The following is a 223,723-nucleotide window of genomic DNA, read 5'->3' as shown; positions in this document are numbered from 1 at the left end:
TCACTACTTTTTGGGACCCCCTATATTTGCCAGTTTCGTCGCTTTAATACTGAGTTGAATTTTATTTTATTTTATTTGTATAAGAACATAACAGTCGTACATGATTTAATATAAAAAAGTTCTAAAATTCACTACGACCACACAACATGTTCTATTATTAAAAAAAGAAAAACAGCATATAAAAAAACAAGCCTCACAATGAAATTGAATATTGAAACTAGATTCTGACTCTGCAGAGGGTACAAATCCAAACTCCGCAGTCAGCAGATTAAACCGGTTTGAAAAACATAGTTTATTTATTACTATTTATTTTATTTAAAATAAAGTTTATTTTTTGTAACATAAATGCATTCACTGTTTTTTTTTAATTCTCCATATATCTACTTTTCCAGTTTCTGGCAACACTCATGATATCGGGACGATATTATCGGATAATGTGAAAGGGCAAATTGTGTCCGATATCGGATATCGGCTATCGGCTTCCGATATCCGATATCGGACCGGACAATGTGAAAACGCTCTTACTCGTATAAGTCAATTTTGTGAGTAAAAGGGTGGACTTGTGAACGACCGTTGCCGTTTTAATATACGATAATATATAATAGATTATTATAAATATATTATATTGTACATATTATATACATTTACAAAACTTAGAAGATAATATTGAGTGATATCGAGCGATAATCTTTAATCGCATTTCATTCGTAAAGTTTAGCAGTTGTGCAAGGCACCTAGTACTAATGACACAATAATATGGCAATGGCAACATTATTAGAAATGTCAAAGCTGTCAGCTTGCATGTCGGTGCTTCGGTTTTTTGCCAATCATCGCAGATTTTCCGCAAATCTCACAGTTTTTACAATAAAACAAAGTCAATTGTTTATTAACGTGAATAATTCAATTGCAGCTTCTTTCACAGGAAATATATTGGTAAGTATTTAATATTAATTATTGCTATTCAAATATGGTGTTTGGCATAACGGAATTAAAAATAAATTTATAAAAAGGCGGTATCCAATTATACGCTTAAAACTTTTCAGCCACGTATAATTACGTGTACGTGGTATGATTTCGATAATATTTTAACACATTATTTACTGCAGGATCTAATAGGACTGCACTTTCGGTGTCATTTGACAGATATCATAATTATTGACCGCAAAATTCAAATTTTTGTTGACTTTGTCTTTGTATTACTCCTAAACTTTGAAATTATCTCGTAAACCATGTTACTTTAATATTGTCTAAGAACAATGAGTTATATTAGAATAATTTATTTAACAGAAATGTTCATAGATCTTCTCTTATCAGGCAATATATCATAGTACATAATATAATACCTATCTATTATCTATACACTGAGGATGATAGTACACTGCTCTTAAGTGTCTGTTATGTGTTATGTTACATTAATATATAGACACTAGCTTTCCGCCGGCGGCTCTGCCCGCGGTTTCAAAGAAAAATTCGCGTAGTTCCCGTTCCCGTGGAATTTCCTCCCATTGAATTCATTCCCTCCCTTCCCGTGGAATCCCGTTCCGGGATAACACCTATCCTATATTACTCGTGGATAATGTAGCTTTCGAATGGTGAAATAATTTTTAAAATCGGTCCAGTAGTTTATGAGCCTATTCATTACAATCAAACAAACAAACAAAGTTTTCCTCTTTATAATATTAGTGTAGATTATCATATATTTCTTTGGATATTGGCTGATTTAATATTTATTATTATTGAAGATTTATTTATAAAATATGTATAGATAGAAATTGGGATCATATATAAACCACAACTAAAGTGGAAAACAAAGTTTGAACTAAACATATCAACAACATAAAGGTTTGCAGTAAAAGATCCTAAGTAAAATAAATGACAAACATTAGATTAACTATATAAATATAATCAGAATAGATACTCATATATTATTTACATTAGTAAATAGCAATGTTCTCTCCTAAACGCTGAATCAATTTTTATTTGAATAGTTCTTTAATTTTTATCTCAAGTCATCTTTTATCTCAATGACCCAAATTCAATTGCTATATTTTAGTTTGGAGTTCAACTTTTTTTATCAAAAGTTGCATAATGCATATGTAATTCCAAAAAATGTATATTGCATATTGTTCTAGTTGTGAATTATTTTAGTAATAACTTTTAAAAATTTAAAAGATTAATTTTTTCCATGGTTGTCTTTATTTTTGAATCACTGTCTTGTTTCTTCATAAAATGTTATTATAGGCCGGGAGATAATAACCGAAATTATTGGGTCATTTGTACTAGTATGGCGGTTCTTCAAGAGTACGCAATGACAAAAAGAAAAATGATGGTCACAGTGCTGGTTGCGGGCGCGGCCGCGCCGCGCCGCGGCGGCCCAATCGCGTGGGTGTTTAGTCGAACTCGTCGAATAAATTACGAATGCCGCATTTGCACCCAACAATTGCCTTTTTCCAAGCCCTGCGCTTAGTTCCTCCTACAAATTTTGAACATTCACGCCAAAATATCGAAGGACTGTTATGTATATTATTGAGGTTTACCTACCCAACGTTTCTATCAGTAGAAAAGCGTTTATTTTTATTAAGACGTACAAGTAATATACAATTGACCGCAAATAATGCTAGTAATTAATTCACTACATTCTTATCGATGCATTTAATTTATAGTACTTCTTCTACTTGCTAATAAACCGGATCATGTGCAACATAAGAATGTAAAGAAAACATAAATTAAAAGTTCTGCAGGTATATAATGGATCAAAAAATTATCTTACGATTTACTAGACGAAGTCATTCAAGATAAAAACTTAAGGTCCTATTATTTAATGGATTGCTGCACAACATCTGCATCTTTATGTAAATTCAAATATTTTCTGGTCAGAGTACGCATTGCATAATGATTATCATCAAGTAATCAAGCAATTACAATCAAATAAAAAAAAATACAACTTTTAAAACAAATTAATTTAATAAAGATTAGAAACACACGTATACTTTATAACTAGATCACTCTTTTTACGGTACAACTTTACGAAAAGTTTTGAAAATATTGTTGTGCATGTCAAAGAAAATCATTGATTTTGTGATTTTTTTAACACTATCATATTAGGTATATTCAATTAAACATATTTGCTAGCTTCTAATATTTTGTAATTCCAATTGAAAGATACCGTGTAAAGTATAACTTAATGATCTAGCTTTCCACCCGCAGCTTCGCCCGCGCAGTCAAAGAAAAACCCGCATAGTTCCCGTTCCCGTGGGATTGCCGGGATAAAACCTATCCTATTTCCCGGGGTAAAAAGTAGCCTATGTCTTTTCTCGGGTATCAAAATATCTCTATACCAAATTTCATGCAAATTGCTTCAGTAATTAAGGCGTGATTGAGTAACAGACAGACAGACAGAGTTACTTTCGCATTTATAATGTTATTAGTATATTAGTATGGATGACGTATACATAATAAATATCATATATGTATTTCTGGAAGTAGACCAATAGCATTATCAAAGTCAAGTGATAACTCGGTGATGTCGCATCTATTTAATTGGGCATAGCGAAATCGTAGTTGTTAGTCATAAATTTAATCGATTCCAATTTTCTATAATAATTTTAATAAAGAACTTGTTATAGTAGTAGATAAAATGATCGGCAACTAGCACTGGCCGCTATTATTTATAACGCGCTTTTATTATGACAGTTAAAAGACGTGGAATGCCAAAAAAAGCACGTTTTCCCACGAGAGCTTCTTCGAGCATTGTTTTGCTTAGAATATAAGTTCAGTTCGGAGCTCGTGCCGGCCAGTCGGTGGCCACTGTCAGTGTGGTGTGTACGATGAGATCGTCCAGTTATGTTCTCCTGGTGTCAGTGTCCGTGTGTTTGCAGTGCGCTCGCGCATCGTCCTCGACGCCGTGGAACATGAGCTTTGCCTACCCGGAGGTGCGACGCGATGAGACCGTGGTCGACGACTATCATGGAACTAAGGTTGGTTTTACAATTTATCTCGCTCCACGTTTAACGTGTATCATTAATATGATCTAGTACATTAAACATGTACTTTATCAATTACTGTTCTACTAATGAGACAATTATTAAATCAATGGTTCATTAGGTCGTTTGATCGCTTTTCAGAGGTCGTGTTTTTTTTTAATTCGTAATCACGAAAGCAACAATATTTTTATTAAACTGGTACCGAGTAGTGTAGTGATTGAACGTGATGTGAACAAAAAAACAATATTGATTATCGGCAAACAATTCCGTTTCGTATTTTTAATTGCTTGATTACACTCTTGTTTGCTCTGTATTTTTTACCTGTTGTTTACTTTATGCTGTAAATGCATTTGGTATCAATTGCTATCGTATAGTTTAAATAAAAACAGTAAAGTAGATTTACCGAATTATCTTTAATAATATTATCTCATATAAAGCTTTTAGATTGAGCTCTACATATTTAGGGCCATATTTATTTTTAACAAATAACAAAACAGTGGGAAATAGAATAGGTACGAGTATATAGGTACACGAGTTTTTATCGTTTAATAAGTATAATAATCACTTTCCGTAATTTTGGAAAGGGCACTGTAGGTTAAGTGCTAACTTACATCGCGATAATATAGAAAATTAACCACTATAATAATAAACAGAGTACTAGAATAGAATAAAGTAAAGAATACAGTACCTACCTACTACGGTACTATCCAATATTTTCATTGCAGATAATATACCTAATCTACTATTGTTACTAGTAATAGAATATCTATACATATAATAAATCTGTAGAAGGGTCAATTCTGTACATTGAAAATATTGGAAAAATAAATAGCAGGGGGTGTTACTGGATCGATACCAAACCCAAATATGTGATAAAAAAAATTTTTGTCTGTCTGTCTGTCTGTCTGTCTGTCTGTCTGTCTGTCTGTCTGTATGTGAAGGCATCACGTGAAAACTAGCGGTTCGATTTCGATGAAACTTGGTACAATTATACCTTATTATCCTGGGCGTAAAATAGGATACTTTTTATCCTGGAAAAATACGTAGAAAAAAATTAATCTTAATTTTTCAGTTTTATCCATAGACGTCCATAGACGTTCTGTAGAACCGCGAACACACGTTGCATATTATTATAGGCCTAGCCGTATTTGGGAATTGGGTCCAATAGATATTTATAAGATTGTATTGTCAGAGGTACCTACTCAAAATGGAGAAATAAACCATCCACGCGAAGACCGACATCCGCGCGGACGGAGTCGCGGGCGGAAGCTAGTTTCGAATATAATTACTAGTTTCTCCAACCACGTTCTATATATTACCTTGTACCTAAACCTCTCTATTATGAAAATGTGGTCAAGATCGATCGGTCAGGCTTCGTTGAAATGTCGTTTAACGTATACCTACATAATAAACTAGATACGTAGCCGCGTTTATATAAGTACGTTTATACAACCCTAGGAAAAATCGTTATAAATAGGTACTAATTTTCACCATTCAACATCAAAAACATCTTCTAACTCTCAAGTCTCAATCCTTTATTCAATTGTTAAAATACAACATGATTATTAGGATTTGGATTATGGAAGGATACTCTAACTCAGAAACTACTAGGCCAACGTGGTTGCTGATAAGGGTTCTTGAAAATGATATCGGTACCTATTATGCAAAAATAGAAGAAAATACTAACATACGATACATACAAATATTAAAAGTCATTTTACCACCGACGAAAGATATCATATAGGTACTATTATAATGGTGTTTTCAACAAAGTACGAAGACATCAAAAAATTTAAAAAAAGGAAATTATACAACGCATTAAAACGAATGATTTCATTGACCTCTAAAAATCATAGTTCATAACTTGTTTATTTTTTGTCGACAAAAAGTTTGCCAGCGAAATTATAATTTAAAAGAAAGACTGGTTTATATAAATCAACAACCTCATAACAATTAACTAAACGAATATTTTGAGAACTAGCGAATTAATTCCATGATATAAGAAATATTGTATGAATTACGTCTTCGTTTGCGTATGTACGCTTTTGGCGCTCATTGTATTGGAAAAGCGTTGTGAATTAAATTTAATGCTGTTTGCAAAACATTTCTGGAAGTTTCTTGTTTCACCTGTGAAAGGTTGTTTTGATTGAGAAAATTTTTCTTCAATTTCATTTGAGACTTATTGAATATACCTTGTCTTATTCGAGTTTTTTTTCTCATGATACGAATCCGTGGAAAGGAAAATTCTCGAGAAAACAGGAAAAACTTAACTTTTTGTTATATATCTTTCACATAAGTTTAATACTATGATATTTGCTCAGATAGTAGACCCCTACCGATGGCTCGAAGATCCAGACTCGGAGGAAACAAAGGCTTTCATAGAAGCCGAGAACAAAATAACGCGGCCGTTCCTGGACTCGTGCCCAGTGAAGAAGGACATAAACGAGCGGCTGACAGAACTATGGAACTATCCAAAGTATTCCTGCCCCTTCAGAAGAGGGGACAGATACTTCTTCTTCAAAAACAGCGGTCTACAAAATCAAAAGTAAGTACGCATGAAATTTTCCCTTTATTGAGTGTGTTTTAGGGCGAAATTTCAGGTGGCTGAATCGAAAAATGAAATATTATTTTCGTTTTTTTCTTCCGATTTTATTCTGTTGACTCAAGATCGGAAGCACTAAACTTCTTTACACATGAAACATATAATTTTTATCAATAATTATTTCTCGACTCTGCAACAATTTTACCACAGGTTACCTTTCATAAAATAAGTAATTTTTCAAGGTTTGAACGTAATATTAATGTTTAACCCTTCAAATAACCCCTAACAATGTGGTTTTCAGCGTCCTCTACGTGCAAGACAGTCTGGACGGGGAACCGCGCGTGTTCCTGGACCCAAACAAGTTATCTGAAGACGGTACGGTGGCGCTCTCCGGGAGCCGTTTCACGGAGGATGGCAATACGTTCGCGTACGGGCTATCTGCCAGCGGCTCGGATTGGATCACCATACACATGAAGGATGTGGCCACTGGTAAGGATTTAAAAAAGTCCTGTTAGTAATAAACAGGCTTGATCGAGTCTCGTGTGTTCCTCGACCCCAACAAGATGTTTTTCTTTAAAATAAAATTTGAAAAATCTTCTTTGGCACTATTTTGAAGTGAAACTTCTTTATCGGGGTTGGAAAAAAAATTAAAAATTTAGTGTAACATTTTTTCGTTACGCGTTACATTTTTCTGTTACGCGCCATCTTTTTCTTATCCCTTCCACGCGTGATTCGACGTAGGTATTTCTGTAAAGTTTTATTTTTTTGAAAAATAAGGTCATAAAGAAGTTTCACTTCTCACGTGTGAACACTAGTTTTTAGTACTAGTTTAGTACTAGTTTTTTTATCAATGTGTATAGGTACTACTACCAGGAAGCTTTCCATAGAAACAAATAATTTTATTACGTGCTCGTTATCAGTAATCAAAACACCGAGCGGTGTCATAGCACTAACAATAATTCAATGAATTGATTTATTTGTTTTTATTCTTTGCGCGTGCCATTAATGTGGCTCCCGAGACAATCGTGAATACATTTGAATTTATTTAAATAAGAAAACAGATTTAAATAATCGTCCATACGAAAAATAGTAAACATTAAACTGTCAATAAATTATCACAAATGTTTTACGCTGTTATCTATTTGCGTCGAACACAAGTCATTTGTAGCGGGTTATTATTAGGTCCTCTTTATACAAGGTCCGATCTTATATCATGAGGTCAGTATTTTAGTCGTAGAGTTTCCCTATCGGTCGATCTGTTGTTTATTTACACACAATCGAAGGATTTCCTTTGAGGAAATGTACATGATGCGTGTGGCGTTGCGGGAATACTAACTAATGTTTAGTGGAGGTTAAAAATATAATGTTAGGGCTCGTTGTACACTTATATATATATTTTTTTTTTGTTTAAACAGCCTCAAAATTGGTAAAAATTCGATCTAGCTTATTCATAGACAACATCTTATGGACAAATTGTGAACTTATTTTGTATCTTCTCGCACATAATTTTAATAATAATAAAATAAATTCCTCATAATCTGAATAAAAAAAATATTTACAATTGCCGATTTGCCTAAAATAAACATTTTATTTGCAGGTGAAGATTATCCAGAAGTATTAAAGAAAGTCAAATTCGCATCTATGTCGTGGACCAAAGACAACAAAGGATTGTTTTATTCAGTAAGTATTTTTTACAGTATAAATTTTTCCATTTTTCTATGAAATCTGTTTCATACGATGTTTTTATTTATGCAATTATCACTTCACAAATAATACTGCTAATATCCTTTTATCACTGTAGACTACATATTATTACGTTCTAAATGAGTTAGTATGAAACTATGTCTTTAGAATATGTTTGAAAGATATTAGAAAATATGAAATAAGTGGGACCTTCATCAATCTATTTTACCTTTCAATAAATCATAATTATTGAACATTTGAAGGTGTAACACATTAAAGTACAATTTATTATTTAATAAATATTTTACTATAGTTATGACCATTTGTGAGCATAAAGGACTAAATAAATTGTTCGTTTGTTTGTTGTAAATAGTTATTTTTATTGTCTTGTACTAAGCAGAATGGACAACTCAATTATTTATTACAAATAACTTGTCCAAATAATACAAAACAATATGAAAATATATGTTCTGTTGTTGATTTAAACCGAATCCATGCCTTCTATTCTAAACGTTTTTATCGTGAAATGTTTATTAGGTACTTGGTATTAAACTCTTTTACAAGCATCCAATGTTTATGATATAGGTACACGTTTAATTTGTCGATTTATCATACGTCACATCGCCACATACAAAAATACTCTTTATCTTGATTTCAGCGTTACCCAGAACAAACGGGCAAAACTGACGGTTCAGAGACGGAAGTGAATCGTGATCAAAAACTCTGTTACCACCGTCTCAACACGCCTCAAGATCAAGATGTCATCGTCGTGGAATTCCCTGAGGAGCCACTATGGAGGATGTGAGTTTGTATTACGAAAGAAAGAATTTATTGTCGTCAACATATAAACATCACATAAACTGGTCACAATGTCACATACTAGGTGTGCGCTGCCAAAGTCAATTATTTCTTTAGCTCATGAATTAATTTTCGATCAACAGTGAAATTCATACGCGAATATGGACTGGAGATAATCGTGCGTTAGTGTCACTTTGTTAATACTGTTAGTGTAGAAATTGTACTCAGAGAATATGCATTCTTAATTTTAGTTTCATATTAATGTACAAAAGTTTCTAGTAGATAACAATGTTCAGCTGTATAAAGTATATTTTAAAATACATTTGAGCCTTAAATTAGACTATTTAACTGTGGAAATTCGTTGTAAATTTAATTTTCTTCTATAGTTGAAAATTCTTAATGAAAATAATTGTTGCAATTCAGATCACGTTATTGTATTTTCGTAAAGTAGTTTTGTATATATCAGAGATTAATTAAATTTTATTGTGAAGTAGAAATAACCATTCAACAAAACTACAATAAGTTCAACATTATAAAATTCAGTCGCCGATCCACTCACCCTTTACAAAGTAAGGGTTAAGTTAATAACCATAACCGTCCCAACCAAGAGTCTATTTACCTCAGATTTGGGCAGACTTTTAGTTATATTCCGGGGGTATTGTTGTATGACGTGATACTAAATAGCTGTCACGAGCGCCTAAAAACTCTTGGCTGGGGAAAAAAATAGCGTGAGCATCGAGCCCATGTGTGTGCGCCTAAAGAAGTAAATATTTATATTGTTATAAATTAATTCCCAACTGGCAACAGTGGGTGTTTATAAAAATGAGCAGAACAGCGGATTTGACACACTTTCCGTTAGGCTCTCGGACGTAACGGCCGTTTTGGTTGTGCTTAGTTGTGTTAATAATTATTTTGAGTCGATTATTATTTTATTGTTGAAAGTAGACATAATATAAAGTCATTTTGTAAGGAATAAAACCTTTATAGGTTGAATTTAAAAATCTTTAAGAATATTATTACGCGTTGTCAGTGGCGCGGAAGTGAGCGACTGCGGGCGCTACCTGCTGGTGTCGCCGGTGCGCGACTGCCGCGACAACCTGCTGTACTTCGCGGACCTCGCCAAGCACCCGGAGATCAACGACAAGCTACCCCTTACGCAGATTGTGCACAAATTCGAGGCCGACTATGAGGTACGGCATATTAACATTTTTCGCGCTAAATATTTAAATGTTGTTAGCAAATTTTGCACACATTTTAACCAGCGTATTACGATTTATCCTGCAAAAATCGGAGTAAGTTTTGCTAATTCTTCACACTGTAATTAAAGCAGGATGATGACGTGTTTTTTGCACTAACTTCGCATCTATAATAGTTGATGTGCTTATTGTATCGTTTTTTAAGACTACTTATAATTTATAAAAATAAACAATTCATCAAAATTATTTTATGAAAGATGAAGTAGTTAAAAATACCACCCTGAGCTTATATGCCTCGAAGGACCAGACAGAATATAGTTTATGATTAAACTTGAATAAAAATAATTCCAGAAGATCTTTAATTACATTTATAAAAAAAAAAATATTTAGGATATAACTAAAATGTTGTGCTTTTTGTTTACAGTACATCACAAACGAAGGCTCCGTGTGCATATTCCGCACGAACAAGAACGCGCCTAATTATAGATTAATCAAGATCGATTTGAACAATCCTGCCGAGGAAAATTGGGAGACGCTTATCCCTGTGAGTTTTAATATCTAATATTAAATTAATAGGACCATTTTATTCAACTTGATACATTTGTAATAGTATTTCTATAGAAAAATTAAGACTAAATGTTCTGTTTGGTTTTCAGGAACACCCTACTGACGTACTGGATTGGGCATCTGCTGTGGATCACGACAAACTAGTCTTACATTATGTTCGTGATGTTAAGGTATATATATCAGATATATTTTTATTATGTACAAAATATAAGCGAGCAGTATACCGTTTTTTAAACTATTGTTAGAGTACAGAAATAAGTTGCCTATAATTATTGTCCCATTCTCTTCATTTTCTATTATTTTAATTGTATATATTATGATAGTCTAATGTTGGCACGTCTAAAATGAAACAATGTTTTGGTTGAAGCCTTAATTTATTACACTTACAATATAATATTAATAATATATTTCATATTTTCCAGAGTGTACTCCAACTGCACAGTATGGCGAACGGAGAGCTGATACAAGAATTCGGCCTGGACGTGGGTTCCATAGTGTCGTTCTCGGGCAAGAAGGAGCAGAGCGAGATCTTTTACCACTTTATGTCTTTCCTGACGCCCGGCATCATCTACCATGTTGACTTTAAGAAGAAACCGTACACTCCAACAGTAAGATTTTGGTCGAAAATAAAAATTATCAAACAAAAATACATTTAGATTTTTCTGATTATTGTATCCTGATTAATCTATGTTTATCACTTATGTTTTCAGGTGTTTAGAGAAGTAACAGTAAAGGGCTTTGACCCAACACAATATGAGGCTAAACAAATTTTCTACTCAAGCAAAGATGGCACCAAAGTTCCTATGTTCATAGTGCACAAAAAGGTAAGATATTATTTGGCAGTTTTATAGTTCTATTTTAAAATAAATAATAAGAATAAACGACTTTTCTGAAATGACACCATTTTAAAATGTTAAATATTTGATGATTTCGTATTTAGGTGTTTTTTGACCCAGGTAGTTCCAGCTTTTTCCTTTAGGTCTGCATTTGTTGCTGTTATAATAATCAACTTAACAATTAGTCTCTATAAAATAGAGTTTTCAATATTATAATTAATGTATTAATGCATGCAGGGTATCGCGCTAGACGGCAACAACCCAGCGCTAGTGTACGGCTACGGCGGGTTCAACATCAACGTGCAGCCGAGCTTCAGTGTCACGCGGCTCGTGTTCATGCAGCACATGGGCGGCGTGCTGGCCATACCGAACATACGGGGCGGCGGGTTAGTGCCAGTGTTACTTGGATTTTAACTTATTTAGCTTAAAGTATCGGAATTTTACATTTTGGCTATTTAATAGACGTGGACGTGGTGGAAGCATTTTTTGGTCCTTCGAGTTTGATAAAATTTAATTGGAGACTAAATTGACAGATATTTAGCTAAAAGATAGGCCAAGTAGATTTATTAAGTTTTATGTTGCAAAAAAAACCCGTTGCCTGCCTTGTCACCCGTCATACACCCCCTCGCCTCCTACCCACGTCTCATCGACTGAGTGAGCACGCATAACTGCGTGAACCACTACATGTTTTGAGCAGCGATAAACTTTGTCGTTTGTCGTATCCAGAGAGTACGGCGAGCGCTGGCACAACGCGGGGCGGCTGCTGAACAAGCAGAACGTGTTCGACGACTTCCAGGCGGCGGCCGAGGAGCTGCACCGGCGCGGCTACAGCCGGCCCGCGCTCACCACGGCGCAGGGCGGCTCCAACGGCGGCCTGCTCGTGGCCGCCTGCATCAACCAGCGGCCCGACCTCTACGGCGCCGCGGTCGTGCAGGTCGGGTGAGTGCCCCCCCCACCCCCCACCCCCACCCCCACACACTACACCCGCCCGCGCTCACCACGGGCAACTCTAGTAAACATAGTCAATCATTTCCATACACTTGTAGCACGAAAATAATCAGATTTTAATTTCATTTACAGTGTTCTCGACATGTTGCGGTTCCAGAAGTTCACAATCGGCCACGCGTGGGTATCAGACTACGGTAGTTCAGATAACAAGACGCACTTTGAGAATTTGCTCAAGTATTCACCGCTGCACAATATTCAGCCACCGGACAATGGTATGTCGCAATTCTTCCCACAAGATTTATAATCTAAATTTTGTTAAAATTGTTTATTATACAAATAGAAATCGCGACATCTGTCTATATGTATATGTATGTGGGATGGTAAGATAAGATGAATGATTAATTGTTTCTGAACGTGTGTAAGATTAATTTCCGAACGATGATGAGAATAGAAGAACGATAGACTATAAGTGCAGAGAGCGAATGAAATCTTTCTCTTTTATTGGGATCGTGGGTGAAGACGGTTGTTTCTCTGTTATAAGTTATCTAAAAATTAAGATTGTGGTCTTAAAATAAATCTCAAAAAGTTCAAAAGCCGTGGCAACTTGTAACTAAAACATATCTATTTATATATTTTTATATATGTAATTATGTAATGGTGGCTGTTTTGTAAGTTGTCCTAAATAAATAAATAAATAAAAAAACGACGTGTGGCACTCGGGGACTGCCGCGGTAAAGCTATTGCATGCTATGCCTTCAAGCCACACCTCCGCCCGCCGGAGTGTTCTGCGCCGTGTCGGTTTTTTCGTTACGGAATTTCTCGATTCGGTCCCCGCGCTCAAGGCCCGCGATAGCTATGCAAGAGCTTAAAAAGTGTTTTTCATTCAGCCCCGATCCTACATGTATGTACGCGTTGCAGTGAGCCGCGCGGAGTACCCCGCGACGCTGGTGCTGACGGCGGACCACGACGACCGCGTGGTGCCGCTGCACTCGCTGAAGTACATCGCGGCGCTGCAGCACGCGGCCCGCGCCGCGCCGCAGCGCCGCCCGCTGCTCGCGCGCGTCGACACCAAGGCGGGCCACGGCGGCGGCAAGCCCACCGCCAAGATCGTGAGTGTACCGCACTGTAAACACTGAAGTACATCGCGGCGCTGCAGCACGCGGCCCGCGCCGCGCCGCAGCGCCGCCCGCTGCTCGCGCGCGTCGACACCAAGGCGGGCCACGGCGGCGGCAAGCCCACCGCCAAGATCGTGAGTGTACCGCACTGTAAACACTGAAGTACATCGCGGCGCTGCAGCACGCGGCCCGCGCCGCGCCGCAGCGCCGCCCGCTGCTCGCGCGCGTCGACACCAAGGCGGGCCACGGCGGCGGCAAGCCCACCGCCAAGATCGTGAGTGTACCGCACTGTAAACACTGAAGTACATCGCGGCGCTGCAGCACGCGGCCCGCGCCGCGCCGCAGCGCCGCCCGCTGCTCGCGCGCGTCGACACCAAGGCGGGCCACGGCGGCGGCAAGCCCACCGCCAAGATCGTGAGTGTACCGCACTGTAAACACTGAAGTACATCGCGGCGCTGCAGCACGCGGCCCGCGCCGCGCCGCAGCGCCGCCCGCTGCTCGCGCGCGTCGACACCAAGGCGGGCCACGGCGGCGGCAAGCCCACCGCCAAGATCGTGAGTGTACCGCACTGTAAACACTGAAGTACATCGCGGCGCTGCAGCACGCGGCCCGCGCCGCGCCGCAGCGCCGCCCGCTGCTCGCGCGCGTCGACACCAAGGCGGGCCACGGCGGCGGCAAGCCCACCGCCAAGATCGTGAGTGTACCGCACTGTAAACATTCTAATGAAATTAAATTAAAATATTGCATTGAAAATACATAGATACATATGACAATTTTTTAAGCTATTGCATAGCTTCTATCGCGGGCCTTGAGCGCGGAGACCGAATCGAAAAATTCCGTAACGAAAAAACCTCACGCTCCCCACTCCGACGGGCTCGGAGGTGTGGCTTGAAGGCATGCTATACAATAGCTTTACCGCGGCGGTCCCCGAGTGCCACACGTCTTTTTTTTTTGTGTGGTGTTTCTCAATGTTAGCCAGAAGGGCTTCTACATTTGAACGCGGACGCGGGGGTGAACTGAAGGTTCACCCTGGTAGCGACATGCGCTAGGGCGTCCCCCCTTGACGGGGATCTCGAACCTCGGCTTGGGCTGTCGCTCGAGTGGAGGAGGCCGGAAGGGCCCTAGTCGGACGGGACATATAACAAAGACAAGACTACAGAAACAGCAAAGAACGGCTTTATCGCTAGGTAGCGATCTCTACCAGGCAACCCAACAATCAGAGGAAATATAACAATATGATGTGGGTGGGCAAAAATAACGCAATACTAACACATTGATAAAATGTACAAAATAAAAATAATGAAATAAATAAATACGATAATTATAATTATATGATAATAAATAATAATTATACATACAACATTCTAGGGAAGCGCGCTCCATCTTAGGCCACATCTCAGCTTACTGTGGCCAAGCGCTCCCCTATTGTGCAATAAAAAAAAGAAACTGAACGCTGCAGACTGCAAGTTAACTACGCTATACGCAAGACAAAACTTCCCCGATACGCTATACGCAACGCCTCTAATACTGCTGCGAAACAAACGACGTTTTTACACGTCTCTAATGCTAACTAATGATTCGTTAATAATGTTGTCACTCGTTATCAGTAGGAAGAAATTATTTCAAAATTTTTCGTACAAATTAAAAATCTTAGAATCAAAATAACATTTTTTGTTTTTTCAGATTGAAGAACACACGGATATCCTGTGCTTCATGACACAGGCGCTCGGCCTCAAGTTCGAGAAGTGAGAGACACTGCCATATTTGAAAACAAAGTATTAAGAGTACCACGAGATGCAATAGTATTATGTAAATAAAGTGAACACAAACACATCTGTTGATTACCTCGGGTCTTGATTGATGAGACTGGTGATATTTGTTACGCATTGCTATTTTTTTATTAAATAAACTTTGTTTTTATTATATGCTATTTTATTTCAAACCTCCTCTTTATACAAAACTTTTTACTAGTGATAATAGACAAGTAATTTTATAAGAACAATACGAAAAGAACAATATGAACTTATGTACATACAGTACATAATATAGAAGTGTGAAAAAGTATTTATAAAAATTTTCTTAACACATGATTTTACTCGGTATTAATTGAACCAATCCTTAAACTTTTTATCATTTCTGTAATAAAGTTATATAAGACTGTTGCTTCGATCGAGTGGTCAAGAAAGCGCCATCTCGGTTTTGTTTATTCAAATTCAAATGTGCATCGTTAGGTACAACACAATATAAAAACTAAGTCGCTGTGCCGTCAGCACATTACAGCTTACAATTATTAGTGATACAATACATATTAATGTTATATGATGCATGCCCTAATAAGTAAGCTGTAATGTGCTGACGGCACAGTCGCTTTCTCTGTCCATGTCCCTATGTATACTTAAATCTTTAAAACTACGCGATTTTTATGTTTTTTTTTAATAGATACCTAGAGTGATTATATACCTAGAGTGGTTCCCAACTTCTAGAAAAAGCCTAGTCGTTAGATAGTCATAGCTTATTGCTTAAAAATCTGAATACATAAAAAAAAAAAAAAAAAAAAAAAAGTTCTTGTATCAGTTCTCACTATCGAGTTTAATACTTTTTCCATGCATTGGTTACAAAATAATGTAACACAAGTGAATTTAATCACTTGGCACTTAGGTACCTCCAATCCAAGATGAAAAACTAGTTTAAAAGAAATACTTTTATTTATTTTATCAAATGTATGTGAACAAAACTGAATGGCTGATAATTATGGGGCAAAGGATGTTAATACATCTCCAAATGTATATTATAACCGGCCTCAGCATGAGTTTTTATATTGAGTAGTATACGACTGTAAATTAAAATTTTAGGTGACAAAAATAATTTAATTGGGGTTATAGTAGTATGTGACCCAGTGAGCGACAGATTGCGAGCGATGAAAAATAAAAAAAAACAGCAACAAACAAACACTAATTTATTCATATATTATATAGTTTATTTGTCGCTTACTCAAATTCATTCCGTTCAAGTTCTCAAAACAAAACAGTATCTCATCATCAGTCGCTCAGTATTTTTAGTAGCTCGTTTTATTCCCCTTTTATATTTATTATCTTGCTTTCCCTGCTTGCTGATAATGCCACTGATAAGCTTAACAGAACACATCTAAATTACCATCTAGTGGTGACACCAGCTAAAATTATTCAAAGTGAGTTTCAGAAGGTACTTCACCAATTAAAAAGGGGTTTGAGGAAAAAAAATGAAACAAGAATATTTTTAATATTTCGCTTTATTGTTTTTTAACGTTTACACAATTGCTAACAGCACGAAGTTCAGTTGGGACTTGCTCCACACATATATATAATAAAAAATATTAGTTACTTAGAACAAAATAAATAAAGAAAAACTTTTCAATGCCCTTGTGGCGTTTTCTCAGTTAATTATAACGATTGTGAATTTCTTTATGCTTTGTTACTTGTGCAACATTCAACATGAAGAAATTGTACCAATGGCCTCGATTTAAAATCGTATGCACAAAATTTGATTTCATGGAGCGTATTCACAGTGAAACACTTATGTATAACATCTTAATGTTTATACAATATGATTCGGACCCATTACAATGAAATGTACAATCGGTATCCTACAAATGATCGGGTCCCTTCGGGCTAATTATAACAACAGTAAATCTAAATAAATAAAAACTATAACATTACCGATCAAGTGTACTGATAAAGCACATATTTACGCGCAATAGTCCATTTATTCTAAACAGAAATAGTACACATACAATAGATTAGTCAAAGTTAACAAGCAACATTACCTTATGTCGAAGGATAGCTCAAGAAATCGCCTGTACTCATAAATCGGAAATATATTATATTCTCAATAGCGTGCTTAACGAGATCTGAATATCATATGATATAAAAACGAATCATCGAAATAAAAATTATATTTAGATAATATGAGTTCACGCATAAGTGTTTAAAACCAAAACAAATTCATCGCGATTCATTTAGTCCCGGTTATTTTATTACAATTTAATGTTACCTTTGTAACATTTTCAACAAATAAAACAGCATCTTGCGCCAGCGATTTCCCGAGCCAACCTCGAACCTACCTAAGACGATTAGGGGCGTAAATTAAGTGTTTATTACGGATCGTATCCTAATTATAAATTACACATTTCATAGCGTAGGGTCGCAGTTAAAAATCGAGGCCACACGGCTAGTCGCCGCACTCCTTGCGCCGACACGGGTAGTTTTCCACTTACAGCACTAGAGCGCATAATGCTTAACGTTGAATGTTTCAACGACAGCAACGCTTCGCACAATCTAACACTCTTAAAAGTAATGCGCGTGATGCGTGCAATCGATGCCAACTCAGTGACAGAATTTTAATTTTTCCCCCATTAAATTCGGCATTGTGCGCCACTGAGTCGCATTATGCTCTGTAATTGGAAAACACGGACGGACTGTGGCGACTGCCAGCTTGGGCTAAAGTCTAACCTAACGTGTCACCATGGCCGCATGATGCAACATCGCCGGGCGGACTGCGCGACGACAAGTGACGTCACACCGTCACACCGCAGAGTGGCCACTTCCATATGCCTCTGATTTTGATATGATTCCTAGTTATACGCATTTTAATACAAAGTGACCACTCTGATATTTCCATAAACCACTAATCGCTAATGTCTCCGCTACAACAATTTATATTTTGCCGTCACGTAGTCCGTTTCCCGAAATACTTTGGCTACGCAGCTTCATTTTTTTCGTCTATTAATTCCTATATAATTTCATTTAAATGCCACACCTTATCGATATAGCTGCACGACGTGCGATTATCACTAGAGATAAACTATAATAAACATAACCTAATTAGTTACATACGTTGTTAATAAACGAAGATCGTTCGACTTATTCGCGCTCAAAATTCGAAATATAAATACATAGTTTGTGAGTAAACTGTTCGTGTTTGACTAAAACAGATCGTATAATAACAAAAAAATATATACATTAGGCACTAACATAATAGGAAACGCTCGAATAAAAGTCTAATAGTTGTTGCAAGGCCCGAGATCAAATAAATATGATTGTGAATATGTCATAGCTGGAAATCGTTAAATGTTAAATGCTGTCAATACATAATGTGGTGTTGTCGTCCCGAACGTTAGCGTTTCGCGCTGTGAAATATTCACACTTAGCTAAATATTGCAGAATCAGAAACAATGTCAATATTCGCGGCGCGGCTCACTCGGAGATGCCGTTGCTGATCACGCTCGCCTTGGCGCCCGAGCCCGGCAGGTTCTGCATCCTGGAACATATTATATTTATTTTAATATCATTTAAAAAAAAGTTTCTAAAATTGTGTAAATATAATTGTGAAATTCTATATATCGCACTGCTCGTGCGAGAGCGCGTGGCACATCACCGGCGGCTGCTATGTGTGTATGTATGTGAGCACGTACGTGGCGGGCGCGTCGAGCCCCATGAGCGCGAGCGCGCGGAGTGCGGCGCGCGCGCACTGCTCGTGCGAGAGCGCGTGGCACATCACCGGCGGCTGCTATGTGTGTATGTATGTGAGCACGTACGTGGCGGGCGCGTCGAGCCCCATGAGCGCGAGCGCGCGGAGTGCGGCGCGCGCGCACTGCTCGTGCGAGAGCGCGTGGCACATCACCGGCGGCTGCTATGTGTGTATGTATGTGAGCACGTACGTGGCGGGCGCGTCGAGCCCCATGAGCGCGAGCGCGCGGAGTGCGGCGCGCGCGCACTGCTCGTGCGAGAGCGCGTGGCACATCACCGGCGGCTGCTATGTGTGTATGTATGTGAGCACGTACGTGGCGGGCGCGTCGAGCCCCATGAGCGCGAGCGCGCGGAGTGCGGCGCGCGCGCACTGCTCGTGCGAGAGCGCGTGGCACATCACCGGCGGCTGCTATGTGTGTATGTATGTGAGCACGTACGTGGCGGGCGCGTCGAGCCCCATGAGCGCGAGCGCGCGGAGTGCGGCGCGCGCGCACTGCTCGTGCGAGAGCGCGTGGCACATCACCGGCGGCTGCTATGTGTGTATGTATGTGAGCACGTACGTGGCGGGCGCGTCGAGCCCCATGAGCGCGAGCGCGCGGAGTGCGGCGCGCGCGCACTGCTCGTGCGAGAGCGCGTGGCACATCACCGGCGGCTGCTATGTGTGTATGTATGTGAGCACGTACGTGGCGGGCGCGTCGAGCCCCATGAGCGCGAGCGCGCGGAGTGCGGCGCGCGCGCACTGCTCGTGCGAGAGCGCGTGGCACATCACCGGCGGCTGCTATGTGTGTATGTATGTGAGCACGTACGTGGCGGGCGCGTCGAGCCCCATGAGCGCGAGCGCGCGGAGTGCGGCGCGCGCGCACTGCTCGTGCGAGAGCGCGTGGCACATCACCGGCGGCTGCTATGTGTGTATGTATGTGAGCACGTACGTGGCGGGCGCGTCGAGCCCCATGAGCGCGAGCGCGCGGAGTGCGGCGCGCGCGCACTGCTCGTGCGAGAGCGCGTGGCACATCACCGGCGGCTGCTATGTGTGTATGTATGTGAGCACGTACGTGGCGGGCGCGTCGAGCCCCATGAGCGCGAGCGCGCGGAGTGCGGCGCGCGCGCACTGCTCGTGCGAGAGCGCGTGGCACATCACCGGCGGCTGCTATGTGTGTATGTATGTGAGCACGTACGTGGCGGGCGCGTCGAGCCCCATGAGCGCGAGCGCGCGGAGTGCGGCGCGCGCGCACTGCTCGTGCGAGAGCGCGTGGCACATCACCGGCGGCTGCTATGTGTGTATGTATGTGAGCACGTACGTGGCGGGCGCGTCGAGCCCCATGAGCGCGAGCGCGCGGAGTGCGGCGCGCGCGCACTGCTCGTGCGAGAGCGCGTGGCACATCACCGGCGGCTGCTATGTGTGTATGTATGTGAGCACGTACGTGGCGGGCGCGTCGAGCCCCATGAGCGCGAGCGCGCGGAGTGCGGCGCGCGCGCACTGCTCGTGCGAGAGCGCGGTGGAGGCTCCGCCCCCGTGGCACATCACCGGCGGCTCCGTCGACAGCGACACCAGCGACAGGTACTCGCCGTGGTTGCGCTGTACACACACACATTGTTAATTAATTAATGTTGTATTTGATTAGATCGCTATATGAACACAAAATGTTTTTAAATCTTTATAATTTTTACTATCTGAATTCAAAACCACGTGCCAGGTATAATAAACTAAATAAATAAGACAAAACACGTACCTTAGGGAAGTCCGAGAACTGCACGGTGAAGCCGAGCAGCTGCGCGAGGTACATGAGCTGATCCTTGGCGCCGGGCGAGCTGCCGCCGCCGCCGGTCGCGCTCGACTCGCTCACGTTCACACCTGATGATAACAATTTTTTTGTTGTATAAAAGGAGTCAAATACAATGGCGGATTTTCGTATTTTTCTGTACATAACAAAGTAAAGAGCTTGTTAGACTGGTTGAATGCTATCACATCTATGACAATGGACAAGTTATTTTAATTGGAACGAAGTTCCTTATCGCGCGTGGGGGGTTAGACGGAAAAAATTCTTACGAAAAGTTGTCATGACACTTTTTGCTAGAGTTGTAAGCCGTGCGGCGTGCGCGTGGTTCTCTGTCTTTCTCTCTCTAACTTCGTTCCCTTGATGTCCCTTGACATCGCTCAAGTTTTTTTATTTTGTGTTCAATATTATGGTTATTTACACAATACTAAAAGTTCTATAAATATGCTTAACACACTATGAAATTTTGCAAAAGTTTTTTTAAGTTTATAGTTTGTATTTTACCGTTAGTCTGTGGCGGTTGTCCGGTTCTCGCGTGATAGTCCACCATCAGCACTCCTGGCACGGGTTGTCGCATGTCACTACCCTCATTTTCCTAAAACATAAACACACAAATTTAAAAATTTGTTTGATAAAACACATTTCATATATTCTTATCCAAAACTTTCATGTGTAAAACATTCATTTTAGTTCAAAAATGTACGATGGATGGATAGGAAGCAGAAATTTTTAATGTTTGGTTAGATTCTATTCATTGTTGTTGTAGTAATTTATATACAGCATTTTTTGAATAATTATCGTTTTTAAGCTATTGCATATCTTCTATCGCGGGTCTTGAGCGCGGGGACCGAATCGAGAAATTCCGTAATGAAAAAACCTCACGCTCCCCACTCCGACGGGCGGAGGTGTGGCTTGAAGGCATGCTATGCAATAGCTTTACCGCGGCAGTCCCCGAGTGCCAAAAATTGTTTTTTTTTATCTTATTACCTTCCGTTTAATCTCCCCGCTAGGTTTGACGTCCCCGTTAGCACCGCCGTCCGCACTGGTCACGGCGCCGGGCTCACCGCCGCTCGCCATCTCCATAGCTAAAAGTACGTCTGTAAAAATTATCCTATCCTTGAGCTAATCGAACTTTTTACAGGTGGAAGATATCCACTTCTTCGTCGCCAGTTAGTAGATTTTTGTTAATAATAACAACACATTCGCAAAAGCATTTTTCTTATGGTTAGTTTTTTATGTGTAAATAATTCTAACAAATTATTAAAATTTCAATCACAATATGTAGATATTGTGATTACTGGTAATGACTTTAGTTTTACAAGCAGACATATTGTTGTTCGGTATTGGTACGGCCATGCAGCCCATCTCTGGATACACCACCCTACAATAGTGTCGATAGTTCACACTGTCCAACCGGTCTATTGTTTAATATCAGTAGTTTTTAAACTTGCATTTCCTTTTTGCATGCACATGTTAGGTCGCAATAAATACGTGTACACGTCACGTAAAAAGAACGCAGGATGAAAGTGATGGGGTGTGTTTGCGCATGGATATGTGCCGATTATTTTATTTTTGAACTAGGCTCGCGAATCGTGGCTTCGCAACTACCTATTTGTTATTCTTTATAACACCAAATAGACCGATAAATCGCCAATGCGCAGCTTCCGTCAGCCATCCGTCAGCGTTCTTTTTACTTGACGCGACTTATATACGCACTGTGCGCGGCGCGTCGCTTGGCCGTCTTCTTGTTGGGCCCGAGGCCGGTGGCGGAGTGCGGCGGCGCGTCGCACTGCACGAGGAACTCGCGCCGGCGGGCCGCGCCGCGCTCCTCCAGCACGCGGTACTGCGGCGAGCGGGCGCGCGCTGCGTGCCGCGCCACGGCCAGGCGCGAGATCGGGTTGTCGGCGCCGCCCGCCGGCACTGCGGCGCCGCCTTCCGCCAGCGCGCCGCCCGACATGCCCTCCTGTACACCACAGTACATTATTAACACTTTATAACATTCAACGCATAATTTCTATCAAAGAAATAACTTTCATTACATCAATATGTACGACCGGATACGAGCCGACGATTTGTACTAATTTGATTAACATAATATTATGTACAATATATTATGTAGAACTTCAGTAGCCTATGTCGGGCTGCCGCTAATTACCAATATGATATAAGACAACTGGGATTATGATTTGGAATGGTATATGATTTATGTGTATTTAAGCGAACAATAACAAACGAGCATTCGGGCGCTGCTATGAGTGAACTGACTGTTGCGATCGGTGCAGCGGCCGCTTTTATGTAGTGAACTAAATTAATTAATGTCAAAACGGATTCAAGATTAAAAAACTTTTTTTTACTCTGCTGAAACAATATCATCAAAAAATTAAAAATCACCTTAATCAAGTTCCTGGGCTTCTTCTTGGCGGGCGGGTGCTTGCGCCTGTCGGCGGGGGCGGGCGCGCGCGGGCGCAGCGCGGCGGCGGGCCAGCGGCGCCGCATCTCGTCCAGCATGCGCTCCGCCGCGCGCCGCTTCGACACCTTCTTGCCGTTGCCCTCGCCCTCCGTCTCCATCTCGCCCACTTTGCACACCGTTATGAACACCTGCGATGCGATCAAATTAAAAATGAGTTAGAGACTATGATATATAAAAAAGCTAGATACGTCTACGCTCTCTATTTTGGCAAGTAAAACTCAGCTAAGTGCCCGAGTTTCATTTAGTCACGCACCATTCAGCGTCGTGGCTGGACGTTCTTTTTGTATTTTAATCGGCAGTTGTTATTACGAAGTACATGCGTGAGACATGTATTATGTCTCGTGCGTGAGAGTGAAAGAGAGAACAACTGTATTGGTGATAATGCGTTAGTAAGTAGGTATGTATTAATTACGCTGTTTTTTAGTGCAATGATGTTGGCGTATGCCGCGTCTACTAGTATAATAGGTCATTGGTTAGAGAGATGTGTTTGGTAAATGGTATGTTTGTTCATTGTTGTAAACGAAAATTTCACTTAGTTAAAGTACAATTTCGAAACAGCAGTAATGGGGATAAAACAATACGTATTGCAACAAAATACTTCAGATGTAGGTAAAATAAAAAAATATTAAGATATACATTTTTAAAGAATAGCAGAAATTCGAATCCGCGTCTTCAGCGTCGTGATCGATTTTTTCTATTCTTTAACAAAAATATATTTGTATTTTGATTTTTTTCCTTATCCATAGCCAATCAAAAAATCACACGCTGCAATAAATATAAATATATTTTACAAAATGTTAGCTTATCATATGAATACAAAATATTGACTCACCCGCATATGTGGCGGGCCTCTTTCAGATTTGACAGAGAATGTGACGTTGAGATTCCGTTTGAGAGCCAACTCGTGTACCAGCGACACGGGAGATTTCACCTCCGAGTTCAATAAGTCTGCATCCGTTTCCCCTGTTAACATAATATTATTTCATTAATAATGCTTTAAGAAAAAAATAATTCATGTATCAAATATTTTAAATCTTGTAAACATATAGTAAAATTTAGTAAGTTATGTACAATTTTATTGCAAAATGATCGAACCTATAACATTGTTTGTACGTATGGCAGGTATTCGTCGTGTGAATGTTCGTATGCGATTGCGAGTACATACGTAATTATTTGCATATGAGTATACATGTACGTGTGCGTGTATATGTGCGTGTACATGTGCGTGTGCATGTGTGTGTGCGCATGTGCGTATGCGTGTGAATGTGGTTGCACGTGTACATGGTACATATGCATGTGTACGTGTGCACACGTACCGGCGCTGTCAGTGTGCGCGTGCGCGGGCTGGTCGTGGTGCGGGCGCAGGTCGAGCAGCGCGCGCGCCGCCGCGTCGTGCCGCGCCGCCTGCGGCGTGCTGCCCTCGCCGAGCCACGCGCGCCCGCCCACGCACACACGGTACCTGTGGCATAGGATAAAATATTATTCCATTTTTAGCCACATTTTTTTAATTTCCAGAGAGAATATCAGGTCGAAATACATTATCTCAGTTTTGGATTGATTGTAATTTAAATTTTAAATATAAATTTGAAAAATTCAATCCCTTTACAAAGTTAGTTGACACCACAGAACTTATAAAAGAGGTTAGGATGGCAATAATTCGCCGTTCCTATAAGAACCGGTGTCGCCTGTGGGTGTCGCCAAGTCCGCCCCACCTTTCCTCCACTACATTTGTACTCTAATATAATATGAAGCTTACGCACATATTTGCAATTTCAAATCTAGCCAATCATAGCGCCGCGCGATCATGCGATTAAAAATGGAACGAATCATACGCATGATGATGATGTGAGCAGTGCTCAAATCCTTGGCGCGTCTGCCCCGCCTACAATGCCTTTCTAACCTCTTTTATATGTTCTGTGGTTGACACTATAAAATTAAACCAGTAAGTATGAAAATTCTCTGCTGCTTTTTCTGTTAATTGTGTATTATGCTGTATGATCGAGTGATACCTATAGAGCAGCGGCGGGCCGGGCTCCATGAGGCGCGGCGGATGCGGCGGGTGCGGCGGGTGCGGCGGGTGCGGCGCGTGCGGCGCGTAGGGCGGCAGGAACGGCAGGCGGTACGGCGGCAGGCGGGCGCGCGCGCGGGCCGGCACCGGCGGCACCGACGAGTACACGGCCGGCTGGCACAGCTTCATCGCCAGCGCGTTCAGCTCCACCGTCGGCATCACCGCGCCTGTACAGACACACCATGTCAATACATAATGTTCTCAGAATTGCTGACTCTATTGCCCTGCACTCTCTGTTGCACTACGTATTTATGCGACTTTGAGCGCTACAAATCTCATAAAGTTTCAAATCGCATAATTATGTTACAAATAAAAGTAAAATATTGTTGTACCAGCATGTCGGTGGTGGTGCGCGTGCGCGGCGTGCGAGGGCTGCGCGCGCGGCGGCGGCGGCGGGTAGCGCGTGCCGCTCAGCGCCGCGCTCGCGGCCGCGTGCTGCGCTCGCTTTATTGACGACCCCTGCACATACAAACAGATTAATAAGGATATTTTTTGTGACAAAGCTTTTTGAGTAATTTTTATTTCTATTACTGATATCTTACCTCAGCTGTATATTCCTCAGTATCACCCAAACGGAGTGTTACTGTGAATACTTTCTTGTGAGCGGGTCCTGTCTCTGATGTGAGGCGATATTGATGCTTAATCTGAAAAAAACAATTATATAATACCATCGTTATTATCAGCTGTTTCATTATAGAACAAATAGCATGATTAATGCTCATTATATATATATAGATGTGCATTTTCAGCAAACGAACGGATGCTCATTCAAACCCCACTATGTCAATTTTTTTTAGTGTAAACAGGCGTAGAGCATTCTTTCGTTGTTCTAAGTGCGTTCGAAAAGATTCTATGCAGTGTTTTAATACTACACAACACTGAATACGTTTTCGTTTACACTAAAAGATCACGAAAGATGCTCTGGCCTTAGCTCTAGCTCTATGGTCGTCTAAATGCACCACCATAAAAAAACACTAGCAAATGTGTTATTGTACGTAACCTCACTAATTGGTCACTGTCCATGATCGCTGTAACTAACCTTATTGTACCTGGCCAGCTCGTTGACCAGGCACATGGGAGTCTTCTCTTTACTGTTGGCCGCGGCCTGCGGGCGGGCCGCCTCGCCCTCGCCCGCGGCCGCCTGCGCCTGCACGTCCTTGTCACCGTCCTCCGCACCTGCTGTGACCGGCTTCTCTTCAGCTTGTGCGGGCTCCGTGCTTGGTAACGCGCTTTGTGCTACTGGGGTCACTGCTGTGGAGGGTTATTTTAGTTAAAGGAAAGTTTTACTTGGTTATGATGAAGATACTGTGGTTTCCTGAATTCCATACTCAGTGGGGACTAAAGATAAAGAATGTTTAGCAAGATACAGACCGTGTCTAACATGGAAATTAGTCAATGAAATGAATGTTTTATGTATCTGACAAATGTTGGAAAATGTATTACCAAAAAAATTTATTTGTTTGAAATATGTTATCCTTTATTGAACAAAATGTGACGGAGAGCTTTGAGTTTTGCATAAACCAGACACTAGGTTACAGAAAACTATTTTATTTAAAAAGTGTACATTCTTCTAAAATATTACACTCTATTTCTTTACAACTATAATCTACAAAACTATAAACAACAGAACATTATATGACATCTAACAATTACTTAAAAACTAGAAAAATACATGTGCTATGCAATCTATCAAATCAAAGCTATATTGACACCGCTAATGCAACACTAAATAGTACAATAAACTACACGAAATAAAAAAATAAGCTAAAATATCACAACATAAATCATATTCTTTATTACATACTAGCTACTACATACACTAACTGTGTATAAAACACGACTGACCAAAGTCCGAGGTCAGCTTTGTCTGCAGAGGTCTTATTGGCGACGGCGGTCGGCACAGACCTAGAGTTAATAGTTTTTATAGAAAATAGATTATTTTATATCTAAACTTTTTATTTAGATGACTGTTTATTATATTACATCAAGAATTATGAAATTATAAAGTAGAGATGGTAAGAATTTAACTATTCTAGAATCTTCAAAATGGAAAATACAATGCTAAGAAAAGATGTTACTCATATTTAGTGAATAACAATTTCACTGCCAACAAAAAAATTCATCCGATTAATCATCCATAATCAAATTGCTATAATAAAATTTGATTATGGTTTTAAAGAACAAGAGGCAGTTAAACTGTTCAAATCATGTATTGTTAACAACCAAACTGAAATTAATCCTACACTTCATCATTGAAACAAAATCCGAGCTATCCAATTGGTACATAGAACATTTGTTTTCATCTACAGACATATCCGAAGACGTGTAGCCAACTTTACATTAGGTACACATTCATCATAATGAACTATAACCCACTAGATTTCCGCCCGCGGCTTCGTCCGCGTTTTCATAGACAAACTCGCATAGCTGCTAAATTTCATTGTAAACAAACACACACACACACACACACACATCCACATAAACTTTCGCATTTATAATATTAGTAGGATGATTACGACGACTATATTCAACATACCTGTGGTCTGATGCGTTGTGTGCGGTGTGTGCGCGGCGTCGGCGTGCGCGTGCGCGGGCGGCGCGTGCGCGAACGGCGGCACGGGCGCGCCCGCAGGCCCGTAGCCGCTGTTCATCGCGTACGGCCGCCGGAGTGGACGCGTTTGCTACGTGCATATACACATTTATTTACATTTATTAATAATTTGCAAATTTCTCGGATTATGATACGAAATTATCAACGTATTAGTGTAACATTAAACATTAAAATATTTTTTATGATTCATGTATCAATTGGAGATAAATAAAAATACTTGGAAATATGTAAGTAATTTGAAAATCAAAACTATACACCACACAACTTATTCGTAGATATGTACAGCTTTTTCGTGATTGTTTAGAGCTCCAATGAATATATTTTTCATGTTACAACTTGTCTGTAATTTGATTGTATTTCACAAGCTGACTTTCCTTTTCAATAAATGCCACAACTATTCGTTATTTTGCAGTCTAACATGTACAATAAAATTAAATATACTTTAAGAACATTCTAACATGGTAATTCTTATAAAAAGTAACAATCACCGGTGGCACGTTGTGGTGTTGCGCCGGCGGGTGGTGCATGGCGCGTATGGGGTGCGGCGGGCGCTGCGCCGGCGGGTGGTGCACCGGCATCGTGCCCATGCCGCTCATCTGCCCGTGCGCGCCCATGTTGCCGCCCGCTGACGGACCCAGTGGTACTCTGTGTGATGTACACTACACTTAAAAATTGGTACTCACTTGAAGAATGTTCCAAAAAACCTTACTGGTTTACCTACTGGTTTACTACACAACTGTGGTCCGAGATTGAATTATTTCAGAATATATTAATAATTCCCAATTAAACTACTTTAACATGCAGTAATATAACAGTATCTGTTAATAATTTTAAATAAAACACCCATTTATATTACATGTGGAGATGTAAAATTAAAAAAATTCTAACATGCAATAAAATAAGTTTTTCTAATGAAATATTTAAAGTATGTATCCGTTTAGTTCATATAAAAAATCCATTATTGACAATAATAAAAAACCACATCTCAAGAAAATCAACGAACTATTTTCAAATAACAAAAATCCAACCTCAAATTATAACATTTTTGAACTTACATTTGTCTAATAATTTCATTACCTGTCAATAAAACTATGAATAATTTAAATGATAATTTTCTTCAGTAATCAGGTTATTTAATTTGAACAAACACATGTCACACCACATAGTAATATCCAAAGTCTACTCAATTATCGAAATCACAACTAGGTATACACATAAATTCACTCAGTAACAGTACTAAAAATAAAATAGAAACCTTGCACAATTTCACTAGTCTTGTAAAAAATGTCCATGAGAAATTCGAAAGTCTTTCAAGGGGACTGTCTAGAGAGGAGCCTGCTGTGGTACTGTTATTCCAACTGGCCGTTCGTTCAATAGACGCTATATATCAGGCTGAACACAAAACTCACAGTGTTCGATCAGCTTGGATCAAAGCTGCAGTCATATGTTCCATTCATGACCAGTTTAAGTAACAAAGAGAGCCGCAAAGGACCCTCCACATATCAACAAATTACACATAATTTGCATATGAATGCCGCCGCCGGTCTATAGACTGGATAAAACAGAGGGATTTTATTTTCATTGAACAGTGTCAATGTTTGAGTGACCCATTCTTCAAATCTCAAGTAAGATATAAAAAGCAAGATAGAATACACCTTGTATTATTTGACATAATGTGTACTTAAGGGGATTTTAGGCAGATTGAATGTAGGATTATTTTAAATTAAAAATAAATTAGAATAAGTATTTGAATTAAATAAAAGCTGAGGTTTTATTAAATTTATCATTCATTGAATTGATAAAATCTTATTAGATACTGGACTGTTATGATACATAGGGCTTTTTATATTTGAATATTAACTTTTATCTTTGAATTAGGTATATTAAATTGGATAAAATGTTTCAGAGAGTATGTTTATAAGTTGAACAATATACTGTAGGAAAAAACAGAGCCCATATTTTTTTTAGGATCATTTTCATATGGGTAAGTTGAAATTAAATAAATAACAAAAGTAGACATCTTCTACAAATGTCCCAAAAAAAAAAGATCAAAATTCAAATGGCATAAATTGGGAATGATTATTTCAATAAATTTAATGGAAAGTGAAATATTTGAAAAATATAATATCGGGAAAAATTTTTTCTTCTTTGAACCAACTATACCGTTTTTATTTAGCGCCGAATTTGTGCTTTGTGGACATATTGTCACATATTGAACTAAGTGTGGTATTAGATATTTGATTAGATAGATTACATTAACACCACACACATTAATTCAATAGACTCATAATTTGAAATTATATTAATAGTTTAATGCAAATTAAAAAGAAATAAGCTGTTTATGTGAGTAGCAAAACAAAATAATAAAAAGCCGAACGTTACCTAGTCAACGTTACGTGCCTGTTCTCTCTGTGCATTTGATGCGGCGGCATTTGATGATGTGCAGGCATGCCCTGGTGACCCGGGAGGTGTTGGGGCGGATGCCCAGACATTGGCTGATGATGCATGTTCGGGTGATGCATCATCTTAACGATCGCTGCCTATGACACAAACAAATTTTGTTTCGTAAAAACATTTACCCCACAATTTGTTTTCACTCAGTTAGTGGATAAATTCCTTACCGACTATATGTTTAACTGTTTGTTTTAAACTTCAGCACGCCGATCAACATATATCCGCCTCAAATAACACCGATTTTATGTTTATTTGGCAAACAGTAAAGAAAATCGTTTCGTTCAACATGCGGCCATGTTAAAAAGTGTTAATGTTGCCACTTATGACTTTAATGATCGTAGTCATGATGACAATCGAATCTCGTCATTTCAAAATTCAATACAGTCTATTTCAATACAGTCTATTCTAGTTGAATTTATACCGTATGTGCAATTTGAAAAAATTCAGTATTTTTGTTTCTTATTTCATTTATAATCTCAAAACATTTAGAAAAACGTTTTCTTTTATCATATAACTGGCAATAATTGACTACAATTTTTATTTATTAATTCTGTGACCCAATTCATTGCCCAATTCCCAAATATGACACCATGACACTTGTCCTGTCAATGTAACAACTTATCGGCTCTCCTATAACCTTAAAATTAATAATATCTTAATTTTAATTTCCGCGGCAATTATACAACACTAGGTATTATTACAATAATATTATGTTTAACGGATAGGAACATTATTAAAAAAAAAATACAACCACCATGACAAGTGCTTGTACTCCGTAAGTATTAAATTAATATCAAATTCAATCTCTGTAAGTCGGCATAATATAAATCCATTGTTATATTTACACTAACTTTTCACAGATATTGGAAGCAATTATGGCGCTGGACATTTTCACAAAGCCTTACGAACGAGGAACTTAAAAAGGTTTTAGATAATAAGAATACCATTAGCTGTTTACAGCAAGGACTCGCTTGTTATAAACCTGCCAAAGCTAACTCCTTTACACAGCTGCAATCTAAATATTCGGACCAAACTAAGCTCTTAAATGTTGTTCAAACGCTACAACATTATATCGTAAGTTATTACTTTTATATGTATAAACACATATTTGTCGAAAATTAAACTTAACTCTTTATGCATTGGTACTACATTTATATGTATTTCTTTCCAGGATGTGGACTGTTTTCAAATATGGGAAATTTTAAAACATTATTTATGTGATATCTCATATGGAACACCAGCAAATGCATTGAAAAATGTTGCGTTTGTGGATACAAGGCCAACATTCCTATCACCTAATGTCTGGAATTTCTATCATGCTGAAAGATTATTTGTATTGAAACTATTACAATATATCATAGAATTTAAGTCAGATACAAATCATAAGTATAATGAACTATTCAATAAAATATTTAACGATATAGGTGTAAGCAATTTAAAAACGTCTCTTATATCACAATTTGAGAAACTGTTAGCGTCTGCACCTCCATCAAGGAAGATACAAAGTGATTTTAACAATGATACAGTGAGACAAGAATGGGCAAAGTCCAACTTAAGGGAACAAGTTGCTATACTCCAGATTTTAATGTTATTAGCTAATGAACAACAAATCACTCAAGATGAGTTTGTCAAACTGTTCAAATTGTTTAGAAAGCATAATTTTGGTAAAAATCAAGCTTTCAATGATCTCCTGGAAGAAAAGCATAGAGAAGTGTGTATGAGGGTCATGTATATGGAAATTGGATTGTTTATGGTTATTGTAGATAATGAAAAAATGTAAGTAGATTTAATAATAAATTAATATAAAACGACATGTGGCACTCGGGGACTGCCGTGGTAAAGCTATTGCATGCTATGCCTTCAAGCCACACCACCACCCGTCAGAGTGAGGAGCGTGAGGTTTTTTCCTTACGGAATTTCTCGATTCGGTCCCCGCGTTCAAGGCCCGCGATAGAAGCTTTGCAATAGCTTAATAAGTATAAACTTATTTCTCATTCAACTCCCACATATTTATTGTCGCCTATTAATTTTTAGCAAAAACCTGTCACCATGGATAGAAGGAACTAAAGAGTCTGTAGAGAATGAGTTTACAAAGATTCAACCACACATGGAGCAAAGCCCAATGTTGATGACTTGGATGATGATTACATTGCAGGTGAAGTTTCATTTAAATAATGAAGTTTCATTTAAATAATCTATACAATATATAATAAATCTGTAGAAGGGGCAATTCTGTACATTGAAAATATTGAAAAAATAAATACCAGGGGGTGTTACTGGATCGACACCAAACCCAAATATGTGATTAAATAAATTTTTGTCTGTCTGTATCACGCAAAAACTAACGGTTCGATTTCGATGAAACTTGGTATAAGTATACCTTATTATCCTGGGCATAAAATAGGATACTTTTTATCCCAGAAAAATACGTAGAAAAAAATAAATCTTAATTTTTCCGCGCGGACGGAGTCGCGGGTAGAAGCTAGTAATAAATAATAAGACATTTGAATCAAACATTATTTACCCAAAATTGGTAAAATTGTAATGCCTTGTACAAAATATAAAAGTTCTTTTAATATTACTATGTATAATATCGGCTACTTATCCATTACTAGATTATACAATAATTTTACGTAAATTTTAATGTCATAAATTATATTCCATTTTTTATATAATGCTAATACTTCCTTTGCAGAGTGACCAACATGTAAAATTATTTGAAACACAGTATCAACATTACGGAGCCATTTCACTTAGAATGAAAGTGTTTGAATTCTTGAAACAAATGCTAAGTAGCACTTTGTTTAATGTAAGTAATTATTGTTTTTTTTTTTTTTTTTTTATTCAAAGACTGTTCAGGCATTTGACCGCGATCTCGCCTGATGTTAAGCGCAGATGCGGTCCACTCAGTTAGCATGCCTGATCAGAGAGGTATAGCCTATTCACTTTTTTCTTTGTAATAACATTGCAGTGCATAATATGAGTTTTGTTTGGCATATTATTCTGTAAGTCTTGTTAATTTAATAACTCAGGCCCCGGAATCACAGACACAAAAGAAAATCTATTGTGTCGTGGACCGATCGGGCCGCTCGGGGCTCAATGGGTTAAAGGTCAGTCTGGGTACAAAAACAACATAAAACTGTTACAATCATTTTTTATACTGAAAAGTAAACTTTAAAACTTTTTCGTAAAACTTTGTTTTCAGGATGATTCCATGTGTGCCCAAATAGTAAGAAAGAGGATATTCAAGCTACTGAACGAAGTTTGTGATAAATTTGATGGAGATGGCACAATCAGCTGCCAACCTGGCATCATGCAATTATGTTCAGAATTGATTAAGTCACCTTCTATTGCTGAGCAATTTTGGTTATTACAACAAAAAGAAGACAACTGTGGTGTGGTGTCTTTATGGAATACTGCGTTGGAGTATTTCCCTTTTAATTTCGATGCAATTTCCATTTTGGCTGCTGGTTTAGCTGAAGCAGGGAAGGACAGTGTAAGAAATGTAAGTCGATATAAAAATATTAATGAAAGAGATTTTGGTGAATTATCTAATTATCATGTATGTGTTATGCATCAATTTCTTAATCCAATGTAACTCTGTATATTATTTGTTTAAAAATGTTTCTCATTTAATTAAATATTTTTGTGTAATATCTGAAAGAATATTTTATATTTTAGCTCATTGCCGAACTGAAAAACCTACCTGTATACACAGAAATTTACAATCCAAATACAGTACCAATAGTATCGTTACAATCTGAAGATGCAGTCATCGGTAGAGATTACTACCCTCTCGGCGATAATACCTACCATGTCGAAGCTGGATCGAAAGCCACAATCTTAGAACGGAAGGAAGGCACAATGATTCACTTTCGTACACCCATCTCTTACTGGACAGTATTCAATAGCGAAATAGAGAAAGTTCTAGATAGGAAACAAGGGCATTACAACTTGAATGTGACATTAGAGAGAGTGTATGAAGGTACTAAAGTGTTGAAGGGCATATTAAAAGCACTTGTAGAAGATAAAGAGATTCCTAAAAGCTTGGTGGGGCCGAGTGAAGGCGTGTTTGATGTGTTATTGAGGTTCATGCGTGCAGAAACACCCCCATTGCAATTGTTGGTTGAATGCCTCAATGTCTGTATTGTATTGATTCCACTGTTTTCCAAGGAGATTCATTTACGGTGAGTAAAATTTTCTTACCACATTGAGCCCCGAGCGGCCCGATCTGACTACGACACAATAGATTTTCTATTGTGTCTGTGATTCCGGGGGCTGAGTTATTACATAAAAAAATGTAATGACCACCTATTTTTAGTACATTTAACTTTATTTAGTTTTGTGTATATAATTATTTTTTTTAGGAAATATAAATACATACATTCATTAATTTATAAAAAAAAATATTTGGTTTATTTATTTAAAAAAAATATATTTTTTTATGACAGCAAGATAATATATTCATTTTTCCAGGTTAATAAACACAGGTCTCTTGCCGCGCATAACGAAACATCAGCTGTCTCATGTAGAATATGCAAATGGTGTGTCCTTAGATTCAGCAGCTGTGGGATCATATCTCATATCTATTGAACAACCAAGTGGAACTTATAAGTTTCTTACTACTTATATCGATATGTTATGTGCGTTTCACAAGGTACGAAAGATAAATTTAATTATTTCGCATTATGAAACATTTTTTTTTAATCATGTCTATTTTATGAAAAATTTATAATACACAATTAATAAGTAAAAATTCATTTCAAATTTGTTAATACTAACTTTTATAGTTTATTTATTAAATATTTTTATTACAGGTAACAGCGGACGATCGTATTGTAACAGAAATCCTTCTGCCGGGGCTTATTTTAATTCTCCGTGAAGTATTTCCCAATGTATACGGCTGGCGCTACAGTTCGACGACTGAAAGAAAGCTGCTCATACAGAAGTGTGCAAACTACCTCACTATGGTTCTACAGCAAACAGATAATAAACCCACAGTGATGTTGTTGAAACGCACTTGCATCCATGGTCTGTTGTATACAGAGAATGCCCTGGAATTACTAAAGATTGTTTCTGTTGGTAAGGACTAAAAAAATCTATTGCATAAGATTTATATCAAATTCATAATCAATATGATCTTTTAAATATATTTCCTTATTTTTCTAATGTAACCTTCACCCTGATTTAATAAAAATTAAAAACAAATGCTATCCATTCATCTTATAATTCAACAATATCTCCTCATTTAATTTTTCATTTGAGCTAAATAAAATAAAGCTACATTTTTATTTTAGTTTTCTTCATGAAGCTGCATTTAAAAAACTTTATAAAAATTGATAATTATTTTGCAAATTAATTACAATGCCATTCCAGGTAACGAACCCCTTGAAAAAATTATCCACGAAGATACCAACTGGATTTCGGGATCGGCATATCAATATACATTTACTCTACAACGTTGTTTAGCTCTAATCATGTATGCGCTACGACAGAAGAATCTAATAAACGATACTAAGGAAGTGACTCCACTGGAACACCTAATATTCGCACAAAATAAACAAGTGGATAGACTTAAAGTTGTGCCTAATGTGGTCAGCTACATCAATCATGCGTTCAACAAAAGTTTGTCGGTGTTGAGTTGCAGGCTTTTGAAGAGATTTGCTGAAGTGAGTTAACCTTGGAACGGAACCTTTATTATTTTATTATTTATTTATGACACTTCATTGTACATGTAAGAGAAATTTGTGTAACATAATAAAAGTTTTGAAATTTTTCAAAATTCAATATTTATATGCCTCAATTTTAATTTGCATTTTTACTTAGTTATAATTTAAATTGATATTTCAGGGTTTCCAAATGTCACTGTTCGCATTACTAGACATGAGTGCGTACAAGGTTCGGGTCATGTTCTTGGACAGATTGCGCGATGAATTTGAAACTATTGGTGTTAAGGTGGCCATATTGGAATTTGTCGCGACCTGTGTCGGCAAACAGCCTGGTTTAACTGAAGCGTTCTTTATGATGAATCACGAAAGAGCCAAGGCAATTGAAAAGGAAAAAGAAACTGATGCAACAGTGAAAACTGAACAGGATGATAGTTTTGAAGGCATTTTGGGATATATGGCTGATTATTTGGAGACTGTTAAATCTGTGAGTAATTTTCTTCTCAGTTGAAATTGTTCTTGCATTATATTTTATTCACTTTTAATATCTTTTGATAATTAATGTTTCCTTTTTACAGGATGCCAAATTGCTTTACAGTCCATTGTTGGGTTGCATTATGGCCCTATTTCATGCACTTTGGAAAAACAACATGCAAATTCTCGTCAAAAAATTACGCGAACATCCAAAATTTTGGGAACACATGACCAGTCCTCTATTTAGCGAAATCCAACCTGAACTTCGTACATATAGTCAAATCTTTAACGTTCTTGGAATTGAGTTGTTTGTCTCGCGAGAAAAACTCGAACCTAACTTCAAAGAGGTTTTAGAACAATTCTTTGATACAAACAAAAAACATCTTGACACTTGGATTGATTATATTTTCTCTTTCAAAGGACGTGAAATTGAGGAAAGCGTCACTGATAAAGTTCCTGTATGGCTTGGACTTTTAACTTCATGGAAAGACTTTACAACAATATTTTGCAAATGTTTGCCATTTAGTCTGAATATAGCGCACAAAGCAAAAATGGTTACACCTTGTATGAGTGCGCTTTTGAATGAATTAGATGATCTCAAAGATGGCCGACTTGTCGTCATACTCGCAGAACTATATGTCGTAATGCTGGCGAATTGGAAGGAAGATTGTTTCGATAACAGGAAAGCTAGCGCCAAACAAATAGATAATTTACTCACTAATGTAGCTGTTGTATATGAATGCCTACATCCCCGAGCAGTTCGCGCAATACTATCTATAGCTACGGTTGCTATAAGTAGCTTGGACTATGAAATCAAAGCCAACAGTCTTCTAGCGCAAAGTGTAATTCGTTCAGTGACAAATATTAACAGTCTTGAACTAGGCAAACTTTTCGATTTTGTCAGAGATGACACAACAATGGAAGTTGATAAAGAATCAAATGGGCAGAGCGAGGAAATACCTCCAATAGTGCTATCATTGGCCATGCTTGAACAGTGTCTGGAATTGTATGACGATGTATTCACAGGATTGTCACAATGGTTCCAGTCCACAAAGTTTGTGAACAAATTACTTTGCTGCCTACAAGCGTGTTTGCAAAATAGACGCCATTACCATACATCGCTGGCAGCGCTGCGATGTTTGACCGCGTACGCTAGAGGTCCATTTTCAAAAGACTTATTATTGAGTGATGTTGACCAATTTCTTTGGATGCAATTGTTGCCACCGAAAATTGAAGCTAATCCCAATGGAAATAAGGGCGTTTGGAAACCTCAAGAATGGTGGCGGGTTTACGGATACAGTTTAGACTTTATATCAATGATGGTTATGAAACATGGAGAGTTCTTTGCTAGCGACGCGATCACATTTGTTGGCGTTCATTTGGAACATCTCGTGGAGGCGATATTACTGCCCCGGCAGATGTATAGCCTCGATGCGTTGAATTTGTGCGCGTCCACACTCAATCTTGTGGTGCAGCTTGTAAAATTTGAGGCTAGATGGCGCATTTTGAACATCAACTCATTGGTCTATATTATGGTAAGTGTGAATTTAATGGAACGTAAAATAATAAACACATAACATTAAAAGAAAAATAATGCACATTGAGTGCAACACTAATGCTAAGAATTTTTTAATCCTACTTACATAAAATGTTGTTTGAGTGTGTTGAACACATTATAATTTTGCATTGTGTTAATTACGTTTTAAAAATATTGCAGCGTAGTATAAGCGCGTGCGTGCACCAGTGCGGCACGCTAATGCTGCGTGCGCGGCGCGCGTCCGAGCCGCACGACGAGCCCGCACCGCCCGCACCCGCCGCGCTACACAGGTGATTGTATTTCAGGAAATAATATGCATAATAATTTAAAAAAAAAAAACATTTTTGATTGATTTGATTTCAACAGTGTCTTTGAAGTTTCGTTTAACTTTTTTGTGTATATAAGTTAAAGTAAAATTTTACATTTTCTTTATAGAATCCTACACCAGGGCCAATCCCTTCCAAAATGATAAAAACCTAAAAAAAATAGTAGTAAGATGAAACCCATTAGAAAAGGAAGGGAATGTGATAAAAATTAATGGAAAAATAAATTACAGACAATCCGAGTTCGGGAAGTGGGAGGGGGGGAGCTTTTAAGGCTAAAAAATGGTTTCTCTTGATTTCCGACAAAACTACAAGTCCTATGGAAAAAAGTTCAATGGCAAAGTTGTAGGTAATAAAAAGTTCTACAACTTTTGTATTCACAATTTTTTCACATATAAACCTCAAAATTTAGGTGAAAAATTCAAAAAACATGTTTTTGTTTTTTTATTTTTATCTACTTCAAAAAAATTTTTTTTTTCTATGAAATTTGGTGAAAACTTACTTTATTATGTCCCAAATACACTGTAATTTATTTGATTGAAAATATTTATTTTTTCGCCTTATTTCAACTTAATACCAAAAAAACAACCTAATTTTCAATCGAAAATTCTGACGTCAAAATATCAGCTTTTTTCTAAAATTTTAGGGGCTTTTTGTTACTACTTTCTACTTTCTGATGGTGTAAATTATAATATACATTACCATAGTAAATTTACTCAGAAAATGCATACAAACAATGAGCTTTTTTGGCAATGGCAAATTTCTTAAACGACCTGAAATGTTTTTATCGACATCATTTTGTTTATGAACATGCTGTCAAATGTTAGCTGTGGTTTCGTTAGGTACTTTGATCAGATGAAATTTTTTCTTTTGAAATGTTACCGAAAAGCCGATACAATAGAAAATATAGAGTTCGAGAAGTGTGCCTGATTTAGTAAAAGCTTTTTCACCAAATTTTGTAGAAAAAAAAAAAAATTTTGAAGTAGATAAAAATAAAAAACCAAAAACTTGGTTTTTTGAATTTTTCACCTAAATTTTGAGGTTATGTGAAAAAATTGTGAATACAAAAGTTGTAGAACTTTTTATTACCTACAACTTTGCCATTGAACTTTTTTCCATAGGACTTGCAGTTTTATCGGAATTTAAGAGAAACCATTTTTTAGCCTTAAAAGCTCCCCCCCTCCCACTTCCCGAACTCGGATTGTCTGTAATTTATTTTTCCTTTCATTTTTATCACATTCCCCTCCTTTTCCAATGGGTTTCATCCTACTACTATTTTCTTTTGTTTCAAAAATTATCGACCCCGGTCTATCCTGGTTTAAATGGTGCTCATAATCATACTTTACGTTATTTATTGTGAAGTGAATTATATTATGATTCAAATTTATGTAATAATTCATTTTAGGGTACTAGAAATCCTCCACATGGCAACACTGAGTCTCCTTTCATTCAGTCCGGAATTATTGAGTCTGCTAGCGGAACCAGCGCTGGATCTCGAGCGCTGGCAGCCGCTCGTCGAGTTACATTTTGGAGCGCCGAAGATAACATATGAACAGTTCCCACAGCTTACATTTGGCACTATTCTGTCTGTGATCTGTTTGTTGACGCGCTCTTTGAATCATGTGAGTGCTTGAGACTTTTTATTAACTAATGTGTTATTGTTTTTTTGTGTTTTATTAAAGTTTAATACCCTTAGTGTTTTGTGTTTCCAGTAATTCCGAATGAGTGCAGTTTTGCATTTATATTTTTTATTATTATTGGTAATTGGGTATGTTTGTACAGGCATATCACTCGGAAGAGACGAGCGGCGCGCGGTCCCCGGGCGCGGGCGGCACAGCTGGCTCTGCGGGGCGGCGCCGCGCGTGCTCGTGCTCGGGCAGCCCGGGCGAGCGGCGTGCGCTGCGCAGCGAGTCGGTGGCCAGCGTGTCGAGCGCCGCCAGCGCGCTGCCGCCGGCCAGCGAGAAGCTGCTAGCCGGCGCGCTGCAGGCGGCGCTCACGCTGCTCGCCTCGCAGGTACACACACACACACCACTCGCAGCGAGTCGGTGGCCAGCGTGTCGAGCGCCGCCAGCGCGCTGCCGCCGGCCAGCGAGAAGCTGCTAGCCGGCGCGCTGCAGGCGGCGCTCACGCTGCTCGCCTCGCAGGTACACACACACACACCACTCGCAGCGAGTCGGTGGCCAGCGTGTCGAGCGCCGCCAGCGCGCTGCCGCCGGCCAGCGAGAAGCTGCTAGCCGGCGCGCTGCAGGCGGCGCTCACGCTGCTCGCCTCGCAGGTACACACACACACACCACTCGCAGCGAGTCGGTGGCCAGCGTGTCGAGCGCCGCCAGCGCGCTGCCGCCGGCCAGCGAGAAGCTGCTAGCCGGCGCGCTGCAGGCGGCGCTCACGCTGCTCGCCTCGCAGGTACACACACACACACCACTCGCAGCGAGTCGGTGGCCAGCGTGTCGAGCGCCGCCAGCGCGCTGCCGCCGGCCAGCGAGAAGCTGCTAGCCGGCGCGCTGCAGGCGGCGCTCACGCTGCTCGCCTCGCAGGTACACACACACACACCACTCGCAGCGAGTCGGTGGCCAGCGTGTCGAGCGCCGCCAGCGCGCTGCCGCCGGCCAGCGAGAAGCTGCTAGCCGGCGCGCTGCAGGCGGCGCTCACGCTGCTCGCCTCGCAGGTACACACACACACACCACTCGCAGCGAGTCGGTGGCCAGCGTGTCGAGCGCCGCCAGCGCGCTGCCGCCGGCCAGCGAGAAGCTGCTAGCCGGCGCGCTGCAGGCGGCGCTCACGCTGCTCGCCTCGCAGGTACACACACACACACCACTCGCAGCGAGTCGGTGGCCAGCGTGTCGAGCGCCGCCAGCGCGCTGCCGCCGGCCAGCGAGAAGCTGCTAGCCGGCGCGCTGCAGGCGGCGCTCACGCTGCTCGCCTCGCAGGTACACACACACACACCACTCGCAGCGAGTCGGTGGCCAGCGTGTCGAGCGCCGCCAGCGCGCTGCCGCCGGCCAGCGAGAAGCTGCTAGCCGGCGCGCTGCAGGCGGCGCTCACGCTGCTCGCCTCGCAGGTACACACACACACACCACTCGCAGCGAGTCGGTGGCCAGCGTGTCGAGCGCCGCCAGCGCGCTGCCGCCGGCCAGCGAGAAGCTGCTAGCCGGCGCGCTGCAGGCGGCGCTCACGCTGCTCGCCTCGCAGGTACACACACACACACCACTCGCAGCGAGTCGGTGGCCAGCGTGTCGAGCGCCGCCAGCGCGCTGCCGCCGGCCAGCGAGAAGCTGCTAGCCGGCGCGCTGCAGGCGGCGCTCACGCTGCTCGCCTCGCAGGTACACACACACACACCACTCGCAGCGAGTCGGTGGCCAGCGTGTCGAGCGCCGCCAGCGCGCTGCCGCCGGCCAGCGAGAAGCTGCTAGCCGGCGCGCTGCAGGCGGCGCTCACGCTGCTCGCCTCGCAGGTACACACACACACACCACTCGCAGCGAGTCGGTGGCCAGCGTGTCGAGCGCCGCCAGCGCGCTGCCGCCGGCCAGCGAGAAGCTGCTAGCCGGCGCGCTGCAGGCGGCGCTCACGCTGCTCGCCTCGCAGGTACACACACACACACCACTCGCAGCGAGTCGGTGGCCAGCGTGTCGAGCGCCGCCAGCGCGCTGCCGCCGGCCAGCGAGAAGCTGCTAGCCGGCGCGCTGCAGGCGGCGCTCACGCTGCTCGCCTCGCAGGTACACACACACACACCACTCGCAGCGAGTCGGTGGCCAGCGTGTCGAGCGCCGCCAGCGCGCTGCCGCCGGCCAGCGAGAAGCTGCTAGCCGGCGCGCTGCAGGCGGCGCTCACGCTGCTCGCCTCGCAGGTACACACACACACACCACTCGCAGCGAGTCGGTGGCCAGCGTGTCGAGCGCCGCCAGCGCGCTGCCGCCGGCCAGCGAGAAGCTGCTAGCCGGCGCGCTGCAGGCGGCGCTCACGCTGCTCGCCTCGCAGGTACACACACACACACCACTCGCAGCGAGTCGGTGGCCAGCGTGTCGAGCGCCGCCAGCGCGCTGCCGCCGGCCAGCGAGAAGCTGCTAGCCGGCGCGCTGCAGGCGGCGCTCACGCTGCTCGCCTCGCAGGTACACACACACACACCACTCGCAGCGAGTCGGTGGCCAGCGTGTCGAGCGCCGCCAGCGCGCTGCCGCCGGCCAGCGAGAAGCTGCTAGCCGGCGCGCTGCAGGCGGCGCTCACGCTGCTCGCCTCGCAGGTACACACACACACACCACTCGCAGCGGGCGAGCGTTACAGATTAACGAATTTTTATTACGATTAGTAGTATACAAATTTATACCAAAAACGTTTTATATATTTACAACAAATAACATATTTTCTTTCGTTTTTTATAGGCCCTCTTGGCAGTCCGCGATCGAAGTGTACCGACTCGACACAAGCAGCTCGTCCGTCGCGAACTAGCTTCTGAGTTAACTGTGTACCACGATTTTGTGCGTAAAAGAATCTTATGTGCTGCTCACAACCGTCCGCACTTAGCCCGTAATAAACTGGGCGCTTGGCCATTAGCGGCCGACGAAGAAGAAACTAAAAGACTCGAGGAAGTGAAAAAAGAAAAAAACCCATCAATGGAAGACAACGATGATTTAGCTTTACCCCCTCCTCCTCCCCCGAAACGAGCTTCACAGGATTCCATGCGAGAATTTATTCTCCGCAAACATTTCTTGGACAAATGCGCACAAACTCCAACTAAGGAACCTCCTTCACCTGTTTCTCACTCGACACCAGCTCCTGATAAGAAAAAGGAAAGTCCTCGAAGCCTGAAGCGCGTCTCGTGGGCTGAAACAACCAGGGACAGTGATGAAATACTGGACACCTCACTCCAGGAAATTGAAACTGCCTACTCCAATTTAACAGATGTACAAATAAATAATGATGAGGATTATTTCCATTTTATGTCGGTTGTATTTCTTTACATTTGCCAAACTGATTTATAATTTTGATACAATAAACATTTTTCATGTTGCTTATCGTTTTATTTTAGTTAGTACTAGGCAATAGGTATGTCACGCGGTTTCATCCACGGACAAAACTTGCGATTAAACTCATCCACTATTTCAGTATTTTTATGAAAAAAGAAGCCATGATTGTTCTCAAAGAACATTTCGTCTTAGCGTTACAGACAGAACGACGAACATTAAAAATTTAAAAAAATTCAGTCTTTTCAACTACCTTCTGTAATTTTAACATCTGTAAATCTAGAATGGTCGACTGTGGGTCGAGCGGTCTGCCCGCTTTTAAAGCACTCGTTTTTTAAGTCAAAATTTAGTGCTGAAACGAGAAATTTGGTGCTATCATTAGCTTTATTTAGCTCTATTTTGCAGTTATGGGTAGTAACTGCTACGTTAATAATTAAAAGTTAGCAGTTTTCTATTATTCTTGGTTTACATATTATGACAGACGTGTAATTTTATACTTTGAGTAACTACTAGTAGGATTTTCGAACATCTATTATAAGATTTTTATAATAATAAGTATATTGAACTTTGTTAAAACAAGCACAGAAATTCCATCCTCTAGCGATTTAAAAAATTTAAAAAATTAATATTTCTATACGAGGGCCAATAACATTATCTATGACGATGTTCGTTATCATTAAGGCTAATGATATGTATATATTATAGCATTTTAAATATAAATTAACTCAAGATAAATACGTAGATATTTATATAATATATTCCTACTTCCATCTTAAAAGATTTATGATGATGAATTATACATATACTAGTTTTACATGTAACATGTCTTAAACGACCTATCTGCTTAATTTATATGTGTTTAAAACTCAATGTTCAATGGGAAAAAGGGGATAGGTACATCAATCAATGTTTCACATGCAATCTTTCTATAGTCCTTTCCACCTAAGATGATTTCTGTGACATATCGATTTTTGACACGTGTAGAGATGTCTTTACTGAAATCATATCAATTGTTTCCGATAATCGATAATATTTTATATGGAAAGGAAATCGATTTGAATAAAGTACCAAAATTAGTTTTTTCGGCATTTCGCCAACAATTAACTAAGGAAACTTAGCAAACAACAGCAACAAAAAGTCAACAATAATAATTAGTAACAATAACAGAATACCACGTATAGTATCAATATAAAAATGCAACTTTTATACAAGGCTGATGCACTCGTACAGACGATTGACTCGATTGATAAACGATCACAAGATGGGCGCCGATTATATGATTTTCCAACTCTATGATTTTTCAACGATCCATTTCATGTACCCGAATTGCGTAGGTATAGGTAAACCAGAATCTGATGGCAATTAGGGAAATCAAAATTTAGAGTGTGCAACCCTAGGGAAAATGGACTGAACGATCTTGATACTGCTTATTTTTTATTTTGATTTCAATATAATTAGTCACATTACATAAGTGGACAATACTGTTCTTAATAATGAGATATTATCCACTTAATATTATGTAGGTACATACTTACATGTATAATATACAATTATACATATTACTTTTATACAGGTTATACATATTATTATATTTTACACATACCTATATTTGTATATTCATTACCAGTATGCCATGTGAAAATATCGATATAATGATAATGTAGATCAAAACTGCTTATAATTTTTTATAAAATAAAATAAAAATAAAATAAAACTATGTTTATTTTCGTAAGTATTAACAGATACACACATTATAAAATTGACTTGGACAGCTTGGACTTGACGAATAGCCGTATTGGAAACTCCTGTAATAAGTTTTCATAAAATTAAATTCTAATCAACAAACAATATTACTTATAGGTACCTACATATAATATTTTGTAATTTAAAGTATCAAAACGGGTAAGTCCAATTTACCAATAAAATCTTCAAAATTGAAAATTGTGATGTGTTTGACCCTTCTTCATCGAATGTTTTTCTATAGACATTATAAACAAGACCTCTTGCTTGTGATCGCAGCGGCTTTTTCGACATTTTCGAAGATTTTTTAGACAAAATCCTAAAAATTATTCATCAACTGCAAAAAAGACAAATAATTTGACAAACAATTTGATAGTTGTCAAATAAGTTGCCACATGAAAATCTTTTATTTCTTAATTAAAAATATGCCATCAGATTCTGGTAGACCTAGGTAAACCAGAATCTGATGGCAATTAGGGAAATCAAAATTTTGAGTGTGCAACCCTAGGGAAAATGGACTGAACGATCTTGATACTGCTTATTTTTTAGTTTGTTCTCAATATCATTAGTCACATTACATAAGTGGACAATACTGTACTTAATAATGAGATATCCACTTAATATTATGTAGGTACATACTTACATGTATAATATACATAATATTACTTTTACACAGGTAATACATATTAATATTATTTACACATACCTATATTTGTATGTTCGTAATCATTATGCCATGTGAAAATATCGATGTTATATCGATAGAAACTGCTTATAATTTTTTATACAATAAAATAAAAGTAAAATAAAACTATGTTTATTTTCGTAAGTATTAACAGATACACACATTATAAAATTTACTTGGACAGCTTGGACTTGACGAATAGCCGTATTAACCTTACCTACATATAATATTTTTTAATTAAAAGTATCAAAGCGGGTAAGTCCAATTTACCAATAAAATCTTCTAAATTGAAAATTGTGATGTGTTTGACCCTTTTTCATCAAATATTTTTCTATACACATTATAAACAACACCTCTTGCTTGTGATCACAGCGGCTTTTTCGACATTTTCGAAGATTTTTTATACAAAATCCTAAAAATTATTTAGCAACTGCAAAAAAGACAAATAATTTGACAACCAATTTGATAGTTGTCAAATAAGTTGCCACATGAAAATCTTTTATTTCTTAAATATAAATATGCCATCAGATTCTGGTAGACCTATACGTAATTCGGAACACAATGAAGTGTCACAGGAATCATCCTAGCTGAAAAGGACTAAACATTCTTTCAATGCATTCTTTGAACGCAGTCTTTATAAATTATTGACATTGACAAATAAAAGTCGACGTTGCTCGTCGCCTCGTCGCTTTGTCAATGCACTATATGTCACTGTCAGTTTTCGCTGTTCCCTCACCGAGTTCAGGCTTCGGCTTTGAGCACATGATCTGCCAATTTAGCCAATTTAACAACGAGATTCTGTAATCAACTTTGATTTAGGGTATATACATTTTGATTAAGATAATAACTTGCTTGTTACCAGCAAGCACAAATCGTTTACTTATTTCGCATGTTTTCTTGTCCTGTTTTTACCTGAAAACCATTTATTATTTCAGAATAATGGCACCAACCGCTGCTGAAGTTAAGCCTAGGCCGGATAATGACCCTATCGGCATTAGAGCGGTGCTATTGGGACCACCAGGTTCGGGCAAGGGCACTCAAGTGAGTTCATGTAATTCTCAATATCACTCGTAGAAATGCGCGCTTGAACTTCACACCTCTTATCATTTCGTTTGTTTTTACTAAAGTCCACGATATTTACAGTGTTATATAAGATTAATGATAAAGGTGTTATGTTATGTGATTGATATTCTTGTTAATTTTAGGCGCCACGTCTCAAAGAAAAATATTGTGTATGCCATTTATCTACTGGAGACATGCTCCGAGCGGAGGTGAGCTCCGGCTCGGAGCTGGGACGCCGCTTGAAGAAAGTTATGGATGAAGGAAAGTTGGTCTCTGATGACATGGTGGTAGACATGATTGACAAGAATCTAGACCAGCCTGAATGTAAAAATGGGTTCTTGTTAGATGGATTCCCAAGAAGTGTGCCACAGGCACAAAAAGTATGTTTATGGAAATGTATATTATTAACTTAATTTGTTTTTAGACTTGATATGGATCAGAAAACTTAAATTGTTATGGCCAGGCCAGGCTTAGTAGTCTGTCTTTTCCTTTTAGTGAGATTTGATAAGAATTAACTATTTTGGTAGATTAAGATCAAGTTATATAATATAATTTGTGACTTAGTTGTATGAGGCAAAGTACACTACCTACAACAAACGAGTTCTTAAAATAAAATGGATTTACTAATTAAAATCTATATTATTTCAGAAGTTAATACTTGCAGATTTATTGTCTTAAGAAAAATATTGTGAGATATTTCATGAAAACTAGTAATGTCGATATAATAAATTTTAAACATTTAGGTATGATTGTTTTAGTGTTTGAGAATATTAAACATAAGTTAAATTCTTTCAGCTTGATGATTTATTAGCCAAGCGAAAAACAGCTTTGGATGCTGTCATTGAGTTTGGCATTGAAGATAGTTTACTAGTAAGGAGAATAACGGGCAGACTGATCCACACTCCAAGTGGGCGGAGTTACCATGAAGAGTTCCACCCTCCACGGAAGCCAATGACCGATGATGTCACAGGAGAGCCACTAATAAGGCGCTCTGATGATAATGTTGATGCTCTTAAAAATCGGTTAGCTACATATCACAAACAAACGGTGCCTCTGATAGACTACTACATGAGACAAGGCCTTCACTACAGAGTTGACGCAGCAAAGTCAGCTGATGATGTCTTCAATAGAATTGATAATATTTTCAAAACCCGTATCTTCAACAGAGCTAGATCTGCTTTATAAACATTTATTTTATCTCTAAGCTGAAATGTTTTGTACAAATATTACTTTTTATAAATGTGATTGGTTGGTGACTGTTTAATATTTACTGTTTTCTGGATAATAGTTAAATCTATTTTAGAGACAATTTTTTTCTTGTACAAATACAGTGGAATGGAATCATACATGTTTGTTTCATTTTATCCCATTTAGTCATATTGAATACCTATCTTTACATGGTTGTGGTAGTAATACAGTGTGTAGTAAAATTAATAAAAAAAAAAAACTGAAAATAAAAGTAAATCATACAAAGTTGTTATCTACTTTCTATATCAGCAAATTGATAATTAGGTAAGTTTGATAAAACACATCATTTATAATCGATAAACTAATTTGTTTTGTCAATTTTTCAATTAATGGTTAAAATTGCATGTTCATAAAACACAGGATCTTGATTTTAAAAACATTTATTTCATTCATACAATTACGTAATAGTCAATAGATATTAGATATTCAAATAAGTTAAATATTTCTAAATAATACAATATCTAAGCTCGATAAAGTTTTTAAGAGCATAGATTTAGATATAAACTATTAGGGCGCTTTCAAATGATAAAGGCGTAGGAAGCACTGTAATGTGCTAGCCACAAAACATTTGGTTCTCACATTTTGCTAGGTACCTAGTAGTACCACAGTATTACAATATTATTATTTCCTATAGATATTGTAATACTGTGCTAGTACTGAGTGGCACAATATGCACTTCATTTCAGCGTAAGGAAGAGACGCTTTAAATTAATATTAAATCTCATTACTCAATATGAAAGTAGATCAACCCGGTCGTTTTTTGTTTCCTTGAAGTTTTTATTAAGTTAAGTTGAAAACTAGCCTGGGGCCGTAATAATGAAAAATAAATAATCGTTTTTTAATTTTAAAATGAATAAACGTTTTTTCATTTCATTCATTTCCAGACAGATTTTGCCGTAACTTGAACTGATTGGGAAATTCATGTCCTGCGGCGATACGGCTCCTCTTAGATTAAGGATTGGTCTCCTAAGCGGCTCCTGTAATACGCTGCTGACCGCCACAGCATCGCTTCCTCATGCCTCTATTTTAAAGGGGCCCTTGAATGGGGTATCCCTTAATGCAATATTTAGCAAATATATATAGTAATTATATTTGTTAGAAGTATTAAAAACCTTATTTAGAAATATTTCTCTAAAGTCGTAAACAGTATTAATAATAGGTAGGTATATTGCAATAACTGCAAGGTGGTCCTAAAGACAAAACTTTCTATAATTACATATATATCTTATTCTTCCTATTACATATTCTGTAATATATTATTATACTACTATATTATATTCTCTACTATATTTATACCTACTTGCAAAATGTGAATACTTACTTTTTAGATATTTATAGTTCTGTAATCTTTCGTATTAATTATTAACGATCCTCAAAACCTCAAGCCAGGAGTAAATTTGGTCATTCATTTCTTTCGGGCTGAAAATGTGTACAATAGTATTATTATGCACAATGTGCGTTAGCTGCATATCCTTTGTGGGTTGAGCTGCAGTGATTTTAAACTTTTAAGGGCTTACTTATGTAGGTAACTCGAAAAAAAATAATTTTGACATTTTGTGAGATTATAGAAAACCAGTATAATACCTAGTTAACATGAATTAAAAAGGAAGAAATGATGGAAGAAATTTGCACCTGGCTCTTGGAACATAAATGGATAGGTATGTAATGAAATAAATGTGTTTATTGTTTCTATTGAATCTAATTCATCGCTATTTTACAATTATTTCCAGAAAACAAAATCCACCGTCAGGTATTTGAAGTTAGTCAATGAATACCTAAGATGAATACCTACATAATAAATATGTATGTTATCAGTTTTATTTTTTATAAGTAGGTACTTAGTTAACTATATAAAAAAAAAATCTTTATTAGAATTCATATATTTATTTTGAGATATGAGAATAGCATAGTAGATAGTAAATAAGGGAGATATTATAATAACATTTTAAAAAGGGAGATATTATGGTAGTTAATTCGCAATAAGTATCCCATTCTTTACCTTACAGTATTACCTATATTTTTTATTTAACTTATCCCTGAGCCTTTCACAGCCAAACAATATTTTTGCATTTTTAAATAATCTAATATCAATGTATGTATGTATCATCAATGTATAATATTATAACAACACGAAATCTTAAGTTACTTGTGTGTTTTGTGAGGTATATAGGTAGGTAAGATTAATATTATTTATATTCTGACGATGTAGAAAGATAAACATATGAAAAAATAAATAGGTATGGAATGATAAAAGCAAAATGAAACAACTAAAGAAATGGGCAAAAATCCATGTAATTAAGTTCATTTGTTTTTCAATTACAATGTATAACTAATTCAAAAGAAAATGCATTTTCACAATGATTTCAGGAGATACAAAATAAAATAACGTCTACTGATTTTACATGACAATTAACATTTTAACACCGACACTAATGTATACCGACTAGTACGTATTCTGAACACCAAAAAGCAAACATGCACCAGCGTTTCACTCACAAATACTCCAAAATATATTTTTAATATATTCAACGCAAAGCGACAATGATATGATTACACATGGATATGAAAACACTTTCCACTGATAGCTATGAATATTAGAATCCTAATCGTTTACATTTCACGACACACAATTTAAAAAAATTATTGTCTCTTAGTGTATTAATATTATTTAAAAGTTACTATTATGCTTAATAGACTGTAGGAAGAAATTTACGGAGGTGTATTGTCGCATCGTGAAATGTACATCTATGTAAGAATTAATCTATCTACAGATTCTGTCATGGACATTTGAGACATAAAACTCGTCTAGCTTTCAAATAAATTACTACATTCTAAACAATATTTACAAAAGTACGAAACGAACGGCCGTCAACAACTACGCCACTACATAGCTTTGGATACTCGTGCACACGTTTAACACTAATTACAATAAAGCTTTAAGAACAACATTTACATACATATAAAAACAATGTTATTACTTATTGTATATTAACAGTAACAAGTGGGAGGCGCTTGTTGGTACGCGACACGTTACAAGGGGACGCGGAATTATCAGTTTCGAAACAAAGCTTCGATATTTATTGGATTTATTATATTTAGTCCCTTATTAAACTCAATTAAGATTGCATTAACATTTTGAATAAGGGGTAAATATTTTCAGCTGTTACCTTAAATATCCATTTAGCAAAAGTCTTGTTTAAAACTGACAATTCCGTACAAATCCATCGAAGGTACAAACCACTAAAGTGTACAATCCAAATTCTACTATTAAATTTGTTATAATGTAAGGCTCACTTTAGGTATAAAAATAACTCCACGATAATGCAAAGAAACTAAATAACACCAATTTATTTACACGTAAAACTTGAAAAAGATCAGGCACCGTTTCGAAAGAATGCATTTTATGCCATAACATAACACCAAAAACGTTCGATATCAAAATTGTCAGGAAGAGAATTTTGAACAATTTATTAACACAACAAATGTTTCACGAAACGAGTAACTTCGACAGCCATGGGCAGTGCCGGCGTTAGGAGGGGGGGGGGGGGGGGGGGGCAGAGGGGGCAATGTCCCAGGGCGACAAATTCTGGGGGGCGCCAAGGTCTGAATTTGGTTAACCTAATACTTGATATTGCTTCCCTCAAGTGGGCGCCATAATATTTTCGCCCGGGGTGTCAGTGGCCCTCACGCCGGCACTGGCCATGGGTAGATCTGGTATTCCCGTATTGGTGGAATACAGATGGAAGTGAATGCCAATACTGTAGTGTTGTACGCTTGTAGCACTTGAAGGCTAGTGTTCGTGCGAGCGGCTGGAGGAGCGCGACGTCTTCCTCGTGTCGAGGTACGCGGCCGGCGCCCAGCCCTCGCCGCCGCCTGCAATATTGAGTTAGGTACTTTATATTGTGACGAGCTTATATAAAAAATGTACTTTTTGAAAAAATATTCATTTTTTTTTTGGTTTTCGAAGTGAAACTTTGAGACTTGAGAGTAACATTTCAAGGTCGTGTCATGGCATTACCGTCACGTCATGGAGTAAGGCGAATATTTTGTTACCTTTGAATACCAAAGAAGTTTCACTTCTGACACGTGTGCTCAGCACACATGCTCTTTTTTGATATTTTGAAAATCTCGACTACAGTTCGATTCAAACTTAATGGCGGTTCGGAAGTTAGGTGCAGGTGCGAGTGCAAGTGCGCACAGGTCCCTTAACGTCCCGCTAATACCTATAACATTTTCTGCGCATCGGATCGTACGATATTCCGAGCCACCATTAAGTTTGAATCATACTGTACCACCCCGCTACCAACCTAAAATGTTTTCTGCGCATCGGATCGTACGATGTTTCGAGTGCCATTAAGTTTGAATCGTACTGTACCACCCCGCTACCAACCTAAAATGTTTTCTGCGCATCGGATCGTACGATGTTTCGAGTGCCATTAAGTTTGAATCGTACTGTACCACCCCGCTACCAACCTAAAATGTTTTCTGCGCATCTGATCGTACGATGTTTCGAGTGCCATTAAGTTTGATTGGTACTGTACCACCCGCTACGTACCCCCCGCCATTAAGTTTGGTACTGTACTGTACGCTACGTACCTGCGAGGCGCACGTACCACCAGCCCGCGCAGCCCACCTTGAGCAGCTCGGCGTGCTGCCCCTCGCGCAGCGACACCTCGCTGGCGCCCACCGCCGCGTACTGTACCACCCGCTACGTACCTGCGAGGCGCACGTACCACCAGCCCGCGCAGCCCACCTTGAGCAGCTCGGCGTGCTGCCCCTCGCGCAGCGACACCTCGCTGGCGCCCACCGCCGCGTACTCCGACAGCGCCACTAGCGAGCTGCCCACCGCCTGCCCACACACGCACTGTTACTGCCTATCCGCTATACATTGTACACAACGTTCAAATGGAAGACTTTACAAGAAAATACGAATTTGTATCCGGATACAAAAGATATTATATAAGGTAGTCAGTCTATCAATCTGACAAAGACTTTTAGCGCCATTGAATTTGAATTTCGCGAATTAATGGCCCGCTAGGATGCGAATGCCATACCCCAGATAACCCCAGAGCCAGTAACTCCATCCACCGGAGTGGGTCATTAGAACGGACTTCCCACGAAAAGATGTGAGAGTTCCGTGAAATGACAGCACCGTTAGTCACCCGCCAACTGCACTGGTGTGACGATGCTTCCACCTCACAGAACTCGCGCATCATTTCGTTCGCTATCCGTTCTAATTAACGTCTCCGACACTTCCGAGATGATTGTTTTTTTGTATGACATCGAGATGCAAACGAGCAGACGCACTGTCTGGCGGTAAGCAGTTGCGTCGCCCAAAGACGAAATTACATAACAATGATGTACTTTTTATGAATTTGGAATAATTATCAATAGGTTCAAATAATTTTTCCGAGTTGTAAAGTCTTTTATTTGAAACAGTTGGTACCATCTAAACTACGTCTATTGACGTAAACAAACTTTAGTACCTACATATTATGTCTTATTAAAAGTTCGTTTATGTCTAACTTTTGTGTAGAATATACTGCATATTTTGATTTTAGCACTGAAAAAATCAACAGTGTGTCGTGTAATAGAAAATTAAAAATTAAAATATATGTCAACTGTTGTAAGTTCCTATTATTCTATATAATATGTAAAGTTATAAATTTAAAACTAAAACACATTTGTATCATTACAAAATCGTATAATTTTGGAGGGAAACAATGTGAGCCTTTTGAAACACGGCAACATTAACAGTATATTCTAATGACATATTGTTCCTTTCAAAAATACCTAAGAACATTTCTAAAAAACAACAACACTTTTGTAGTCTAAAAATGGCGTCTACAACAATGTATTACACCAATGTTTATATATTATATAGAAGAATTCTCCTTTCTAATGTTTCTAGCATTGTGACATAACCGCTAATGGAAAATGAATATAGCTATGATTTATTTACCCTGATATAATAATCAAAGTAGACTTCTAACCTGACCTAATTATAGCGGAAAATTAAACTGTTGTAATCAACAAATTTAATTGGGTTTTAAAATATTGTTTTGTTTATGTTAGTACACCGTTATCTACACGACACAATCATGCACGCATTCAATCCATAAACACCTTAATAATTAATGTTAATCTCAGCACATAGATGACATGCGTGTTTATACACCATTATCACTTCGCGTGTTTCAAACATCTCGATCTTATCATGCAACTTGCAACACCGTATTATTAGTATTCAAAACTTTCATACAATATTTTAACTGTGGTAACATTCTATATTTTTTGTAAATATTTTTTTTATTATCTATGTGCATAAACAGTTAAAATATTGACGTTTGAAATCGTTAGCACGTAATTCATAAATTAATATAATATAATTATAGTATTCAGCTGCTCTTTGGCTAAGCCATGCACGCATACGCATGGTTGAATTAGATAATGTAATAATTTGAAGTTAAATAATAATTACATAATATTTTAAATATAATATTATACATAAACATAAATTATAAAAGTAAGATGTTGTAACTATTTTTGTATAATATTAATTAATATTGAAAGCGTCATATCTTATATGTTTCATTCATTGTACTCTGACGTAATTAAATGTAAAAATAGTAACTAGTCATAATAATGTTATGTAATAAATAATAATACGTTTTAGTTAAATAGTGAAGCTGTCTGTTAGTGTAAATAGTACCTATACTTTGTAGGTAAATAATTATTATGTTAGTAAGAGGCTCGTTGTTGTAGAAGATGAAGGTAGCAAAAAATGTGCTTTTGAAATCGCGATGTGCTATGGCAGGATAATTGAGTGATGTCAAACGTTTTCAATTTTGTATTTAAGTATCCCGAGTCAATAATATAGCACTGCATGTATAAAAAATATATGAATAATTTTCAGGAATGTAAAGAATACAGTTTCTAAAAGATGAATATCTAACAGTCAATATAGCTTTCCAATAAATAAACATACAACATCGATAAGCGAAGCGCACGAAAGTATCATCAAAGCACACGACAATGAGTGTCAAACAAAACAAAAACATGACTTACACGATATAAATGTTCAGCGAATACGACCGACATATCCAACGCAACGTCGATTTCTTTGGTTAAACATACTTTGGATATCTAAATCAGTCTTTTATATACAAAGCCCGCGAAGGCACTCTATCAGTACTGTGACACGTAAAACGTGGAGTTGGCTTGTGCCGAGCCCGATACAGAAAAGAACTGCACCATTCGGTGGATAGTGCCGTTGAGACCCACGGCCTCCGGGACCTGTTGAACAACACAACATACACATGGCGGCCATCTTGGTGCGCGGACCGAACCGCAACATGGCGTCCACGAATTTATTTAATTAATCTGCTAATGTGTCGGGTGCACAAATAATTTTAACTTTAAATTATCTCGTGTTGCTATTGAAACTATAAGCGATGATTTGGTGGGATGCTAACAAAAATGCGGCGGCGGACGTGAATAATTTTATCTATTTAAGGTTACGTTACGAGAACTTGTAGTATCTCAACACACATCTAACTGAGATACTACCAATTCTCTTTTCATTAATCGTTATCATAATCAGTTATTCCGGGAAGCATAGTGCGGTTTGGGATGGCAGCCTATTCATGCGCTACCCGGTGATTAGCCCACATTCCTGTATAAGTACACTTTACACTTACATATAGAGTGGTTCACTTCACTCACACTGTAAACCCAAAATTAGTAACCATTAATTCTTTGCACCACTTAGCTATCCCAAGTGTTAAGCAACTAATAGTCCTCTGGTTAGTAAATATATTTTTAATTATTTTTAACGTACAATAATTAATACAATATATTCAAAAATAGTTAATTGAATGAATAATTATGTACACATTAAATAATTTAACTTTTAAATTTATCTGTGGTCCGTCAACGATAGGTTATCTGTGGCCAATCTACCAAAAACGGCATAAGCTACGTTCGAAATTCAAAACTTTTATAGTCTGTGGCACGTATAACGCTTGACAGTTCAAGTTTAATCTATGTTCCAAAATCAAATTTTAACATTACATATTTTATCAATGGCCAGCCTGTACAAACATCATAAGTTACGTTCCAATTCCAAAAACAATTTTCATCATTAACATTTATCTCTGACCAGCCTGTTACAAACGTCACAATCTACGTTCCAAATTCAAAACTCCCTCCTAGTCTGACACGATTATCTTTTTTCATAAGGGCATGTGCTCACCGGCGCGTGTATGGGTTCCTCCTCGTCGTCGTCGGACGGGTCGGTGGACCAGCACGGCTCGTCGTGCGCATCGCACGAGGCGGTGCGCGGGTGCACGCCGGGGTGCGGACGTTCCTTTGGCGGACCGATGTCCCAGGAACTCGTTTGGATGAGTGTTCTGTAAACGTGATAGAATAGTGTTTAGAACGTAAAGTTTATTTACTAAGCGGTCGTGTACACAGGTCGTCAACATGCGCGGGCGCATACTGCAAATATGATTTATTTCAGGCTAACAGATTATGATAGCGGGTCAACGACTTTGTTGTCTATCAGCACTAATATTAAAAAAGGAAAAAAAAATTTTTTGTTTACATGAAGTGAATAGGCAAGGCACTAGGGGATCAATATTAATGATTTTTTCAATAATAAAATATTATTAGAAGGTAACTTAAGGTTTATTTTATTTCGTTATCTCGGGCGGAGCCGGGACGAACGGCTAGTCACTTAATAAAAAATATTTAATTTAATTTAGTACAAAACAGTATGTATGTACCTGTGGTGCGCCGCGTACTGACGGCCGCGCTCGCCCTTGAGCTCGTGCAGCTGGTCGAGCAGCACGCGCTTGATGCGCTCCACCCAGGCGCGCTTGGCGTCGGCCGACGGCGCCGTGATCGTGTGCACCTCCGCGCGCCCCTGCCGCCACACTTCGAACTTGCGCGGGTCGCCCTTCACTGATTCTGTTAGACCTATTTGCGACATCTGACGGGGAATAGTAATTAATGTAATACACATTGAGATAATAATTGATGAGTAATAAATAATCATTGAAGTTTATAAAAATCTTAGTAAAAACTAAAAATTTGTTAATAATATGTATTATAGTTTACACTCCCAGTGACACAAACTTCAAACAAAACACATGACCATGATATTGTCACAAATTCAAAATGTGAAAGAGTTTAAGCAAAAAAAATCTTTTGAATCGTAAGTATACAATTTCTATTCTTACGCATTAATTTCAAAATTTTAATATTTTTTCTTCAAAAAGAAAAAAAATGATCACAATTCAGAAGTTTACTCAATATAATATCACTCATTAATACGGACAACAAATAATAAGGAAGGTATGAGTTACAAAAAAAAAATCACATTAAAAATTTTCTAACCTGCAAGTCATGTTTAAAATGGTACGTCTTATTATGGCTGTTCTTAGCAGCCGGCTTGCAGAAGAGCATCGCCTTCTCGTAGAGGAAGATGTGTCTGCGGCGCGGGCGCAGGCGCAGCCGCAGGTCGCGCTTGTTCTCCGACACCACCAGGAAAGAGCCTTGGAGTAACAACTCGCCCTGCTGGTTTAAATCCACCTGAAAAGGAAGAATATTATATATTTCTATGATACATTTTTGACGTGACAACGTCTTATAATTCGATAGAGCCGGCTGCACGCCCGAAAAAACATGACTCATGCGGCGTTACCTCGCTCTGAGGCGTTCCATGACGTAAGGCTTGAAGTGCAAGTGAGAGCGCGGAACGAGCGACAAAGAAGCACAATCGTTGTCACGTTCAACTATCGTCAGTAAACCAATTTTTCCAATTTTTTTTTACCCGTCTTTTAAATATAGTGCAGGTAGGTTCTTCACCTAATGGGAGGGATATGAAATGAATTTATAGCCCATAATAAGAGTTTTGAAGTATATTGCATACGGCTAATTTCGAAATATTTAAAATCCTGACTACATCTACCTAGTTAATATTCCTACTAACAAAAACAAAAGAACCGTACAAAATTTGCATTGCAAAGGACCTTGATAATTTATAAAAAAAGGCAGGCCACTTGAATAAATGTATATTTAAATGTCAACACTGCAAGACTACTTGTCAAACAAATATAATTGAACGTTACGACATATTTTTTAAGTACAAATACTTTAATATTAAAGTGTTTTGATTATTAATAGACAAATATAACCAGAATATATACACATTCAAACTATTTACACTTATCTCAATCAGTAATTAGTTAGGAATAATTATTTTTTTAACAAAAAATTAAACCGCCTTCAATGTCAAAACTGGACAATTTTTTTATTAGACCAACCGGAAGGCACTAGTTTTCCAATAAGAAAGAATCATCAAAATCATTTCACCCAGTGGTAAGTTCTGAGGTAAGAAACCAAAAAATAAAACACTCGAAGAGGTAAGAATCTCCTCGTCCATCTGTAAAAAAAAAAAACAAAAAAAAGACGTGTGGCACTCGGGGACTGCCGCGGTAAAGCTATTGCATGCTATGCCTTCAAGCCACACCTCCGCCCGTCGGAGTGGGGAGCGTGAGGTTTTTTCGTTACGGAATTTCTCGATTCAGTCCCCGCGCTCAAGGCCCGCGATAGAAGCTATGCAATAGCTTAAAAACTATTTATTCTAATGGATAGGAAGAGAACTCACAGGCACCCCAGTAATGGCGATCTGGTGCATGGAGTCGTTGACGCACTTGAGCACGACGAGCATGCAGTCGAGCGCCTGCTGCAGGCTCGCGCTCATCGACCCGCACTCGCTGTAGCGGAGCAGGTCCTGGGAATTGAAAAGAGTCAATGTATTATAGATGGTAGTAGAATTAATTAGGCTATTAAATAGTTAGAGAGCTAGATTTATAGTCAGTTTGTGATTTGAGAATTGATTTGATTGAGGATTAACCTAATGTCAGATATATAAGAAAATATTTAACCAGCATTTAAGTATTGGTTTGTTCTTAACGTAAAATACTCAATTCAGAAGCCACCGGTGGTGTTCTAGAAGCTTGATTTGGTGCTGAATTTAAAATCGATGTTTGGATATCAATGTTGATAAAGAACAGCGTATATTTTAGAATAACAATAAAGGAGATACACAATAAAAACAGAAGAGGGATCTAGGTGATGTGTGGAACTATGCACGAATAAAATATGGCTTAATACATTTTAAATTGATATCAAGGTTTGCAACAAAAATAAACTGAATCGATGAACTAATCTACAACACTGCAACAAATATTACCAAAATACTTTTACAAACTTCCTGTACCCTTGAAACTTATAGATCACATTACAAAATAATTTTAAGAAGTATTTTATTACATATTTATATTATGTATGTAATGTTTTGAGTTCTAACCTTTATCAACAGTTGGTATTTAGTAATCCTCTGCACCGGTTTGAGCAGATAGGCCGCCAAGGGCAGCTTGTGTCCGAGCCGCTGCTGGCACGCTTGAAGGAATAGATGCGTGTCGACTAATGTCTCTCGCAGCCGCTCCGAACGGGGTATGTTTTGGCAATAGTAACTGTATAGGTGGTAGAATGTTTCTTTCTGAAACGCAAATTTATATTATGAGAACAAGCTTTTGGAACCCAGATATAACGAAAACAGTTTATGTAGATTATAGTTACATATTATAAATCAATGATTAATCGAACAATATGCGTAGATTCCAATTTGCGTAGAAACTGGTAAGAAAAGTTTCCAAATTTGTTTTATTACCTAGTTTTTCTAAGCTATGATTATAATAATTGAAATTGATGGAGAACAATAAGACACATATTTAGGAAACACCACACTTATGAATAATTATATAAATAAAAATTATTTACCTTTTCAACAAAGCAGAGTGCAACAAGTTCTGTCGCTGAGATCGATTTTTCCAAATCCTTTAAAAATACTTCTTGGTGGAATGTGAATAGTTCGTGTAGATTTCCGAATAGTACATCCGCCTGTCCAACTAGACCTGCCGGTAGTATGTGTTGGTTTTCTGGTTTTTCCATTTCTTCTTTATAGCCCTGAAAATAAAATTTAACGTTACTATTATAACGTAACTACCAAATAAAGAAAAACTATTCTACAGTAGGTCTTTAACAGTACCGAGCCAAGAGAGGAGGTGTATTCACTGATAGTATCACACCACTGATGAAGACGTCTTTCATAGTCTTCGTAAATTGTTTCCAAACAATCTTGCTCTGAAACTGGATTTCCATCGGTCTTTTGAAATATATTTTTGAAGTTCTGTAGCTTCGATGTCCAATTACTGAATTTCTGATTATGGCTTAAACTTCGAGACTTCTTATTAAAGTTGTTCTGATATTTTTTACATTGAGTAAGATTGTACGAGTACTTAAAACTGCTATTTAAAGTTTGTCCTCGTCTCTTTCGTCGACAGGATAAGGTCGAGTTCAAGCTGCGAACGTAGCTATCTGTATTACTTTTTGTACATAGCGTTGAACTTTTGGAATGGGAAACTGTGGAATAATGATCAATAATAGTGTTATTCCATTCTTTCATTATTCTTTTGTAATCCTTCATAATATTTGTCAATACGTCGTCAGAATCTTTACTGCTACCAATTGTGTGTTGTAATTCAGTGCAACTATTGGTTTGAAGTTGAGAATCCTTAGAATCTGTCGTATCCGTTAAATATTCGGGCGTCGATATGCGAACATCTGTCTCTTTGCATCCATATATGGGATTCTTCACGATTTCCGGAAGGTCAACAACAGTAGCAGCAGTAGTTAAAGACTCAGCTGTATTATCTTCTGAAAGAGTTACTATGTCAGAATCCGGTAAATAACTAATTTTATCCTCTTCTGTGTTAGGCGTGTCTTTATATCCCGGCAGTAAATTTCCGTAATAGAAATTTCCAGTGAACGGTTCCATACGGACAGGTTTCAAATTCTTACGTGGACATTTGATTCTATTTGTTTTTCCGACTTCATTAGACGCCTTTTTATTTCTTCTATTTTTTGTCTTGTCGAAAATTGCAATCTGATTAGCATAGTCACTAAAAAGCGTTGAGTCCGACGCGGTCCTCGATAGTCGCGCCTTTTTCTTCCGCGTGGTGGAGCTGTCATTTTTTCTGTAGTACCACGAGTAGGAAGTGCCGACACTGAGGTTCGCGGAAGATTTATGAAGGTCATATTTTCCATATTTCATATTACACAGAACGGATTGTATCACGCGACCGAGAGCTTGCACCCGAGTGCAGTTGGTGAATGTGTTAAATGCACCACGTTCCGATGAGTGCGCCCGGGCCGGTGGTTGCGTGCGTCGCATTCAGTACATCAGATAAATGTGCCTGGTGAGATGTCAGATGGTCCATGACAAGCCAATGAGCACACATATAAACGATGTGCACTAGTTTTAATACAATGGCATATTTAATTTTCAGAGCGCGTAACGCACAAGAGATATCGGGATGTTCAATGGACTGTGTCATGAGCATTAGCATTTCGAAATATCTAATGAGGAGCTATTTAAAATGTTTGAAGGTCGTACTTACAGCCAGTATGGAGCCTAGTTCTTGTACGTAAATTCTCTCCGTTTGAAGGAGTTCAGCCAACACGTGGCCGCGCCTGGACCGCCGAGCCTCTGCGTCTTCGCCCCCAGAGCTCTCTGACCCGCCTGACGTCTCCATCTAAAGAAAATAATTAATCTACATCAAAAATAGTTATCAGACAAAGCGAAATCAAAATTTATTAGAACGTATTGTAGAAGGTATTGTGTATGAATTAGTTTAACCTGTTATTTCATATTAGAAACGCCTAACGTAAATAATCATTTGAACACATGTTGGCGGTGTAGCTTGGTATATTTTTATGTTAAGTTTTTATGGTATTAAGAAATCATGAAACTTAATATTATAAAGCTGAAGAGTTTGTTTAGTTCAACACCAATATCTCCAAGACTACTCGTTCACTTAAAATTCTTTAAGGTTTTTAATTGTCGCAAAATAGTGAATAAATATTTCTTTTGAGAACAGACACAGTTGTTTCAGTCAGATATTTTCAGCTAATTTGTTACGTGTTGTATTATATTATGAATGAAATGAAACCTTCAATTATATACCTTCAAAGTGAGAATGGTATAAAAAAATTGTATTGAATAAATTGAATCTTGTTAATCAAAATATTATAATAGGTGTAGAGAAAGTTTTGGGATAAGGGATTGAGAAAATAAAGGAAACAAAGCACTTCAAAGTGAACCCTTCTACTGACCAATTTAGTATACAATAGTATCAGCTTATATGATCGTATAAGCTTCGTTATCGGTAATATAGATTAGACTATGACACTATGTTAAACATATTAAAGGCAGGTGTATATTAAATGTGTAGTGTTGATGTGAAAGTTTATAGAAACTTCACCTAAATTCCGTCGGAACAAATCGCCAAATGCAATTGCATACGGTCAAGTGTATATCAGATCGGTTTTTTTTATACGTTTGCTTATGATTTCCGTTACTATTCCGTTAAGCTTTTATAAGTTGAAGACATGCGATATTTATGTATAGATTTATGAATGTAGGCTATGCTCTACATTGTGTACATTTATTTGCGTAGGAAATTCATGCATTAATGTTTGAAGTGTTATTTTTTATTCATAAATAAACCTTTTAATGTTTCAAAGCACGATTTATAAAAAGTTGAATGATTAAAGTGAAATATAAAGTAGCCTACTTTTAATGAATGGCCTTTTTAACATTTTCATAGGCCGTAGCAAAGTTTTCGTTTCATGACTATAGTCACAATGTGCAATGGCATAACAGCATTGTTAGTTATTTTTATACCTTTATAAAAACATTGAAGTTTATGCAACTACGTTATAAATGAATTTTATATTAACTTCTCTCACATGAATATGCTGTTCAGAAAAATCCTTTACAATTTTGTATCCGGTTTTTAAAACCACGTTTATTGTATCCATTATTTACAACACATCAAGACACAACACTCAACACAGCACAACGTATAAAACACAACAACTTTCAAAAAAGCGTCAATACAGAGTGTGATGTAAAATCAGTGTATACAGGATGTTAGTGAAGCACATGGTGTGTGTTTGGAGTAAGAATAAGGAACTGAAGCCGAGATGCGAAGGGGCGCGGGAATACGTTGGGATCGTAAAAAAAGTGGTTGCCTCCACTTGGCCGCTGTAAATAAACGTGAATGTTGCTCTACTTTGAATTTTTTGGTTTTTCGTTTTTATAAAAAGTTTGGTAAGACTTTAATTATATCTGACTATCAATTATTATATTTTATGTGCATCAAGGTATTAAAATATTACCTTATTGCCGAAAGTAATAAGTCACACAATCTATAATTACACTAAAATAGTACTTTAATAGGAGAACAAAGAGTAGATTTTAAATTTTGATTTCACGAAGAAGCGTGGCAAGAATTAATTCTTAGATATTTAAATATAAAAAAAAGCTTTATGGAAATACAAAAGAAGTAACTAAAAATAGTTCTTAAAAGCTACACCTACTTTCTACGCATCATTAAAAAGGCTAAAGTAGAGCATCCTCCCAGCCGCATACATTACAAAGGGCGAACGTGCTATGTACGATGCATTACCGAACCGTCTATGTGTGCGTGCATTAACTAGTGTTAGTGCACACCTGCCGAGCTTCAATTGTAGAGCTATCCTTGAGGCGACTCCATCCTCACGCGGTTGGGGGTAAATTGACATTATAGACTTGGTTTCGAGACGAGTATAAAATAATTGGTAATTACATTTTTATATTTATTAAATTGGAAATTTTGATTACATGAAAAAAGTTATATGTATTTATATAAAAGCTTATTGGTATACCTAGGTCTTTATGGTTGCTTACCTATCCTTAAAATTTACAATAAATGCGTTGTATACAAAAAAAATAATGTAAATAACAGTACAGATGTATTATGTATCTACATTTCAAAAGCATTGATCTCGGCTGTCCAAAGTTTATTGTTATTTTTTATCCTTTGAACAGCTGTAGTCGGTTTTGTTTGGACCATACTCTACAATAGAGCACGTGCTTTTATCATCCGGTGAGAAATATTTGAATACTATATATACATACATACTAAACTACTTAAAAAAAGACAAATGTTAAAATGTGTTGAAGTTTTTGTTACATATTTCAAGCACGATATAAGCTTCAATAATTATGTATTTGATGTACATAATTTTATACATATATGTAAATCAGATTTTTTTTCAAAACTTTTGTAAAAATAATTATTGTTATATTATTTTTAATTTATACCTACTTGTTAGTTTAGTACGAAAGTTTTATTGACGGAGAGGCATGATAACAATACAATGTTAATTGTTAACAATAAATTATGATACTAAACAAGTATTATTTTACGATACATTTTATAAATAGAAATTAAGCGTTGAGTTGATATATGGACGTTATCAATTATCAATTAATTACTCATACATAAGTGAGATGATAAATTAACTGGAAAATGTAGATTATTAGTGGACAGTGGAGAAAATGATACATCATTATAGTTTTTTGATACACATTAATTGGTATATCTAAACGGTATTTACGCATGAACGCCATGGTTACGAGTCATTAGTGATCGATTGTATTGAGATTATCGACATACTTGTATAATTTATTACCTTTCATTGAGTTTGTTTATAAACAATATAAAAAAATCTAAATACAGAGGCCTTATAAAAATGGTATACGTTTATTACAGGCCAACATTTAAAAACAAACAACGTTTTGAGATAATTGCTTGCTTATAATAGGTATATTTGATGCTGCCAGTTAGCAAACATGTATGTAATGAATAATTTTATCATTTGAACGATTTAACGTGCCAGAAAATACATACATAGTTGTAAACTATGTCTTTATTTTTCAATGAAGATCCTGCCTTTACTTCAAAGCTTAGGTCGGAATAGAACAAACACCTCGATTGTCCTGTATCAGGTGTCCTAAACAGATGTCACGATTTTATCTCTGCAGATAATTAAATTACCGATAAAGTATTAGTTCCATGACCCCAAAGTGCACTTGAACTGATTGACCATATTACGTAGTCAATTGCACACTACAACTGTGATTCATTATTATATCATACTACTTAAGGCTTTAATAAGTTTGTAATAGAGACTATATTTCCATAATATGTTTATTCTTAATTGATGAAGGCTTTAGTGTTAATCTGAGACATTACAGTTTACTTAGCGCGTCAGTTAAGAAGCTTTAACACTGTTAGGTGTCAGTTACATTTAATTTGTAGATGTATGAAGAACTGAATTACTGTACGTCTGACGATTTGTATGATGGCAAATAAATCAGTCTCGATTCAAACTTATATGATTTACAGTAGCTAATCGTAATCATAATTCTTAACACAGTAACAAAAAGAAGAAAATAATCTAAGTATAACTTTACTAACAGAGTCAATTTGTGAGTTAATATGTAGAGCAGTATAGTTATTTTTTTTTGTCAATATTTTTTACAAAAGAAACTCCATTAGTCTTGTAAATCGACATCATTATATTTTTAAAACATGACAATACGAAGCTTAATAATATAATCGAGTAGTCTATTACCATTATAATATACTAAAAAACATGTTAAAAGAAACATAAATGAGTGAAACTTTTTCTTAATTTTGTAGTTAACCTGTTTGCCGGTCTCATAAATATAAATGAAGGCATCAGCACGCAACGCACGCACTTTTGCTTCTGTACCCTTTAACAATTCATGAATTGTTTTGATTCAGGATTTCGATACTCAAGTAAACGTTAACTAGGACATCAACAGTTCGTCACTCAGATACGGGAGTAAGTCTAAACTTTAGCAAGCTTTTTATTTACAATAGATCAATCTATAACATAAAATGTGTACCCGAAAAAGTACAGTATACAGATAGAGAGACGGATGTATAATAAAGAATTAAACTTGCTTTACCATACTTTTTACTTTTAATTAACCACGGATGTGTTAAAGTTATAAAAAACTTGTGAAAGTCAAATTCGAGGGCCAAGTGTGCGTCCGGGAACTTCACACTACAAATCACCGCACTTCCCACTTAAATTGGTGCATATGGGCTAAGTCGTATAAAAATTACCCATAGTTTTTTGTGGTGACTTCCGTGTTTTAATAAGAATAGTTCATAGTTTATTACTTGAATTAGGGGAAGTAATAATCGTGGGTATTAAATTGTTTTATGAGATGTTTGTTATAAAAATCAATTTTAGAATGAACATTAACAGCATTTGTTATAAGCTTTTTAAATATTTGTTTTAAATCACTTATCAGGTCCATAATTATCTCTGAAACGGTCATAATGACTGTTTTTTATCTTACTGTTAGTTTACTGTTCAGTCCACGTACTCCGTGAAACGGTTGCGGTCAGTGGAACACAAAAATTATTATATATCTTGTTACAAATATGTAAATTATACAATAGCCAGAGTTTAGCAAACACCTGTTCTAAACATTCCTCGAACATTTGACGACTTACTTATACATAAATACATAGTAGATATGAATTTGTTAAGATTTATTGTTAGAACAATACCTATTGTTTTTGGATCAACCATTTATTTCAATACCAAACAGTAGCTTCAAAACGACGAACCGTAACATACAAATTAGTCTGCGGTTGGATAATCCTCACCCCGTTATTGAATTGAACTTCCCTCGAGACTGTTTACACGCTGAATGACAATTCACATAGCTTTACCATAATGGGTAGCATTACATCAATAATTGTAACTGTGCTGATTGAGTGTATCAATACCGCGAACTATGAACCGATCGGTGTTACAGTAAAGCAAAAACAAGAACAGTTGCGTAACTGAGTACAGAACCGGGACAGCCTCCCGTTAGGGAGTCCGTTACTGTAATTTGTTATATGCAACTCATATCCTACAAACCGATAGGCTAGGAAATTATAAGTTTAAATCAATATGAGAACGGTAAAGAACGAGTGGAGCTCTTGAGCGCTAGGAATAGAATTCTTGTTACATCTCGCAGGATTATTTTAGAAATTACTGGAGCTTTATCCTGATTGTTTTATGTTTTGTTTTTGGAGTAACGAATTTGAGTTTCAAATATTTATCAATTATTTTATCATCTACTTCATCTACAAATCAATTTATTTTTTATACGTCAGCACTCAGCCTCGAGCGTGGTCTCAGTAAAAAGTTAATAGTCATCTCATTATATTATATTTATGTAGCATAGTAAACAGAGTTAATATTAATAGAATATGCAGTGCTACTTCAGTTAGTGGTCGTTTTATTGCTGAAGAACTCGTAATATAAACCGAGTTGGTGGTTTCAATTATCAGCGTATGTTGACAAGTTTCTACGGTGTTTCATGCAAAACTTCTATGCTACCTACTTTCAAACATAATTTCCTACATACAACTTTGCTAAAATATAATTGCAACTAACGTAGAGCTACATAATAAAAAACAACATAAGTAATCTTTTATTTATTAGATACAAGGTAACAGTAAAACATTCAATTGATTGTTATAGTGCATATTGACAGTCGACAAATAAGACTACAAGTGGCTTTTATCATATTGTGAAGTACCGACACTAGTTGGGGTGATGGAAAGATTCTAGTGTCTGATACATGCAGTGTAGTGATGTGTAAACAGTACGCACTAGAACCTACCTAATGACTACTGTTCGTATATTTTGAATACTGACATTTAAAATGTAAAAAGTAGTTGCAGAGGAGAGCATTTAAACAGATTTGCTCTACTTTATTACTGTTTCTGTTACAAATGTCGCAAGTTTATTAAAGTAAACATAGATCTACTTGCATGTGAGGAATCTTTTTATTGAAACGTCGTAAACCCACAACACTTTATAGCTACTACGCTGAAAGATTTATAACTCGAGCATTGTGTTATAGTAGGTCTATGTAGGTTAGCTACTTTGACACAAAGGAGGTACGAACATTAAGTTTTAGTCATAAGTGAACAATTTGTGAACAATGCTACAAATTAACTCACAGAGTTCAACTTCCATGACATTTCTTCCAACACCTGAGCCCATTGCACGTGATATGTTTTTTCCTTTGTCTGTTTCCTTTCTCCGTCTGTGAAAGACCTACGCCATAAATGCTTCTCTTTCTTTTTCGTATCACTTCTTATACCACTATCACTGTCATATTGCGTCCATGTCCCATACGCACTACATTTTAGTTCTTTACTTTTCGCACCTTTTTCCACCATTTTTGTATTTAGAATAAAAGCGTTCGTTCATCAATCGCCAGTTTATTAACTAACACATAATTGTTGTCGATTACATAATAATTATATTTGTATACAATATACATTCAATATAGATAGTGACAATCGTTAGAAGAAATAAAACGCGGTCATCAAACGGGGTCGATGCGTTCTTCCGGCAACATTCGGCTGATAATTTACAAATCGGGGAATATGTTTATGCTAGGATTATGTAAGGAGCAAGTGTTATGTGGAAACGAATGGGATAGAATAAACAGTGTTGTAACAAGAATTGGTATACGTTTCGTATATGGTAAATTAGTTGCGGTCACTCCATGTAATTACGAGATACGAATTGTATTTTTTTACACTAAACATGTAAATGCAATGATGTCAATCATTATTAGTTGCATGTATCGTCAATTGCAGGTTACATTGTATTTAAAAGAGAAAACATTTAAAAGAAAGTGTTATCATTAAGGCAAGGCAATTATAATAGAATTAAAATTATGTCTTCCACGAGCTTAACAAAATCATCTTGCTTAGCCCACATTAGTTATAACGTATCAAAAGACATGATCCGTAATCATCCGCTGGATATAATGCACATTCAATCTTATAATTCAGCGAAAAGAGCGGATGAATGTGACGACACACTAATTGCTTTGACCCGAATGTCTCTTCACTCTACACTCTACAGCCACTCATCGTTTTGCACTCTCACGAATATTCTATGTTTTAGCCAGTTCTTGTGCATTTATTATGTAAAAAGCATTTTACATATTGTGTTAATGTAAAAGGAATTCATCAATTAAAAATAAAAAATTTCGAAATGACTATTTCTTAAAGCAAAATATTATTGAATTGGCCAAATGCATATGCACGGTATAGAAAATATATAGAAGACTTCAAGCGGAGTATTATATTCATTCCTATCAGTGATTATGCTGAGAGCTCTACAAAACGATAGAGAAGTAGAGCTATTGTGAAGATGGTTCAAGAGCCCCTCTATGCATGTTGACGGCAGAACTGGCGACATTTCCGAATAACCAAGCTAGTCTTTACAAAGAATTGAGAAACCGCATCGTTCAGTTATCAATTAAAAATAAATAGTTACATAATAACTAATAGATGCGATTATTTACATGTACAATTCGTCAATGTGAGAACTTGTTGAGAATTGTATAATACTTACACAAAATAAAATAAGAGACATGCATTTATCTCCAAATTAATCAAGCGTGACCAATGACCATAGACACCATCAACATGCTCACGAAGAATCCAACTCCTATAATTATTGATATAACTGAGAACAAACTATAAAACATTGCCTATGACATAACCGCAATAACAATTATTCACATGAATCAAATTACTCGTTCACACCCAAGATCTAATTACGACGATAACAAATTACATCACACCACAGGAACAATGCGCCGTGTCAATTTAGTTTGAACTGTGACCTCTGGCTGATACACATCTTTTCCGAAAAGAGTTACTTCTGGTGTTATATGCGATAAGAAATTAAGGAAGAAAATACATTACATAATGCGTTGCAATTTGTGATAATTTTACTGATCGATATTCTTCAATTAAGATAGCATTGTTGTTGTTCCATTTTCTTCCTTATATAACTGATACAATTTATGCTGAAATGCAACTTTTCGTGTTCATTACATACTTATTGAGGATATTTTTTATCCATACCTATACGTTGCGTTGTACACTTTAATATCCTTTTCACGGATAACTTGCAAAGATAAGTAATTAACTTATTGAGCTCTACAACAATTTTTACAGCATTTATACATACATAATTTCAAAGAATACAACGGTAACTTTTTTCGATAATGTCACAAGAAAATTGTAATTCAAGTTAGTTCAATTATTGTAAATTGACGAATTACCGAGCGTCATTAAAAGCTAGTGACCGATATTGGAAAGCTGTCACCACAAAAAGCTGTGAACAGTCGACCCACTCCACTACCCCATGTCGATGTGGGTCAGTTATGACCGACTCCGTTATCTTAATTTATTGCTTTAAATGCTGATTTATTTCCCTTATTGTTTTGTTTTATCGCAAATGAAATCCCGACAAAATCAAATTTATTTGAAGAAAATAATATGAACTAACGCAAAACATGCAATTTCGGCTGTCGTTAATTAGGTATAAAAAAATGCGCATTTTCTACGCACCTAGCACTACATTTTAAGTATAAAACGGAAATATGTATATATAAAGACTGATTAAATTAATGAAACATAGAAAAGTAAACAGGAAGTATAAAACGCAACAATAATTTGGCGTCACCATAATGAGTGTGTTTTGTAATCCAATCCACCTTAACAATTAACAATCGCGGCATTACTATGAATACAAACATGGTATTGGGGAAAGTTCTTTTATTTCTCGCGTTCCTTGTACGAATACTTTCTTGTACTAAAACGATATACTAGTTCATGTTAGGCAACAGTTCCTTCCTAAAATTACCTATTGTTTTATACCATTATACTAATAGATAGAAAACAAATTACAGAATACAGACGGACACATTGATTCGAGATTCAATTTCCTATAAAACATATAATATAAAAATCATATAGGAACATTATCTACTTCTGGTGTGTAAATATTCGTTTGAACTGACTGAATTTCTTAATATACAGTGAAAAAATATCGGATATATCTATATCAAGAAGTCACGCACATGTGCGTTACATGGCTATCTTTAAAAGTCTATTTGTAAACTACAAAATTACGAAATCCATCAACGTAAGAGCGCTTGTACAAAATTAACGGAGTAATTTGTCAACTCTTGCACTGCTAGAGATAAATCACGATACAAATGCTTTACGTAAAAAAATAAAAAACAGGTGACAGCCATTACTTTGTAAAATGGTTGCTTTCTCTGATCTCTCGGAATTAGCAACACAAAACATTGTGTCCACGAAGTGACGTCACTAGCCAGTGTTCAGTACTTTCCGCCATTTATTGCAACGAAACATGAGCCGGCTTTGTTCATTGACGATGACAATGGAGCTTGTTCTATGGCGATATATTGCATTGAATGCAATTGTATTGCACCTTTATGCACCATATACCCACGTTGCTTTTTGCCTAATTGAATTATTATAATGAATCAATTACTAACAACCGAATGAAAATAACATAAGTTAAATTAATTTATAAATTAGGTGTCAAATTCTTAAACATAGGAGGTACATTAGATATACGAAAAAAGTAACACACAATCTCTGTTTACAAACACTACAATCACAGATTAACGCCATATAAAAATCAAATTAACTTGGACATATAATTCAAAGGCAATTAACACCAAGCCGAGAATGTAACTGATCTTAATAACATGTATATAATGGTCTAGATTTTGCTGAAGCTAATGCAGTGTCATCCTGAGAGACCGTGGTTAATGCAGAGTTACATGTGTTAAGAGAATTTTACATTATAAACCGTTAATACGGTGTTGTGTTTAAGTTTTGATTAACCGGTATAATCGATTAAGGAGATTAGAACATAAGAATTAAAAAAGTGCAGTCAAGCAAAGTAATAACAATAAGCATAGAAAATAATGACGAAGCATTGTAATTGTACCCTAACGGAATAAAGAATTTTCTATCCTTTCTTCATTTTATTGCTTATTCAATATAGCAAAGAATCATAGAAGATAGTACTTGTTATCAATCTAATCTAGAAGATTCAATCCAATACAAATTAATCGTATTCCTACTGGTATTACCATGACAGCTATTTGCATATACGAATATTGAACGCGAAAATCTACCCAAATGGAAACAAGAACAATCGCAATATAACTTTATTTGCATACTACACGACCGTATCCATTCTCATGCACCAGACAACTTTTTCCATTCATTTTTTGTCATAAACATTACATAATACTTTATTGCAGTGTAAGCCTTAAATAGGCGTGATGGCATATACGCTACTGTTTTCACAGCACACAGGCACATAGAGCATATATAATGGGACTAAAAGCCTGCGATAAACCACGTGGGAGATGTAAACATCAAGACACCGTTAGCTATTGTTATTGTTCTCAGAGAAATTGCTCTTTAATCATTGATTTCTTAATTACGTATGTGCATTGTTAGAAGTGTAGTCTGTTAATCTATCCATTCTTCTGATTGTGTTTATAATAATTCGCACCCACTCTCTATTGAACAATATTTATTTTTGATTGCCAATATTCATAGAAAATAACAAGCGATAGGAAGTTTCCTAGAAATGTAAGCTGTCTGAACTGTAATTTTGTATACGATATGTAAGCGTTTCGAAAATAATCCATAAAACGCAGATGTGTGATGCCACACAGGTAGGTATTTAAACATTGGTCTAATTTTTCTAATCAGAAAACGGATGGTATTTTTATTAGTATCTCTCGTTTTTATTAGTAACTGGGACGATTAGGAATCATTACAAATATCTCTCTCGTTTTCTTTAAGTGCTACGTATAGAACTTTTTGAAGCCTGTGAATAGTAAGGAGAAAACTAATTTACGATCAGTTTACTACGGTGTACAAATAAAGCAATTGCAGTCAAAGCAGACAAGCGTGAGTCATCATAAAAACATAGTAAATCATATTTAACCGACGACAGTTATGATATTGACCTTGTGTAAAAACGATTCAGGAAGAGGGGTTAGATATCAATTCAAGAAAAAAGCCATATAAATATAGTAAAATTTATTTTGATTAGCGTGTGACATCTGTCACCATTGCACACATATTTACTAACACAGGACCACTGACCACCAGGATAGTGTTTATTTCAAAACCTTAGAAGCGTTTTAAATCAAATTAACCCATTACACACGTAATACTTAATCGAACACGATAACTAGTGCTATACAAGGCGATTTTACCAAGGAGGTCTGCATATCACTAAAAAAGGAGTGGAGCAGCATTCTGTACATTACTAGAGAATCAGCACACCTCAATACTAGTGCTATTGGATTGAGAGTGAATAGGTAAGCTTTGACAGGCTCAATCACTCTTCTCGAAAAGGGGTCGTTTGGATCACGGACGTTAAAACAAGACTTTAATAAATCATTCATCTAGAATCTAGAAAGCTCTAAAGGTAAATGTTAGGCAAATACCTACTTAATTCGCCGAAAACAAATTTGTTAAATTGAGATGGCAAAACAACGAATGTCTTATAAATACAACGCACCCATTTAAGAGTCTATCAACATCTACAATTTCAACGAAAATAATATTCATGACCCTCAATGGTATCTAACATTTTAAAATTAATATTTTTAATTGGAAACAAATTTACAAGAGTAATATGTTTGTTACGACGGTTATTTCATAAAACATAATACATATTTACAATGATAAAAGTAATTGTAATCAGTTATTTATGTAAATGCTTCTATTAAATAAGAATTATAATTATGTACATGTTTGTAACACATTTAATTACCAACACATAATTAGATATTAATTTAGAACATCCCGACATAGTGATCATTCAAGACATCATTAAAATAGTTTCCAATTTCCTTATATGAGCACTTGTTCAGTTCAACTGATTATTTTCTACGTTACTTTATTTGAAGACAAAAAATATGTAGCATCTAAAATTTCTAAAAGTAATTATAAATATTTCACTTTTACCTCTACATATATTATGAAACAATAATAAAAAGCATAACATCTTTATTGTATTATTTTTTATAAATTACATTGCATATTATTTAATGTTTAATGAAAATACATAAAACATATTGTGATTTGTGAAAGCCTGAGAGATTTCGCTTTTAATTGGAAACCAGGGGAACAGTGTTAATTTGTTTAATACATACACTACAACATATTATTCTTTATCCAAAACAATTATACTTTTTATAAACGAAATGCATTTTCAAATTAAATATCAATTATCATTACCCCATGCGTCATAGGGACGATAATGAAAACAAACATTATCGAGTGAATCTCGAAATAAACGAACTAGGTTTTTCCTTTGTGCAGGTTTTATCCTATAAAACAGTGGATAGGAAGGGTATCTAATCTCGTTAACTGCCTAAAGGACAACGACCTGCGACTCGCGGACAAGAAGTTAATGATGTACCATTCATGTGAAACCCTAGAACCTGCATTAGAAACGTATTATGAAACTTTAAAGAGTCGTCTGTGTGTTTATATTGTAACTAGAATAAAAACTATGAAAAAGTTCTTATTGATCGTTTGTTTATCTCTATGGTTGCAGTATTCTAGTAGTACATAATATATTCAATTCTGACTCGATAGAATTTTATAAAAACTCTCTAAAACTTTGACTTTCAGTGACTATTATAGCAAAATGAAGGAAAATTTTGTACAGGCAAAAACTAATTAGTACAGATGATTAATTTGAACATCCATACGTTGCAACAAACGACAAATATTCATCAAAATTATGTAACTTATATGAATAATTATTAATTTGTTTATTAAATGGAAAAGGTTAAAATAGTTTAACCCAAAAACCTCGAGAGAGAGGTCTAATAAACGGGTTATATAACTTTTGTTTGGCACGCGGTTACGGTCGCGTGTGCTAAGTGAACTATTATCACAGCAAATAAAAGATATTTGTAATATGTTCTTGAACTTAGTTTGCTCAATAATGTTTCATAAATGTCATTAGTCTGAGCAATGTCTATATAGAAATGTTTCTTAATAATGGCCATTGATGGGATATTTCAATATAGCTCTGCGGTCATATATTAACATAATATAACGATCATGTTGAAACACAACATAATAGACGTCGCTAAAACGTTATTAACTTATCTAAAATGCATATAAATTACAATATCATAACACAGTGATTATTGTTATTTGCTTTTCAACCGGATGCAGTGATCTTGAAACTAAACTTCAACCCAAATATTTCATAGTCAGTACAAATCACATAATACCGGTAGTGAGCAAGATCTAAAAACATTATCGCAGTGCTAATGAGGCAATTGTTCGGCAAACATGCGGTTAGCGCCTTCGGCCGATACAGCATTGTTCACCAATGTTTTGTTTGCATGTTAATAATTCGCCTTTGTTATGTCATTTACACGGCCGTGAACTAGCTTATTATTGATGCAAATTCCCTTCAATTTTCGAAAATATTGTAACAACTTTTGTTTAAAATAAGGAACTTCTAGACAGTCTTGGACTTAAATAGATTTTTATTAAGAGACTTTTATTAAGTTACAGAACCATTCGCCAACTCTATCATTTAGATAGATAAAATCTTAAAGAGCCCATCCACTATCCGGAAACAAATAGCTATGATGATTTAAACATAATTTAATACACAACATCAAAGTAGTCCAAGAAACGTGAAAGGTCTTTCGTATGATAATGTAGTAGAAATCAGTTGTTTTTTGGCGATACTTCAAGGCTTGATTGTATATTAATGCTATTTATAGAATATTGTGACGTCATAAAATATTCAATGCACGCTTTAACTTTATATAAGAAAAGAGCGAGCAAGATAATAGCATTCTTAATAAATTAGTTCTCGTTGCATTATTTTATAATGCATTAGAAGATAATATTTATCTTTTGCCTTGGAACTAATATTCGTATATTACAAAAACATTATTCGGTTGTTACTTTTAAAACTGCTTCCGAGGCAAAGGTAATGTAAGAAAGAGGAAATGAAGTAACAACATTAGCTTCCTCTAATTAATGGACTTAATTACATTGAAAGAAAACGTGAGGGTAGTGAGAGAAAAATTTGGCACAGACCTCATTAAGCTCACTAGAGTTAAAATAAACAATATGAATGGGTATGCGGGTAGAAATTCTTTTTAAATTCTAGAACAAAGGTGTGGGTAAAAAAGCCTGAAGTTTCACTTTCTACAAGTATTGTCAAAGTACCATTGTGCCACAGTACAAAGAGTACAAAAACCTTCGCCATTTTGGATTTTCCAAGCGTCAAGTTTGCGAGAAAATTTTGGAGTAGGTCTTCAGAATTATTAAGCTCTGTGCTTTTAAATTTTGCGATGAAATCCGAATATGGTGCAATGCACCGTAATGTATTTTACTATTTAAATAAATATTGTAACTATCTTGTTACTGACTACCGATGTCGTGTTTTATGCGTACAATTAAATATTTAAACAAGACGTAGGTAAATATTTTAGTAACACTACTCAAGATGCCAGATTTGGCAAGACTGCTTACTACGTAAGGTTATATTGAGTTCCATAAATGATTTCCAAGGAGAATCTTTGAACTCGAAATTTTTAAATTGTACTGTTAACCGCCATTTATATTTTTGAATAAAATATGAAATTTAATTTAATTTACTCAGAATTGAAAAAATTGAACATGTATAAATTTCGTTTTTTGTTTTCTAGTTAGGAACATAAGGCATTATGCACGTTTATGCAAGACTTTAGGGGTAAAAGCTGTATTGGAAAAAGTAGACAGTTGATTGAATACAATTATTTCTACAAATTATTCGGGTGTTTTGTATCACATGCAAGTTAAATTTGAGACGGTTATACGTTTCATTTTAAGCACAGATTGTAGGCTAAGCTTGCATGTACAATGTAACGGCTGCCCCAATAAAACAAAATGTTTAATACGAATAGACAACACAAAGAACCGTAAGTTTGTTTATGCTCTACATTTTTTTACTGTGCATATCAAAATATTACAGTTTGTAACATGGCATTTAAAACTGAAACCACATATTGTAAAAAATCTACTTTCTACGACTAACACGTTTTAAATATAAGTTTAAGTCATCAGAATCGCATCACTCCATTCAAAGGTAATTTTATTGAATAGTACGAACGAAAGTAGATTATTATTCGCGAGTGGTATTAAAGAATTGGGGTTTTTGGGGCGAGCAGTAAGGAAGGGAAATGCTTTGTCAAAATATTTAGCAAAACCTTGATGAAGTAAATTTATTCTAAGCTTGTACCTAATAGAAAGCTCGACACTGATCTATTGTCTTACCGACGACATAGAACAAAGACTTTGAATTAAATCGTTATGATAAATTACTATTAGTAGCGTCGCGTAGCTTATAACAATAAATTAAGTTAAAGCAAAATTATTGTGTACGCACCTTTAAATTGATGCACCATTTACATAGTCTAGTATATCTTAAAAAACTCTATTTCACGTTATCAGTGTCTGAAAGGTCGTTGGACCTTGAATTTTGTGAAAGCAAATATTTGTACGTACTGGGTGATAAAACGCACAGATTCTTATCAGCTGAAAACGACACAAAGGAAGTTTTTAGTCCCCGACATCAAAATTATCAAATAAATTGACACACATCGATAATCCTATAAAAATTTCATAAACGAGCTTAATTCGAGAATCGTCAGTACCTTATCACTGCAAACGCAAACGTAGTCGGGGTTGCAGTAGGCGCAATCACACTCGGGACATTCGCTCCAAAATATTTCCCCGTTGCAGCCTAACCGGCCGCCGGTTTCCACCTCTACCCACGTCGAACGCTTCATCAGGACAATCTGACCCACTAACTTTCAATAACACAATCAATCCAGAAACATAACACTCTGTTCCACAAACACAAAATTTTTACGCAATAAATTCAAAAGCTCAGCAAAAGCTCGAGGCGATGCGCGCTTTAAAAAAGTACTAGGCTCGCAGGAGTTGCGTGTAGGTCGCGCGAGCGTGGCGGCAGGACCGCCACTCTACGGCTCATCGGACAGACTGCTTGCTCTATAGCCCGAGAGGCAAGAGTCGAGACGCACGTATGCGGACCCGCACACGCCTTTAGTCAAGTAGGAAATCCTCGCCGGCCGGGCCTAGTAAGCTCAAAATGTATACCGCAATAATTAAGTGAAAATATTAAAATGGTAGTTTATAAAAATAAAACAGCGCGGATTAATTAGACCTCGTAAACAGTACGATACCAATTCTTTTACAATGTTTAAAATTATATATTTCACAGTAATTACGTGTTGAATTAAGATCAATTTCCATGGCACTCTTAATTAATCACTGTCGATCGCATCACAGTTCAAATGTTAGTGATACGCATACTCGAGCCGAGTCTCAAGCACTGACGCAGCGGAGCATTGAATGCGATATAATGCTTTGTTGACAAATATCCGTGACAAACCCGCATTCTTCTCGTACTACGAACGTGTGGACGAGATGCGAACGACCAGTCATAATAATAATGATGTTATACTTAGCTTCAGATAGGCACAGATTGATAAAAAGTACTAAGCCTAAAAATAGTAACTATAGGCAAAGTTAAAATAATATTAAAAATAAATATTCCTAATCTTATCCATCTAACAACATACCTACTCTTATTTGAAAATTTTAATTTTACAACAAAGTAAGTATGTCAATAAAGATGCACTTTCAGATTTATTTTAGGACTAGCTTCCGCCCGCGACTCCGTCCGCGCGGATGTCGGTCTTCGCGTGGATGGTTTATTTCTCCATTTTGAGTAACTCTGACAATGACATCTTATAAATATCTATTGGACCCAAATACGGCTAGGCCTATAATAATAATAATACGCAACGTGTGTTCGCGGTTCTACAGAACAACGTCTATGGATAAAACTGAAAAATTAAGATTAATTATTTTTCTACTTACGTATTTTTCCAGGATAAAAAGTATCCTATTTTACGCCCAGGATAATAAGGTATAATTATACCAAGTTTCATCGAAATCGAACCGGTAGTTTTGATGTCTTCACATACAGACAGACAGACGGACAAAAATTTTTTTAATCACATATTTGGGTTTGGTAACGATCCAGTAACACCCCCTGCTATTTATTTTTTCAATATTTTCAATGTACAGAATTGACCCTTCTACAGATTTATTAGATATATGTATAAGATAGAAATAAAACTCGAACCACATTCATTCAGAACAAAAATGCAACCAAAATAATTTCTTGGCAGAGAAATATCTGAAACTGAAGAAAAAATGTTGATTTTTATAACTGCTTGTATTAAATCAAGTGTGAATTCCGAATATAGCAATGTGAATGCATATTGAATATATTTACAGAATGAAATGGTATAGGTGTATATTTAAATTAAGATTACATAGGGAAAACCAGTGTTAGAGTTTTCTTCCGCGATTCGCAAACAAATAAAACACGATTGATTTTTAAACGAATGCATAATTCAGGACACGTCAATGTTTTCACATACTTACAGTTGATATGTAAATATAGAAGTGAAGCGAAGAGTTTTGTAAATAATCACTTTATTGCAAAGTATACTTCAATTAAGCAGTTTCTCTTCAAACCATATATTATGTTTATTACCAAGACGTCAACTTTTTGGTAAATAAATCAAATTGTAGCTAGCTATTTTCACGCAATAATTTTAATTGGGTAGAAAAAACTAAGTAGATATGAACTGAGGCAAACATGAATGCATAGTAACCAAATACATGTACAATAAAAATATAACGTCAACACATCAGTTTTTATCTACGTATTCTGTTACATAAATTAAATACATCTAATGTTTCTTCGCATTTAGTTACAAACGTAGCTTCGGAACTGGTATAACACTTTCGTTTCTAAATAAAACAGAGAAATCAACACAGAGTAGGACAATTCCGTGATTCAACGTTAGCCGGCCGAATGTCCAACGCTTGAATGTTCTGAACAAATTCGATTCGAAGCAAATACCAAAATTTTCGAATTTTTGAGATTTTAGTACAACGAAATGTTTGCATTCTTTACAAGGTGAAAACATTGTATTACTGATTATATTACCGGTATAGAATCACAGGGTAGGTTTTGTTACGCAAGTTTCTAAGAAGAATGCGGCTATGAAAGCTTGTTCCAGCTAACTTGGGTATAGAGTTACTAAACACGGTTTCGGTTTAAACAACAATAACATAATGTAATCATGCAAAATAACTGGTAACATTCGTAGTTATAACAATATTTTTTGTGCGTTTCTTCAAATTCAAATAAGAAGATATGCAGTAGAAGAGAAGACTTTAGCAAGTCAATAATATAAGAAGAGAGTAGTATAAAACATATTATCAATGGATCAAAACAAGGAAATGCACATTATAGTGGAATGACAAAGAAGCGTGTTTCACATAATAAAGTTGCTTTTACACATTCACTGATCTGAGAAATGGGCTAGCTATACTAGGAGTGTTTGCGTACCTAGTGTAATTGCGACATTACGCCATATTCGCATGCCATATTAAGTGTACAACCACTTTCCTATTTTAAGTTACTTTATAGTAATTGACGTAATATAAAATTGTAAATACAACACGATTGTCGTATAGGAAATGTAATAGAATGAAACCTATTGAACACGACAGTCTACTCTACAATATTTTAATAGGTTGACGTAAACTTCGCGTAATAACACAATCAACTACAATAATTATTGAATCTGTACTGTTCCGAATATGAATCTTGCAAGTAATAATTTATTGATAACAAACTATAATCATTATAAAAAAATAAAAAATAAAATGTAAGTACCACGGTAGAAATAAAACATAATTTCATATTTTGTGTCAAAAAAAAAGAATGAACTGTAGAAACACGACAGTTTTATTAGCCACCCATACGTATTTATTACAATTTTAGAGCATGATAAACTGTTTTGACACGAAACCAACCATATATAGAGATCGTAGACATAAATTTTTACATTTGGAATGATAGGCAATTTCGATATCCGAGCATAATTGAAATCATCCGATCAAATCGTAATAATTTTAACTTTAATTTTAGGCCACGGGCGTTGATTGACGGTAGACGTCTCAAGTGGATCTCACACATCACGGTTACGCAGCAATATTGAATCTGAGTACTTAGGTAGGTACTGGGTCCGAGTTGCAATCGCCATTGAACTTTCGATTAAAAATAAACATATGACTTTATTGTACTGTATGACATACAATTTCAAAGATATTTACATAGTGTAATAATATTTTCACAGTAGGTCAATGAATCCTTACATACAAAATGTTGTGTGTGTGATGAAAATTACGTATCTAACGTATGAGCTAAATTTACTTCCCTTGCAGGAAATTTTAAACAATGAAATCGTTTCACAATAACTCGAGTGAATCATTATTGAATCCACTAACATCACTATTTGCACTGCAGTGATAAAACAAGAAATTTTATCATACGATTTAAATATAATAATTTAATTTAAAAACATTATACTGTACTTTCATTTTATATAACTTTTAAGAACATAGCGTACAATTTATACAGTTAGTAACGGTTGTTAATCTTTATAAAAGGTAACCGTTTTCTAAATTAAAATACATACCTACGTAAATTTTAAGTTGAACATGGTCGTTAATTAATTAACATTGGTGTTTATTGTAAATTTTGTACGATTTTTATAATATTATAATACTCTAACATTCTTAACAGCTATAATATTATGACCCATTCAAATATGTATTTATTTTCTCAAACACGAAGGTTCTGTTTGTGTAAGACAATATAACCCATTCTAATTGGCAATGGTTAACTTATCTCTTCCTGCTAAAATTCAATAAGACTGGTTCGGCAGCTTTTTCGGTTCAACATAAGCTTAAACATAGTATTTTCTAGTGTTTGAATTTACACGAGCACTATACATTTAGAAATTAAAGATTTTTAAGGTGTCTCTCCGTGACCACGCTAGGCTCGCTGCAAAGTGTGGGAAACGTCGGGAAAATAAAATAAATGAAAATACATGATGATGTGATTAGTGTTAATTTAGTCGTGTCTGATACAACAACAACTTCGTATCAAGGAATTAAGACTTTTTTCACTACTTACAGATAATTATATCTTGAAATATACATACACTACTTACGTATGTACTATATCACATAAATACCTAGGTCAGCAAGTTGCACATTCCGTTTTGAAGACATTCAAATCATAGGCGCGCAGTTTATGCTATATTCCAAGTTCCAACTAGTATCATAACGCGTAGGAATAATCAAATGGCTTTTATCGAGTTGCGTTTATGTCTTCTTCCAAGTTTGGCAAATATAATGGACACAGCTGTAATGGACATACTCGGCCAACAACTAATATAACGAAATGTGGTTCGCCCACACCCTTCCTAATTCAGTTTGCGACCGTGATATTAAAAGTCAAGTTTGAATTTGATTTTGAAATGTGTAAATGTGAGAAGAAAATCAAACCTGTTCTCAATAAGATTGTAATAACTAAATAGTTGATACTTGCTTCGTCTCTCGTCTTTCTTTTTAATGGTATAAAATGGAGTATATTTCATGATTTTCATGTAGTTACGAACTAACGTAGGTTATAGCTTTTTGTATTTAAATTTCATACATCATTTTGATTTTGATTGAAATAATATTTAAAAGATGGAATAAATAGGCATGAAATATAGCTAAGTATTGGAAAAAATTATATCGCTTTTAAAACGCATATCACGTATTTTATTCTCAATCTATAAAAAATACAAAATATTTATTTTTATTTACGTATAACGTTTAATTACAAGCATAGTAATGAGCAGGTAACAGCAGGTAATATACAAGGATTTCTTGTAAAAGCTGCATACCAAGACTACATAATATTGAAGGTGATATTGTTATAATATTAATTGAAGTACAAGTCAACTAACCGAAGGTAGACCGCTGGCTTCGCAACGTCATTTGCATTAAGTTTCAAAACTACTTCTATATTAGTAGACCCTTGCTTTACTTGTGAATGAAGTAGAAATCTACTAAATATATGAGTTACAAATAAACTCTAACATTTAACATAGAGCTTGAGCTCTATATAAAAAATGTTAATAAAAAGAAAAAAATTATGAAGGTCCCATTTTTTCTTAAAAGTCCCATTTTAAGTCCCCTTTACCATTCCACCAACATTTTTGAAAATTGATTCCTAAAAGGAATAGAAGTTGCTGTGTTATTAACAGGAACCTACGAATATTTAACTTTAAAGACTTATGATACTGAGGTAGGTCCACAATATTAAAATCATCGGTGTATAATGTTATTTTTGGTGTAATATAAAAAGATGTAACAGAGTGGCGAAGTATAAAAATAAAACTCGTTTCATAGACAAGCAAACTTAAAAAATTAGCATATCAGATGAAAGTGAATTACGAGTTTATGGCATCACGTATGATAATTACCGGTGGGGCAACAATTTTTGCTTTCATTTAACCTTCGAATGGACCTTAAAGCAGCCACCGGACGTACGGTATGCAGATGATATTATCATGATAAGCACATGATGCCTTATGTAATTATTGTTTCAATACCAAATTGAGACTTTCAAAAATAAGTATACATACCTAGTATTACGACTAATTACGTTTTTTTGTGTCTATGTCAAGGATTCCATTTAATTTTGACTAAAATTAATATTTATGAAGGAGACGTAATTTATCACTTCATAGTTATATTACCAGGGTTTATGTTTGACCGCTTTGTATTAAATTTTATTGTTTGTGTCGAATGCAAGTCCAATCTCAAATTGTCATAAAAATCTGGATCCCTTTAATTTATATTCTGCCATAAATTATAACATTTTATTAGAGCTTTTGTGAATACCCACATAATTATATGTGAACCTATTATCCTTTATATTATTGTGTAGAATGTTCTATAAAAATATGTAAACAAAGTGTTATTAAATGAGATGATACATTTATCGCCTATTCTTCTTTATGTATCATTACTTTTCAAACAATACAAACTTGTATATCACTGCTAACAAAGTGTTAAGCATACGCATATGTATGTATTTCACAACTGGGATTTCAAATAGTTGCCTAATAAACGTCATGGTTAGTGCGGAATGTTGGTGAGTTAGAGTATACAGTATGTTCTTCGTGGCTAATGAAGCGTGGTTATATATTATGTACTTTGCCGTAGAATCCCGTTCAAGTCACCAAGACATAACCGTAGCTAATTACCGGATTGTTAAGGTTAGTTGAGCATAGAATTGCCTATTTGAGGCAATGGCGGCATCATTACTTTATTTTTTAGAAATATTTTGTTTCTTCTTTGGTTTGATGGGTTTATGCATAATTTGGAACCCCTTAAGTTTTTGGTCGTACATAGAGAGATAACACTATAAAGAATCTAATGAGCCCCCAAAGGAGCAGTAAAACTTGCTACTTACAAAGTCTTTGAACTAGCCACGTGTGATGTGACGGGAAAAAATAAACAGCTAGAGTACTTAGGCCATTGATGGCTTCCACAGCGGGTGGTTTCACATGAAGTGGTCCGTAAAATGTGTGAGATAGGCCTTTCTTGCTGCCATTGTTCAGAGCCTACACCATTGTCTCTATGGTAAAGCGGACACTTCCTTTGGTTAAGGGACACTCATCAGTTCATGTGGCTATCTGAATTTGCATACAGTGTAGTCGTTAACGGATAAAAAAGATTAATTAACGATGTCTTGTTTGAAGACATAAGTATTGTCAATTCTCTGTCTGTCGTCTGAAGAAATAAGTTGTTTTGATAGTTAATTTCAGGCCAGCTAGCGAGCGTATTGGTAATAAATTAATCGAGTTCCCAAGAAACATGACACTGAAAAAATATAGAGGAGATGCTAATCATAATAATTATACACAATAAATGTAACGACCAACAAAATAATACATCTGTTTCTATTGTCTTCGATTAAAAACAAGCAGAATATTTTTATTTCCAAAAATTAAGTGGGTACAAATAGTGCTGCTCATAGTGAAAACTTCTTATAATCTGAACCATCACAAAACAAATATTTAGTTGATACGAAACATGATGCAGGTGTGACGGCATTTAACGAGTTAGTTCCATGCTATTGTCGGCTATGACATAATGTGTGTTTATCTGTGCTGTGGATAAGATAGCGAATTGCGTTCACCTTGGACACCTTGAGAGCAGAATGTTGAAGGCATGATATTTGTTGATACAATTAAGTTTGTCTTCTTATTTAGGATGGAAAAGAGATGTTGCGCATATCAATAGATATTGATAAAACATCTTACGAAATTAACACTATGAAGTATTATAATAATTGTTTAAATGTTAGTTGTGTATGTATATTGTATACGGATTTAATCGTCTAATACTTTGTTAATATGGAAAATAACGAGCTTACATTTCGAGAACAACAAGATTACTTGCTATCTCCATTTATGAAACGTCCATTGATTGTCCAGATTAAAAACTGTTTTTCGGTTATTATACTGCCTACAAACCGCCTACAGATAAACAACGTAGAATTGCCCTAAAGCAAGCAGTGTTTTACAAAGGAAAAATATTAAATTATTATTCAAAACAGTTGTGTAGATAAAGAGGTCCGTTCATATAACCTTGATCATGCATTCCTCAAAACGGGAAGTAAGCCCCGAGAGGTTGCGCCTAGTTATTAACATTATTTCAACAATTCTATTTAAACTATGATGCTTTATGGTATGTAACATCGCGTAATATATTTAAATAACATAGTTACATTAATTATTATAGTATTAGTTGAACACATAGTATGCCAGGTCAACGGTAGTAATAATTATTAGGAAGTATGTCACACCATTTTCCGGAAAGGAATATTTAAAATTGCCGCCAGCTGATTTTATATTTCATAAGAATATCTAACAAGCTCTGGTGACACCGTCCGTGATTCCAATTGAATTTTCTCGGCGCTTCATTCAATTGTAAATGACTGTCCCTTTGTTCCTTTGGCCTAGATATCATTCGCAACTCGCAGCTGCCTCGTTTATTTCATAGTAATATCTTCATTGCGAATGTTTCCTTTTCGAATTTATAACAATGTTTAACTGACATAAAAGCTTTCATCCTCTCTTTGATATTTTGAATAGATGACGAACATTTAATTTTAGCTTTACCTTCTTGATTCACATAGCAAATCGTTTAACGACTATTGTATTAATTAATAATACATTTACAAGCCATATTATTAATCTATTTGTATTTTCATGTATAAACTCATTAAGTAAATAAACCGGATTATTTTTACTGTAAAAAATAGAAATCGTTTTATATGCTCAAACAAGTTTTTAGCGATAAATGCGTTTCATCAGGGATCAGGCGGTAATAGTTATTGTTATGGAAAAGAAAGGATCCGGAAGGTCGTCGATCGCTAGAACTAAACACAGACTACTGAAGCGAAACTCAAATAGGTAACAATTAGAGATATAGAGCTAACATCCGATGTGTCGTCACGGATATTACACCGCGCCCTACGATTATGTGTGATCACTTTCACTAGCACTATATAATGTGATCCATACTGGTATCGCCCGAACTTAGTTCCGCTGTGTCAGCTATGTTTTCATTCGTGGTTCTGATGTGAAGTAATATTGAATAATATCAACTAATAGCATCGTGGAATCCGTCGAGATTTTTGGCACCGTTAGATTTTATTTATTTTTGGTATATAGTTATATAATGGTTCATGGTAGAGCCAAAATTCATTGACCTTTTGGGAAGTTTTTTAATTTATGTTAATAAACTTAAATCACACAAAATAAAATTAATTAAAAATATATTTTGTAACTTTTGAAGAACGGAAGCAGCTTAATACTTATGTGTACATCTAGATTCTAGATGCTTCCTACATCTAGACTTCCGTCATTAACACCAAATATCGCCAAATCATTTAAATCACAGATACTTCCTACACACATAACAGATCAGCACGCACCAAATGCCAATCTCCTAGGAAGTTACCTGGTCATGGACTTGCCCTAAAGGACCGACTAGTTATCAATAAACCTGATCGTTATTAACCACCTTCCTGCAATGTAGCCCTAAAAAGTGTGTTACTCAACTATTGCTTATATAAACTGGTTACTTTTTACTTTCTAACTAGGAAATTAGCAGCAATAGACAAAATACCAACGACAATTTTTATCGCTTAATGTTTAAATTCGATTTCTATTTAGGTAAAGTTCCGTCGAAACTGTGTGTTTAATATATTATCCTTAATCATCATATATTATTTTTAATCGGCAATCCCAAGAAAACCGGAAGATTCTCGTATGAAAGCGTATATTCATGTTTTTGTAGTACCTATATATTTTTTAATCTTCCTTATAAATACGCATTGAAATAATATAACACCACCACAAATGCGTGTAAAAGAAATGTAATCAGTTATCAGACCTATATGTAAGTTATAGAACATCGAATATAGAAACCATCGAGTCAATCAAATGCCAGAAAAAAATGAGTATTAATATTCAATAGACGTGGTAAGGGCTACAAACTAGGTACATAGTACACCTTCAAAACGATCCGCACATGGTCGAGCATGCAATCACGTCATAACTCATGCGTGTTATGAAAGTTATGCATATATTTAAAGTATGTATAAATAATAAATATTGCTGTGTATCTGATGGCCTTCTTGGTGGTCTCCGTGCAATGTTTCAAGAAAAGATACTAGGTGGAGAATTTTACTAAAAAGGTCTGTGAGAAATTGAAAGAAAATCACCATCTTGCGTGATGTTTATAAAAATAAGCATAGATAAAACAACATAACATGAGAAAAAAGGCGATATAGGTATTATATGAATTTAGTTGTAATTCGACTCGTAATATTATGGGAACGGAAGAGCATGACGTATGATGATAAGTTGATTAGAATAATTTATAATATCCTATCAAATTGTACGGAATCACAAGTCTATACGAGAACTGAGAATGCAAATAACTGTTTGATACTAAGACTAACTTTAGCACAAACAGAAATAACCGTAAATTTATTTTAATACTTTAAATTATTCTGCGATATAATATTTTCTATTTTCACCATATTTTATTATCTTAAAAACACTTTCAATTAGATAGCGCTTAAACAGTTACTCGATAGTTAAAAAAAGCTTCTCTCGTAATCCTATTCTATTGTTTCGATGTAAATTAATGACCAAAAAAATATATATAGATACTAGCTTTCCGCCCGCGGCTTCGCCCGCGTTTTCAAAGAAAAACCCGCATAGTTCCCGTTCCCGTGGGATTTCAGGGATAAAACCTAGCCTATGTTACTCGTGGATAATGTAGCTTTCGAATGGTGAAAGAATTTTTCAAATCTGCCAAGTAGTTTCGGAGCCTATTCAATTCATACAAACAAACAAACAAACAAAAAATCAAACCTTTCCTCTTTATAATATTTGTATAGATATATAAGATCCTCATGAACCGTGAAAGCATATCTATTCGTGACCTCCACTTTCGCATACTTTCCACACCGGACACTGGTTTTTGCCACACGATCTAATATACTTGGTTTTATGTTTTTGGTTTCGTTAATGACGCAATGATTAGCATATATATTCGCACGATGATACAATTCTTGATATTTAGTATCATGTGTGTTAACATGTCTTATGTAAAGCTAGTAAACAATAATAAAAACAACACAATATACAAACTAGTGTTTGTAATTTTTTGCGTCGTTAATGCTTGTTAAGTTGTTAGGTATACAAGTTTTTTTATTAATTCACACTAACTTGTATGTATTTTATTATAATCATTCGATTTATTTTATTATTAAATGAAAACACATGACTGAACTTTTTTTATAACGATGCTATTAGAGATTGAAGTTTTGAGGTGATTTCAAAAATTCAAAATGTTGTTTAAGAAATCGTAACACTAATTAACTGATATTAAGAATTAAGAAATATTTGTGAAACTCATCTCACAATAAATTAGATATAAAATATAACAATTCCAATTTTTACGATTGAATTGCAAAAAATGATTAAGTAAAAGACATTAATGATGCAATTGAGGTCAGTATTTCATAAAATAAAGAATTAATATTTTAAAAGAATAATAGCCATCGTATTCAATTTGCACAAATCTAATATGTATTAAAGATCGATAGGTCAATAATTAACATGTCGAGTTTAATCCTGTTTTATTATGCTATTTCACAAATACTCTATTAGTTTAGTTTATTTATTGTTTATTGTTGCATTTAAATCCTTAGACATCGATTTTCGAATTACGTACAATATGTTTACTAATTATTTATGATTGTAATTGCACCTCCGTGAATTGATTCATATTAGAAATAAAATGACTAGTAATCTGATCCTGTACACTATTCACTATTGCGCATTGGTTAAAACTGAAACCTATGACCCTTTAAAGGACAATTATTAGTCGTATAGCACTCTATATAAGGTGCACTTTCATCTACACGATTATTATGCCATACCCGTACTCACTAGACGCTCTTGAAACGCCGAATTAAGCGTGACAAACTCACTTTGAATATTTATGAGCGCATTCTGATGACAGAGCCCATCATTGAAACTATGTACTTGAGAGGTACATCTATATACTTGAGAGGGTTGGATGAATCGAGTAGAGGTAGAATTTTATGGTATCTATTGGTATTTTTTCGTTGAACATTTACTTCAATGTTGAATTACTTACGTTATAATGATAGAAATTCTGTTAATCAGTTATTCTTTGGTAAAAATAAATATCTACTTCTAAAATTATAATTCTTCCAATATTGAATATACTTACATAAAAATAAATCGTAAATTCTAGAACACCGTTGTAAAATAAATACATTCTTATCATTCAATAAAAGTTTTCTAATAGCCTTACGGAAAGGCACACGTACGTTTTTTCATAGTTCATGTTCTAGAACATTCTAGAACATCCAGGGAAGTTCTCTGACCTGTTCGATGGGTGGCTACAGCACGAGCTCAGCGGCGGTACAAACTGCACGGCGTGCGCGGATTTTGCCGCCGTCCGCTGCAAGTCACCAATAGCGCAATATCCTCCACCTTTGGAAATGTTCTAGAACATTCTAGAACGTTCGGGAAGGTTCACTGACCTGTTCGACGGGCAGCTGCAGCGCGGCGGTCTGCGGCGGTACAGACTGCACGGGGCGCGCGGGTTTTGCCGCCGCCCGCTGTAACGTCGCACGCTTCACAGTTACCATCAGCCACACGTCTTCCACCCGTTGTGACACCTGATAATGTTATTTCGATTAGTATGATACGATTTGGGGTAATGCTTGTAGTCATTTCATTTGACAGACAAGCACAGAGTCCCGGCGACTCCTAGGTAACCGGGATTAAAAAATATATAAGTATTTTAATATTGTCTGTGTTCCTCGGTGAAGATATGATGGGCATTATAATAGTAATTTTTAATTTTTTTTTATCGCAAAAATAAATACCAATACTTTAATATTGTTAATCGATTTCTACAATAATTAAAACTCAAATCTTACGAACTTTTTTGCAAAAGAAAGTGACTTCATTTTAATACTAAATAAATTAATATTAATATTAATATTAATTTATTAGGTGGTGTTGGTTATCGCTAATTCATTACCTCATTATCTTTGAGAGTTGTTAAAATAAAATTCATTGACGATCAGAAATTACTCTAATTCATTGAAATAATTCTATTTTACCTGTGTAACAAGCGCTCTAGTTTCTTGCGTTGCAGTCTGCATAAGCATGTCTCTGAATTCATCGGGTGACGTAAGCCCAAAGCTTTTTGCGTCTTCTAATAACTTATCTACAGCTATAAGTCCTCCTTCTCCTGCTAATATTTCTACTCCTGTTGTGCACCACTCGTTTGCCTAAAATAAGAACAAACTAGAATATTCGAAATTTTTTTTTTTGAAATTAGAACATTGCGTCGTCTTTTTTTTTTTCTTTCTAGTTGCCAGTGAAAATATGGTCTTGATATTCGTTATTTTTTTGCAGTTTTTTAATAATTTAATTGCAGATAATAAATTTCAAATCGAATTTGATAGTGAAAAATAATAAGATAATAAATCTATCTTTACTTTATCACAGAATCTAAAAAACATAAAACATAAATGAATGATAATTTTTAAGTTATTAATTAAATTTACCTTATCTATTCTATCCATAAGCTCTCTTGCTTTTGTTAAAAGTAAATTTCGTTTTTGTATTTTATCGATTAGTAAAGCGCTAGTTCGTCTTAATTCTTCACACTTCGATTCTATATGGTCCAATGAACTTAAAGGATCTTGCATTAATTTTTCACCTGAAAATATATTCAAAGGGTAAATTATTCTTAAACAGTTTTAAAATAAATAGTATTGCTTTAATGCTAATAAAGTTATACATACCCTCATCAATTACTAATGATGCGGCATCGAGATCACAGTTACATAATTTTTCAAATTCACTAGCCTCTTCTAGAAGACCGTCGACCCTATTTGCAGTTTCTCCCACTTCAGTCATATCGCATGCTGTCTTTAAATGTGTATCTAAAGTCGCCTGTGAAAATACAAATTTTCGTAATTCATATACATAAAAACTTTTTTGAAGAGGCACCCCGCCTGTCTTGACATTTCCATTGCTACAGTTGCAACTATTTAAAAAAAATAATGTGTCAAAAAGTGTACACAGAGACGTTTGTCAAATTAACCTAAAATGGCGATATTAATTTTTAATTATTGATACAATTAATATAAATTAAAAAACTGTGAAAAGATGACGTTAGACATTATATGTAATTTTCGTAAGTGCAGAAGATCACTATCTAGCCAAGCGTGGGTAACAACATGTTCACATGCTTTTTGCGTTGAACACGGAAAAAGCGAATTTAAGCGTAACGCTGAGAATTCATTAACATGTCCCGCGTGTGGAAACGAGTTACGTGATAAGTTCGACGTAATTCAAGCTGATCTTAAACCAAGCGAAACATTCAAGTCAATTGTATTGGCGGGTTTAAAACCAGACACTATTATGGATGTTGCAATGCGAGCAATGTCGTTTTGGTCCTATCAAGTAGAACAAGAAGCTTTGTATCAAGAAAGTTTAGCTAAGCATTCAAAAGAAAAGTTACAATGCTTAGAAGAAATCAATAATATAAATACACAGAAACTCAAAGCCGAGCTAGAAACTTGTAAACGAAAAATAGCGTCACTGCAAACAGATTTTAACAAGAAAAAGAAACAAGCAGAAGAATTGACCGCAAAATTAGAAGATAAAACGAGAAAACTGCAAAAACTAACATTTGAATTGGATTCACATAAACGGAGAGATATTAGAACGAATAATTTTGAAGAAATAAGTGTTATTAATCAGGAAAAGTGCATGGATATATCGGAATTAGTTGTGAACAGAGTACCATCTGAACCTTTTGTCTTTAGACCCATGAAAGAAGTAGAAGATTCGCGTAGAATAATGTGTTCTCCAAAAACACCAATGTTTGATTTTCGACATAAAAATAAACAACCAGCACATTTTCAATTCAAACCGATACGATCTTAAAGCCATGATGAGTGCATGTAGTTAATTATATTATAATAATAAATAAAATGTATAATTAAGGATAAAATAAAGTTACCTGCATTTGTTTAAAATTTAATAAAAATGTTCTAAATTTCAGCCAATGGTTTAATTTCATTGAATGTTTCTTCCAGAAATTATCAAATTGTTTTTCAGTCTCTTCAAGTTGTACAAGTAGCCTGCAACAGAGTAATTAGTTAAAAACAATTTTTAGAAATAATGGTATAAATTAAGAACATTTTGTATATAAGCGTAATTTGTGTAATTTGCGATAGATGGCGTTAGTGCTACGATAATAAATTCATAAAATATTGTTCAAACTTGGTTCAAACAATTGGACATTTTTTTATTTGTTAACGCAGTTAATACACAACTGTTTTAAATCACTTTATAATATCTAGGGTGTAAAAAATTTGGTAGGTCTAAAATATTTTATTAACAAAAAATATCTTTGAAATTAAAATCCATACCTAATTACAAATTGATCTTATACTTAATCCTTCATATAAAATAATTTAATTCTTCGTAATAAAATACTGTGAATTACCGAACCTCATAAGTAGGGCGATGTTTGATTAACTACAAACATACACACTATTCATTATTTTAATTTTTAAACTGTTTTAGAGAGATAAAGATACCTAAACTTACGAGACCTATATGATCCTATATCTAAATGTTAATACTTAGTTTTAATACATTTAATTTATTATTGTAAATAAGTTTTATTACCTCTCCACAGCAGCCACGTGACTTATAATATTATATGTAAGATTTGGTTTTCGCACTTGCGTCAGCAACTCTTCGCCTTGCGATGTCGCCGACGCTAGTTCAGTTTTTAAAGTTTTATAACTGAAAAAAAATAAATAAACAATAACATTAAGCCTGTTGATTAGGAAAGGTGTTTTTGGGTCAAATAAAAGGAATATATAAAGAGGATGAAAAGTTAATTAATCAGTCAAATTATTAAATACAAAAGAGCATTGGCTATCTACAATACTTAATTCTAATGTCAAATTAATAATCGTTAAATCCATTACTGTAAAAAAAATTAAACGAATCAAATCAAATGTTGGAAAACTTCAGCATATTTAACAACAAGGGTATCATGTTCGTTAATTGAGTGGCGGCCATAAAGCAAAAATAGACTAACCTAGATTCTTGACAATCTAACAATTCTTTGGTTTGAGTGGGATCATTGCCCATGTCGCAATCTACGATCTCGTGCATGAAGTCGTCCAGTTTCGTCGAGATTTCCTTCATTAGAGTCGAAAATTTCTCTAGCGCCTGTAAGAAACAAATTCAACTTTATTATGTGTATAAATAAGTTATATTTTATTTGGCAATTTCTTGAAATCAGTTTTCCATACGGCGATCAGCTCAGTATGAAAGTTCCCAGTTATCTACATTGATTCAGAGCGCAAGGGTATCATCATATTGTACAAACTAGCTTCCGCCCGCGACTTCGTCCGCGCGGATGTCGGTCTTCGCGTGGATGTTTTATTACAATTTTAAGTAACTCTGGTCTCTGGCAATGACATCTTATAAAAAAATTTTTTCATCGAAATCGAACCGTTAGTTTTCACGTGATGTCTGCATATACAGACAGACAGACAGACAAAAAAATTTTTTTAATCACATATTTGGGTTTGGTATCGATCCAGTAACATCCCCTGCTATTTATTTTTTCAATATTTTCAATGTACAGAATTGACCCTTCTACAGATTTATTATATGTATAGATTACTATGTATATAGCTATATCAGAATATAGACACCTCATGAGGAAATTTTTCCACCTATATATTTTATTCAACTCATACTCACTATCCGTTGCTGTATCCATTCCGAGTGTGAGTACTGTAACTCGCCCCCCAAGTCTGGTGTGAGCTGTGACTTGTCGAAGTGTTCATACAACTCGTCCACAGTGGAACACACGAGCACCCTGAACCTGAACTCTTCCTTGAACAACTTGCTGCTAACTTCAGAGAGGGCCTTTTGTAGGAAACTGGCCGGTCGGAGCACGTATACTGCGTGGATTACGCCCGGGAAAAATTCCTGGAGATAAATTAGGTTTGGTTAAAATTATTGCGAATTCAATACTATATAACTTAGCTATATAATATAATCAAATTGATTTTGAATTAGTTTGAAGTGTATGTGTTTTAATCAGATGTGACAAGTTTGTATCTGTGGTTTGTATAATAAAATTATATGGAACCTTTTGGGATGAATAATGAGCGTGTTCAGCACACGCTGTATTCAGCGTGTCCCAAAACAAAAGCATTAGAAGTTTAAAAACAAATAATAATGTGTAAAGAAGTGTACTCGTGTATCAAATAAACGTTCACATATACAATAACTACTTATAACTTATATTACGTAAAAAAATACTTACGGATATTCTTAATAATGTTGCTTTCACTGAGTTCCATCTGTCTTTCCGTCGATCTATTATTATATGGAAACCCATTTCCGCTTCTAACAATCTGAAACAAATAAAAAATGGCATTTTAAATTCTCCGTTACAATTCATACTTGCGATTAAAATTACTCTTCTCACATAATTTTCACCGTGTTTCACTTGGAACGGCAAATAAAAACGAGCACTATAAGTCTGTTTTCATGATTAATAAAGTTTTGAGTTTGACTAAACGAACGAAAAACTAGATTAAACTAAAACAGAAACACTTCTCCTTCTACTAATAGTTATAATATTAACATATATAGCGCAGATTCTAATAAGTTCCCAACGGTATTACACTCCAAAGCGTGGATTATGTCGTCTTATTAGTATCCGCATTACCTGTATTATGATGCAATATTGCCTATTACGCTTTCAACCCTACAATTACCGTAATACTTATTATTAAAATATTACCGTAATAAAGTGGTAATAGTTAAGTACTGTATGCCGCACGCGCGTATACTGTACTGCTATACGTATAACGCACTACCCTATATTCGAAGTATTTGTCGGAATCAAATGTAGAATTAATATAAAAACCTTAGATAAAAACATCATTTTAATTACGAAAGAACAAGCGAAAGAATCGCTATGTTTTATCCCCCGAATAAACACTATTGTTTATACCGTACATGTGTCATAAACAATTCAGAATTCATACAATACGAGCATAGTTATAGATAAATCGGATAAGAGTAATTGTATTTAACGGTTCAACGGTATTCTCCATTAAATTATTAACAATCTTAATAGAAATAAATTCTTAAAAGAAATTTTCTTTTCTTCAAGTCTTCAAAATCGAAACATTCCACAGAATAAATATGAAAAAAGAAAACGTTTTATATACAATTGTTTTCATGAAACTTAACTGAGCGTATTATCAGATGCCTTGGGAGTTTCATCTGTAGATTATCTCATATTATCGACCATTTCTGCTGGCTGCGCTCTGGTAAATCTAAGATATTTGACCGTGTTTAAGATAATGTTTTTGTTATTTTTAACCGACTTCAAAAAAAAGGAGGAGGTTATCAATTCGGCCGGTATATATATATTTTTTTTTTTTTTATGTATGTACACCGATTACTCCGAGGTTTCTGAACCGATTTACGTGATTCTTTTTTTGTTCGATGCGGGATGGTGTCGAATTGGTCCCATAAAAATTTTATTCGGATAGGCCCAGTAGTTTTTATTTTATGAGCATTTTTGTCTGTAGGTATTTGTAAATTTTGCAAGTGCAAGTTTGAAGTCGGTTGTTTTTAACGCAGTTATCACTTGTTCGCATGGAAAAAACATAGTGTAAAAATTTATGTGTCATAAATTTTTGGGTTCTCATAGTTATATGTCTTGTACACAATTGAAATACATTTAAATATTATTACAATAACATTCCAATTTGTTTAGACCAAGGTTTAGACATAAAAGAGTGATACTTCAATTAAAGTTAAAACATTAATGACATAATAATATACTCAAAGTATGAAAAAGTTGCTATAAATACCAGAAATATTTCAAGACGCACAACATTAAAAGGAACGCTTTTGCGGCAAGCGTTGCATATTAATGGCGTTCGCGGTTCGTCTAAATAACAGCAATTTAGTAAGAAACTTTCATAAGCGAGTCCTTGAAGAAACGAAATATTTGTATACTTTATGAAAAAGTTTTTCGCTAACTCTTAGCTCAAAATAAACTGTCTATTCAATGGTCTAAATATTTATTAAACCTTTCTTGTTCGTTTTGAGATGGTACTTTTATATTGTTCTAAGTTCTAAAGCATTTTATAACATCTGTGAGGAGTATCTTTGTATCAATTAAATAACTACAGTTATCAATCTAAAAGGTGTAGTCGCCTTGATACCAATTGTATCGCTCGTGTGATTGAAATCATAAAAATATGTTATTTATTGGTATAAAGTAATCTTTGTAGGTTCCAGATCTTATAATAATTTACTGAATAGATAAACATGTTGAAAGATAAATAAACACATAAAAGAAAATTTTAGAAAATTGTTGTGTTGTTGTTGTTGTGAATGTTTCATAGTCACGGATTGGTAATATGATATTTTGCACACGGGTGAAAAAACTGGAATCAACATATAAGATACTTTCTATAGCTATACAAAATGTAGTGAAGCCGAAATGCGTAGCTGATTTTCAATCAATGATTGAGATTGGATAAGTTATACGAGATCTTTCCTACGCATGAATCGACTCTCAGTTTGACTTAGAAAGTACCAAAATTTTTATGATGATACTTTTGGATCATCAATATCAGTTTATAGTTATTTTGTTACGTTTCGTATCACGCTAGTCACGCTATGTCATCAGTCGCAACGGTTTGTACCAATCTGACTTTGCTTTGATAAAATTTGGCCATTTTATTCCTTTAATCGCGCTATAGCACGCGACTTCGTAATAAACTTAGACGGAGATAAATTTGTTCATATATTTTATATGATACACGTACGAAGTGAAGTTATTTTCTAGGTTCTTTATTGAATTACTTCCTGCGACTCCTTGAGCCCTTTCCATGTAAAATTGTGTTCTCTTGCACCGTTTAATTGTATTACATTTTTCCTCGTTTTATTTATATATTTTTGGTATAAATAAAATAGGTAGCTTTCCTTCCCTGTATGGCGCTATCATCAATCCGTGAATTTTGAATGAAAATTTTTTATTATCTGTTTAGTGTTTCAAGGGTTATAAAATAGTGCAAACAACTCACGAGGGCACAGAAGTGAGGTAAAGCAGCAGCCGCCTGTACTCCGTGGCTGTGAGGACGTGGAAGTTATTATTATCAGGGAAGGTGATCAGCGGGCGATGGTCCCGCGCCAGCCCGCCCGTGGCCAGCGCGTACTGGGGCAGCAGCAGCTCCCCCACGGTTCGACCTTCGTCATTGTCGCTGCTGCAGCCGTCGCATTCCGCTTCTGGAAGTGGTAGGTGATATAATTAAGGATAAAATTTATAACTGTGTATTGTATGGAGGATTATAAGATTCAGTTTTACCACAGATCACTAAATTGTTTGGACACACGTGTTACTGTTGCGGGATGTCGATAGACATTCTATTTCTGATTAGATCGTTTCCGCGATGAGTTAATAACAAATAGTTTGTTTCTTAAATTGTATGAAGATGTAACAAACAAAAACTTCATCCATCATACATTACTATCTAATATCTAATATTCTTAATATATATAAATCTCGTGTCACAATGTTTCTCCTCAATGGACTCCTAAACCACTTAACCGATTATAATAAAATTCGCACACCATTTGCAGTTCGATCTAACTTGAGAGATAGGATAGTTTAAACATGTAGGTACCACGGGCGAAGCCGGGGCGGACCACTAGTTCTAATATATATTATAAAGGCGAAAGTTTGTAAGTATGGATGTATGGATGTTTGTTACTCTTTCATGTAAAAACTACTGAACCGATTACAATGAAATTTAGCACACATATAGAGGGTAACTTGGATTAACACATAGGATAGTTTTTATCCCGGAAATCCCACGGGAACGGGAACTATGCGGGTTTTCCTTTGCAAACGCGGGCGAAGCCGCGGGCGGAAATCTAGTACCTACATAATAATATTATTGTTCAATACATTACTAATGTCGAATATCGTGTTATACCAACAGTTATGAATTAGAGATTAGTTATGATTACAAATTAATATTATTAATGCGAAAGTTTTTTGTACCTCTCGCCTCTATTGTGTGCGTGTGTATGAGATTACTACGCTTGGATACATTTTGATGAAATTCATTAGATATAGATATCATAAATGTTCTTGACACGTGCTAGTACTTGCTTCTACAATCTTGTAATAATTAACCTTCAATTATTATGGTTAGAGTTAGCTATCCTTGGGAATCAATTTATTTCCAATATAATTTATATTGAGAATGGACCGCGCTATGCAACTCCGGCGGACTGGCAACAAAGGTATTCCATTTCCGATCAATTTCAACGGTATCTAGGTTCCGACGTGTATTGACAGAATTGAATAGCCATACCTACCCTACAGACCCCACTGTAGACTAGTGTAAGCTTTGAACATTTTCAATGCCTTCCATACATTTATATACCTACATACAATCAATTGTTATCGCGCACACAGTATCAAGCTAAAATATATATATCTATTGAAAATCTAAACTCGGAATATAAAAAAATTCTGAGTTTTGAGGAATGGTTTTCTGATTGGAATCATAATGAACTTTCTGCTTTTCTTATTAAAATATAACAACGACCGTCTAATGAAAAATGAAAACATACAAATACATATTTTACGCAATTCACTTTGTACTAATTAATTATTAATTATAATTTTTAATTAATATTAATAGTTTAAATAGCTCTCAGTCAACATACTCCATATATTATTCCTTTTGGGCAACATTCCGATAAAAAATTCACATAGCTTTATTCTAAATACGTAACAAAGAATAATTGACACACAAATTATCTATGCATAGATACATAATAATATACTTAACTAGAGTTCAACGAACCTAATTAAGCATGTTAAGGTCAAGAATTCAGATTAATCATTAATGTAATAGGCACTCAACTATGTAGTTTGGCAAGATTAGTAGACTTGTAATCATTTTATGGCTTTTTTAAACAATTCGTCCGTGGGATTTTAGCACATTAAAATCTTTGAAATAATACAAAAACGTAATTTTGAAGAAATACTTCTATTGTATTTAATTTACGTAATATCTTTTGACTGATTATTTTTATGCTTGTAGGCCAAATTGGCTTCTTGCCAACGAAACTGGATTGAATAGGAAATTTGGCTTCATAACAATTTTCCTTTTATGTTGATTGAATTAAACACGTGTAATAAAATACCTACCTAGGCTTTTCGAATGAACGATACTAGAGAATATTTGATGAAAATAAATAATAAATAGATTGTTTGATTTTTTTTAATTTGTGGTGTTGATAATAATTGTGGAGCATCGCTTTCTAAATAAGCCGCTTACATAAATTATTGAAGTGTAGGTATCATGTGGATAATAAATATTATCAATAGCCAGGATTAGTACATACCTAGTTAGTATATATTATTTTTATCTGGTTCATTTTAGGATTTTTCAGAATATATTTTTTCTTACTTAGGTAACATCAATAATACCATAAAGTTAGTTATGTCAATTTCCAACAAGAAGCGGAGAAATAAACCATTTTATTAGAAAGTCGCTTAATTTACCTCGCTTTTACTTGACAAAGTAATTTGTAAGATTGATTGCAGTTGAACAGATTCTTTCCCGTTAGTTTGACAAATTAAAGACATAGAAATAAATTATAACAATTAACAAGGATATAAGTCTGCAAAAGTTACGTAAGATTAAATTAAATTTAAAATATCAACGGTTTAGTTCGTTAAGCTCCTCAATACAGAAAATCAACTAATTGATTAAAATTAATCATTATTTACTTTCTCCTCAATAAATTTGCAAATTAAACATATATTAATATGTAATAAACAAGATGAAGCTGATTTAAATATCCTGTTATTAATTTTCTCTATGTATTAAGAATTACCAAATAATACAACATTATTTAACCATTAGAGTAATAGCTTAGCAACTTAATTGTAAGTAAATATTATCTGAATATAATTTGTATTAAACTATTTAATACCTAGGTAGGTACTTGAAGAAATATTTCACCATTATTAGAAACATTTAACCTTATTTTACACTAACAATTTAGATACTTCATTGGAATTTGAATAAAATAATGTATCCATTGGATATATACGTAGATATCTATACTTTATATATCTATAGTCTATATATCTAATATCTATAATAATATGACGAACGTACAGAATGTGCATTGTGCAGTTATGTGAGACGATTATAATGGGATAGCACTTGTAATTTCCGCAGTCATCTGTCGATTTATATAACGTTTTTGTCTGTCTATTCATTGCTAGACATTTAAACGGTAATTTAACATAAATAACGAGTTTCTGTCGCCCATAAAAGTTTGAAATGATATCTTACGCAGTCGCAAAAAATGTGAATGAATAGTTACAAAAAATATCGTTAGGAATTAAAATTCTTGTATTTCACTACCAATTAATATAGAAAACGTATCAATATTTTTTTATATTATTTTGTGAAAAAATATATGTCACATCGAAGACATCTTCAATAGGAAGGTGTAGGTATGAAATAAAAATAATAATAGAACGAATAAATTGCTTGTTGTATCATCCTCCTTGATAGAACATGTTTTCGCGCGCAAATTATCAAAAACATAAATTCAACCGAAACTTATTTAAAATGCAAAACAAACTTCTTGTTCAACGATGTCGCAAAAACTACTGAAGCTGAACAAGAAAGATAATAACATTTTATACGTATAACTGATTATAAATTGCGATCACAAATTATATTAGGTACACAACATTAGACATTTAGAAAAATTATGATAATACTCGCCTAGTTTTTGAATCCTGAAGAAGGTGAATCTCATGAGTGCGAAAATTCTTTTGAATCGAAACATCCAGATTTCGTTTATCGCAATTCGCAAGTATCACAAATTCACAAACACTGTTACCTATAGTAGTTATCTATTCTTTTTAGTAGATTTATTAAAAAACTTCAAAAACTTGTATATAAAGTATTTTTATTCAATAGTTTAAACACTGATATTTAAAACAAATGGTAAAGTTCCAGGTGTTTTTCTGATAAATATATTTTGCACAACAGCTATAAAACCGTTAATAACACTTATGTTTATTTTAAACAAAACTATAACTACAAACTAAGTAACTACACACGTCGTCACTCAAAGGCTACTTCATACGCACTACAAAATTCACAAAGACATTTTCCATAGGTTTGTATGAAAAGAAAATAATAATAATATAGAATTCTGCGTCCAGGTGCGCGCGCGGCGGTCACAACAGACGTCGCAAATAAATCTAAAGATGATCTTAATAACACTACCGTGTCGCAGATTGTGTTAATAGGGTTGCCACTTTTAAATGCTGACAAGAAAAAAAAAATCATGATAATTATAGATATTATTTCAAGCTACCACTTGAACCCATTGCTACTTTTTCTCATAATTTATCAATTCTCGATTCAATTAAAATATCTAGTTAAAAATATTATTTATGATATTTTATTCAATAGTTTTTTGTAGATTTTCAACTATTACGAATGTTGATAATTGTTAACAGTGCCCTCCTAATATGGAGATATGTACTTGTTTACGTCATCCATATAATCAGAGCTAAATTAAACTGCAATCGAGGAAAAGAACTGTATTATTATTATAAGCTAAAACACAAAATGGAATTTATATTTTATTACAAAGTTTGAATAGAATAAATATTTCTAGTTGTAATCAAATAAGTCAATAATTGCATCATGTATGTATTAAAAAAAACGCAATGCATGTGCACACGTAATATAAGTGAAACTTTTTGGGAAGATTCAAAGATACCAAAATCGTCTCTTTAATCCATGACGTGACGGTATTGCCCTGACGCGAGCTTGAAATTTTATTACTAACACGCCTAAAAAATATATTCACTTCAAAAACATCAAGAAATTGGAAAGGGCAACCCTAGCAAACAGCATTATGCTAAACTTGCATGCAGCCCCATTCTCTCACTTAGAGGTGGGAAAAAATTTGTACCTATTGTTATTATTTGTTATGAAATGTATTATAAATTATTATGACTTACTCCATTATTCTCATAATTGTTTTTGATTTTAAAACCACATTGCATAAAAAGTGACTTGCTTTTTATGCAATGTGGTTTTAGCACCAAATTAAAATCTAATAAGAGTTTATGGCGTTATTTTAGTACCTACTTATATAATATTTAGAATTAATAAATAGATTGCCTGGCAGAGATTGCTTGAGCCGATACCATTGATGTACTTTACTTTATTATGTGTATTTTTATTTTATGAATAACGCTTTAAAAAGAAAAAAAATACGAACATAATAAATAGATCATATCAAACCTTTATCAAACAATGGAAATAATTTTATGATGATGATACATTTTAGGAATTCAAAAATTTGCGTTTTGTTTATGACACTGCCAAAGTCCAAACGCTATTGTTTGCAAGTATGTAGGTAATTCAGTAATTCAAGTTAAACATTCAAACGCGGTAATCTCTAAACATTAACCTACGTTTACACAGATAACACCAACGATCCCTAAAATGACGAAAGCAACAACAAATATAATTTATTTAAAGACACTTTAATATTAATAAATAATAAATTGTAAACAAAAAAAAAATCACTACGCATTTCAGGTGAAGGTTTACAACTACAGTCATGCAAAACGGCTTAAAATATTATAGGCATTACCGTGGAATCCAAAACACTGCATGCTTCGGCGCACGCGACAGCAAGGGCCATTCGCCACACTAACACTAACATTGTCACGATCCGACATCACACACACACCCTTGACCTTAGAATATCTACAACGCTTATTATACTTGTGTAGCGCATAACTCTTTTTACCTAGTGCATAAAGATCATAATACTAATTGAAAACACGTTAGTCGCGCTCGAACGCATCTGGTGCTCTAAACTTTGGTAAATGCCGAAAATGTAAAAGAGTTATCGCCAGATATTGGCAGATAGCCTTCCATGACGAGATAAATGTGGATTTAAGATTTCGATATCCGAACGGCTCTACAAAAGTAGGGTAAATAACAGTTCGATCTCTATTTATAACTTTGTTTCTCCATCGTCTAATCTCATTAATGTCCATTTTCGGTGTTTGATTGGAAATAAATGAATTATTTAAATTCAATTTAAATTATTAATTGAAGGACAAGGCAAATGTTTACAGTTTGTTTTAATTTTACCTTAACATGATTGACGGTCCTTATTTTAAAAAGTAATTAGTCGTTGCTGGAGCAACGTTTAATAATGTTTTAGTCGTGAATAACAAGGTCACGAAAACAAAGGAATTAGGAATTTGGGACGGGTTCTGCAACATTGTTTGGGACAAAGCGATCAAATCAGGTATCGGAACGTCCGAAGCATTTAAGTCGATCTCAAACCGGGCCAAACACCGGAATGACGACAAACAGACTGGAACTTTACTTATAAGAATTACTTACTGGATTATAGCATAGCTTTTAACGGAAAATAATGATTAACTAACCACCATGATAGGAAAACAACGGAGAATTTTAATGAGCAAATAATTTTATGATCAGCAACAGGAATCATTGCAAAAAACTTTGGGAAAGATGCAAAATATTCGGTTCAAATTTTACGCTGAATAATCTAGAAGTTTCAAAAGAATTCGTGGGAAACTTCACACCAACTCTAAAAGTACATTTAATTTTATTAACATGTTCATTGCACCACCTTCTAATTATGAGCCTATAAAAATCATAGACAACAATAATTTTTATTGTAATCGTGAGTGCCCGCTTATGGCACTTAATGAATGTTGCTGTGCTTCAGATAACAAGAAAAGTCAATTTATTGTTTGACGCCAGTCTTGAAGTTTAAAGAAAATTTGGGAAGATAAGGATATACATGGTCAGTAATTTAATCAACCTCATCACAAAATACCCGAATCCCAACTGATGTTCCATCAATTTATACATTTTTGAGATTTGAAACAGATGTGACGAATAGAAGTAATAAAACTTACAGTATCACGCAAAAATGTAAGCAATAAGACCACACTGTCTGGACTCCAGAGCATCTGGACACGACCTAAATTGTATTACGTAAGGCAGAATTTACATGAATATGTAAAACATTCGCTTTACGGTAGTCGTGATTCCTAAATGGATTTTATCTTCATAATATATAATCGCGTTGAAGATCCTCTTGCAGTGCCATAATCTTACATGTGTTATCATCCATTACGTATGTATAAAAAACCAATTTAATCAATGACAACACAATTATTAAACGTGCATGTGCAATATGAAGAAGATGATTTTTAACGATTGTTTCAAGGATATAGTAAGTTGTTAGACTAGGACAAAAATGCAACCGCGTAACATGTAATATTTTGTTAAATAGACGAAAAAAGCAATCGCTGTTTTAGCTGTTTAGCTGTTTAGCTGTCGAAATGAATGTTAATACATGGTTAAATACAAATGAATAACAATCCGAAGCAAAATGCAATATAGATAAAATGTTTAAAGTACTACTACTACTAGTACACATTCCCTCTATTTTTACTTTAAGTCGTATCTATTTCCATCTATTAATTATAAACACGTGAATGGCCTTTGCCTATGGTGTCCTACATGGTAAAGCTGAGCATTTTGTTGGTTTCTCATGGATTTATTTTCCATTATACAATTAACAAAGGAACTATGGGAGTAAACTGTCTAACGATGTTTCCTAAATTTCTTCTCATGTCAATATCAATTTCTCTGACCAATTTAATTGTTAAGGTATTGAAATTCTTATCTAAATAACATATGCAGATAAATTATCAAGTACCACTGAGATAAAATATCTCAAAAAGATTGTTGAAGATAAGTTTGAAAATATGACTAACGTTATAACTTATAACGTATCTGAAAATGAAATGAAACCTGTCCACATACGCCACAGAAAATCCTTCAGAGAGAGCTCAAAGTTGTATTTTGTTTACTCGAATAAAGTTTTATGATTCTTCTTCCTGCACTCAACTTGCATATACGCAATAGCATTGTACACTGAAGTATTCATCATGAAATGAGAACTCCATTTTCTAGTACGTTTTAGCTGCATCAGCCACTTATTCATCTCGAGGGATATGTAGTTCATTTAGTTCGGCACGTTTCACTACTCAATATACAATTAACTGCAAATTTCAGTGTGTGTTCCGATGAAATTAAATATTTACGTCACTGATTACTGGGTAATTTAACTTTTAGCAAGCTACATTTCGTCATAGCTCATGCTAATAGATTAACAGTCTAGTTGTTATTATGTTATTGTCTTTAATAATAATTATTACCTACGATTAACCACTATGGACTTGCTTATCCAACATTTCACTGTTTCTAAAGAAGTTATTTGTACTAAACGTTTAAGTTTATAGATTCAAGACCATTTTCTAGATTTCATGTCAGTTTAAGTGGTATTAACGTAAACAAAAAGTCACCAAAACTACTGTGAGAAACAATCTACTATAAGTATCAATCTAGGTTTAATTTTTTATTAAAGAAAAGGAAATAAAGGTACGTTCATAAATAATTTACATTCATTTACATTCACAAGTCATATGTGATCGTAAGGCAGTTTCTTTAATGACAAGTGTCATTAGTGCATGCGAAAGTGCTTCACTTTCTCGGAGAACACTTTAAGGAAATATTTCCCACCTTCGCACGTTCGATACTCATTTCGGTATTGTCATTGATTTTACATTATTTGATGATTTCTTGAGATATTTCCTTAAAAAATGTTTCTAAATAATTGTGAGTTTGATCTTGTCCTCATTTATTCAATAGGTACTTACATCGCTTATTTAGGCACTCTAAAACCTTCAAGGGAAAGTGAACAATGAATGTACCTACAATAAATGAACATTTCAAGATTCGTCTCCGAAAAGAATGTATGTAAAACACAAGCCAAAAACTTGAAATTCATGAATAACACATAACGTTCTTGAATGCCTACACAGAATGTATTTCAAATGAAAAAGAAACGAATAAATCTGGTTTCCTTGGCATTGTACGTAAAGATTCCACATTTTATCAAAATTAATGGAGCGGCAAGATACCTCTACAGTCATTCAATGGTTATTACTTCAAAGTTAAATCATGGAACCGACATAAGGTACAAGCGTATACTAGCTATGTACCTATGTAAACTGTATCCTAATTCCATGGACACTCATCCCTTTTCTGAAAGCGAAATCATTTTCAATGAGTTGACATGACGCAAACATCCATTGTTCTTCAACCTTGACAAGTCACTTAACTATGTAAATGTGATAAGTATTCAAATAAGATGTTACAATTTTTCATAGTTTTTAGATTTTTGAATCGAGTGAAACATAGAAGTTTACAAAATTCCTAGTTTCTGAACTAGTGTTTGAAGACATTGAAATTATTCAATGAGATCACAGTGAAAATGTGCGATGATCTTGGATATGATTAATTATTTAACTCATTGAGCGCCGAGCGGCCCGATCGGTCCACGACACAATAGATTTTCTATTGTGTCTGTGATTCCGGGGCCTGAGTTAATAATTGACCATTTTTATTTCGTTAGAAATATTTTTGAGATTTATCTCCATAATTATTGCTTCTACGTAGAGCGGCGTAAATTTATTTTCGCGGAAAGGTTAACATCGTTAGGTACTTATTTTTGCTTATCAATTAATTTAACAAAATGGGTCATAAAGTTACGCAATTAAGGAATAACTTCCAATTTCAACCCATAAGAGGACTTATACTTCGCATTTTTTACCATGAATTTAATGTAAAAAAGCAATGAGATCGGCGCGTGTTTCAGTATTAACTAAACTATTATTCGCAATTTGAAAAGTTCACCATTTATAGAGACATGACGATCAAGGAATTTACATAGGTACACGAGTATTAGCTGACTCGAATCCCGTTATTTTCCACTTCCTCATTCGATGATTGAGTCTCAATCCCGAGTAAATTCCAGATCAGAATAGTAAAAAGGTGAAATAGTACTACATGATTAAGTATCTATAGGAGTGATGCATTTCTCAAAAATACACATCTGGTTGTTTTCCAGCTTATCCCGGACAAAAGACAATATCGCTCAAAATAATTTTGTTATAAAACATCGTTAAATTACTAACATACGGTACCTATTACATATAACTTCAGTTGTTTACAATAACGTGTCACAAACGACGCTCTCGCATCTCCACATAAATAGAATATGAAGAAAGAAGACAAAAGTTTATATACTGAGTCGTGATTAACTTTCCTTTGTAGGTATGATGTAGCTATACATTTTGCTGTCACTCCACGGCATTGAGGTTAAGGGCAATGTTAAGCTTGAAAGAAATGTGTATTTACATCTATTGTTTATGTCTTCATCAAAATGTTCTGCAAATGGATTAAATACTTTGGAAAATTATTAAGCTATTGCATAGCTTCTATTGCGGGCCTTGAGCGCGGGGACCAAATCGAGAAATTCCGTAACGAAAAACCTCACGCTTCCCACTCCGACGGACACGGAGGTGTGGCTTGAAGGCATGCTATGCAATAGCTTTACCGCGGCAGTCTCCGAGTGCCACTCGTCTTTTTTTTTTTTTCAAAAATTATTAATGTGTACCTATTACATCCCATTTCTCAATTCATAACCTTTTCAAAATATGTAGTTATAATATTTTTGCTAGAGACAGTCTTGAATAAATTCCAATTATCCATATCGCAATATTGATGAAATAACACAAACTCATTGTATAGTGAGATTTATAAAATCATTTAGTTCATCAAAAAAATAGAATCCGCATGTTCTTTGTGAGTTTTGCATTCTACCATATTATATCTAGTACCTACTATAGAGATCTCACAAGAGTTATTAACCTAAAATCTGTGGATTAAGGTAAGGACAGTATAGAAAGTAATTATTCCCAGTAGTCGCCAGCGCTGCTCATGAGAGCCAGTGTAATGGAACTGTGCACTTCTGACAATGAAGGAGTTTGAGCCAAAGTTTGTTAGTTATCTCTCTCTTTAATAAGGTATACAGATATCACGATGAAGTTCTAGTAACTACAGAACAAATTTGGCGCCAACTGACACGTCTGGAGATAACAACCTATTCAACAACTATTACAGTTGTTGACACATTCCTGGAAGATCTTTAGAATCGTATGAAATGCTCCACTTGGACTATAATTATTTTATAATTAAACGTCCATCCTATACCATAGCGTCTCCTATATTTTAACCGTTTAGTATATTTTGTAATAGAATTTGGCGCCTGTCAATAACAAGTTTACGATAACTGTTGATGTCAATCCGCCAATGTGAAGCACAGATAAAATAATTCGACGTTTAATTCATGCAATTAAGCTCTATCAAGAGCTCTATAATACGAGTATATTTCAAAATGAATTTGGCAAATAAGAGAGAGCACTCTGGATCTGATAGCTGTCGCCCATAATTATAGCCAAAGTCCAATGCCGCTTAGCCGACTAATTATATGAAAAATTACTAGCTTATCCTGAGGATGGAAAAAGCTTTGAAGATATGGTTTTTAATTTAAGAGTAGATAAGTAATACGTGAAATGTGTATTGGAATATTACAGTAACTACCTAACTAAAATTTATCATATTTTTTAAAAACCAAAATTCAGAAAAAAGACGTCCTAACTAACTTGTTGTTCTTTTACTTTTAAGTGTTTTTAAAGTTTTGAAACATGAGTAAACTTATGTAGGTACCTAGTTATTAGTATTTATAATATAGTACATACTCTATTTACACTATGTTGTGTAGCTAACAACGTTATCAGTGCTATATTCATAACACGCACTATCAGCTTCTTTTACTAGAACATAATAATTATAATGTTTGATAAAATATAGCGTAGGCTTCCTCGTGTGAGCTTAGCGAGATAAAACACGTTTAATGAAAATTTATATTAATCGTCCATGTTTTGTATACGTAATACGTATCAGCAAAATGCGAGCGTTAAATAATGACCCAATATACTTTTTAATATATTATGATATTACAACGATAATGCACCTAAATAAACATAGAAGCTCTTGAACGAGGTATCATAACGTATTCCCTTATCATCCACAATATTTTTTTTGTTTAATTTAGGGCCTGATAAATTTGTAAAAATCAATGAAGGGTGCCGAATCCTTTATAACAAGTAAACACTAATGGATGCTAATGGTGACAAATCTTTTTTTTTCTTTTATAAAGCTGAAAATCTCGACAGTTTCTATTATAATTTATAAGGTACCTGCAATTTATTTTGTCTAAGCCTGTGTACTGTGTAGGTACCTATAGACCGAAAAAATGATGCGATGGTTATATTTTTTTGTACGCATGAAATATAGGTAGCAATCCAAACAAGATTATGATATTTGAATTAACTAAAATATATTGATAGATAAGTGTCTAGCAGATAATGCATTGTTTGCATCTTGGCGCATGTCAGAAGCTTTGGCCACAAACGGCAGGTGTGTAACAGCCGTTACATTTTTTTATTTTGTGGAAGCGGAAATCATATTCGCCCCTTCAATGTGTTTAATGCCTCAGTATGTTTGTCTTGTTTTCACGTCAAAACAGCTCAACATATTTTGATATTTTTTAACAATGCCAAAAAATTTGACCTCAAAGACGTAGGTACTGGTGATTTTTTTACCGTAGGTAGGTATGTCATACGATAAACTGCATGCAAGCGAAGCCACAGGCAAAAGCTTGTAAAAACTAAAAATTAAACAACATTATTATTAAAATCTAGGTATTTCGTCCGTTAAACCTGTTGAGAATGAATGATCTTTGCTCCGCACCATGAGTTGGTCGGAAAAACATCATTAAAGAATATTTAGTTGTATTTTTATACATTTCATGTAAACCAGTTTAATCATAAGATAACACATAATTAATAAAATAAATAGGTACCTAGTTAATTTACAGAAGAGAATAGAGATACTACGTTTAATGAATTAGGTACCTAATGATTTTTAATATTTTTCACAAATATTTTTTTCTTGAATTATTATTATTTATTATGTAGGTAAATGGCTGTTGCATCAATTATTTTAAAGATTACCTACTTAATTATATTATGATCATAAAAAATATTTTATCATATCATTAAAATATGTGATTATTCAATTTGAATTTTTATTTGGGAATTAAAACAGTTTCTTTGGAGCGTACCTACCTATCTTTTTACAACAATTAATATATTAACAATTAAAATTTATTAAAATGCGCACAAAATTCAATTTCTTTTAGCTCTATAATTTGCACCGCATCCCATTTGAGTTTGGTCTCCCACAGAGTAACCTAATAATAAGCCAGGCCTGCAAATAGTATCTATGTTTAGTTATACGTGATATGTTCATATTAATTAGACTTTACCTATGTCATACACATGTTATGTAACTTGATATTATGTAGAGTTCGTGTTTAACCTTCATAGTCAGCTAGGAATATTATATTAAATAAGTAAGTACTTATACTTATAATTTTAATGACCAAATGCTTCCCAAACAATCTACCTACCTACGTTTTTGAATTTTGACTCTGTGTAACAGTTTAACTAACTTAAAATTATTGTATCTAGTATGAATGTAGTCTTTTACGCCATAATAATAGGTATATGAAGTTGTGTTTATGTTAAATAAGCATTTCAAAAACATGATTAAAACCCGCTTTACAGATATTTCATGCAATAAGGTAAATCGCTAGTCACTAGAAAAGCCGGTAAGTAAACACTCATTATGCAGGTACACAAACAATATAGGCAATATAAATACGTGCTACCTCGTCCGAAGATGATTTCCAATTTGTTAGGCACTTCAAAACGTATTTTCATATCACTGGCTGGTACATTTACAACCGTTATCGAACAACCGTTTCCAAATTTAAACGAATTTCAAAAACATTCGCGCGCGAACGACTCAATGACGCGCATCGGTTACTACGATGACAGAACGCGGACTGGCGCGGCGTTGGCGGGCCGACGCGACGTCCTTCCGCAATGGGATGCCCGTGCCTCCCGCCTCGCCGGCCTACATCTACTATACTTTGCAGCTATTGTGATGTAATCTCAATCTGCATGTGACGAAAACACCGATTACAATTGATAAACGTCACATCAGCTGCGTCAATGTTTTTTGGCAGATGCTTAACGAATACTTCTGAGCGATGCTTTCTTGGGCGTTTATTTTATTTTTGTACCTTTACATTGCTTAATTTCTGATTTACAGTGCAAAAGAATTTTCCAAAAAATATAACTACCAATAATGATAAAATTTTCAAATATTTATCAAAGCGATTCGCGTGTTATATTGAACTCGTAATAGGATCGGTCATCGGGGTGACATATCGTGTGACTGAAAAGCCTGTGCTTAAACGATAAAGCAACTAGGTACATACGAGTAAGGAATCAGATCTTAAATTAACTTATAGATTGAGTGCAATCACTCCTATTGCACATTATATGTATGTACCTACATGTACTTGTACCTATCTTTTTAATATTATTTAGTACTCAAAGAGTTAAACTAAAATGAAAGCCGATTTAGTTATTATTAGACACGTAACAAAAATTTCCAGATCTCGTAGTGCAAAAAAAAGTTATATCGTATGATGATCGTATCCAGGATTAAAAAATATCTGTGAAATAAATGCCTGTATGAAGTATGATTATATTAAAATAAAAAAAAAATTCTTCTAAAATTCTTTAAATTAGACCAGGCAAAGTGAACTGTGTATAGTAAATAAGATAGAACTTATGTACTCTACGTTCATTTTTTATTTGGAAAACTTGACTTAATAGTCAGGATAAAAAAAGACGATTGAGTATCTACTAATAATTCAATCTCTCTTAACCTTTACTGCAAGATTAAAATCCCTGAAGCTTAAAATTAAATCTTAAATTTTCGGTAAAATTTAAACACGCATCAAGAATATAGGTACGTAGGTAGTTAAAGACAGTATGTTTTTTTTTGTTAAATTAATAATAATAAGTGAACGGTACATAATACATAGGTACTCGTATTTTAAAATATTAAAGTAGGTACCTAATGCGAACATTTTAGAAATAAAATATTTCTACAATTCTATTCAGCCTCACTGTAACGTTTTGGGCTTCGGGGCTGTATAAAATAAATAAATTTCTAACATCTAGGTGCACTGTATTTAATATTTATATTTTGTACTCATCGTACCTACCTGTTTATTTTATCAACAATTAGAACGAGGTATCCGGGAAACTGGTCTAACAATTTCCTAGTTCAATTTTTTTAGCATCTTAAAATTTAAGAAAGTAGCCTTGTAGGTACAATGTATAAGTACTACATATTGAAATAATGAACGTACATTACGGTACAATACGTAATAAAATAATCAATTTTAGTTTACAAGAGTTAAATTAATAAGTACCTATTCAATAAAAATCGGCCAAGTGCGAGTCGGACTCGCGCACGAAGGGTTACGTACTATGGGGACCCCCCATATTTTACTTTTATTAATTTTTAGTATTTGTTGTTATAGCGGCAATGTGAATCGTGAACGTCATCATTTGTCTTAGTCATTTGTGAAAATTTCAGCTTTCTAGCACGGTTTATGAGATACAGCCTGGAGACAGACAGACAACGAAGTCTCAGTTATAGGGTCCCGTTTTACCCTTTGTGTACGGAACCCTAAAAAGAATGTACAAATTTTGCAGTTGAATAAAAAGCAACTTCATGAAGGCAATGTAAAATCTGGCCATATTCTCTATAGTTAGAGTTCTCGTGAGTTTTTGTAATGTTTTGTTTGGCTTCACTGCACTATTTATAACCATAAACGCAAACACCTCTGTACCTAATACCTATTTAGTTTCCATTAGGATGCGTTCTATCCGCTCCGTTTTATATTACATTTTAGTTATGTGCAATTGTAACTAGAACTCAGTGGGTGGGCGTAATTTCAGATCCTAGGTAGAAAAAAAACACTGTTAAAATGTATCCATTTGAAGCTCATGTTAGCCGTTTGATTGCCAATACATTCACCAACTAATTAGGTACCTATACACACTGTTAAAATTTATCCATTTGAAGCTCATAATATTAGCCATTTGATTGCCAATACATTCACAAACTAATTACCGAGAATATTATTAATTAAATAGTATAAATAAATGGTGATTGCGTTGATTAGATACATTATACTTATTATGGAATTTTATAGTACAGAATTACAGATAGCAATAAAAATCTAAATTCGCAGACAACAAAATATAAATAACAAATTCTAATAATCAAGATGGCAACAATACCTACTGTTAAAACAATGATACCCACTGCGTCTATATAAAACTATCTTCCTTAACTCTCAATATTGTTTTATATATGTATATAACTCATCTATTGTTTTATATATGTACTTGGAAATGGTCGTGTCTTTTCCTGTGCGAATCCAAAGCGATTGTTAGTCTATAAAATTCAGTGGCGTTCGATAGCCGATCCTTTGGGGATAATAGCCGCAGTTACCTTGAGGCCAAATAAGTTGGCCGTTATAGAAAATGTTATAATACTGAGCTAGCGTAACCATAGTAATGGTGGGTCAACTGTAGATAATATCTATATAATTTATAGAACGTTATGATTTGTTAAGCAATTTGTGAATTAAATTTTTTTGAGAATACGCTGTTTATGGATAACAATTTATTAAAGTTCATGTTTTTACTTTATTAAATTACTAGCTTCCGCCCGCGACTCCGTCCGCGCGGATGTCGGTCTTTGCGTGGATGGTTTATTTCTCCATTTTGAGTAACTCGGACAATGACATCTTATAAATATCTATTGGACCCAAATACGGCTAGGTCTATAATAATACGCAACGTGTGTTCGCGGTACCTACTACAGAACAACGTCTATGGATAACTGAAAAATTGAGATTATTTTTTTTTCTACGTATTTTTCCAGGATAAAAAGCATCCTATTTTACGCCCAGGATAATAAGGTATAATTATACCAAGTTTCATCGAAATCGAACCGGTAGTTTTCACGTGATGTCTTCACATACAGACAGACAGACAGACAGACAAAAATTTTTTTAATCACATATTTGGGTTTGGTATCGATCCAGTAACACCCCCTGCTAGTTATTTTTTCAATATTTTCAATGTACAGAATTGACCCTTCTACAGATTTATTATATGTAAATAGATTTATTAAATTAGTCGATTGATAGGTATACTAATAATCCCAGTTTTAAATTTTCACTTAGGGCCCACTACTCACATAGGTACTTAATATTTCAATGATTATTAGGGGAAAGTAGACAATGGGGAACATACCTACATACAGGAAAATTATTTAGCAAACAAAAGCCGGTGGTCAGGCTGCTATTGGCATAACAATTGACCAGTGAGCAATTCTATTGGCATCAATACAATACCTTGTATAGCTAAGTAATAAATATTACATTTAATTAAACCACCGCTAAAATTTTAAAAATATTTACGTGTCCTCTTAGTTATTTTATTGAGTTATACATAAAATCCAAGCATATTATTGATTTTCAATTCAGATTATAAAACGGCGCTCTTCGGCTAAATCATAAGCAAATTTAGTTTGCTATTTCAAATAGGACAATAATAATTGATACTAATCGACGTCGTTCTATCCTAAACTGACGTAGGTCAGTATTCAGTAATTAGTATAGGTAGTGGTTTACGTTTAAACGAGCTGATCCATAAAGTTAAATAACAAAGGATATATTAATATTAAACTTCGCCAATTGACGCTTCATTGTTCTTTCTCCCCAGCTTCATAAGTGACTTAAATGGGCTTAACTACAGTTGAAAGTTTATCACGAAAACAAAGTAATTTAGCACTCGCAGCTATCGTCATTATTTATGTGGAACAAAGTGGCAAAATAATTACATAGGTACCTACATTAGGTAAATTCGTCTAATAAAGTAACACAGAATGAAATGTTCGCATTAAAACTATAACTATAATCGATACAACGTATCATGTGTAACGAAACATACCGTCATTTTATTTTTTATCGACAAGGTCAGCATCTTGTTTCATTTGAGGATGAATACATGAATTGAATCTATACGAAATCTTGAGAATAGACTCATAGTTATTATTTTTTATCACATGTCGTATCAAGTATGGCATTATAGATCAATTTCAATAATATAATCCTGTTCACATTTAATTTTGTCTAGGAATTTTATTTTGCGTAGGTACGAGATTGCATTATTATTATAGCGTAGGCAGTGTAGAATTACATGAGATGGGAGCGGTAACCAATGGCTCTTTTACCGAATAAGATATTGAATGAAAAATAAAAATGGTTCCTATTGTAGTACTTACGAAAGAAAGTCTAATGTTATTCTATATTATAGATTTCGTACCTACATGGATAACTTGAACCGAATAGTTACTAATAAGCAAATGGAATTGAAACAGGCTTTTATAAAGTGTTTTCGTTTTTAGGAAAACAAAAATTAGTGGTATTTATTTGATTATACTAACATACCATGTTTGCGGAGTTTGCGCTTAGAACAGCACTTCCAAAACTTCATATTCGTCAGAGGTCACAGGGCGGAAAGTTGACAACGCGCGCGCCGACTCAAGTATCCATCGTCACACTGTCCGATTGAGGACGAAACAATGAGTTTTGTTTACAAATTGGCGCGGAGATTTAATGAAGTACTGCGGTCCGAGCAATGAGGCAAGTGCGAGTGCAACAAACGCACACCCCCGACGATCCGGTAACGCGGCACCGCGTCAGGAAGGCGTGGGTGCGATCCAGCTCGGCTCAGACCTTCGTCGTCCTGAACCCCAATTTACAACAATCACCAACGCTTGCAAATTATTTCGTTTCACGACGTTGTGATTGATTCAATAAAAGTCAATTTAATCTGATCGCCACCGTTAAAGCTCAAATGAAAGATATTGTAGTAGCGTAAAAAAGTTTATTTTCTATCACATCATGTCTTCCTACGTTTAAAAAATTTGGAACATTACGCCGAATATTCTAGGTGTATACTACGATTCGGAGCACGTCGCGTTAATTGCTTGTTTAACTGACTTTGGGTTCAGACCACATTATGACCCACGATTACAATCTTTGTATTAAAAATTGCAATACAGTAAAATGTTTTACCTACTAAACATATATTACTTTGTGTGTTTAGTAGGTAAAACATTTTACTGTACCATATACTTCCAATCTGGCAGCACATTAGTTATTATCTAAAAAACAAAACGAATACAATAACGACGGCTCCGAATCTTACAAATCTCCGCACTATAAAAATATACGAATAAGCATATTTTCTAGGCACATTTCTGTACTTTCTACAAGTTATTACTGAACGGTTATATCCTTATACTTAGTTACAAATTACCTTAGATCGAAATACAAGAGATTACAAATAAAACTGTTTTTCAATTAAATTTGATTCATTATTTAAAAAATATAGGTACATTGACAGTATCTGAACTTGTTTTAATATAAAAAAGGAATATTATATGCTTTAATAATAATTAAACATTTTCAGACATAAAATATTAAGGGAAAATTGCTACTGGAGTCATTTTTATAATAATATACTAAAGCAGTCATAAGAAAGTTTCGATGAATCAATCTATAATCTATATTTTATCAAAGCATAAAATTAATTTTATTTTTTTTATAACAAGTTCAGAGCTACTGTATTTATGATTTTTTTTACACAAAATATACATCATCATAAATGAAATAAAACTTTCCAACGAAATTTTAAATTTTTATATGTTACAATAAGCGGTTACAAATTAATCAGTCCTTGTGAATTAACTTATAGAGATGAAACAAGAAACTGCAATATTTTGTACTTAAGTGTTTCATATCCACCAAAATTTTTTCACCAAAATTGGCAATAGTGTTGTATAAGTGAGAACTTATACAAAAGTTTTAAGGTTTATTTTTCCTGAATAGATGCAAACCTTTGTATTTTTTTACGTGATATGTATTTAAATATTTGTTATGGCAAAGAATAGTTTCAAAACCACCACATCACTAGTTGTAATAACCCTAGACACTTTAAACTATAAGTCGAACCATATCTATGAATTACTTCAGAGTTCTATGAAGGCACTGCTTTCATTTGTAACTGAACTTAACGTGTTGTGATGAGCGACGTAATTATAAAACAATATTCAATTAAAACTTGATTAGATACATATTAGTCAACAAAAGACTTAAAAACGCAATGAGCACTCCATATTGAAAATTGAGAAGAATGGGCAAGTAATATATTCTTATCATGAAATTGCACATTGCTGTACTTTCTATAAATTATTACTTTAAAATATAAAAAAAATCAGTATTCTCATCATAATTTACAACTTCAGTCTTAATTACGAGTGATTCCATAATTATTATAAAAAGGTGTCCATATACAATTTCTTTAAAATGCGTGTTTTCTTTTTTAAACCAACACCAACAAAAACATACCAGTATTTGAAATGTCTAGACAACATACATGAAGAATAAAATTAACGCAATTAATAATGTTTAAATTATAATGAAAGGGGTTCATGTAAACTTTACATGAACCCCTTTCATCTAGCTGCATTATTATAATATGTGCTAATACAATAAAAATTATTAAAATGTATCATAAAATATTTTACAGACCTCACCTGCCCACTCTTCACAATCACACAAAATCATAATAAAATAAACTACATTCATAGCTACTGCTAATTTGATAGTGTAAATATGATTAATATTATCCTTATATAAAATTGTATAATCCGTTTTCAATCAATACTGAAAAGGTGTCTAAATATCTTTGCTAACTTATTGCCAAAGTTACGAGTAAGTAAACGTATTTGGAACAGAGCAAGCACGTTAGTTTTCGTTTGTTATAAGTATGTGCTTTTGTGTTCCCCGTTAGTTGACTCCAAACATAGTAAAGGGTTTTGTCAATGTCTGTACCATGCGCCTTGTACTCGCGTTTGGAAATGGGACACTGGAGTCACTATGTACGCTTGTTGAGGTTGTTGTACTACAGCCAGCGGTATCACTTGTTGGGCCATTTCCACAGGCTGCCCGTTGTCTTCCGACACACCGAGAGGTTGCAAATGTTGCTGGGCAACTTGCTGCACCCCACCAACTTGCTGCGTGAGCACTTGCTGGTGCTGGCTCACTTGGGGCACCAACATCTGCTGTTGCATCGTCTGCTGTTGTTGAGGCTGTTGCTGGTGTATAACCACATGGGGCTGGTTCTGCATCTGTTGGTGTTGTACTTGCACCTGCTGAACTTGTTGCTGTTGTTGTTGTTGCTGCTGTTGTTGCACCTGTTGTTGTTGTTGCTGTTGCTGGGCCTGTTGTTGCGCTTGGTGTTGTTCCCTTTCATGTTCTTCTTTCTTCTTCTGTTCAATAGCTGCCTTCTTGGCCTCGGCCTTCTCTTTCTCCTGTTGTATTCTCACGGGATCCTTATTTTTGTCATATGACATACATTTACCACTACGGAAAGGTACCACATCCTTGGATAATTCCTGCTTTTTAGTTGCAAACTTAACATGTGGGAACTGGTCTTTCATGAACGCTCTAAATGTTGAATAACCCATAAGCTTCACTCCAGGTTCTAATATTTCTCCATATTCCTTATATGCTTCAAACAAATGCTTTCTGGAGTCACCTTGTATTATAACAGTCTTACTACCTTTCTTGCCACTCTCACCTGATGGTTGTACATCTTTGGGTGAACTGGCATGTTGTTTTAGATATTCTTTTAGGAAGTTAGTTGCATGTTTATAAATATCCAATGTGAATGTATTGTAGGGTTTCTTGCCAACATTACCGTGTATGCGAGGGGCGACGCCATGTGTCATAACATGCTGTCGGATGCGTTTCAACTGGTAATGAGTAACATTTTCCAAGTACAAGAAAGCTTCTAAACAAACTTTTCTCCCCTGGTAGACATAGCATGCCCTTAATCTCCTTCTTACTTTATGGCGTGAGGTTTCTGCTGGATTTGCCAAGCTGGCCATAGTGATTCCCATCAAGTACATGTCATGTTCACTCTTGGTTAATTCAGCAATATTCAAACGGTGACGGTAGACTGCCTCAGGATTCAAACCTCGGTAGCAATTATCCTTACAATCACAGCCCCTTCTTAGCCTCTCTTTTACCTGAAATTTAAAATAAGTACTATATAGATGTCATTCTTCCAAAATTTATGTTCATCATTAACAGAAAACTTGCATAACAGTTCTGTGGATTAAAAAATCTAATTCTGTGGTTGAACTAGCATCTCATAACAACAATACAACTTTTACACAACAAATCTATAGAAATGCATTTGATCTTGACTAAGAAGCCACTAAAGTAGATTACAACACACTTGATGCTGTTAAATCTGTTAATAATAAGTGTTTGTATCATAGTAAGTAATTTAATAAACATAAATAAAAATAAACAACATTATCAAATGACAATTCAAAAGTATTTTAATCTATATCAATTGCCTTTTGGTAGACACTAGATAGATTTAGATTGGTATCTCGAATCTTAGACATAATTGTTTTTCATTCCAGAAATCTATAGCTAGCTAGGTACTCTTGTATTACTGTAAAGCATTAATTATGAAGAATTCAATATCATGAAGTTTTATAATGCCTGATAAATTTATATACTTATTTCTTAAATTGAAATTGTGTTGGCCAGTATTATTAGAAAAATCAGTAAATATATTCATAAATAAAATGTACCTGTTCAGGATTGTCTTCCAATGTGTTGCCCAGAACTTCTTCATCACTGTCCGACTCTGCTACTTTTTTCTTTCTCTTTACAATAGCTTTCTTTTCCATTTTGGGTTTTGTGTCGACATCCATTTCTTGGCCTTCAACATTTGTTTCAAATTCCAAGCTGTACTGAGTTTGCATCCCTTGCATATTGGCATCGCCATTCTCAACTTGTATTGTATGCCCTTGCCATAAAACCTATAACATAAACAACATACTGATATTTGTATACAAAATATAATATTGTATGTATTAAAGTAAATCAATGCGCTCTTCACATCAAGCCAAAACTAAGTTATTTTGTATCAATAAACAATCAATAATAATTTATTAATTATTATTTATTTGTTACAATGCCATACCTGTTCCTGGTGACCATTGTAATTATGCTGTTGCATATTCTGTGAGCCACCAAGCTCAAACACAGAATGCTGTCCCATGACTGGTGTGTGCCATTGGGCGCTCTCGCCGTATTCGCCTCCGCCGTTCTGGTCCGACGGTATAGATACAATTATGGCCTCTTTGCTGTCCACACTCCGACGTTCCACAGATAAAAGAGAATGCAGGACTTCACTCGCTTCTTTTTCAGCCGGATTTACAACTTCCATCTTCTCAAAAGACATCGTAACGCCGACGCTACTCTACAACCAACGTTCATGTCATTTCACATGTATCTACTTACATACGTGTATGCACATTGGCCATCGAGCGACACGGCTTAACCCGCCCCGACCGCTTCGAGGCTCCATGTTTTAATAAACCCAAGATTCTTTCAAGAAAACCGCGATAACTTTTCAAATTCATGTAAATAAACATAACAAAAACCGTGCAATTATTAACCTTAATCGCGTTTTTTAAGTTTCATTATCGCATAGCGGATCGAACTCCCGTGGAATATTGGGCCATATAGTCATAGCAAAGGAAGAACAAAACTTACCTATTTCACTTCAAATCAACGCGTGAGAAACGTAAAACCGTATCCCACTTATTAACAATCGACTGTGGATTGTTTTTTATCACTTCATTTTGATATTACAGTCATAATTGGAGAGAAATGTACAAATATTTCACTGAATTCACGGAAGCAATATGGCGATACACTTTCCGTGAATAAAATCGGAGGACGCCGTAGAACACGTCATTAGTACAGTGCGCGGCCGCTAGGCGGAGCTAGGCATTACATTTCCGTATCGACGCCGCGCCGTCCTACGAACTGCACGTGCGGCAATTTAAATTTGGCTTGCGAGCAATGAAATATAATTTTGATTACTTACTGAATTAGATGTACATAAAATACAAATAGTGAATTAATATTCATGCATTATGCAAAAACCGATTTAATAAACGTTTCAATCATAAAGTTGCATGATAACAAGATAACAATTATTAACAATAGGTACATACCTATTTAAAAAAATCAATACCTATAATATTTTACAGGTTACAGGATCGTACAAATTTATACTGACATCAAAATAAAGCGGATAAAATAAAATACATACCTAATCTATACATATAGATAATAAATCTGTAGAAGGGTCAATTCTGTACATTGAAAATATTGAAAAAATAAATAGCAGGGGGTGTTACTGGATCGATACCAAACCCAAATACCTATGTGATTAAAAAAATTTTTGTCTGTCTGTCTGTCTGTCTGTCTGTCTGTCTGTCTGTCTGTATGTGAAGGCATCACGTGAAAACTAGCGGTTCGATTTCGATGAAACTTGGTATAATTATACCTTATTATCCTGGGCGTAAAATAGGATACTTTTTATCCTGGAAAAATACGTAGAAAAAAATTAATCTTAATTTTTCAGTTTTATCCATAGACGTTGTTCCGTAGAACCGCGAACACACGTTGCGTATTATTATAGGCCTAGCCGTATTTGGGAATTGGGTCCAATAGATATTTATAAGATGTTATTGACAGAGGTACTCAAAATGGAGAAATAACCATCCACGCGATGACCGACATCCACGCGGACGGAGTCGCGGGCGGAAGCTAGTATCTTAATAAAATTGTATTAAATATTATTATAAATTTAACAGATAAAAGAAATCGGCCTGACCAAGGCCATAATAAAATTAATGAAAAAAAAAAAAACTTAAAAACAACATTTTTTTTAGGTAGGAATATAAGCTGTATACGTACAAATGTAAGCTAGGTATAATGTTCAGTGTTCTATCGCCTTTAAATAGGTAGAAAGACGAGTAATTCTTTTTTGCATGAAGTATCTAGGTAGGTAGGTAGGTAGCAAATATTTAAAACTTAAACTAAATAAACAAAAATTGTGACAGGATCTAAAGGACAGGATATCCCGTCCGCATTTCATAAAGTTGATAATATTTAGGTACCTAAGTGCGAGTACGAGGTAGGTGTATTTTGCAGTGTAGACGATTTTTATTTCGTTTTTTTTTAAATATAAGTACCTACATAATTAAAAAGCGTTGCGCCGTATGAAGGGTCCGCACCGACGTGGAACCAAAGCGAACATTCAACTTCCATCAGAACAGATTTACCAACTAAATATATACATGAATGTAATACCTAAGAGTAAGTATATATACAAAACCAGGTAGGTACATTTTTAAATGCCTTGGAAGTCTTGGAACCACATTGATTCGAAAAAATGTATCTCAAATCCGAGTCAATATTAAAGGAAATAATAAAATCTTTTTGAATTCGGATACGGATATGTTGATATAAATATTTTTTATAGAATAATAGGTATGTCAATATCATCAAGTGAGAATCTGTCAAATTCAATTAGGTACCTAGGTACTTTTTGGCGCGTATTTACTATTTACGTTCAAGCCACAACAGTGCAAACGGTAGAAATGGTACCTACAATGTACCTACATCAAATTTAAGGTAGGTACATATTTTGTTTTTCGTATTTCTTTTTTATTTGCAACATCTTATAAAATAGCAGGAAATGTTATTGACGATACTTTTGAAAGTAAGTAAGTTCGTAATAAAATATGATAAAATTATGTACTTTATTCATCGCTTGTAGATTACCGGTAGAAAATATTATTACGTCAGTTAGACACCTAATGCATTATGTGTTGCTTACAGTTTTTTAAGATTACATTTTTTTTTTTATTTCTGCTAAGTGCTAAAGTTTTTGTATCTACGTTTAACACATGCAAGGATGGCTATTTTAACTCACCAGAAGCAGAATCTAAAGCAAAACAGCTACTGCGTGATTTGACGACTGCGCTAGGCGATGGACCATCAGGCCATTCCATACGTTCTTCCATGGCTTTGGAAGCACTTCGTTTGAATTGTTCTAAGAAACTGTCTATTTGCGTCTCAATACTTGTCGGGGAGTTAGCCATCGTTACCACCGAAACACCGCAAACAAACACAACACTGTTTTCGGACTATGACATTTTGGATTAAATATTAATAATTTTCGAAATACCAAAATAAAAATGACGATACCGACAAACTGTATTTTCTGGTAAATAACACAATATGTTATTAACAGTCATTGTAACTGCTATTAATTTATATTTTTATCATTACGTATTTTAATTTAAGCTTGAAGAACGAAGACCTACCGATAAGACAGCGACTTATTTTACTACGGATACCGTTATGCTAGGTACATCGAAAATAAAGCGACACCCACCGACATCTATCGATCGCAATGAACAGCTGGTAACGATGCTGCCATACTAAACAAAATTGCTTGTGTAAAAAATACTATGAAAATATATTACGTATATTTTATTTTCGCTTCTGCTTCTCAAATTATATTGCTTCTGATAAGCTTTTCAATTAAATATTTTTATGTATTGATTTGTTATAAAACGAATGTTTAAACTTATATACGTATTATGTATGTGTGTGCACTGTGTACGAGTACGCGTGCGGTATCACAGGGACTTGGAGAGGTCGCGGTTGGTTAGTTGAGCACATTGCTTGCATTTGCTGCGCGAAGAGCGCGTGTAGTTCGTTATTATCCAGAGGTGACTAGAACTGTCACATACGAGACTACACCCGGCCACAAAATGTCAAGTAAGTTTGCAGTGAAATGTTTTTTTTTTATTTGCATAATCAAATAACGAATATTAATTAATAGTATTGCTTCTATAATCTGGATTTGGCATCGAATTATTTGAATTGTTAATACTTTCATCCAATTAACATTTGATTGTAAAAAAAAATCATGAATACAAGGGTAGACAAAAATTAATGAGGTATTTAAAATAGGAATCGTTTTTTATATAAATATACGGAATTCGATCTATATGAGTATAACTTGTTATTCTGGGTATCTTCTAAAGGTCAAGTCTATCTTCTTTGTTATGCAATTGTTATACCCGGCAAAATTACTCTTGGGGTTCCTAAAAATCATAAGTATTTTTAGTGGGCTATTTTTAAATGATTCCTTAAATTTACGTTGTAGGTACTTAGGTTCAAATTAATTCTATAAATTGTGCTATATATAACAAGTAAGAAAGTAGATTTAAATCAAAAATTTGAAATCATAATTAAATGCCAAAATTGTTTACTTTAAAAATGTATGTCATTAATCATCGACCATCTCAACCTTGCGTTTTATTTAGTTTATAAAATGATCTCTATTAGACTCTTCACTCAACACGTACCTATCACAGTCACTTTGTATTAAATTGCCAGAACACTGTATTGTGTATATTCTTCTGTTGTAATAAATATGTCTAATGATTAAATATTTTGCTAGGGTAAATTTAAAATAATTTATTTTCTGATAGATGGACTATTAGTCTAACATGATTCTTGATTTTATTTCATACATGTTCTATGCGATGTGTTGTTTAACAAAATAAACAACAGCTACGTAAGTACTTGTTTTGTACAAATAATATAGGTATGAAGCATATCTGAATCCCATATCTATAAACGTACTAAAAATTATGAATTACTCAAGTCGCGCACTCCCGAGCTAAATACGTATGTGTTATCAGATTATTCTTCACGATTGTAAACACTATTGCTATCAACTTGTAAATGCCTTTATTATGTTATACAACTCTAATTTTCTTATCAATCATTTTAATTGCAATGATTTGACCACGCTTTTCTCTATTCCACTCATGTTCAATGTCGAATTTGCTATGCTTTGAATATTGACCCCAGATTGATTTATTAAGACTCGGGTTCAATATTGAATTTTGATTAATTTAAAAGTCAGTTGTACATAACATATTTTGTAAGATCCCGAATTTAATGATATTTTGCCTTAGATCATTAAGTACCTAATGATCTAAGTATTTTGCAAATCAAAATCAATTTAGCTACTTTGTAAAATTGAAATGCATAGGTATCTAAAAAAACTGAAGATGTTGGGTACCTAATCTCCCTAAAATGATTGTCTAGTAAGACTGCGTATTATTAGAGATCGGTTAATTTCTTCTAATTAGAATATGACCACATAATGACGCTGCCAAAGTTAAATATATGTCGTGGTCATATCGTAGATTTGATCATTTCATGATATGAGTGGCCATTTCACGAAATGGTCGCATATCGTGAAATGGCCAACATAGTTTGATCAGATCGTTAAATCGTCAACGTTTCACGATTAGGTCATCCACATTTGGCCAGATCGTATAAAATATAAAGAGTCCATGAAATATTAAAAAATTTCAGAATAACTATATTCTTAAAACTTGTTTAATGTCATTTAAGTTAGTGCCGCGGCAGCGGCCGGCGAATGCCAGAAGCGAATCGTTTTTGCAATAGAAAACAGTTAGGTTAGGTTAGGTTAGACTTTGATAAACAACGCACGAGCCGAGCGAGCAAAGCGAGCGTGCCGCGGCAGCGGCCGGCGAGTGCCAGAAGCGGATCGCTTTTTAAAAAACAAACAATTATAATAATATAGTAGTAGTTTCTTAAATTATTTTATTTAAGTCGCATTTTTTCTTAAATACATATAAGATATCCACATTTTCCATAGTACTCGTACCTCTTCGTCGTAAATTCTTTGCTATGACTATCTTCATAATATTGTTATTAAACGAATTATGAAGTTTTTAACTGCGAATAATTTAATTTTCGCCAGCGGCCGCCATCTTATCACATACCTAAACACAGAGCTTGCAGCGCCTCTACCAACGATTAATGTAACTATTTTACGATATGATCAAATAATTTTGATCATTTCATGAAAAAACCGTGCGTTAATTGGCCATATCGTGAAACGATTTCTTATCATTGATCTGCCCAAACCACATCATGATGTGGCCAAACTAAATTGGCCATTTCACGATATGCGACCATTTCGCGAAATGGCCACTCATATTATCATGAAATGATCAAATCTACGATATGACCACGACATATACAAGTATATCTAGGACCTAGTGAATAGGTAGCAACTGTATGATGTTATTAATTTATTGAGTTCGGCGTTTTGCTTGTTTAAGTCCTGTCGGACCGGCCGGCAGCCGCACCTAAATAGAAACCACAGGGACATTGCTCCCATGTCCCGAGCATCTGATCCTTCGTCTTTACTCTTAAGTGCCTTATTGGGGTTTCGTTATACCATACCTACATCTATTTAAAGATCACCAGACATCGCTGCTGTAATTGAAACAACATCCTGGTATAAATATTTTATGAATGCTATAATGTTGCTATATCCTTGAATCAGTATGATAAAAATATGCAGTCCATTCCAGCGAACATACTCAAATAACATAATATTGATTATTCTGTACGGCGATTAAATCTTTTCCAAGAAGAGAAATGGTGTTTCAAATTATTGACCGATGTCGTGTTTATGGGTTCAAGTTCACACTTTTATAAATGGCATTTTTTTCACAGAACATATTTTGTTTGGGAAGTCTCACGAATATAATTTTGTTATCAGTAAGTAGATAATCTTTTAATATCTACGATTTAAATGCAAATATCATCAAAGATTTTATCTCCGATTTTTTTGAAATAAATATATATCTGGTTAGATATGGACGATCTAAATTTTAATACATTAAGAAAATATTGCGAAGAAAAAAAAACCTAAAAGCCAAATAATATAGCTAAAATATTTCATATAGTTATAAATTTTTAAACAGAACCAGAATTAATGAAAGAAATGGTAAAATTTATATGAATACTGCTTGAATTTGAATTATGTACAAATTCAACATAGAAAGTTATTAAGTGCTGAACCTTTAATCATGAGCGGAAGGAAATTCGAGATTACGTACAATGACGTTAATTGCCTATTATGTATCTTGTATGATGCACACGCATGCGCATAACATGGCCACGGAATAACTGACGCCATCCAGTATTTTTATTTTGGATTTTATTTCTGTCGCGCTATTTTGGAATAGAACGCGGACAGAATGTGCTCTTGTCTACAAGGAGCAGCCATGTAAAGGCCCACGCACACCGCACCGAGACATTCACGTGAATAATTCAGAAGATATGCAATGTGCATAGTTCTTTATTTTTCACTGGAGACGCTTCGGTGAATTGGATGCTTATCATTTTTACACACCCACACATAACAGCTGGTCTTTGACAGAATCTTTTTCAGTAACTGGGCTCAGTTTGATATTTCTTGCAAATAAAATTTAAAATTACTTTTGCACTACTGCTGCCACTGCCACAGAATAATAACTATAATAGTAGCTCCACTGCATAAAATATTTGTTTTGCTTCCAGAGCGTTTACTACACCACTTCTAGATGCCTGAACAGATTCATCAGTCATTATAGTTTAATTTAATTATGTATGCAGTCACCCTCGTAACGTTACGTACGATCTGCGGCCATCAGATAAAAAACATCAACTTTTTCAAATTAATAAAAGAACAACAAAGAAGTATACTTACATAAGTATTTAAAATAAAATGTTCATCGTTGCTATAAGAATAATATGTCTTAAATCCTGGATACCATAAGAAATGTCGAACTAAAATAACATTTAAAGATTACATTTCTACAACTACTAAACGAAATAAGTAAATTTTCTTTAAATTAAATTATCATTCCTTGTTCTTAGAAAAAATAACAATAACAAAAAAATTAAAACCATCCTACTATATTAATACATGACCCAGTTGCAAAAAATGTTTCATACAGTAAAATGTTAAAAGAAAATACGCCGCACGCGCAAGTAGCGCCAAGATAGTAAATTAGCTACACACGTGCCAATATATTTAGTACCAGTGGGATCTATGACCACGTCACCAGGAGGAGCAAACTGCGCACTTCCTTAAGCATCTAATGAGGAACCAACAACAGGCGCTACATTAAAATCCAGATTTATGTTTATTCCAGGCAGTGATACTATATTTTCGATATTTACGTCGTTGGCAGTTAGAATTAGCTTATACATGGGTGTTCGGATATAATAATGATGATTATTTTGCGTGACTAATGGCATTTGGTACTGTTAGTATAACATTTGCATCTTGAATGCATATGATACTTGAGTGGTTTTCGTCATTCGTCTATGAAATAATAATGTGAAAATATGTATACCACAGTCAGGTCTGAACATACATTGTAATTCAATATTCCCATTTTGTTGCTTTTATCCTTAAACCCGTTTAGGTCGAGCAGACTATCTCAATAAATTCTTCCCTTGTACGTATTCCTACGCAGCTTGTATAGTTTATTGGATTACTCCTGCATAATTCGAAGGATAATACACTGAAGGACACACAAATAGCATTATTGCCCTATAAAAGAGCGTTAAGTTTTTGCGAGTGGGAACTTATTGAGGATTTGTTTCAGACCGAGCATGGGTAACACTGGCCACAAACGACTCCTACGGTCTGGGAGCCTTGGTTCTGGCGCATTCTTTGCGACGCGTCGGCTCCACTTATCCGGCCGTGATTCTCATCACACCGTCCGTGACTGATGCTATGAGGTACATATGCAATACAAAACTAATTGCAAGATAGATCTAAGTACTGTATGTATGTTCTTCTATTTATACAAGCGGATCATTTGACCGTATTAAATTATGTATTGATGTCGTTATGGAATTAAGGATATATTTAACAGAGCGCTTTTTAATATTTAGATAAAATCAAACTTACTTTCAATATATTTTACGATGATCTGAAGCAAAATATTGGGAAAAAATATCACACAAGTAAAAAAATAACATTTCGGATTAATTAATATAAAAATTTATTGTTTGTTACTTAATGCAACTGACTTATCCGAAAGGACACAGATGTGTATGATCTGCTACTATAGTGTACCTACATAAGCTCTTCTTTATCGAGAGATACGAAAATTAATTTACTATCTACAATAATTATTATACAATATACTTTATTACCTTGTATTTGAAATAAATTAAATATATTTTACCATAAATTATTCCATTCAATCATACATAAGATATAGGTATCAAAAATATCTCAAGAGTAGGTATTACGTCTTCGAGGTGCCATAAAGTATATTACATCACTGGGAAGCTGATGCTGATCCCAAATAGTAAACAAGACGTAATGTTTTAGATAATTAATATTTGATATACTTACATACTGTCTAATACTGTTAATTAGCTTTAAAGTATAGTTTTTACTTGTTATGCATTTTATAATCAACGAGTGTGACCTTGACCATACCAGCTGTTTACAATTTTAAATTCTCATTAAAAACAATTCTAAAATGACTGGGACACATCTATAAAAGCACTGGGATCATTAAAAATAATTAAAATTGTCTACAACCAAATATGTCAGGAAACGTTTTTCCCAACTACCCGCAGGGACCGTCTTCGCGCAATATTTGCCGAGGTCATCACAGTTGATGTGTTGGACTCGCAAGATGCAACACATTTGGCACTCTTGCAGCGACCAGAACTGGGAATCACCTTTACAAAGATCCATTGCTGGAACTTAACGCAGTACGATAGATGTGTGTTCCTCGATGCTGATATTTTGGTAAGTTATGAAAATTGTAAGGTAGAAATATTGTTTAATGTTGAGAGCTCGGACACGATTTCTCATATCACCCATTTAAAAAGTTATTCTAGGTTACTAATCCAGAAAAAAAAGTTTTTTACTTTTGGCAATATGTGTACCATAATTAGTTCCACTTATTATTAACCAAGGTTTAAATTGTAGGGCGATTAAACCCAGCGTGGCTAGTGTGAGAGGGATAAAACTAGATTTCGCACCAATTAATTTATTGCTAAAATTGCTTTAATCTTAGATTTTTCAGGATTAGGGAAAAAAGGGTGTGAATATTGTAATAACAATTAAAAGCGATGAAAGTTATATTATAGGTAAATGTGTTTCGAGTTATTCAACTGAAATTGTTTATAAAGTTTGTTTGTGTGTTATGCACAACATTTATGAAGACGAGTATCAAAGTGCAATAAAGATAAACTTATGTGTGTGGTTAGCGATTCACAAAACTTTATCTATATTTAGACCTCACTAATAAATTATTTAAGTATAGAGATATAGAAATAATTACCTGTAAACAATCGCTATTTAACATAGTGTTTATTTTTTATTAATGTGTCTCACCTGTCATCATTCTTATCATCGAGTAAAATGATATTAAATTTGATCATATTTTGCGGTTTATGGCGAACCTAATTATCTTTTATCTTGTATGATAACATAAGCTAAGTCAATCGATGTTTAGATGATATTAATTTATTTTGAAGTATTAACCAAAGGTGCAAGAACATGTTTACCAAATATTGATTTTGCTTGATTTACCGAACATTAGACCGAGCATTAGCAATGGCAATTAATACTGGATCGACAGCAGTACTAAAGTCATAAAATCTATTTCCATTGTAATTGTTTACACGATAAGAAAGTCAATGTTAACGGATGTGGATGGCAGCAGTAACACGAGATGCGACGAATAGCCCCGGCCCGAATATTTTTTTCTAACTATTTTGGACGTGTGCCAAATTCATAATATACTTTTCCCACTATTTTCCCTAGCTACTAATAAAAGTGCCTTACATATCGTCGCCTTTTAAACGTTTTTATTGATGCTTCATAACCGCTATAATATGATTAAACAATGATTGAATAATGTACTGTTGAATATTAAATAATGGTGATAGCGTCTGGTGATCCATTGAGCAAGGTACTCAGTTTTTATCGCGGGTTATTATGTCAACTGAAGTTACGATAAAAGTATAATCGATAAATATTTTGAGGAGGTATCACGTGTATCGAGCTCTGCCATGAATATTTGAGATGATTCGTACGTGCAAAATAATTAATTTTGCATGTTCTATTATTAGATTTGATACGATATCTTTGCAAAATTAAGGAAGAAGGAATTTAGGTAGTACCTAGTTTTATTTAATCAATCGTAATAAAACATGTGTTTTTTTTTATTTTTCCATCTCCATTTGATATTTGTCACCTACAAAGAGATGTTGGCCTAATTTTAAGAACTGTCCCATGTGAAAGACATGCACCTGCTTAAGATCTTAATGATAAATACATTTTTGCTAAAATTAATTATTCCTTTTCATTTTAAAGAAAATATTTAGTTACTAAATTATTTTCGGAATCGCGAAATGTAGGTATAAAATGTACATACTAAAAACCACATTTTTGCTTTTAATTCCTGTACTATTTTATGAGCATCATAATCATAATAATGATTGATCATTGAAACATTTTTAGATTAGGAAACCTAGGAGAGCATTTGACTGTACAGTTTCGATCTTTGAAGAATAGGAAAACGCCTATATATTTTTTCATATTCTCCTGGGTATGACAGGTACATCTTTACATAGTTTTGCTATCACTTGACAGGTGGTCCAAAACTGTGATGAACTCTTCGAAAGGGAGGAACTGTCTGCCGCCCCAGATGTCGGCTGGCCAGACTGCTTCAACTCCGGAGTGTTTGTCTTCCAGCCCTCCGCAGACACCTTCAGTAGACTGATCACATTCGCGCAGGAGCGCGGTAGCTTTGATGGTACTGAAAGTTACCTATTGACTTTATTCTCATTGAAATGATATTGGTATTTCTTTATTATTGGGTAGATACCTTCTTCTTCAGTAATATTTTGTTCTTGGGTTGGATTGAAATACGATTTTTTAATAATAATGAAAATATATCAGATTACTCATCTGAATCAATGTAGGTAATTTAATTGTTAATTCTCTAATAGGTTAAATATCATATTTTCCAGGAGGTGACCAAGGGCTGCTCAACTCGTTTTTCTCTAGCTGGTCTACGGATAATAACAAACGCCTACCTTTCCTCTACAATGTGACCTCAGCCGCTTTCTACTCGTACTTGCCTGCTTTGAAACAGTAAGTACCCGTACATTCTAGGGCATATTATGTGGGATAACTTGCTCTGTCTAGCTTATGGAATATTAGCGTACTTGAAGATCATCATTTAGTTATAATTTTTCTATTTTATATAAAATAGGTAATTATGGTTTACCATAATATTATTGCGATACTTGGCTACTTACCTTTTCTTTTGTTGCAAAGTCTATTGCCGTACATTTAAAAATAAGATGCCTTTTTATCAATGTTTAAAAGTATCTATTGGGTAAATACTAAAATACAGATTTACGACGATAAAAATCTTTATACCTACCTACGTCAATTTTCGACTACAGAGGTAATTTCATCTCCAGACCTACTGATTCGATTTCCACATTACCGATACACATAAAAAGCATCAGCTGATAATCTTTATATTGTGTCAACTTCTTTCATCACTTGAATTGTGTAAAAATGCACATGCATATTGTTTGAACTACATAAAACTCGGTCCGTCTATCACGGTGGTTGCACCTTTTCACATTAACCTCATAAATGTGATTTCCATTGGAGATAAGCAACTGGTTTTTTAATATCGTCAATGGTTTCGTGAAATGGTTGACAGTTTTTCTATTTTACGAGTAAAATGTTTATTTAAATTCAATTGAAATTAATAGATATGGATTTTTTTGTGAAGCAATAATTTTCTAATTTATTCGAATATGGTCATTAAACTATTAATACAAATAAAAACAAAGTAACGGGCAATTGATTTTTCTCGAGCTCGCATTATAAATTTTTATTGCTTGCTCCATACCTGTTAAATAGTTTTTCTTGATGTGATAGATAAGAGTAAATAAATCAAATGTTTATGTATCACGAACATCTCCGTGATAGGTAATTTTCCGGAAGTCTGTGAATACACTTCACCCTAAGTTTTCCTAGTTTAAATATAACGTCATCGAGTAATAGTAAAAACACTTTAAAGGCATAATTATTTTCCAGATACGGGCAAAACTTGAAAATTATCCACTTCATCGGTCCAGCCAAGCCTTGGCTGCAAAACTATAACTTTGAATCTCAAAGCGTAGACGCGCCAGAGCATTTGAAAGGATTCCTGCAACTATGGTGGGACTTGTTCACTTCCCAAGTTCACACGCAACTTGATGTGTCTATGGTAAGTGAGAATTTTTGTCTATGAAATAACTAGATAACTTTTGTTTTCAAAATGTGTAGGAGTTAGAAACAAATTTATTAAGGTATTTTTATTTCGACATTTTGCTGGTAGTTAAAAAGACGCACAATATGGTGACTGTGTGTGGAGAAAATAAAATTGATATACTACTCGAATATCAATTAGATATTCTAAGAAACATTAGAATGATTGATGCAGGCTAAAAATAGATTCGTTCTTTTTTCCTACACGAGATGATGTATACGATATCATGACACAATTTCCAATAAAACGATACATAGATAGAGTTACAGATTTAGTATCAGTTACCACAATGTAATATAATCCGATGTCAATATATATATATATATATATATATATATACAATGTATAACCGCAATTTCTTGATCACATACCGCAATCCGTCGGTCGTGATCCATAACATCTCTTTATGATTCATTTGCGTTTAGTCCGTTAAACTGAATAGTCAATATGTTTTCCAAGCATACTCAATTGGAAATTTGTGAAGAGGTGAGGTTTAAACATAGTTATAGAATACAATTCGATTATTTTCTATCTACCTATACTTCTGGCCTATTTTGCAATTAGATTTTTTTGAACTTTTTCCTTATGCTTGTATAGCCCAATAGCACTTCTTTGAGTTTTTTCTTTGCGCATTTGAGATGTTTCTCCAAAATACTAACATTTTCTAACGTTTTGTATACGTACAATGTACATATTTGTTTGCTTTTGCACGGTTTAACGACTTAGATTTGGCTTGTATTAGATGGTGTTGGTATTTTGGCGAAAAATCACCGTTTTATAAACATACAAGTAAACATATTTTATCATTGCTACTGTAACTATTTACAATATGTCGAATGTACAGTTTTTAAATAATTAATTTTCAATAATTTTACTTGTATGTTTATGTAACGGTAAGTTTTTGCAAATTTACTAATCTTAGCTTGACTTAAGCTTTTTGCACTGCTACTTGTGCGTGAAGCTTCTTTCAAGAATATGCATGCTACCGATGTGTTTTGTACCTTTAATTAATAGGCCCACTTTGAAGAACCATCGCCAGAGGGTCATTTTGATAGTGAAACTGTCGGTGAGCAACCCCATGACTATTTTGAACAAAGACTAGATCAACCAACGTATCAGCCTACACTGGATTCCACGTCCGAATTTCCTTGGCATCATCCTGATAAACAATTCGTGGAACAAGAGCAAAGCGAACAACCACTAGACAAAAACGAATTTTATGATCCTTGGGATTTGTACAGTGGATTCATTTTGCCCAGTAAGAATGACCCCCAAGAAAGGGGAGAAATAATAAACAAACAAATTTGGAATGACATACAACATGTACCTCAACAACACGTTTCAGCAGATGCGTATTCACATAATCAATTCATTACATACGCACAAAATAATCCGGATACAAATCACTATGAACATAACCATTATCAGAATAAACACATTTGGGATAGCATACCATCACATTTACCTCAAGAAAACATTTCGGCAGATGCATATTCACATAATCAATTCACTTCATACACACAAAATAATCCAGATACAAATCAATACAATCACTATGAACACAACCATAATGAAAACAAACATATTTGGGATAATAATATATCATCACATGTTGCTTATGAACCCATTTCGGTAGTTGCGCACTCAAACAATAATTTCATTTCACACGCACAAAATAATTCAGATACAAATGAACATAATTATTATGAACACAACGATAGTCGGGAACATTTTTCAGATCATGCACCATGGATTGATAACCAAACATCATTCGACCATCATGATCACCATAACCACCATGAGCATCATGACCATCATTATGAAGAAGATCATAAAGACCATAACATTTTTAGTATTGAAGAGCCTCAAAATAATCACTTTAAACATGAACACAATACATACAGTTATAATAAAGTTGAAATTCAAAAGCCTCCAGCGTATCCTATTAATCAAAATAAATCCAAACATGCTTATTGTATTCACATGGATTATGAAAAGCCTTGTATGAAACGTGGCAAACATAAATACAATGAGGGAATAAATGGTGATGTAATATACGTAGACGAAATATATGATGATGTCACACCCAGGCATCCCTACGATGGGTTTTACTTGAGACACAGAGCAACCATCGATTCACGTGGAAGAAAAATTTGTACTCATCAAATAACTTTAAGGTCACCTTCTCCCCCACCTGAAAGCTTTGAAGAAAACAATAACGCAGTGGAATCTCTGGAAAATGGGTTTTTATCAGAAGAGGAGGATGAAGTAAGTGAGATTTTTCAAAATTTGTAGAAACTTTAATGGTATGTAATTTTTTAAATGTTTTTTTAAGTATTGTTTTCTAGCATCAAAATATAAAGAAATCTTCTTGATTTTCCATATGTATGAAATACATAAAACTGCTCCTAGATAATGCCACTGCCTGCTTTCAATATTAATTTGCATGCTCACGAATCAAGTAGTTAGTTACTTCTATTAACAAAATATTAATTTCATTTGTATTATTTTTCAGCGTGACGATTATATACTGTTATCAGTTTAAATTAATTCTCATTTCCGTACTTTCAGACTGGCGTAGCTGGAAATTTAGCACGAGTCCAACCTGGCACACCTCTACAAAGGGAAGCAATAGATGAGCTCGCCAGACGCCAGGGTTGGGAGTCAGGCAACATCGATTATATGGGCGCCGACTCCTTCGCTAATATTTGGGCTAAAATATCCCAAACATTAAACGAAGGACCCTCCTCGCCACCTAAGCAGCCATCACCCCCTAAAGAATCTCCTCCAGTATCAGAGGAACCCGCTAAAGAAGTTGCTGAAGAGTTAGCAGAAAAAGTAGCTGAAGCAACACTTTCCGACATCCCTGATATACCAGTTCCAGCGAGAGAAGCAATTAACGCAGCAGGTAAAATGAGTGACACATCTAGTACAATAACTATTCCTCAGATAGCGCCCGACGCTTCTATTGCAGAAGCTGACACAAAGACTGAAACTTCTACGGCGCCTAATGAGACAGTGGTAGCCGCTGAAATTTGTCAGTCCCTCGATGCTATTCCGTCTGAAACTTCTAAAGGAGAAACTACCCTTGAATCGGTAGCATCTAAGGAAGATGTAGCCGAAACAAGTGCCATTCCGGTTTCGTCCCCTGTATTGCATGAAAAACAACCTCTAGAACCCGCATCTTCTGAAACCAAGGACGCGCACGAAGTTGAACAAATGCATGAGAATGACATACCCAAAACCGATTCAGTTTCAGAAAAACCTGTCGATGTGCATGCTGCTGAGCCTGTAGCAGAAAATCCCATTGAATCATCTCCGCCACAGTTAATTGAAGCTGTTTCTGTTAAATCTCCAGAATTGGCATTAGAATCACCAGTTGCTGCACCCCAAGAAGATATTGTTCCAACTGTTATCAGCGATGTGCATGAATCCAAACCATCACAAGAAGCCAGCGAATCATCTAAAGTGGAATGTGCAGTGGTCGCCCCCGAATCAAAGCCTGCACCAGAATCCGAATCAATTCCTACTGTTGTGCATGAATCCAAACCTGCACAAGAACCTAGCGATGCATCTAAAGTGGCATGTGCAGCAGAAGCTACCGAAGCAAAACCTACGCCAGAATCCGAATCAATTCCCAGTGTTGTGCATGAACCGAAACCAGCGCAAGAACCCAGCGATTCATCTAAAGTGGAATGTTTAAAAAAAGCTCCCGAGTCAAAGCCTGCATCAGAAACTGAATCAATTCCTAGTGTTGTGCATGAATCCATACCAACACCAGAAGCAGATGTCCCGAAAATTGAAGCCATAAATCCTATTGCCTCCATTCCAACTGAAACTCCGAGTCTCGAGGTGCAAGAACCTTCAGTTCCAGACGCTGATATCAAAAAACCAGTAGCCCCTCCTTCCGAAACACCGAAGCCGGAATCTATTTCCGCGCCTTCTGAACCAAAGCAGGATAAAACTCCCGTCAAAACGGATGCTCCTGCTTCCGACAGTCCTCCTTTAGCCAACACTCCATCTCAAGAAGAAATACCTAGTGTCACTGCTGCTAAATGTGAGTAAAAGCGCTTACATCGTGCCGTCATCGGCTTGTCGAACGGCTTTGCATTCAAATCTCACCGAGTTAATTTTGCAGTTTTCATATTCTTAACTAATATTTTTTTGTTTTCGTTTCACGGATATTGTATAGAATTGTTCCGTGGAACGATGTCAAGTTTTCTTTTGTGCCGTTTTGTGTTTTTTTTCTTTGGTTTTTATGTTACTTTACTGAGCATACGTTTCAAAATTTCGTTGTATTTCACCCAGCTCTCGAGGAGGCAGCCCAAGAGACGCGGCTTTGATACAGGTAATGATAACAATGGCACTTGGACACAACGCAACATTACGATTCCATTACATTTTCATTAAATCATTGAAACATCTGTAGCTTTAAATATTTGCTCCACTGATTTCATTAAAACGTCATTAAATATAAATTCATGCGTCCCTGAAATAACTTTAAATATCTACGTACAATTGGCAGATGTTGGGTAGCGTCCAAGTGAATGCAATATGTAGGTGCGGTCAATGTCATCGTCCAACGATTCTAATTTCGGGATAACACTTATTTTTACATCAAAATAATCGTAAGGTATTACAAGATTTATCAAAACAAGAATGAGATGACGTTGTGCTAAATCAAATTTCTATGTTCTATCTTTCTTAATAACACTTCTTCGTTTTGATTTTTCGCTTCCCATTTATCATGAGGTACAAGGAGATTATTGATAGAACTCAAAACTTTTATAAAAAATGAGAAGCTGTTTAATGACTGTAAATTTACCATTTATTATATTATGATAATAATTTCCTTGTACGTGAGCTATCTATCCGCTGAACTCAAATCTGACTAACTAATCCGCTTGCAACCGTATTAACACGTGGCTATGTTTTCCCTCGACTTGTTCCAGGCCCTAACCGAGCTTGCTCTCTAATGTGACCGCCATACTAACGCCAAGTCTAACCGAAAGAGAGAAATAAAGGCGGGAATAAATTGGTTGTATAGTGGAGGAGCGTCGTAAGCCGGCGGGGAAATTGCAGCTGAGCCCGCCCAGCGTGGCCGACCCCTTGCCCACTCCGGACAGCGAGCTGGAGGACGCCGCGTCGCTCGCGCAGTCCATCATCGCCAGCGAGCTGCGCACGCCCACGGTCACGTCCCCCTCGCCGCCCGCCGGCCTCGCCTCCCCGCAGCTGCAAGCCCAGCCCGAGCGACTCGACGTCCGCAAACCCGACGTCCCCACGCCACCGGTAGGCGCCGTGTCACTCTCCCAAATCGGAGTCAAGCCTAAAGCGAAACCGACCACTGCCTCGCAAATTGAATCATCAGTGTCCGAAAAACCAGAGACAGAAGCACCTAAGAAAAAGGTGGTCAAAAAGGTGGTGAAGAAAGACGCCGCGTCTAGCGGTGAAGCACCCGTGCCTCCTCCGCGTAAGAAAGAAAAGAAGCCTAAGGATAAATGAACACTTGCGCTACGCTTAAAGTTCCTCTGTGCCATATTGTATCTACCCTTACCTTTATGTTACTGATTATCGTGTATTTAATTTGTGTATCGTAACACTTTTATATTATGTTAGATTAATTTTATCACTCGCAACTACACGTCCATTTTATCGTTTTTTATTAAGATGTAATATTCTATTTTAATATTATGAAAACGATTTAACCGTGATTGATATGTTTTTATGAAGTGTTTAACAATTCAAAATGTATAAGACGTATTTATTGAATGAAATTTTTATATTAAAGTCTATTTTCAATTTGCGTGCTTATTATTTACCTATTATTCTTACACATTAATTTTTTTATAAAGCATTTTCACTAAGGCATATAAAAGTATTTAAATCGAAACATAAATTTATTTCAAAGGTTTACACAGTTAACCATTAATTCACCAGTGTGAACAAATTAAATATGTAATCTACACTGAGTATCATTTCAGAATTATATAATTAATAATTATACATAATACAGTATACTCTACCACTAGTACACACACACATTTTTTATTTATATGGGGCGCTAGTAAGGCTAGTAAAGAAGTAAAACTTCTTTATGACCTTATTTTTCAAATAATAATTTACTATATGTAACTTTACAGAAATACGTCGAATCACGCGTGGTTGGGATAAGAAAAAGATGGCGCGTAACGGAAAAATGTCACGCATAACGAAAAAATGTTACACTAATTAATTTTTTTCCAACTCCGATAAAGAAGTTTCACTTCAAAAAATGTGTGCGTGTAATGGTGTAGGTACACACGTTAGAAGTGAAACTTCTTTATGACCTTATTTTTCAAAAAATAATTTACTATATTCAATTTTACAGAAATACGTTGAATCACGCGTGGTAGGGATAAGAAAAAGATGGCGCGTAACGGAAAAATGTCACGCGTAACGGAAAAATGTTACACTAAATTTTTTTTCCAACCCCGTTAAAGAAGTTTCACTTCAATAAATACGTCATAATAAATTTCAAAAGTAAGTAACTACATAGGTACATACCTAATTTAAAAAAAATTGCAATTTGATAATAATTATTATGCAATCTATTAATAGTTATTACATATAATAAACCTGTAGAAGGGTCAATTATTCGGTACATTGAAAATACAGTAAAAGTTCTTTAGTCGCGGGTAATAGGTTCCGTAAATATGCCGCGAATAGAGAAACCGTGAATAAGGAATGGTAATTTGTATGGGGTTATAGGGGATACGTTCCTAGGCGACGAAATAAATAAGCAAATACATAAAGAAATCAGTTTAGTTGAAGTTTTTTATACATATTTATTAATTACCATTTAATTACACAATAGCTTGGCACTTTTTACTTGTTTTTTTTAGTCGACATTATAAATTCGTAGTTGTAGTTCAGACGTTTACTAAGCATAACGAATGATTTTTATTTAGGTAAATACATTTTATAAGTAATGTACCTACCCATGCAGCGATTCGATCCGCGAATAGCCGTGAATATAGGAATTAGGTCGCATTTTTTCCATCCGCGAATAGTGAAACCGCGAATGAAGGAAGCGCGAATAAGGAGCTTTTACAGTATTGAAAAAATAGATAGCAGGGGGTGTTACTGGATCGATACCAAATCCAAATATGTGATTAAAAATTTTCCTGTTTGTTTACTTTACTGACATAAGACATCTACTGGAAGCTATGAGAATGAATAACGCATGACATAGAGTGCTCATCCAACTGCTTATCACTACCACAGAATACATAATAGTAGCTAAACGCTTCACTACATTATTAGAGATTTTATAAAAGATACAAAGATGGCGCTATAAATTTCTGAAAAAGCGCCATCTAGTATGACTATGTATTACTTGCATGCCGGCCAAACTAACAAAAATAAGAAAACTGACGCCTGACACTTGACAGCGAGCGTCATTTACGAGTGCTAGCCAACTGCCAACCCCGTGTTTCGGTGTTTGAGAAATGAGAATTGAGGAACCAGTTTAGTTTTGATCCCTTGATGTGTAGGTAGTGTCGATCTTTTTCTGTGCATAACAATTTGATTATGATTGTTTACAAACGTAATTTGTGGTAATAACATTATAAAAGAGAATTTACGTGAATATAGTCAAAGACTTGTGAACTCAAATAGCGCAGTAAGGTCGTTTGTGTTAGTTTTCATTCGAATTTGTTCGTTTTAACGAGTGTATCTTGTATCAGAGAGGACTCGATGTTGGACGGTGGATGAAAATGTGAAACAAAATGTGCCGGTGACTGTTTGAATATATCGGGGACCAATATTACTAAAGCTAGAAATTAAATTAAGACAATGAGTTGGTTTGTGTATCTTCTGTTGTTGCCAGCGTGCTTCGCGCATTTGAACGTTTATCTCAGCAGTGAAGAAGTATGGAGATTACTGGGTAAGTTACAAAAAATCTCTCTCTCTGTTCTGGACATAAGTACCTAATAGGTGCTAATAGGTATATTTTTTTTTCATATAAATACGAGATAGGTAGTAGGTACTACCTATCTCGTATTTATATGAAAAAAAAAATACTTACATAACTAGATGTAACGTACGTTATATATGTAAATAATGGACCAAACTGATAAAAAACTTATCTGATTTTAAAGATAATTAATATTGTAATTATTGTGACAATAAACCTACCTACAATTCATAATATTTTATTAAATTTACAATTTCGTAAAACGTTATCATAAAACTTCCATTTCCAAATTACCTATTGAACAGTCATAATTAATATATAAATAAAGTTAACTGTTATTAAATTTTACATGCACGCAGAATATAGGTACCTACCTAGGTAGTGGTAAATTAGGTACCTTTCTAGTTTGCTAACTTTTTGACGCATTTCTGTAGATGTAATATAATCTGTATGCACTCGTTATCAGGATTATGATAAATCGATATCACTGTGATAGGAGCATGTGACAGCAACGTATCTTACCTATTTTTAGCTAAACTGAATTTATGATCAACAGATAGGTAGGTACATAAATATCGAAAGCTAGACTGCAAGATTTTAGCTCACTGCCTTAGCCCTTATCCCAATGTATCCTTGAATACCTATCATAAATTTTAATAAAATCGGTACTAGAATATCGTGTCACTGAGCTACAAACAAACAACTGAACATCATGAATATCTAATTTACCTATCACATTTGTAGGAAGCTGAAGGTATAAAATATTTAATACTAAACTCTAAAGGTACCTATGTACCTAAGTAGTTACTAGTTACCTATCTGCGCTACTTATTCCGACACAAACTTTACTGAATCACAATAATTTAATGAGGTAGGTAAGTAGGTAATCATAATAATATAACTAATAGTGGCGTAGGGATGTGACGACCCCATCGCCCCCGGTTGGCATATCTACAATAGATATCCCAACCGTGCAGTCAGTCACCCCGCAGGGCACCTTGTGGCGAGGTGTTGGGGAGTAGCGACCCCGCGGGAACCGAGCGCTCCCGGGGGAGGTCCCTGTCCTCACCTCTGGGCTGTCCCGGTGGCAGTTCGGAGTGAACAATGACGAGGTTCAGGATCCCCCACCTCTGGCTTGCCTTTGTTGGCCGTCCAGAGTGGAGCCGCTAGAGCTATATGCTCGGGGGTGGAAGTGTCTAATGGCGTAATAGCGGGGAAACCCGCTCCGGGCCCGCGGGCCCGCGATGGTGAAACCGGTGCCGCACCTCTCTACACCCCCAGCCGTTCAGCTGATGTTGCCCCCTTGTTGCCATTATCGGTAACCTTTTTGGGAGCCCATCGACCGAACTGGCGAGTCACCGTCTGCCATAATCTTCAATTTTTAATATTGAAAAGGCAGACGTCCATAGCCCCCATAGACCCAATATACCAGTCCATCTAACACCCCCTTCCATAACCCAGTTTTATTCATTTCCATTTTTCTGCAATAGTCCTACATTGGCCGCGGACTGCCCAGGGCTGTATCTCTATAGTGCAGCCATGGGCAGGCTGCGGCTGGTGTCCCACAACACATTAAATTCTCTAAAGGGCCTCTGCGTGTTGGACCTGTGTCCCCACGTAAGCCTTCCAAAGGACCGGGTATCATCCTTACGGCGATACCCGTGTATTATAGAGAGAGACATAACTAATAGCAAAAATATTAAAGATGATGAGCTGGATGGTACACGAGAAATTACCTATAGATTATTTTATCTTGTTATCTTCAGCGAACCTTCAAAAGTGGAATTTAAATTCTTTTGTTATTTCACGCCAATTTTAAATTCAATAGATATTAGCACCCTGATCCAAATTTAATCCGACTTAAGATTTTCGTTATTATTGAAAATGGCGACAAAACAGGCCTTCTTGAAATATGGCGTGTGGCGAACTACAATAGCCATTATTTGGTATTTCTTATCTTATTTTCGATCTTAACACCTGCTTGCAAAAGGGTTACAATGGCTTAACAATATAAGATTTTGAATTGCAAAATAACTGGTTACAAAATTTTCAAATTAATTTTACGATTTAAGTCAGTACGAAATTTAAATAAAAAAATATAAACAATTCTAATATGTACCTCAAACTTTTGTATGAAACTGGACACAAAATATAATATCTATTAGGTAGGTACTAACTACTAATACTACCTAAAACAGTTGCATTACCTACTACCTAGACCGTTAATGCAATTGTTTTAGGTTTAACTATTCCTAATGTTCTTGAGCACACTCCATATACTTACCTACCTAAGTACTGTTTACGTAATAGTTAATTAGTTTAGGACCAAACATTATATCAAAACTTGCATAAATCAAAGATGCCCTTACGCATCTGAAACGCAGGTAAAACGCTACAATAAGTGTGTATTTTTTGTCTAAATTCTTTTGTGACAACCTGCCGGCCCAGTTATCCATCTTTGTCACAACGACCATGCCAGCTGCCTATTGTTCTTGGTCAAAATTTGAATTAGAATTCTACAAAACTACGTACTTAACGACTCACTTCTCTTGTGTTGATAACAAAGGACCTTCTGCGTCCGCGCCGGTAGAAATTGTACCAATAAATCTTTTTGAATTAAGCATTATTAGAGTAAAAGGTGTTGTACACGATACCACGTTAAAACCATTAAAAAAAAGTCAATATATAGGTAAGCAGTTCACATTATTTTAGCTTCTTCGTCTAACCATAATATGAATAAAGTAGAGGCAGGTAAACATAATATCATAAATTAATAACTATTATATTTTCTATGTTCTCGAGTGAACAAGGAGTTCTCATAACAAGTGGGCATATTTTATATCAGAACTTAAAATCATAATGTAAAGTTGGTCTCTACGAAACCGTATCTCGAGGCTCCATCGCACTCCGGGAGTCGTTTGTAACAAGATGACGTTTATGGTGATTCTACGGGCCAATCGAATAAATCTACCGAAATTATTCTTATTTTACTAGGGGACTAAGCTGCGATTGCATTCGATGTCTATTGAATACTACTGAGAATTCGTTTTTGGCTTTTATGACCGATGTGGTTTACGACTATTCGATACATATAATAGTTAGATGAATAAGGCATATATATACAATATTATGTGCACATTTATTAATGTGAAAATAGGCACAGGGTGAAAAGCCGATAATCGTAGGAAATTGCCTAGACAAAAGAGTACTTTATGTTTAGAGGTTTAAATCATTACAAGTAGGTACATAGTTACTTGAATTACATAATTTTATCATGCATTGCCTACAGGGATCATGATAACATTTTTGACCAGATTCATATTGCTTGAAATTGCTTTCTGTCTCAAATAATAACTAAAGCAGAACAAACCAGCCTATTTCCTAGATATTTTGCGCTATGAACATAAAGCAGTTCTGATAAGGGCGTCGGGAGTCGGCTCGGCTGCTGACTCGGTATCAGAACCGCATAGTTTATGGCGGAGTACTATCGCTCATCTAAATTCTCTACGTCTCGCCAAGTGTAGGGTAACAAGTTCTCGCTAATATTTCGTTCGTTAATTTATTTCGTGGAAATGTATTGCAGTGGTCAAACTGCACGGTATCTAAATTAAACAATTCCTAAATACTGTTCACTAGATAAGAATTGTTAGATGTCATAATATTAGATGGTGAATAATACATATCTATTTGGTCTGGATGAAAAATATATTAATTCAATGATTGAAAATTAGATGTTATTAGAATCATATAATAGAGAGAATTGATTCAAGTCTAAAAAGCGCCTAGGTGCAACGTAATTTTCCTTGAAATTATTCTGAAAGTATATAATAATAAAATTGTATGGCTGCACTGAGATCTGAACTATATGTTAAAAAAAGAACAATAGAATAGCTACTACCGCAGAATCAAATCAAACCGCAAAATTGTTTCGTTCAGAATCGAACGGTAATTGAACTTGATTTATTCCTAATTTGTTAACGAAAAATAATTACCTCACGCATCTGGCGGTAAGGTGATATTTTTTCACAGTTTTGGGTTTCTTCGTGGGTAAAAAATGAAAAATTGAAGGCTGTAACACTATATCATGCTTGTATAAGGTTTCGTCTAGACACGGTAACCTCCTTCACACGGTATCTTGCATCCGTTGTCTTTCTCTTAAAAAGTTATAACATAAAAATAGGTTAATTATTGCCATTAATATGCATCATAGACCTTTTAAGATTTACTTAAGTAAAAAATACTTTTATGAGTTTAAAACGTAAAAAAGTATCACTCTATTTTTGCTATGGAAATGTAAAGAAAGCCCACTAACAACAAAATCGTCACGGCGTTATCTTGGAATGTTATCTGAATGGTCGATCTTGATTTTTTTCCGACCTATGCCAATATCACTGTGTGTCTACGTGCGAGCATCCTTCGTGCCTTATCCTTCAACAGTTTATTTTAGAGAACGAATAATAAAACGCGACCGGAATAGTGTATTGTTATTTTAATAAATACTATTAACGAGGAGCGCTCCATACGGATCTCGTCCCCTCAGAGCGAACTTGTTAAAGGCATTAACAATGAAATATTTCAATAACATCATCTCGGGTCGGTTCTGTATAAATACGGGCGTACGTCCTAAACTATTTTTTTATGTAAATAATGTTGACGTCCGGGGTGATGTGGAGTGGTAGACCGGGATCCCTCGCCCTTTTTCGTAAGTGATTACTAACAAGCTAATTTTTCGTCAGTAGCTTCATTTTGACGAGACGCCCAACATTAGCTAGTACAAAAATTTCGTAAGTGGTAGCTAACAGGGGTAATGAGAACATAATTTGTTGATTTAGTGGTTATCAAAAATTCATTACTAACTGGTTTTTTTATTTATAATTCTTATAATAATAATCTAAATTAGCCGAAAAAATATTTGTCCTACAAAATGCTAGGTTTGATCAACGAGGTCCCATTTTTGCAACATGTACTATTTACGAGGTCATGAAAAATTATTACTAACCAGCTGATTTTTTTTTTGTTGGTTAGTTAATAATTATATAATTTAACGCCCACATTGTCCTACACATTACGTGGAACGTTTTTCTAGTCCTAGACTCCTAAGTTGTCCATACCACAGGACCATTTTTTTTATTAGTAACTGTAGGACAAAAGTATCACGTGATACATTAGTGTGTTTTTTATCCGAATAAAACAATGTCCTACAAAAAAACTGGTATGCATCCGTAGTCCTACAATAATCGTAATTTTCCTTTTTCCTATGTGCAACATGAGGTAAAGTGAAAATATATTTATTGAAATAAATCAACTTTATTATGTAACATACATGAAAAAGTAGATATTTTTATATAAAAAAGTAATTAATTTTCATCTGACTCATCAGAAAAACATTCATCCTCACTACTGGCATCACTCTCCTCATCTTCATCAGTATCTTCTTCATTCTGATCTTCCGTGGTATCTAAATCTGTAATAATATGAAAAAATTAATTAATGTCGCCGAAAAATTAAAAACCAAATTTCAATAATATTAATAGGGTACCTTGCAATTGAGAAGATAATTCTTCAAAGGATGGGCTTTGAGGACCATCAAACCAATAATACTCGTATATTTACTCAACAGAAAAAAACAGCACGGTTATAGTCGGCTTCAGCATGGAGTAACTAAACACAGTATAGTCCAGGAGGAATCGGCGCATGAGTACTGAAAACTATTCCACCTCAATTTTTTTACGTGATCCTCTTCAAATTGCCCTACTGATGATATAAATGCATGTTGCCATGGGGCAACCCGGTGCCATATTGTTTAAACCGAAATTGTTTAAACAATTGCAAGGAATTGTTATTTTTCAACCGGACAATTTTTTTTATATTTTTTATCGAAATACCAATAAAAAAGGTCCAATTACTTTTCACGATAAAGTTAATATTTTCAAAGATATGAATTTTTTAAGGTTTGAAAAATCTCAAATTTGGGTACTTTCGACCCATGAAAAATATATTTAAAAAAAAAATAATATATTTAAGTAATATTTTTTTTTCAATTCTCTATACAATAGTTAATAATATTGTTAATAGAGATTTAAGAAAATTTCATTGTTTATATCTGTTTTTTAATTGTTAACTTGTTAAAATGTTAATAACACACGAAATCATGATCAGTTGAGAATCGACATGCACTAACTTGTATTTTTATTTTAAATGTTATATATAATCAATAACTTTGTCACAAGAACAAACAAACATCTTGCGGTTTAATACAAAGAGTAACCTTGAGAAAATAAAAAACAAAGAAAAGAATCTTTTTCTTACTTAGACACAATCATACACACACCATGATATATATTTATAAAATTAGTTTTTATTTTATTTTTTTTCAATTTATTTGAATGTTTTTTCTAAACATCCAAGTGCGTACCCAATATAATTTTATTATTTATAAATAATTGTGATTTCAAAAAATGTTCAAATACTATTATATCTTATTATTGTTGAGATAAATGCAAAAATTACTTATGATAATAACAAAAAAGTAATATAAACTGATAAAAAAGTAATTTTAATTACATGTTTCAATTTATGCTTAAATAACTTTAAAAAAATTGATTTCAGAAAAAAATATATAAGAAACAAATTGTAGACAATTTAATTATTAATAAGATTGCTCTCTTTAAAAATCTTGATAAAGTTGATAGTTTTTAAGATAAATGATAAATAATGATTCAAGACACAGAGAGGCCGATGCAGCGCATGAGTAAGAGAGAGACGGCGATACTTAAAGGTAAGCGGCGCGTACTTGTGAGCGCGCGAAGTTAACAATTAAAAAACAGATATAAACAATGAAATTTTCTTAAATCTCTATTAACAATATTATTAACTATTGTATAGAGAATTGAAAAAAAAATATTACTTATATATTTTTTTTTTTTTAAATATATTTTTCATGGGTCGAAAGTACCCAAATTTGAGATTTTTCAAACCTTAAAAAATTCATATCTTTGAAAATATTAACTTTATCGTGAAAAGTAATTGGACCTTTTTTATTGGTATTTCGATAAAAAATATAAAAAAAAATTGTCCGGTTGAAAAATAACAATTCCTTGCAATTGTTTAAACAATTTCGGTTTAAACAATATGGCACCGGGTTGCCCCATGGCAACATGCATTTATATCATCAGTAGGGCAATTTGAAGAGGATCACGTAAAAAAATTGAGGTGGAATAGTTTTCGGTACTCATGCGCCGATTCCTCCTGGACTAGTACGCAGCATCGCGCGCATGCGTACTAATATAACTAAACTCCAATAGAAAAATGTACAGAATGAATAGATTTTTATTGTTATGAATTTCAAATTCCATTGGAGGATCAGCAAAATATACCATGCAATTTGTAGGACAATGTGGGCGTTAAATTATATAATTATTAACTAACCAACAAAAAAAAAATCAGCTGGTTAGTAATAATTTTTCATGACCTCGTAAATAGTACATGTTGCAAAAATGGGACCTCGTTGATCAAACCTAGCATTTTGTAGGACAAATATTTTTTCGGCTACTTTAGATTATTATTATAAGAATTATAAATTAAAAAACCAGTTAGTAATAAATTTTTGATAACCACTAAATCAACAAATTATGTCCTCATTACCCCTGTTAGCTACCACAATCGAGCATTTTCGTAAAGGAAATTCTTGGGCGTCTCATTGAAACGAAGCTACTCACGAAGTTTCAACTTGATACTAATTATTTTTACATCTAGTATTTGTACTACAACCTAAGAGTGTCGGACTAGAAAAACGTTCCACGTAATGTGTAGGACAATGTGGGCGTTAAATTATATAATTATTAACTAACCAACAAAAAAAAAATCAGCTGGTTAGTAATAATTTTTCATGACCTCGTAAATAGTACATGTTGCAAAAATGGGACCTCGTTGATCAAACCTAGCATTTTGTAGGACAAATATTTTTTCGGCTAATTTAGATTATTATTATAAGAATTATAAATAAAAAAACCAGTTAGTAATGAATTTTTGATAACCACTAAATCAACAAATTATGTTCTCATTACCCCTGTTAGCTACCACTTACGAAATTTTTGTACTAGCTAATGTTGGGCGTCTCGTCAAAATGAAGCTACTGACGAAAATTTAGCTTGTTAGTAATCACTTACGAAAAAGGGCGAGGGATCCCGGTCTATGGGTCCTAAATAAATTTAATTTCACGGGCGATGGGAGTTTTTAATCCATCCGCGTGTTATGTGTCATCCCCGTCGGGTGCGGCTTACAGAGGACATGATCTCGCGTGTTAGGAATAAAGAGGCTTAATTAAAATCCCATTCCGTCCAGTTTTAATGTTTGATTTTCTATGAATATAAATTTTCATGCATGGTCTTGGAGATATCCTGTAGTATTTGTAATGTAGATACTCCTATTTAAATTCAAGTACCTGAATCACAATATATAAAAATAATATAAAGATCTTAGGTAAAGACTAAAGAGATGTTTTAAAATTGCATTAGTTACCAAAATCAAACCGTATCTCCGGATAGTATTAAATTGCAAAGGATGTTATATCGTACAGCACTAAATCTACTTAAGTTAAAGGCACTTACGGGTGCATGCAGACGGCAGAAATAGAATTAGGTGCATGGGAGCTGCGGGATATAGCGGGATTATGCCTGTAACATGAATATGCAACTCGTTTTCAATTAGGTATAGCGGCTTAGCCGAGGCTTCGCTTTGTAAACCATTGTGATACTCCATGCGTGCATTCGTCACAGTCGTTCGTAGCTGGAGTAAGTGACTTGACGTGTGTTTGTTATTAATTAATGCGATCCCTGATGCTTCGTTATTCGATCAAAAGAGAGTATAGATCGCTATTGGATTTATGCGAATTAGACATAAAGCACGCTTAATATATGCCACGACTCGTCTGCGATATGATGCAGTGATATTGGTCATTTTCTAGTTTTCCTCTCATTGATATCTTTGTTTGCTTTTTAACTACATATCAGCTATAGTAATTATTTATTTTTATAGAGTTTAAAAGTCTTGTTTAGGTACTTGGCTCACTTTTTGGTTGGTTGATTTAAATTTTATCTTAATTAATAAAAATTTAGTCTATTCAATGTCAACTAGTTAATTGTGTTAACAATAACCGGATGTGATTATTTATTTTTCTTTATCTAAACTTATGTCTTAAATTGAAATTAATTTGTTCATTTTATGTTACATAGTTATATCGTTTTGTCACCTTTCTACATTTATAATGTACGAATTTGATTTGCAAAATGTGTATCATAATCAATGTACAATTAGTTTACATATTACCTATAGTTGTTTTTATAGTCACTTGTAGCTCCCTATCAGAATAATTAAATTGTTTGCTACTCCCTTTTTGAATAGTAATAGTTAACTAGCATAGATTATTTCTTTTATGGTATCGTAATAAGTTGCAATGAACTCGAATGAACTTAATAGGGATAATTCCATGCAATGGTCTGGATGAACTAACGATGTCACTTTCCACGTTTTCATTCCACTAGAAAATACGGTTTATTTTTCAATTTTCAATTCAATTGACATGTAGTCCAATTATAATTGGTAATAATAAAAAATTGTTACTCATGTTTACCTAAAAAGGTTTGAAATTTCTGGTAGGTTAGATGTTAGGACTTTCTTTTACAAATTTTGAAATCAGTCTTTGTACATATTACTTTATTACCATATCTCTCGTAGAATTGATTTTATACTGGTGGTCTATCTATACATACTAAAATAAATTGTACGTTAGTACACTAACTTTAATTGCATTTGCCATGTTTACCAACCGTTTACTTTGACATATTACATCGTATGAGTATTTTAAATTGCCCTTACATTAAAAGTGTCTGTGTTCGCGAGTTGTTAAGATAACTTTTTTATCGATAATTGATATTTAATACATTTATCATTTGTGGTGTCTTTGCAGAGACCCTTGTTAACATTCCTTTAAGTCACTATAATATGCCTATCTTTCATGTAATTGTTTGCTCAGTCTTTGCGATCCGCCGATATTAGTTCAACTATTTATTAATTCACTTCTACACGATTCTCAGTTCATTTCTTGTAGGAGCATTTTATACTTTTAACACTCTCGTTTCGAATGAACTGAAGCAATCACCGACTCTTGTGAAAGTAGGAAATGCTTGCAAAGATTAATTATTTTTCACTTGTGTACAATGATTGATTGCCATTTTAATTTTTAAGTGACTAGGCAATTAATATACCGTTACTGCTCTTTCAACGGTTGGAACGTGTGGGAGAGCTCATAAAGCAAACAGTCTATCGATGTCGTAAGAAGCGTATTATGGTTAAGATGCATCTATTATTATTTAGCTTTGTGTTTGATCAAGATTTTAGATAACCACCTGGTTCTCCTTATAAGCGTTTCAGGAGCTGAACCAGATTAACTGCTTAAACAAAAGCACAGTTCCTAATTGGGTACGTCTTATAGATTTCCAAACATGATTAGACCTGGCCATTAGAAAACAAACAGAACGACACGCGTATCCAGGTCAGTCTACAGCTGAATAAATAGATCTTTATAAATAAAAGCTCCGTGTACACGGTACAGGCTAATTTGCTTGCAAAGCATGCGATTCATTTAAAGAGAATTAGTTTGAATAAATAATTCGAATTTTCTTGGACGTTTTGAATAATTTATTTGCGTTTTTGTAACTGTAACTGTTGTACGGAAAATTATAATAAATGGAGATAAAAACATTAGACGCGAAAAGTATGTTTATAAATCTGGTCATAGCGGTATATATTAGATGTTAAGATTTCTTATAACTGCATTTGAATAAAAGGAATAAAGTGAGAAGTCACGTTACCATCAGCGCTAACAATACATGCTAGAGAGACACTTTAAAATTAGTTTCCGAGTGATCGATAGTTGGTTTTATTCGGAATAATAGGTAGGTCTTCGTTCAATAACGGCACGGCTTTTGTGTTAGCCCTTGTGCGGCAATTTGCTCCAGAATGGATGGAGACGTCAACACAACAAAAAGCTTCGATCGATCAACGAGCGTGCGCGCGCGCTCCTCTGCGGGTAATGGGTATGTGGTGTCGAGCTCGTGTCCTTTCTGCGACAGTTGCCAGTGTCGAGTATTTAACATTGTTCAACGTATTGCACGTAGTAAGTGTTTAGTAATCTCTGGTATTGCTTGATGTATAATTGCGACAACGTACCAACTTTCTGAGAATCAGTCTAGACTGCAATGTTATTGGTCTCTTAACAAGCCTTTACTAATTTGAATAACTCTGCTTTGCGAATTTTTCAAATCTTTGAAGAGTAGATATTAAACAAATAGATATGAAATACTCCAATATTGTCGCGTCACTTGCAATTCCCATGGACATTAACATAATAAAGTGTATCTTTCGCGAGACTTAACATTACGAGAGCAAAACATAGATTACAAAAATGTTTCAGCAGCGCATAGATGCCTTACAATTTGTTACGTGAGCTCAGGGTAGACAATACTCTTTCCAATTTCAATATAGTGTCAGAAATAATCACTTGTGAGAGCTCAGAGTCTCACGGGACGTGGGGTGAGACAATGGTTGATAAAACACCTCCAAGATGAACACGGCCCACGCTAGCACTCTGGTATCGTTAATGTAGCTTTAACTTGGACGAAAACATTACAGGAATGCTTCTCGCTCCCTTAATTTGGAAATGGGATGTGGATTCAAAATAATTGCTTATTGACATATTATGTTTAATAGTTAAGTATTTTCTTATGAATAAATAGTAAGTTCTAAGTAGTAAAAAACATTAATCAGACATGAAAATTATATTCCAAACGTAATTTCTTATTTGAATAACTTTGCTTCACCTTTAGCATCGCTTTTTTAATATAAAAAACAGAGAGTCAATCTTGAAGGATTGCCTAAACTTTGACCCGTAGATAAGGAGGGGTAACCGGTCAGTTAACGGATACCCTTCTCCAACTGGCAAGCCGTCGGCCCGTCCCGATGTCCATCACATGCCACCGTTGACGAGTCAGTTCGAGCTCAGTTTAAAATCTGACAGCCCCCAACCATGATCGATGATCTGAGGAAGAATGCTACAGAAATAGCATTCGAGAATCGTTAACGTCGAATATTATACCATTATTTTAGTAAATACATAGCTTATTTACGACATAACATTATCCCACGCTTAAACTAGCGCTCGTTTTATTTAATCATGGAAAGCTATTGTCTCGGTGTGTCACCAGTCACCACACGCCACATAAAAATATTAGGACTCCTGTTGTGATGCCACACGACTAGTATTTAATTTACCGGTCGTGTTTATTCAAAGCTCAGAAATGTCCCATTAGGGATAACGCTATGACAATTTAGTTTTGTATGCGCCATAATTGAATAGGCGGCTGGGAAGAGCCACGTGACCCTCGGTGCTAAAGCAGAATGTGTAAATAAAATGTGTAATAAACTATTGTGTTGGTTTCACGCGCATTATTACGAGAGTGAATACTGTTATTTATGAGGGACATCACAGTAATAGCAGGTTTTGCTCTCGTATTCGCAATGTTTTGTGTTACCTGAGCTTTATCTAAATTGTTGAATGCACTTACGAGAACTAAGAAATGAACCTCATACGTTTTCGCCTCGTATCTCTTTCAGCTGTCAGTTTCTCAGTTGTATGACGCATAAAGTAACGTTGCACGATTTGAATTATATTTGTGTTTTACGTCTTATCTTAGCACGATATTTTTGAACTAAAAAGCAAAAGATATACTAGCGCGTAGGTAGGACCACACACGTGCCCCACCATCTCCCCCCACGCAAATAACTAAGGCGTAACCATTTACTATACTCACGGGTCCCTCCTACTTACTACCTACAGTTGTGTACTTTTTTATTAACATCTTCAGCTCTAATCAGGTCTAAACACGATCTACCATTATCAATACCATTCTTTCCCTCGTTAACAGCGCGATAACCTTAAGCACCTACTTGCATAGATCGAAGCTTTTTGTTTGTTTTAAGTTAAGGCGTAACTCGTTTCATGGAAATCTAGGTAAATACAATTAGTACGATGTCTAACCATGAAATTAGAAAGCTAACGCATCTTTGGAAAAAAATACGTTCAATGTACGAGTCCAAAATATTTTACATTCACCATTGTTATAATTAAGAAGCGTGAAATATGGCACCAGTCAATTGTGTCACAGCTTCGCGACAATACAGCGTTTAGGGAAAAGGACCCAAAACAAACAAACACAGCACACAATCAAACGTATAAAAATACTCTGGCACAATGTTTAGAGCAGCCAGCACGTCATAATAAGGCAGTTGCTATTGTTACGCCGGCTGTAAATCATACAGCTCGAAAAGAATGGCACACCATAAATAAAGGACCCGAAATCGAATACGACGCTCCGTTGGGACACTTTTTGGTCCCGCAGAGTGGGTTTTAGTGGCTGGACTAATTAATCAATGAGGTTGCAATAAAATTGATTTTTTTGTCGCCATTTATAAATAAAAGATTAATTGTTATTATTAAGACTATAAACATAAGTAAACTTTAATAAAAATAAATGTCTTAAAATATTCAATGACAATATAAGGTAAAACTTATATTTTCTAGAGGTAACTACCTAGTGAATCATTTTCAAATGATAATGTAAAGTTTTTAAACGATTATATAAATTCTGACGTGCCAGTAAAACTTATGTTATATTTTAAACTCATTGAAAAGGCAATGGTAAAATCTTGGTAAAATTGAGGATACGAAAACTTTAGCGAGCATAAATGTCCTAACATTTGTTGTTGATAACCGTAAACAACGTTAAATATAACGACTGGTAATAATTCTAATTTATCGGCGTTTCGGTCTAAGTAAAATAGGAGCCGCTCGAAAATATTGAACTCCACGGCCACTTTTAATTTTTATTGGTTCGAAAGAAAGCAATTAAACTTGAGCATTATGATAGTATTGAAGAATTTAACGCGGTCGACGTTGTTATGGCTGGTGTTTAATGGTTCAGTGCACCCCTGAATAAACAAGCCTATTCGAAGTTAAATTTGCTTGCACCGGATATGGCTCCCACTCGAACGTATCCATCATGTGCCTTTAAATGAAGACTTAAATGCCTATCCAACTCTACTCTTGCCACTTGAAAATCCAGTGCCATCGCTGCGGACAAAGAATTATTATTCGCTAGAAAGGATGCGGTCGACCGCACTTATTTTATGATCAGTAAATCTTGCTGTTATGAGCTTCTAAATAATAACATTTTATTGGCCTCCGTCACTGGGATTGACGAATGCCTATTTTACGCTTTATGGTCGATCGCGGCATATAGTGTCCTAAGATTTATGTCTATCCCTGAAGTTTACTGCTAATGTAATGCGCTGGGCTTCGATTGTAATATATGTACGTTTAAAATCTCTGGAAAGACATCAGTTGTTGTATTGTGTTTTTTTAATAAGAACTCGTAAACGTTGTTTATTCCTTGGAAATATCAACTCGAGTAATAATTTTAATTTTTAACATTTCATTTAGCATTAATATCTTTAGCATGCATATTTTTAAGATAACCATCAGGTCGTACGTATCTTATCTGTTTGGACCACCATGAGCGTTTCAACCCAGCGGGGATTTGGCACGTTTAAACAATGCTGAAGTGATATCTTTATGCTGAGGATGTGTGTTATTTATTTCTGTTTGCTGTTTGGCCTTTAGTGGTTTATGAATCGTTTTTCCAGTAACTGACAAAACATCTTGACGTGAATTGATCGAGGATTTTAAGTCGAACAAGCTTGGAAGTGAATTCGTATGTATCTCAGCGTGAAGTAAGGATGTTGTAGCGACTCATGGCCCCGCGGGTTCTATGCCTCCTGCGGCGATCCGATTCAGGACCCGCATGTTGTAAAATTTAAAATTTAAATCCGAATTCGTTTTTGTTTATGTATGTGTATAGCGTACACAATAGTCTTGTTTAAAGAGAATAAAAATATAATTATAAATATCAAATATATATTTTCATTTATTACGACACGAATGCTTCGATGAATTGGCATTTATTTTATCGTGTGTGTTGTGAACCAATACGGCACTCGATATTTCGATATTTGCTTCAAAAGTCTTGCTCGAGTAAATACCGAATCACCCTCACGGGCGTCGAACACTGGGAGTTGTTGAGTGAGAAAATACACTTTTGGGAAGCAGTCGTACAAAACAAATATTGTTAGAATCCGTTCTGAGGTGCTCGTGAACAAATATTAGTATACCCTACAGAGGTCATTATTACTATCCGACGGTGGTCAGTTCATACATTTGAAATTTTATTTCCAGGAACTGAAATACGACATTTAACTATTTCCTCGATGTAATGTCGCTGTTCCCGCAATCGGGTTAAGCTTTATTTCTGGCTCAGTTAACATACCAGCGTTCCGGGCACCAATAGCATTAATGGGCTGCGGCGTTTATTTAACCGATCTAAACTCGATTTGTTACGGCTGCGTTTGGATATTTGGGCTATAACTCAACTGTGCTAATCACTCTTTGACAGTGTATTTAAAAAGTATTTTTTTTAATTTACCTATAGTTAGAATGTAACATTGACTAAATGATTCTTAAATGACGGATTATAATTAATTACAGCGATAAAAATATCTCTTTTGAGTCTAAATATGGTCGCTGCTCGCCACAAAAAATAAATAGAAAGGAGCGTGTGTCGCAGTTCTCAGATTACATCTCAGTTAAGTCGTGAGTTTGGGACATGCGTGGCTGTGAGCAAAAGTCACGATTTTACCTGGACAAAAGGACCTAAACAAGTTTATGCAAATATTGTTCAATAAACCGAAGTTCAAAATGGATTGACAATTCCGTCCCTCTCCGATATAGATCCACGAAATGAAAAAAGAGTCACGTTATGCGGGCTCTTCGTAAAATGTGCATGTAATAAAGGAAAGGAGAATGCCTGTGAGGTGTGGGTGCGCTTTGCAATGTTCTTTTTCATCCGCTCATGCAAATTCAATTCCGTCTCGGAAATCTCCGAGGATACAGCGATTGGAAATGTTTACTTTAGTCTTTTTTAATTTATTTTTAACTGTCTGTTTCTATCGTGGGTGGTGTGGGGTATCATAACTGTTTTATTGTTTTGCAAAAGTGGAAATAAATGTCTATCTTAACAGAATCGAGTGGCTCAGGTTATTATATTATAGTCAATGTTATTCTTTGCTAAATTATATTTAAATCAGTTTCTATATTTTCTACTTCATTAAATCCTCCGCTTTTAGTGCGTGTTTTGTTTGGCGAGCAACTTTTTCGATTTTTAAATTCATTGGGAGCGTGCTCGATACTTTTGTTTGTTTTCGGTGGACTATACCGTTGTTTTTTAACGTACCTATAGTTTTATATTGTGTGATGGAAATCTGGGTTTTTATTTGCGTTCATTTGCCGCTGTGTCGTGACTTAGTATAAAGGGAATAAGTTAGGGTCGTGTTACTCGTGCGTTATTTTTTGAACAGTAGCTCCAATTTTAATAGGAACTGGTTTAAATTTTATTGCCTGTAGTATTATTTAATTAAGATTCCAAATTAATCACATTTGAAAAACAGAAATCTCTTGTTAGCGTGTTCTTAATTTTGATTTATAATCATTGTGTGTCGTTTTTATGAACATGAATTAAACACAGCACATCATTAAAAGAAATATGAGTAAACTTCTTACCGACTCCCAAGCTTATAATTAACAGTAATTGATACTTCGCTTTATTTCATTAACATAACCAATTAAGAAAACTTAAATAATTATGAATGATTTATAGAATAAAAGACTCGGGAATGTTTCAGCTATTTCGTTTTTCGACCTGTCTAATAAGGATATGTAAAATACCGTGTAAGATAAACATCATATTTCAACGGAGAAATGAATGTTTCGGTGTTGTAGAAATATTGAGAACATATTGAATGTGACTGGGGCTGATTGACGGCAATTCGAGTCGGTTATCCGAAGGTGCTTGTTGGGATAATACGAGCAATCTATCTCGCAGTAGTCGGCACCGCATGATGGATCTGTGATGGGCTCACGACTCGTTTTGTTGTTGTTTTGCTTTATTGATAAACGCTTTGAGACGCCTCCTTACTGTATTAGTGCCTTGTTATGTTTGAATAGCTTTTTACAAGGTTGTTACTGGCCGATGTTGTGATGATGATTGAAAACGTTATCTTTTATCTTTTTTATCTATACATTCATGTACTGTCTCTAGTGCGTACTTTCATTTTAAGCGTGCTGTCCCTAACAGTTAACTACATCGTTGAAAATTTAAATTCCAAGAACGCATAATCACGTTCCCATTTAACTGTTTTTTTACTTTAATAAACGTCGAGGCTCTGGGTGCTTCTCATTTCACAGAAAATCACGTAGAAACAAAATAGCGAGGTTATTTATTACGAGTTGAGGTACGTGTTCGCCTGAGTTGATGTTTATCGACGCGTGATAACGTTATGAATGTTGTCTATTGGCATTCGAGGTTGGAATATAACGAGGTATGGCGTGCGTAGGCTTCAAATGTTGGTGATAAGGATCGTGGTGCGGGGTGCTTCTCCAGCTTTCACTGGCGTGTCAGAGAGTGCCCAATGACCGCTGTTGTGACAGCCTCCCACGATAACGTCCATGTTTATGTGCGCGCGCGCCGACCGCCATGTTTGTTTTATCTCGATCCAACGCTCCAGCGTGTTAATAAATGTCTTGTATTGGAAAAAAGTCTTATCGTCCTTTTTTATGCCCACCGTATGTTTTATTTAGACATCGGTTATTAATAATAATGGATCCTTCAGGGTCGTTAGATCAAAATTTAAGATCCACAACGTGTAGTCAGTTTTTTATGCGAGTTTGTTTTGTTTTTTGTAAACGTCAGTTGTTCGGGTCTTTTATTGGAGTTTCGAGTAGGGGACGTGTTTGTATTTCATATTCAAAACAGATGTCTAACCTGCGTTGATTGCTGGGAAATTAATTGAATATGTTTTATTTATTATACGGTCGCGTTGAATTATGTGCATGTATAAACATTCCCACATTATAATATTTTGGTCCTTGTCACTGTCAGGTGCGTGGTACGTGACAGTCACGTCGGTGGACTCAGGTTTCTACCTGAATTTTGATATAGTGTTTTTATAAAAGCCATTTATGAATGCATTCAGAAGCTGAGTTTAGATGTGAGAATTTGAGAAATGCTTTCACTAGTTTAATTATAGATACGTACAACGAAATAGTAACTGAATGTAACCACATAATTGAATATTTTTTTGGGGATTTTCACGGCTCGTTACTGAGATGGAACGAATTATCCATCCTGGAGTTGGTGTCGAAGACAGGTAGACGTCATTACGTGTATCAAAGCGACTGATGCCCTTCGAATTTCGATACCATTCCGTCACGTAAATTCAGAGAGGCGTGTAATTGAATCTCATCAAGTGGACTGGGACAAATTTAATCGGATGTCTTTTTAGTTTTTTATGCACTTGTTTTTAGTAGGTATAGTTTATTACGTTAGCGTATTGATTGCTGCAAAAATAAGGTCATTAAAAAGTCGTCCATTAAATAACATTATTTAATAAAAAGCATTGTGTAAATAATAGTTATGAAGTAAATTCCTACATACTATATGTTTCTCTATATAGTTGATGACCGTGCACGGCCGGCACGGCGGGCGGTGCCGCCGGATCCCGGCCTCAGGCCATGTTCTTTTTGCCCATTGTTTATTTTACACGGCAGTGTTAAATTTTTATGATTCCTGACTGACGGTATATTTTCTGAGCGGCTGCCAACTCGATAATTCTCAGTTGCGTACGATTCTCGATTATCGTTTTATTTATGGGACAAGACGGGTACGTGTTCGATTGCATGATTAATTTAGATTCATAACGCCTGGAGTGGAGCTATATTCGTGACTCATTTCAGTACTTGAAAGTTGAAACTAATGCTTTAAAGCAGCGTGCATTTAGTCCTAAACAAAGCCGAATATATCACAACATCAAAGTATTGTAGGTAGTTTTGTATTCCAAATTATTACTATTCTATTATATATTTATAATATACTTAAAATGATTATTATATAGTATTTCGAAAATAAAATTTTGCTCATATGTTTAGGCTTTGCATAAATTAGTATTTTAAGGTGTCAGGAAAGATCCATGGAGTGTATGACACTAAAGACCGGTGCTTACATGATAGGAAGGTAAAGCTAGATGGTAGGGTGTAAACAGTAAGTTGAGCACGGTTGCCGGCGACGTCGAGTGCCCTCCACGCCTCTCCGGGATCGCTCTCTCGAAATAAACGATTTAAATTCCCGGTACGGTGGTTTTTTCTTTAATTCCAAAAAGTACGGTACTATTTTGATGTGGGTATAGCTAGAACTGTTCGTAATTATCCTGAGCAAATTCTACTATAGACCTTTTATATCTCTGATAAAAATCATTACGTAACAGATGAAAAGGGGCGAGTAAAATTTAGACAGACACTAAATATTGGTCTTTGCGAGAACGAGTTCCTTGGCTTATTTATAAGTTCTTGAAACAGTAAATTATCATTTTAAATGGCGAACGCTTGTAAGCGCTTGTGTTGTGTTGCACAAACTGAATTTTTAAGAATATATTTGAGCTGAGTAGAATTCAATAACAACAAAGAAAGGAAAGGAATCAGGCGTTATTTAAAGCAAATATGAACTTCTTAGCAAATATATTTCCATGAAAGCTTTACGCAAACATCTTCAAAGAACAGGTAACCAAACACGCTGGTGTCATAATGTCAGAAAAGAATTATGTGTCTTTTTCAATATTTCCCTTTCACCGAGCCTTATAACCTTTCTAAGTTCCAAAGTAAATATTGGTTGCTTCTGTAACATACGTTGTTGGTACAAATCCTCCCTGTAATGCCGTATGGTTTGACAATATTTGCTGAGCGCTATTTGACATACGTGTTGGTTTGTTCTGTTATTGGACACCTCTATTCTATGCACATGTTTGACTCAAGCATTTTCAGGAATCGACCCAACCACTATTTGAACACCTGGTATTCTCAAAACTATCCTAACATAAACTAAAATTCAGTAGCAGAGTCGATAAGAAGCCGTTTTCTTATCAATAAGATAAGTTTGAAAATAAATCTCATATCGTAATAACACGGCTCGTGATAAGGAATCGATTTTACAACGAGGGCTACCGTGCGATAACCCCGGGTACGAGCTAATCCCTTGATAAGGAAATGCCTGCATACTGAGTGCACGTGGGTCGAGTTGATAATTGCTATAATACAAGACAAATTTGTTACAGCCTTATCCGGTTACATTGCGATACATATCACGGGGTTTAATTGGCTGCTTGAGTTGTTGAAGGCATGGGTGGGGTTTTTGTTTAGTTTCAAATTACTTTCGTCAGCTCTGTGCGCTGGGGTGATGAGGAATTGTTTGGGTGTTTTAAAATGTTTCTTTAGTTCGGTTGCTTATCTGGTTACACGTAACATTACAAATAAGGATTCATCGTAAGCAATCAAAGTTGTATCTTTACTTTCAAGTGTCCGTAAAGGTCGCAATCACTGTCCACTGATAAGAAAAGGAAAACAACAATAGTGTGTTTCAGCTATGTATAAACTATGTACAGCAATTTACTCGGAGTATTAGTATATACCCATAGGGCAGTAAGTAGAGAGTCAAAGCTAACTAGCCTGTAACCACATTCAATGTTTGTGATGGTGTTAGACAATCACGGCTTGTTGTCGGTAATCATTTGTGTTTATACGCCTGTCGGACTCACGATTCGTTTAACCTGACGGTTATGTAAATATAACCAGTTGGAGAGATTGTTTCCCCGACTATCTCTATGGTAATGTTATTGGAATTTGAGACTTCATAATTTGATTAGTATTTTATTGATTATTGATGCACTATCAAGATGCATTTTGGTCAACATCGCATACAACTAGAATATTATTTTATTTCATGTTTAAGAAATAAGGAATAAATAAATAAATCAAATTAATCTGATCAAATATATAAGAAACTACACATTTCATGTACATTTATGTAATCAATAAATTCTTTATTAATATCTAACAGGTTCATTAAGTGGTCACGACAATTGCAATAGTGCAAGACGTTTATTAATATAAACGATCCAAATGAGTGAGACATCATAAAATACGTAACAAATGCGCTCTACTTTTTATTTCAAGGAGCTTTAACCTGATTCTTATTCAAAACAAAACAATAAAGAGAAAATGGTAGTTTCCGTTTGTATAAAGACGCAGTCACGATTAAAAATAAACAAAAAGTGTAAGTTTGTACGAAGTTGTCTGAAACTTGCGAAAAAGTGATAATTAAGTGGCGACTAGTGTCTTTTACTTTGCTTATTCGCGCTTTTGAAAGTGCTCATTGCATTTTTAACAGCTAACTTTGTGTTGATAAACGTTTCTGATTAAACTTAATGCGAATTTCGTGGTAATGCAGCTTTATGAGAAATTCTTGGATTTATTTTGATACATTTTTATTTATGTAAGCAAATTAAAATTAGAATTCGTTGTGTGAATTAAATGATCATAATAAACGAGATAAATTAATAAATTTGGTTCCCAAAATAACATTCCTATTTCCTATTTCATACTTTGTTTCAATTTTAAATTATAGAAACAAGAAAAATCAATTTATATTACAATTCAATCATTTGTCTAATGTTTGCTTTGCCTGCGTTAATCTCCGATGAAATTTTTCTAATTTCCCCATAAACTTGCAGCAGCGTGTCTATAGCGCTACAAATAGGGCATGTTTATTGTAACAATAAGATTTTGTTAATGTATATTACACTCCCGTTACGCAATACTCACAATTAACGATCTTGATTATCCGGCGCCATATTTATTTGTACTAAACAAATCGGGCCATTTCTGTGAGGTAAAACAAATATTTACCAGCACTAGATACACTGGTACTATGGAGTCGACAAATATTTTGGTAAACGGTTGAATTTGTGCCTGTAATAATACGCGTATAGACTAGCGTTCGAAGTTCATTACGCTGTTTAATCAGTGTAGTAACATAGTTACTGTTACTGGATTGCGCTGTTAATATATATATATTATGTTTAAAAATGTTTTACTCAGTTCGTAATAGAATTTAGGAAGTATGTATCAAGATTTAGATTATCAAATATCAATTGTATTTTTTTTTTAGCTATTTGTACTTTCAAAATTAAATGGTAATTTCTTTCTATGTATGTTCTATGTAGTAGCTCACGTTTGTTTTGATAGTTCAAAAATAAATTAAACTGCGTGATTTATCTTTAAATTATCGTTCAAGTAATTATAATATTCTAGGACCGACTAAGTTAAGAAATGCACTTTATTTTCTTAAACTTAATCAGCTTTAAGACGGGCTGTTTAGACTTGTCTATGAATTAACGTCATTTGTTTAAGACTTATCTATAATCCGATTTACTAGCTCGACCCATTGGGCCGTAAATCAGAAGCCACTCGAAGTGACGGTTTCCGTGTCGCCGCACGTAATTAAAGGTATGGAATTCAATAACATCTGGTTCTTGATGAGCGCAAAAAGTTAGGAAAAGATTCCGTCTGTCAAACTAATTCGACTGGATTTCGGGCCTCGGGCACGCGAGCAAAAAGGGACATTCATCAAATAGATATTTTTAAACGCCCTCCGAGTTCGATCATTAAGACGCCGACACGTTACATCGCTGAAGATTTTCACGCCTTCCCAATTAATAGGGCTGCCCGTGTGTCGTAATGAAGCAATGTATGTTGTCAATTATCGTTTATGAAAGCCTTGACTAATTTAGGCGCAGGGTCGCTCGCATGGTACGGAGTCGAGGTGATTATAGCAGTATTTCATGATACGCAAACTGTTCTATTATTAACAATATTCAATTCGTTTTGAATTTATTCACTTGAAATTGTTCTTGATGGTATTATGTGATATCTCTGTTTAAGAAATATATTTTTAACAGTCAATATTAAATAGTAAAAATAAAACCTTTTTTATCTGGTTGGTATTTGGTAAGTATCATATTCATACAATTTAAAATTAAATAAAACTCATAGCTCAAAAAGATTACCTCATTTGTCGAGGATGTCGGAATTCTATTGTATTTTAATTAATATATGGGAGGGAGGTTATAAAGTGTGTGAAGCGGCGCGGCAATGAAGTATGGCCCACGATTACACGCAACACCTACAAGATAGAACCCTCTTCACACCCTCTATAAATTTTCTGCACCTTAATTTTCCTGTTGAAGATCCTCGAGATGTTCGTTTGAGCACAAATTAGAGAAAATGTTAACCCGTTTAAAGTAACACAGGGTGTTGAGAATGATTGTCTTTTTACAAGAATTTATGCGTTGGTATGTGCAAGAGAATGAATTCGTAAGTATATATTTAAATGAATAGCCAGAAGGTTCTCATTTCGTCTGTGTAATTTGATAATTAGGTTGATTTATTAGTTAATTTTGACGACTATAATAAATGTCCTAGTCAATTACATAATTATGCTGATGTTAGATATAAATAGAAAAGAATAAAATAGCTCAGAATATCTTTATTATCAAAAATAAATATACCACAACATGTGTAAACAATTTTGGTTCGCCGCGATAATGTTTTAAAAAGGTTTCTTACAGCGTTTCGTATTACAAGTTTTAATTTACGAGCTTTTGTGAGGACCAAATCTTGTTAGGATAAAACCAAAATAACAATAAGGGATCCTGTTACCTCGTTTCCGGCGTGGTAACTTCGGTAAAAACTCGGAAAGTTTTACACCTGACTGCATTTGCCCGTATTAAAGTGTATTAGGGGCAAGTGTTGTAAACTTTTAGTAAATTTAAAAGTTAACAAAAAGTTTTGCTTTGTGCGGTGAGCCTAAAAATTGATTGTTATAATGTGAATTTTAAAATAAAAATATCCACATTTTCCTCAGAAAAAAAGCTGTATATTATCCTCAAACTCAATCATCGTTGGGAGTATTTTATGAATATGATTAAAATTAAAATACTAAATTATGCCAATCATACTTTAGCTTTATTTAAAACTGTTTATGGTACCGCAGGTTTACAACGTCTGCTCAAAGTAGTTTACGACGGTTCGATTGTCACAAATCACCACAAATTGATAGAACAATACAAGGATCACTTTTTATACAAATAATGCCCGCGAAATCCTTAACTTAATCCCTTTAGTGAATTAGTTACTTCTAATTTCTTTCTACCGTTATATGCGGGTAGTCAATTATATAATTATCGTGTACAGGTATAATTAAAAAAAACACTATTTAGCAATACTTAGAGATGAGATTATTGAGTGGAGAATTAAAGCGAATTAATGATTTTGTAGATACAAATATTGTTTTAAGTATTGTCCTGACGTAATTTTGAATATAATTATATTATGTATTTCAACTTTGCTTTAAAATAAGGACCGAATTCCCTTTTTAATATCGCTTGCGTGCCTGAAAGATTTATGAATATGACCCGTTTCTAAATATGTTTTATAATAGATGATCAAGTAAACTTTGTGTAATAAACTTTTAGGTATTAATCTCTAATAATAATTGTAAACAATCTTTCATCTTGAGTGTTGCGACAGCGATGGCCTCACACTGTTTACATGTTGCGACAAAAGCACATTGACTTCTGTCGCAGGTTATAACGAGCCTTGTTTATTCAATATCCAATTATATTCAACTATACTGATATTATAATGCTGAAGTCTGTTTGTTTGGATCTAACTACTTCGAAATTCTTATCGTGTTGGATAGTCCATTTATCGAGACTTTCTGGGTCTTCAACTACTTACATACCAAATTTCATTGTAATGGGTTGAGTAGTCTTTGCATGAAAGAGTAACAAACATCCAGCTGTCAATCCATCCTCACAAACTTTCGCATTTATATTATTAGGTGGATGAGAGCAGAGTCTGGGTCAGTTACTTAAACGATTCTTTATTAGCAAGCCTTTCATATTTGTAATAAAAAAAATTGCTTTTCGATCTTCGTTTAGCAAAATTTTATAATAAATCTTACTGCGATGGTACTATATGTAGAGCTATGGAACCTCGTGTGTGATCTATCTTATACTTGGCCAGTTTTTGTAAGGTTTCTGCGAGAGCTCTTAGTGTCGATTCCTGGGAAATAGATAAGGGTTAAATTTTTTGTAACGCAAGGCGCCGCTGAGTGTGACTGGTACTGATATTGTTATCAAAGGGATTTTAGTTTTTACATGTGTTTGTACAGATATTGCTTGATAAAGGCGAATTCTTAGAAAGTATTAGCATTGTAGAATCTAACCACGGACGTGGTGCATGCAATGCTTCGTAGGTGACTTATAAAAATGTTTCATATACACACTGTCAAAGCCAAATCGTGTGGAATAAATATAAATAAAGGAAAACATTTGCCAGTGAACCGGTGCACATCTTTGCAACATGAGGTATTATACCCTGACCTAAGTCATTAAGGATCTCCTCCCCAATATAAGGTATCTTTGTAAAAATAAAGTATCCGGAAAGGCATTGACCGGCGAGCAATACGACAACAGTCCGTCAGATGCCCAAAGACATTAAGGCGATGTTTTCCGGTATCGTCCAATAAAGCTGTCGCCATTGCGACATGATGCTTCTAAATACGCATTTTTATGTATTCCCAATGATTTTTACGGGACATTCGACGCTATTCTTAGCGCGTCGTACAGTTTATGATTATGATTATCACATGTGCTTATGGGATGCGGAGTTGTAAAACGTATTTTGTTTACGTGTCGGTTTCTCGTTTCCGTAATTAACTTTGCGATGTTTTCATGCAAATATAGGTACATGAATTATTCATCGATAAACATTTTCTCTGGAATAATGAGCAAATTTATGCGAGATATGCGAATAAATATTTATTTAACAGAAGCGTCTAAAATGGCCAAGATCGGCATTATAGACTGTTTATGTAGAATTTTGATCATAAAGAAGAATTTTAAAGCATTCAACTTCAGTTTCAACATGCACCTGACCATTTCGCATTCAACTAGAGGATACCGGATAAAGACGACGACACTTCGTTTACTTATTGCAAATTCAGCGCTAGTGCAGAATATCTCGCGCATAATGCGCCAAGGTAGAAATAATAAACGACATTTTTTGTCCCTCAACCCTCGACGAAGTGAAGTGCATAACTCTGCACACCTTTATTTTCCGTCACCTCTGCACTTTGTTTTATTTTCTTGCACGCCTCGACCGCATAATTCTACAATAATGCCTTCGGCTTGCCCTAAAATTCTCCGCTACCACGAAGGGGAAGGTTTAACTGAATATCGCCGTCTATTGTTCGCTTTCCATTTGTTCCATACAAATTTTTTATTTGTGTGTAATGAATGCTTTATTCGTAGGTGCGACGTTGAATGGACCAGATTCGCGCGGGCGTGATTTTTCGCGCGATATCCTAAGTACAATGAGATGGATTATTGAATATTTCTTTGTGCTACACAATAAAATCGATTCTTAAAGCTTTAGCAGAAATATGAAAAAAAAGAGCGGGTTATATACCTACTCCGAGATCTATATCGTCATCGACGTTAGTTACGGCTATAGTTTTATTCCCGGTATTGGATTCGTTATAGTGTGTGTTTGACAAGGGTTTTCGAGCACAGGTAGCTATGAGATAAGAACACTTAAAAATTAGTTTATTCAAGCAAAAAGTGGGCGCCGCGAGACGGCAGCGTTTATCTTAAGTTATTTGTCAAATCAAGTACCTACGTTGTTTCTTGTTGCCGCCGCATCAAAGGAGCCGCACGGTAGCAGACTCGAAACAACCACTGATTATGGGAATGCTTGAAAACTATTTTTGTCACATCTTGATTGCCTAATCAGAATTCTTAGTTTTAGCCAGAATACGCTTTCTAGGCGCTCATTAAAATCTTAATCTGATTTTGATTCGAGGAAACAATTTATCAACTGGTTTGTATCAACAAGTTTCTAGATATTATCACATTAGTTGTTGCGTTTAATTTTCTGGAATTTTCTTATTAGAATTCATATGGATCGAAATACGCATAAACTATAAATTCCGAAATTAAATAAAAATTTGACTAGGATCAACATTTCAATGCATGCGCGAGCGTAGGCGTCGGGTCAATTTGTCGATGCAGTGTGACATCCGCGCCTGAACACCATTTTGCATACAAACGATCTTATTGCAAGTAATTTATGTTTCTCGTTAACACCTAATTGGCCCTATCGCGGAACGAATAAACAAACATAACACTAATGGTGTTAAAATTATCATTTTAATCATTTCTACATACGGTTGCTTCATTTGCATATATATACAAAATCCACAAACTTGTTTGGATAGGATATATAATTTATGATTATTGTGTTAATAACACACATTACCGCTGTGTGTTTATTATAATAAAATCCTGTATTCGTTACATATGGTGCTCTTAAAGCGGTCGTTATATTAATAATGTCTTATTGGAAAATGTTTGTATTCAGTGCTTTTTTAAATTTAATCGTATGCTCTTCAAATGAGTTTTTAATAGAAATTATTCGAGTAGAATACATGGAGTTTTTTTAAAGAACTACACTCTATTTTTATTTTCAAATCAAGAGGCAGAAATTCCATTATGATGTACTTTATACTATTCTTAGTTTTATATCAGTTTATCTAGTTATTCAATATTTTGGAGGGAAATTTGTTACATTATCTTTTATAACTCGAGATATATATAAATAAAAAGCTATATTTTAATTATGTAAAATAATACGTTCGTAACGAGACACGTCCGTCGTCCGTGATTTGATCTCAACTCGATATGTTCACAGAAGGCTTCGTAACACGAATCATGCATTCGTATGTTGGTAAATGTATGTACATATACAAATTATATTATGGGTTCCTCATTATCAACCGATTATCTACTTTAAAATGTATGCATACGGCCCAGAACATTGTTCTAGAAAATCCAAATATCTAGCTAAATTTAATATATATCAAATACCAAGTATCAAATAGTTTGTAGACCTCTTATCTCTATTAGAATTTATCACATTTTATAGCCATCAGGTCGTAAGCACGAGCCAATTTGATAAAATTCCTAAAAATTACCATGTTACTTGGAACTCGGGAGTTTGTTAGGAAGGAACAGCATAAACAAAAGTAAGCCGGCTAAACTTTTTTCATAATGAATTAAAACGGTCGCTTTTTGGGACTGGTTCCCATGATTTGTGGACAGGTGGCGGCACCGTCGGCGTCTCCAGCCTTTGTAGATGCCGCCACGCGTGCTCTGATCTTAGTTTTTGTCCGTTATTCTTTGTTATTGATGCGTATTGATTTGTGTGCCGATTGTAATGTTATTCAATACGCGGTCTCGTCTTACTACAGCCTTTTGTCGTCATAGTTTAATGCGTTACCGAATCTGTACGTATGGTGAGAGCTCCAGTTGTGTAGAATAAAGCCTTTTATTGTACGTAAAAATGGCTTATTGTAATTGTTAAAAAGATAATATAAAGTAAAAAATAGACAAAAGAAGGAGAAGATATTTAGTTGCTAATATATTATAATTTTTATTGTCCCCAGGTCTAACAGCAGAGCTGTATTACGTTCGAGAAGGTCAGATCAACTCCTACGCACTAAATTTCAACGTGCCTGTTCCCGCTACGATTGGAGAGTTGCATTTCACATGGCAAAGTCTTACGAGAAGACCGGTGAGTACATCTTGATTCTTGATCACTTAGAATAGTGTAGAAGAGAGATTACAAAATATTATCGCTTAAGGATATCTTCAAATCGTCCTTCTTTTATATTTTATATAGGAGGTAGGATATGGTTCCTTTCGTAATCGTAGTAAATAGGTAGTAGACAATATATATTTTGGTGTGAGTGTATTTGAATGTAGGAAATAGCCAAGCCTAGAAGATGCTGTACAACAAAACGGATAAATATACACATGTTGCAAACAACAGACTGTTTAATATTTGGCTCCACGTGTGGACGGCTGGACGTCAAATATTTTGTATATAACACAACAAACTTAATCACTGTAATGTTTTGTGTACTCGATATCTAGGTGATGGCATTTATATCTGCTTGAACGAACAGATGTGAGAATTCATATATTAGTTCTCAATTGACCAATTTTGTGGTTGATACTGTTTTATACTTTATTATTTGAACGTCTAATCTAAGTACTTTTGATCAAATGTTCATTTGTTTATTTGAAACAGGAGACAAGTAAGGTAAACATAGACACGTGAAAATATACAACCAGATAGCACGTAAGATCGCAGTTAAATAGTTTCTTTGTAAATCTATCAAGTTCACTGAAAAGGATTAATGAGTGTCATTGACTTGTTGTTTTGTTACTAAACGCTTTTAAGGCAGTGATTAGTCGTGGACGTCTAAATATAGACACGAATAAATACGTGAAGTTCCATGTAAATTAATAGCATCTCCGTCACGAACTTAGAGCTTAACCCAAAATAAAATACATTAAATAAATCACCAACCTCATTGATATATTTTGATTCGCTATCCGACACGCTATTAAAAAGCTATAGAGAATTTATAGAGGTGACAATGATGTAAGGCTTAAAGAATTCAGCGTATAATTCGATACGTATTTATATAACAATCACGTAGTTTGATAACTGGCGATTAATTGAACAATAGATCGGTTGACAGTGGGTTGTTATGGTAATCTTAATGCGTGTGTGCAAAAGTAATCATTACATGCATGAAAAACAGTCGTATACAATCATACAATTAGCTACACAGGCTTAAGTATCAAAATTGATTGCACTACCATACGAAAGTTGGTGTAATGAAACGCTGTACGTCTAGATTTTTTCCGGCCGTTCTAAAACTTTTTATCGTGTTTTTTACAAGTGGAGACAAGCTCGAATGTAATTAACGTGGGGTGGGAAGTTCTGCCAAGTTGGTTGGACAGTCGATGTTTATTTGTCTGGCAAACGAGCTATTCTTATGGAAATACCAAGTCTTATCTGAATTTAGATAGCTTGTTAAGTTCGGAGATGCTACCGGCGGAACGCATAGCCAATAATCTGTATGATTAATTTTCCTGACTTTTACTGGGATTTCGGGATTTAGTTTGTCATGTTTTATCAGCACTAAATGTTTGCTCGGCTTAACCTAACCTTTCTGTCGGCAGGTAAGAGTTTTGTGTACTTTTGGATAACTCGGAGTAACCAACACGTAGATTGCTTAAAGTGTCGACCTAAAAGTAAATCTCTAAGTTCAAAGAACAGAATGCATTTCAGTTTAGTATTAGATACAATTTAAAGTTGAAGCAAATTTTAAGTCTGATATTTCGCTATTTAATTTGATTTTGGAAATAATCCTTCTTGTTAATTGTTCCTCATTATCATGAATATCGACAAAGACATGTTTCAACTGATGATCAGTAAGGACGACTATTATTATATTCCATCAGAACCTACTTATTCGTTTCATAATTTACTATTCTTTATAAATGTATACGATTTGTAATGCACTACATGGCACTAATAGTGACTATAATGTAACGATTAAGTATGAGGACATTTACACGCATTATTTGTTACATACGAGGCGCTTCCCACGACTCACGAGTTTTTACTATTTACCCACCACTAACTATACACATGATTTTATTATTGATGGGAGACACGTACAGCATAACAACAAAATGTAGTTTTTATGTAAAAATCGAACGCTTCCTATGCAAATACAGAGTTAGTTGATCTCAACAGACAGTTGTATATTTTGTCCGAATGGTTAAGTAAATATGTGCATTTTAATGCGAATATCTTTGTAAATATTACAGTCAGAAGTCTCCAGAATCTGAAGGAAATATGACGTTGAGATATGGCATGCCTACAGTATATGCCGAAGTTATATTTTATACAGATACATATTATGTGATATTAGTTACAAATTCTTATTTAACATCGGCCTCGTATTTTGTGGGCGTTTCGGTGGTAAAGGTTACTTCGTATTTTCCTGTTTTATATTTAAAATTACATTAGAATGTATTTCATTATACACGTTTTATTTTTTAAATGTCATTTATTTTTTCAAATTTTCCTTGTTATTTTTTTTTAAGTTCAGTTAAAACAGAGTTTTTAGGATTTTTTTAATATATTAAATAAATGAATGCCTCTATTGTAAAAATTAAATGAAATTACCGTAGACGAACGCGTATACAGTTCACTGAACTTATCAATAACCATCTGTTTATTTAGGACAGCATTTGCAAGTTAAAGATCTTTCTGTATATGAAATCTCTCATATGTACAGAACAGAGTTCATCATAAATTAACGATAATTTCGATATTGCCCTATAAAAGTTTATGCTCGTTGCATGTTAATAGTAAAGTGCTTTCATTGGTGTATAAAACGAAATGTAAACATGTATTATTGTAGTTTCAATCGTCAGAAGTCGGTAGAGTTCCATAATTACGATAGACTTGAATGTTTTGGAATGGTATTTGCTGGCGGCGCTTTTGATGTGGAGTAAATATTTGTTAAACGGTTAAGTTACGTAGAGCGAACCCCGTATTGTCCGTAACCGACTAACTAATATTTAATTAGAGGCCACGGTGTCGCACCTCCGGCCGCATGTCTGATGAGGCGGCCAAAGGGCCCGCGGCAAATCATGTTTGTTTTACCATTCATGTTACCGACCACTGATTAGTCAGATTATAATGAGTGCTTGGAACACAAACTACCTTGTTATATGGCTGAGTTACGTGTTCTGTTTGTTCGGGTTTTGATTTAATAATACACTTTTCGGTCCCCTATAATTGAGGTGAGGTTACTGTTTACAAAGCTCGTTTTTAGATCGTATAATGGTCGGTTTTTTAAATTTGAATGTCTGAAGCCGTATGGGGTATGGTCGTGATGCAATTGACGTTTGATTTGCCTGACATGGGCATAGACCGTTTGGTAACACCGTTATAGTGACATCGAGAGGTGCATATACACCCGTTATACGATTTGTTTTTCTTGCTATGCTATACTTACATATGAAATGATGGTTATTTGAGAGGCTCAAAATATCTCGTTTCTTAATATTATTGAAAAAAAAAAATGCTTGAATGGGTCAACGTTAATTTTACATAATTAATATTTTATTTTCTTTGTTTCAGTTGCCATACACTCTACGCGTTGATGTGGTTTCACATCCTGAGGCGTTGCATCCGCCCACTTTCAACATTCCTACTACAGGCTTTGTACCAACAGAGCCTCAGACTTGGCAGGTCGACCTGCCTTGCACGCACACCGTCGCCGCGGAAGTTGATGTCACTATATCTATGAATATCTCCACTGGTTCTTCATCCACCGCGCTGCACTTCAGAAGACGGAAAATATGCCTTAAAGACGTTCCTCGACCAGCTGTGAGAGTCGATAACGCGCCCCACGCGCCAACGTCAGCTGATATATTCTACGCGGGAGCTGGTTGTGCTGGTGGAGCCCTATTGATAGCAGCAGTGGCCGCGGCCGCTTGCAGAGCTCGAGCTAGGAAGCTCCGAAGAGCTAGGAGCGATGAACAAGACGCTCATGCCTTTTTACCAGACTCGTCTTGCAAGTCAGCCGCCAGTTATACCAGCTACCGCCGTCCTGCGTCGTTACCGGCAGTAGCTGCGGAAGAAAGAGCGAGAGATCTTCAGCAAAGGATTGCAGAATTAACAATACAGAGATGTCGCGTCAGGTTACGATCTGTTGCCATGGAAGGCACGTTCGGCCGCGTCTATAGAGGAACGTATGCTGATGAAGATGGTAGAGAGCAAGAAGTATTGGTCAAAACTGTAGCGGAACATGCATCACAAGTGCAGGTAATTAATAACAGTATCATTTCTAATAATTTAATTCATTGAAGTAACATAATTAATAAATCAATTATTTTTCTTCTGTACTAATATTGAATATCTCATAGGTGTCGCTACTATTACAAGAGGGCTGTATGCTTTATGGGCTTCACCACGACCGGGTGCTTTCCGTACTTGGTGTGAGCATCGAAGATCAGACGGCTCCTTTCCTACTGTACCCCTGGGGCTCCTGTTGGAAGAACCTGAAGCAGTTCCTTCTGTCATGCCGCGGGGTCGCGATAGGAGGCGCGGCCAGTGGCGCTCCGCCCCCCGCGCTCACCACACAGCACGTGGTTAGAATGGCGCTCCACGCGTTGGACGGACTCTCCTATCTTCATTCGCAACACGTCCTCCATAAGGATATCGCTGCAAGAAATTGCGTGTAAGTAAAAAATACATGCTTTGCCTGTTAGTTCAATCTATTCATGGAATTTAGTAATAGGAAAAACGGGCTTCCTTATTCGTTTAGATGCAAAAAAATCTCATGATACATTCCGCTCTGTATCTTTAATCAAGTTACGTTTTGTACAGTGTATTCAATTTCAATTAAATAGTCTGAATATACCAATCATTACACCTTCATTATTTGAAAGCTTTTAAATAAAAGTCCATTATTACGTTTTCTATTAAGGATGGGTAATTTACCACCTACAAACATATCAGAAAAGTGTCTGCAAATTACCTTACCAAAATTATTATCATCCTTATTACCAACATTATTTACTTTTGTACAAGTATGCTTAAAGCCAATTTCCACCATCAGTGTCGACGAGAACCTGCGAGTAATGATCGCGGACAATGCGCTATCCCGGGATCTGTTCCCCGCGGACTACCACTGCCTTGGCGATAACGAGAACCGGCCCATCAAGTGGTTAGCCCTAGAGGCGTTGTCCAAGAAGCAGTTTAGCCCAGCATCTGATGTGTGGGCGCTAGGCGTGTTGCTATGGGAACTGACGACGCTAGCTCACCAGCCGTACGCGGAGGTGGACCCGTTTGAAGTGGCCGCGTATTTAAGGGATGGATACCGGTTGCAGCAGCCTGCGAATTGCCCGGATGAGCTGTGAGTAGACTTTTCTATAGAGTAATGGAGATATTTTTGATTTCAAAATATTTACTATTTAATATTAATTGTTCGTATGTAAACTGTTTGATTGTAATAAACAAATTCTCTCATTTCATTAACATGTTTTTTTGCCAAATTTTATTTTTAGTTTGTACCTTGAATAAAATAAAATGCTTGCACAAAAAAAATATAAATTGACATCATAAAATCGTTTCAATTGCAATATCTCAACACAAAAATGACTCCTCTTTCAGTCATATTTAATGAATATATCTCCTCAGGTTCGCGGTAATGGCGTACTGCTGGGCGATGTCCCCCGACGATCGGCCAACTTTGCCGCAGTTGCAGATCTTCCTCAGAGACTTCCACGCGCAGTTGACGAGATTCGTCTAAAGTTCTAAACCAAAGACTTAGTGTTGTGCTACCAACATTGACGGACTTAGTGTTGTGTTGTGTTACCAACATTCACGTACGTTTTGTACGGTTACCAACTGTGAAATGTGCCTATCTTCGGCCCTAAGAGACTGATGTAGTTGTAGTATTGTCGTTTCTTATGTTTGCTTTTGTTCTTGTTACGGGAAATTATGTTGAAAATTGTTCGTTTTCTTTGAGTTATTGTATTGAAAGATCAAATTATAAATTTATTGTAGATACTTTAACGTTGACGGGGATAATGCTCCTCTTATTACGTATTTGCTTGAGTATTTTTCCGTAGGTATCTCGTAGTTTTAAAAGTATTGACCTTTATTACATGTAATGACTATATTCCATATAAAAGTTATTTATATTGTATTCCTGCCTCAACGTTTAAGTGTCTATAATTGTTAACTTATCACATACCGCTGTTATTTCTATAAAAACAAGAAAATGACATATTTCGTAAATTAAGTACGTCGTTTTCGTTTGTTAAAGTTAGAGATTATAAGATTATTTCTTAATTTATGAAATGTGTCATTTCTTTGATACTCTTGAAGAATATGTAAAATATTCTACTTTAAACTTTCTATAGACCCAAAACAGCAGTTGAAAATAACAAAAATAATGATAATTCAAAGATAAAATGGAACTACATTGAACATATTTTTACAATGTTGGCAGCTAGCCATAGTGTTTTAGTAAAATTAGTTTTCAGAAGAAAGCAAAAATTTGAGACGACATCGGTCTTTTATGAAACCTCATACTGCCATATTAGAGTAACTATTATTGTAAATATAGTGTATTGTAATACGTATATCGATGTGCCTCAGTTAAATACAAATTATGATTGATGTATAGAAAGAAATGCTTGATAGAATGAATATTATAGTATGAACGAAAATGTAAATAGATTGTAGATTATTTCGTTGATTTAGAGGCAACTATAGTGCCAATTTCTAATTCTATCATGTGCCAATAAATAAAGTGTACAATTTTTTATTTATTTTATTACCAACTTTCAGAAAAATAGTGTTTTCAAATAAACACTTGTTTTACCTATTTCAGTTTTTTAGAGCATTGATTTAGATTTTAGAGATTTTCTTTGTTTTCTTGAAAAATAAAAGACATTTTAGTTGTACGGTTTTTAAAGAGATGTATTAAAATTATTGACTGAACTTTGACAAATCAAAACTATATCGTAATATTTAACCGATTCATGATATATCATGATATATATATCATATCATCTATTTCAGAAAAAGAGTTTCAGTTCGCAAAAAACTATGTGTTTTTAAGAGGTCCTTTTATAATTTTGAAATTACCAAAACATATTTGTTTATTTTTGATATTAGCTGTCTTCATAAAACGATGGTTAGAATTACAAGTAGGATCCATTTTAATATTAAAGCTACTGGAATTATTTATTATTGTGTATTTTTTAATTTTATAAGAGACAAATAGACAAATAATAATGTACATGTCGTATAAGATGTATATTTGTAAATATTATGACGAAGTGAATGTCAATATATGAGTCATTAAATGAAACTTGTTTTTTTTTTACCTTTATTGGGTTTTGGGGACAAATTTGAAGCAAAATGTGATAATTAATGGGACCAGTTTCTCGTGTGAAAAAGGTTTATCCTTTAAGTTAGTCTATTATTGCCTATTTTAAAATACATGATTAATAACTGACATAAGAATGAAACCTTACATATTAGAAAAATATTTTTCCACCATTTTTATTCGCCACACAATGTCCAGACTTCACCACATTCATTCACGACAAAATCAGCACGAATAGTCGTAATAAATAAAATTAATACCTATCATAATTTATGAAAAATACTAAAAAATATTACTTAGATAATATTACAAAAATACTGTATACATAAGAATAATTTTAGAACAATAGTGCCAATACTTGAAAATGAGTCTTAATACTTCAAAAAATAAAAACTATAGGCGCCGGCGAGATTCGAACTCACGATCTCCTGTTTACTAGACAGGCGCTTTAACCAACTAAGCCACGGTGCCTTGACGACGTATGTCGAAATTACCGATCTGATTATGTTGTGTTTGAACGGGACCTATCGTGAGTAGTGACGTCACTGGAGTATTATATTTCAGCAATAAATTAATAGATAAATGTAATCACATTTCAATATCTGGGGGCACGGTAGTGCCCCCGCCAAGACGAGCCAAGCGAACAAGCGAAGCGCACGGGCACTACCTACCTTTTCTCGAAGCGCTTCGACGTTTTTTTGAACCCTCATAACTTGGGTTTGGATTATGCTAGATCAACAAAATTTTCGGGATATATTGCCAATAGCGGACTTATTGAAAATATTAAGTTTTAATTACATTAGCTTTTATACTTCAGATTTTATTTATATCTAAAAAACGCTAATTTCGTCACTGACTCACTGATGATCATCAAAATTGTTAAGGTATTTCCTAATGTCCTAGAAAGCTGAAATTTTGTATGTAAGCTAGTATTAGCACACAAACAACAAAAAAATTATAAAATTTGTAACTTTCATCCCCCAACCCCTTAAACTAGGGGATGGGAGTTTGTATGAGACCTGTAATTTTAAATTAAATTTTGATGACGCTAAAGGTCTAATCTAATAATCTAAAACTTGGTTAGATATATAACTCCTTGTTAAAAAAAAAAAAATTAATCGATATATAAAATTTTGTTACAAACAACTTACAAAAAGAAATGAAATCCCACCAAAAACATTTTCATGTAAAATATTGCCAAGACGAGCCGATATGACTCGCACTGTCAAAAAGTTATCAGATCTCATGTAGAGCCAAGCTTCTAACACTACACGCCCTAACTCTACAAGGCCTAACTTCACAAACTCTACACCTTAGCCAAAATATGAGGCTTGGCCGTTCGTTACTACAAGAACTATTGTATAACACAAAAGTAATGAACAGTGAATTAATTTATCACCTTACGCCGATGTGAATGTAGCGAAATGGCCAAGCCACATATTTTGACTAAGGTGTAGAGTTTGTGAAGTTAGGCCTTGTAGAGTTAGGGCGTGTAGTGTTAGAAGCTTGGCTCTACATGAGATCTGATAACTTTTTGACAGTGCGAGTCATATCGGCTCGTCTTGGCAATATTTTACATGAAAATGTTTTTGGTGGGATTTCATTTCTTTTTGTAAGTTGTTTGTAATTTATTTGTATCAAATAAATACTTAGGTAAATAGGTAGTTTAAAACCAAGTCGCTTCCCGCTGTGCGCTTATATAAATATATCGGATTAAATAAGCGATTATTTTATTTATCTAGATAGAGTGGTCTAAGAGAAATGATTTAGTACAAATTACATAGACAATGCGAGCGAAGCCATGGGAAAGCTAGTTTGAAATAAAGATGAAGGACAGATATAAATTCAAAATATATTTTACGATATTTAAATAAGGAAATGAACATAATACATTTTTTTATTTATCGTTGTATAACAATTCAAGCAAGCAAATTGAGTGCCTATTAGGTACCTATCTATTAAAAGATATCGGAATTACATATACCTAAGTGTCTATTTTGAGTTTCAATTAAAAAAAAATTATCTTATTTCGATATGATAATTGATAATATAACAAATAGTTGTCACTTTTTTTGCATGATTTTTACCAACTTAATTATAAGAGGTAGCTCTCAATGGTTAAATTTTCTGCAGAACTTCGTTGTCTTGAATCTTGATAGAAGATAATTAATTATTAATTTATTACACTTACAAAAATAGGATAGGTACTGTACTTAATACTTAACCTACAAATACATAGGTATATTATTTAACTGTTTGCGTTGCGCGTTGGTACAAGTGTGTTTATGATAAGAATGAAGAAGTAAGGTACCTACCTACATTGTAGATACTTTCTAAGCACTGAGAATAAACTTGCCACTGTGTAGAGACAATATTAATTAGATAACATTTCAATTCAAGAACAAAAAGTAGGTAAGTAGGTAAACATTAATAGTATCTGAAAAAAAAAAATACTTTCGAATTCGATAGATATTTTCATGCAATCGTTCACGGCAGTCGTGGCCGAGCGGTTAAGGCGTCTGACTAGAAATCAGATTCCCTCTGGGAGCGTAGGTTCGAATCCTACCGACTGCGGACTTTTTTGAACCATATTTTTTATGAAGACACAAAATGAATTGTTATTTTAAATGATATTATTCTTAAATATATTTTTATCTTCCGAATAGTATATGGATATGCACAATATTTTTCTTAAAAACAAGACCAATTACAACATTTAATCTCTCCTAAACAGCACTTACAGTAAGTAATTCCTAAAGGCCTCCCGTATAGAAATATGGATCGGACGTGGGCCTAATGACATAAAAACCCTCCCCTGTTTGTGTACGATTAATTAACGGGGTAAATTACAATTAGCGAGCGCTACCGGGACGTTATACGTGTTTTATGGATCCTGGTCCATGGACCTTGCAAGGTATTTTAAGATGGAAGTATTTTAGTTTGTCGAAATAATTTGTAGAGTAATTAGGCATCACATATTAGTTAAGTTTAAATGCATAAAGAGACCTCGTTTGATACATTTAATTAATATGTGCTTACTTTACTTTAATTACAGCTAGACTGTTATTGCTTCATATGAATTTGAATCAAAGGATTTAGAAGCTTACCAACTTCTGCAGCACTTATCCTCTTCAATATATTTTGTCCATCGAAAGTCGATAATGACTTTGCACATTTCATCATATCGATGCCCTTCAAGCATAATCAAGAAATGGGGAAAATGTGTATCGTAGTAATGAAGTTTTAGTTATGTGTGCCATTCAGGGGAAAGTAATTACTGATCGGTTTCTTTGTGGGGAGATAGAGCATGCGGTAATCCACCATTTAATGGGATATTGTGGGGTAAATGCATTGTTAGGTTTTATTCGAGCTGGCCGTGGTTTGGAGTTGATTATAAGATAACTATATGAAGCGGTAGCTATCTGGTTAGGATCTGTTATTTTATATTGTTACTGCTTCTGCTGGATCATTTGGTTATTTGACACAAGCAGTAGATATAAGAATTAAGATAAACCTAAACGCCGATCGTTAGTTTGGGTGGTAATTTATTTATTATCATGTAATTTTGTTATTGCTTAGCTGCAGTAGTCTGTATCGAATACTCAGTGCTTACTAATTAGAAACGAAAGTTTCGAATTTTATATTCTTATTAATAATATTATTTGGCATGCATAAGTAGGTAGGTACCTTCCTTATCATTATTGCACTAATACCATATATATATAGCCACACATACGTATTTAGTTAAAACATAAACCATACTACATATTTTATTGCTGATTTTCCAACCGACGTACTACAACAACAACAGAAATGTTAAATAGAAATAAAATTTATCTGAAATACGAATCTCCGGGTCCAAACCCCGGGGGATTGATCCAACGACGGCGAATAAAACAAATGTTTTGGAATTAAACCTCTTTCCTAATACCTCTTGAGCTCAGTAAAACCACGTAAAACCGAGGACAATTGGAGTTTTAATCTATCTCCACATGATTCTTAATATAACTGTTCGGGTTGATTTCGAGTTAAAAACAGCTTTCATTATATTTTATTATTATGTAGGATACTCTGATTCAATACAATTTAAATAATTCCATATTAGGGACATATCTACAGTAACTGTATGTTTATTACGTTAAGCAACATTTTTGTAGAGAAAGAGTAGATGAAAGTAAAAAAAAAAATGTTGTGTGGTTTTATGAAACCACGGTAAATATATAATATAAACTTAGGCACAAAATTATCGTATTTGTACGATAATTATCGTACGGTTCGACTTGTATACGTAGTATATTATTATTAGTCTGTGGTTCGACCGTCACGCGACATGCGCTACACAGAGCAAAAAGTTTGAGACGATGTAATAAAAGTTTCACTTTAAAAAACAACAATCGAGACATTTTTATTTTTATCAAGGCTCCTAGATATTATAAAAGTTTTAAATACTACTAAAATAACGTATCTAAAAAAAAATTCTATATACACATCAGCGATAAATTTAACAAGTTCCTACCTGAAAATAGACATGAAAATTTCTGCCAAAATTTATTGTTACATAATAAACTCAAAGTGAATGGGAATACGAAGGAATTTATACAGTGGAAGTTTCTAGCGATGAGTTATGAAGTCCGAAGAAAAACAATAAGGACAGAGGAAAATGGAATCACGTGAACCTCACTCATATCGGACAAATGCTTTTACTTTTTGTTATTTTCAGCGAAATCTTTTCACGTTCTGTCTGCTCAAAGTATTTGATAAAAATTGTGTTTCTTGTTCATATCTATGTTGGCACGCTACTTATTTTGTATTATCTGTGATTAAAAAAAACACAATCAACATATCAGTTTTATTATGTTAGCTTTTTGGTTTTTTTAATCAATTCACTGGATAATACTACTATATATATACTGGATACCTTTCTAAGTTCAATTATGTTAAAGTACATAATCATCTCCCAATTTGCGGCACAAGTAGAAACTACAATTGTTTAATTCCCATAATACCACAGCTCGAGCTAATAAAGCTAGTAATCACAGCTAGATAAAGCTCGCGCGATAGCACTAGTATGTGAAAATATCATTATTACTTCAGCCTCCAGGATGTGGCCGATTTGTAATGATACGAAGCTATGATTGATCGCAGTTCGCAGGTATATCAGGTGCGGCGCGTAATCAATCACACCCACTTGAATCAATTTATACGGACACAATTTGCTTCCATTTTTCCAGATTTACCTACGCAGGTGCTGATGCATTTTCAATTAAGGAAGATATTATCTTTTGAAATTATTTTTGTAAACGTTAAATAAGTGGAGGTTCGATTTGAATATTCTTAGCACATTCTTAGATATTGAAGACAGAAGATACGCATTATCTTATATAAAAGTATGTAGATAGAACATAAGTAAAGCAACATTTAAAAATAACACAAACATTATTTGCATCTAAATGCCATTCATGTCTAAACAAAATTCTTAATGAAGGAAAAAGCATAGATTTGTTACTTGTTAGTAGTTGAATAATTGGTAACGGGCTTTAAGCAATTCCAATCTCAGGTGAAATCATTTGGGTAGCAATAGCATTCCAGAGGTTTATCCATAATTTATTCACGATTTGGCATAGAATATAATTCGATTTCGGTTCGCTTTTACCATGATGACTGTGAATACAGGTCAATTTCCGTTATATTGTATTATGTTGAAGCAACTGAGGAGAGTAAAGGACTAAGCTTAAAATCTGTGTTGATTATAGCCTCTCCATAATAATGCTAAAATATGCAATTCAACGGTTGAAGGGGAAATGATCAGTCGCAAATATGAATTTTTGATTAATTTCTAATAAAGCACCCTCAGCATTGGAATTGCATAATTTTAATCAAAAAAGGATAAAATCTATTTGTGCTTTTCCAATAATATTTTTTTTACATGTTGCCTATAATCAGACAAGAATATCTGTTCTAAGTGGAAAATAAAATAAAACCGAAAAAACAGAAAAATTATGGGTTACCTAAACCTACCAGGTAACTGTGGTTAATTTTTCTGCTCTATGACGGTAGATGATTTAACCAAATTTCCTATTCCTTTATACAAATTCCCAACCTAAGCATGCATCTAGTACAAAAGAGGCGATCCATTTTCCCGCCGTGTTTATTCCACTTAAGGAGTGACACTTCATTTTCATTCATCCGATCCTTTCTGAGGAAACCCTTTACACAATAAGGGCGGCCCATTTTGTTAATATTTTGCTTGGCTATGTTTACACTCTTGTAAGGGAAACCTGAAAAATGTTGTATTAAAACATAAAATTTAGGATTTAATTTGGAATTGTTGATGTAGAGATTTGTATTGTATTTTTTACTAACATTAGAAAGAATGTATTTCCAATCGAGTTCATCTATAGAAGCAGCAAGATTGAACCGAGTCTGTTTCCATTCAAAAATTTCCAATCTTTTAAAAATATGAAAAGTAACAAATGTGCAACGTAAGTATTCTCGCTGCATCTAGTAATGCAATGCTGAAAATAGTGAAAAGAAACTCTCCTTTAGTGGATAGGTATAAGACAAAGAACTCCAATATCTATAGGAAGTTTTTTGCTCTTAACTTTTGTAATACTGCAAAGTGGAACAGACGCTTCGCGCCTTCATTTTGTTTTGGCCGCTCAGCTCCTCGTTAGCCTAAATGCTTCTTTGTAATCACTTCTATTCGACCATCAATTGCAATAAATTCGATTTGCGAGATATTGATTTCGTGCACTTTGAAAACTAAATTTTGTGCGAAATTGAGGTTGGGTGGTTATTTAATTATTTTAAATGAACTTTTTCAGTTATAATAATTAAACGAAAGTTTACATTGGATTTAAGAATATAGGTAGTCATGATAGAGGTAGAGAGGGGACAAAATATTTCATATAAATGTATGTTATTGCGTTTCAATTATGTATATTAGAAGTGATAAGAGCTTAGAGTATGTATTAAATACATACACTAAGGATAAGAGGCATAAAAATAAAAATTATTTCTAACGGAACAGTAGCATCTGTAGAGCCTCGGAATCTGGAATTAAACATAAGAATTAGGTCAGCTGACATCAGACTACAAAGCACAAATACAACATACAAACCCATACAAGCTTTTTGTCAATTACGCTAGAAGTATTATATCACATTTATTTTTTCACGTAACATTTCCCCAATATTTACCGTAAGCTTAATTAATGATACAAGGAAGAGTCCTAAAACACTTATTATGGACCGCAAAATATAAGCTCGTAATATAGGCAGAGTATATTAATTAATCAGGAGCTGACTGCGGCATTGTTTTCGTCGTTAATCATACTCAATTAGATTTTTTAAGGTAAACAGTTTTGGGGTAGATACGGATTACGAGGGGTCGATATACACTTAGCGGTGCCTTCCCGAAACATATTTTTCCTATAGGTTCAAATTATGTGCGGATGAATGTGTGGTTTTGAATCGATTCGAAGAATAAGACCATATTATTTTTATGTACTTAGATATTATTAACATGTAGATAACAGATATTTACCTTATTTGTTTCATATACTAGTTCAAATATGGTAAGGAGAAACGTTAGTTTTAAATTCTTCTCGTTCATAATACATTTTATTTGGTGATAAAATACAGAAATCAACTATACTTGTAAACACAAATCAAATTTATTTTAAGCACTTTATTTAATAATTTTTATATACATTATAATACCGTTTTATTTATGTTCCTACGACGAAATGTACGTAGTCCCAGTAATCAGAAAGCGTAGGTTTAAAATTAAGCGAAAATTCAACACGAGGGGCTCTTATCGGCGATGAGATTCAAAATTAAATGTAATTTGCGGTCTCGACTCCGCCCTTTGCTTAGAAATTGTTACGAATAATGTTATTATAATTTGCCGAGTTTTAATTGTTGCGGGAAATGTTTTGATCGGGGAAAGTGAAAAGTGTGTACGCAGGGAAGTTATAAAACAAATATTCAGTAACTGAATGTTAGGCCGAATTTCAGTGGTTTAATTTCATAGAATTTGTTAATGTTAGTTCTTGTTTTATTAACCCTTAACTAGAGTCGTGAACAATTGTTACGTATGTATAGTCGTGGGTCCATTAGACCCATGTATTTTGAAATGATCATAATTACTTATTTATGCATTTTTTTTAGGTAAATTTAAATAAAATATGATATTTTAATTTATAAAGAATACATATTATAAAAATCAACAATTAGAACTTTTATTTACTTAACATAATTTCACTTATAAAATCAGTCGTTGTTTTCTTACACAACAAAAAGGCGTCTTAAAAAAAATTATAAATCTCAACAAAATTTTTATTTTTTTTAAATCAATTTTTTTTATCTAACTAAAAAAAGTATGTTGCTTCCTAGAAAAAAACAAAAACAAACCAAAAACTCTTATATAAAAAAATAGCAATCCCTAATTACGTGCAAGATTTACAAATTATATTTGCACAAGTCATGCATATGGGCTCCCTGCCTTTAGTGCACAAATGATCAGAACTTTCACAATTAGATATTTCAGAGCTCGTGTCATGTTCTCTCTCGAAAAAATCTACATCATCATCGGAAAACTCATTATCTGATCTAGTTTCTGCAATACGGGTAGGTGTTGAGTTTTCATCGGAGTCTTCATCATTTCTTAACAATTCTTCATTTAACCATTGTTCTAACATCTCTTCGTTATCAACACGGACACTTCTGAGATTCGACATAGCGATAAACTAAAAAAAAAATACAATAATAAATTTAATAACGAAAATAAAAGAGTTACGTATCTATAGTCGTGGGTCCAGTGGACCCCTCTAAAGGTCAGTACCTACCTAAGGAGTACCGAGCCGAACACGTCTTTCTCACAGGATACGCTCCGGCGTACTACAGGAAGGTACTGAGCAGTGGGAGGTTCTGCGGTAAGTGCCGTGGAGTAAACGAGACTTTAAAAACTCAACCTGGGTCCATTGGACCCACGACTCTAGTTAAGGGTTAAGGGAATGAAATGTGGAATGTTTGAGGATTCCAATTTTAAAAGTGTTTGTTTTGCCGATATAAATTATCTTTTGTCTTAGGTACTTTGCTTTCTCAATCCATTATACATAAAAGTTAAATAGTGTTTCATATTTTTTTGTACGTGATGGTATTTATGTCTAGTATTACGTAGTAATAAATCGTTATATGTATATACGTAGATAGTAATAATTATTATCGTTCAATTGTTGTCGTAGCTTTAAAACTGCCGTTAACCTTTTTTTTACTTAATAATTTAAATATTTTGATGTTTATAATAACGGTTACGTATAACTGAATCCAAAATAATAAGCTGAGAAGTAATTGTAAAGATCTAATATTAACCAGATACGAAAGGTAGGGCAAGTTTAGCGGTTTATTTCGGCTGTAGGCCGCTCGATACTGGATACGTGATAGGAATATTATGAGATATAATATTGCCTTTGTTTTTGCTGCCCTTCTTATTGAATGAAATTGTAATTTAATTTCTGGTATTTTCACTTGTTTGGCTATGTAGTGATTTATTTTTGTACATTGCATTAATTATAATATGTAGTAACTTATAAATAGTCGCTCTTATGACGTAGGTCTTGATATTTCGATTCTGGTAAAGAAAATCGCAATAAATCACATGCGTGCTTGTACATAGATTATACATTAAATTAATAATTATTCCTTCCTTTATGAACTATAAACTTTTGTGATTTTTTCTTCGATTGTACGTTTATAGAGCATTTGAATGTGATATGAATAGGCGAAATAATAGCTTACAACCTACGCTATGTCAAAAACAAATTGTCCCATTCCATCACGATATTCTAAAGAATCTTAGACGCGGTTCAGTTTAGATTTATAAAAGACTTAGTGCAGGACAAATGAGGTCTTTAAACCAACAATAAGATCACGGGAGAACTATTCTGGAGCTTGACTAGGAATTAAAAATTGTTTAAAAATAACATCAATATTTATTTTAAAAATACTTTCATGTTAAAAAAGCCGTCACGTTTTGAATGAACATTTTTTGATAAAACCACAAATTGGACTGGTAATTTGGGTTTTAATACGCTGTACTTGGCTGTACTATATATTTGATGCAGATTTTCAATATGTAAATTAATTTTATTTTCGTATATTCAGCTTCAACATGAAATGATTTTGCATTTAAATATCACATTATACCTATACATATAAATAAACTGCTTATCTGTAAACATTTTGCAACCATGCAAGCTCATTACAGTTACTACGTAAATGCAAGTGAATGCAGTAATAATTAAATAATTATAGAATAGATTGTTCCCAACTATGTAGGTACTTTAAATGTTAATATCCTTATCTTAACAAGCGTGTGTGACCATTACAATTCAGAATAAGTCGTTGTCTCCTATCTGGATAACACCAGGCGGTGATTACACTAATTGCCTCTTTTCTAAGCCACTGAGGAGGTTAACTCACTTGAGTTTTTGACATCTATTTATTATCGTAATGAGTTTTATGTCTGTGGTCGGTTAAATAATTACCGCATCCATAATCCTTTACAACGCCCGTATTTGTTAATGTATGGTGGTGGAATTAATTTAGATATAAAAGATCGTGTGAGCTTTATGTTTTGTTTAATATAAGAAGATGAACTTTATGGACGCTTATTTTCAAGTTTTTGGAAAGAAATGGGAATTGCTACATTAAAAATATAGATGAAATGGGTTTGAAACTAGGTACTTTGATATAAAATTTCATAAAAAAATTGCTTTAGAAGTATTCAGTTGCTAAACGAGATAATATCATCCTAGTCTTCAGCTCATAAATTTCAGAAATAGTTTGTCTTTCCGTTTGGCTAATTATAACAAGTGCTTGATTTACTGATTTTGAACTCTTCACTACGCATAATAAATCTCTTTAGGTAAATCTTGGTTCTGACCGAGGTCTAGCTAAGAGGTTATAAATTGTCTAATCCATTTACTAGTTTTATTTTACGTAAAAAATGCAGGTGCAGTTCGTAATTATGGAATATCTTAATAATATTAACACAATTCTGCCTAACAACGTTAACTATCGGTAAGGGTATGTCTACTGCATTTGCGTCGGATCTTAATTAATATATGCAGCGATCGACTTCTCATCTATATTCAAATTGAAGAGCGATCGAACGCAATTTGATTTAATATACAATACTGCATTCTGTAAGTTTGTTTTAATTGTAATTAGTTCAGAGGAGGCAATGGAATTTGAATATGTTGGCAGGTAAGAGGGCTACAACGAAAATACAACAGAAGGTACGTAATTGCTAAGTAATTTAAAATATTGAATTTTGAATAATGGATAAATCGATAAAAATAATAGTTTCATTCAATCGTAAAATAATGAAAGAGATGACTTTTTATATAATAAATGTATTGAAATCGTATAATCTTAATGAATAATATAATGTGCTACGAAAAAGTGTAACTTGCTACGAGTATTGAAAGTCTTGTTATATTATGTTATGTATGAATGTATTTTTTAAGCCATTTTTAAACATGGCTTATAATGAGTCAATAATGAACGATTTCCTGCAATATAGGAATTTTAATTCAAATCACAATTTTATTAATTGACGAAACTACGTTCGCGGATTATGGCCCCTTTTCAAAAATAACATTAAATACCTCAGCCAAATAACAAAAGCAACATCTGTATCATAGTTTGCAGATAACGTAATACCAAACAATCAGACGCGTCGACTATAAAAATTTATATTTAATACAAGCTTGTCCACCCACACCTGGCGCGATTTACGTGCAGTGAGCAAAATAATAAACACACATATTGCGATAACAACTTGCATTGTTCTGGCGATTTGGTCACCGTAAATCTAGTGAGGTGTAACGAACCCCTATTGTGAGGTCGCTTGTGTGCCCACGGATTTATACGGAACGGTTTAGCTTTAGAATGACGTTTGACGGAAGGATTACTATTTACTAATAGTAATAGTAAATTGATATTTCGTGTTTGAAAAAAGAATGTTGTATATTTGTAGGTTCATTTCAGATGCTATGATTTTTCAGTTTTGAAGTCTATTTAGTACCATATTGCAAAACTGGCATTGTTCTGCGATTAGGTCACCGTAAATCTAGTGAGGTGTAACGAACCCCTATTGTGAGGTCGCTTATGTGCTCACAGCTTTATACGGAACGGTTTAGAATGCCTTTTTGAAGTAGATGGCGGAAGGGTTAATGTTGTGAGAGGAAAATTAAGATCCAAGTTAATTTCCAATTTCTTATTTTCTTTTCGATACTATAAGACTGATAAGATAATATGAAATCCAATAGGTCTACAGAACTGGATTATTAAAATCTAATATATTTTTAATCTCGTCTACCTAATATTTGTTATGTACACTTAGTAAAATGGGAAGTTAGCAAATATGAACAATTTTAAAACAATCTTAATTTATGTACAAATAACGTTACCAACACAATTATTATTATACTTGCAAACACACATACCATTATACACTTAATATAATCACAGATTATATAATACTATGGTATTATTAAACAATAGAGCAGTGGAAACGTGCTAAACTTCGCGTGTCTCAGTAAAGGATAAGAGAAACGCGTGTCCCTTATTGATATCGGTCGTCGTTCGTCCCACGTCCATAGGGCGGCTATATTTCACGCACCAATGTTATTACAACTTGCCAAAGTCTTGTTCCGTTTTATTGCCAAATAGCTTTGCTAATAAATTTTATAATCTGTGAACTGTTTTGTCGCTCTACTTAGTATGAAATTATCTCACAGGACAATTGCGTGAGAAAACATTGATTGTATCATTGAGCAAGTTAAAAAGTATTATGATGATAATATGAAAACTTCTTGCCCTACTAATAAAATACACTACTTAGGTATATATATTTTATAAAACAAAAACCACACTTATTTAAATTTTTGCAATGTTACCAAAATAAAAACAACTGAATGGCTCTTAAAATAACTTTTCGTTTTTATGCAACCGTAAAAAGCTTTTATACAAAACTCAAAACGTACAACAAAATTTATTTACCGCTTAAATACAATTTATACCGCGTGCAATTTTATTTCTCCGTTTAAAACAAGTCGGCCTACATTATAGTTAAACTTAATTACTCTTTGGGATGTTCGAAAATTGAATTCTCAAGCCCACGCTGCGTACCTAAAATTTATTTAAGCAGACAAGAGATTCATAATTCGGTTTTAACTCGATAAAGTCGCTAACTCGATTTGCCGTAAATAATGTGGCAGCTTTGTCCGTTGTAGCACCCATTGGATTGCAATTTGTAATAATTTTAATGTACAAGTAATGCGTGGGGAGGGGGCTTACTCTATATTGTATCGCCTTTGTTGGTAATTTGAAACGAATTTATTGGCACTGGGCAGGAGATTTGAAATCCAAATGTCGCTTGTAAATGTGTCACAGTGCTGAACCAGTGCAAATGTAATAATAACTGTTGTTGCATTTCTCTTATCGACTTCACGATAACGTCAGTGGTTCTATGTTTAGGCATACCAGGGAAGTGGACTGTGAATACTATTATTATTTCAACAATGCATTAAAATAAATGTGGCCACTGTTTTCGGATTAGAGTTAAAAATCATAATTTTTAGTTATTAAATAATTTTTTCCTATATATTTACTTAGTACAGTATTATATTATTATATGTGGCATACAACATAGCTGCGTTGGTGTTTGATGAATATTTTTGTGATCAATTGGTCGTTTTGAAGTTAAACCAGAAGCAAGACACAGACAGATACTTTAATGATTTTTTTAATTCTAACATTCAGACTTCAGTGCTATTTAAATTGTATGTACAATGCAGATAAATGTCTCTTTATAACTATAAATTCCCACCCTTTTTCCATGTATGTTACTGTTAAATACATCAAAATAATACATTCTCATAATAATAGCTAAACTTTTAATTGTATTCGAATTGCTTTGAGATTCGTGTCGAATTCGATTGGTCGTTAATCCCCTAAGCCAGGCATTGTTGCCATATGGCGTCTTAAAGCGTACCGACGAATTCATTCGTCAAAGATTAGTACACAATACCTAGTTTTGTGATGACGTATGTGATTTCACAGGGGACATTGAATAGTGACGGTATAAATGGTGTGAAATCGTAAAAAAATAAACTTTTATATTAATAATGCTGAGCTTTAGTCGTCGTTAAATAACTTCTTTTGTGCTGTGAAATCGGAAACTGATTTTGAATGTCATCTGCTTCTATTGAGGGTTTGTGTAGAAATGGAAAGTAAGTATGCGATTTAGGTGAAAGTAGAAATAAAGCAAAATGTAGAGAGAGTAATAGATATGTAAAATATTAAATTGTTGTAGTTTAATAACTATAGTAGCTAGGTAGTGTTATTATACTTACTTCAACCTAAATTATAAATTTGTCTTCCATCAATAATCCAAACCCCAAGAGAAGAACAAAAGAATTCCACAAAAATGTCTTGCTGAAAAACATAGAGTCAAACATACGATACATTTCCATTATTTCTGAAATGTCTACATTTAAAAGTAAATCCTAAACATTATTTTCAGTAACCCACACATCTATAAAGTTCAGATTCAAATAAATTTTCCGAAGGGAAACCTATCTTTCACTTCCAGACCCCCTTTCCTAATTTGAAATTTATCTGAGCCAGGATGGGAGACCCTTGAACCTTATAAATTATATTAAGGTCTAATCTATCTAGGGATGATAGCAAAACGAGTGGTTTTACATGAAAATATATCTGAAGAATTTTATGACATTATTTTTCAGCATGATGAGAATTATAATAAATTGTTCAAAGGCAATGTAAAAAAAAATAACTCTCGTAGATACTGCTTTCGGTTTTGCTCGCGTGGATCCTGTAAAAAAATGTATAAGCTCAATTTATAAATATTAAGTTAATCAGTTGTTCGGATATACATTCCCATTGATAATATATTTAACAGTTTGCAGCTAAATAAATATAAACTTTATCCAATTGTTTTACAGCCAATTTAAAATACCAAAGCTCATATACAGAATATTCGTTCAAAATATTTTCGTTTATGCCAGAATGGAGATTCGATTCATCGGAGAACATTTGAATACCATTCAGCGAGCAAATAAATGGAAAAAAGCTGCGTATTCAATAAAACTAGAAAGCTCTCGCTTGCTTCAAATTAGAGGAGTGAATATGAGTGACGGCGCACTATGTCTTGTATATTGCTGGTGATATGTCAGCAATTTTCCTGCGAAGCCCATAACCGCCTATAACTGGTGCACTCCGCTTTGCACTCTTTGGTAGACCTTTGCACTGTAAATCTCCAAATTTTCTTCAGTCTCGTTTGGTGGTTGCAAGGCATATAAAACTGTAAAACAGGAAGTAGGTTACACGGTATGTGGCTGCAAGTAATATAAATCGTTATTATTATCAGCTTATAAGGATTTATCACACGACAAGTTGCAATGGCTTATTTGTAAGATAATTGATTGTTTTCAGAAAAAATGCATAAAACTATGTCAAAAAACATAAGCATCACGAGTTATGACAAATCATTTATAAGGATAAAATAAAATGACTATAGGTTAACTGGGCTATTAATAAAATAATACCTAATATGAACCATGTTTTAAAAACTTGTACATGCTCTGAAATTCATAAATAAGCCACCGCGTCCCACTAACCAGATATTTAAGTATTTCATTTATTTGGCTTTCAGTATTTTAAAATAGACCATGCTCGATGAGCTTTGCGTCTATATAAATGCCACGTAATTATAAAAATTATTTTAAGCATTTATGAGTTCCAAGTGGAACAAACTAATAATAGGATATAAGTGTGATCCGCGGGTTCGGGTGCGGCAATTTCGAACATTATCCATCCATCTCATCGGACCCTTGCGATCTGCTTAGCATACGTATTACATTACTCTATGTCGCACCCGTGTCGTTCCTATCTATATAATACCATTACTGAATGAGCAGTTTTCGGGAATAGGTCTTAAAAAAGAAGCTATAAACTGTTTTAATACCTGTGGTAGTAATATTTTGTTGTGTAACCATTGTAGAACAAATGTGTTGATTAACGAGGAACCTTTTTATTCCTAATTAGGGAGTAATAAATTAATAATAAGTTTTGTAGTGAATAACTGTTGAAAATTATAATCACAGGTGTTTATAATAACAAAATTATAATCACAGGGTTTCCTTGGTAAATGAATTTTTGGGAATTTAAAATAGTTTAGATTTATTAATCGTGCCAGAAAAAATGCTTCGTTTTCACATTTTAAAACGGTTTAGAATATTTTGTTTAAAATATCAACTCATATCCTTATAACTTTCTCCTAATAAATAACACAAGTAGGATAATCCAAAAATTAGCGCTACAAAAAAAGGCGTCGTATATTTTCCTCATTCATTCCACAATTCGTATAAACTGGGTCCATTACTTTTTATGATTTAGTGGACATTCGTGAGCCGCGACACGATATTTCTTGGCTTTAAATAGAGCAGAGATAAAATATTATGACTTTAATGTTGCATTAAAACTAAAAAAAGTTCTGTCCGAAATTGCTTTATATATTTTTAAAAGCTAATGTGCTTTTTTGTATCAAATGAATCACATTAGTCTGTTTTTAAGCGATAAATATATTAAATCTGTGTTCATGTTGATTTGTATGACCTATTTGTGTCTTGTACATATTATTCAGGACAACAGTAGATGTTATGCAGGATATAATTTGATTATTTAATCAGTCAATATTCGAATAGTCCATGCTCTAATTTTTGTTCCATGTTTAATTGTAAAGAATAAAAATATACCGCTATTGATAATTGATAATTCATGAATCATGATAATATTATTAAAAAAAAATAGACAGTTACATACTGCGTTGAATTTTATATTTATTTTAAACTTATTGCCATAAAACGTCCCAGAATACATCAGTCTTCCTTCCCCTAATTTCATTATTTATCGCTTGTGAAGCGACAAAAATGTCCGGGGCAAAGACGGCGGTAAATTATCCGTGGGATTTCTTTAATTGTAAAAAATAATATTTTTCGCCAGTGCCTCTTTAACGACTCAAAATTCATTCGTGAAGGGAATTTTTAATGAATTTAATGAAGAGAAACGCTAGTCAATTTTTCTTTATTAATAAGCGATGACGCGTAATTATTTATGTTCTTTTGTTTTTATAATAGGGCGCCTATATTTTATTCTTTATAGACATAGATTTCAGTTATTAGAATAAGTAAAGAGTCTGACTGGGTCCTACTGCAGTAGGATATCAGTATGAAGTAATAATTTAGGTAAAGCTAAGTGCTAACGAGCTTTGAAGCTTAGAACTTTAGAAGTCTCTAGAAGAAAATCTGTTTTGAAAAAGTTTATAAACCCTGCAAGGGCAGTTGTTTAGCAACAGTTTATTTTCATATTTAAATAACGTTACATAAAAAACGTGAATGGATATAAAAACGTTTTCAGTTAAAACTGATCTTAATTTCTTGCGTTTCATTCATCCATCTTCGTTCCTTTTATATTATCTTAATTTTCATGTTTATCACGTCCCATCCTTTCTATAATACCGTCGCGACATTATTAGTTTATCATCTCTAAAGAACATTTTGTATCGTAACTATTTTTGCAGTTTTTAACACGGTAATGTAACCGACTCTTTAAGACTCCATTTTGGTGTTTCGCTTAATTTATCTCGCATGGGACAGATGTAATTCATACACATATTTATGCTCATGGGCCGTATTATGGCCTCTTATTACCAGACAGTTTACGCCGTGAATTGAACTGATTGGCAAATTCATATTATGAACGCAATAACCAGCCATGGTTAATTAAGGACATAATACGGCCCCTGATCGACTGTCCTTACAAACAACTATGCTATATTCACAGACTATCTTTCCTAAATTACGTTTGAAGTTAAATAATAAATATTTATAGCGTATATTTTAGAGTTGAATACGTAGGTCCTATTTTTTAACACTGAAACAAACGTAAAAATGTTTCCGACCCACACCCCTTTTTAAAACATGGGATTCCACTTTCATTTACATTACTTATTAACACAATGAATAAACATGAAGTTTTGAAAAGTAATTTAAACATTGAATGTTATTTGATGTAAGATTAATGTTTATAAAATACTTGTTATATTTTATTTTCATCGCATGTTTTAAATAAATTAAAGATCGCTACTACTATTATGACTATACCGACTGTTATATTTCATACCTTCTCATAAAAATTGTAATATTTTTCGTATATCCTTTTCTTTCCACTTCAAAAGCAGAAATAATAGTTTCCATTTTGCATTATTTAATCTTATTCTCTGTGTTCGCAGTAATCTGGGACAAGACCCGCCTCAGGACAACCTAGTGTCTGCATAAAGCCTGCACGTTATATGAAAAAGAATAAAAATAAAAGAACTAACGTTTCATTATATATTTGTATGGAAAACGCAAAGTATGTCGTGTTTTTATATTTCAAAATAATGCGTTGCTCATGGAAAACAAGAGTAATAAAATACGTGAAACAAATGTGACCTCATTACATTTGAAACGTTCAGAAGTATTCAAGAAAAAGCTTTGTGAAGGAAGAAAGACTGGTTATCTTTTGCATATATTTTAATATTAAACATTCAGGTAAAATACATAGGATGATAATATATGTATAGGTACCTACCTCAACTATTCAGGATACAGGGTCTCGATTGAATTTTAGTGGATGTTTGCTTTATGTTACTTTATTTATTTATTATTCATCAAATATGCTACTTTATAGAAAATTAAATTAAATGCAAGTAAAAATATAGTTCTACTCGTCTCTACGGCTTTTACTGTACAACATAATTATGTCTAGTAGATAAGGATAAGGATATTTATGTCCATTCATAAAGTATATTTTCTAAACTCTCATTTTCGTCTTTCAGAGTCTGCAGTCGATCATCACGAAGTATGTGGTAGGTCTGTCTAAAGATGTTTCATGTCATTTGTGGTTGAGCCGGGCGACGAGGGATGCGGGTTCAAATCAGCAAATTAGTGGCTTAGTTCTGTCGCCTGAGGTTATGACAGGTGAAAGATATGGTGATTTTTTAACCGACTTCAAAAAAAAGGAGGAGGTTATCAATTCGGCTGGTACTTTTTTTTATGTACACCGATTACTCCGAGGTTTCTGAACCGATTTACGTGATTCTTTTTTTGTTCGATGCGGGATGGTGTCGAATTGGTCCCATAAAAATTATATTCGGATAGGCCCAGTAGTTTTTATTTTATGAACATTTTTGTCTGTATTTGTAAATGTTGCAAGTGCAAGTTTGAAGTCGGTTGTTTTTAACGCAGTTATCACTTGTTATCTGTATTTCTGTTCAGTTTTTGCACAGATGTTATTCTTGTGTCAATAGAGAATTGAAGGTTTTGATGATTTCCGGTATTTTGTGTGTTGAATTATTTATTCCTATAAAATATGTATATGCCTGCGTAGAATACATTAGGTAGGTATATACGAATCTATAATTTATTGAACAGTAGAAGGACGTAAGCATTCGTTATTATTGCATAGGTATAGCAGTAATTTACAAGCCAATAAATTCCAATAATCGCTGCAAAGAAAACTGAAAGTAAATGAAGTATCAACGCAAGAAAGTTTCTATACGTACACATGGTTTATCGATGTAAATAACCCATAAACACATTACCAATATCCAATACCTATACAATATAGCACGTGCAGGCGGTTGTCGTCAGGCAATGTGTCTGTCAACGAAGCAATGCTGGTTGCCCGAAGCCGCATAGTAAATGTGTCTGCACTCACGTTACCGTTTCCTCCACAATTTCTATTTGCCTGAAAAACATTCAACAACTCGTTCTACACGCAATTGAATGGTTTATTTCTTGTTATTGGCGCTGATGTAAATCTTGATTCTACAACACTATATTATTTGACAATTCAGAAGGTGCAAGTTACGACTGCAATATAATAGCGTCATAAAAATGTACAAAAAATACAAGAATTGCGTACATTCTTCCTCGCTTGCTCTTTTATGTCATCACGTTTAAAGCCAACATAAACATAATTATTTTCTTCGTCTTATCGCGACTAAATCCGTCCATTGTGCCACGAGATTTACAATAAAGGCTTTTTTTGGGAAATTTCATGCTAACGTCAAAATTTATGGACAAATTAATTTTTATTAACGACCTTTGCTTTATCTTGATTCGTGGTCTTTGTGGTTTAACTACGTCTTTTTGCATCGTTAATTGTTGTCATTTTTATGAAGATTTAACGAATAGTTTAAAATAATTTGACGTTTGTTTAATTGCAAAAACAAGAATGTGTGTGATTATGTACTTGGCTTTGAAATTTATTTTTAACTTACTATCCCATTCCTCGGTCCTCCTATCTATTCATTCAATAAAAAGGGAACCATTATAGATAGGTACTTCTAGAAAGTTATCATGTTAATCAAAAATCACTCTATCTATCTATCCTAGTGGTAATAGTGGTCGATTGGGGAGTAAGTTCATCATTTTTTTTTCAATTAAAACTCCCTCTATTTGAACAACGTGATTGCAGATAAGTGTTATCTCGCCAAGTATAGTGATAAAACTGAACCCCACACGGGATGTCTGACTCGCTTGAGATTCGACAAATCGACAGATTATGCTAATCCCCCTGTTGTATAGTGCAGAGTCGTTCCTTGCTTTAATTTAATTTACATTGAATACTTGGATACCCTGTTAAGAATAAGGAACTGTCTCGTTTACCTACGTATATTTCTTTTTTATAGACACAAATTGAAACGAATTTAAAGACTATTTAAAACTGTCTTAGTTATATACAACAGAAATTAATATGAGTAACTATGTGAGTTTATTATTTCAGTATTCTAGTTTCCATATTATAAACTTGCCGTACTTTGGGACGATATGCGTTGCGTGGAATATCCAGAATATGTATTTTTATAAATGCCACCCTTTAATTGCTATAACTAATAATGTACCATGATATGGTTCACCATTGTTTACAAACACATAAATTGTCATATAATGGGCGCTTCATTTCCCTTTCCCCACAGGAACATGCGTCCATATCCGCTTTCACACTATTGTAATTGTCGTGAGACATCTATATTTTATAGTTCTAAAATTGTATGATACATTCGTCGTGTGTCTCTTTCGTGCTAGTGGAAAACTAAGTGTGTTAAAAAGGGACGCACGAATTGGTTTTAAACACTGTTTGTAAAGTTTTATAGAAACGAGTAGCAATACAATAAATCGACAGGGAGTGATAAGAATTGGATGGGCTAAATTTTATTTTGTAATTAATCATTAATGTTTTAGTAATTGATATAAGGATCATGATAGTTGTTAAAGAAGAAGCATTATGTCAGTGACCAGTGATATCTCATTCAAAGTTAATTACTCTCTACCAATGACCTAAATATTTTAGTTTTGATTGACTTTTACTTTATTTAAGTAGTCATACTTTATTGCTCTGAAATAACCTAACTAGGAACTTAATCTAATTATAAATTAAAACAAATGGCGGTCTTATCGCTAAATCGAATTTCTAGACGTACGGAAGGAAGTTAGTTAGAGGAGAGGAATAGGGCAAGATACGTCTGTACTACGTCTATATCAAGTGCTATACTTCCAATAAGGTAATACTAGTACAAAAAAAAACAGATACCACATCCACGCTTCTGATCCTTGTAAAATAAAATGATGAACAATAAATTAACGCTTTTGAGTAGCTCTGAGCTATTATAATGGATGCACAATAGACCGTTGATAATCTTGTTATTGATGGTCACGCGTTGTTTTATGGACATGTTTATTACAAACTACTAAGATATGTATGTGAGACGATAAAAGAAATTTGATCTGAATGAAAGTTCAGTTTTTTTATATATTCCGTTGGGCTTTATGTTTGTTTGTCTCATGTAACTGATGAAATTCAAATGTATCCAATACGACATGATACTTGTGTAATATGTCGTTGCATACATTGTTATTACAGTTTTTAATCCATTTGATTGTGATATTAATGTATATATAACGTATGGATTAACCTACAGACTGCATAGTTTAGTTTGCTTTCATATTTCTGCTAAGTTTTAATTTAAGAATAAGAAAAAATAAATAAGTAGTTAGTACTCTTTAGATAGACATAAAACTATTAGTTATTTTTCATTTAATACTGCACCATAAGGGAAAAAAAATTGTGCGTGTTCTAGTGTACACACGTAAGAAGTGAAAATTATGCAACTTTACAGAAATACTTACGTCGAATCACGCGTGGTAGGGATAAGAAAAAGATGGCGCGTAACGGAAAAATGTCGCGCGTAACGAAAAAATGTTACACTAAATATTTTTCCAACCCCGATAAAGAAGTTTCACTGCAATGATTGGTTTTATGTGCTCTATATTTTTATTTTTTACAATTATAATACCACATCAAGCGAATAAATTGTTATTAAAACAAACTCAATACCAATTCCGCATGGCTGTCAAAGCTAAATAGATTATCGACAGCAATTAAACAAATAAACGGTCGTAGTGTTATGACGTATCAATAAATACTTCACACCAATTACACGCTATTAAGCCAATAACGAGTTGTTATTGAATGGAACCTGTGGGGATAAATTGAGAAATATGCGTTTAAAATTATGTGGTGAAAAGCTTGACGATGGGCACAGATTATAAGTATATTATTCTGCAATTAAATGTTGGAAATTGACGCGCCCTGGTTTCAATTATGTGTACCTGGGAGTCTGTTTGATATCTGCCGATTTCCCTGTAGTGCACTATAGTATATTGAAAAAAATATTGAACTCTACAAATTGAAATAATAATGTGAGATAAAGGCTAGTCAAATTCTGTGTATATTCCTCTTTATTCGGAAAAATGCTATTATAGGTATCAAATGATAATATGCAGATAATGATCAATTCGTGCTTAAAAGCTTTGTGCTCGATACATTTAAATTCAATCTATAGTTTTACGAAAACTTCAAAAAACAACGTTACTACAGTAACTTTCTTACAATTTTTTGTAGATATTATCCATCAAATGAGAAACACTGGTTATATATAATACATAATACATATATAGTTTAGTTTAGACTTTAGAGTAAAATAGTTTCAACACGATACCTACAGTTCTAAGCAGGATAATAATTACCTAATGAAAACGTATAACTGAAATATTATTACGTTTTTCTATTGTTTGTTATTATTTTGTTACTGGTGCAAATAAAGTATTCATTCATTCATATAATTAGATAATTCGATTATCGATTAAGCATATTAACTACAATAAATCTTAGGACTTTGCAAAGGTCGTAAACTTTCTTTGCATTAAATTCAACAAAAAGAAACTGGGGCCTTAGACAAAGTAACAATTACAAAACGATAACGAAGTTAGAAAAGGCAAAAATGTATGGAATTGACATAAGATAGACCACGTGATCTAACGCGGCGTATGTCAATCCCATACATTTTTGCCTTTTCTAACTTCGTTATCGTTTTTGAATTGTTACTTTGTCTACGGCCCGTGGTCCATTATTGCGAAACATGTGCAACAAATGTGGGGTTCGAATAGGTGCACATTAAAAAGGATTTCAGTGGCTATAAAGACTGCTCTAAATTTAAAGCTATAGATTAAAATCAGCTGTCAGAAGCAAACGCTACGCATTCGCACTTTGTCGTACAAACTAATCCTGCACTTGAAATATGTTTGGTGCCCTAGGGCGTCTTAATTTTTTATCGTTAGGGATCGAAGGGTCCAAGCTGTGGCTGTATGCAATGTTCACGTATTTGGGATTATAACGATCTGCGAGATTTTTTTTTGTTAAGTAGTAAATTTAGTGGTGTGCTAATTTTAACAAGTAATTAAACTTAGTCAAAAACTAGAAATTGCAAGAAATTTGTAAAATTATAAGCTGCAAAGATTGAATAGAATCTTCAAAATTATTTTTATCTCATTATTTCCAATGCTATATTTCATTGTTGTTGTCATAACCAATTCAGAAACATTAAAAACATTCTTAAAACAGTGTAATTTATATATTTTAAATATTCATCTGTTTCAAAACAGTTTTTCTGATGCAATTCTTGTCACGCTCATAATAACAACTGGAGGAAAAGTGAAGGGTCAATTTAACCTCTCGGAGGGCCGGGTCACGAAAATTAGACCCCCGAGAGTTGAGTGCATCCGACCTGCATATGTGCATAGCCGTGGATGGCTTTATGCAACATATTACTTGAATTATACATTTTTTGGAATGAGATATACGGTATATAATTAGATATCTTAGATTCAATATCATAGTATGTTATTGGTAGGTAAAGTAAGTAAATTACTATTCTAATATTACAGTAGTATTATTTTATCTAAATTATAAAAATTGTTATCAAAGAAAAATTGATTGTACATTACCCGTAATGGTAGTTTTGAAAGCTAGGACAATAAACAGTTGATGTATTTAAACCGACTGCCCGTGTTGTTATTCAAAATTTTAGCTTCAATAATATATAATAGGAATACATTGAAATTGTTCTTCCATAAATTAAAATACATACGCGCGTACATTCCATTAGCAGACTGCATCTTTCACAAATTCAGATCTGCGAGTCACGTTCCGTGCAAAACCATCCATGCAGTTCGCAATGAAGTTATCAAGAAATTTAGGGGCACTATTCGCAGCAGGGGGCACAAAAAAGCTAACACGTCACACAATTGCTCTGCGTTTGTTAAGGGGAGCTCGTAGTCTGGGATCTGGATGGGAAATTTGCTAGGTTACGGAGTATGGTACGTGAAATAAGTAAATGGTGCTTTTGTAAAAGTTTAGGATAAGTATGTATGATTATAGACGAGAAATATAGAGTATGTATGATTGTGATTTCAGTATTTATAGAAAGTGCTTAAACATGTGTTTTATAGATGCTGTACAAAATTCTGTTGCCAAAATTATTTTGTTCGCTAGTCGATACATAATGTTGATTAAGTTAGTCTCTTTATAACATAACTTTCTTGCTGAACGCAATAAAAACAAAAAGTTCTTACATTATTATACATTATCATATATTTGAGTATAGCATTGAATCTTTTTCCCTGCATTAACTATATCGATTCCAGCATACTATTTTTTGATGGTACCTACGGTACGCTATCAATATTATTAGAATGTTTACAACGCGCTCTCGGCCTATGCGAATAGTGAATAATAAATAACTGTCTTATTCATAGTGTTAAAAGTTTAAACCCTCTATTGAGCAATCGTTGATGAATACTCGTCGGTAGCAGTTAAGGGTTTTATTGTCTCGCTTTGGAGTCACTTCAGTGTTTGCTTGATTCATTGTAAATGGATTGGGTATTATGATTTAGATTTTGGAAAGGCTTCTTTCTTCACAATGTCTTTCTTTTTATGCAAAATTTTGTCAAAAATCCTGTAAAATATTGCTTATAGTTGACATTTATATAATAGGCAAAATAATTTGTTTAGATACTTAGGTACCGTTCTGATAAGTAGTATTTATTATAAATTATTTAGAGTTGGGGCTTGGGTAACTGATGACCTACGGCTAAAATTACTGAATTTCAAGAAGTTATCTGCACAAGTTAATAGTTTACCTATATTTCGTATATAAATATGTTCCATCATTCTAGCAATGTGCCGTTCCATGTTATTAAAAACACCAAGCTCCTCAGTACCCGACTTTATCATATACATAACTTAAATGTGAAATCGCGTAAATAACTATGAAATCCAGCATGCACTTATCAAACAAGATCGACAAAGAATCGTTGCGTCCGGCCATTTACACTCGGTTCTTTTAATCAATGAAGTTCTGAACCAATAGCTTTTCACACAAAGGGAATAATTGAGCTGGCTGATGTTCTTCGGAAAATGGACGCAAGATAAAAGCGAAATAAACTGTATACAAAATAATTTGTGAAAGTAAGTACATATATCTGTAGAAATAGAATCCTGTAATTGTATTTTCACACGGCACGTTGAATTATTTATGTCTAAATATCGGTAGTCCTGCCGCTTTCTGTTCTAACTACATATAGTTTATGCCTTTGACACTTAGATTTATTAGACCGTACCTTTATACAGGCATTAACACAATAAGCAACACAAAAATATAGATATATAGATATTGTAACGAAAATATACTGGATAAATCTAATTAAAAAGCCGTAAATTCACGTCCTTTTAACATTATAATATTAATGATTTTATTGTTGTTTTTTCGTGAGAATGAGATGATTTTTTGATCTACGTACGCTTTTTACTTAACCCATGTGCACATACAATCCGGATTGCAAGTCTTTATTGGATTGTGGCAGACTTTGAGACAGTCTGATAGATATCTACTGCTTTCTGATAGAAATATAAAAATATTACCTTTTATAATATGAAAATGCACGATTTCCTTTTGTGATGCGATATTGCTGTTCTTGACCAGTTTATTCAAGGGAACGGGACTCATAGTTTGTTCATTCTTTTGTTATTTGCTTCCTAGTGAAGTGAAACGACTTCAACACAACCGTTGTACCAATTCGGATTCGTAAAAGTTTTTAAAACAAAAGAATACAGTGTTTTCTTTCGAGTGCTACGGTTTTGTTTCTTGTGATTGTTAGGGAAATAACCGTTTGGAAATATTTTTCTTTTGCTCCAATTCTAGAAGGTACGTGAAACTCGGTCATACACAACAATAATTTTAATAGATTTTTTGATATTTTTTGTTGCATATTTTTTATATACCACAAAACAGACTGAGTAAAACTAAGTATTTTATATGTATTAAGCTATTGTCCGAAACTTTTTATTGACTGTCCTGTTAGGCAGAGCTGATAAAGAACAATATAGAGAGACCCAGTTATACACATAGATAAAACTTAAAAACTGTGGCTACTAATTAATAACCCAGAATCTTTATATTCATATAAATATATAATAATTACAAAAATTCACATTAAATTTACCAAAAAAAAAACGTAATAAAAATTCTTATACTTTTAGCTAAAACTGTGCCAATTCGAAAGCTAAAAGTTGGACGATTCACTTATAAAAGTCCATAAAATAAAATGAATGTCGTCGTGGGAAATGATAGCAAGCCTCAACTTGAATTACATTCCCTGACATTTACAAACGGGAACGCTATATTTTCTAAACTGAAATTATTTACGAGAAGGTAGGTATATGACTAGGACACGGATAAATCCTTTTATTGTTAGTAGTACAACAAATTGTTTGTATAAATTATTTATGAATAAAAAAATGAGTAGTAATGAATTTAGTATAAACTTAAACCTAAATAGTATATTCATCAAAACATGACTTTTTTTTTAAACTTTAGCGGTTAATATTGTCATTGTTTCTCAAAGTTTATTAATGAATTGAATTGTTATACTATAGAACCAAAAACAAGTTCACGAATGTTTTAACGATTTTACAGATAACTAAATAGTTATACTTAAAGTAAACCATTTGTGCATTTTTTTTTTGCGCAGGTATTCTTAAAAAACAAAGGAATACTTACATATAATTGATCTTACATACTTACATAATATTCTCCAACCAGACGATCCCCAGCAAATCGAAAAGCAATAATAATTGCGCACAAGAGCTTATATTATAAGAAGCAAATTACCATAGTTACTGTATCATGTGATCTCATGTCAATATTCCCGATTGCAGTATTATGAGGGGCCCAAGTGTAACCTTGTTATACACCCTTCGTTGCACTAGGGATGCAGGGTCACGTACCAGGGACGGTAGCGTCTATTGTTTTTTTAAGGCTGTAAATATCCCATAGGAAATCTATGGATTTATATGACAAGCATGTTTTATACAAAAGTAATAATTGCATTAGGAAAGAATAGTTTTATGCATAACAGTAATTGTGTTGGCTAGAATAGTAATTGACCCACAATTTTTTAATTCCCTTTCTGCAGTGTTTGAATATCACTTAAGATAAACGGCACGAACGATCATTTCGCATCATTTTGATTGGTCATCCGACTATCTGTCTGCCAATTAAAAGCTTTCAATTGGCGAATTTTAAGCGAAACGATCGTTTGTGACGTTTGTCTTATGTGAGATTCTAACTTCGAAGAAATTGAATTAATAAAATTAGTGGGGCAATTACTACGTTAACATTTAATTAGCATTTTAATGAAATTCTAAGTTTTCAATAAATTTCTACAAATCACGTGTGTCTAGTTATTTTGTCAATTTCACATCCAAACACTCGTCATCAGGTCTTATATCTCACATCCAATTATATAAACTTATTCTCGTATATAAAAAAAAACAAACCTCAATTTACGGAACACTCAATGCCATAACCAGGGGTTCCGTGACCCGGTGACTCACTGCGTCTCAATCAGACACCTCGTGCCTGGCCCATAGACGATAACTGTCATTTTGAATTATTCCTTGGGGTTGCCATCGAGCACCTAACAATCCCAATTTATAGCACGTTTATTGCCGATACGAGTTTGTGTGTTATGGGGAAAATTTTATGACGTAAAAATACGTTGGTACCTATATACAGAATTATTTTATACAGATTATATTTCTCAATTCGTTACTTATCATTTATTACATGTTTCTTAAACATAGAAATTTAAAAAAGGAGTCATTGTATAGTACGTATAAAACAAAATAGCTTAGGTATATCTGTCCCTATGCATGCTGTCTTTAAAACTAAGCAACAGATTATGAAGCCGTTTTTTTTAAGATAGGAAGTAGAAGATCAGTAGTCACAGGGAAGGTTTTTGGTAAGTTTAAGACGCCGGCGGAAAGCCAGTATGTATTCTATCAACAATTGATGGTATAAAGTTGTAAGATATGAAACTTTAATGAATTCGATTACATCTACAAATCAAACCACATTGCTCACAATTCCCAAACCAATCCTAATTCACACAAATTTATCGCAGGTAGATTACATTTGTACCTTCATAAAGGCAATCTGTACAGTACTGTAACAGTATTGCTACTGACCCTAGTAATGTGAGACAATGTGGACCCTCAATAATGGGTACATTAGTCGCACGTGACGCCGCATGCCTGATTGGTTTCCGAAGGAGCGATAAAGCTGTCCCTTGCCCTTGTCATAACGTACCTATTGTCATAATGTGTAGCTATATAAAGTGGAAATCGAATTTGGTTATGCATATTTTGCTAAGGACACGTGTGTGAGATGATTAAGATTTTTTGGTAGAATGTATGAATCGAAACCACACACGGCATGAATTTGTAACGAATTATAACTAGAACTTTACCTACATATGTGATTTTGAAAAACAGAGAAATGGGTTGAAAATTTATTTCTTTCAGAACTCTATATTTTTAAATCTGCGGTGTTTTCTGTTTTTATTACATTTTATATAATTTCTTTCTACTATAAAAAATGTCTTTTAAAAAAAGTACTTACCTATACTTTAAAAAAATATTTTCAGTAATAAATTGTGACCAATTTAAAATTAATTATATAATTCAAATATTACAAAGGTAAAAGCAATTTTGAAGAGTCGATATATATTATATATATATCGACTCTTCAAAATTTAGCCTTGCCCGCTTTTCCAAAAGTTCGGCACAACCACTTCGCAGCTTCTTAATGTACTTATAAAGTTATTAAAATGCGTTTCAAATCTCTAAAGAAATTCTAAATGAAATGTACCGTTATAAAGAAAAGTTTTGATAAGTTCACAAGTTATAAAAGCTTTTCTCTGTCGCAGTTACTTATTTACTTAATGAGTCGCTTCAACCACAAAAATGGCGTTACTAATAGTGATTTGTTTAAACGAGGTGCTCAAAGGAAACTCTCTTTTATAATATTAATTGGTGCTTTACAGTTATGCTCCATTTATGTTATTAATTTTGTATGTAAATCATTTATGTGAATGTGTTTTTAATGTCTCTAATCTAGAACAATTGATTAATTGGATTGAGAATGCCATATAATAATCCCTACTAATATAATAAATGCAAAAGTAACTCTGTCTGTCTGTCCCGCTTAAACCTCTAAAGTCTCAACCCATTTTAATGAAATTTGGCACTGACAATCTTTAGACCCTGAGAAAGAACATAGGCTACCTTTTAATGCGAAATACGTAGGTAACACAGGCGAAGCTGGAGCGGACCGCTAGTCATGTATAAATTTAAATGTTATATGAATCAGATACTCTTTAAAGTGTCTTTAAATAATGCAATTGTTTTATATATTTAAAAAACCAAGATTTACCTTTAAACATTTTCTAAATGGAAACAATCGTCATTGTACTTCTGTTACAAACAAAATAGTTTGACATCCTGTACTCTATTAAAAACATCGACCCAAATAAAACTCAGTGTACGCAAACTTTATCCTGAATGAATTTCTAGTTTGCCCATATATTTACCACCGTTCACTGGCAATCTAGGCCAGATTAATTAAAAGTTAAAGCCGATTTCAGAACGATTAAAACTGATATCCTTCAGGAGCCGTATTCTGTACATTATTCACTTCGTAATAATTCATTTGATAGCACTTCACAGTACATTCGCAGACCCATGTGTCTCTTGTAAGACATTATTATTTATCCAAGCGACAATGACGGGTGTAAAACTCTTGCGCAGTTAAGACGTTGTTGCTTGTAAATCAACTATTTGCAGACTGCGTCTGCGCAGGGTAAGGGCTTGTTATACAGCGTGTGCTTTTATGTGTTTGATGCTTCATGTACATAAAGAGTACACTTGAATAATTTGAAATAATTTTTATTTCAATAAAAACAAACCTTATTATTTGTCTCTAATAATAATTAGATTGAAGAAAACGTCGCACTTTATATGATAATATTATACAGAAAATGCATACATTAATTAAGTACCTACTTACATTATCTGTAGCACGATCCTGCAATACAATAAATACACACACCATTTTTTAGTTCAAAGCTGTAAAAATAAATAAGCCAGCTTCAAACCAAATATTTTTTTTTAATTGTAAGTATAATAAAGGCGCACTCTGTATAAAGTTTCGTGCAGTACTGCGCGTGAGTCTCATCTCGTTAGCGACAGGCGCCGGCTCAGACAAATGTATTCCTTATTTATATTCGCAACTTAAAGAATTATCGACACTTGAAACAGTGAGCAGCCCATTAAGTGCTTATTGATTGCGATTGAATATATGTACACGTTTCCAGCTACAGTATTTGCGTTTCATTTGCTTTTTTATAGAAGCTTTTGAACTGGTGTCACGTGCCTATCGAATAAAACGTATCCATAGGCATTTAAGGGTTTGAATAAAATAAAATGAAAATACCGTCGAATTGAGAACTCCTTTGAAGTCGGTTGAAAAAGGAGGTCAGTTACATTTTCGCTACTGAAATCAACCAATAATAATAAATGGGAGAGAGAAAAGCACTTGAGAATGGATTTAATTTGTATGATGCAAGAAACCACTAAAATATACTAGTTAATATGTACATGAACTATGAACGATTAACTCATGAACTAACGTAAATATTACTTTTTAGTATTTTTTTATTCTTAGTTCACTAAATCTGTGTTCACTAAGCTTAGAAAGCTATCATATTTTTATTTCAGCTCCCCCGTCTCTGAACTGTATGAACTTAAAGGTCATTGCATCATTATAAGCTAGAAAACTATATTTTCCTCTCCACTGAGAAAATAATATAATAGATCTTTCAGATGAAAAAAAATCTATTATTTCATTTACATGAATATTTATCCTATAAGCTTTCTTTATTCTTTATCTATTCTACCAATTATGTAGATGTTTATTTTATAACTTAGGTTAATATAGACTGCAACAGCTGTTGTCTGTTGAATATACTATTTTAGTTAATCATCTTTTCATAATTTTGTAAGATTTCCAGAATACAGACATCCCCATCTAATTATGACCATTAAAGTTCCTCGAGGACTACAAAATTGTACTCGTATGTATTCCAGAGGCAGGCGACAGTTAGAAGGCAATTTACAATCTGGCCCGCTGAACATTTTAATTGCGACTCGTTTACCAACATTTAAATGAAGTCCACATAATATATCAAAATGAACTTGACGTTGGAAACGAGCAGGCACACACTGTTTTATGGCGTGATAAATTAATGATCTTATTACTTATGAGTATTCTTGGAAATCGGCGTGGTGTGAATTGATTTGTGCTCGGTACTTATTCTGAGGTAGCATGTATGTTTTGCAGATAAAGACTTTATACATATTATGTTTCTGTGAATTTAAGTAATCACTTATATTTTAACTTACTTCAACGATTGGTTCATTTGATTAAATAAGATTTTTCAATTTATCTGCGCATGTTGATAACATCACCACTGCTCGTGAGAGTGAAGCATAATATCGTGAGGAAACCAGCATGTTCGAAGTTTGATGACATGTGACATCCGCCAACCCGCCCTTGGCCACTGCGGGAGTATCATGGCCCATATCCTCTTAGGATGTCCGTGTCCCTGCAATGGGATATAATGGGATGAGGTTAATTATGATAATAATACATTTAATTATAAAACAAATGAAAAGCTGTATTTTACATCCGCATGTCTGTTAAGTTTTCACTACTAAAACAATGAACTGATTTTAATGAGGCTCTGTGTTTGTTTGTATGTTGATAATATCTCTTATATATTAATAATTAATAATAATATGTCCGAGTTCTGTCTGAGTTCACAACTCAAACTTGACACCACGCTTTCACACTGATTTAATTATAGATTAGTAGACATGTAAGGCCCAACAAGAGAGCAGAGAGAAACATTATATTATGAAACATAATTATAGCTTATAATAGTTGTTGTAAGATATTTCACGGTTATTAAAGTGACAGAAGTATTACTAAACATAACTGGTAAATTCGTACTTCTACTAACTACTAACCTAATGTCGTTAAAATTATATTCTGTAAAATACTGTGTTTGAACCATAATATTTTAGTTGTAAGTGTAACAAGCAATATGCACTGAAACTCACAAACTTCATGTTGAAAGTTAATGTTAATATTTCTAATGCTGACATATTTGAGTGGGCCGTTTTATAAATTATATTATACAGCATAGTTAATTTGATAGTTTATACAGTATCAGCTATAAAATCTGTTTAATATATCTAAGATAATTTTAACCATCGCAGAAGTACGTTTTAAAAATACTCCGTTTAAACAATTTGTTGAACTTAATGATTGTATCAAGTTACCTGAGCTTCATAACTCGAAAGCTCCGTCTGTAAGTCGTCATTGGTGTTCGTAAGATGAGTTAACCAACAACACATTTCTAAGTGCATTTTTCTGTATCGGGTTACAAATCGCGTCTAGCGATAAATTAGGAGCGGTAGCGATAATCGATTTATTTGTATCCTACAAATAAATCGCTTCTCGCTACCGCTAGACATTATTAAAATTTTCTTCTTTTTCGTTAAAGTTATCATTTTAAGTTCTAATTATTTCATGTTACGAGATATATAAACAAGAAAAATGATGTTATCAACTTAAAAATTTATCATATTCTATCTAATCTTACAATAAAAAGAGAATTATGTGATAATTCCTCTCTATTCACACATTACAGGTATCTGAAACTTTTGTAATCTTTACATATTGATGTAAAAATTGTGTTTATTTACTTCTTCTTTCTTCTTGTCTCTGTTGTGCACGATAAAAATTTTTGAAGTGAAACTTCTTTATCGGGGTTGGAAAAAAATTTTGTGTAACATTTTTTCGTTACGCGTGACATTTTTCCGTTACGCGCCATCTTTTTCTTATCCCTACCACGCGTGATTCGACGTATTTCTGTAAAGTTGCATATAGTAAATTATTTTTGTGAAAAATAAGGTCATAAAGAAGTTTCACTTCTTACGTGTGTACACTAGTACACGCACACATTTTTTTTATTTGATCTGAATACACAAGCCACGCTTAGAGCTTGCTCTAGGCAAACCACGATTTAACTAAGCGAATCCGCGAATCTCATCACCATAACCACGCGGTGAAGGCTCGTTCATCATCACTCCCGCTCGATGTATCGATAAGCATAAATAAAGCTCGTATACCACTGAACAAACGACCCTATCATAAACTATCCTTTATCGGACACTGGAATCGTAACTTGAGTTTGATCGATAGTGACTCGCTTATACATATTTATTTTCAATTTGTATTAACATATTCATAAATTTAAAAGTTTTTTTTAATGTTTATTATTGAATTTGTATAAATATGTACGTAGTATAGAAGTAGTGTGGAGCAGGTATAAAATATATTGCGAACATTTTTGCTTTGCACTTTTACGAAAATTTTGAGAAAAATAAGTTTTTCATTTATTCATTAAAATTTTAAATTAACATCTATTCCTATGAACAGTATTTAACAGATATAGTGAAATTTTAGCAGTGTGGGTAAAAAGCTAACATTATCATTACTCAGAATTTAACTAAAATAAAGATGTAGGTTTCATAAAAAAATAATATTTCTTCCTTAGATTATTTTAGTTCGTGATAGTTGTTGTAAAATTGAGTCGTTTTGCTTTATTCCGTAAACGCGCCTCAAGGGTGTCGGAGCGTGGGCGGGACGCCATTATGCGTGAACAAGACATTCAAATAAAACGCTGACAGTAAATAAACATTGGTCCCTCTGTCAATTATAATAATCGAGTGGAAAACTGAACACACTACTACACAGCGAGGAATGTCTATATGTTTTCTGTGTACCCTTAAATTTGTAGGTGAAATAAATATTTGATTACTTACTTACGGGTGAAATAATTTTTAATGAAGCGTTAATGTACAAGCGTTCTTAAAAAATGCTTATTTTGAATGTTTAAAAAAATCGAATATAAATCAGTCTCTAAAAAATCTAAAAAATGAAATTTTTCAAATCGGACCAGCAGTTCCCGAGATTAGCGCGTTCACACAAACAAACAAACAATCAAACAAACAAACAAAAAAACTCTTCAGCTTTATAATATTAGTATAGTTTAAACTTTAAAGAACTCATCTAATTAGATCAGTAATTTAATTAAATCGTAATCTCAATCACCACATTTTAATGACGCATTTGACCACACACGAAATAAGATTCGAAATAAAACGAAATAGCACTGAAGCCAGCTCGTTAAAACTTATCAATAGTTAAGTGGATTAACGCCTGGCTGTAAAGCACAGATAATACAATATTATTATGATACAATATACATGTAACGGTGCATTTAGACCAAACGAACATAGAGCTAGACCTGGAGCAAGAGCATCATTTCGTGATCTTTTAGTGTAAACGAAAACTCGTATTCAGTATTGTCCAATATTAGAACATTGAACACAAAAAACAACGAAAGAATACTCTGCGCCTGTTTACACTAAAATAATTTGATATAGTGTGGCTAGAGCATTCGCTCGTTTGATGTAAATGCACCATAGGGATAGCATATTGTATGCAACTACTGAAAGTAGGTTATTGAGTTTTGCATCCTGTTGATATTTTTATAGTGAGTCTTCTACGTAACGCATATAAATTGTTATGTAGGTATGTGAAGTTTGTAGTTTTATCTTTATTAATGTTAACTTGAGACTTATTTTTATAGTAAATATTGATAGCTATAATTGAAGAACAGCTTTAATAATACGGTATATAGATACTTTGTTCTGTTCTGACTTCTGTCATGAAATACAGGTACACGGTACACCTGTAAATATCCACAAATCCATATCTAGTAGAGTGCAAATTACACATCTAAAAATTTATGTTTATAACATTGAGTTTTAATGAAATAAAATATGTTGTTTCTACTAACTATAAATTCTCTCATGATATAAATATCGGTTATTTTTTAATAACTTAATATAAGTAGTAATTCATTTTAAATCTAGGCCGAGCCCTTATCACTGCGACCTAAAAGATCTTTTGTGATCGCGACTACACAATCTGAATGGAATCATCCTTTTTGAAATGAATTTTTAATATATGATTACGTTCCCCGGAGTTTAACTGTTTTTGAGTCAACCATATTTACTATAACATAAATATGAGTATTCAAAAAAGTTTCTAAAAGATGTATGTACTTACATTTTAAGACTAAAAGTGAGTGAACTTGAGTCCCAGTTTAAATATTTTTATTCACTTGATTTCTTATAGGTACAACGCAATAAAATATCTCAGCTCAGACTCAGTATAAAATAAATTATTCATGTATGTTATATTTATGAATAACTAAAACACCATAATCTTAAAAAAGTATTCAAGCACCCTTAACCAAACCTTACAACCTACATGGCTTTTTTACATCACCATGACGTTGCATTTGCTATGCACTACAAAAAGTACATTTGAAAATATTTCTTTATTTTGACGTATTCCATATGTTTGTCATCATGGGACGGATGTGCCTCATGCATTATGCAAGGGGCATGAGATAATCGGGTTCGATACTGTTTGTTAGTCAAATAAGCCATTGTGAACGCTCATATCTGATATAGTTGGAGAATCAGCCTAACAAGATCATGAATTGTTGGAAGTAATAGTACTTTGGGAAGAACATGAATGCATAAAAAATAATGCAGTTTGGAGTTAGGTTGATAAAAGTCCCAGACAAGGGCAGAATGTTACTTTTTTTAGAGTATTATAATTTATATTATGAATACACACAAAACATATTCGGAATTAAGACCATGTTTTGAAAAATGTTATTAGTATAAGAAAAGTAAGGAAAACATGAAATGTTGAAAGAAAATTTCGTAACCCAAAGTGCTTGCATACTTCATTTCCTTTTTTGAATACGTTGAGTTTAAATCAAACAGAACTCGATAAATAATTCATAAGCATATTATATTAAAGTAATGCAAACATTGCAAATAATAAAAACAGTTATGGAGATGGCTTTATATTAGTATAAAAAGTATTCGTACTGAAGCCGTAATATATTCCATACCAACCCTGAGATGAACGTAGCAGTCATAAATATCGAGCTAAAAAATAGACTTATTGTCCAACTTACATCATAAACTTTTGCCTTCCAGGTAGGGGACATTATTATTTTATTACGGCCATAAAACAAGATTAACAACGTATTGAAGGTACTAAATGCTTAATGGATGTTCACAAAAACAATAGCTTCTTCTATCGCTCGCATGAGTCGCACGTACAGAGCTATCTATGAAACTTGTACAAATGCATGACGAGAATTATAATAACTTTTTTGTAAAATGCTTTTGGTATGATTAAAAAATGTAGCTGAATGTAAATGAATTTATCATTGAAAATATTTCTTACAGCAAGGTCTTTGTTTGTAGAATATTCTGATTTGCAAGTGTTGGCTCGATAACAAATTGCAATAATCATAAAACTATTATTTTTTCAGTCTAATTTTTGGTTTGGTAAATCGACACAAATAAGACATTCAACTATTACAGTATTATACCCATTCAACTCACTAAATTTAAGCACAGCTTATCTTGATAGATCATTAGGGTAGTACAAAGCCATTAGTTTACAAGTATATCCTTCGCCGTTACTAAATTACAAATTCCTCTAATAATTAGGACTACCATAAGTACGAATGGCCCCACCGACTCTAAAATAATCCCTCGCTACCCCAAATTGTATTGTCAACCCGACACATGGTCGTTAGATAAATAGAATTTCCAAGTCGCATTATAGTTAGTAGTTGCGAAATCTAATTGCTGTCCGAAATCACACAGGGTAAGTTCGCTACCTTCAGCATTCGTCCAAAATTAGCAACGTACTCACAGTGAACGTAGGAAAATTTGATATTCTGTGATTAAAGCGGACGCTTCACGCCGTCCACACAAAGAGGGCTGCTACAAAAGCGGTCCACTACTATCACGTAATTAAGGACCTACTCCCAATGTTCAGCAGACCGTAAGGGGACAGTTGCTTGGAATAGTTAAGGAAATACCGCTTCGAATTTTCAGTAGGAAAAGAAATCTTATATCGAAAGGATACGGGCGACTGTTGAACTTTCTGAATTATGAGTTCATAGTGCACTGGGCAATTGGGATAATGGTGGTTCCATATAAATTACTACTCTGTTTGGATACAAATTAAGAATACGAATGTGGGCCGTTAACAGTTACTTTTGTGTAATACAGTGGATATTTTAGGTAGATCTGGGTCAGTATACTGAAATTTTTTAGTACTGTAAGTTGAAAGTGAGTACATTAAAATATCTATAAGATTATAGATATAATTCGTTGAGTTCGTTTCCTCCTGGCAAATTGAATATCATGCTCTAGCGTACTATCCTACTTGTATGTAGGTCATAGTAGTAACATATTCAGTACCACTTCCTCGTATTTTAATTTTTGATACATGACGCTCGACTACTGAAACACGATTCAAATATGTATGCCTGTTTCAAATATTTCATGTTATCTGGTGACATTCTAAAATGCAATTTGTAGGATAGTGCATATTTCAGTGATCCAAAAACAGCGACAACCATAAAGGATTCATAGCAGTCCTTTGACTTGGCTTCATCTGTGGCAAAGAATGATTGTGCTACTTTCATTCGCGAACAGAAAAACACAATTGGGAGCGCGAACTCATCAAACGGGTGGAGATTGAAAGCATGAGCATTGTGGCCCCAATCACTATCACCGAGGTGACCGGCTACTTACCCCATTCACCCTTTGTCGTTACGGACGGAGCGATTGAGGCGTGAAGGGATCGAATAGCATTTGTATAAGCGATCCGAGATTAGCCGGTCTGCCAAGTTGCGCTGGATTTGTGAATAGATTGTGTTTCAGTTTGAAACTTGTAGGTTTCACTGCTACGGCTTTGGTTAATCGAATGGTTTTGGATGCTGAGGATTATGGGTTTGAAGTTTATGATATGGTTGTAGTGTTTTAGATAATAACATGAGACCGTGGAAATTTGTTACTGCAATAAGTTATGGCGCTGACCCTACATTGTAAGTGCGCAAAAAAGGATTTATTATTTAAAGAAAGCATATTTGTCATAGAAACTAAACTATCAGTAGCAAGTATTGTATAAGTGAAAATATTTATAAACGTAAGAAATCTTACGATTGAGTACCATATTTATATAAACATTCTACACTCGTTAGTGTAATTAATAAATACAGTTTTATTTTATTTTCTTATCACCCACCTAATCTTGTTTGCCGACCATCCTAAACACTTAATCTAAGCGGCGCCTTAAAAACAACATAGTTTTATATCAGGATTATTTCCTGAGCGCTGAAATAAAGATAGGTTTAATATTAACTTAAAAACCAATTGAAAGTAACGGAAAGGCAGGAAAATCAATCTACGTCATTAATTTTCTGAAGTCTGAATTTTTCCGAAAGGCCTCAACTATTGATCATAAAATGAGGCGCACCGAAAACATGATTACAAGATTATATTATATTTATTTTGATTCAAATATGTACAATATATAATATATACATATATACGACATAGGAATTGCAACAGAGGAAGCAATTAGCATATTTTTTATATACGGACAAGATGATACTTTTAACTAGCTTTGATGCCGCTTAAGATAGGTACTATATAATAGACAAGCGAGTATAAAATGTTTTCTCTCAAAATCTTAAGTCATAAAGCTCGGATAAGATATAACTCGATATAAACAAACTTCGTCTAAGAATGTTCGCGGTTGACACGGGTCTAAGTTAATTCCAGTCACTTCGCTCCCATTGCTAATGGAGTTTACAAATTTCATCCATAAATACACAACTTCCAAATAATCGTATCTTAATTTCCAAGTGGCTTCGTAGAAAATTTTGTTGAGAATTTTCCTTGAAATTGGGTTGTCTAAATTAGATGAACTTTACAACTCAACTCAATTTATGCAATGTAAATTCAGAAACTAGTTTTGTAACTAAATAAACACGAGAAAAATTGGATAATGTTATAATTAAACTATTATTCTAAAGAAATCAGACGATTACAGGCTAAATACCTTCCAGATTCACAATACTGACAGCGGTAGGTACTTAGCACTAGATCGATTGCCTATTGTTTCGCCCTACAGATAAAACATCAATATACGTTCGCAAGATAAATACGCTAATATAGGCGGACATTATTGGGAGAAAATCGACTAACTCCCACGATATTGAATCCGACGAGCCGCAACAAATAAATACACGAAATAAATTATCTGTTTCCAATAAAACAGCATTCTCTTCACTTTAGGGAGAACAAAACGTGGATATAGACATTGCTATTGAATTGTCAGTTCTATCTCTCGGGATTAAGGTTCGAAATGCTTTGATGCGTTCATTTGAGGCACGCGCCAGACGCTGGTAGATTTTTTAAAAACCCATCCTCCATGGTTAATCGAGCGCGGGTAAACATGGCGTTTTTCGCCATTATTGAAATATCGATAGGGTAAGCATTGTCAGGAGACGTAGCGGTTCCCACGAATGAATATGTTTTGGTACGTTTGGCAGTCTGCAGCCATTAATCATGCATTGAGTGCCGGGACAATGCGCGTAATGGCGGGTTAGGTTGAACCCATAGGTTGAACCTCTTATACGTTATCTTTCCACTTATAGAATTCGCAACAAAGCACGTGGCATGTACTTGACAGTATCAAACAATAATCGACCATGTTGCAAAGACGTAATTAATGATTATCATTATTCAACCGGACAAATAGAAGCCTTCTTCCGTTATGTGTATCAAAAGCAAATAATAGATTGTACAATATTATATCGGCTGCGGACACCATTTGTCAACACAGCAGATGTAATATATTCACGAAATAACAACCCTATTAAAACAGCTTTACAGTTCAGTTCAGATTTTTGTTTTTATTCACGTGGTGTCTGGATGATTAAAAATTGTCTGAGGTGATCAATCAAGCGATCGTCGACGTCGCCGATATGGAGCCCTAGTCTTATTTGAATAAGACCCTATGTAAATCTGTGGAGACTTCTTGAATTGAATTTTCAACGTAAACGTTTATTAATTTTTCAGACCTCTTCGAAGATAGGATTAAAAAATAAACTCTATAAAAATAGTGAGATTCGGTACCAACATTATAAAATGATGTGGGTACGAAAAGTACAATTACTTAGAAAAATAAAATGTAAGCTCTACGTACCTTTTTGTTATTTTTGACTTAAAAATACTTTTAAGAATATTTTTAATTAAATTAATAAAACAAAGTACCTAAGTGTATCATTCAATTATTTTAGGCGCCTTATTAAATGCGTAAAACATTTGACAAAAAAGAATGTTTCAATTTTTTTTTAATTTCCCAAAACGCGATTCCCAAGTTTTCTATATTCCTGTATAAATACCGCGTGTTTCAATTCGGAAGATTGATCGTTCCGCTATCGACGCGACACAAATTGCTGTTCATTTTAATATAAGTTACACACAAGCTTGCGGTTTACAACACTTCCTAGATGTTTGGATTACGCGTCCCCTAAGTATCGAATTACATAATATATTTATAAGAGCTAGGCATAACGCCCTCTAGAATTGTATTTCGCAAAGCAAAAGCTTCGTCAACGGTTAGGGTTAACATCTTCATAATAAAATATATGTACCTATTACCTACTAACCTAAATAAAGTGACCAATTGAATTAAGTACCATTGTTTCTTATAACCATATCTTCAACAATTCAAAACCAACCAAAAATTTCTTATATCAATTTTCCCTAATACATATCAAGGAATCATAATATTCCAATTTCAAATTCAAACATTTCAATTTTCAGTTTTATATAATATGTAACACTTTTTCGCGTCATTTATTTTAAACGTTCAATAACTTTTAAGTCAAACCGACCGCATTTGGACGCAGTAAATCTAAAAGTGTAAACGATTATCCATACATTCCGTGTTTAAAATACGTCCGTCTGCGGTTTCATGCTGTTTAGTGCAAATAAATAACAGCTTAAATAATAATAAAAATATTTAAAGACTGCTATGCTGTACAAAAAGCTTGGCGCTAAGGAAGGAAGCCAATAAATCTTGGAAACCGACGGTCATTCAATTTTATTGCCCGCTAGATAGAGGTATCAATCGATCAGTTGTTTTTCTTGAAAACTTTACATTTCTCGGATGCGTTGGGAATGAATAAAATGTGTTTGTAAGATGGAATCAATTGTTGGAGTGTGTATCATTATTCTTGTTCGGTTGTTACAAGTGTTGTGTTAATGAGTGAAATGGTGATTATAGATACTCACTTATCGTAATTGACGAGCCTTATCAAATACATTTGAAGACTTAACAAGTAATTTTATGTCTGTAGCTTTTGTTTTATTATAATAAATGTCTTTTTTATGTATTTTTACAATAGGTACGTGACCAAATGTACCGCCAACTGCACAGGCCAACTGCCAAGCAACAAACTTGATATTAAATTTTGTTTTTTTCATCATAAAAACACACATTTTTTTTTATTTTACCTAAAATTTACTACCAACTACGTAATTAAGCATTACCACAGATCACTAACTATTTTTTTTTATATTTCAATAGTATTTTTGAAAACTTACCTACGTGATTTTTAATTGGGCTGATAAAACAACATGATGATGAATAGGCTGTCGCAATAGCACTGTAATTATGAATTAATAGATTTAGCGATACAAGCCTGTAATTAACAATGTTCCGACACAAAGGCCTTAAATTATCAAACGTCTGACATACATTGCGTATGTACTTACACCACAGAGTAAATAAGTCTGTATTGGAGTAGACTATATAATTACAATCATAGGTAACGGTTTAATAACATACAAAGAAGATTAAAATAACGTATTTTAAAAGTAAATTATTAATTTAAAAAATATATAAACAAATACCAATATTTTAGGGAGAATAAAAATTCGACTTTAATTTATTTGTTAAAGTTCAACTCAAACCAACCTATCGGACTGATTTCTTAATTCCATTTCCAGGAATTCGAAAAACCATTTTTGGGAATTTGTTTTAAACGTTTATGAAAATTTAAATTTTCACCAAAGTGAAAGTAGGTAGTGTACTTATAACAAACTATAAAAACAAAATTGTATTTTAATACAAACGCGAAAAAAGTGAAAAAAAAAGATCTTTATCTACTGATAAAGTACCAACAAATTCTTATTTTTAAACCCTCTGACATTCCTGCAATTGGTCTGTCTGTTGTTTATTCCCATTTTATTCCAATGAATGTAAGGGATTAAGGGATAGATTGAAGGGAGCCAGCATCTAAAATGCAACAATCACAAACAAAAAATATTAAACAAACAAACACGTCCCTCTTTCATGCTGTCTCAGTGTGGCGCCTCGTGGGCGCTTCCCATTCCCATATTGTTACGTTTCATTTTAAATATGGAATTTTATTTTTTTTTTCTGTATAGATGAAAAAGTAGTGAATGATTGTTGTTATATTATTATATTCTCTGTCACAAACTTTTTGACACGGTCGAGTCTAGAGATAAAAAATGTATTTCCCGGTGTGTATTTATTTAAATAAAAATAATAGATGTGAAGTTTATTTAAAATATAGGTAAAAAAATACGTATTTTTTTTTAACTTGAAATTATGTTTAAGGGTAACACTGTCACATTTTTTTTATAATTTTTAATTTTTATTACCGCCAATTTTTATTCGATCGAGTTTCCAATAATGATTACCAAAATATCCAGTTTAAATTCTCGTACCAGTATCTTGTAATTGCTGAAGCGTAGGTATAATTTACAATACAGGAAAATTGGTTTGTTAACATAATTGTACAGTACTCGGAACTGAATTGCTCGCGTAATCAATAAGCTGGGTAGAAATGTTAATACCTTAAACACATGTATGGGTACGTATAAAACAAACACAATTGAAGTCGAAATTAACGTCTGCTCGAAATTATCGGAAAATGTGGGTCTTATTAGCTGTTATGTGAAACGCATTGACGCATTGCAATTTGCAGCAATACGGTACCAGTATTCATAAAACCTCGTTTTTGTTATGTTTTTTTTGTGCTATTTAATAACTATTATATCTATTATAATATTATGTCTGCCGTCTGATATTACTTACTTCATCATCATGTTTTTGGAACAATGAAAATGAAAATGAAAAATATATTTATGTATAAACCATATGTTTGTACACAGGTACATTTGGATTTATGTTGCACGTTCTACACACATTTGGCTTAATCTTAGGGCTTAATCTAGGTTTTTTGTGTTGTTTTTGGAACAGTGGTTAACCACTTCCTTAAGGAATTCGAAAAAATATCTTATGATGACTAGGTAAGCAAAATATTTACATTTTCTTATAACATTAAATATAAGTACCTACCTCTAGATTGCAAGGCAGAAAAAATGATACAAAAGCAACCAAAAACTAATTTGAACTTCGTCTAAGTAAATCAAAAACATGTTTTCTTCACCGCCTGCACGCCTAATATATTCTTATTATGTCATACTTTTTCCTTCCCTTCGTAAGCGTGATTAAAATTTACGATTACTGTAAAGTAGGCTGAGATGCTTTGATGGGGAAGATGCTGGTTTAAAGGAAAACTCGTGTTAATAACATTAACTTTACTGTTATGGATACTGTAATGGAAATTAGGGCTCTAAAGGATTTTTTTAATAGCTCGTAATATACCTACCACAGGTATCATATTATAATAAAGATAATAAATATACAGTAGGTATCATCAGAGCAATATAGGTAGTTCCAAAAAGTCCCGATGTTATAGAAGTATTTGTAAGCATATCGTTTTCATGCTTGAATGTTAATGTCTTATCCTATTTTATAAATACGATAGTTACTTTTGAAATATATATAATATACTTAGATGGCAAAGGACATACCCTATATAGATATTTGAACAATTCAGATGATAAACCTGTCACTCGTCACCACATCAAAAAACAACTTCAATATATTTTTTCAGCAAACACATTAATTATTCAATAAAGCTATTGTATAATAATTAGATGCTCAAAGCGGTTATTTTTTGTAACTCTCAGCATGTCCATTCGCGATAGTATGATTGACACTTTACTCATGACTATTGTATGAATAATTCATTCATATAAAAATAGATAAGATGCCGCTCGTTATGTGTTCGCATGCTGCGTTACTTTGCGGATATTATCATCTTAGATTTCATTTTTACGAGGTAAGGAGTTACCTATAAATACTTTCGTACTTTTATAAACATTTTATACGACCGTATTTGTGCTAAACTTACATCGCATTTACCTATTTGTTTTATTGTACCATTCATTTGATATGAATGGTACAATAAAACAAATAGGTACTTATTTGTATTAAAGATATTCGAAACAGCAATTGCTGTAAAACTACAAAACAAATTTAGTAGTAAACTATAAGTACGTAACAATGGAAATATAAAACAAAAACACCTCCTGCATCAGGTGCCTTAATAGACCCGACGATTAATGTCAAAACTAAAGCATGACACTTCGACTTGCACAAACTGTATCATATTTTAAGCCGGCAATTTTAAAAGTTCACCTTAACACATCCTTAACTTCCAACTTTCGACTTTATGCCCTTGAAATAAGGTTTATGCTACTTTTATAAATGGAAACCGAGGGTACTTGATCATTTGTTTGGAGTGTATTTGTCGCAGATGGTT

General features: G+C 34.6%; 9 protein-coding genes, 2 long non-coding RNA genes and 2 other non-coding genes across 42 annotated transcripts; 8 read left to right on the top strand and 5 right to left on the bottom strand.

The window, feature by feature from the left end:
- Positions 1-774: 774 nt before the first annotated feature.
- On the top strand, positions 775-15,591 carry LOC123691588 (prolyl endopeptidase). Of its 2 annotated transcripts, XR_006751425.1 has the most exons (17): positions 775-933; positions 3,879-3,977; positions 6,305-6,528; positions 6,827-7,014; positions 8,123-8,205; positions 8,867-9,009; positions 10,037-10,196; positions 10,627-10,746; positions 10,859-10,939; positions 11,192-11,377; positions 11,480-11,593; positions 11,843-11,991; positions 12,332-12,544; positions 12,686-12,825; positions 13,472-13,554; positions 13,695-14,362; positions 15,352-15,591. XR_006751425.1 is itself a non-coding variant. In XM_045636045.1 (16 exons), the coding sequence occupies exons 1-16, from the start codon at positions 781-783 to the stop codon at positions 15,415-15,417; spliced, it is 2,310 nt and encodes a 769-aa protein (XP_045492001.1). In that variant the 5' UTR covers positions 775-780; the 3' UTR covers positions 15,418-15,591. The 2 variants fall into 2 exon arrangements, 1 of the variants encoding a protein (XP_045492001.1); XM_045636045.1 differs by lacking the exon at positions 13,695-14,362 and having other exon boundaries at positions 13,472-13,662.
- A 1,327-nt stretch (positions 15,592-16,918) lies between these two features.
- Positions 16,919-30,874, bottom strand: LOC123691564 (maternal effect protein staufen). 5 transcript variants are annotated; one of them, XM_045636000.1, is made up of 18 exons: positions 30,718-30,874; positions 30,479-30,636; positions 28,585-28,741; positions 28,022-28,166; positions 27,331-27,390; positions 26,525-26,736; positions 26,028-26,129; positions 25,818-25,944; positions 25,427-25,652; positions 24,734-24,876; positions 24,250-24,380; positions 23,339-23,545; positions 22,664-22,910; positions 21,935-22,044; positions 21,452-21,542; positions 20,903-21,024; positions 20,594-20,748; positions 16,919-18,963 (listed from the first exon to the last, which is right to left on the bottom strand). In XM_045636000.1, the coding sequence occupies exons 2-18, from the start codon at positions 30,619-30,621 to the stop codon at positions 18,900-18,902; spliced, it is 2,442 nt and encodes an 813-aa protein (XP_045491956.1). In that variant the 5' UTR covers positions 30,622-30,636; positions 30,718-30,874; the 3' UTR covers positions 16,919-18,899. The 5 variants fall into 5 exon arrangements, with proteins under 5 accessions (XP_045491956.1, XP_045491972.1, XP_045491981.1 ...); XM_045636016.1 differs by having other exon boundaries at positions 21,935-22,032; XM_045636025.1 differs by having other exon boundaries at positions 30,497-30,636.
- Positions 30,875-31,139: 265 nt separating this feature from the next.
- On the top strand, positions 31,140-43,557 carry LOC123691249 (nucleoporin Nup188). Its single transcript, XM_045635555.1, has 16 exons — positions 31,140-31,325; positions 31,411-31,624; positions 31,722-32,326; positions 32,585-32,705; positions 33,246-33,359; positions 33,756-34,055; positions 34,232-34,737; positions 35,027-35,207; positions 35,368-35,632; positions 35,927-36,219; positions 36,401-36,703; positions 36,795-38,225; positions 38,408-38,517; positions 39,956-40,172; positions 40,333-40,563; positions 42,930-43,557. The coding sequence occupies exons 1-16, from the start codon at positions 31,306-31,308 to the stop codon at positions 43,527-43,529; spliced, it is 5,511 nt and encodes a 1,836-aa protein (XP_045491511.1). The 5' UTR covers positions 31,140-31,305; the 3' UTR covers positions 43,530-43,557.
- Positions 43,558-46,640: 3,083 nt separating this feature from the next.
- LOC123692102 (adenylate kinase) lies at positions 46,641-48,344 on the top strand. The gene is made up of 4 exons (XM_045636749.1): positions 46,641-46,756; positions 46,872-46,977; positions 47,142-47,378; positions 47,794-48,344. The coding sequence occupies exons 2-4, from the start codon at positions 46,876-46,878 to the stop codon at positions 48,181-48,183; spliced, it is 729 nt and encodes a 242-aa protein (XP_045492705.1). The 5' UTR covers positions 46,641-46,756; positions 46,872-46,875; the 3' UTR covers positions 48,184-48,344.
- Positions 48,345-48,458: 114 nt separating this feature from the next.
- Positions 48,459-49,934, top strand: LOC123692527. The gene is made up of 2 exons (XR_006751576.1): positions 48,459-48,510; positions 49,131-49,934. It is a non-coding gene; the product is annotated as an uncharacterized LOC123692527 (long non-coding RNA).
- A 584-nt stretch (positions 49,935-50,518) lies between these two features.
- On the bottom strand, positions 50,519-124,291 carry LOC123691416 (guanine nucleotide exchange factor DBS-like). 10 transcript variants are annotated; one of them, XR_006751397.1, is made up of 20 exons: positions 123,864-124,291; positions 97,963-98,164; positions 95,172-95,262; positions 94,601-94,831; positions 93,927-94,060; positions 93,506-93,625; positions 92,832-92,952; positions 91,606-91,756; positions 91,366-91,520; positions 90,916-91,086; positions 90,328-90,465; positions 61,776-61,910; positions 60,097-60,282; positions 59,624-59,815; positions 58,919-59,044; positions 57,646-57,840; positions 57,033-57,238; positions 56,501-56,657; positions 52,843-53,095; positions 50,519-52,119 (listed from the first exon to the last, which is right to left on the bottom strand). XR_006751397.1 is itself a non-coding variant. In XM_045635799.1 (20 exons), exons 1-20 carry the CDS (start codon positions 124,030-124,032, stop codon positions 52,037-52,039), a joined length of 3,096 nt encoding a protein of 1,031 aa, XP_045491755.1. In that variant the 5' UTR covers positions 124,033-124,291; the 3' UTR covers positions 50,519-52,036. The 10 variants fall into 10 exon arrangements, 8 of the variants coding, with proteins under 8 accessions (XP_045491755.1, XP_045491812.1, XP_045491796.1 ...); XM_045635799.1 differs by having other exon boundaries at positions 52,963-53,095; XM_045635856.1 differs by lacking the exon at positions 123,864-124,291 and adding an exon at positions 116,429-116,526 and having other exon boundaries at positions 52,963-53,095.
- On the top strand, positions 91,973-92,766 carry LOC123692087 (E3 ubiquitin-protein ligase CCNB1IP1-like). The gene has a single exon (XM_045636726.1). It carries the CDS (start codon positions 91,973-91,975, stop codon positions 92,753-92,755), a length of 783 nt encoding a protein of 260 aa, XP_045492682.1. The 3' UTR covers positions 92,756-92,766.
- On the bottom strand, positions 116,854-121,822 carry LOC123691645. Of its 2 annotated transcripts, none has more exons than XM_045636149.1 (4): positions 121,628-121,822; positions 121,053-121,331; positions 120,658-120,888; positions 116,854-120,078 (listed from the first exon to the last, which is right to left on the bottom strand). In XM_045636149.1, exons 2-4 carry the CDS (start codon positions 121,311-121,313, stop codon positions 118,867-118,869), a joined length of 1,704 nt encoding a protein of 567 aa, XP_045492105.1. In that variant the 5' UTR covers positions 121,314-121,331; positions 121,628-121,822; the 3' UTR covers positions 116,854-118,866. The 2 variants fall into 2 exon arrangements, with proteins under 2 accessions (XP_045492105.1, XP_045492112.1); XM_045636156.1 differs by having other exon boundaries at positions 121,053-121,326.
- A 269-nt stretch (positions 124,292-124,560) lies between the features above and the next one.
- Positions 124,561-139,938, top strand: LOC123691296 (fibrous sheath CABYR-binding protein). 15 transcript variants are annotated; one of them, XR_006751389.1, is made up of 11 exons: positions 124,561-124,717; positions 129,436-129,571; positions 130,427-130,601; positions 132,456-132,618; positions 132,836-132,959; positions 133,926-134,097; positions 135,154-136,407; positions 136,711-137,047; positions 138,448-138,487; positions 138,665-138,772; positions 139,187-139,312. XR_006751389.1 is itself a non-coding variant. In XM_045635671.1 (10 exons), the coding sequence occupies exons 1-10, from the start codon at positions 124,711-124,713 to the stop codon at positions 139,639-139,641; spliced, it is 3,300 nt and encodes a 1,099-aa protein (XP_045491627.1). In that variant the 5' UTR covers positions 124,561-124,710; the 3' UTR covers positions 139,642-139,938. The 15 variants fall into 15 exon arrangements, 13 of the variants coding, with proteins under 13 accessions (XP_045491627.1, XP_045491621.1, XP_045491618.1 ...); XR_006751375.1 differs by having other exon boundaries at positions 136,711-138,196; XM_045635671.1 differs by lacking the exons at positions 138,448-138,487; positions 138,665-138,772 and having other exon boundaries at positions 135,154-135,205; positions 135,878-136,407; positions 136,711-138,196; positions 139,187-139,938.
- A 1,659-nt stretch (positions 139,939-141,597) lies between these two features.
- LOC123691691 (tyrosine-protein kinase Drl) lies at positions 141,598-177,476 on the top strand. The gene is made up of 6 exons (XM_045636216.1): positions 141,598-142,063; positions 170,716-170,843; positions 174,285-174,971; positions 175,073-175,386; positions 175,768-176,064; positions 176,349-177,476. The coding sequence occupies exons 1-6, from the start codon at positions 141,973-141,975 to the stop codon at positions 176,458-176,460; spliced, it is 1,629 nt and encodes a 542-aa protein (XP_045492172.1). The 5' UTR covers positions 141,598-141,972; the 3' UTR covers positions 176,461-177,476.
- Positions 147,385-147,768, bottom strand: LOC123692510. The gene is made up of 2 exons (XR_006751573.1): positions 147,633-147,768; positions 147,385-147,557 (listed from the first exon to the last, which is right to left on the bottom strand). It is a non-coding gene; the product is annotated as an uncharacterized LOC123692510 (long non-coding RNA).
- A 971-nt stretch (positions 177,477-178,447) lies between the features above and the next one.
- On the bottom strand, positions 178,448-178,521 carry Trnat-agu. The gene has a single exon. It is a non-coding gene; the product is annotated as a tRNA-Thr (tRNA).
- A 2,021-nt stretch (positions 178,522-180,542) lies between these two features.
- On the top strand, positions 180,543-180,624 carry Trnas-aga. The gene has a single exon. It is a non-coding gene; the product is annotated as a tRNA-Ser (tRNA).
- The last annotated feature ends 43,099 nt before the right edge of the window (positions 180,625-223,723 follow it).

Source organism: Colias croceus, chromosome 1 (assembly GCF_905220415.1).
Source record: "Colias croceus chromosome 1, ilColCroc2.1".
In the NCBI taxonomy this organism is placed as follows: Eukaryota; Metazoa; Arthropoda; class Insecta; order Lepidoptera; family Pieridae; genus Colias; species Colias croceus.
The sequence above is the reverse complement of the archived record's forward strand: the minus strand, read 5'-3'. Positions and strand labels throughout refer to the sequence as shown.

Bases quoted from the DNA above. Each gene is read 5' to 3' on its own strand.
- LOC123691588 (XM_045636045.1), top strand. From the start codon at position 781: ATGTCAAAGCTGTCAGCTTGCATGTCGGTGCTTCGGTTTTTTGCCAAT. The intron at 9,010-10,036 runs GTGAGTTTGTAT...ACGCGTTGTCAG, and splicing joins GAGGAGCCACTATGGAGGAT to TGGCGCGGAAGTGAGCGACT. The intron at 10,197-10,626 runs GTACGGCATATT...TTTTGTTTACAG, and splicing joins AATTCGAGGCCGACTATGAG to TACATCACAAACGAAGGCTC.
- LOC123691564 (XM_045636000.1), bottom strand. From the start codon at position 30,621: ATGATGCATCACCCGAACATGCATCATCAGCCAATGTCTGGGCATCCG. The intron at 26,737-27,330 runs GTCAGTCGTGTT...AACCCTCCACAG, and splicing joins AAAGCTGACCTCGGACTTTG to CAGTGACCCCAGTAGCACAA. The intron at 24,381-24,733 runs GTACGTGTGCAC...TTATGTTAACAG, and splicing joins CGCGCACACTGACAGCGCCG to GGGAAACGGATGCAGACTTA.
- LOC123691249 (XM_045635555.1), top strand. From the start codon at position 31,306: ATGACAAGTGCTTGTACTCC. The intron at 35,633-35,926 runs GTAAGGACTAAA...ATGCCATTCCAG, and splicing joins ACTAAAGATTGTTTCTGTTG to GTAACGAACCCCTTGAAAAA. The intron at 38,226-38,407 runs GTAAGTGTGAAT...AAAATATTGCAG, and splicing joins ACTCATTGGTCTATATTATG to CGTAGTATAAGCGCGTGCGT.
- LOC123692102 (XM_045636749.1), top strand. From the start codon at position 46,876: ATGGCACCAACCGCTGCTGAAGTTAAGCCTAGGCCGGATAATGACCCT. The intron at 46,978-47,141 runs GTGAGTTCATGT...TGTTAATTTTAG, and splicing joins GTTCGGGCAAGGGCACTCAA to GCGCCACGTCTCAAAGAAAA. The intron at 47,379-47,793 runs GTATGTTTATGG...AAATTCTTTCAG, and splicing joins GTGTGCCACAGGCACAAAAA to CTTGATGATTTATTAGCCAA.
- LOC123692087 (XM_045636726.1), top strand. From the start codon at position 91,973: ATGACGTTAGACATTATATGTAATTTTCGTAAGTGCAGAAGATCACTA.
- LOC123691645 (XM_045636149.1), bottom strand. From the start codon at position 121,313: ATGTCTTTTGAGAAGATGGAAGTTGTAAATCCGGCTGAAAAAGAAGCG. The intron at 120,889-121,052 runs GTATGGCATTGT...TTTATGTTATAG, and splicing joins ACAATGGTCACCAGGAACAG to GTTTTATGGCAAGGGCATAC. The intron at 120,079-120,657 runs GTACATTTTATT...TTTAAATTTCAG, and splicing joins TGGAAGACAATCCTGAACAG to GTAAAAGAGAGGCTAAGAAG.
- LOC123691416 (XM_045635799.1), bottom strand. From the start codon at position 124,032: ATGGCTAACTCCCCGACAAGTATTGAGACGCAAATAGACAGTTTCTTA. The intron at 94,832-95,171 runs GTAAGTATTTTT...ATTTATCTCCAG, and splicing joins CAACATTATTAAGAATATCC to GAATTTTTCCCGGGCGTAAT. The intron at 90,466-90,915 runs GTAAAATAGAAT...TAACATTATCAG, and splicing joins CTAGAGCGCTTGTTACACAG to GTGTCACAACGGGTGGAAGA.
- LOC123691296 (XM_045635618.1), top strand. The intron at 132,619-132,835 runs GTACTGAAAGTT...CATATTTTCCAG, and splicing joins GGAGCGCGGTAGCTTTGATG to GAGGTGACCAAGGGCTGCTC. The intron at 132,960-133,925 runs GTAAGTACCCGT...ATTATTTTCCAG, and splicing joins TACTTGCCTGCTTTGAAACA to ATACGGGCAAAACTTGAAAA.
- LOC123691691 (XM_045636216.1), top strand. From the start codon at position 141,973: ATGAGTTGGTTTGTGTATCTTCTGTTGTTGCCAGCGTGCTTCGCGCAT. The intron at 175,387-175,767 runs GTAAGTAAAAAA...TTCCACCATCAG, and splicing joins ATCGCTGCAAGAAATTGCGT to TGTCGACGAGAACCTGCGAG. The intron at 176,065-176,348 runs GTGAGTAGACTT...ATATCTCCTCAG, and splicing joins GCGAATTGCCCGGATGAGCT to GTTCGCGGTAATGGCGTACT.